The sequence below is a fragment of the Thamnophis sirtalis genome, unplaced genomic scaffold, assembly GCF_051295495.1.
Source record: "Thamnophis sirtalis isolate CommonGarterSnake01/CBP01778 unplaced genomic scaffold, rThaSir2_p1.2 scaffold_1, whole genome shotgun sequence".
NCBI classification, from domain to species: domain Eukaryota; kingdom Metazoa; phylum Chordata; class Lepidosauria; order Squamata; family Natricidae; genus Thamnophis; species Thamnophis sirtalis.
The window spans coordinates 39,711,536-39,999,893 of NW_028261381.1; the positions used below are offsets into that span (position 1 = coordinate 39,711,536).

At 39.4% G+C, this 288,358-nt stretch overlaps 3 protein-coding genes across 4 annotated transcripts in view; all 3 read right to left on the reverse strand.

The window, feature by feature from the left end:
* The window catches only part of LOC148049381 (uncharacterized), a 4,310-nt gene extending 2,717 nt beyond the window's left edge, over nt 1–1,593 (reverse strand). The window contains exon 1 of the mRNA XM_087710890.1: nt 165–1,593. Within this exon, the coding sequence (XP_087567016.1) occupies nt 165–1,176 (1,012 nt within the window). The 5' untranslated portion in view covers nt 1,177–1,593. The remainder of the gene's footprint in view (nt 1–164) is intronic.
* The window catches only part of ARHGAP15 (Rho GTPase activating protein 15), a 464,603-nt gene extending 442,835 nt beyond the window's left edge, over nt 1–21,768 (reverse strand). The window contains exons 1-2 of the mRNA XM_087711786.1: nt 21,568–21,768; nt 12,268–12,436 (exon numbers count right to left, since the gene is read on the reverse strand). Of these exons, the coding sequence (XP_087567912.1) occupies nt 12,268–12,420 (153 nt within the window). The 5' untranslated portion in view covers nt 12,421–12,436; nt 21,568–21,768. The remainder of the gene's footprint in view (nt 1–12,267; nt 12,437–21,567) is intronic.
* Nucleotides 21,769–43,407: 21,639 nt separating this feature from the next.
* Nucleotides 43,408–170,295, reverse strand: KYNU (kynureninase). Of its 2 annotated transcripts, none has more exons than XM_087710903.1 (14): nt 170,085–170,295; nt 155,656–155,847; nt 142,277–142,397; nt 109,545–109,627; nt 96,505–96,566; nt 93,736–93,807; nt 90,460–90,534; nt 84,453–84,599; nt 72,064–72,162; nt 70,645–70,718; nt 49,426–49,478; nt 48,267–48,352; nt 44,795–45,025; nt 43,408–43,742 (listed from the first exon to the last, which is right to left on the reverse strand). In XM_087710903.1, the coding sequence occupies exons 2-14, from the start codon at nt 155,837–155,839 to the stop codon at nt 43,599–43,601; spliced, it is 1,431 nt and encodes a 476-aa protein (XP_087567029.1). In that variant the 5' UTR covers nt 155,840–155,847; nt 170,085–170,295; the 3' UTR covers nt 43,408–43,598. The 2 variants fall into 2 exon arrangements, with proteins under 2 accessions (XP_087567029.1, XP_087567037.1); XM_087710911.1 differs by lacking the exon at nt 170,085–170,295 and adding an exon at nt 163,101–163,119.
* Nucleotides 170,296–288,358: the final 118,063 nt, after the last annotated feature.

Below are 288,358 nucleotides of genomic sequence, written 5' to 3' on the forward strand. Positions count from 1 at the left end.
GAATATTCCTGCCGTGGGAATCCCATTTCCCTGGTAGTCTAGGAGGGAGACCCCGACGGGGCGCAATCGGCTCTGGGGAACCCCGGGACAAAGGTGGGAAAACAGGGCCCAAGATAGGAGAGAACGGGAAGACCCGGAGTCCACCTCCATTCGACAAAGCTGACCTTCGAGTCGGACGGCGGTGCTGATTTTGCGATCGCCGGCGGGAACGTGGGAAGCCTGGTAGACCACGCAGTCGGCGCTGGAGGGCTGGTAGGTTGAGTGGCAGTCCTCAGCTCGCCTCGCAGGACGTGGCTGTTGGCGGCGTTGCGGTGCCTGGCGCTGGTCGCTGGGCTGCATAAACGATGGGGCTGGCACGAGAGCCCGGCAGACCCTGGCGAGGTGTCCTTCTCCTCGGCAGCGGCGGCAGACGGCGGAACGGAACGGGCAGGATGCGCGGCTGTGGCGGCCGCCGCATCCGCGGCAAGGTGCGTTTGAGGCTGGCTGAGCGGGCGTCGGTGGTTGCTGGTGTGGCCTCCGCTTCGGCTGCGTCCTCATTTGTCCGACGGTTTCCTCCTCCTCGTCTTCAGCAGGAGAGAGGTCGTCGACGAGGTTCGTCTGGGTGGAAGGCCCCGCGGCGGTTTGCGCGGGGGTTTTCAGCTGGAGGCGTTCGATGTCGGCCGTGGATTGTTCGGAGAGCTCCGCTGCTCGCGCGGTCTCCACGGCTTGCACCAAGGTGATTTTGTGGTTCCGGAGCATGCGGCTGCGCAAATGCACGTCGCGGACCCCGCATACAAACTGCTCCACGAGGTTCTCCTCCAGGTCTGCAAAATCGCACTGGGCGGCCACTGTGCGCAAAGCCTCTAGAAACTGGCTGATGGATTCGTTGGGCTTCTGCACTCGGCGGCGGAAGGTGAAGCGGCGTGCGATTAGAGAGGGTGAGGGAGCGTAGTGGTTCCTCAGCCTGGACATCAGCTCGTCCCACCCAAGTTTGTAGGCTGGCCTCGGGGCGGCCAGGGCTCTCGCAGAGGCGAACATGGAAGGCTCACAGCAGGACAAGAAGAAGCTGCATTTCTCCTCGTCGGTCTGTGCCTGGTTCCTTGATGCGATCAAGTAGCACTCGAAGCGCTCCATGAAGCCGTCCCATGATTCTCCGGCGGATCCGAATGGCGCGAAAGGAGGAAGCGCTGATGCCATCGTGGTGTGGAGCCGGAGAGGGGGAGGAAGAGGGCGGAGAAAATTTTGCGTTCGCTGCCGGAGTTCTCAGCCTGAGGATAGCGTTCGTGCTGGTTCAGACGCGGTGGCAGCTGGCTTGTTCTCCTCCGTGGTCGCGGGAATCGGAATCCCACCTTCGTCGCCAGTTTTGCATCTTGGAGCGAAGGGAAAGGACGCGACAAGCGGGTATGCAAAACAGCAACCTTTATTTAGAACAGAGTGACTACGATTCAACGTGGCGTGGTTCGCGCCAAACATTTATACCTCCGGGTTTGAACTAGGAGCCAATGGGGCGTCGAGTAGCTCGACCAATCAGGGTGAGGATTGAACCGGCTCCGCCCGGGAACCAATCAGAAGGGAGTCCTTTATTCCCGCGCTTGTATTTCCCGCGCTAGTATTCAACATCCTTGATTAGTTTTCACCCATTGCTTCTTGTTCTACACTCAGGTGCCTTGGAGAATAGTTTGACTCCCTCTTCTTTGTGGCAACCCCTGAGATATTGGAACACTGCTATCATTTCTCCCCTAGTCCTTCTTTTCATTAAACTAGACATATCCAGTTCCTGCAACCGTTCTTCATATGTTTTAGTCTCCAGTCCCCTAATCATCTTTGTTGCTCTTCTCTGCACTCTTTCTAGAGTCTCCACATCTTTTCTACATTGTGGCAACCAAAACTGAATGCAGTATTCCAAGTGTGGCCTTACCAAGGCATCATAAAGTGGTATTAACACTTCACATGATCTTGATTCTATCTCTCTGTTTATGTAGTCTAGAACTGTGTTGGCTTTTTGGCAGCTGCTGCACACTGCTGGCTCATATTTAAATGGTTGTCCACACAATTACTACTGTTGAGCAAGGTAGAACTTCATCATAATCTTACTATTTCAATGGTTTGCATTTCTCCTTCTTTTATTTAGATACGGTGAGTAGCAGATTTTAAAGCATTAGACAAATTCAGTGACCTGGCAAAGAACAACTGGCCCAGAGTCAGAACTCCTTAGGCTGCGAGCTTAATATAAACTACAATGACTACAATGGAAAATAACCAGAGTTTTCACTGAAAGAACTTCTGGTTGATTGATTACACTGTTTATTGATTTATTTATTATTTTCACCTGGATTATTTATATTTATTTGAGTTCAATTTTACACATTATTTACTCATATACACTCTCAACTATAACTAAAGAAAATACGTTCTCAATTTAATGTATATGCAGCAATTGCAGAAACAATTGTGTTACAAGCAATATTCCTCTTTGCATTAGATAATAAAATAAAATCTCTTCTGATGTATAGCCCCATGGTTTTGTAAGGATTAATACTTTTTAAAAATCACATTAAAGAAAAAATGGCTAACTCATTACACTCGTAAAATTCTTCACTGTTACAAATATTCTAAGAAATGATACTACATTTAAATATTATTAATTGAATATTTCAATGCTACAATTAACATATTTTGTACTTTTCAATAAATTTGAATAACTTAGAAAATAATGTAATAGACTTTGAGCAGTTGCTGTAGAACTGGCCCTCATCAAATCTTCTCTCTGCCCTCCATCTATAGTAACAGCAGTGTTCTTCTGATTATAAAATAAAATCCTGAAGAATGCATATATAAAAATAATTAATATCAATATCAATGTCTCTCCTGAAGCAGAACATGTTGCCTATTTTTTTCCAAGTGGAATTACCACTATCATGCAAATTTATAAAAAATTTAGTTCCAGAATGATTATTCAGAAGTCCTATTGAATTCAGCAGAAAATACAAAAAAAAAAAAATCTAAAAGAAAGCTCTCTATATTTTATTATGAACAAGTTAGAGAAAATTTCAACTCCTTTTATTTTGTTTCCTGTTAGATTACGCTGCCTATGAATTATATTTCCATTTTAGCCAAATATACAGGGATCTCCCAACTATACTTCATGATGTGAACCCTTAAAATGCATTGAATAGAATTTACTTTAAAAATGTGGGGAAGAGAAAAAAAATCTAGATTATATTTTTAAAGGCAAAAGTTTAATGAGATTCCTCATTCTCTATAATAATTTTTATTAAACATTACAATTAAAAAGTGTAAAAAAGAAATAAAAATTGAAAAGAAAGAAAAAATAGTAAAGAAAAATATATATAAAGAAATGGATTTGCTCTTTTCATCACAGTAATTATGAATAATTTTAGTAACATTATTTTCTCTTAAAACACAACAGATGATGTCTTCTTTCCATATTTAACCTTTTTATCTGTAAACAAATCCTTAAAACCTCATTCACTCATGGTCAGTAAAAGTCCATTAATATTATATTTATTTTCATCTTGATTAAATAAGCCAAATTTTGTATTCTCTTTTTTTTACATTTAACAATCTTGAATTTCTATCCCTTTAAATAATGTGCTACCGGTAGAACTTGATTTATTTTCATTTTTTTTCTCACAAAATTCTCGAAAACTTTAACAAGTCTTTCCCCCCCCCCCCCCCGTAAATCCTATATAAGAAAACTATTCAGGTTACCCTTTTGTTTTGTTTTTTTAATTTTAATTATTAACACATTAGTGAGTTTCATTTGTATAATCAGTATAGCATCTTTTTCCATATTATTCTTTTAGCTTGTCATTTTTAAATCCACTTTCATATCATTGTGTCTTTTCTGTTAAATTTGTTCTTCTTCCATAACATCTTTTAAACACACTATATCTATAATGGTAGGCATCCTTATAATAAATTTATGGCTCCATTTTTCACAAATATCCTTTAACATATGTCCAATGTTAAAGAATTTTACTTCATTTTGTGTTAGTTAAATTTAAATGCCCTTTTCCTTTATTGTAACTTTTAGTTACTTTTATTTTCCTCTCATGTCCAATCTTCAAATTCCCTATTATGCTTTTTTTTTAAGAATTCAAAGCAACCACATTTTCCCAGAGGAAGGATTCTTAGAACTAATTTCAAAATCTTACTTCAACTCTATTTGGAGCCCTAGTTGTACCTTTCCAGATTCAATGTTCTATCCATCCTTTTTCTATTTATTCAAAAAAGAGACTTGCATTTAAAACTTCTTCCAGTAAGGATTGAAAGAAACCCACCTAGTGCCCTAAAACTTGCCAATCACTGGAAAACAACCACCAGCAATTTCTAAATGTGATTAGAAAGGATAGTATGTGAATCCTGTGACCATAAGTGGGCTGACCACAGTTTAAGCAGAGGTCTCTACTCTCACATCAACCAGAACTGGAGACCACTCTCTTGCAATGTCCTCATGAGAAGCAACTGTATGGAGTGCTTGTGGGCAATCTTAAGCCCTCTCCTTGTCTGAAGAGGAATTACAGAGAGCCAGTCTACTCACCAGCTCTTCATATTGCTGCATTCATTAACTCAGCTTTTAGCGGAGCTGTCTTCACTATTTCTTCCCCAGAAGTCCCTAATGAGATTGCTTTTGAATCACACTTTTCTCTTCTGCTCCGTTACAATCCATCATGACTTCAATATAAACGGTTTCCATCTACATCCTTGTAATTTCCTCAGCACCATGACTGAAATATTGGGATTTTTTTTTTTGCTTCAGATTTTGGTCTTTCCCTTTTTTTGCCTTTTACCAGCCATTTAACAGACTCACTCAACCAAATATGCCAACATGTTTTTCATTCTGTCAATATCTAGTTAGAAAACTTTGCACAGGAAAAAGAGTGTGCACAAGAGAGAAAGAGAGATTTAAAAAACTAGAAGAATGGGGAAATTAGTATGGCAAGCTTTCAGTCCATTTCATCAGAGCCAAGTTTGCATGGAGAAATGACATACTCTGTGTGTCTATAATTAGCTGCTAAGAAAACACAACTTTTCCAAAAGACACTCAGTTGTAGTTGCTTATGCAAAATGTTTTGGATGATGCAACTTTTAAGGAGCATTTTTGGTGTCCTTCCACCCACCCACCCACCCTTATTTTTCACCACCTGCCCCATCCAACTTCTCTACCCAAACCAAAAAGTTATGTAACAAGGTGGTACCAACAGTGAGAAACTGCATGATAAAATCCTGCCCAAAAGTGAAAAATGCTAATTTTGTCTCATTTAGCAGCTGGATGCAGAAATGCTCATTAGTTTTAAGAGGGTTAATCCTTTTAACTTTTGCATATTGATATGCCAATTATGCCTAATTGTACAAGAGGCATCAGTCAAGGTAATAGTGCATAAACACATGAAAGTTATTAAGTACATCCCAACATGTAATAAAGTAGGTGTTAATTGGTAGCTGAGTTCTGCAGGCTATTGAGGTGGATAATTCACTGAGAGATGGATCACTTGTAATTTCTCTACATAATTCCTTTTGCAGTTTCATGCTGTGATGTTTTCATGCTTGTCAAAAACAACTGCAGCCTAGTGCCTTTTGTTAAACACAGCCAATAAAATATGTTAGGCATCATTAAATATACTTAACTTTTAAACTTTTTGAAAGGTACAACTCTGTTAATATATTATACTATTTTCAAATATATTGCTATAAATATGCTTTATACGGTAGCTGAAGAATGTTAGATCTCAATTACTGGATTTGGGCTGGTGATGTGTGTGTGTGTGTGTGTGTGTGTGTGTTTTGCTGTTGTTTTTTAAGTGCTACATGCAAATGTGTCACTAGCAAGTGATAGTTTTAAATTAGAACGTTAAGGAAATGAATGTTTCATCAGTCATTGAGCTGAACTGGAAGGACTTTTCCTCCTATTTTCCAAGTGTCATGCCAGCTCTTCTGAACTATGCATTCCTCTTCAGCTAACTATGGGAAGAATAATTAAAACCACATATTTCTGAACTATGCTGTGATTAATTTTGCATTTGAACATGACGATAATGACAGCAACAGGAACACACTCGCTCTGCAGTCTCTTACTTCCTCTACTCTTCATAAGGATCCATCTTATCCGGATAACAGCTAATCAATATTTGCATGGCTCTGATGCGGGAAGGCAAGACTACATGCTTGTCTTCCTGTGTTGTTTTTTTGGTGAGCTCCTCATATAGTTTGGGAGCTCTGGCTTTTTTTGCCATGAGCTGAAAAAAGAGATAGAATCCAAAACAAGTGACTAACATTGCATAAATAATTTTGCAACATCATATGGCCTCAGCTGCAAGTTGCAGCTATTACAGAGGAAAATTAACCAAGGGAGGCTCATACCAATCAGTTCGTTTAGTAGCAGAGGATGGGGAAAGGGGAAGGGATATGACTGGCAGCCGAGTTCACCTCTGAAGTATTAGCATGTAAATCTTTTCAGAAGAGGTAATAAATAAATAAATCCAGAGCCATTTGGCTCTTTCTGCTGTTTAAAAATTAGGGGCAGTTCAGATTCCAGATTTTAACTCTTTGTAAATTCTTTCAACTACAAAATTTTGTGAAGGATCTCCATTTTCTTTCTAAAAAGAGGTTTCTTTTCCCCTGTTTGTGGAATTTTATGCAATATCTGAAAAGGAAGTTCCAATACTTGCAAAGTGACAAACACTTGTTTTGTAATCTTGATTTTTGCAAGACTTCTTGTTTGAAAGCAAAGAGATCCACACGTGGAATGAAATTTCTCCCCATTACAGCTTCTAAAAGTGAAACATCTCTATTCCTATCAAATATCCTTTCTTATATTCACTTTACATTTCTTATCACCTTTCTTACATTCACAGAAAAAAGGGTTCAGGCAAAGGTCTTCCTTTTGACAGATAAACTTTTGAAATTGTACCATATCACACAATCAACATCTAGCTATAAGCAAGAACAGGAAGATGAGGGAATATAAATGTTAATAGAACCTCTAACCAGTTCTGACAAATATATTAGAAAACCCTCCATTCTAGACAGGCTTTGGTGAGAGACTTCACCCATTCCAATCTAAAGAACAAAATCAACCTTGGATGATTTGGTTAATGATTTAAAGTCAAGGAAAGGACGGGGAAACTACAGCACTTTTTTTTCTCCAGGACATGCCTGCTGTACTCATGTTATGTATGAAGGAACGAGGCAGGAGGCTCCTGAGGTAAGTTAACAGCACTTTATTAGAACAGTTCTTAACAGTAGACAGGTTAGCGGTAGATCGGGACTCTGTACTGCTTGACAGCTATTTATACAGATCCACATTAGTCCACATTAGTTAGTCAACATGGCACTGCCACTCGATGCCATCGGGTAGGTGGACCTTGTAGGAACAGGGGCCAGTTATTTCGGTGACGGTGGCAGGCACCCACCGAGGGTCCCCGGTATAGTTTCTGGCCCAGACCAAGTCACCCACCCAGAAGGAACGGGAAGGGGCCCCAGGTTGCCAGGCTGTTCCCCTGAATAAAGAGGGTGCAATCTATCCAGGGTAGTCCGCAGGCGCTGGCACAACAGTAGCTCCATGGGACTTTTCCGTGTGAGGCCCAAAGCCTCCTTGGCCGATCGGACCGCCCTCTCTGCCCGGCCATTGCTGGCCAGATGGTAAGGGGCCACTGGTGCGTGGCCGATCCCCTGGGCGGCCAGGAATGCCTGGAATGTCGTGGATGAGAACTGTGGGCCGTTGTCGGACACTACGAACTCCGGCAAGCCGTGGGTGGCGAAAAGTTGCCGCAAGGCCCACACCGTACTCTCGGCAATGGTGGAGGACATGAGGACCAACCCCACCCAGCAAGAGTAGACATTCACGACCACCAGGAATACCTGGCCGTGAAAGGGACCCGCAAAATCGAGATGCAGGCAAGATCAGGGGCCCCTAGGCAACTCCCACTCCCAAGAGGAGGAGGAGGGGAGAGCAGGGTGGGACACCTGGCAGGGCACACACCTCCCCACCAAGCCCTCAATCTCATCATCCAGGCAGGGCCACCAGACATAACTCCAGGCTAGCGCCTTCATGCACGCAACCCTGGTGTAGTCTGCATGGAGACAGGAGAGGACTTGGGGCGGAGAGAGGGAGGAATGACAACTCGGTCACCCCACAGCAGACAGCTCCATCTGACGTGTCTTAAAGGGGTGGAACTACTGAGGGACTCCCCCTGTAGGCCAGCCCCTCAGGACCCATGCCATCACCTGACAAAGGACAGAGTTGGCTTCAGAGTGGCTGAGAGAGGGTGGTCCAACTCCGCAATGGAGAGGACCGAGAGACATGGGACTGGTTGTGGGTCAGTGTAGGGGAGAAGGCAGCAGCTAAGGGCATCGGCGTGCCCCAGCTGCTTGCCAGTATGGTATCGCAGCATGTAGGAGTATGCTGCGAGAAACTCCATCTAGCGCATCATCCTGGGAGACAGGATAGGTGGGGTCGGCCTATCACCGGCCAGAAGCCCAAGGAGAGGCTTGTGGTCGGTTTAGAGAGTAAAGCGCCGACCATACAAATAATCATGGAATTTTTTAATCCCGGACACTGCAGCCGGAGCCTCCTTGTCAATCTGGCTGTAGTTCCTCTCAGCTGAGGAGAGTGTCCGGGAATAAAAAGCCATGGGGGCCTCCGAGCCATTGGGAAGGACGTGGCTCAGAACGGCCCCCAGACCAACGGGGGAGGAGTCACATACTAACATCAGTGGCATCTTGTCACTGTACTGTACTAAGACTATCTCCGATGTCAGCATGGCTTTGACAGCCGCAAACGCATGCGCGTCATGGCTGCCCCAGCGCCAGGCCGTGGATCGGTCGAGCAACCAATGCAGCGGCTCGGCTAGTGACACCTTGTGAGGCAAGAAAGGCACATAGAAATTTAAAAGGCCAAGGAACGCTTGCAGCTCCACCTTGGAGGTGGGTGCAGGGGCATTCTGAATGACAGCTACTTTAGAGGGGGTGGGGTAGATTCCCTGGGCATCAGTCATGGAGCCCAAGAACTCCACCTTAGGCACAGCAAAGGAGCATTTGCTGCACTTTAATTTGAGACCTGAAATGGTCGAGGACCTTCCAGAGTACTTTGATGAGCCCTGAGCGGCTGGTAGCAGCAATCAGGATGTCATTGAAGTACGGGACGACGCCAGGGAACTCATGGAGAAGCTGCTCCATGAGGCTCTGGAAGATCCCCGGGGCAACGGAAACACCAAATTGGAGGCGGCAACAATGTAAAGCCCCACGGTGGGTGACGATGGTCTGGGCGGCCACTGCATCGTCATCCACCGGGAGCTGCTGGTAGGCCTGTGCCATGTCCAGTTTGGCAAAGGTGCAGCCCCGCCCCAAGGAATGGAGCAGGTGCTGGACCACAGGGACTGATAGGGGTTTGCCTGGAGGCCAAGGTTAATGGTGGACTTGTAGTCAGCGCAGATCCTGATGGACCCGTCGGCCTTGACAGGGAACACTATTGGGGTCTCCCATCATGAGTGGTCAATGGGTTCCAGGACTCCCTGCGCTAACAGCTTGTCAAGTTCCACATCAACCTGCCTAATAGGGGCAACCTGGGGGTCTAGGTTGAGGGAGATAGGGGTTCCCACATACTTCCCCAGCTCACCATCAAAAACATCGGTGTACTCTGCCAGGACTTCTCGATGTCAGGGGGCATGTCCAGTGTGAGGTGCACTCTGGAGAGGGAGAGGCCCAGTTGGGTGAACCAATCCAGGCCCAACAGAGCCGGCAGCGGCTTCTGCACTATCAAGATAGGAAGGCAGCAACTCTTCCCCCCATACTCCACCCGCACCCCAGAGCAACCCAGGGTTGGAATCTGAGTCCCCTGGTAGTCCCGTAACTCAGTGTCCGGTGGCGACAGCTGGGACTTCGGGATGCCAGGGCAGAGGCAGGTGAAGGTGACCCAAGAGATAAGGGAACAGGAGGACCAGAGTCCACCTCCATTAGGCAAGGCAACCCCTTGATGAGGGGTAATCTTCTTCGAGCCGGCCGTCGCCTGGCTGACAGACTCTGCAGGGGTGGCACGGAGGTCTTTGTCGATGGTGAAGCAGTTGTCATGGCGGCACTGCTGACGGTGGGGTGGCTGGTTCCACAGCAGGGCAGGTGGGGTGTAGGATTGCTGGGATGACTCGGCCTGCAGAGGAAGCGGCAGAGTGGCCCAGCAGACTTGCACCAGGTGCCCCTTCTTGTTGCAGCGGCGGCACATGGATGCTTTGAAGGGGCAGGACGCCCGGGCATGGTTACCTCCGCAACCAAGGAAGGCGGTGGCTGCCGCAGCAGCACAGGATGGCACTTGTGGCCTAGGAATGGCCCTAGGATGGCCTAGGAATGGCCCTCAGGCGGTCGACCTGGTCTTTGTTGTCCGGGTCAGGCAGCGGGACTAACTTGTCTATCAGGCAGGCCCGTGGTAAAGGCAGTGGGGGTGGAGGCAGGAATCTGGCCATCTCAACAGTTGACTGCTCCGACAGCTCCACTATCCTAGCCTTGCCAACGGCTTGAGGCAGGGTGATGTCCGCCTTAGTGAGCAGCCGCCGCTTGAGGCGAATGTCCCGCACTCCGCAAACGAATTGCTCAACCAGGTTGTCATCCAGGTCACACTGGATGGCAGCAACTCTGAGGGACTGAAGAAACTGACTGACCAATTCAGTTTCTTTCTGCATGCACTGGTGGAAGGCATAGTGGCATGCTTTTTTAGAAGGTGTAGGAGCATAATGGTTTTTAAGCCCGGCCATTAGCTCGTCCCAGCTCAGCTCGTAAACGGGTCTCAGAGCCGCAAAAGAGTGGGTTGTCCCAAACATTTCGGGACCGTAGGCATTAAGAAAAAAACTGCACTTTCATGCCTGCGAGTACCCCTACCTGTTGTTGGCTATTAAGATGCACTTGAAGCGCTCCAGGAACCCGGCCCACGACTCGCCGGTGGTTCCAAAAGGAGCGAACGGGGAATAGCAGCCAGAGTTTAAAGTGGCTAAGTCTCTTGGCAGCACGGAGAGAAAAAAAAAACGAATTATCTGTCTCTGTCTAGGCTGTTACTCAGGGCCTGTGGATCCCACCAGCTCGTCGCCAGTTAAGTATTCCCTGAAGGAATGAGGCAAGAGGCTCCTGAGGTAAATTAACAGCACTTTATTAGAACAGTTCTTAACATAGACAGATTAGCGGTAGATAGGGACTCCGCCCTGCTTGACAGCTATTTATACGGAGCTGTCAAGCAGGGAGGCCAATAGGCGCGCATCTGATAGCCCGCGCTCAGCATTGCCGCGCCTTAGCCAATCAGGCGCGGCCTGGCTGTTGCTGGCTTTCAGTCATAGCTTCGAGGACTAAACAATGTATTGTATATAGTGTATAGTTGTCAGTTGAAGTCCTCATTCTGGTCCTCTGTTGGAGTGGGAAAATACTCTCTCCTGACTGGTTGTTTGACTGATCAGTTCTCTATAAAAGGAGCTGTGTCAGCCAGGGAATTCAGTTACTTCACAAGCAGTATTGCATAAAGAGCTGTTAGAAATCACTCTAGCCTGGCCTCCATTCTTCGCCCAGAACTTCACAACTCAAAACTGCCAACCAACATATATATTTTAAGTCACCATGTTAATATGGAACAAGGAGAAGTATTATTACTGTGGTTTCATTTTATTGAAAAAAAAACCTGGTGGCCTAATCCAGAGGGCTGCAAAATGCTGCTATAGTGTTCCCAGATAGTAGGTTGGAAACCTTTTCTCAATATTTTTAGGCAAATTGCTGTAAAATGAATGAAAGACAGGAAGCAAACATTTGTGGAAAATGGGTATGGGGCTGGTTTTTTTTTTTTTAGTAATTATTTCTACCAGTTTTCCTATCATTTAATAAGAAGAATATGCTTTAGGAACTCTTTGAAAGGATTTTTCTAAGATCCTTAGGGGCGAAATGTGGGATTCTTGCATTTATTTAGTAGCAGGCACACACACACACACACACACACACACACACACACACACACACACACATGGGTAAATGCCCCCTTTTTCATTCAGCCAACCTTCTAGTGTCTGCAGTCTCTTTGGCTCTTGACTCTTTCATGTAATTACCAGATCAGACGTTATAAGGGTTTTTTCAATTGCAGTGCTCCCAATATTGATCAGGGAACCTACCTGCTCTTGAAATATTATTGGGGAACACTGTCTTCTCTGAATTTTTAAAAGAATCAGAAAAAAATGTCCATCAATTTCTTTGCCAACATATCTGGTGAAGAAATTCAAAAGGCCATTTGGGATCAGTACTTACAGACTCAACGACTTTCAGATTTTCAGAATAGACCATAGATTTGCTTTGGCTGGATCGGTCATGGGTGCTGGTGGGACTTTTGATCCTCATCTGAACAGCCCCTGTGCTTTCGTGGGAAGGGTGTAGCTTTTCAGAAGCTGGTAACTGCTGCATGATTAATACGTTAAATCTGAAAAATATAAGAGTTAAATATGCTTTAAACGCTTTGCATTAAGCCAGCCTGGAATCCCTTTCAGTGAACAAGAAGAAAACCGTGAAGCCAATTTGATAGCTCTGAATATCAGGATATCTTAACAACAGCACCAATAGGGCACTTTTATTATTCACCAAGCCATCCAAACATGGAGGAGGAGTGCAGTTTGCATAAAAGATTATTCTTATCTCTACAGTCATTCTTCTGTCCTGAAATCTTTCAGTAATCTTTCTCCTATAGCTGGCTGGCAGGCAGTAGAGTTTGCCTTTGGTCCTCTCATATTCACATTCGAGATAGATGTCTCAAGTTTGCTCAAAGGCTGAAAAAGCCTTATTTGGCCTCTACCAATTGTGCCCGAAGGTGGAAGTTACATTCAGGTCTTCATGATTTTTTTTAGTAGGCTTGTAAAACATTTGTTTTGACAATTTGGAAAGATGATATAAAGGTGGAACACATGATAACCATATATATATATGGATATGGATATATATATTGCCAAAAGTATTCACTCTCCTGCCTTTCCTTGCATATGAACTTACTGTAAGTGACATCCCATTCCTAATTCATAGGGTTCAATGTCACATCGGTCCACCCTTTGCAGCTATAACAGCTTCAACTCTTCTGGGAAGACTGTTCACAAGGTTCAGAAATGTGTTTATGGGAATTTTTGACCATTCTTCCAGAAGCACATTTGTGAGGTCACACACTGATGTTGGATGAGTTTACGTGGCCTACCACTACGTGGCTGAGTTGCTGTCATTCCCAAACACTTCCACGTTCTTATAATACAGCTGACAGTTGACTATGGAATATTTAGGAGCGAGGAAATTTCATGACTGGATTTGTTGCACAGGTAGCATCCTATCACAGTTCCACACTGGACTTCACTGAGCTCCTGAAAGTGGCACATTCTTTCACAAATGTTTGTAAAAACAGTCTGCATGCCTAGGTACTTGATTTTATACACCTGTGGCCATGGAAGTAATTGGAACACCTGATTCTGATTATTTGGATGGGTGAGCAAATACTTTTGGCAATATAGTGTGTGTGTGTGTGTCTGTGTGTATACACACACACAAAAACACATATATAGCCAATTGATGCTGTGGTACATTGGAACTGGGCTTTTAATACTAGTCATGGCATTAGACAGGAAATGTTAACTTCAGACAAGAAGCTCCACAGTGAATAATTCAGAAATATTCTGATGATGGACCAAGTTTTTATTTGACCCTCCTCTAAACACGTGAATAACGAAAATAACCCCCTTCTGTTTAATTCTTTCTTCCCTATTTTCTAGTACTTGTTATCAGTTATGGAATCTAGAAAATGTTAGGTTCTTAGGAGAGAAAACAAACAATATTTTCTTAAGTTTATTGTGTCAGATTGCATTATTTTTAAAGCCCTGGGGAAAAAGGACAAGGAGACAGAGACATCTCTTCTTCAGTCACAAAAGCAATAATCGGCACTACCTAAGCATATTTTGAAAAATCCCTAGAATTTTGAAGGAAGAACTAGAGTTTGCTGCACTCTTAATAAAGTAATTGGTGAAACAATGGGATATGGTTTCATTCAAAATGGGCTTGAGCAACTTAAATAATTCAGTTATAATACAGATAGATTACAAGCTAGCTGGTGATCAGAATTATCTTATTCTATGATGAAGTATCCAAAATAAATAACATTTTTGACTAAATCAGTTTTTTTTTTTTTTTTTGGCTGATATGATAACTCTAACGTTTTGGGAGTACAAGCTGCTCTTGCATGTACCTAAATACAAGGTCATAAAGTCACTGTTTATGATCCTGAGCACCTTCTAAAAGTATGTAGATAAAAAAGAGTTGAAAAATAAAAAGTCAAATAAAATTTCCATGAAAGTTTTTTTCTAACTCAGTGGAAGAAAACTTCAAACTAAAAACAGATATATTTATATCCTTCATACGTATTTGCATATTTACCAAACTGGTACAGTATCCAAGGAGGCTGAGAGCATGCAAAAGACTTGGGGATAAGGCTCTAAAGATATATCTTGAAAATCACTTGAAACTACCAAAATAATAAATAAACACTGAAGTTGTAGACATGATACAGCAGAAAAGGAATGCCATAAAAACCACTCAAGCAAAGAACATTGAGATATTTCAGTTATTTACTCAGGCATTTACAATTCTGTGCAAAAGACCTTTGCTGGAAGAAAGATTGGAAGGAAATAAAAGTAGGCAATACAAAACAACATCTGGAATAGGAAGAAATATATAATTGGACTTGTCTAAATAATGCAAAATGTGCAGAGGCGGATACAGTAAAAACTCACAGTTGTCACCTAGGAACAGGAACTGAACTGTAAATCTTTGATGTAATATCGTTCAGGATTTATTCATATGGAGACAATTTCAGATACATAGATCGTTCATTAACCATAAGAAAGTATGTATGTAAAGTTTACTACCTCAACCATAAATGAATAAAGACTCCTTTTTCCACCTAGGAAATACGACAGTGTTTTACTCTGAGCTTAGTGAAGTGGACTAAATTGGTAAAATATTACCAGAGCAGGTGTGTGTAACACATACATTCATTCAATTTTCAGATGCTATTCAGCAGTTTAAAAGTGCTAAACCTGCTTCTATTTTCTCTGACACATCAAGTGTTTCTCAGCTTCTACCATTTTACTTATATCACAAGCATGATATTTTTCTTACTTGGGACCTTGGGCTATTATTAAATCTGTCAGATCTCATAACTATAGGTTGTCAGACCAATTTGTGCTTACGTTGGAAATTTATCAGAAAAGCCTAAGAGCTGCAGGACAGATGGACATTGGGATGCAAAGAATGCCATCTTCTGGATGAAATACAGAGCAACATTTTTCAAATCCATGCAAGCACTTCTCAAGCTGAACAAGCTGTTTTTTTCTTTCTTTCAAAGCTCTTCCCGATGAGGCCTCCTATCTCAGTCTTTTTGTGGAAAAGTTGACAGTAACTCAACATGTGCCACCCAACCATAAAAGATGCAAGAATCCCATTATGCCTTTTTTTCCCTTGCCTTTTCTTATTTCCAATAAAATAATATTTTTTATTCCAGTATATGGAGAATGGGAAAAGGCTTTATCAGTCCCTATGAAGAAGAATGGGGTCCATAGGAAAAATAGAACTAAAATTCATTAAGATATTATAGGAATATAGTAGGGGTTGCCACTAAGAAGAGGGAGTCAAACTATTCTCCAAGGCACCTGAGTGTAGAACAAGAAGCAATGGGTGAGAAGCAACTTAGAACTGAGGAGAAATTTCCTGACGGTTAGAACAATTAATCAGTAAAACAGCTTGCCTCCCAAAGTTGTGAATGCCCCAACACTGGAAGTCTTTAAGAAGATGTTGGATAGCCATTTGTCTGAAACGCTATAGGGTTTCCTGCCTGGGCAGGGGGTTGGACTAGAAGACTTCCAAGGTCCCTTCCAACTCTGCTATTGTATTGTATTGTATAGGAATAGCACTTAGGCTTATATACCACTTCACAGTGCTTTACAGCCCTCTCCAAGTGTTTACAGAGTCAGCATATTGTCCCCAACAATCTGGGTCCTCATTTTCCTGACTTTGGAAGGATGGAAGGCTGAGTCAACCTTGAGCCATTCAGAATTGAACTCCTGGCAGTGATCTGACTTAGACTGCAATACTGCCTTCTGACCACTGTTCTACCACAGCTTGGTGGTAGATTAGTAACAGAATCTTGCAAATCTGTTTTTGTCATACTTTTCCTTTGCTTGTTAGAGATTCGCATGCCTCTGGGATACTGCAACTGTCATAAAGACACGCCAGTTGCCAAGTGTTCAAATTTTGATCATGTGACTTTGGATTGTGACTATTCAAAGTTACATCATTACAGAAAAAGTGACTTATGACCGTTTTCCACACTTATGACCATTGTAGCATCCCCATGATGGCATGATTAAAATTTGGCTCTTTGATAACTGGTTCATATTTATGATGGTTGTAGTGTTCCAGAGTCATGTGATCCCCTTTTGGGATCTTCTGACAACCAAAGTTAATGGGGAAGACAGATTCATTTAATATCCATGTTACTAACTTAACAAGTGCAGTGATTCACTTCACCACTGTGACAAGAAGGGTAAAAGTGGCAAAACGTACTTAATAATTGTCCTGATTAGCATTAGAACCATTTGGTTCAATTATGTGATGACTCCCCTGCATGCTTCCCCAGATACCACACCAGATGTCAGCTCAGGAGAGGATGAACCAGTTCCTGGCAGGCCGGGGAGGGGGGGGGAGTTGGTCAATGCTCCAAAAAGCAGTCTGTGAGGGATTTGGCTGAAGCGCAACTGCAGCAAGATAGTCCTGAGGCTTCAGGTGGGAAAGCATGCAGCTGCAGCCAGTCAGTGATGTGGAAGAGGAACTGCCTTCTGCACCTGATCCAAGAACACATAGGGCAGAGAAAAGGAAGGAGTTGAGAAGGTCAGCTAGATTACTCATGAAGAGAAAGCCTCACCCTTCTTGATGGGCTGTATCAAAAGCTAGCTATTTAGAACAGCAGGCAAATGGAGGTGATGCTGGGAACCACATGTTCATTTCCTAGCTGTGTGTTTTCTGGTTGTTGTGATTCCTGCTTTGCTTTGGATTGACAATGTGCCTTGACTTGGATCGTGCCTTGTGAGCTCTGGACTTTTCTTGCCTCGTGAACCCTATTGTATTGTGGATTTAATTTTGCCTGGTGGGTTTATTCTGATGGGGAAACTTTCAAGTGCCTTGTGGACTCATGATCCATTGCTCTGTGGACTAGCATTGGTCTGCTTGTGGCTGGACTTAATTGGGACAGTGCTGGGTTTTTGGTGATGGGAGTTGCTGGAGAATATTAATAAAACTATTAAACTTTGATTATCAGAGGTGGGTTGCTCCCAGTTCGGCCTGATTCAGCTGAACCGGTAGTGGAATTCAGGCCTGGGTTGCAGAACAGGCAGTGACCCAGGCCTGTCACTACCATGAACCAATTCCCTCGCCGCCACTGGGATGCCATCATGTTGTTTTTTAGTGACTGTACATGCACAGTTCACTGTAAATTGTTCTGAGCATGCGCGAAGAACAATTTACATTGAACAGCGCACATGCAGTGCGGGTTGCGCGCAGGTTGCAAACCAGTAGTAAAACCAGCAGCAACCCACCCCTGATGATGATGTGTGCGAGCGAGTGAGTGGGACAACACAAATTGTAATTGTAAGTTGAGGATTACCTCCTACTTGCATCTCAGGAAAAAAAAAACCCAGAAAGTTTGAAGAAGTTAATGATAGGAGTTCCATCTCTGATATCAAAAAACCTTCTCTGAAAAGATGAACTCATATGTATATTAATTCATGTAGAGCCAGGGCCAAATCGAACTTTTCAAAGTCCCCCCAGTGATATCACCCCAGCCAGAAAAACAGATACAAGTATATGAACATGAGTGTAAGAATAATGTGTAACCCTGAGAACAATAAGATCTTAAACTAAGATCCACATAAAATGTCAATATGTAGTCAAATAAACAAAGGGATATCTGGTATAGATTTCAAAATCCCAATCTATTTTCTAAGTGTTGTTATGTATGCAAGACACGGCAGTATGACTTTGCCCAGTAGAAAAATGGATGAAAATATCCCTAAATTTGTGGGGGAAAGATACATCTGAAATCTTGTATCAAGATTTATATAAACCTTCGAGAGCAATTTTAATACTTAGTTCACATGAATGTTTTAAATAGACTGAGAACTTAATAATTACATTTACATAGAAGGAGAATTTCTCTTTCAGAGCCATAGTTTTTTTTAAAAAAAAAATAGATTGTTTTATTTTTCATGATTTTAAAGAGTATCATTGGAGGTCCAGTATTTCTTAGCTTCTGCAGTCTACTAGAATGAAAATGACAGGGACTTTTCTTTGTTGTGGACTGAACTATGTAATTTATTTATGAAGAGGCAATGACACAAGAGATGAACGGATTATATTTATTAAGATCACTGAATCCTAACCTGAAATAATAAAATGGACTATACATCTCTTAAGGTACATACTTTGACTCCTCATTTATATGCATGCATACATACATACATACATACATACATACATACATACATACATACATACATACATATATATATATATATATATATATATATATATATATATATATGATTAATTATTGCAGGGTCATCAAATGAAAAAGCAACAGCATAATCATAGTCACAGCTGACACATGTGCCAATCATTTTATGTATCTCAATGACAACATGAAGCATATACAAAATAGCAATAGCAATAGCAGTTAGACTTATATACTGCTTCATAGGGCTTTCAGCCCTCTCTAAGCGGTTTACAGAGTCAGCATATTGCCCCCAACAACAATCCGGGTCCTCATTTTACCCACCTCGGAAGGATGGAAGGCTGAGTCAACCCTGAGCCGGTGAGATTTGAACAGCCGAACAGCCGAACTGCAGAACTGCAGTCAGCTGAAGTAGCCTGCAGTGCTGCATTTAACTACTGCGGCACCTTGGCTCTAAAGCAGTGATCCAGCTTCTATCATTTGCCTTCCCTTGCCTTACACCAAACCAATAATTTATTATTACCCAATATTTAAAAAAGTATACAAATAAACATGGATGATCTACAAAACATATGGAGTTGGAATATCCCATGTGGTAAAATCAATGGCTTCATATGTTAAGAAACAGTCACTCAGGACAACAAATAAAATACTTTTAGGGTAATTGGTCGCCTCAAAAGATGTTGGAAAAAGGTGGCTGTCATCTTTTCTATACTGTAGCCGTAAAACATTTGAAGGAACTTTAAAACAGGGTTTTTTTCAAACTGTTCCGCAAGAATCCAATGAGGTTGTGTGAGAGACCAAGGGGAAAAAATACTTCTGCAACTAATTGTCTAACAACATAGTTTTGCCTCCTGATCATGGATTCTGAGGTTGTTGTTTTTTTTAAAAAAAGAATAGTTCCTCAGAAAGAGAAAGTTTGAAAATCTCTGCTTTAGACCACATGTTCCTTGTATCTGTGTGAAATAAATTCTTAGGAAAAAGTTAAGGTTCAGATATGTTAATATGTTAGCATATTCCAAAAACATGCACCGTATTGATGGTGACCATTAAAATGGAGACCGAATTGTGGAGGTCCATGTTGATTTCGTCTTATTGATGTTACAGGGTTAGAATCCTGCCTGTTAAATCTCTGAATGTGTATGAGCTTCAGTTTCAGTTTCACTTTATTTGTATGCCGCCCTTTTCCCTGGGGGGACTCAGGGCGGCTCACAGTTCAAAGGGGGGGGGAAGGACAAACAATTTACAACATAAAAGCACTACATCATTTAAGAACTCAACAGTCATACAATTCGAGTAGGGGTTAGAGTCTTTAACCCCAGGCCAGCCGGGATAGCCAGATTTTAAGTGCGGCGCGGAAGGTCTGGAGGGTGGCGAGGGTCCGGATCTCCACGGGGAGTTCATTCCATGCAGTGGAATACATGCAGTGTATTGTGTACAGGTAGTCCTCAATTTACAACCATTTTTAGTCACCGTTCAGAGTTACAAGGGCACTGATGACCATTTTTCACACTTACAACCACTGCAGCATCTCCATGGTCACATCATCAAAATTTGGATGTTTGTCAACAGGCATGTATTGATGATGGTTGTGGTGTCCTAATCTCATGTAATCCACCTTTTGTGACCCTCTGACAAGCAAAGTCAATGAGGGAAGCCAGATTCACTTAACAACTATGTTATTAACTTAACAACTGCAGGATTCACTTAACAATTATGACAAGAAAGGTTGTAAAATGGAGCAAAACTCACTTAACAACTGTCTTATTTAGCTTTGGGGGCTCAATTATGATCATAAATTGAGGACTCCCTATATATGGCAGGGGATAGGGTTGAACATCTGCTAGTCTTAAATTCCAAGAGCATTTTTTATAATCTCTATGGTTTAAGGGATTATATATATATATATTAAATAATGTGAAAAATTCTGTCCTATATCTTAGAAAATTATCACTGGATAACACCGAAAATACCTTTCTTCAAACAAGTGCCATCTGAATATGGTTAAATCACAATATATTCCAGAATATACCTTTGCATAAATTTCATGGCCAAAACTGGATGGTACCTCCTTGGCCTCAGTTGGGACCTCTCTTTTACAATAGGGTTCCACCTTTTAGGCATTGCTGATTTAGATCCAAGTTAGGCCAAATACTATATCTTCCTGTAGCTAAGGCCATTGCTCATTTGACATGACAAGCATTCCAGATATATTTCTGTTGATATTCCCTCTGTTGATTACTGTTTCTAATAAGCCTCAACACTGGGAAAATCAACCCTCAATATACTAACTGTAGTTTTAACATCCTAGCATAACACATTTCAATTGTTTTGTGATTTTCTTGCCTTTCAATCCACTCTTTGCTCCTCACTAAAACCACTTGCTCTTCATATTTCCCAAGCAAACTGCACACCATTTTTATGGGGGGAAAACTTACATCTTTTGAAATATAAAAGACTTTATGCCTCCCAGAATCATCTTGTAAGGAAGATGGGTGGCATAAGAATTTAATATAATGAATAGAGATAGAGATTATAGAGATAGAAATAGAGATAAAGATAGATACAGTGGTGGGTTCCTACCAGTTCCGACTGGTTCAGCAGAACTAGTAGTAGCTTGGCAGACTGGGTCGCTGGACCCAGTCTAAAGCAGTGCTGTAGGTGCCGCCATCTTGTTTTCTGCTTCTGCGCAAGCAATTTTTGTTGTACTGCGCATGCATGCGCCTCTGAGCGAACAAGCAGTAGTCTCTGCTGGAAACCACCCACAGATAGATAGATTGGCAGGCAGGCAGGCAGGCAGGGAGATAATGTTCCTAGTTGCACACCCCGTATAAATGCCGACCCAAATATTCAGGTATTTTGCAGAGTATGTATCTGAAAGGAGAGTGGTATTTTCCCCAAAAAAACATTGCCTATGCATTGCAATAAAATGATATGCTATAGTAAGTTTCTCTACTCTCTTCCTGGCTGTATCATACAAGTTGCAGATGAGGATTGAGAAGCAAATTAAGTTCCCTTACCGATATTCTGCTGTGCGCTCTTTTTCTCATCTCCCCCAACAACCTCCAGCTTCAGCTTTTTAAAAAGAAAGCAGGACATGTGAAATGGCCCCCTTCTGAAGGCTACACATCTTGTTTCATCTAAGGCAAGCACAAAGCAGGCAAGGAGAAAAATACAGCAAAACCACTTCCTGTCAAAAAGAGTTCAGCACCCCATCAGTAACAGCACACCACCAAATAGGAATTAAAGCTGAGGCTCTAGCATGAAAACCTTGAGTTCAACTTACTACCCAATCTCAGAAGCTGTACAAGTTTCAAAGGAAATAGAAAGAGGAATGAGCTGAGCTGAAAATATTTCAACTTCCTGTTCCTTTGCCTTCTGTAAAGAAAAAAAGAAAAAAATAAGAAGTGTTTGAAAAATCAAGCACATTGGTGGGAAATGCCTCTTTTGGTCAGTCCCTCCCCCTTTTTTTAAACTTCTTTTTTTTTAAAAAAAAAATGCAGCTTCAACAGTGAAAAATCTACGGATAAAAAATTCAGATTTTGACTTTCAGTTTTGCACAGACTTAATAGGCAGCTGCGACTAGTACTTCCTTCTTGGTTTCCTGTCTGAAAATGACCACAGAAGAGATGACCATAAGCCTGCTTGCTTGTACCTCAGTTGCATTAAAACCAAATTAAAAGAGTAGCTTTGCTCAAAGAGGGCCAAGCTTTGGATTACAATTCAAAGGGATCAAGCCTAGAGATCTGACCAAATTTACTTGGAATTTCCAAGTAAAACTCCCCATCCACCAGAAGTTCTATGATGCTGAGGTAGTGAGCAAGCCTTGCTGAAGCTCTTTCTCTTGACAGAAACTCAGCAATGGGTGTGGAAACTGCAGAGAAATATCACACACAAATCAGAGATGTTTTCTTTATCAAGCCACCTCAAGAACCAGGGAGCATAATCTTTTTTGGGGGGGTGGGGGTTGCAGTTGCATTTTGAGCTGTTTGCTGGGGCTGGGGCAAAAAAAAGGCATTTAATTATGTTAAGATGAACCTTGAGGCAGTTAAGATTATTACTGCCTGTGTGTTTAGTAGGGATGTGTGAGGCAGCTCTATTCTACTCAAATGAACTATTTTGTAATGCATTGAGCCAATCTGTGGCAATTCTAGGTCTCAGTGGACCATTGCAGCAGATAGAAAAAGCTTATGTGTATACCTCTATGTGTACAGAAGCTTTTTGGATGTTTCTAGTCAAATACTGGAACCTTTGGAGCAGGATTCCTGCATGGCATGAGGCCAGATTACCAAGAGAGTCATCTTCACCCCATTACAACGGCCTGGCCTGTCCGTTCAACAGGAAGATAAGCTGTGGACCCTACTAGTTATTTTGACTTGTGGGGCCCAGGAAGAGAGCCTTTTCTGCTATTAATCCTGTCCTTTGGAATATTCTCTCCCCAAGAGATGAGGTGCCCCCAGCACTCTCCTGGCCTTTTCCAAAATGCTTGAAAGCCTGTCTCTGCTCATTTGTTTGAATGCCCAAGGGGCATGCAGCCATGGGGCTGGTTAATGCCCTGAAGCCCCCACATATTTAATTCTGAATTTTAATGTTTAATTCTTGTTTTTTATTATAATATTTCCACATAACCAGTGGTGGGCTGCTGCCAGTTCAGACTGGTTCGGACAAACCAGTAGTTGCGAACTGCGGGTAGGGTTGGCCCACCCCCGACCTGGCACTATGCTATCCTATTTAGCCTTGTTTTTTATGCCACACGCATGTGTAAAAGTTGTGCAAGCGAGTGAAGTCCATGAGCAGAAGGCCGGGCACATGCACAGATGGCGAGAGAGAGAGAGAGAGAGAGAGTGAAGAGACCCATTTTCGGTACTGGGAGAACCGGTTGTTACCCACCTCTGTATATAACTTTTATGTTTTTATGTCTATTTGTATACTGTCTAAAGCTGCTCTATGAGGGAGATGGGTGGATTCTAAATATGATAAATAAACAAATAAATATCATGTCTGCTTCATTCTCTGTGTTTGTGTAGCAGATATTTTTTCCTTCCCAAATAACCTTAAAAAGTATGCATTGGTAAAGATACCATTTTGTATAGTCCTAGAATTTAAAACTTCCCTCCATATTTTATTATTTTTTATTCATTCGTTTGTTCACTCATTCATTTGTTCGTTCATTCATTCGTTCATTCGTTCATATAAATATTTATTTATTTGTTTGTATCCTCCTTTATTATTTTTACAAATCATTCAATGCAGCAAATATATCCAATACTTCTTCCTCCTCCTATTATCCCCACCACAACAACCCTGTGAGGTGTGTTGGGCTGAGAGAGACTGATTGGTCCAAAGTCACCCAGCTGGTTTTCATGGCTAAGGCAGGACTTGAACTCAACTCACTGTGTCTCCCGCTTTCTAGGCTGATGCCTTAACCACTGGACCAAACTTGGTATTATTTTATTTATATCCCACCTTTATTATTTTTATAAACAACTCAAGACTTTGAGGACCACAACAAAGACCTTAGGGAGTAGATATTGCTCTAGAATTTGGGAGTGTGATCATTTGATTCTTATCCTACAAAAATGGGCAACGCAGTGGTACAGGAATAGTATAAGGAAGGAAATTAAAATCTATTTCATTAAAAACTGACCTTATTCATTATCAGGACAATTATGTATTGGAAAGATATACAAGAACATTCAGGAAAAGATCAATTGTTGGAAATGAAAGGAGTAAATTACAGACTTTGTAGAGAAAAAGGCAGACCAAACTGAACTTCTACACTGAAATATTTTTCCCCTTAATTTGGCCGAGTGCTATATATTACCTTCCTTCCTTCCTTCCTTCCTTCCTTCCTTCCTTCCTTCCTTCCTTCCTTCCTTTCTTTCTTTCTTTCTCTCTCTCTCTCTCTCTCTTTCTTTCCTTCTTCTTTCCTTCCTTCTTTCCTTCCTTCCTTCCTCTACTTTTCCTTCTTTTTTGCCTTAGAAAATTTATATATCTGCCTACTTGCTCACAAGAACTCTAGGTGGCTTACAAGCAATGAAAAGACAGAAAAAGATAATCAATAACCACCACCCCCATCCCTCTAAGAACTTAATCAAATACTTAGGAAAATCAAAATTTTCAACAACAACCCCAACCTAAAGAATCAACCAAACACTCTACCCAAGTCCATATTTTAGGGCTTCTTTGAAGGTGACCAAGATGACCATATGAATCCCATGGGAAAGTTATTCAGAGGAGGGTGCTGTGATGGAGAAGACCAAGTTCCTGCTTCTGCAGATCACATTATTTGATCCCTAAGACCCAAAGCATGCAAAAAGTCTGATCACCCAAGAATGTCAGGATAAGGCTGGATTATAATATTAAACTACAAATAAGGTTAGACAGGACTTTCACTGAAGGCACAAACTGCAATGTTTATCCAAATCAGACAAGATTATTATTTTTATTTATTATTTTATTAACATTTGTAGGCCACCCTTTTCCCTGAGGGCACTCAGGGCGGCTCACATAAAATCAGGGAGGGGAAGTACAAACAATGACATAGACACATATAATAAAAGTAATAAGCAACATACATTCATCATTCGGGAGGGGTAACTATCCTTGTCCCCAGGCCTGACGGGCTAGCCAGTTCTTAAGGGCTGTGCGGAAGACCAAGACGGTGGTGAGGGTACGAATCTCCACGGGGAGTTCGTTCCAAAGGGTCGGGGCTACTACTGAGAAGGCCCTCCTCCTTGTAGTTGCCAGCCGGCACTGGCTGGCCGATGGAATACGGAGGAGGCCCAATCTGTGTGATCTAATTGGTCGCAGGGAGGTGATTGGCAGGAGGCGGTCTCTCAAGTATCCAGATCCACTACCATGCAGGGCTTTATGGGTGACTAATAGCACCTTGAAGCGCACCCGGAGATTGACAGGTAGCCAGCGCAGCTCGCGGAGGATAGGTGTTATGTGGGTGAACCGAGGTGCACCCACAATCGCTCGCGTGGCCGCATTCTGTACTAGCTGAAGTCGCCGGATGCTCTTCAAGGGCAGCCCCATGTAGAGCACGTTGCAGTATTCCAGCCTAGAGGTCACAAGGGCCCGAGTGACTGTTGTGAGTGCCTCCCGGTTCAGGTAGGGTCGCAACTGGCGCACCAGGCGAACCTGGGCGAATGCCCCCCTAGTCACAGCCGTCAGGTGGTGATCAAACGATAGCTGTGGATCTAGGAGGACTCCCAAGTTGCGAACCCTCTCTGAGGGGTATAAAATTTGACCCCCCAGCCTGAGTGATGGAATATTGGTTGAATCTTTGGGAGGGAAACACAACAGCCACTCGGTCTTTTCTGGGTTGAGCACAAGCTTGTTAACCCTCATCCAGTCCATAACGGCCTCAAGGCCTCGGTTCATCACGTCTGCCGCTTCATTGAGATGGCACGGGGCGGACAGATACAGCTGGGTATCGTCCGCATATTGATGGTATCTGATCCCGTGCCTACGGATGATCTCTCCCAGCGGTTTCATGTAGATGTTGAATAGTAGGGGGGATAAGACCGAGCCCTGAGGCACCCCATAAGTTAGGGGCCTAGGGGACGATCTCTGCCCCCCCACTAACACCGACTGCGACCTGTCCGAGAGGTAGGAAGAGAACCACCGCAACACGGAGCCTCCCACTCCCACCTCCCGCAGTCGTCGCAGAAGGATACCATGGTCGATGGTATCGAAAGCCGCTGAGAGGTCAAGGAGGACCAGGATGGAGGAATGTCCTCCATCTCTGGCCCTCCAGAGATCATCGGTCAATGCGACCAAAGCGGTTTCTGTGCTGTAACCGGGTCTGAAGCCTGACTGGAAGGGGTCAAGATAGTTTGCTTCCTCCAAGGACCGTTGGAGCTGAAAGGCCACCACCTTCTCAACAACCTTCCCAAGGAAGGGAAGGTTGGAGACTGGGCGATAGTTATTAAGAACAGCTGGATCCAAAGATGGCTTCTTTAGGAGGGGTCTCACCACCGCCGCTTTCAGTGCGGCGGGGAAGTTCCCCTCCCGAAGAGAGGCGGTCACAACCGCCTGGATCCAGCCTCGTGCCACCTCACTACTGTTAGTAACCAGCCATGAGGGACACGGATCCAGTACGCAGGTGGAGGCACTTACAGCCCTCATGGCCTTGTCCACATCCCCGGGGGTAACATCCTGAAACTCAACCCAGAGATGTTCCACCTGATCCTCTTGTGCCTCGGCTGGAACTGCGGGGATGGAGTCCAAGTCCGACCGAAACCGAGCAATTTTGTCCGCTAAGAATTGGGCATAATCCTCAGCTCTGCCCTGCAAGGGTTCCCCCGCTTCCCTTTTATTTAATAGGGAGCGGGTTATCTTAAACAGGGCGGCTGGGCGGGACTCAGCGGACGCAACCAAGGTGGCTATATGAGATCTTTTCGCTGATAGTTTTTTAGAGATTCTAACGTGTTAAAGAGTAGAAGCACTATGAATATAAAAAAATGGAAATGAGCAGAAGCATGTGATTAAAATGGAATAAAAATAATACATTTTTTTTTTAGAGATTCAATAAATTTTGGAAGACGAAAGCCTACATTACACATCCAAAGTGTGAGGAATGTTGGGATTACACATAGAGGTAGACTCACCATGCAGATTTAAGTTCACTTGGCCAGTTTGAGATATGAGATTAAGGGATTGAACAACAGACGACATCATCATCATCATCATCATCATCATCATCATCATCATCATCATCATCATCATCATAGTGATACTCATTGTCATTGGGGCACTTGGAACAATGTCCAAGAATTTTACAAGATACATCAATAAATTGCAGCTTCCTGCAATAGCACCAGCAGAACTGCAAAAAACTGTGTTACTAGGAACATCTTATATTTTAAGAAGGTACTTGGTTGATACCTAGGACGCTGGCAGCAACCTGTATCAACCATTAGCACCAGTCAATGGTATTTGTGATGCGCTTTTGAATGTTCAGTGGACTGAGTTCCATGTTTAATTAATAAAGTAAATGATGATGATGATGATGATGATGATGATGATGATGATGATGATACATTTTTAAATGTTCAATTGAGTTTCATGTCTCTGTTTTGTTTTGTTTCTATTCTATTCTTTCAGACCCAAGTATTCCACCTGAATTCGGATAAAAGCTTTTCTACTTCCCTCCTATAAAGACCACCATGGGGGTAGTCAAAGAATGAGTAATAATTATTCCCTCCCTCCTCAATTTAAGTGAGCTGAGAGCTACTGAGGCATGCTTTCATTTTGGAGTTGCTTTCCTTAACAGACAGTGTCACAGAACTGATCCCCAAGAAGCTGGAAGCTGTGCCGGGTAGCTCTGACAGTAAAGCTACACTTAAAATAGCTAAAATGTATATCTAAAGCCAAGGGTACCAACCCATGCTGATGCATTATTTAAAGAGTGCTTTTGACAGGGTTGAGGAACATGTCAGCTGAAAATGTAGAGCAGTCTCATTTGTGAGAACAGTAGACCTTTAGGTGCTAAAGGCACCCTGATAAAGTTGCAGAGATGTGACAAAAACAAGTTGAAGCAATTTCAACAATAAGTTTCTTATGAAAAATATGCTGGGCTGTTTATCCATAATTCATGGACTGGGATGTGGGTGAGGGTGTGAAATCCAAATAGAAGCACAGGATTGGAGGAAAGTGAAGTACAGCTAACCTGGTGGAGAAAAAGATGTGTCACTTGACTGCCATGGAGCTACCTAAAGTTTACCTTGGAGGGGACAGAATGTGTGGTGAAGTATTGTATTTGCCACATCCAGTTTTTATGAGTAATTAATAGGAAATTTGTGGAATTCTCAATCATCCAGATCATAGTTGTCTCAAATGTGCTTTCTCCCCATTCAAAAGGCAACTAGAATGGCTTTTCTTTGAGGAAGATGATGTTTCACTTCTAATCCAAGAAGTTTCATCATTTCTGATGAAGAATTGATCTATACTTCCATCCCCCCAGTAAAGTTTAAAGAAAAAAAAAAACACTTTTGAGATAATTAACAGGATTCACAGCATGAAAGACTGTCATTGCTTTTAAGTATAGCCTTTATATGAGGTAACTTTCCAAACCAAACAAGGCCTACAAGCTACACACATTTTTTGTTTGGCCAGTCTTATTCAAAAAGCATTTTTAAACGATAGCAAAAAAAAAGTGTGTTACTGTTTCATACATTGTTGGAAAAAGGGTGTTCTGGATGCTGGAGCTGTCACGAATGTGCATGACCGGTGTGTGTGTGTGTGTTCATTCATCATGCTGACTCTGGAAGACTCTGGAAACAAAAAGGGATACATTTCATATGGTACATAGCTAATCTGTGGAATTTACTATTTCAAAGCATATTCCTTATTTATGTATATTTTTCTTCTATATTCCCAAGTATATTTTTGAAAAATATATTTAATCAAGTGTGATTAGACACATAAGGAATTTATCTCCAGTACATAAGCACTCAGTTTACATGCAAAGCAACAACTTCTTCTTCTTCTTCTTCTTCTTCTTCTTCTTCTTCTTCTTCTTCTTCTTCTTCTTCTTCTTCTTCTTCTTCTTCTTCTTCTTCTTCTTCTTCATCATCATCATCATCATCATCATCATCATCATCATCATCACAATTCATGAATGAAGTTACCTAGGACTGTTAGTCATAATGGCTAGTAGCTACTTCTAGAGTCATAGCATGTTCTCCTCTAATTTGGAAACATCTTCAGAACTTGTTTCTGAGTTTTGGCATTCTGCTGTTGGCATTCCATAAGAAGGTAGACTAGATAGTCTTTAGAAGTGATCCAACAGAGTTATTGTTATATAAGTAATTCTCAACTTATGACCAAATTGAACCCAAAATTTCCACTGCTAAGCAAGGCAGTTGCTAAGTGAGTTTTGCCCCATTTTACAAGCTTTCCTATCACAGCTGTTAAGTGAAACATTGCAAACAAGAGTGTCAAACTGGCAGTCGGTGGGCCAGATGTGTCACATGCAGACCGGGCCCACCCACTAATGGGAAAAACATCGTGAAACATCATATGATGGCAACTTGACACTGCGAGTTTGATACTCAGGACTGTAATTGTTAAGTTAATAATATGGTTGTTAAATGAATCTGGCATCCCCATTGATTTGCTTGTCAGAAGGTTGCAAAAGTTAATCAAGTGATCCCAGGACACTGCAACCATCATAAATACATGCCAGTTAGCAAACAGCCAAATTTCAATCACATGACCATGGGAATCTACAAGTTATAAGTGTCAAAATTGGTCAGAAGTTCCTTTTTTCAGATTATTTGAAATTCAACATTTATTCAATTGATTCACTAATAGCAAATAACATTTGACAATCTGTTTATTTCTGTTTGAGTGTATTCTCTGATTATTTAGCCTTTTGATTAATTATAATTTAATTGCCATAATCTGATTTCCTTTTCACTTGAATTTGTGAATTTGTCTTCATTTGGGAAAATTGGTTAATGTATCTGTTTAGTGTGTCTAATTAACTTAATTAATCATTGTAGAAAAGGAACTGAGAGAAATTGGCTAAGAAATACCAAGAAATTTCAAATCCCATCTTATCACACCTTGAAATCCATGTTAGAGTGCTTGTATGTATATATGTATGCATGTATCTCTCTCTCTCTCTCTCTCTCTCTCTCTCTCTCTCTCTCTCTCTCTCTCTCTCTCTCCCTTCTCTCTCTCTCTCTGTCTCTCTCTGTATCTCTCTCTCTCTGTAATGTCCTTTTATGATTTCCTCATTTTTGATATAATTGTGACAATTTGAACTCTTTAGTAGTTTCTAATCCTGTATAATTTCAAACAAGATAAAATTTGCAATCATGACTCAAATACTGTAGTTCATTTTAAAAAATGACTATTTATTTTATGACACCATCTTCTTCCAGGAGCTTTTCTAGCTTCCATGCTTTTGCTCAGCTGCACAAGGTTGGCGTGTGGACATGCTTCGTCACCTCAGACTGAATCCGCAGATAATCAGGAAAGAGTTGACATTTCCCACACTAAGTGCTCTCTGAGCTTGCTTGTTTTGTTGCAGATGTTTCATTACCAAACTACATAACATCATCAGTGCTCCTCTAGCAGTGATGATGTTACCTAATTTGGGTAATGAAACATCTGCAACAGTGGTGAAATTTAATTTAACTACCGGTTCTGTGCGCATGGCTTAGTGGACGTGGTGTGGCTTGGTGGGCATGGCTTGGTGGGTGTGGCAGGGGAAGGATACTGCAAAATCTCCATTCCCACCCTACTCTGGGACCAGCCAGAGGTGGCATTTGCCAGTTCTCTGAACTACTCAAAATTTCTGCTACCGGTTCTCTGACCTACTCAAATTTTCCCCTACCGGTTCTCCAGAACCTGTGAGAACCTGCTGGATTTCACCCCTGGTCTGCAAGAAAACAAGCAGGCTCAGAAAGCACCAAGGACCCCTCAGGTCAACCCTGAGTTACAAATATTCTCCTTTATTATTTCCCACACTGTTCAGTAAGCAATACCAACTGGCTTTGAAACCAGAGCAAAAGTCATATTAAGCACACTCTGATTTTCATCAGCTCTTTAAGGTAGTCCAAAGTAGAAATATACCTTGAGTACTACCACTCTACTGAATTCTACTAGTTTCCTTCTAAACCAGAGGTGGGTTCCTGACAGTTCTAACCTCTTCTATAGAAGAGGTTCCACAAATCTACCGTCCTGTTTAGAACCGGTTCCAGCTCCCTACCCCCCGCCCATCAGCACCACGCTTGCCCCGCCTGCCACTCACTGATTGGCTGACTCACCAATCGCCCCGCCCACTTCTAAGAGTCCTATTTAAACCTTAAAGTCTTAAAGCTTGAAAATCCCTGGGGGCGGTTCTAAAGGGTTAGGGGTGCAAGGGTATTGTAACTTGACAGCTTTAAGACTTGCACACTTCAATGCCAGAGTTCCTGAGCCAACATGACTGGAGGAGGAATTCTGGGAGTTGAAGTCCACAAGTCTTAAAGCTGTCAAATTTGGACACCCCTGGTTTTTTTTTTCCTAAAAGGTTAGGGGTGCAAGGGTCTTGTAACATGGCAGCTTTAAGACTTGCGTGTTTCAAATGCCAGAGTTTCTGAGCCAACATTTTGGTTGCTAAGCAAGAGTGTTGTTAAGTGAGTTTCACCATGTTTTACAAGTTAGCCACGCCCACCCAGTCACATGACTGCCAAGCCACTCTCACTCAGTCACATGGCTGGCAAGCCACTCCCATCCAGTCACATGGCCAGCAAGCCACTTCCACAAAGCAGGCCATACCTACACAAGAGGTTCTAAAAATCGTTGAAACCCACCACTGTTCTAAACAAACATGCTTTATGTTGCAATCTAGCTGCTGAGGTTGCATAAGTCCTCACTGTTTTGAAGACAGCTTGACTGAAGCATGTCTTTGAAGCTGTTTCACGTGGGAACGCAGCCTTCTCATTTTTAAGAGAAGGTGAAGGGTACGTGTTGCTTTGCTTCACTGGTTCCTTTTGCTCTTGCTGAACCATACATGCACCGAAGTCCCTTCTGGGTATTTCAAACGCTGGTCTCCCTCACTTTTTTTGAGAAGGCTCTTGTATTTCAAAGTGACAAGTGGGACCAAACAAAACAAAATATCTTTTTTGCATGGGGTCAATTGGATGTGTATAGATTTCTCTGAACTGGATAAAAACACAAAATTGTGAGTCTTCATCTTTTTTTCCAATGTGTGAATTTAAAAGAAGAGCACTGAAAGTAAAATTTAAAAATATGCCATTTCCTCCTCTGGGCTTTTGAAATAGGAATGATGACTTCTCTCTCTCTTTGACACATAGCACACGCACACGCACACACACACACACACACACACACACACACACACCAATTCTACAGAAAAAAAATGCTAGGCTAATTTTTCCTACTGGAAACTTTCAAGTATAAAACTCATCAAGCATCTTGATCCTCTGAGACAATGTCATCTAAGTTCAAAGGATGAACAGCTCTGTTAAAAACAATGTCTTAGTTCCCTGTTGTGTTTGAGCTTGTAAGAAATTAAACTAGTTTTACTAAGAAAAAAGGAATAATTTAGCTCTTAAACGTTTGAAAAACCATGTCTTATATATTGTAAAACATGTATAAAGATGAATATCTGAGCATAAAGGTTACATTTAATGTATATTGCTCTTTCAATGTGCATATGTGTGTGTGCTATACAGGTTATTCATGTTAATGAGAGTTCTTCTAATTACCTCCAATTTACTGGTGATGAATTTCAAGTGAATTTAAAATTTGATCAGAAATTTTTATTTCTTTTCAGAATATTTTTCCATTGTGCTTTTGAACATTTATTCTTATGACTTCTAAGAATGGGTGGACAATTAAAAAATAGCAGCCAAGCACCTTCTTCTGTCATAGATAATCTTTTGAGGGTTTCATGATGGATAGAATCGAATCAGCATATGTTGGCCATTCTCTCTGTATCTTGTTTGTTACTGCTGTTGAGGAAGAGGAGGAGAAGTGAAAGGAGGCGTAGGAAGAAGAGGAGGAGGAAGTTAATCTTCTCTTTTGATCAAGTGGCAGGTAATCATCCTGGACTGAATTAATATCTTGTACAGAGAACTGAACTCATCTCTTGTGTGCAAGGTCAAGGGCCAATGTTCTGATATAGGAGACATTCATATGCAAGGGAGGAGACATGCTTTGTGGCACACTAAGCAAACTTTTCTCTGTTACCACTTACTACCCTGTTCCCCCCAAAATAAGACCTCCCTGGATAATAAGCCCAATTAGCGCATCCACATGCACTAAAATAAGCCCTCCCCTGAAAATAAGCCCTTTCCGAAAAAATTGCAACACAGCAGCATGTTATAAGGTGATCACGCTCTCCGCCTCAAAAATAATAAGACCTCCCAGAAAATAAGGCCAAGTGCTTATTTCGGGGGTCAAAAGAAAATAAAACCCTGTCTTATTTTTGGGAAAACATGGTAGTTATGCCTCAAAATAAATGAAGAATTAAGGGATGTGAATAGTGGAACAATTCACCATTGATTCTCTGTGGGAATGTGGACAAATGATTAACTCTCAGGTTTAACATGAAGGAATCCACAGACATCTTAGGCCAGCAGTTGCACCCCTATAAAAAGCCACACGCTCTCCACTGAGAACTGCCAGTTTTGAAGGCTTCTCTGTGTATATGGCAATGCAAAATAAAGATCACAAATAGGCTGAGTTCAAGAACTGGGACCATCTATCTTAGTCCCCTCTCAATGCAAAAGCTGCAGTCAGAGCATTCCTGAATCAAAGCTATCCAGACTATGCTTCAATTGTTACAATAAACATTACATCTATTCAGTGGTGGGATCCTACCAGTTTAACAACTGGTTCGGTGATTGCATGCTTCAAGCACGTGCTGAGAAAATATAGGTCAGTAAAGCGCAGGGGCAGGCGAGCGGGCCCACTTGATCGTTGGAGCGAACCGGTTCACTCCCAGCTGATAGTCGGAGCTACCGGTTTGCCTGAACCAGTAGAATCCCACCCCTGCACGTATTGCAGCGCTAAACAAGAAACATTTTTGCTACTATTTCACTGACTTCTGCTTCCCTGCAACATCATTCCATTGGTTCTAATTTGCTCTGCCTACCAGAAGGATGAGACCCCATCCTGATTGCAGAGTCCACAATGCAACAGAAAATATGCTGTTATGACATTTGATTTTGGACTTGAAGGTAAAGTGGCATGTGCCTTTTATGTTTTTTTGTTTTAACATTTGATGAGAGAACATTTTTTTTCAGTTTAAGAACCCTTCCCTTTGGGTTAGAAATTCTTTCACCTCGCGTTGTTGTGTTACCTTCATTTGTTGCTACTATCATGTGCCGAAGCTGTTTAAAAATAAATGTTTAAAAAAGAACAATAAAAAACAAAAGAGAAAGCCAGACATGAGAAAAGAAAACTGATAAGGGAGCTCTTCCATGAAGCTGGTTGAGATGTTGATGGTATAAAAACTGCTGAGCTCTCCAGGAAGGCCAGAATTGTTGCTCTACCTCCACCCTGAGCCCTCCAGTTAATCTACAAGTGTGACCAATGTTGTTTCAACGTTATGCTCTGGCCTGTGCCCAGAACTGAAAAGGGTTAGGGTCATCTCACCCAGGATCCTTTGTAGCTTAGCACCAGCTTCTCCACAACCTTCCCTAAAAATGGAAGATTGGATAATGGACAAAAGTTGTCATGTGGGCCCCTAAAATGACCTCTTGGGATGCCCACTCCTGCAAAGAGACATTAATCACTGCTTGGATCCAACCACATGCCACTTCAGTAGGTCAGCCAGGCATAGGACCAAAGCATATGTGGTCTTGTCCAAAGATGCTGTTTACTTCTTCAAGAGCAACTAGTTCAAATTCCTCCCAAATAACAAGCTTCAGACAAGTTTCGGTCACCTCTGAAGGGTCCACACAGCCACAGTAGATGGACAACTTTATCAGACGCCAAGAATGTTCCTCACAGTGAGCAGCATAGGCTCCTTCAACTTCTCCTTACCCAGAAGAAATCTGGTTATTCAAAACAAGGCTTCTGGTCAGCTACCTGCATATTCAATAAGAACAGAGGAGTAATTTCACTGCATTGCGCTGCCCTTATTGCTACAAGGTAAGTCATAATATAGGCTGTTATAGTGCTTAGTTGGCCTTGATCAGGGGTCGGCAACCTTAAACACTCAAAGAGCCACAAAGGTCCTAATTGGAAGCTCCCTGATCAATTAGAGCAGCACCATTTTTCCTCTGCCTATCCTAACCGAAAGCGCTATCAATTGTGGAACTGACCAGAAAACCCACCCCTTCCCATAGTCTCCTCCTGGTGCACTATACTTACTCCCCAACTGGAAACTCCTCTCAAAATTGTGGCACCAACTAGCGACAGGGAGCCACAGCAGAGGGATGAAAAAGCCACATGCGGCTCTGGAGCCATGGGTTGCTGAGCCCTGAACTTAATAATAAAGTGTGGAAGGGTGAGAACCAGGACAATAAGAACTGGTCACTCCTAACCTTCAAAGCCAGTCCAGAAATATTTCATGATTGATACTATTGGAAGCTGCTGAAAATTCACCTTCCCCATCCTGTTCCCGCCAGAGATGATTTACTAGTGGCATGAAATATATGTTCCTACTGTATTTAAAACAAAGTGAATTTTTGATTTAGATTAGATTAGTCTCATACCAACAGGCCATAATTTTCCCTTTCTCGCCAAAGATGAAGGAAACAAGGTAGGATGGATTTTCATATCACAGATTCTCTTCAGTTCTTTTTCATTGGAAATCTTGTGCTGGGTAAATATTTTGAATTTGGGTTTTTTATTTTAAAAAAAATCCCCATTTTTTTAAAAAGTCTAATTACATAATGGATCAAATAGTTAAATGTTCATTATTCATGTTAGTTACTGGAATGTTGGTTAATGTATTTTTATAAGCCTGTAATTTCTTTTACAAAGATGTATTTGCTTCCTTCATACCTAGATCAAGAATGATTAAATAGTGGTCACATTAATGGCTATTCCCCTTCGATATCATGTCTTAGAGGATTAGTTGAGATACTGTATATACATGGGTTTGTCTGCCAACTCACTGATTTTTGCCATTTATGGGTATAATGAATAAAAAAAAGTTTTTTCCTCATTTAAGTGATTGTATGCGTGTATTGTACCGCTCAATCATATTACTTTGTAAAAACCTCTGGAACACACATTTTGAATGCATGATCCACTGCTTGGGTTTTTTTTTTATACATATAAAAAGCTTTCATAATATTTGATTAATGGCTCAAAACTGAATACAGTGATAAAGGGGACTTTGAAATTCATACCTTGGAGTATTAAAATGTATTTTTGATTACATGTAAATGTCAAAGAGAAGAAAGATCTGATGAACTCTTTATTGGCAAAATACAGCTCCATAGCTGTATTGAATTTAAAACATGCTTTTTGAGTATATGCAGCATTCAATTTTAGTTTTAAAACCACCACTAAGATTTACTGACTATATGGACCTTCCTCTTCTATTTATAAGGTCTTAGCTTAAGCTCCTTGCAAGTCTCTCTGAAAGTTGCAGAAACCGGTTGTTCTGTAGACCTTTACTAGATCCCACCAGAAAGGATTATAAATAGCCATCACAACATTTCCCTTTCAGGGAAATTACTGCATCACAAGATTTTATTTTCCTAATGTCTTCTCTGCCATACTAATGGCTTTGGAATTTAAGTTATTTGCTTTTATTGTGACTTCAGTGCTTAAAAAATACAATTTGAATGAAGCAGTTCAACTGTCATTATTCAAATAAGAAGTAATTATGATGAAATAAAGATAAAATTCCATTGAGAAATCCCCCAATCAATTTTCACTTATATTTAACAGGCAACATAAAATGATGCATAGAAGAGTACGTTAAAGTAATAAAAATGGTACCAAAACTGGAATTACTGATCCGTATCATGTTCAAATTACAAGTGTCGGAGGCATATAAATTTATTTCTCAATTCTTGAAATATATTCAAAAGTTTAGCCTTGTAGACAGCAATTCCCATTCACTTTGTTCATTTGTGTTCATTTCTTCAAAGTACTGCTGTGAAAGGCAGCTATTCTAGAAATCTCATCTCTAAATCACACAGTAGTTGTAAGTTCTGAGTGGCAGATTCCTATGATAAATATTTGTTTAAAACAAATATTTTCCCTCTATTGTTATATAGGAAGTATTAAGATATGTGTCTCTGTTTAAAATGGCTGTCTTATTAGACCAAACACACATTTTAATAAACTTCAACTATCATACCAAAACATATTAAACTTTTTGTTGTTGTTTGGTTGCAAAGTTATGTTCGAGGGCCCCTCAGTCTTGCACTGTCTCACAAAGCTTCTCCAAATTCCTGTTCATTGAGTCAATGATGTTAGCTAACCATCTCACAGTGGCTCAGTGGCTAAGACGCTCAACTTGTCGATCAGAAAGATCAGCAGTTAGGCGGTTCAAATCCCTAGTGCCGTCTAACTGAGTGAGCTCCTGTTACTTGTCCTAGCCTCTGCCAACCTAGCAGTTTGAAAGCATATAAAAATGGAAGTAGAAAAATAGGAACCATCTTTGGTGGGAAGGTAATAGCGTTTTGTGCGCCTTTGGTGTTTAGTCGTGCCAGCTACATGACCACAGAGATGTCTTCGGACAGCGCTGGCTCTTCGGTTTTGAAATGGAGATGAACACCACCCCTAGAGCCGGGAACGACTAGCACAGATGTGCCAGGGAATCTTTACCTTATATTGCATCCTTGCTACTCTCTTTGATTTCCTTAAGTCATCCTCTAAAGATGGATTTGAATCCCATCTTTGAGAAGAGGATGACAAAAAATACTTTAAGCTTATTACCTGTTCAGGTTGTAAAAGGTGTGTTTTATTTAAAAGTAACCAGGAACAACATCAAATACTGCTAAAGGTGTTCAAATCACACTTCATATAAATATGTGAGTATAAAGCTCCATGAAGGTATCAGGGAATGATATAAAACATTGTGAAAGTCATTGGTGTTTAGTCATGCCGGCCACATGACCACGGAGACGTCTTTGGACAGCGCTGGCTTTGAAACAGAGATGAGCACCACCTCCTAGAGTCAGGAACAACTAGCACATATGTGCAAGGGGAACCTTTACCTTTATCTTTACCCATCTCATCCTCTGCTGTCCCCTTCTCCTTTTGCCTTCAATCTTCTCCAATATCAGGGACTTTCCAATGAATATTAAACTTTACCAAGCAGCAAGTAAGTTCTCTAGGTTCTGTCTTAGGCCCAGTACTATTAATCATTTCCATAAATGATCTTGAGGGGACAGATGGGGAAATCATCTGATTTGCAAGTATCAAGCTGGGGGAAAATAGCTAAGAGTTTAGATGATAGACTCAAGATTCAGAGAGACCTTGACAAATGTGAACACTGGGCCCTATCCAACAAAATGCAATTCAGTGGTGAGAAAAGTAAGGACTTACCCTTAGGCAAGAAAAAAAAATAATCAAAAGCACAGGTATAGAAATTCTATTCTATTCTGTTGTTTCTGTTCTGTTGTTCTGTTCTGTTTTCCATTCCATTCTTTATAGAGAGTGTATCAAGTCTAGAAATTTTTTGACGACAACAATTAATCAGTGGAACAGTTTGCCTCCAGAAATTCTGTGTGTTCCAAGTTTTTATGAAAGATTGAACAACAATTTGACCTGAGTGGTATAAAATCACTTGCTTGAGTAGGGAATGGACTAAAGACCTCCAAGGTCTCTTCCAACCCTGTTATTCTATATTCTAAGTAATTTTTCAAAGGCTGAAAAGAAATAGGTATTGAGCTATTTACTAAGTGGACTGTACTTCAAGATTTCACTTTGAACAGAATAGAATAGAATCTTTATTACAGTCAATGATCAGGACATAGTAAAACTTGATACCATAAACATATTGCATAAGCGTAGGAAAGTATTAATCATAAATCTAATTAGACTTATCATTTAATGGGCTATGTGTTTTACTTATAACAGCAGATTATACACAATCAAATGTAGGTAAAAACAAAGTTGTAAATGATCTGCTTTGGATAACAGGAAATATTAAACGTGGGTTATAAGCTCTATGTTACAGGGACATGGTGGCTCAGTGGCTAAGGCGCTGAGCTTGTTAATCAGAAAGGTCGGCAGTTTGGCGGTTCAAATCCCCAGTGCCATGTAACAGAGTGAGCTCCCATTACTTGTCCCAGCTTCTGCCAACCTAGCAGCTCGAAAGCATGTAAAAATGCAAGTAGAAAAATAAGAACCACCTTTTTTGGGAATGCAACAGTGTTCCGTGAGCCTTTGACATTTAGTCAAGCTAGCCACATGAGCATGGAGACATATTTGGACAGTGCTGGCTCTTTGGCTTTGAAACAGAGATGAGCACCGCCCCCTAGAGTCAGGAACGACTATCACATATGTGCGAGGGGAACCTTTTCCTATAAGCTCTAAGTACATATCAGCAGAAAATAGGCAATGTAATATAAGAGTGACATGAGATTTAGTGGTCCCTTGCCACTCTCAAATGGCAAACAATGTAGCTTGCGGAGCAGAGGTGTTAATATGCTGTTCTAGAACCACACCTAACTGTCTGCACCACTACATTTTGTACCAATTGAAGTTTCCAAATACTTTTCAAGGGCAACTCCCATAGAGTACATTGCAGTAGTGTGATCTGGAAGTGACTAGGGCATGAATGACCATAATTAGGGCCTGCTGATCCAGGAATAGTTGATTCTGCAAAGATCCACCTGGCCACAACTGCCACCTGCTTATTGAGCAGGAGTCATAAGTCTAGGAAGATCACTAGGTTGCACATTGAGTCTGACTAGGATAGCACTATCTCATTCAGCATCAAAAATGACCTGGTCCTTGAATCAGAGGGCCCCCAAAATCAAAGCTACTCAGTCTTGCCAGAGTTCAGCTGAAGCCTGTTGCCCCCATCTAGGGCCTCACAGCTGCTGGGAAGCAGGATAAGATGGTCATGACATTTCTTAATTTCCCAGAAGTAGAAATGTACATATCATGAACATACAGATGATCCCGCTCTCCAGTGGGGGGATGCTGCCAGTTTAACAAACGGTTCAGTGAGTGCCCACTTCGCCTAAAGCCCTTGCACACAGCGTTGAAAATGGAGCATTTAGAAGCTCAGCTGCTTACCTTCAAGTCAGCAACAGTAAGTAAAACAGTGAGGGGGAGAAAATCCACTGTACCACATGATTGAGATGAGTTAGAAAGCAGGAATTAAAGGACAGAATAGAGCAGGGACAGGTGGGTGGGGCCAACTGATTGTCAGAGCTACCAGTTCACCCGAACTGGTCTGAACCAGCTGAATACTACCTCTACCTCATTCCATGGTGATGGAAGACCTCATCCAGCAGTCTCATGTTGATGTTAAAAAAGTAACCAAACATATGGTTGGCAGTCCTTTCTACTACAATCCAGTTAGTCATTCATGACTAACTTCTGAGATTGGTTTAGACCCTAGCTGTCAAACTCCTGGCGCATGGGCCGGATGCATCACATGCTGGCCATGCCCAGGCCGGTTTAGCAAAAGAAAAAATAGCTGTGATACATCATGTGATGACACAAGTTTCACAGCCCTGGTTTAGACCAATAAGCACATTTTTTACGTGGTTAGATGGCTCCATTGATGAGAGGGCCACTTTTCAATTCTCCCTTCACTTTGATTGTACTTGGGTTTTTTATTATATTTATTATGGTTTTCCTATTTGCATTCCTTTTAAAATTTATTTTTATCTATTGTCAGTACCACCACAATTGCTTTCAGCCAGGTGGGTAGGTACGTATATATAAGTAAAGTTCCATTTCCTGAAAAAATATTGAGCTCTCAAATGGGAGCTTGCAAGAAAGGACATGGGATGTAGATTATAACTGTGTATAAATAAACCCAAATACTTCCACAACTATCTGCATCACCCACACCTCTAGCTGCAAATCCTTTCCAGTGCTGTGATGAATGTAGCCCTGAATGAAAACAGAGCTTCACTCAAAAGAAGGCTTTTGGATGGACTGGATGAGAGCAAGCAATGCAACCTGGTCATCGGTCGTTCTCCCCCCCCCCCTCCATTTCTGGCATGCACAGCAGGCTTCCTTTGCATATCTTTCTATTGCTTTTCTCCTTTTTGCTCTTCATGTGTTGTGTTAGCCAAAAAAAGATCCTTCCAAAACATTACAAAATTAAGTACAATACGGATCTTTATTTAAAATGTTGATGTTACATTGTGTTTTGTATGGAAAGAACTAAGCACTCGAGAAACATGGTGCGTTTTATTTTTATTTCAGAGATGTTAATTGACAGCTGTAGAAATGAAAGTTTGAAACTTTCATCGTTTTGCTGCAGCTTTCCGGTAGTTTGGTTCTCATGAAATAATATGTAAAATGCTGACACCTAATGTTAACTTTGAGTATTATCGTAAGATGCATTCTGTAAAAAAGTTAATAAAATCATTATGCTACAACTGATAGAAAAATACCCAGAATAGGCCATTGCTAATATTACAATATCAAGGAAATTAATTGAAATAGGGTATTATTTTGTCAGAACATCTTCTCAAAGCTAGCAGAAGCTAAACAAGTCAGTAAACTATAACACTAGAAGAATGTTTCATGTATGTGTTAATCACCGTTCAATGGTGCTTTGCATTCCCAAGAAGTTCCCTTCTTTATGCCCCACTACTAACAAATGCCTTAATTTTAGAATCTGAGAACCACTACCTAGACATAAAACACTAATTTCAGTTGCAAATATTCAGCAGCATGATGAGACATGAAGATAACATTAGCTAAAACCTAACATAGTCTGATATTCACCTCTCAGTCTTTATCACACTGGGGAAGGCAGTTTGTAATATAGGTTCTAACACAAGATAAAGCACAGAACAGCTTCCAGGTTAAATGAGGAAACCCAGCCCAAGTATGCATTAAGTCTCTCAAATATCAGTGCCCACCAAGCCCAGAAAACTGCTGTAGAAGCTTTATTCATTAATAATGCCTCAAGCATGATCAGAAATGTATAGAACAATTCAAAGCAAAGTTTGTGTAAACAAGGACCAGTGAGTTGAACTTAAAAGAAAGGATAACCCGACTTAATATTAAGAAGAATGTTGTAAGGGTAGAAGCCATCTTTTACATTGGGCCTTCAGGCCTGCCACATTTTCTGCTGTGGGATAATGGGAGGGGGAGATACATGGAAGATATATAGTTTAAATAACATTCCTTTCTCAGCGAGTCAAGGACATCCTGCCCGGCACCTATAGGGGTGTGACTGGGAGGCATCTCCAGTTGTGACAGTTCCTAATTGGATCATGTGATGGACATGTGAGTGCTGGGCAGGAGGTGGACTTTCACTTGGGTGGGGAAAACCTGGAAGCTTTCAGATTCGGGTTTTCCCAGATGTGCCAATATGACATCTCTAATAAAATGGAACTTTGTGAGAAAACTTAAGCCTCAGAGTCTTCTTTCATTGGGGGTGTTACTTGAAACCCTGACAAATATTTTGATGAAGCAGCTTTTAAATAGTGAAACAATCTCTCCAAAATAATGGTTGACTCTCCTCATTGGCAGTTTGCAAATGGGGATTAGATGCCAATTGGTGGATTCCTACACTAAAGGAATCCAGACTTGTCAGGCACAAGGAATCAGAACAATTCCATGCGTAGGCTAAAGCAGTTTATGTTGATCAGCCATTCATTTACAAGACTCTTACTAGACTGACTGCATTCCCTTGGGAAATAGCAGATAAAAACATCAATAGTCTGGCCTCATTCATTTCCTCCCATTGAGCGATTCCATGCTGGAATGCCTTTTTATTCCTCCTTTTCCTTTAGCTGGTGATTCCACCATAAGACCCTTCCAACTCATACATTCTATGAGTCTACAAACCCTTGTGAACGCTTACATACTGAATATGAAATGTTTAATATATTAATTTACTCTGACAATTAATATTCTTTTTAATATAAGTCACAGATCAAATGTAAAATACATCATACCTAAAAGGTTATCAATAGCACTATTTGGACAACACCTTTAAGAACAGATTTCAGTACTTGGAAAAGAGTTATGGTTCCTTCTATATTTAAGTCAACAATATGAGGTCAATGAATTGCTAGCCATTCATGGTGACAGCCCAAAGTGTCAAGAAGTTTCTACTCTTTATGTGCAGGCTAAAGATCCCTCCCAGGCAATGCAGAGAAAGGTGGCTGCTTGCCACTTAATGTGCACTGCTGTTTACACAGAAAAGTATCACACAAACAGGAATGATCAAAAGTCCTGTTCTGCATAATGATGTCACACAAAACTTCCAGTGGGAGAAAGCATGGGTTTTAATAAAAAGCACATTACAATCCAATATGAAAGTGAATTAATATTTGGAAGTGAAGTAATAGAATATGGCCCAATCTGGAAGAAATCCCACCCATACCTCCAAACATGTTCAAAATCTCCAATGCATTTGGTCAGGAGAAGAGATAAAGATATAGTTATATCATCAATAAGATCAGGAAAATGACTTTGAATTTGCAGTCTGCTTTGCAGCTGCAATTGCTGATCCTAAGATTTCAATGAAGTTGTACACATCCTGGAAAGTATTGTAGAGAGGAACTGGGGCTACCCGGAGAGCATCAGGTTCCCGCATGTCGCACTGCAAAACACCAAGATAAATATTCCACAAATTGAATTCCTTTGTGTTGGTTTGTCAAAGTGAAAATACAAAAAAATCACATGTGTAACATTTGTGTACTTTTGTTAGAATAATAAGCTGCCACCATACTTTCCTACAAACCTTTCACTCTGTAATGTGGAAGAACACAATGACAAATCATTTTCATATTGTTTTCAAGAAAATTAGATGATTTGCGCTAGGATTTCAAAAAGTCTTCAAAAACTCTTATCTTTAGAGTGTCTTTCCAATCATTCCTTTGTTCTTGGGTGGAATGATAATCCCAGTGAACCTCTTGTCTTTTCCTTTAGTCACAAAACATAATACTCTAATAAGTCTCAAAATTCTAAGGTATTAGAACCAGGCTTGTCTTTCCATTGGTGGAAGGAACCAAAATCCACCAGACCACAATTTTCCTTTCACACAAGGTTCACAAAAGCTGCATTATAAAATTATGCAGCATAATTTTCCGGAAACATTTTCTTTGGGTAGTGATTTGAAGGAATTGTTTGATATGATTAAAAAATGAAATATTTTAAAGAAGAAACAAAGGAAATCAACCAACCAACCAACCTTTAGACAAGGAGTGTTCAATGTTGGCAACTTTGAAGACCTTTGTGGACTTCAACTCCTACCATTGCTGGCTCCTGCTTTAGACTATTTAATGCTATTGTATATCCATCTCTATCTTTATGCTACCCAGTTCTAATTTTCCAAAAATTGTTGCATATTTATTACAGGCATCTGTAGCTTAGCCTTGGCCATAATTATATGAGGTATGAAAAGTCTCAAGTGATCCTTCCACTGCGATGACTCAGAAATGCTACTGCATCTCACCTACTCTACTTTCTGTTCCCTGAAACCACAAGGTCAACACTCAATATTTATGAACTGTGAAATGCTACTTTAAACTTTATTTTGTTTTGATTACTCTACCCTGGATATTATAACGCCAATGTTATTCTAAAATTAATATGGCACTCCCATAAAATAAAAGCATTTTGAAGTTTCCAACATAAATCTAGGTTACTTACAGCGACTCCTCGTTTTTCCAGTTCTTTAAACACATCTTTGATTGGAACAGAGAAAAGTAAGGTGAGCTGGCATCCTCTTTTTTCAGGGTGGGATGGTGTGATCGTTTTTATAAGGGTCTTCTCAGGATCATTTCTATCTTTGCTGTAATAGTGCCTTATCAAATACTCCAAGTAGCCAGTAAGAAGCATGGATTTCTTTCTCAGGCGCTTCATTGTAGTTTGAGCAAAGATCTAATTAAAACAAACAAGCAAACAAAAACATAATTGCTGCATCAAAGAACATTCCTTTCTCTACAAAGACAGCCTAAAATGAACCATTTCAACCACACAATACTCTAGTTTGATTTATTGCCAACATTTATTTGATCACTAGCAAGATTAGTAGGAAAACCCAAAAGCTGAAGTTTCCCAAAGTTATAGCTAACCTATTTCTTTTATATTCTCCCCATATTGTAATGACATTTCATATATATTAAGCAATCAGTTCCCTAAGATCCCTTCCATTCACTGCAAACACCATGTACTGTAGCAAATTCACTTGAAAATTATTTTTTGCTACTTAATTAGATGCACGCTATCTTCTAAGTACCATTCTTCTCTGCTTCTGTACGTTGTGTTTCAAGGATGATCAGATATTCCCAAGAAAGGAACAGCATAAAGCTCAAATGTTTCCCAGGGATAGTAGGTCTTGTAGGAAATATGTGGATTGGGAGCATGAGGGAAAAAGGGAAGTTCGTAGAAACTGATGTGCCCCCTTTGTTAACATAATGCCACTGGGAACAAATATTCACAACTTTAATGTACAGGGACTTGAGGAGATAAAAGGATTACAAAAAATACTACTTGCCAGCGTGGGGAAGGCCACAGAAGTCATCTCATATTGCAGAAACTTTAAGAAAATGATTTGCTGTAGACCCTTCCCAGCTGGAGTTACACTTATAAAGACTTTGTAGAGGAAATATACAGATGAAGAAAAATGTTTCCATCACAAATGTTCTTTCCCTGTAAAAGGAAAACTGCCTTTGTTGTGTGTTAACCCTGGCCTTGTTCAGCTGTTTCTTTATAAACTGTACCTTCTGCTTAATGTACCCCTGTGCAAGATGGTAGACCATTTCGTAAGTGTCATCTTTTGCCAGAGACCATCTATTTCACTGTACTACAGCAATTAGCGCAAGGGAATCCTGACTGTGCCAAAAGTATAATGCAAACACAAAAAGGGAAGTTCGTAGAAACTGATGTGCTCTTCCTGCCTTTGACCCCCTGCAGTGGGCTAAATGACAGATCCCCCACCCTCATTTGTAAGCACCATCTGGGTCAGAGCAGTATCATCTCTAAGGTCATATAAAGTTTACAAAATACCAAAGATGTTTTAAGGGTAAAACAAATTAATTGCTAAACAGAACAAATAAATACATGAATAAATAAATGCACACTTTCACTCACACCGTCTCACATACAATACACTGCCATATCCCCTTGGCATTTCTTATTGCAGAATTTTAAATCTTAATGTTTTCAAATAAAACTCTCTAGGTTATTAGTAATTCTGTGATTGATTTTGTTTTGTTTTGTTTTACTGGCAATGCAATTTAGGAGGGGAAAATATAGCTTGGTTTTCACTTCCAAAATGTCCCCAAGTGAGACTTCGGCAGCCTGAGATGAATAAAAATATGTGTGAATATCAAAGGATATGGATGGCTGTCAAATAGCATTTTTCAAAGATATACACACTACATTAGCTTCTGATAGAAATCAGTATGTAAGTAGCAAATTATGAATCAACACCCATTATATTAGGTTTCCCTAAAGATTGCTAATTGTTTTCTACAAAGCAACTAAGTGAAGACATGCGAGGTACATTAGAGCTTCTGTTCACAGAAACGAGACTTGATATATTAAATTCTATGTTATTCTTTTCTTTGAAAAAATCAATGATTTGTAAATCGGCAGTGAATAATATTCCAGGATATATTGCTTCTCAGTATTTCTATGAAATTTGGAGATTTTACTTGGGGTTAAAACTCTGGTTCCTTTATGTGATGCTTGCTTCAGCATTCTGTGCAACAATTCACGGGACTGAATGATAAAAACTTCAAAACAATGAAGCCGTCTGCTGACAGACATTTAGTTTTCCCTAGCTTCAACTGATAAATTAAGAAAGAAATTAAAATTTGAAAAGTTATAGTGGAATATATTTACTTATTTACTTTTTGAATTTAGAATCCCTTGGCTCCTGTTGACTCCAGGAAATGTTCAGTTTAAAACAAATAATAATAAGAAACAAATCATGGATGTACTGATGAGAAAAAACATACAAACCAACAAGAATATGCTTTTTCTCAAAATGCCTATCCATATTTTCCAAAGAAAAAGATTCTGTCCCTATAATATTACAAATATAATATAATATTTGATGTAGCTTTGTTCTAAGAAATAGAATTACCAATAAGAGCAATTTTTGCATTTATAATGGTGATAAAGTCTGGCTATTCTGTAGAGTAGCTTCATAGCATAATCTGTTTTGGTATGTATGCTTTTCCTTATCTGGACATACATCCATGATTTTTTTTCTTAGGTTTTGTAATTACTTGCTTTGTGAAAGGCAGTGAAAAGCCTCTTAAGAGTCAATAGGAGCCAGGGGGCTCTAGATTAAATAAAAGAACTAAATAAGAAAATACATTCCCATATAGGCTTGCAAATTTTAAATTCTTTCTTAATTTATTGATTGATGCTGGGGAAAAATAAATGTGGATCAGTAAAAAGCTTCATTGTTATGAAGTTTTTCTTAGTTACTCTGATGGGTTGGCTCAGCTCGAAGTTACACAGTGCCTTTTTGGTCTTACTACCTTCTTAATTTTTGCACCAAAATATAAATTTAGAGGAGCAATGTTCATATTTTAGTTACACAATTTATTAATTCAATTAATCAATTTATTGCACATTTCTAGCTTCAAAGCCTTCCTGTCTTCTTTCTGATTCAAGCACTTAGCTATGGATCTGTTCATGTCCCTGCTGAAAGGGGAACGTGGGACTGCAATGGAACCAATGCAGTGGGCAAAGAAAAATGTGCAATGTCATGAGAGAAAGTATGTACAGTGGTACTTTGATACTCAACTGCTTTGAAACTCATCAAATTTGGTACTCAACGCATTTTGATGCAAAAATGTTGTCCTGGTACTCATTGTTTGTTTGGTACTCAACACACAAGCTAGAACCTGTCGATGTTGCCTTGTAACTCACTACATTATTCCTTATGGGGAAAAAAAGGTTTGGTAAGCATTATTTTTGCTACTCCTCGCACCTCCTGGAACCAATTAACACTGAGTACTGAGGTACCACCATAACAGATTTTCCAAAGCATTCATTTTTGGACAGATATTTCATTTTACTGCCATCAAGAAGGAATATTGCCTAATTAAACTTTTTTTTTCTTTGTTTCACTGTCTTCTGATAGCAGAAAATAATTACTCACCTCTAAGCTTGCGTGAAGAGCACAGACCAATAAGATGGAAGGATTAGATAAACGAAATCCATTGATTCCAGGGCTGAGTTGCAATTCTGTAACAATAAGTTGGGTGAAGAATCTGGTTATATATAGAGAGGTATATGGAGAGACATTAGGCTGCATCCAATATTTTATGAATGTCCTCTCTTGCAGAGAGCTTTTTCCAGGTCTCCCAAATTCAGTTTGATGCTAATCAAACGATTGGATGTCAACCATTTTCAATATTTTTAATGCAAAAAGAAAATTAGCTATTGATTATTTTAGATCTTTTCAACATAGTACCATATAATCCTCAGAATTTTGATTTAATATCATTAAAGTTGCAGTAAACAGGCATTTTTTTAAAAAAAACATTTGACACTAATCCCTGAAGAAATGATCATTTTCAAAAATAATCAAGGAGTATAAACTTAAAAGAAATATTTTTTCTAAATTATTTTGAGGACAGCACAATTAAACAGGAACACTTATAAAAAGCAATAAAGCATTAGTATTAGTATTTGTTAGTTTAGTGCTCCAAACCAACTCTTATTATGTGATATAGCAAATCCAAGTACATTTTAAATGCATAAAAAAGAGCATAAACAAAATGTCAACATTACAACACTAATCAAAATTAAACAAAAACAGGCTGCTAAATGACAGGGACATAATAAAGCCAAATAAATAATATCAAAATTTGGAATTTCCACACAGCAACCAATGTTTTCTTCCTGTTAATGCTAGAATAGTTGAAGCCACTAATTTATCTTATCTTTGTATTAAAAATGCTGGGTTTTTTTTCTTTTGACATTTTGGTGTTTGTTTGCTTTTTAAATTCCCAGGCAATCTTCCCCTACATGATTTCTCTCTTCTGCTCTCTTTTTCTTTTTCTATCTATTGTTGCGACATTAGAGCAACATAAGAAAGATGATGCCAAATGAGGCCTTTACAAATCATCTGTATAAAGTTGGACATTTTGTCTTCTGACTCTTTTGAGGTTTTAATTTCAGGTTGGAATGGAAACATTTCCCTGTACTGAAAGAATCTTTGCTATTATTTTGCAGCAATTTTATTACTTTTGATGCCGTTTATATACCTTCAACCCCCCTTCCCCCATTTTAAAGAGAAGGAAAAATATACATACTGTTTTCCATGAGAAACCTGGTTTTGTAGTCATGACCCCACCATCCTATTAAACTGGGGGGGGGGGGGGTGATGGTAAAGGACCAGGGAAAAAGAAATGACAAGGATTAGTGACACAATAAAAATATTTTTTTCACAGACATTTTCCAACAAGATGTATGAAGAATAAGTGAATGGTTTGTGGAATCTTTTTGATTTTGAGTACTCCTGTAGATGTTCAAGATAAAAACATTTTTCAGACTATTTTCACAATATAGAATATAGACATATCATAAAGTAATTACAAATCTATACAGCATAGAGTGGGAGAAACTGATAATGCTTTTTTAGACTCTTGAGAGATTCATAGGCCTTAGTACTATGTCCACAATAATCAATGGATACAGGAAGTCCTCAAACTTGCAACCACAATTGAGACTGGAATTCTGGTCGCTAAGTGATGTGGTCATTAACCGTCATTTTACTGTGGTTGTTAAACAAATCACCATGGTCATTAAGCAACTATGTCTTGTCAATTGACTTTACTTGTCAAGTTGGCTGGGAAAGTCATACATTGAGATCCAATGACTACAAGATACTGCAATATCATAAATGTGAGCTGGTCACCAAGCCCTGAATTGTGATCATGTGACTTTAAAGGTGGTATGATAGTCACAATTTCACGAACAGGTTATGTCACTTTTCCCAAGCCTACAGTAACTTCTAACCATTGTTAAAAAAAAAAAACCAGTTGTATGTTGAGAACTAACTTTAATGCTACCTGAACTCATGGGATGTAGATCTTTATGCCAAGAAGCTGAAGAAACTTCTTGGATGAGAAGTGAAACGTCTTCAAAAGAAAAACCAGAAAGTCCAGTTGCCCCTTGAAAAAGCATATTTGAAACTTTCCTCTAAATGTTCTGTCTGTGTTTGCATATAACTGGACTGAGGCAGGCATCCAGCTTGCTAGCCTTGTTGAAAGAAAGAGAAAAGCAAGTAATAGATGGTTTTTTCACATTTTCTTCCATAAAGAGCACAGGGCAGGAATACATTATCCTTATGACAGTTTTCTCAAAAACAATCCAGTAGCAGTCTTCGGGAAACTTGAAAACTAAACTATAAACAAAAAGTTTCAGGAGTTATATTTTATGGCAACCCTTATTATCCTTCATGGTAATTCTGCCCCTAACTTGGTCTAAATATGGAAAGTGCTGCATTTGAACTTCTGAGATATAACTTCCAATGTTATAGCCAGTTATCCTTAGTGGTTCACTTGGGTCTAATTTACCTCCATCCTAATGGCCTATATAAATATTGATGACTTAGGAAGGGGCTGCAAAATTTGAACTCTAAAAGCGTATTGGTTTTGCATGGGGGTGAGGGAAACATAAAATTAGCCTTGATACTGCTTCTCACAAATGACAAGCCTGTTAAGAATCAAAATAGCCAAGGTGTTAAAGACTACTCGCAATAGGATTTTATAAATATATAAAAAAAGAAGCATTAAAATTATACAGGACAATGCTGCAGGAAAGTTTACTGGAAAATTTGTGAGCAAGTGGTGTGGTGATAATTCAACATCAGCTTGAATGGGAGGATATGACCAAGCTACTTGTTGCTTTGCAGAAGAGATAAACTACTGAAGCTTTCACATCCCTTATTGAACCCTCAGAATTTACTTTGATTGTTACAAAATTCTAAACTAAAACTAGAGGGGTTTAAGCCCTAAAGAAAATTATGTGTATCTTTAAAAATAAAAGTGGGGGGGAGTCTTTCCCCAACCTGAAAATATGGTCCTCCCATGAATGATATAGTCTCTCTTACGTTCTGCAGGCCACAATTGGTAGGTGGCTCACATTAAGCGTGCTCCTGGATACCAGATAATTTTCCACTCCTGAAAGTCTGCATTTTTATAACTTCCTTTTATGCCAGAGACAGCATGTGAGGCCTAATAGTTAGTAAACTGCATTATGCATTCAGTACTTGCAAGTCTCAAAAAAACCTAATGCGCCAGGACATAGAAAAAGGGTTAAGAAGAAGGTTACTTTCCATCTTTTCTCTGTGTATCTGCTTTTGCTATTATTTCATGCAAATATATAGATTCAGAAAGTTATAAAGGAATTTAGGGGCTGCAGTGATGAGTTGAAGGAAAGCCAGGTTAATTTTCCCTCAAGGTTGTAAAGTTGGACTTCCTTTTGAGTCAGGTCTGTATTCGTTTACATACGTTTAGAGATTTTGCCAGATTGATAATAGCCCTTGATGTTGACTTATGAATTAACTCGAGAGAGGGAGAGGGAGAGGGAGGGATAGACAGACAGACAGACACATCTTAAATATAATTCTGACAGATAATTTCAATGGGGTTCTGAATTATGGCATTAAGGGTTTGCAGTTTTTCAGATTCTGTGTAATTTAAGACTGATAGATGACCTATCAGCAAGGCACTTGATGTACATAGTGCATTAGATTTTACTATCAAAACATCAAACTTCTAGTATCCTGCATTTCTTCCTCAGTCCTCTGTATAATTAGTTTGGTGTGGTTTTATGTTTGTTATTATTTCAAAATGCCAATTTTATATTGTTCTTTTATTCTAGGTAATTTAAATACGTTTGTTTTAATTTGGCTAATTGTAATTTCAACTTTTAAGGAACTGCCCTAGTAAAGTGCAAAGAGTGAGTCTTAAGGGCCATTATTATATAAGGAAAAAAGAAAGCCCTATATACCTTTGCCAGAAAGGCAGGATATAAATCATAAAAATGCAATGATTATAGGTAACCCCTGAGGATAGTTACACAGTTCCTTGTCCAACATCAAGGCAGAGGAGACACAAACACAGAAATTGTGAAACGTATTTCAGAGGCCCAGTTTTTACCTTCCGAGTATGCTCCCTTTTGTAACTCAAGAGATGAGAAAACGGAGTTTGAAGACTCTCAAGCTCATGCCCACAAGGGCAATATCTCTCTCCCTTTGCTTTCAAGCAGAGTTACTCTAAGGAGCAATCCCATCCAGACATAATTTTTTTTTATTTTTACAAGTTCAGTTTTCCCTTCATATCTGTGTGATTAGAATAAAACATTGGGTATTCAAAACTTGACTTGTTTCGTTTGTAGTTGCATTAATGATGCTGGAGAGTGGGATGTAATGATTGCTGTGTATAAGTGGTATAGACATCAAAGGAGATCCGGTTTAAAGAACAGAAAGGAAGAAAGACCCCCGCCCCCTGCATCCTTCGGCCCAGGCTGCTGAATAACAGATGAGCACACTGCACATTTATAATTTATAACCTGAAAAATCATGGGGTAAATTTGTGTTCTACAGAGGGAAGAAGGCACATCCTTTCCACACTCGGTACTTGTTTATCTCTCTCTCTTTTTTTTTTTAAAAAGTGAAAGACAGGGATTTGCATGATGTTTTCCAATCAGACAGATGATCTGTAAAAGGTACCACCATAGGATTTTAAGTGGCTGGCCATTTCTCAGCATCTTTCCATTTCAATTGTAGTGCATATATTCGGGATTTTTTTTCTCTCTTCTCCCTTTTAACCTGTTCCCTAATTTTAATCCACACTGCACAACTATTCCAACAATACAAGGAGAAAAATATCCTGTGAAAATATCTGTGTCGTACATACCCTTTGAATGGAGTATTTAGCATTAAAATATTAGACACTGTTAGGCATCTTGTGGCTAATGATTAGTCATGTGGTTATAAGGACTATGTATCTGTAAGAATTTAAATGTCAAGTTTCATTTCATTTCTTATTGCTAAGGTACAAGATCCACACTATATTCTTCCCTTGCCCTTTTCGGCTACGTGCAAATGCTGTCTAATTATCAATTCTATTCTATTTATGGATGGAACTGCTAGCAGACTGTTATCATAGTATGTATTCAACAGTCCTATGAAAAGTTCCAAGTTTATTATTTGTTTGATTTTGTGAAAAACTTAAAAATAAGGGAAATGCAAATAGAAATATTAGCTATGGTCTTTTTTTAGGCTATTGAACATAGTTGGTGAAGTTAAGACTTCCTTTTGTAGACTCTTTCATTTTGGCCAATTTATCCTATAAGCCAATTTAAGGAGAAAGGAAGATAAATAGAGTAACCCTAAAATGTTACATTATATTATAAAGCAATGACAAGCATAACTAGGCTACCTTGGCTGTGTTATATGAAAATGTCACAATTTTGAGTAGACTTTTTTTTCTCTTATCCTAGCTTTATTATTTTTTATAAATAACTCAAGGCAGTAAATATGTCTAATACTCCTTCCTCCTCCCATTTTCCCTACCACAACAAACCTGTGACATGGTTTGGGCTGATAGAGAGCTACTGACTTTAAGTCACCCAACTGGCTTTTGTGTCTGAGGTGAGACTCCCCTCTAGCCTAGTGCCTTAACCACTAGACCAACCTTATCTTATATGAAAATATCACAATTTAAGTAGTTATTTCCCCACCACCAAATTCCCTTTCTCCCTCCATTTCATCTTTTCTTATATATTAATTGTTGTTCCCATTCAGTTAATGAAGAATGTTGGTAACTCACATTGTATTTATGAAACAAAAAGCAAGAAAACAAACTTAAGCCGTTTTGCCGACCAAATCCAAGGTAATTCAGTACTGGTAGAGATCTGAAGACAAGGCCTCAGCTCGTGTCTCCCTTAAAGATTGATTTTTTTTTCCTTGTTAGTCTTTTATATTCCATTCAGTTGGGAATTCACCAATCTCTGAACATGTCCCTCTGTATTACCCCTCCAGGTCAAAACAAAAGGAGATTGAGTTCACTTTTATAACAAGATACAAGTTTTTTTGTGCTCGGAGTATGTGAAAGAGAAATGGCTATTATGCTGAGAATCCAATCAGGGCTTGTTGAATTCTAGGAAGCCTCTGGCATTTGTGAAGAGAGTGGTAATTTCATTCACCGAGAACTGGAGGAGGAAAAGCACGAGCTGCCCACAAAAAGAGTTGAAGACTAAATTAAATCTGAAGAAGAGCTCTTACCAAAGCTCCTCCCGCAAGGCTAATGAAGTTGAATTAAGGCTGTTAAATCAACTTGTGATTGCCTATCATTGCAGAGGACCCATATATTATTTCTATCAGCTGGATTTATGAGGTTCATTTCCATTAGAAGGGAGGAAGACAGCCAAAAATACTTTGGAGTAAATAACAGTTCAATCTTTCTGTTTTCCTTGGGAAATTTAACTGGAAACCAATGTATGCATGTTTGGATGATATCCTTCATGCTTATTATTATTCTGAATATATTTGAACGGTGAGAAATAGTAACACAATATTTTGCGGGTGGGTGGGATGAAAATTTGAGTATGTTTTGAAAAGTGTTCAAATGGATTTAAGACAATGCATAAGCTCTTAATGCCCTTTCTAGGATACAGTTTCTGCTTTCAAGCAGATCTTAGCCCTTTCTTACTTTATCTTTCTTCATTTGTTGAACGAGCCTTGAAGGAGTGTAACTTTTGGCAACCCCCGGTGAAGGAATAATGCTAAATAACTTTCAATCGAAGAAGGAACAAACCAACACATCTTTCTATCCAGGTAAGCAGCTAAAATTTCAGAAAACAAGACAGGTTTACTTTCTTACAAATATCATCTTTGGGATTAGAGCTAAGTAATTCTTGGAAAAACATCCATACACATGCAACAGGAAGCAACAAAAAGAGTTTCCATATCATATTCAGCATTCACATTATTTCCCATTGCTGAAAAATATGCTAGGTGGAAATAGCTCAATCAGTGGATGTTTTTAAGAAGAGATTGGACAACTATTTGTCTGGAATTGTATACAAAAGGGGGTTGGACTAGAAGTCCTCCAAGGTCCCTTCCAACTCTGTTATTCTGTTATATCAATTTGCAAGACCAAACCTTTCTGGCCCTCCATAATTCTACATAGTGGCAGATTTTCCATTGGATGAGGAAGAGAAAGCAACCACAGTTTATTTACCTATCTGATCATTATAAGATAATATTAGAATGGGTGCCGGTACTTGGGTTTTTTTCTCCTTCAGTAAAAGATCTAGGGAATATGCTCCAATCCCAAAGCATCATTTTTGTCTTTAAATCCAAAATGCTCCCAGCACTATTGAAATTGTTTCTAATTTTATTTGAAAGTTCCTGCTCAATTTATCAGTCAGGAAACTGACTCTAAATATAATTATTTATGGTGCAAACCATTATAATTCCTTTATGTATGTATGGTCAGGTCCTAAATAAACAAACAAGCCATTCCAATTGAAATACAAAACTTCCAATGTAAAAGCCACTTTTGTAACAGAAACTTAGGAAAACTGAATTTTATGCAGACCCAATTGTAAAGTATTGTTCTAGAACAAAATGTGGTCACTTTTATGGAAACTTTAGAATGTGTTTATGCATTAAGGAAAGCACAGTTGCCTGTTGGGATTAACCCAAGTGATTTATGGAGAATGATATATGGGGCAATTTACTTCTTTAGTACAAACTACTTTGACAATTATGCTTTGTGCTATAGACATCACTCAATCTCGGGGTTAACTGAACTGGTTTCACAAAGTTCATGAAACTTACAAGTTTAAAAAATTATCCACAACACCCCATTTCCAAGTCAAATGGGTACAATTCTAAGAACCTTTTCACACAGCTGAGTTATAATATTTCCATCCATCTCTAAGTCAAGATAAAATGACCAAATGTGAACAACATGACACTTTCTTGCCTCTATTTCCGGTCACTACTAGTCACCTGATTTCCTTCCGAGGTAATGGGTGACAAGTCTAACATATTTTTATATACTGTCCTTTGATGGTGTTGGAAATGGGAAGAAATATGGCTGAAGAGCTATGTTAGGTGCACCTGGAAAAGTCTCAAAGGTTGTAGAAGGAAGAAAGCCTAAAACTCAGCCAGCACATCTCAGAAATGTGTGCACAATGATGCAGCAGTAAGTCACTAATTGTTTATTAACAATTTGACTCTTACAGCTATTGTCTGCTGAATATATAAACTTACACTCATTTTGTCTTTGATATGTAATCACATAGCTAGCCATACTTTTTAAACTATCCTGAAAAAGACTACACCAGTTTAAAAATAGATCTTTTAAAATGATCTTGCCTTCCTGTTTTAGTGTGCTTTAGAGCGTTACACTAACCCATTCAATTCTCTAGATAATTTGCGGCTTCCTTTAAAGACTTTCCCAGTCATACATTCTTACATATTCTGTAATAACTTCACAAAAGAGTTATGCGCTCTCCGAGTTATTGCCTATGCATTTCATAAACAGAGGAGCTATTGCTCACTGGTTATATTGAACCGAAGCGGATGGAAAATTTACACGTTGGGGACATAAAAGAGGTTTATTCGCTTCTATTAGTGGTTAATTGTCTTCAGCATAAAAAATGATGTGTTTGATGACTCATTGCATGATTAAACATCCTGTGTTAACCTTAGAGGAAAGCAGATAGGTTTTTGTAGTAAGTCTACTTTGACAAGTAAACAATCAACACACTACTTTAAGGCATTTCTGCACTTCTTCCTTATCCTACCCCAAAGAAAGCAGGGACATAAAATGACATTAAGGAAAAATACCCCAATCAATGTCCAAAGATATTTCCGCTTCACATGAAGATAAGGATATACTAATTTTTGGAAGTGTGGTATGTTATACCTCTTTTCTGTAAGAGAACTGCTCAAATCTCTCAGAAAACAATCCCAAAGTTGTATAGATTCCATGTGCCATTTTTAAAAAATTTTTAATAGTATTTGATACGGCAAGCATGAAATATATGATCCACTACAACCATTCTCCTGATTAGTGTAATAGACTTTTAAAAAAACATCTTAGCCAAACATTTGAAAAAAAAAGAAGAGAGGCAGCTTTCATAAAGAGAGTCTATGTTATATGAAAAGGAATATAATGATGAAACTTGGTGGAAATGGTGAACACTAGTGTGTTCGTGATTTAATGTAACAAAAGGATGTATAGTATTCCTTTCTCCCCATGTCTTCACTCAATATCTCAACCTCCTAAGTATGCTTCTCAAGTCCAAACCTTTACAGACCTGTGAGTGTAATGTGTAGTTTGTCCTTCATTCTCTTAATGATCCTTAATGATATATTCTAAAAAAAACTGCTTGGACATTTGCCATTCAGTTAGAGAATGCACAAACTGAACCCTGCAGGCCTATTGTGTGCCTAGACTGGCCTAATAAATCACATCTCCCAAGACAATGTCCCATTAAACCTAATTAGCCAAAGGGTTTATTCCTAAACTGCTTCTTCTCAGGGGAAGTTTTAACTTTTGGTTTTGAAATGAGCTAGAGGCACTTAAAATGCTTTCCCTTCTTTATTTGGCAGCAAAAATTAGCTTATTCTGGAATGTAGTCAAGGGTGCTTTAAGAAGCTGGAGTAAAATGTGAAAAAAAAAAAAAACCTGATGAGCATTTTAACATTATTTTACCACAAATGCATAAGAAATGGTTAGCCGATCAGCAGGCAAATTTGCTTTTTTTATGCAAAATCTTACTATAGCTGCAGTCTGAAATAAACTCTGCCTCTTGTTAGCAGAGTTTGTAAATGCGGTTAGAATTTGGTTGTCTATGCTAGTTTTATATCTGCCCCCTTTTTTAAAAAAATAATTGGTGTTTGTTAGTGATAAGAAGAAATCTGAAAAAAGTTATGTTGCTATACACACTGAAATAAAACTTTTCATCTCATTTTTATATACTTTATGGATGTTACATTCTTTGTTACTGTTTTGAAAAGAAGCCAGGCATTTCAGCTCTCACTTGTCTTTTAAGTGGAGGCAAAAAGAGAAATTGTATTTATCAAAAACAGTGTTAGGAATATGCTTCCTAATCCATATAAAAGTCGGCTATTCTATTCTGAATCAAATCCTCCTTCAATTTTCCTTAATGCACTGCAAAGGTGGACTTGAGAGATTTTGTCCTGAGCATGTGGGAGGAAATACTGTACATAATTCATGATTGTGGGGAATAATATAAGAAATTTTAATTTTCCATTATATAGACTAGCATATAGCTTATGAACCACATATCCAAGGTATATGCTTAAATTTGCTTTTCAATCGTATTGCTGATAATTTCCCATAAGCCTTAATTTTCAAGAAAGAGCCTCTCTTTCGGATACCGGGACTGGCAAGAGAGCATTCAATACATTGTAGCATTTTTAGCCATCCTCAAGCCTCCATGAACAAAGAAAATAGTCAAGCTAATCTTGGGAAAGACTGAGAATGTCTCTAACTCAAACCTACTTTGATGTTTTTCTCTCTCAAATGTTTCTTTCACTTGATCAATGTTCTTTTCTATGACTGTGTTGCAATTCTTGTGAAATAAGAGAATCGATAGGGCAGGGAAGTCAAACTCTATTGCATTGAGGGCTGCATCAGGGTTGTTTCACATCAGGGGGCCGGGTGGGCGTGGCCAGGGTGGGTGTGATCAGCTCAATATCACTCGTGTCAGGGGTGCCTGTGGTGGCCCGAACACTCTGCCAGCAAAAACGGAGGTCAGGAGCTCCTCCCTAGCTCCATTTTCGCTATCAGAGTCACCATGGGCCGATCCTTCATTGTTTCCAGGGCGGCCCCGCGGGCCAGATCTAAGCATCCTGTGCCCCAAATCTGGCCCATGGGCCTTGAGTTTGACACCCCTGCGATAGGGGAATATCAAATAAGTGAAACATGAGGGGGGGTGAATGCTTAGCAAGTTTGGGTGACAATAAGGACTTAAACTAACTTTAAATATTTAGGTATGATATTAGATTATAGGCACTCGGAAAACATGTGACCAGACTGGGCTTATCAATTAGGCCTGGAAAGGAATGATGTGGCGTAAACTGACAGGTGTAGGATGATTATAAAACTATACTTTTACGTTACTTGGGTGTGGCCTCTGTGTGCATTGATATCCACCAGCCTTTGCAAATATTCATTAAAATTGTTTTATATTCCAACTACTTTGAGTTAGGAGTTTTACTCCTCATTTGTTGGTGAAATCTTCAAAGGCTTAGTCCCATGAAATGAACACAGAGGGCAAAAAAAATATTATTTCATGGCCTGGCTACCTCTGTGTGAAAGGGTTGCTATAGATTTATTTGCTTTACAGGTAGTCTTCAACTTACAAACATTCCTTTAGTGACCATTCAAAGTTACAATGGCACTGAAAAAAGTGACTTATGACCGTTTTTCACACGACCATTGTGGTATCCCTGTGGTCATTGATCAAAATTTGTATGCTTTGCAACTGGCATGAATTTATGATGGTTGCAGGATCTTGTGATCATCTTTTGCAACAATGTTACTAATTTATTAAAAGAGCAATTAATAGCAGGAGGATATAGTTGGTAATGGTTTTCCCATTTACAGTTATCAGAAAGATTCAAAATGGACAAAAAGTTTTATGGTATGAAGCAAACTTAGAAATAATTTAATTTGCTCCATATCAGTGTACTGATGGTGAACATATGATTGTTAAAATGTATAAACATTTGTTAAAATTTGAAATGGAGGAAGAACAGGTTAAAGAATATGCTGTATAGTAGAGTAAGAATCTTGTTTAGAATATACAGATTGAACAATGGAAAAACAGGTGGTTAGTTGAAATTTACACTGTGTTGATCTGAAAGATAATTTTTATAAAATGATACCTTGTTATTATACAACATCAGAGAAATTCTATAGAATGTATAAAGGTACTTCAAATGTATGTTGGAAATACAAACATCATTAAATAATATTTTATCATTCTTGGTGGACATGTAAAAAAAAAGCTAAAACATTTTGCATTCAAATACATATTTTGATACTAAGGATTTTAGAGGTTAATATTCAACTGAAGCCAGCACTCGTCTTATTAGGGCTAATGGATAAAGAGATAAAATAAAAGCCATGGAAGATTATTTCAATATATTATTACTGCAGCAAGATTATTATGTGCACAGAGATGGAAAGATTCAAACTACTCACTATGAGGGAATGGTTGATGGAATTGACAGATCTTGTTGAGATGGATAATTCATTTCTTTGATTAGAGACATTTTCTACACTTATTGGTGGCTAGAAACTTCTAATGGACTTTTTGCACAACATGAAAAAAAGAACTTGTAATTTATGGTTTTGATGATTAGACAGGATGGATTATGGGACAGAATATTATGAGGTAAGTCTAGAGAGGGAAGTTAAATATAATTGTAGTCATAAATTTGTGAAGAATATAGGAAATTACTATTTTTCTTTCTTTTTATTTTTCTACAATATTTTTTCTTGCACATTTTGCTTTTTTTTTGCTTTCCTTCTTTTTCTTTACTTTGTCAGTTTGTATCAGTCTTTAAAAAAAACAATAAGAAGCCTATAAGAACAATTTTTATTGGAAATTTTTGGTGAAAATATATTAAGAAAAACTAATAGAAAACAAAAAGTAAATGTGGGAGAAAAAGAAGAGAAAGATATATAAAGAAATGACTTCTGATCTTCTTTATACCAATTATAAATTTATTATCTCTCTTTAAGATTACATTACATGGTTCCCTTCTTCCCATAGTGAACCGTTTTCCATCAGCAAAACCATAAATCACCAACTCATTTTTTCTATTTTCAGCAGAGTCCAAATGAGGTTTCCAGTCTTTTATATAATGATACTTATTGTTTTGTCTATAATCAGGTACTATCCAATTTTCAGATATTCAAAGCAATGCAGATATTATGCTTCTTTCCCCCCTTTACATTGTGTGTGCTTAACTGATGAGAAGTGATCTAAAATTAGGCAGGAAGCCCAACTAATAATGAAGACATCAGGGTCCCCAAAGGTAATCAACAACATGTAAAACTACTAGAGTTTTTATCAGCTCCTTAAACTCCCTGCTTAACAGAAGCTCTTCTGGGATATCAGGACTAACATTGCTTTGGGCTTCATTCCCTTTCCTGCATTAAGTCCTTCAGGGTGGTCAGCCACAGGCCGGTTGTTCTCTCTCTTACCCTAATGGCATGGGTGGATTCTCTTCACACAATGTGTCAAGCTCCAAAAAACAAGAAAGACAATTTGAGTTTCCTTTATTGTTCCTTGCCTATAATTGGAAATCCTGCCAAATTAAAACAGACTACTTGCACTGTAAAACGTAGTGTTGGAACTACTAGGAAAGAGACATTGTCACCTTTTTTAGTCCCATACGAAACTGATGTTCTGACCTAGGCTTCCCCAGCAGCACGAAGCTGAGTCCTCGTCCCAATAAACCCCTTTTATTTAATTTACAGTGAATTCCTCTCCAGCAAAGTCCTGGCCCCAGTATTTCAAGATAGTTCACAATTACCGACCTTTATCAGGCTTGGAGTGTGGCCAGGCTGATATCTTTCAGACACCACAATACTTGGCAAGAATGTAGGAATAACAAATTGTCTCCTGCAAACACTCCTCCCCTTTCGCTCCTCTTTATTCCTTATGGGAAGGCCCATTCAGCATCCACCTGTGGCTTTATTCCCAAGTCAACCCTTGTTCCTTAGCTGTTCCCTTCGTCTGGCAACTCTGTGCATGCGCACACTGGGAACAGGCTCCAGCTGTTCGTCTGCCTCACTGGTGTCTGATTCCGAAGGCAGCTGATAACTGTCATACAGCCCTGGGCCCATCTCTGCCTCTGATGCAGAGCACCCATCAGAGCCTTCCCCAGACTCCGTGACTGGCCCATGTTCCTCCCCAACCTCCTCACTGTCCGAATCTACTGCCAGCTCTGCTGGCCGCTGGCAGGCCACAACTGCCTTGTCTTTTGCCAGTTTTGGATGTGCTCCCTCTATTCCCTCACATTACAGGTAGTCCTTAACTGGACCAGGCTGCTTCTCCTAACACAGTCAACTACTAGCAAGTCAACACCCTCCCCATCCATGTCCATAAGAGATAAGCTTGACTTATACGGCTTGGCCAAGATTGATATTCTACCAAAGTTGGTAAAAAAATAGACATAGTGGGGCTGCAATGATTAGAACGCAATATTACTGGCTAACTCTGCCCACAGCTAGGAGTTTGATCTTGCCGGGTTCAAGGTTGACTCAGCTTTCCATCTTTCTGAGGAGGGTAAAATGAGGACCCAGATTGTTGTGGGCAATAGGCTGACTCTATAAACTGCTTAGGGAGGGCTGTAAAGCACTGTGAAGTGGTATATAAGTCTAAGTAGTACTGCTTCCCAGAGAAAGCTCAAGCTTGCCAATCCTCCAAGTGTGACACAAGTGACTCAGTTGCAGCATAGCTATACTATACCTCAAGGGAAAGTCAAGAGTACTTCTTCAGAAGGAGCTACGCTTTGCCAATGTCATCTACCTGGCCTGGCATCCTAGTTAAGGGAGACGGGGGTGATTTTCCTTGGGAAGGACCACCTTTGGTAAATAGCTTTGCCAATGCTCTCGACACCCACCTGATCAAGGCAACAAAGCTTTGTCTCCCCAAGGATGAGTGAGTGACTATTTTTCAATGTCATGCCAAGTCTGTTTCCCAGAAGGGCAAATAGATAACTTAGGACTTCTAAAACTCCGAGAAATGTTTATTTTGAGGTTGGGATACAGCAACTGGTTTAGCACATCTATGCTGCTTTTTCCTCATCTCTGCTTGAAAAAATGTACTGCAGTGAGAATTAACCAGATGAAACTTAGCAGGGTTAATGTCCTCTAAAACAACTATCTCTGCTCTTTTCATCCCAGTCTGGCAAAAATGAAGCAGCTGCAGGCTTTTGGATGCTTTTACATTATAGCCTATGGACATATTTTAAAAAAACTGAATAAAGTAGCTTGAATTAAATCAGGTTGGTGTCGAATTTCAAACTCAAATCAAATCAGGACTGATTTGCAGAGGCCTCATAGCTAGATCCACCTCACACATTATATAAATGTTGCCTCATCTATGGCCCTTCTTGATAACCTAGAGCTACGTTTCTATAATAAGATATTTCATGTTAAATTCTAGGATGAGTGTTATTTTGTTTTGATCTTATACCAAAATAGTCCCAAAGGTACTTTTCCAAAAGGCAACTGGACTTACTTAGGTTTTTTTTTCTTTGAAAACATATTGCTTCTCATCCAAGAAGCTTCTTCAGTTCTAATTGATAAAGCACGTTTGGGACAACCATGACTTGGATGATTGAGAATCTCCATAGACATTCTACCAAAAAAGTTTGGTTAATGTTTTGGTGGCTTTAGATATATTAATAACCCTATCTTGGGACTCTGGAAAGGTACCTTCCTGTAGCAGCAGGAATGCCTTCTGGAATGAGATTTCCTCCAAAATTTGAACAGCTCCCACACTACTGAGATTTCAAAAGGATCTTGCCTTTGTCCAGACTTTTGAAGAGGAGGGTTGATACGCCTTGTGCCAAAGGTGCTTTTTTTCAAGACGTTCAACGACTCTCTAAAAGAATGCAAATGACCAGCTGTCTGCAAGGAGTACAAATCCTTACATTCCCCACCATCCAGTCAGAGCTGAAGAAGCTTCTTGGATGAGAAGTGAAACATCTTCAAAGAAAAACCAGAAAGTTTAGTTGCTTCTTGAAAAAAAGCACCTTTGGGACAACCGTGACCTGTATAACCGAGAATCTCCATAGACATTGATACCCTATTTCCTTTCTCTTTCTCTCTGCCATCGTTGTCCTTTTTAATACACACACACACACACACACACACACACACACACACACACACACACACACACAGAGTGGGGCAAAAAAGTTTTTAGTCAATAGCAGTAGCAATAGCAGTTAGACTTATATACCGCTTCATAGGGCTTTCAGCCCTCTCTAAGCAGTTTACAGAGTCAGCATATTGCCCCCAACAATCCGGGTCCTCATTTTACCCACCTCGGAAGGATGGAAGGCTGAGTCAACCCTGAGCCGGTGAGATTTGAACAGCCGAACTGCTGAACTGCAGTCAGCTGAAGTAGCCTGCAGTGCTGCATTTTAACCACTGCGCCACCTCGGCTCAGTTAGTCAGCCACCAATTGTGCAAGTTCTCCCACTTAAAAAGATGAGAGAGGCCTGTAATTGACATCATAGGTAGACCTCAACTATGAGAGACAAAATGAGAAAACAAATCCAGACAATCACATTATCTGATTTGGAAATATATATTTTTTGCAAATTATGGTGGAAAATAAGCATTTGGTCACCTACAAACAAGCAAGATTTCTGGCTCTCATAGACGTGTAACTTCTTCTTTAAGAGGCTCCTCTGTCCTCCACATTACCTGTATTAATGGCAACTGTTTGAACTTGTTAGCAGTATAAAAGACACATGTCCACAACCTCAAACAGTCACACTCCAAACTCCACTATGGTGAAGACCAAAGAGCTGTCGAAGGACACCAGAAGCAAAATTATAGACCTGCACCAGGCTGGGAAGACTGAATCTGCAATAGGCAAGCAGTTTGGTGTGAAGAAATCAACTGTGGGAGCAATAATTAGAAAATGGAAGACATACAAGACCACTGATAATCTCCCTCGAACTGGGGCTCCACGCAAGATCTCACCCCTTGAGGTCAAAATGATCACAAGAACGGTGCGCAAAAATCCCAGAACCACACGGGGGGACCTAGTGAATGACCTGCAGAGAGCTGGGACCAACATAACAAAGGCTACCATCAGTAACACACTACACCACCAGGGACTCAGATCCTGCAGTGCCAGACCTGTCTCCCTGCTTAAGCCAGTACATGTTCGGGCCCGTCTGAAGTTTGCTAGAGAGCATTTGGATGATCCAGAAGAGGATTGGGAGAATGTCATATGGTCGGATGAAACAAAAGTAGAATTGTTTGGTAGAAACACAACTTGTCGTGTTTGGAGGAGAGAGAATGCTGAGTTGCATCCAAAGAACACCATACCTACTGTGAAGCACGGGGGTGGCAACATCATGCTTTGGGGCTGTTTCTCTGCAAAGGGACCAGGACGACTGATCCATGTACAGGAAAGAATGAATGGGGCCATGTATTGTGAGATTTTGAGTGCAACCCTCCTTCCATTAGCAAGGGCATTGAAGATGAAACGTGGCTGGGTCTTTCAGCATGACAATGATCCCAAACACACTGCCCGGGCAATAAAGGAGTGGCTTCGTAAGAAGCATTTCAAGGTCCTGGAGTGGCCTAGCCAATCTCCAGATCTCAACCCCATAGAAAACCTTTGGAGGGAGTTGAAAGTCTGTGTTGCCCAGCGACAGCCCCAAAACATCATTGCTCTAGAGGAGATCTGCATGGAGGAATGGGCCAACATACCAGCAACAGTGTGTACCAACCTTGTGAAGACTTACAGAAAATGTTTCACCTCTGTCATTGCCAACAAAGGATATATAACAAAGTATTGAGATGAACTTAGCAAGTGTATTTAAGAATGCCTCCCTCTCTCTGTATATGTGTTTTGTGTGTGCGTGTGATGGATATGCTTTCCCACCCAAGCTTTATTTAAGATTGCATGATGGGGATCAGATCCTTGAAAACATTGCTGAGCCGAAGCTTACAATCACAATTATTTCAACAGTCTGCAGATTTTAGAACTCTAGAATGTAATGTGTCTGGTGTGTTATATTAGAATGGTGAGAGCAATACTGATCACAGATTTCTCTATTGCCTTACATTTCCTATCTTCCGCCCTTTGTTTTGTCTCATGCTATTTACACCTATCAACTATCCACCATTATCTCAGAAGTGATCCAAAGAGTTGTAAAACAAAACCAAGGTTTTAAATATATTAATACTCAGAACATTTTCAGTCTTCTATCCTTCTGAGGTCGATAAAATGAGGACCCAGATTGTTGGGGGACAATATCCTGAAGTTGTGATCCTTTAGAGAGGGATGTAAAGCACTATGCATTTAAGCATATAAGTCTAAGTGCTCTTGCTATATATGGTTTTACCTTTGGAATAATGTGAAAATAGTGTAACAATTTTCAAAAGCAAGACAAATGATATTAGAGATTGAGAATGCATCCCAATTTATCTTGATAAAACTTAATAAGTTTTAGTGCCCTTTATTAGTGAGAAGAATAAGGATTCATATGGCTACACTGATTGTACTTGTTGTAATTTAATAAATTTCAGATGAATAACTTTTCTGAAATATCAATAATATGAGAGAGGGATTTTCAAAAAAATCTCTATGGCAATAGGAAATGTTACCCTCATGTGAGCCACAATGTGAAAAAAAGTGATTAAACAATTTAAATGACAATAGAGAGTTCATGGGGAAGAGGTATTTAATTATTTCTCAAAGAGATCACTAAAAGAAAAAAGAAATGAAATCATCTTCCCCATTTATACATTGGAATGAACCTGTCTGGCCACTGGGTGTCATCCTTGATTCAAATGAGGATTAAAGACTTTCCGGAAGCAGCATATGTATCACTAACAGCTTCCACAGCAGTTAAATTCTACTCGATTTGATTATACGGCATATAGCAAAATGTTCTGCATTTAAATCAGCTACAAAATGGAATACTATGACGTAGACAAATTCAGTTTTGTCTCAGTGCCTTACTGGGTGACCCAATGATATTCAGAGGAAAATAAAAAGAAACAGATGACAAAAGATCTTGAACATTAGGAACTAATATGCCAAATTTGAAAACCGATCTTTTATCCATAAACACTAAACAGGCTAATTTGGAAGACTGCAACTATAAACCATTTTAACTTCATTCGCTTCCACCCCCCCTACAGTTGACTTTTGTGATGTAATTCTCTGATATATTAAGACTGCCTAATGCAGGTTATATAACATTGATGGCACCATAACACTGTTCTGTATGTGAACAATCGTATTTATTGATTGAATTCTGCCACAAGAATGGATGAAAGGTCATTCCCCTTTATAAACCTAGAACCAAAACAAAAAAGTCTATACACTGAAAGAGCAGGGCATTGATCATTTACACTAATGCTGTAGATCCCAGGATTATCTCTCTCCCGATTCTAAAGCATTCCTTCAATTTGCTATTAGGCAGCATAAGAAACTTGGAATCTGAAAAAAAAAAAAACACCACTTCTTTCTCTACCATCCCTCAGCATTCTACTGAGCATTAAATCTGGATTCAGCCCTTTGTATTTCATTACATTTTGTTTTCTGTATGGATGACCTAGTTTTGTTTGTTGAAGATTACACATGCTATATCTGCAATCCCGTGATTGGCATTACTGTAGTTTAAAAAACATGAGGGGGGAAAAAAAACCTTGTTGCTGAAAGCTAGTTTCCTATATATAGCGACAAACTTTTACTTCTTCTGCCAAATTCTCTTGGGATTCTATAATCAGAAAGACTAGTACCTCTTACAACCTATTCTCCACGGAGTATTGTAAGTATCATAACCGCAGGACTGAATAGCTGCTCTCACATTAAGGCTATAAGGAGAATTTATCATGCAAAATAATAGATTTCACAGGGAGAGGGAATGTGCAAATTTCAGAAGTTATCCTATAAATTATGTTTCAGTATGATTCATGCCATGAATGTTTAGACTACCATTAAATACTACAACCCTACATCACAAGTTGGGGAGCAAAAGAAATTCTTTCCTGTTTTTCGTCTTGATATCAGGGGATTATATTTCAGGTAGGAGCAGGACAAATACTGGAACACTCTAACCCTTTCTGTCATTCTAATGTTTATTTCTGCCTCACTCCCAGTGACTTTGCTATTCTTTTTACTCACTCACAGGAAAATAATGGGTTATGTTATCCCGGAACAAGGCTTTAGAGAAGCAGGAGATGCTAGCACATCTTTTACTATAGCTATAATTTCCTGGTTGTGTGCAAATGTACCACGTCAGGTGTGCGGCTTTTTAAACTCCATCATACTAGATCACAACAACCTCAAGGCAGCAGGCCGTCTTTCTCCCTTGTGTTCTACAAAACAAAGAATCTCTGTGACTTTTGCCCATTCTTTTTTCTTCCCACACTCATTTCACCCCTACAATTTGAAACATGAAACATATAGCACACTTCTATCAAACACATTTGGAAATTTATTTATTTATTTAGCATATGGCACATGTTAGCCAGGGAATAGGCAAACTTTCCTGTCCCTACGTGATTTATTCGCTCACAGATATCCAACCACTGAGCTGCCAACCTCAGCGGAGCGCAAGCTCAGGGTCTTACCTTGTGAGCCACCATAGCCCTCACACATTGGTAAAGTGGGGCTTCTGATCAGTGGTGGGTTTCCACATTTTTTACTACCAGTTTGCTTGCATGTGATGCTTCTATGCATATGCAGAAGCGTCTGGGTGAGTGGGCGGAGCCTCCCGCCTCCACTACTACTGGTTCGGTCAATCTGGGCTGACCCGGGAGCAACCCACCACTGCTTCTGACCTTCAATTCCAGGAACACAAACTTAATGGGGGGGGAAGCTAAAATTCTTGTTACATTGCAGTTTGGTTATCACAACTGTAATCTTCACAAATGAAGTCCCATTAAACAAAGAGTTATTTAAGGAAAAATGAAAGACTATATTAACTGGTGAATCTTCCCCCCTCCTCCACATAGTCTATATAGAATAGAGAAAGTGGTCTTCTTGATCAAGTATTTCTGCAACAATTGGCACCTATTGCCCTTTAGTTCAAACCAGATGAATAACAAGCTTGATTCTTCATAGTAAGAAAACAACACACTGATTAGCAATGTACTGTACACAGGCAGTCCTCACTTAATGACCTCTTGTTCAGTGACTGTACAAAGTTGATGGTGCTAGGAACGAGTGGAACTTACGATTGGTCCTTGGAGATCCAGACATTGCAGCATACCCATGTGATCACAATTCAGGCCCTTGGCAACCAGATCGAACTTACAATGATTGCAGTGTCCTGCAGTTACATGATCTTCATTTGCAACTTTCCCTGCTCATTTCCCAGAAAAAAGTCAACTGGGAAGCAGGCAGGGAAGGTCATAAATCACTTTGGTTAATTCTCCTGCCCACCCAGCCCCCTGGTCTTCCTGAGCACTGCACCACACCCTCCTTTCCATGGCTTTCCTACACTCTCGTGGATCCATGCCCTCTTTTCTTCAGCCTCCTTAAAGTCACAAGCACCCATACCATCCTTTCCTCAGCCCTCCCATGCTTGCATTGATCCCGCCTTCCCTTGGCCTTCGTGTGGTAGTGCACATCTATGCTCTTGCCTCCTTGGTTTTCCTGTGCTTGAGCTGCAAGACAGCAACTCACATGCTGCTTGCATCAGGCTTCCTCCATGTTTGTGTGGCAACGCCACACTCCCTACTTGAGACTCTTCACTGCTTTTCACTTAATGACCCACATACATCTTGGAGTTACAATGGCAATCTGACTGCCTGGACTGCTGTTGTTAAGTAATGCAGTCAAGTGATGTTGTGCTTTACAATATCATGAGCAATGACAATCACTGTGATCCCAATTGCCATCCTAACCTGAAGATGTGCAGAAGAGAAGAGTTATATTAAGAGTTATATTATTATATTAAGCATACAGAGTTATGTCTCTCTGATTCTCTGTATTAAAATGCTCAAAAGGCTTTGATCTTCCTGCAACTGAAAAGTGATATGAATTTATCTGAATGCTTGAGCATCACATCGTATTGTGTAATCACAGGATTATTCCAGAAAGTTCTACACTCCTTTACAGTGATTTTGCAGGGTAGGAAACTTAAGTCTCCATTCATATCTTTCTTCTCTGTGCAAATTTCTTAGAACAATACTGTGATTGTGTAATGTTTCATGATCGCTTGACTATTTCAGAAAATGCTTGTTTTCAACTTGTGCAAAGACAGTCTTTTACTACTGCGAACATGTGCAAGATATACTAAGTATGTGTGTGTGTCTGAGAGAGACCGACAGATAAATTCTATCACCATTTCAAAAATGCAGTTTTTGAAAAAAACAAAAAGTTGTGATTTGATGTTAATGCCTTATTTACTGCAGTAGAGAGAGTCAGAAGTCAATGTTTCCTTTTATTTTTTTCCCTACCCTTCCTCAGTTCTCTTCCCCCTCTTCCACCCCACTGTTCTCCTATTTACTTTTGTATTTTGTATCTTATTTTATCTTATAAGTCAATAAAAACATCAAACCTAAAAAATGCAGTTTTTAAAGAAATGCTTCCATTCTTCATTCAAAAGGCAGAAAAATATGCCCCCTTCATAGGACCATATCATAACCCATGCAAATGTGTGGTTTATATTTATCAACACTTTTATAAGTAGAAACCAAAGAATTCAGCAAAGGTTAATATTACAACATATTGTCTAGAATGATACTTACGCTGGTTTCATAGTCTTGGAATGTTTCTCATGAATGTAAGCACCGGCTAGACCCCCAGCTCCAGAATTCAGGTACTGCAAGATGGAATTCCTCATTTAAACATCCTCTTGATTTCATCATTCAAGGAAAGCAAAACAAGGGTTTTTTCTGTTTTAGAGAGTACTGTCATTTTGTGATGTAAATGTGACCCAAATAACTATGAACCGAGGACCCTTAAAATAGGTCGTTGCTGTTCAGTTGCTATGTTGTGTCCAACTCCTTGCCATCCCACGGACCACAGTACACCAGCCCCCCCACCCTGCGTCCTCCACTGTCTCCTGGGGTCCTGTCAAGCCCATGCCGATTGTGCTGATGACATTATAGCAATAGCACTTAGACTTATATACCGCTTTACAGTGCTTTACAGCACTCTCTAAGCAGTTCAGAGTTAGCCTTTTGCCCTCAACAATCTGGTCCTCATTTTACCCACCTCCAAAGGATGGAAAGCTGAGTCAATCTTGAGCCTGGTGAGATTCGATCTGCCAAATTGCTGGCAGCCAGTGATAAGCAGAAATAGCCTGCAGGACTGCACTTTAACTACTGGGCCACAGTGGCTCTTATATCTAATCACCTCATCCTCTGCAGCTACTAATAATTGTTCTTCACTCTTTTCCAGTAGCATACTGGGCACTTTCCAACCTGAGGTGTCATATCTTTTAGTCTTTTGATACCGTCCATGGGCTTTTCTTGACAAGGATACTGGAGAGGGTTGCCATTTCCTTCTCTAGTGGACCATGTTTATCAGAGAGCTCTCCACAATGACCTGTCAGTCTTGGGTGGTCCTGCATGGCACAGCTCATAGCTTCTTTGAGCTTCCCCATGACAAGGCAGTAATCCATGAAGGGATTGTCTATTCAATTTATAGCCTTTCTTTAGATTGAGAAAGAACATTTAAAATATATCCTTCAAATTCTGCTGTGCATCAGTAGAATTTTTCTTTCATACTAATTTATGGAAAGTTCTCTCACTCTCATTTTTGGACTCGTACTGCTACTTTTTATCCATTTTTTTACTGATAAATCATTTTATCTAAGTGCACTATTCATTATCTACTTAACATGTAAAATATACCGAAATTTGTGTGAAATAAATAATGGGTTATCCCAGTGGTGAAATTCAAAATTGCTTGGTGGGCGTAGCAGGGGAAGGATATTGCAAAATCTCCATTCTCACCCCACTCCGGGGCCAGCCAGAGGTGGTATTTGCTGGTTCTCCAAACTACTCAACATTTCTGCTACCAGTTCTCCAGAACCTGTCAGAACCTGCTGAATTTCACCCCGGGTTATCCTCTCTGACATGTTCCATGTTGGTTCTGAGTTTGTGCAAGAGCAACTGAAATTAATTACTACTAATTATTTTGAATGATAAATATATGCTCACCTTATAAGAACACCAGCAAGCAAAGTCAACTCCCCATTCGTGTAAATGTAGTTCTACATTGCCAACAGCATGGGCCAGGTCAAATCCAACAAAGCAGCCCTTTTAGACAAATAGATGTCATCATGTTTCTTTATATTTTTACTGAACTTTTTTTAAAAAATATACTTTTTTACTTCTATACAATGGTTAAGAATTTAAATATTTAAAAACAAACATATTAGACTTGATGACCTGAACTTAGAAACAGATGAGGTCATGTTCCAAAGTGGTTTTTCCCCCTAAATGGCAACAACATTTAGCTTCTCTGAACCTAATACATGTTATTTTATTGACTTGGGAGTCCATGTTGAAAGAAAAATCTTTTTTAATATAATAGTCAGTTGCCCCCCATTCCCCCCAAAAGCTATATAGGTTACCTATCTTACATCTGCCTAATTTTCATGGATCCTAAAAACATGTTTTTCATTTATTTTGAAATATTTCCAGCATTTCCATATTGTGAAAACATGTTCACCCCAAATTGGAAATAAATTAAGAGAAGTATCTTAAAAAGGGTTAAAATTCAGTTTAGTATATTTTTCCCCATGACTTCTATACACATTTCACTTCTGAAACTGAAAGATCATGTAAGACACAAACTATGGTTTATTTATACAAATTGCCACTTGATGGCAGTATGTTTAAATAAAAAAATAGCAGCCGAAAAATAAAATGTTGAAAAATATAGAACATTTTTTTGTATGGACTGCACACTGAAGAATATTTTACATATTTTTTTAAAAGCCTTTATAAGTATGGTGGGAGGATTAACAGCAAGGGCATAAATTCTCAAATCTTTTCTCAAATAAGAACACAAAGACTTAGGAAACTTTGGCTTCTGTCTTTTTCTCCATCTAAATTATTAAAGCCGTATTTCAATATATTAACTCTACTTGGCTGTATCTCCCTCTCTGAAATAATTGCATTTATAAGTGCAACATGCTAATTCTAATGAAGCCACTAATGAGGCTGCCAGCACAGAAAGTCCTTTCAGGGTGAAAGGACAAACTTGCAGACTGTGTAAGTTACAAAATAAAGCTGAAAATGATAGATTAAAAAAAAAATACAAGTGGGAAAATTAAACACTGCTGTGTGCTACTAATGGATTTTTTTTTAAAGCCAGAATCCTTTGCCATCAAGGGAATGGCAGTTTTTTTTTCCAGGTTAGTGGTATCTCATAGAGATGGATTCCAGTGGTTTTTCAACCCCTTTTTATTTTTTGGGGTGGGTGGGAACTTTGTAGATATTAAAGGTAAGGAACATTGAGTGCTGAATGTCTCAAATGCTTCATATTGTCATTCTCATCCTTCTATTTACAAACCTTGCTGCTGAAATGCCAGCAACATTTTGTTTGCTTTAATGGTGGTGGTTCAACTTCTATTGGTTCTATCCTTAAATTTGCCTTGGTATTAATTGAGACATTAACTACTGAAGAAAGAGACACTGAAATCAATCAATCAATTTATTTGACCTTGCATTAAAATAGAAGTATTTGGAATGTATCAAAAGAATATTTAACAATGGAGGAAACCTCAGAATTAATAATAATATTTACCAATAGCTCATATGGAATAGATTTGTTAGTCACTAGGCAAGAAAATTCATACAAAATTTAACATAGTTCACGTCAGGCTTAAATTGAGCCAGGCTATTTGTTAAATACTGTCAGGAAAGAGGAACAACCCATAATTTCTAACCTATGATAATAAATCCATTTGAAATAAGTAAATAAAGTAGTTCTGATAGAACAGACTATATGTAGATGAGAGTTATAAAGTAGTTGTTCATCTCTACATCTATAAATTGTTTACAATAACTATTCCTGAGAAATGAGGAAGGAAAGGGAGGGAGGGAGGGAGGGAGGGAGGGAGGGAGGGAGGGAGGGAGGAAGGAAGGAAGGAAGGAAGGAAGGAAGGAAGGAAGGAAGGAAGGAAGGAAGGAAGGAAGGAGAGAGGACGGAAGATAAATGGTTATAAAGAATAAGAATAAATCAGAAGGAGACAAAACCTGAAGCTATACTATAGTGTGCTTGTTAAGTAATACTACACAATTTACAGGGAAAACAGAACACATTACAAAAGTTGGACAATTGGATGGTGATAGGATTAAACCAGCCGCATAGTATGTTTGGAATTAAATCAGCCACATAGTAAATTCATATCATGCCATGCCTTGAGAATAAGATCTGACCAGAAAATATTGACTGAGTTGTACAATAAAGATGGAGAAATAAGTTTGAGATGATTATTTAACTCATTTAACATTTTACAGTGAACAGATCTACATGTAGGCACCATCACTCTGGAAAGAAACTCAAGAAATTGATTTGAAAAAAATAAAATAACTTAATTAGCAAATATCTGTCAATGAGTGACAATGATATTCCTTAAATCCCTTAGTGTAAGAGAAGCCTCTATATATTACATGTCTTTGTTGACCTCCTCTTCCCCCGCCCCCAACCCCAGGTTCAGAATCAGGGCTAATACAAAACAAAAATACTACATATTCCAGCTCTCGTTTGGAGGTATATACGAGAGATATTTATTTCTTCAAGGCTGGCCACTTGATTTTCATAATACTAGATGCCTCTAGAATATATAATGCACAGGCACATGCATAAAGCAAAAGGGAAATAAACAAAACACTGTTTTCCAAGCATGGGGTAGGTCAGCCTTAGCCAGAACATTCTGCAAAAAACATTTTAAGTTAGTTGTGTTCTGACTGAAAATACAAGCACACCTATCATTCTATCCCTTGGTATTATGCAAAGCACAGAAAACAAATAAGAAATAATAAACCAAAGAGAGTATAATCATGAAATGCATAAAAAGAAAACAAACAGGGTGAATCTAGTCTGTATCATCACTATCCATTCCTCTCCATGAGCTACTATCCTTGCAAACCATCTTATCTTCCACCAGCTCTTTACTCACTCACTCACTCACTCACTCACTCACTCACTCACTCATTCATGTATTACTTTTGAGATTTAATCTTCATTTATCACATATTTTCTCTAAATCAAAACACTGGAATTCTCCTTAGCAAAGTTAACAACCAATTCCTCTGTAGTCTTGGCATTCACTCTTGCTACATTTCCCTTTGCACAGAAGAACAATAATCATATTCTTCTGTTAAGGTGCTTGACCATCTTTCAAACACCTTAAAACAAGTTACACAATCATTCAAAAAGCAGACCACTTCTATATTTTAATAACAATTCTGACCTTGGCTATAATAAACGATTTAATAATTCCCCAGTTATCTATCTCCAACTTAGCCTTTTAATGTTTTTATATTTATGATACCCTTTTTATTATTATTTTCTTCTTTTGTTCTGACTCTTTGTAACCTCATGGACTAGAGCACACCAGCCTCTCCCCCATCTCTTGGAGTTTGCTTAAATTCTTGTTCATTGCATCAATGACACTATCTAACCATCTCATCCAATCCCTTTCCCCATTTGCCTTCAATCTTTCCTAACATTTTCCACTGAGTCCTCCCTTCTCATTAGGTGGCCAAGTATTTGAGCTTCAGCTTCAGTATCTGTCCTTCCAAAGAACAGCTAGGGTTGATTTGTTTTACAATTGACTGATCTGATCTCCTTGCAGACCAAGAAGATTCTCAAGAATATTCTCCAGAACCACAATTCAAAAGTATCAATTCTTTGGCACTCAGCCTTCCTTATGGTCCAACTCTCACAGCCATACATTAGTACTGGGAAAACCATATAGCTTTGACTATATGGACCTTTGTTGGCAAGGTGATGTCTCTGCTTTTTAATATGCTGTCTGGGTTTGCCATAGTTTTCTTCCGAAGGATCAAGCATCTTTTAATTGTAGGTCTTTTTCTTCTTCTACACTAACATTAATAGCATTTATTTCAATTCCTCTCTTCAATATATCATTATTCTCATACAAATCTCTGTATGATATTCCTTCCAGTCCAATTTATTTCATCATATTTACTTTCAGTTCTGTTCACTCAACTGGAGGCTCCTTGATCAGACTCTTTATCCACTTTTAAAGTATTTTTTTTTTTTAGTTTTCACCAAATGCCCTTTCAGTTTTCTATGCCTCTTTTAGACTTAACAATTTTCATTGCTCTCTTTGACTTATTCTTTGCCACTAACTTTTTTTCCACTCTACACATTATGCAATAACTCTCTTACCCTCTGTTTTGCATTTTATAGGCGTTTTGTCCAAAAATCTTTTGTTTGTTTCTTATTTCCTATTAGCAATAAATCCACATGCTTCTATTGCACAGTGGAACATGAGATTTTCATCTGTTCCAAGCAGCTTCCACATCCTCTTGCTTTGTATCTATTTCCCATTCATTCCACTGCAAGAGCAAGTAACCTTCGAATATATTTTCCTGCTGAAGAAATACTTTCTTATTGCTGTTATTCAAATTTCAACCTAATTTCTTTCATGGCTTTTGTTGGAAAGGTAGCCAAACTAAAATAATAATGAAATAGATTTTTTCAGTGAAATCTTTTAAAAGTGTCCACTGAGCCCAACAATGAACCGACAAAAAAAGAACCTATTTCAATGCAGCTCATGAAAATACAATTTGTAAAAAAACATATTTTTTTCTGGCTACTACTGAAGACTTTAAAAAGAGGGAGAGAGAGAGAGATTGGATAACCATTAATCTGACATGATACAGGGTCACCTGCTGAAGCAGGGAGTTGGACTGGAAGACCTCCAAGGTCCCTTCCAACTCTATTATTCTATTCTAAAGAAAATTCACATTGAGAAGTCACCCTTCTTTTACCTGTCAATCTGTCTGCAAAGCACAAGATGTAAAACAAAGTGACATAGCTTTTGCATTTGTCAGCAGATAGCCACACTCTCTTCAATGCATATGCAGTACATGCATACTTTTGCATTGTACTGTATTGAATGCCAACAAAGCAACAAAATGGCCAATTTCCAATACCATTTTTAGCAAAATTAGAAGTGGGTATGGACATAGAAGATCTGTCAGAAATAAACTGTTTCCATTCCCATTTTGTCTCAATCACCAGAAAGCTACCATGTTTCCCAGAAAATACGACAGGGTCTTATATTTTTTTGACCCACAAAATATGGCCTTGGGGGAAGGGAAGGGCTTATTGTTTTTGGGTTGCCAGGAGGCTGCTCCCTTGCAACCGGGCTCCCGAAGAGCCGGGCACAGCCTCAGGGTCAAATGGCTGTGTTGTGCTGTCGCAGCAGCAACACAGTAGCAATGAGGTGATCACACTCGCGAGCAGCCGCCCAGCAACCCCCCTTTCCATCTGGGCACAGCAGCACTGACCGATATAGCGGTACCCGGAAGGCACCAAGCAACACAAGTGCCTGTTCTCCAACCTCTGCCTCCCGCGGCTCGGCGCCTTCGGAATGCCCCTAGGTGAGTGAATGGGGCTCTGCATGGCTAGAGAGGGGAGTTGCGCAAGCGGCTTTTCCACTCCCCGCTCACGCGACTCGTAGGATCACGATGCCCTTGGCTAACTCTACAGCACCTTCAGAGCCAGGACATCTCCGCTGCTGGTGCCACCTGCCGCTTGGGATTTTTTTTGCGGCTTTCAAAGCACAGAGGACGGATGCCGCTCTGGATACAACCATAGAGCATACTCCCAGAGCTGTATCCTACCTCCGTGCTTTGGAAGCCACAATGGAGGACGGGTGCCACTCTGGGAGCATATTCTATGGTGGTATGCTCTGCAGCCCACAACCATAGAGTATACTCCCAGAGTGGCATCCATCCTCTGTGCTTTGAAAGCCGCAAAAAAAAAAAAAAAAAACCAAGCGGTGGGCAGTACCAGTAGCAGAGATGCCCTAGCTCTGCAGCTACTATAGATTTAGCCAAGGGCATCATGAGCCTCCAAGTTGCGTGAGCGGGGAGCAGAAAAGCCGCTTGCGCAACCCCCCTCTCCAGTCATGCAGAGCCCCATTCACTCACCTAGGAGCATTCTGAAGGCACCGAGCCGCGATAGGCGGTGGGCGGTGAACAGGCGCTCGCATTGCTTGTTGCCTTCCGGGTACCACTAGATCGGTCAGTGGCACTGTGCCCGGCTGAAAAGGGAGGTTGCCAGGCAGCTGCTCGCCAGCATGGTCACCTTATGGCTGCTGTGTTGCTGCTGCGACAGCGCAACACAGCCATTTGACCCTGAGGCTGTGCCCGGCTCTTCGGGAGCCCGCTCACAAAAGTACAACAGCCTGACAACTCCCCCTCTTCAGCTGGGCACAGCGCCGCTGACCGATCTAGCGATACCCTGAAAACATCAAGCAATGCGAACCTTTGCCCCCCCCCCACCTTATTCCCACAGCTTGGTGCCTTCGGGATACCGCTAGGTCGGCAAGCAGTGTTTTGCCTGGCTGAAGGGGGGGGGGAGATTGTCCAGGGGGCTTATTTTCAGGGGTGGGCTTATATTTTTCTCCATGCAAAAAATGTGGCAAGGCTTTAGTTTCAGGACAGGTCGTATTTTCGGGGAAACCCGGTATCAGATATGTTCTTTTAAAATTCGGCATTTCAGCATTGTGTACGTTGTATGATTTGTGCAGAGTTATCTGCAGGATCCTGAGATTGTATCAAAATGCACCATAACCTCCATTCTAGCCATAATACTGTTTGCACTGTCACAGCATACAAACAAAAAGGACAGAGCTTATGTCACAACGGCTGCCCTTGACTTCCCTTGTTTTTTTTCCCCATTTTAGATAGGGATTCTAAAGATATAGAAGTCATGTGTCTTTCAGAGACCTACCACAGCCTTTTCCACTATTTAATCACCTAAACATTGGGGGGGGGGGGGGATCCCAACACTTCAGCCTTAACTCTTCCTATGACATCATTTGTTATTTATTTATTGGATTTATTTATTGTATAATGACTAAGACACTAAGCACTGAACAGCTCTCAAAACATAAAACAAGATAATACTAAAATCTAATTATGCAATTTAATAAGGATGAAATCATTCTGATGTCAATGGTTCCACAATAATAAATCTCCAAAGAACTTGGGGAAAATCATTCAGAATGCCATGGCTGCCACCTCAGGGGCCAAAGAAGCAATCTGCAGAAAACCAGAAGGCTAAGATGTGGCTCTCAGCTCTTCAAATACACTGGAATCCATGTACCAGCTAATATTGTGTTGCAAAGTGTGAAATTGTTAAAGGTTTCTAAACTATTGGAGGATACTGTACACAAAGCTCAGAATTACAGTGAGAAGATTTTTATGTTCGTTCTGCTTGTTTTTCTTACATTTTATTTTTTAATTAAGTAATGTTATCAGTGCACTGAGAAGTTCGAGTGAGGTTTTCTGATTTTTTAATGCAACTTTATACAAAGTGTCTTGATCAAGATTATTGGAGATAATGTTTTTGATTGGCCTATCTGGCTTGGTTGGTTGTATTGTTGTAGATTTGCTTCATTGTTCTCCTTTTAACTTTTAACGAGCTAAATCTTCAGTTCATTGAAATAATATCCTAGAATTTCATTGCTTTTTTTTTCTTTGTCCCTTCTCACAAAATTCTTCAAAGCTTTAACAAGCCTCTTTTTGTAAAGCCAGTCTAGGAAAGTTACTCAGGTCACCCTTTTTGGTTTGTTATATGCAAATTCTTTTTTTCATTTTAATCAGACAGGTTTTTTTTGCATACATAGTAATACAGCATTCCATGTTATTCTTATAGAAATCCACTTTCAACTCTGTCTCCTTACCAGATACAATTTGCTCCTCTTCCTTAGATACAGCCTATATATACTCTTAAAATTAACTTCTATGTTTTTTGGTTCAAAAATATCCTTCAATATGTTGAATATTAAAATACTTTGCTCTATTCTGTTTCAATAAGTCAAATTTAAGTGTTCTCCTTTAATTACAACACTTAGTTCTTTCTGGTTCTCTATCAACTCCAACCTTCAAAGTCTCATCCTACATTTTTTAAAAAGAGAATTCAAAACAAAAGGATTTTCTCATGGGACGGAGTCTTATAATTAAAATCTTATTTCAAATCCACTTGGACCCTTAGTTCATTTACACTTACCAGAATCAAAGTTTTAATCAACTTTTTGCTGTTTATTCCAAAATTATTTTAAGTCCTTAAACTTCTAGTTAAAATTTCTTTTACAAAGGATTGAAGAAACTCGCCCAGTGCTGTCAAACATGTTGATCCAAAGGTTTTAAAAGCTAAAAAGCAGTTAACAAGCAATTCCTGAAAGCAATTAGGAAATGAAGGAGGCGAATAGAATCTTTTTAAACCAACCATGGCTTCAGCGAAGATAGCTTTCTTTCATTTCCTAGAGATGTAAACCTGCCACTATCTTGTGGATAAACCCTCAATGATATAATCAAGAGAGAACAAATTATGGAAGAAGAGTTATGCAATATGAAAAGCTGAGGACTCACCCTCCCACATTTTTATGGAGAACCAAAAATACAAGAAACCAGGCATACTACTCTGTCCAACTGGTCTGCTATCAATGACTCTACCACACAACACAGCCAAAGAACCTACCAAAATCTCTTGAAATCTCATAGATGGGAAGGAACATGTTATTAATCCATCTTTACCGCGCCTTAAGAAAATCAAAGGCTTAGTGACTAAGGAAGTTATGCTTCCTAAATACATTTGATGTAATTTTTAAAGTGCCTTTTTATTGAAAGGGACCAACCACCTATGTGCAAATTTTCCTAATCAATGCAACAATAGATTTCTCATTGTATTTAGAATGCATCCTTCCCTTTCTCCACATGTTTTTTAATAGTGTATGCACAGAGATAAAACAAGTATTTTCAATACATTCTGAAATTCTGCTGATCTCATGATAAGAAAACTTAATTGACTATTGTTCTTTCTGATCCCTGAGGTTAAAACAAATCCCAGAAACGTGTCCACAGAGCCTGTCTTTTTAGTAAATTCCCCAAGGCTGGGTCGCTGAAAATGAGTTACCTCATGGAGGTGATATAGTCAGTAATCTGCCAGCTTCCTGTTCAACTGCTGAGCTGAATATGAATGGTGTCAGCATCACCAGAAATTCACACAGCAGTCTGGGTGAATAAAAATGCAGCAAAATGTGACCAAGCTGAGGAAAAAGCAACTACTGGATCACTTGCTGAGGAAACATACTGTGGTTCTTTTCTTACAGGGGCAGTTAAAAGACTATTTTAAAAACATTAAATAAATCCATGTCAGTGGTTTAAATTATGCTGAAGAGGTTTTGCATCAATATGTATGCAGGTCAGTGGTGGGATATGACCGGTACGACCCGGTACAGACATTCCGATGGCTGCTGGGAGCACCAGGTACCATTCGGGTATTGTGTCCAGAGGGCCCATCCACCCAATCTCTTTACTGCTATTTGAGCTGATTGGGGCATTTGCGCACGCACATGGAGCGTACAACGCCTGCGTGACGCTCTACCAAGTAGCTGGAGCATCACAGACAATGGGTATGCATGCACATGCTGCGCACATCTACGTGGTAGGTGCCTGGCCCCGTACCTCTTGCAACGGGATCCTGAACCCACCACGGATGTAGGTGGTCTCAACATATAACCAGAACTGAGCCCAAAATTTTGTTGATAAAAGACAGTTGTTAAGTAAATTTTCCCCATTTTATGACCTTTCTTGCCACAGCTGTTAAAAAGAATCACTGTACTTCCTAAGTTAGTAAAATGGTTGTTAAGTGAATCTAACTTTCCCTTTAGCTTTGCTTGTCAGAAGGTCGCAAAAGATCATCACATGACCCTGGGACACTGCAACCTGTAGGTATGAGTAAGCATTGTAAGTATGAGTCAGTTCCCAAGTATCTGAATTTTGATGATGTGACCATGGGGATTCTGCAAATGTGAAAAACAGTTTTAAGTCACTTTTTTCATTGCCACTGTAACTTGGAACGGTCACTAAATAAACTGTTGTAAGTTGAGGACTACCTGTACTGGCTGCTCTGGTATGTACACTATCACTATTTTTAAAAGATCTGTTTTCATATGAAATAGAATAGAATAACAGAGCTGGAAGGGACCTTGGAGGTCTTCTAGTCCAACCCCCTGCTTAGGCAGGAAACCCTACATCACTTCAGACAAATGGTTATCCAACATTTTCTTTAAAACTTCCAGTGTTGGAGCATTCACAACTTCTGGTGGCAAGTCATTCCACTGATTAATTGCTCTAACTCTCAGAAAATGTTTCCTTAGTTCTAAGTTGCTTTTCTCCTTGATTAGTTTCCACCCATTGTTTCTTGTCCTACCCTCAAGTGCTTTGGAGAATAGCTTGACTCCCTCTTCTTTGTGGCAGCCCCTGAGATATTGGAACACTGTTATCATGTCTCCCCTGATCCATCTTTTCATTAAACTAGACATACCCAGTTCCTGCAACCGTTCTTCATATGTTTTAGCCTTCAGTCCCCTAATCATCTTTGTTGCTCTTCTCTGCACTCTTTCTAGAGTCGCAACATCTTTTTTACATTGTGGCAAAATATTACAGTGAACAACACCAAAGGATTTGTTGTTATATGATTGCCCAAAATTAACAGTTACTGCTAGCATCTCTATGCTCTGCTGAAATTTACAAAACTCAGTCACTGATTGAAGATAAGTCTAAAAGGAATGTATGTTTCCAATAATTTCACAGAAAGCTTAAAAACAAAGAATTTACAGAAAGGAATTGGTGTAGGAAGAATAATAATCATACAAATTAATTTTAAAAAGGACTTCTTTGGAATAAATTAAATTTAAACTGTATAAATCAGAGGACTAAAGAGTCTATTCTTTTGTAGAAATGTGGGTTGAAGTTTAAGTGGGGTGGCAGAAGTTATTTGTTATTAGATTCCCTTCCGTGATCCTAGATATATTTTTGCATTAAAGGCTACAAACCAATATACATTCTCTTAGGAGCTAGAGAATTGTACCTTTGATGCACTTTGTAAATGCCTATGTTTCTATGTTTTCTACGTTCATTCCCTAGTACCTTCAGGAAGTGATGCAAACGATTGTTGAGTAGAATCTTGTAGAATGGGTTTTGCACATCCCTAAGACTAGCCAATGATATGAAATCACAGAAGGAAAACACACAGAAACCTATATTTGGAGCATGTGATTACTGAATGTATTTCTTGAAAGGATCGGTACAAACCACTAGTTAGACTTGGTTCAGTACTGAAGAGCAATGTGGTGAATTTCCAATATAGTCCAAAATTTTATGTTAGAGTTAGGAAAACAACCTCTGCAGAGTACAAAATTTGGGCCTTTTATCAATTACGTAATTTTTAGAAATTAATTACACAACTGAATTTTAAAAATAGACAGGTAGTCCTTAACTTATAATCACAATTGAGCCCAGAATTTTGATCGTTAAATCATTGCAATCGTTAAGCAGGAACTGACTCAATTTTATGACTGTTTTTATGATGGTTGTAAAATGAGTCACTATGATTGTTAAGTGAATCATTAAATGAATCCAGCATATTAAATGGGCATTATTTTTCCCTTTTTGGTACTGAAAATCAGCAAAAAAGTGGTAATTACAGTTGTAAATGGAAACTGTTTTGCTAAATGCAATGATATGACTGTGGTGAAATGCAATGATATGACTGTGGTGTTTGTGTGTGTACACTGTAACTTCAGTGGACGGGTCATAAGTAGCTTTTTTGAAGCCTGTCATAGTTTTAAATTGTTAAGTGAGTAGCCATTCAGCGAGGACTGCATTATTAGGGTACTATGCTGTGTCATTACCTAAGGCTCCAAGACATTTCCATTTTTTACCTTCGTTCTTTTCTATTCCTATTGCAAATTTGGAGCTTGCCAAAACAACTAGCCATAAGAAAAGTTTCCACACATACCCCTCTTTCCTATCACTCTGCAACTAATTGCCACAACACTGTCTTATGCCCTGGGATGTCAAACCCCCTAGTAGGGCTGCATTACTATTATCCTTCTCATCTTTCCTATTATCTATTTCCTTAGCTTCTTATGATAATAACTTTATTGTTTCTATGATTTATGTTGATTGCTTTTATTAGTATTCTATTATGATTTATTTGAATGCTTATGTAGCATCCTATAACTATCACTGAGTGTTCTAGTTTATGATTTATCATGATTGTATTTTATGATTATGATTTATCACTTGCTGCTTGTATGTGCACTGTGAGCTTATGCACCAGAGACAAATTCTATTGTCACCGTATTGACTGACATTTTTCTTCAATTCCTACTCCACAAAAAGAAGTCTAATAGAGCCTAGGGAAAATTCAAATCTAGAAGTATTAGTAACTTCAATTCCCAGACTTGGCCAACTCAATTGACTCATGTACACATTGTCAGGTTTTGGGAATACTGATCTAAGGAACATGTAATTAATTATACCTTGGCTTGACCGGCTTTTGTTATCCTTGGTATGTCAAATAGCTGCCCGGTGTAGTACTGTACTCCACTGAAAAGAATTACAGCAATTGAATCTCCTTCCTTCTCAATTATATCAAGGATATCTTCAGTTCTCAAGGTTTCTTCTCCCTGAAATAAAGTTAGAACATATTTTAAATCAGCCCCTGGACGTAATGGAATTGTCATTTTTATTTCATAATGTGTTTTTTTTTTTAATATGACTTGCTGACTGCAGGAAGCCATCAAAGACAAATTTTTAAAATTGCAGTGAGATACAAAACCAGGAATCTTGGAAAGCTTTTAAATAGGTAAGTAATCATTACTTTAAGCTTTTGAGTGGTTTTTTTTTAAAATTACGGTTCACTTTGCTTCCTTATATACTTCACTTAACTGAATACTTCAAGGTGGAATTAATAGGTTGGATTTTTAAAAAAGATACAAAGAGGTGGACAAATCTATAGCTCCTAGAACTGTTGATGGAGGGGTTGTATCAGTGAGAATTATTTATGATAAGTACAAGGAATTTCTGCAATGGAGGAATAGTTGCAAAAGAGAACTATATCTTTAAGTCTCTAATGGGAGCTTATTGGAGAGAAAGAGAAGGGGGGAGGGAGGGAGGGAGAGAGAGAGAGAGACTGAGACTACATTCCCTGCGCCAACGAAGATGGAGTGGCCCACTGTATAACTTCAGAAGTACAAAGCAAACAAATATATATTACATTCATTAATAACTTTCAACCTTATATTAAGGTTTTGCTTCTGATATACTGCATTTGCTGGAATCATTTTTGTAGGCTGCTGTTTTCCTCTAATGTGACTTCGCAGGACTTAAGATTTCTCTGTGCTTGTTTAATTAGCTTTCAAGTTAGCTTGTGGGGAAGTCAGGTTCAGCCCCCTCAATTCTTGTAACATTCATTTGGAGTATTCCTTCCCATACTTGAAATCCATTCCTCAATGCCCTGCCCTTTATAGTGTTAAGGAACAGATTTTGACTTTCTTCTGTGTGAAATTATTTCAGCGATTGAAATGTGCTCTCCTACCCCTCTTGAGTTTTCTGCTCTCAAGGTCCAGCTCCTTTGAATTCCTTCATAAAGATTATTCTCTGCACCTCTGAAACTTTTCTTAATTTTTTCCAGTTTCTCTGAATTGTTAAAATGTAATGCTCAGAAGTTAACCTGATAGTAAAGTCATGTCAGTCCAAAACTTAACCTTTAAACTTTTTGTGACTTCCAAGAATCCATGTAAAACATTCAGAGCACTTAAAAGTGCTGTAAAAATACAAAATATAATTTTATCAGTATATGAAGATAAATCATTGTGACAGTGACGTGCAGTCAGATGAGGTAAGTGAGGCACAGCCTCACCACTCTCATCATGAAAAAAAATATAAAAGGAAAAAATAAATTAAATGCTTGCATTTACCTACTGATCTGTACCATAAAGTTATTTTCCATTTAACCTCACCAGTTTTACATTATTTGGTATTAAAATTGTAGACTTTTCACATTTACCATTCAAATAGTCAGGCGAGAGCTTGCGATGAGGCTGCAGCGAGCTCAGAGTCTCAGGGGAGAACTGAGGTGAGGCTAAGCTAGCTGCTGCTTCACCGTGGATGACTCTGCTTAACTGTTTTACATGATCTGTAATGAGACCGTTTTGGTGTCTCTCTGTATGTCACTTTTAATAGTTTAGCTGATCTATATAATATAAAATGGAGTGTTTTTTGTCAACAACTAGGTGTGGAACGTGTTTCTTGTGCTGAGCAATAATAAAACGCCTAAAATGTCAGACTAGGTGAGGCATGCAGTTCTCCTGCCTCATAGTAGAGGGCGCTCGTTCTTCCTATGACTCAGCGGCAGCAGAGTAAGTGATGACAGCCACAGAGCGCGACTCATGCGGTTAAGAGTTAAAAAGTCAAGTGCAGTCATTCATTTTTTTTCCTACCTTTTCCACTTTCAAAAATGGAGGATTACATTTCTAAACTAATTTTTTTTTCTAAACTGGACTTTCAATCAAAGAAGGAAGTAATAATTAAAGGAAGACCAACACCGGAGCTAAATGGCCTTCTTCAGAGGAATGGACAGAACACCCGCTCTTTCCAAACTGTGTGGTACCCACGAAAAGGCTGGCTGTGTGGATGTTCAGTAAGAAACCACCTTTTCTGTTTTTCCTGCCTTCTTTTCTTTGACTTGCGACAGTGTCTGGACTCAGATGGGATATTGCGACCTGAAGAATTTGCAAAGAAGCCTCATCAAACATGAGCAGTTGACCACCCACATACAAAGTCAGAGCGCACTAAAAACGTTTGGCATGTCCAGTATAGACATAGCTTTAGACGAACAATGCAGACTCAACATCAACATCCCCAATGCTAAGATAAAGGAAAACCGACATATCTCAGTCTTAAAAGATCTCATCAATGTCACCTGCTTCCTCGCCAAACAACAGTTGGCATTTCATGTAAATGATGAAAGTGCAGAGTCTACCAATCGTGGAAACTATATTGAACTCTTACATGCTTTTGCTGAGAAAGATGACAGGCTAGATTTGGAGACATCCACTGTATTTTCCGGGTCCTGCAATTGCTGAGTATATCCTGAGAGTGTTGGAGAAGTATGACTGTGTGGAAAGCTTGTAGCTCAGACCTACGATGGGGCCACTGTAATGGCATCAGAACATAATGGCGTGCAAGCTAAAATAAAAGAAATAGTGCCTGAAGCCATGTTTACACACTGTTACGCACACAAGCTGAACTTGGTGCTTTCGCATTCAGCAAAGTGCATGCCAGAGTGTCGCATGTTTTTTAAAACAGCTGAGGGACTAGAGACATTTTTCAGCAAGTCCCCAAAGCGCACTCACTTGCTGGATGATGTTGTCAAGAGCTGTTTACCCAGAGCAGCACCCACAAGATGGAGTTCTAACTCTAGGCTAGTGCAGACAATAAGCACGCACCAAAATGATCTGTGCACATTATTTCATGTCCTTCTAGAAAATCCTAACAGCTGGGACAATGACACACTAATGGCAGCAGAATACAATCGATGGCTGTCAAAACCATCAACATACTTTCTCTTTATGGCATATGAGGACATTTTCAATGAAACTGACACACTTTTTAAAGTACTGCAAAACAAAATGATGGACATTGAATATTGTCTTGCACGCATCCGCAACACATTTGCAGCTCTTGAGCGCATGAAACTGGAGTTCAACAATTTATATGACCGATTTGAGAAGAAATGCAGCTCACTTGGCCTGACAGGGACTGGACGTAGAAAGTCGGTTATATCTGAACAAAAACGACTGTTTTGTAACATTTTGGAGAACATAAGCCATCAAATGCAGGCTAGGTTGATCATTTTGGTGAGTTGACTTTCCTTGGTTTGGTGGATTGCGCAAAATTTAGTGAAATGTCTCGACGTTTTGATGACACGAAACTGCAGAGTCTTTCAAAATATGCTAAATTTTTTGATTTTGTGAAACTGAAGGCGGATCTCGTTGGACTATACAGCTCACAAGTGATCAGGGATACATGTAAATCTCCTGCACAGCTTTTTGGCCCAGAAAGATCTCATTCAGACAGCTCCTCAGGCCACAAAGTTGCTTCAGCTTGTGCTCACTGTTCCAGCTACAACAGTATCGGTGGAGCGGTCATTTTCAGCACTGAAGAGACTAAAAACATACAGTCGGAACAAGACTAATCAAGGATGACTTTCTTTCCTGGCCGTGATCGCCATCGAGACAGAGAGACTTTTAAAACTAAAAGAAGACAATGAAAAATTCTACCAACAAGTTATAGATGCTTTTGTTCATAAGGAGCGACGGATGGACTTCATTTATAAGTAAAGGTAAGACCCATAATAACTTCTATTTTTTTCAATTAAATGTGCTTTTTTGTGTGTTACAGTATGTGTAAAGAATGCTGATATGAGACTTTAAACATACCCCATTAACTGCTGCCAATCAAATATTGGCTAAGATAATTTGTAGGATTTTAATGTTTGTAAATCTGATTGTGATGATGTCAGTGCGTCACCAGCCATAAATGTCACCGCACCTCACTTCATTGTGATTATTGGTGAATAGAATTTTGTAGAAAAACAACTATTGTTAGGGGACTGAAAAGAAGAAATGGTAAAGTAGTTAATAAAAGAATCAAGGAGTAAATGGAATGAATGAATGAATGCATGTATTTTATGTTTTTTTCAGTCACACAAAGGTCTTATTTGGCAACCTTGGAGTTTAAAGTATTTTGATAAATTCAGCAAAGAGCGAGATTAAAAGATTAGTAAAGGAACTCCTCTCAAGATTAAAGCTAACTCATACATTCCTCTTGATACTTTCAGAAACAGCCCATATCCCACAGAAAGCTCTTAAATGTTTTACTCAATGTTATCTGTATTTCAGAATAACAAGATTCAAATAGCCCAAAGATGAAAAAAAACCTCTTAAGTTATTAACTAAAGAAAAACATTCAATGAAGGGGGGGGACCCCAAGATCTTTTGATGCTTTAAAGCCAAAATCATTCCATCCCTTCTTCACTTCCTCGCTGCAAGGAATGATATAAAACATATCACCACCAAGGGATCAATTAAGTAGTGCAAACTCCAAATTAAGTTAAATACATCACTGCAAAAAATTGGCATAAGATTTACTAATTTGAAAGTAATTTCTATTATTATAATTATCTTTCAACATCTATCAAGAAGAACTTGAGAGGAGTTTCTTCGCTGAAAAACTTTTCTTCATGTCAAACAACTGAAATGCAATTTTTAATATAAATTTGGAAATCACTTCTTTCCTAACCAGAAACTTTACTACGATGACAATATCTCTGTCATAAAAGGTTTTTGTTAAGAACTGTGGCATGTGGATATACAAAGGTAGGGAATTATGTTCGTTCGCTATTTTATTGTTTAGTGCTCTGGAATGTTTCGACCTATAGAATATGCAATCCTTACTAAAACTTATTTACATATGAAAATAAACTTCTATATAATTGTTAAATAACTATCAGTTTCCAAACTAGACTTCATTTTCTTGTAACTGTGTAGACTAATGTTCAGCTTCTTGATCTGTCTACCTAATAATTCAAATTTCTTTCCACAACATTCTAGTAACTGTTTCATCCTTTCCATCAAGCTTATTTCCTGCTTCTGTTTCCTTAACCTTGTCCAGCATGTCCCTGTCCCCCACTGCAGTATTTGTCAATCTTGGCCTCTTTTAGATGTGTGGACTTTAATTCCCAGAATTCCTCAACCAGCCATGCTAGCTGAGGAATTCTAGGCATTGAAGTCCACACATCTTAAGGTAGCCAAGGTTAAGAAACAGTATCCAGTGCATGAATGTCTCATAACCAGAACACATGGTTTCTGCCTTCTGGTTATTGCCGCAAGTGAAACTATCATGAGAAAAGCAATTTAGGCAGAGAAAACTACAGGAATACTACTCTAACATTAACTTTTTCTTTCAAAAATAAATTAATAGTAAATTTATCTACCATTGCTATAAAAGTATGTAGGCTACTAGTTAACAAGCTGCTGGGAATCACAATCATTCTAATCTCCACATTAAGGAAGGAATTAACGTGAAGTTTATTAATATAAAATACATGTATGTAGAACTGTGAGGGGCGGGGGGGGGGGAGAAAGTTAGGAGTTGTTTTCCTGGATTTTAAGGATGAGGATAAGGATGGAAACAATTATCCCCCAAGACTTCCTATTCCAATATCTGACCAAAACTTCAGAAAAACAAAAAAGGGCCATAACTGGCCTGAAAAAACTGTAACCATGGGATATTTTTGAGTAGGAGTTTCAGGAAGATCAACAATGGTTTGTTGCTGAAGAAAAATAGTCTCAGTGAAATTTGGCCACTTTGCTGCGAAAATACAATGGTACCATTGTTTATGCTTTAAGTGGTGTGCTGAGGGCTTCATGCATGCTGAAGGCCATGAGTTGTCTAGTATGATGCAAACCATGTTCCACAAACCTTTCGAGGTTGAATCATAAGCATACTCTTCTCCCTATCAAGCCCATGAATCTGGAGCTGAGACTCAACAGCATACTGTGGGGAAAAAAATATAACTTTAAAAAAGTGAACAGATGTAAAAACAAAACAAAAATCATTTTGTTATAAATGTCAACAATTAATTAATACATTAGATCCAGGATATGCAAAAGTCTGCCTGAAATAATTTTACAGCAGATTAAATAACCGGGATTCGTGATTTAAAGGATGAAATAGTAGGCAGGGTGAAATGCCTGTCTTTGTGAATCAGAGTAGATAACACTGAATGAGACATAGGTAAAGGTTCCCCTCGCACATATGTGCTAGTCATTCCTGACTCTAGGAGGTGGTGCTCATATCCCTTTCAAAGCCGAAGAACCAGCACTGTCCCAAGACGTCTCTGTGGTCATGTGGCCAGCATGACTAAATGCCAAAGGCACACTGAACGCTGTTACCTTCCCACCAAAGGTGGTCCCTATTTTTCTACTTGCATTTTTACATGTTTTCAAACTGCTAGGTTGTCAGAAGCTGGGACAAGTGACGGGAGCTCACTCCTTTATGCAGTGCTAGGGATTTGAACCGCCAAACTCCCAACCTTTCTTATTGACAAGCTCAGTGTCTTAGCCACTGGGTCCCTGAATGAGACATACATGGTATCAATTCTTTAGATTCCAAGATAGGAATAGTGCTAAGTTATTTTGCTGACAAATTATTGTGTTATGACCCAGCATTGTTTACAATGACATATTTTATGGCTACTAGACCTGGAATAAATATTCAGTAGACCATTAGATGGTAATAAAGAGTGTGCCTACCTTGGTATTATCTATATTTTTATAACACAGATTAGGGAGCCACACCATATGTGAATCCAGATAACTTGATACATAGTCCCAGTATGTGACAGCACTTGTCCAACCATGCCTGTGGAGATTCTCAGTCATCCAGGTCATGATTGTCCCAAAGGTGCCTTTTCAAGACAATTAGACTTTGTTTTTTCTTGAAGATGTTTCACTTCTCACCCAAGAAGCTACTTCAGTTCATAAAGAAGATTCAGTTCAAACAAAAATAAAGTTCAGATACCTTTTAAAAAAGCACCTTTGGGATGTTCAACCTTGCCTGTGGTTTTGCATATTGAGCAGGGTTGGGTTTCCTAGGACTTGTTTTGGGGACAAAAGTTATTGGTGATCCTCTTGGACAATATCGAAAGTTTAGGAGATGTCAAAAATAGCAGATCCTTTTGATGAGGAACAGCATATTAATCATCTGGGTTGCTCATTTCTCTCTCATTATGATTGGGCTATGGAAGGCCAATTACTTCAGATATAATCTGCTTGCCTGTTCCCAAAGAGCCACTAGCAATGCTGGATCATAGCACAGAAAAGGCTCAATGGGAAGGTCTCCTTTTTCCTTCTAATTCTTTCCTACTTTGAGAAGAACAAAGCACTATTATGATTTCCTTTTGCAGACAGTGTTACTTGGAAGAATTAGGATTGGATGTCTGGAGCTGGTATCCCATGTTAACATCAGCAACTTTTTTTCCAGTTGTACAATTACATTCTATATAGTCTTTTGGATTTAATGGCCCTGTTTGAATGCTGAATATATATATATATATATATATATATATATATATATATGTGTGTGTGTGTGTGTGTGTGTGTGTGTGTGTGTGTGTGTGTGTGTGTGTTTGTGTGTGTGTGTGTTTTATTTGTGCTGATAAATAAATAAAGGGAGACTAGTATAGATCTATTTCAAGCTATTTAGCTCTCATCAGCTAGCCATACCCTTACTGGGATTTGAACCTGGGCTATATGGCATGCTAGGCACACTAGGCAGATATCTTAGCCATTAGGCCACAGGCTCTTATCCTGTTATCAGCGAAGCCAGGGTGAAAGGTATCTATTAGATTTTTACAACCCCTGGTAAGCCCCAATTATGGGAGGAAGCTAACTGCTTCCATCATCTGTCAATCGGCTCGTCACAAGAGTCAGCCTGGCTTCGCTGATAACAGGATAAGAGCCTGTGGCCTAATGGCTAAGATCTCTGCCTAGTGTGCCTAGTATGCCATATAGCCCAGGTTCAAATCCCAGTAAGGGTATGGCTAGCTGATGAGAGCTAAATAGCTTGAAATAGATCTATACTAGTCTCCCTTTATTTATTTATCAGCACAAATAAAAAAACACAAATATAACAAAGGCAACAGTAAAAATATTGGGTTTCTGTCGTGATGGACTCTTGTGACGAGCCGATTGACAGATGATGGAAGCAGTTAGCTTCCTCCCATAATTGGGGCTTACCAGGGGTTGTAAAAATCTTATATATATATATATATATATATATATATATATATATATATATATATATATATATATATATATATATATATATATATATATATATATATATATATATATATATATATATATATATATATATATATATATATATATATATATCATAAGTTGCATATAATACAGCTTCCATTTTTCAAGGTAATATGTTTGGGAAAAATATTACCATATATATATATATATATACGGTAATATTTTTCCCAAACATATTACCTTGAAAAATGGAAGCTGTATTATATGCAACTTATGAATGGCAATTATTTGTTTGTTTTTTTAAAAAAATCCAATTGATTTGCATTATTCCATATGATAAGTCTACTGGAGGGAATGTTATAATGTTTAATTGAACAAATTTCTCATTAATTTTTAAGCATTTTGTTAAGTTTGAGTTATCAGTGGTGACTCACAAATGTGAAGATTAATGTGTTTAAATCTGTGATGCATTGGCTATTGTCCTACTGTGTAGCACACAAATGTTTGACTTAGTAATCCAAAGCACCCTCAACAAGAATTTCTCTATCTGTCTGGGGATATAAAACTGTTAATGGTGTGAGCTTTGTATTGATTTGGTTTCATAAAGTAAAACAGCAACAAGAATTAATAAAACATTTACAACCTGTTGTTGATTTAGGTCAATAGCTTGCTCAGTATCTTTAAAAGACTAATCAATCAGTGTGGCAATTCAATCTTTTACTCCCATACAATTTTTATTTGAACAGCAACAACAAAAAAGGCCAATCAGTTAAAAAAAATGTCACTCAAAAGTATTGTGCCTAACTGGGATTTTTAAAGGTTTATTAAAAAAAAAATAACAGCATCTAATAAATAATCAGGTAAGATTACCTTTTTTTTGGCAACTTACAAAATTGTATAGCATAAATATGTTAAAATATTAATTGCTTACATGATCAGAAGGAAATGCTTTGGCTTCTAAAAGGATTTTATGGCGATAGAACGTAGGCTTAAAAAATGTCAACTGTAAAAATAAAACAGATTTATATTATCTGAAATGAAATATTAATTAACTCACTGAAAAGATAGCAATAGCACGTAGACTTATATACCGTTTCATAGTGCTTTTCAGCCCCCTCTAAGCAGTTTACAGAGTCAGCATATTGCCCCCAGCAGTCTGGTTCCTCATTTTATTGACATCGGAAGGATGGAAGGCTGAGTCAACTTTGAGCTGGCATTCTAAACTCTGCACCACAATGGCTCTTACAAAATAATCGATACATATAAGTTTATCTTTATATAACACAATCAGATATCCAGATGTTCTACATATTTTCTTATGGGCAGTGAAAACGATTAGCATATTTCTTCATAATTTTTTTTCTTGCAATAGGAAATAAAATGACTTGAAGATGCTTTAGGAATTCAAATGCAAAACAAATTTTTTCTCAATTCGCTTGCTCTATTGCAAATTTGTAAATTCTGTCCTAAACAGGGGTGGGTTCCTGACAGTTCTAACCTCTTCTATAGAAGAGGTTCCACAACTCTATGGTGATGCTTAGAACCGGTTCTAGCTCCCTCCTCCTGCCCATCCACACCATGCTTGCCCCGCCCGGCGCTCACTGATTGGCTGGCTCACCAATCGCCCCACCCACCTCTAAGAGTCCTATCTAAACCTTGAAGTCTTACAGCTGTCAGGTTTGAACACCCCTGGGGTTTTTTTTCTAAAGGGTTAGGGGTGCAAGGTCTTGTTACTTGACAGCTTTAAGACTTGCACACTTCAATGCCAACTTTTCTGAGCCAACATGACTGGAGGAGGAATTCTGGGAGTTGAAGTCCACAAATCTTAAAGCTGTCAAGTTTAAACACCCCTGGGTTTTTTTTTTTTCTAAAGGGTTAGGAGTGCAAAGGTCTTGTAACTTGACAGCTTTAAGACTTGCGTGCTTCAAATGCCAGACTTTCTGAGCCAACATTTTGGTTGCTAAGCAAGAGCATTGTTAATTGAGTTTCACCACATTTTATAAGTTGGCCATGCCCACCCAGTCACATAGCTGGCAAGCCACTCCCACAAAGCAGGCCACACCCACAGAAGAGGTTCTAAAAATATCTGAAACCCACCACTGGTCCTAAAATAGGAATAGGCACTTGGTGGCAACTCAAATGTTACTTTAACTAGAATTAACAAAAAAAGAGAGAGAGTTTATGAGTATTACAGTATAACAACATCTGTTTATATATTACCCAGTTTTTCTGTCTAATAAAAAAAGTAAAAATAACTTTCTTACAACCTATAAAATGGAATAAAATCTAGTATATTTCAGAATATTACTTGGAGAATACATTAGAACAAGCTATTCTAAGGTATCATATACTATATATAAATGCAGCATAAATAAAAAAAATCAGAAAACTTTTATGAAAAGGTAAAGGGCTAGATAGAAATATCACTATATTATTCTGTTGTGATCAATTTCTAATCGTCTATACAGAAAGTGTGATAAGTGTTCCTCAGAAGGTCTATTCTTTGTATCCCTAAAGTTTTGTATTCCTTTCACTTCTGTAAAACTGAAAGAAATAACTCCTATAGTTCCTTGGCCAGTAAGTTATTCTGCATTGTAATAGCTTCTGAAGGATGTCGGGGTAACAATCAAAATGTCACTTCGGAGACACTTGGAAGCAAGAATTGTTCATACTTTTAAATTCTGCTTTTAAGTGCCTGATAAGAATCTGTTGATGTTATTTAGAAACCAACCTTTTCTAGTGTATACATTTAAAAAAATAAACATATGCACTAACCAGAGATATCCATCTGGCCTGATCTGGTGCCATGGTACACAGCCTGATTTAACTTCAATCATATCCAAGAATGGACATTCTACTTTGGACCAGACTCAAAAGATGGTTCTAGAAAAATTAGTTTCCCATTTTTCTCTAAATAATATGAGAAACTGACATGCCAAAATATCAAACAGAAAACATTAAAACAGGAAAAATAATGCTGACGGTCATAAATCAGAGAGAAATAAGATTCAGTGAGCTTGGGCTAAATTTTCAAAAACAAAGAATGCATATAACCTATTTTTGAACAGATGATTTTTAACATGATAGTTAAGGTATACTTGCTCTTTCTGCAAAGTTCAAGCCTATCCTATTATAGACTTATATGAGCAGGAAGTCTACTAGTTTCTTTTATTATCTCTTAAAAGCTACCAAACCCTGACACTGTTTTCATGTCCTGTGGTACCAAATACGCCTAGGAAGAGGATGTAAGTAGGAGTTGGGTATCTATCTTCTATTGCTTCTTTGTAAGTATGTTTGCATATCTGGTTTTAAGACAGTTTCCATGACATTTGAAAGCTAAATGTTGATTAGCTCCATGTCAAAGCACTGTCATTAGACAGCCCAAAATATTATTGCTGTGATTTGAAGGCAAGCAATGAGTCACTTCATTCCATCACTACTGTGCTATCACTCATGTCAATTCTCACCTTAACGATACATAACCATTTTTTTTTGTTTTTGTTTTGGTGTGTTTGTAAACCCAAGATATTTATTTTAGTACACTATTCAGAATTCCTAAACCCAAATACCAAGGGACAAATTTTAATCCAGCTAGAGTTACCACATTGTATTAATGCCTCAACAGATGCACAAACAAATTATGGACTATCTATTGCATAGTTTCATGTAGCTAGACACTATGTAGGTTATTATGACTTACCATTAGGAGATGTAGATTAACTGTCAAACCATTCATTAATGCTACCTCCTCATTACGAGCCCCTGAAAAGCAATTACACAGATGTTTTCCTTTTGTCCTATGCAAGGTCTGTTCCAATGATGTTGAAACTCCCATGATATTAGCTTGCTGTCAAAAGTCTCTCCAATGACTGAAAAGTAAATATGTCTTTGATGTGTCACAATGGACCAATGAAATGAAAATATTTCCCTGACCGGCTCAATACGCTACTTTAGCAGGAAAATATTTATTTTTTACCAGTCTAGTGTGGCAAATGAAGTAGATAATGAGGCAGCAACATTTCCTTCCTTAAAATCCATCTGTTGATTAGCTTTCATTATGTACAGGACTGTACAGCAGGACTGTGCTTTGGTATAAAAATATATATTTTCCATATAAATAATTATGGGCAGCCCTTAACCTACAACCATTCAAAGTTACAATGGGGCTGAGTGAATCCCGGTTATGATCCATTTTCAGAGTTCTGGCCATCCAAGAAACCTGCAGCCATAAAATCACAATATGGTTCTTTGACAATAACTTCACACTTTTGACCAGTTGCGACACACTGTGATCATGTGATCCCCATTTACAATTTTTCCTGCCAGCTTCCCCAGAAATTCTATTGGGAAGCTGGTAGGGAAAGTAGCAACTCACTGGGGTCAATCTCCCACACCTATGCACCTTACCACAACCCTTTTGCAGTTGTATCACACTGGCAACTTGTATATACCTGTGAATCTTCCCCAAATCTATGCCTCTAATGCAACTTGTCCAACCTTACACATCCCCAACCTGTGCCATGCCTCTTATATACTCCCTCACATCCTCTCTGACCCACATCTCTTGTGCACCCTTCCTAACTCCCACATTTTTCGCACACCCTTCCCACACAATCTTCGCACACACTTGTTGACCCTCTCCTGCACTCTTCTGGCAGCAGCCACTTGCCTCTAGCCTGGGACTAAAACTTTCTGCTGGCTTCCTCAGTGACTTTGTGGGAAGCTGGCAGAAAGCAGTCTCGCCTATCAATATAGGATTTGCTTAAAAAACAGGACCTGAAACTGCAGGAATAGTTGTTACTAAATGATGCAGTCACAATTTATGGCCACAGCATTTAGTAAATTCAGGCCCCAATTGATGTCATAAGTTGAGGACTCCAAATATTGCTAGAGGCAATAATCTTTTACTGAAGTGATCATTGCAAAACACATGCCAATAAAAATGAAGACTTTGCTTAAACCTTTCTCAAACGTTTATTACAGCATATATAACACTGATTTATAACTGGTTCTCAACTAGGAATCCAGAATTCTGATGTTATTAAAAACACAACTAAATGGACATCACAGCCACTACTAATGGATTTTCCCAACACACTTTGAAGAGCAACATCCATTCCAATTTCTATCAGTTGATCAGATAAGAGAAAAGGATGAGTGAATTCATATTAAAAATGAAAGAGCAATTATCCCTCACAATCTGGATGGAAATATACTTGCTAATCAGAAAACCCTTTTAAGAATATTCTTATTTCAGTCTGACTTGTTAAGCACATTTTTAAGGTGTGTCTCTCAAGAGAGAAAATAGCAGAAAAACCTGAGGGCTGATGATAAAAGTGGGATGTTGAAAGGGAAGAAGCCAGAAATAATTTTAATGAAAAAAGTGGAGAATTTAAACAATACTATAGCTTCTCAGGTGTTCAGCAGTGGAGTTTCCACATAGCTCCCTCAAATGCAACATCCGCATACCATTCAAAAGAGACTCTCAAAAAGTTAAAAGACCACAACATCCCTTGCCACCAATCCGCATAGAGATAAGCAGAAATTAACACCAAGATTAATACTCCACCAATAATCAAACAGTAACCAACAGCCCAATCAAGGAATGTTCAAAACCATTTCCACCAATATTGACACAAGAAACCAGTAGTATATAAACAAAAAGCAAACCCCACCCACTTCTACCACTGATGACATTACCTAGTTGGGTAATGAAACATCTGCAAGAAAACAAGCTCAGAGAGTTCAATCCTGATATACATAAAGTCTTCTATTGAACATCTTCACAGCCTTGTTAAGAAATAAGAATGGAACCAATGGAGATATGTGATAAACCATTATACAGGGCTGATCCAGATGTATTATGTTCTGAAGCAAACCTCTAAACTTACACTTTAGTCCGATTACAATGAATAATTGGTATTATGCAACCTACAGTTGCTCTGGAATCTTATGGGTGAATTTTGGACCCCATGGCAATGATTTCTCCCTCCTATTTGCAAAAGTAAAAATAACAATCAAATGACTCTGGAACATCCTTATTAAGCCAAATTGAACTTAAGAAGCCTAGTAGAGTTTCAGAACTACATTCTGTATTACATTTTCTCAATGAAATAACTCTTAGAGGGAGAATAACTCTTTTGATTTTGTTCCTTCCTAAATACTTTTCATTGTCACTCTATTACCTAGCAATTGAACTTTTATTGGTAAATAATGCTAGTTTCTAGGCTAGAACTGCTCTGGCAATGTATTTGTTATTCTTTTTACATATTGTCCCTCAGTATTTGTGTTCTAGAAGGATATATTCTAATTCAATGCATGCACAGAACTAGTCTCAAGATATCTGCTTTATCTTTATCACAATTTCTCTCCAGGTGACTTACAAAATAAAAATGATATACAGGAAAGCGTAGCAAGATGTTTTAAAAACCTATATTAAAATAATTACACAATAATCCTCAAGCATTTTAAAAATAATAGAATTAACCTGGATTCCAAATACAAAGAAACTTGGTCCAAGGAAATCATGAGGAAATAAATGGGTCTTCAGAGCTTTTTATAAAATCAGTAATTATTAATTTTATAAAATTAATAATTAGTAGTAATTAGTGATACAGCACTCCATAAGACCTGCAAAAAAGACCTTGCAGTAATAACATCCCCTGTCAGTTTGGTAACAACTGTCATCTTCCTTTTTTGTTGTATGTTCTTGTTCCATCAAGGGTCATGTATATTCTACAAATGGAAATCAAAAGGTATAGATAAAGTAGTAGAACAAGACCTGGCTCTTTTATAGCCTGATTTTCTTTCGAAGTGTATTGAAAAAATAAATAGAACTACTTTCTGTCATTTACAGAATAAAGCACAGTTGAGAAAGAAATGGTTAATCTGAAGTTCACCTTCAGAAGTCCGCCAATATCCTATATTGAATATGACATCACATTTTTCATGTGGACTTCTTTACAATGATATATTTATTAAAAGCTTTTTTTAACAGATTTCCATGACAACAAAACAGTTTATGTATGCCCTAGGAAAATGGTGATGCTTCACAGCCTGCACCACATTTTGGAAGTAATGTTTCTATGATCCAATTAAGCTGTTACAATATTTAATAACAAGTGTCCAGTAGACAAAATAAAGTTTGTTCCCTTGGTCTCATTATTCATCCACCACAAAAAAATAAATAAAAAATAAATAAAAAATTCACGGACAGCCTAAATACCCAGATGTCCTTATAAATCTTCTTTGTGAAGGAAAAACACACACACACACACACACACACACACACACACAGAGAGAGAGAGAGAGAGAGAGCAGCCTTTGGTCATTACTTCTATTGTAACTTTGGAAAGTATTCATTATATTCACCGAATACAAGTGTAGGAAATGAGAAATAGGACAATTTCATCCCATCAGAAGATAATACTGGCAAGGTTATAGTACATTAATAAAATGCAGAAGGAAGAATGGAGGGGGAGCTATTTCCTCCTTACATTGCTTAGCATATTAACTAGAGGTGGAAAATGGACTAAGTGGGCCCAGGCCTTCAAGGACCTTGAGTTTGTATTTCACAATGCATTTAACAATTGCAGCCTTCATTTAAAAGAAAATGTGTGCTCATTTAAAAGCCAGGTATTACAGAGCCATAAACCTTTAAATGCCAAAAAGAAATGCTATGTACAGCCTCTATTCTGTTCCTGAATAAATCCCATGAGAGACAATATTCACTGTTTTGCAGAACCAACCCCAGTCGTTCCTCCTCCTCCTCTGTAAAATGTTAAGCATCAACAACCAAACTATTTAAAGTAGTTTATTTTTATATGACAAGTGCATTAAAGAAACCAAACCCTTTTAGGTAAATATGCTGCATCCTATTAAATGAAAATGAACATTTATTGAAAAATACCACAGTGAGCAGAGAATATTCTAATCAAGTTTTATGCTGTACTTGCTTTTTTTCTCTTTAATTTTTGCCTAAAGGCAAAATATCTGGTAACTATCCAGTTGAGATGGTTGGCATAATGGGATCACAATTTGGAATTCTTGAAAAAATAATTTGTTCCCATGGAGAAAATGGGGGAAAATAAGAGATAGTTTATTAACCTGCTGTAAAATCAGTAAAGTGAAATTAGAATAGAGTAGAATAAAAGAATTGGAAGGGGCCTTGGAGGTCTTTTAGTCCAACCCCCTGCCTAGGCAGGAAACCCTATACCATTTCAGACAAATGGTTATCCAACATCTTCCTAAAAACTTCCAGTGTTGGAGCATTCACAACTTATGGAGGCAAGTTATTAATTGTTCTAACTGCCAGGAAATTTCTCCTCAGTTCTAAGTTGCTTCTCTCCTTAATTAGTTTCCACCCATTGCTTCTTGTTCTACCCTTGGGTGCTTTGGAGAATAGTTTGACTCCCTCTTCTTTGTGGCAACCCCTGAGATATTGGGACACTGCTATAATGTCTCCCCTAGTCCTTCTTTTCATTAAACTAGACATACGCAGTTCCTGCAACCTTTCTTCATATGTTTAGCCTCCAGTCCCCTAATCACCTTTGTTGCTCTTCTCTGCACTCTTTCTAGAGTCTCCACAATAAGCTTGAAAGATGAATGCCAAACCACTCTTTGGAATTTTGATGTAAAAAAACAACAACACTGGGGGCAGGGAAAATAACCTGTGGAAAGGGAGGGATGGTACATGGTAGCACTAAGAGATCAGCAAATTTAATGATATTGTGTGTACAAATATGGGTTAAGAAATAAACCCCCAAATTAAAATACCTCAAACCAAGAAAGTACAAATGGTTGAAAGGACACTATTCAATTCTCAATCTATGCTCCTGCAAAAAATGGACTCAAGTGCTATTTTGAAAACAAACACAGTAAATAAAAATATAACCGCCATCAATGATAATGTTAATAAAAAGAAATAGAATGACAGTGGCAAAAGAAAGCAAAGGTAGTACCAATAGTAGTAGTTTTGGGTACAATCTCAAAATATCTGATGGAAAACCAGCAGCTTTGGGAAGTACTTGATAGGTGGACAGAAATGTCAAATTCAGCCTGAACATCTGGCTGATTGTGCCACAAACAATGAAATAATAAACTGTTGCAACAATAAAATACATGCCACTCCAAATGATAAAAGTCCACTCATATTCAAAGAAGCGTGCACTGGAAAAATATATGAAAGCTATATCTAGTATTGCGTGAGGAAACTTTTTTTTACTCCTTTTGCTTGAGAAGTGACATTATGTTTCATTGCAAAACTCGGATAAAAAAACAGATATTTTTTTTCCTGACCAAAGGAACAAGCAATGTGTAAAAAACAGATTTATTGGCTGTCTGGCAGATTTTACATTACATTTTCTCCTGTTACATTCACAGCCAGTAATTGCTTTGTTTGTTGCTATGCTGCTCTCTGTGCTTTGATTTCCTCCCAGGCAGCACTGCTGTTTTGTGGACCCCGATTTGTCCTTATTTGCAAAATGGACGATGGTAGCAAAAACCTTTCTGAAGACCTTATTGAGACCAGGATGGGTTGCTCTGCAGAAGTGAACTGTGTGAGGCACATAATTCCATAGAAATGGAGCAGATCTGATTCACCAGGTAAAACCAGCAGCCTAAGAAAGGTTGGGACACTCAGCTTTGCATGATACAGCAGCATAAACGTAGGACAAGCTAGGTTAAATCAGATGTGATATAAGAGACAGCATTACAATGACCTGGGATTCTCATGGGTATCAATTATTGTATAAAGGGGTATGATGATGGTGATGATGATCATGATCATAGGACTGGATGTAAGGATTGCCTTCCCTGTGACCATATCATTTATTCAATGCTTTATTTATGTATTCCATTTCTAGCCCAACTCAATCTAAGTGAATGTCAGTGGCCTACATGATATACTATAGGAATATTAAAACATCCATAAGGTAAAAGTAATTGTTCCTCTGGCACATATTGCTAGTCGCTCCCGAATCTAGGGGGCGGTGCTTATCTCCATTACAAAGCTGAAGAGCCAGCGCTGTATGAAGACATCTCTGTGGTCATGTGGCCGGCATGACTAAACGTCAAAGTCCCACGGAACACTGTTACCTTCCCACCAAAGGTGGTTCCTATTTTTCTACTTGCATTTTTTACGTGCTTTCGAACTTCTAGGTGGGCAGGGGCTGGAACAAGTAATGGGAGCTCACACTGTGACCTGGTGCTAGGGATTCAAACCGTCAACCTTTTTGATCAACAAGCTCAGCATCTTAGCCACTGAGCCTCCATGTGCCTTAAAACATCCATAGTAAGTCTTAAAATACAGGGAACAATTTACTAAACCAAAATGACATAAAATATAAAGTCCAGCAAAACCAAGGTAAATAACAATAAGGTAAAAATAAAGATGGAAACCTGTTGTGGCCCAGCAGGTGCCATTGGAGCTGCCACCAGACTCCGACAGCGAGGGGCCCTCTTGAGTCAGCTCTGGAGGATGTGGAGGACTCTGGACAGGGTTCTGACTCTGAGCAGGGCGCAGAGAGGCTGGTTGGCCACCAGGAGGCACCTGAGCCTTGGACCAGTGGGGAGGAGACAAGGGAGAGTGAGCCGGAGGCCAGTAGTGAGTTGTTCCTGGATGCATGCCATCAAAGAGCTACTAGGCGTCAGGAACAATTACGCAATTACAGAAGGTGATTGTACTCAGCTGGTGGTCATTAGGCTCCTCTCCAGACTATAAAAAGCTACTTGTGCACACGGCCCTCTTTGCAGAAGTCAACGCAGGATTGAATGTCGGAGGACATTACTGTAAGCTTGGTAGGCTGCATTGCTGGCAAGCCTTATCTGTGTTTATTGTTGCCTGAGTTTGTCTGAGTTGCTGCCAAGGTCCTTATCTGTTTGTTCTGCTTGGCTTTCAGCCATCAAGGTCTTGGTGTCTTGCTATTAAAGTACATTCCAGTTAAGCTTGTCTCGGCATTCGTTACTGGACGGAGGAGGGGGTCAGAACAGAAACCTGTCTGATCTCTTCTAGGATTAAGTTATATAATTTAACCAAACCAGATCTTCCAAAATAAAAACTATCATGTCTTCAAAGTGCCCAGCACCTTTCCCCTTGCCTTAAATGCCCAATGCTCAGTCATGATTCATAGATCAGGGAGCAACAAGCATTCATAGGAGCCTCTCTTTGTGAACCAGGTACATCCTTGGTTAACTTGGGATCTCCAGGTGACAAAATGGTGGAAGCACTGCCTGGAGTGTGAGTGTTGAAAGATAAAAAGTAAATCTGAGTAAGCACATAGTACAAACTCATGTTCAGATCTATATTGTATCATAAATAGGTAGTCCTCAACTTACGACCATAATTGAGCCCAAAATTTATGTTGCTATGTGAGGCATTTGTTAAGTAGGTTTTGGTCCATTTTATGACTTTTCTTGCCACAAAAGGTGATCAGATGACATCCAGACACTGCAACTGTCATAAATATGAAGCAGCTGCTAAGCATCTGAATTATGATCAAGAGGCCATAAGGATATTGCAATGGTCATAAATGTGAAAACGGTCATAAGTCACTTTTTTAGTGTCATAATTTTAAATAGTCACTAAATGAACTGTTATAAGTCAAGGACTACCTGTATATTAAAGTATATATGAAATACCATATTTTTCAGAGTATAAGACATATCTTTTTTTCCTCCTAAAAGAGCGTGAAAATTTGGGTGCATCTTATACACCAAATGTAGACCCACCCACCCACCTCTACCCACGCCTTTGGCCTCTGCCTCCTAGCAATTTACCTCCTTGCGGGAAATGGAGAAAATGGGGCTTGCGGAGGCGGCAATAGGCTATGGCAATCCCTGCAGTCTGAAACAGCTGATCATCGGGAGACCCGTGCTTAAATTGAAATCTTGTTTGCTGCAAGGGGCAAATTGCTGTGAGACAGAGGCAGATTTTTTTCTTCTTCTAATCAGTCCAAACTGAAACAGGCTGTTTGCTATTTTGCTGCAAGGAAGTAGGTCTATAACTATAAATGCCTATAGAATGGTCAAATAGTGTTATTTTTTTTAAAGACTACTATATTATTGTTCTAGACAACGTAACAAAATGAAGAAGCTTTTTAAAATAAATGCTTGATCTGAAGAGGCCCAGTTCTATTGTATCTTCTTTTAAACAGCAGAGAATAATTTATACTTCCAGAAAGCCACATCAATTTTAACCGTGACCCGACAAAAGCGCGCACGACAAAAGCGTGCTGACAAAACCGCGTCGCTAAAACGACATCATCAATGCGGCAACAGCGCATTGACAACAGCGCATCGACAGAAGGGCGATTTACAACAGCGTGTCGACAGAAGCGTGATTTAAGTTAAGGGTTAGGTTTAGGGTTAGGTTTAGGGTTAGCGTTACATTTAGGGTTACGTTTAGGGTTAGGGTTAGCGTTACGTTTAGGATTAGGGTTAGCGTTAGGATTAGGTTTACAGTGGCCTTCTGTCGGCGTGCTGTTGTCGCCACGATTCAGCGCTCATTCGTCAGCGCAGTTCAGAACTCATGGTTTTGTCACCGTGGTTTAGTCGGGCACGTTTTTGACGGTCGCCCTTTTGTCGGTGAACCAATTTTAACAGCATCTGTACAAGTATAGTCTGAAATGTAATAATGCAAACAGTGTATATCTTTTGTACTGTTTGCTGTTTGCTGCAAGGAGGCAAATTGCTGGTAGGCAGAGGCAGATTTCCCTCCCCCTTGTTTTCCTCCCCAAAAGCTAGATGCGTCTTATACTTCAGAGCGTCTTATATTCTGGAAAAAACAGTTTATTAAGATTTGTACAGGCGGAATGTCATCCAAGCACTTTGTTTAAAGTTTCCCATTCCCCATTATGAAAGGATCTTCTGCCTGACCACTATGATTTGTATCTTATTACATTGACAGAATCTGATAAAGTCCCTGAAACAATGTCTTATTTTCAGGCTGTGGCCTCCAATAGAGTGGCTAACTTTTTTGCCATCAAGTGCCAAAAATGGTGGGAATGCAAGGGAAGGTCATGTGTATGCGACTCCCCTCGCCCCCCCCCGCTTTTGGCACACAATGGCATGGTGGACCCATTTTTCGCCACCCCCAGGTTCCAGAGGCTTTCTAGGAGCCTGAGGAGGGCAAAAACACCCCCCTGCTCCCCGCAGAGCTTTGGGAGGCCAGAAACGGCCCATTTTCTGACTTTCAGGTTGCCCCATATGGCTGTTTTTTGCCCTCTGGAGGCTTTAGGGAAGCCTTCTGAAGCTTCCGGAGGCTGAAAAATGGCCCAACATGCAACCCTGAAGTTCAGAAATGGACTTCCAGATTGCCCGTAGGACCTTTTTTTTTGTCGGTGTAATGCACAAAGCAGAAGTCCGTTTCTGAACTTCCGATTTGCACGTTGGGTTGTTTTTCACCCTCCAGAGGCTTCAGGCAAAAACGGCCAAAAATGCAGAAATCAGCTGACTTACAGGGCAACACCTCACGTGCCCTAAGAAATGGCTCAGCGTGCCATAGGTTCGCCATCACGGCACTATAGTATGAACTCTGTTACCTTGATCTATAACTCTCCTAGTGCCTTGGAGATCCTAGAAGACAGCCAACACTTCTATGAGAGAAGAATTACTGTGTCCCAGTTTAAAGGAGACAGTGGTACTGTGCCTGCCCTCAAGAAACCTTGCCTAGACCAACCACTGCTATTTTAAGAAATGTTGAGGTGGTGGTGGAGCCTCATTTATATATTGTCCCCAAAATGAATTAGTTGGATCACTTTAAGTCACTTTAAGTACTTAGGATGATTACTTGCATTGGGATCCTCTTGATCCCAACAGGCACCTCTTTAATATTTGATAGCATTGATCATGGTATCCTCTTGCACTTCCTGCAACCAATAGGAATTGGGACATTGGGCTTCAATGGTTTCACTTCTTTCTGAATGGGTAGTTCCATCTAGTAGTATTAGGGGAAGAGAAATCAGGCTGGCTGGGTCTCACTTCATTTTTTAACATATATGCTACTGAGAAGTTATTCACTGGTTCAGAGTGAGATCTCATCTGTTTCAAATTTCTACATAGGCTGGGCCAAAGATGCTGATAAAGTCCTGACTCAGTGCTTGAAAATGGTTGAGGTCTCTAAGATAAAATAGGCTGAAGCTGAATTCCAGTAAGGCCAAATTGCTGTATGTGCAGGATTATCTCCCAGCTCTGGTGATAACTCTTCACGGAATGGTATTGTAGTCCAGCTATTTCTAAACAAGCAAGTAAAGGCATTGGCCAAGGGCATCTTTGCCCAAATCTATCTAGTGGACTTAAAGAGAGTGGTCCAGCAACACTGCTTGTCTGGTGACCATTATATCTTTGATCACTTCAGTGTGCTCTACCTGGGACAATCTTTCAAAAAAAACTAGAGAAGCTGCAAAATTTAATACTTCATGTGATAGAGAATGAGGGCTGCCACAAATATGTAACACCTGTTCTGTGTTATCTGAATCGATGCTAATAAATTTCTGGGTGGAATTAAAAATGATAGATTTAATATGACTTGGTACTTAACTAGTTATAGGACTAAAAAAATGACAAATTTGATTCACCCAGCATGTAATATTTACCAACATTTTCTGGCAGTTCCCAAATTATGTGAGGTCAACAGAGCAAGGACTTACAAGCAAAGCTTTCCAGCTTCAGCCCACATACTTTGGGAGAGCCTCTTTTTTGGATCTAATTAGCATGCAGATTAATGGTTTTGCAGAAATTAGTAAACAACTTTGTTTCAGAGGACATTCAAGGATTGAAAAGTGCCTGATATCTGCATCTTTTTCATTTATCATTTGTTCTTGTTTTAATATTTAATTTTTGTTGCTGTATTATTTTTTGTGTTGCTCTGTGTAACAAGTCAAAAGTCCAATGTAAATTACAGTAATATATTAATACACAAAATAAATGCATACATCCACTACACACACACACACACACACACACACACACACACACACACACACACAGCTCTTTAGGGAAGGGTCTGAATGAATTAATTCTACAGCAATTATAATATATGTGAATCTATTGATGAATGGAAGGCTTATTAGGAAGACTATTAATCTGTGCATATTAAATACAGATTGAAGGAATGCAGTAGGCAACCAACATTAATCAAGGATATTTTCCATGATGCATTTGGAATTAGGTATTTTCTTCTGTTTCTTAAGTCCCTAAATTATTGCTGTATGACAGCCAGTGACTTCAAATGACTACCAAGAAAGGTGGGGGGGGGGATTCCTAAAATAAAGAAAAGAACATGGTGCTCATACATCAAATATGTAAATTATAGCTAAACCACACTGATGGTACTGCTTACAGTTTAACTGGGCAATCTTGAAACAAAACAGAACTAGATTCTTTTTCTATTTGTTTCATGTCCATTTTACAATGTGTATAAAAGCATAATTATGGAAAGGAATAGAAAACACATTCAGCAGTTATTTTGGAAAATTTGCCCTTCAATTTATCTATTATATAACCAGGGCTTTTCCTGGTAAACGCAAAAAGAAAGATGAGTTTTGGAAGTTTAGTACTTAACTCAGTAAAACAGACATACTTCGCTAATATAGAGCAAGGCTGATTTAAGAAATATCCCCACATCTCCTGAAAGGAGAATATTTCCTAAAAAAAGACAAGTAACACTTTAATACAAAATTTAATTCATGAAACAATACTTTACAATCAGTTTAATTATTATCCACATTCACAATAATATACATTTGTAGAGATAATGCATTTTCATGTCACTCACAGTACAATAATTTATGCTAGAACTGTTCAGTGCCATTCCTTCACCTGGAGAGGATCCCTATTGCTTTTGTGACTAATGTTAGGAACTGATTGTATATCTCCTAGAGAAATACTGACTTCTGCAAAATGTCTGTGGAGATTTTCAGTCATCCAGGTCATGGTTGTCCCAAATATGCTTTTTTCAAGAGGCAACAGAACTTTCTGGTTTTTCCTTGAAGATGTTTCACTTCTCATCCAAGAAGCTTCTTCAGCTGTGACTAAATGATGGGTAATGGAAGGATTTATACTCCTTGCATTTGCATAATTTAAGTGGGTCATTAAGGTCACATCCAAGAAGGTTCCACACCCATTTGCACCACTCAGGTGACCCCGGTGACAAATATAAACCTCCGGGTGGTATAAACCCCTCCATTCCCCATCATCCAATCAAAGCTGAAGAAGCTTCTTGGATGAGAAGTGAAATATCTTCAAAGAAAAACCAGAAAGTCCAGTTGCCCCTTGAAAAAGCACCTTTGGGGCTGACTTCTGCAAGTGACAATTTACACTCCCCAAATCTTTTCTTTGTCTGTAAGTGATCTCTGAATCATATTCTGCCCTATTAAGCATTTGGTTCTCTTGAAGCAATGAAAGACATTATCATGTAACAGGCAAGTATTGCTTTGTAAACAAAAGGAATGATAATTGATTCACTGTGACATGAATATACATTTGTAGGGATGTCAAGTTTCCTTTAGAGCAAGTACTTCATGGTGATTCCAGAACCCAGACTCAATTAGAGTAGTGACATACATTTGCTCATATAGTGTTGTCTGCATTAAATCTTTGCACCTCACCATTTTAAAATACAGTGTTAACTTCACATACTTGGTGAGAAACAATTAGAGCAGAAAAAAAGGCCAGAAACATCTACAAAGAAAAGTTCCATGATATAAAGTTGGAGAAAAAGCTTTTAAAATAGTCTTTTCTTACCCACAAGCTCAGCCATAAGCTCAACAATGCACTCATCTCCTAAGGCCCAAGGACGTTTACCATTGAAATGACCATGGACACCTCTGAAAGAAAAAGAAAACAGTTGGAAATGTACACAGTCTTTCAGCAAGGACAATATAATATACATTCTACACATGGAAAGGTAATCCTCCAGATTACCCGAGGAACTGTCTCATCCCAATGGAATTGCTTCGTCCCATCTGTGCCACCAGAAGGGGCATGGGGTAGACCCTGTTGATCAATAAAGTCCAGCTGATGGGATCCAGAAGATTCTTTTCTGCTGTGGCTTGCCCTATGGGACATCATGCCCCTTGAGGTGCAATCCACACCCACCCTTTTGACCTTTCATAAGAGTCTGAAGTCTTGGCTCTGCCAATTGGCCTGAGACCCTGATAGAGTCATTTTATACTGGAGTGAGATAAGACTCCATCTCTGTCCATGAGTATTTTGCTCTGCATCTTGCCATCTTTGTCCACGTTGATTATAAACCACCTAGAGTTGCCTCTCGTAAGATGGGTGGCAAATAAATAAATAAATTTCTTACTTTTCTTTTTACTATTGTTGTTTGAAATGACACAGATAATGTGTCAACTGTTATCTAATATTGTTTTGTGCTGTGTTGTATATGGATTGTTTAATGCCATTTTTCAGTGTTACAAACGGAGTCCAAGTAACCACGATAATGAAGAAGCAAGAGCAAATATAGCTATTAAGTCATAGAAAAAGGAAGGGGAGAAAAGAGAGGGTGCATTTTAATTTTCCAGGTATTCTTATATCTCTCTCTGTCTCAATATCACATAATGATGTGAATGAAAGGGAGTAACCCAAAGTTTTGTCGGCAAAATTATCAGCTGCCCATGTTACCTGGCCACAAGGTGTATCCACAAAGTATAATAAAATTAGCATCATTTATCCTTTCCAACCGATGGGCAAAATGAAACATCTAAAGGGGTTTGGGCCTCTGTCTATCAGTAGGGTAGCTCTCCCCAAGAAAAGATCAAATTTGCCAGGAGAAGCAAGCCAAACAAATACCAAATTTTAAAATGAGCCAATGAGAAAGCTCTTGGACTGCTACTCAGAATGCTGCCAACTGCTCCAATCTAAATCTCCTCTCCTTCCTTGTCAATCATGTGACCCAAAGAAGACCATCTGCTGGTTGTCCATCCTTCCCAACATACATCCAGAGACATGTGATGGGAGCAGAAACACACATGCATGGTAACATATTCACCCATCTGAATATGGGTGAATATGCAGAAGCAACATATAAGGGCTTACACAACACACACACACACACACAGACACTAATGTATATTGGAACAGATGCAACACATTCTTCATGAAACAGAGGAAATACAGATGTCTTTTAGGACCACAGCTGGTAAGGCAACAGGAAAATATTCCAGAAATCATACTTTCTTTACCATTGTGATTCAGAATAGTCAAAAGCTTCTCAGTTAGGAAACAAAATCTTTGAACAGCTCTTGTCTCCTGTAGAAATACTCAGAATTGGAGTAAATAGTAAATGTTTAAAAAATATGGAATTCCTAATACTTAGCATATTGGATCCTGGAACTTGGGCATATCAATTGAAATGTATTGTATATAGTGAAGACTTATGCCATAAGCAGGACCAGGTTTAGTAAAAATTGGAGAAGTCAATTTAATGAACTTTTTTTAAAAAAACAAATTTTATTTTGTTTGTACAAACTTCACATCTTTGCAACACATTACATTTTTTTTACCCATCTGTTGTGTCTGCTTTATCTATACCAATAAATATTTTATAACTATGACTTCATATATCTGTGCATTTACATTATTTCATACATTTTTTCATTCTATATATAATATTCTATATGTTCTATGTATAGTAGTTTTTACTACATTTATGTCATTTTGTATACTATATAATACATTAAATCTTGTATAATTATGACTATATATATTTGTGCATTTACATTATTTCATACATTTTTTCCATTCTATATGTAATATTCTATATATTTTGTGTGTAACAGTTTTTACAACATTTATGTCATTTTGTGTAATATTTATTTGCTATAGTCTATCTCATATTTCAATCGTTTAATCCTTTTCCGATTTTGAAGTTGTCTATTGTTTTGTTGATCTTTCTTCCTTTTTTTTGCTTTCCTGCTTTTCCCCTCCTTTCCTCTAGCCAATTGTACAATAAATCCCATACGGAGTAATATTCAGATTCGTCTTTCTCTTTTAGTTCTTTCGTGAGCCTACCCATCTCTGCACATTCCAATATTTTTTAAATTACATTTTCTTCTGTTGGTATATAATTATTTTTCCAGTTTTGTATGAATATAATTCTCGCTGCTGTGTAAAATTAAGTATAGGGTTTTTTTTCATAATTTCTTTTTATAATCCCTAACAAAAATAATTCAGGCTTTAGTGCAATTTGATGTGTAGTAATCTCCTCTAACCAATCTTTTATCTTTTTCCAATACTTTTTCATAGCTATGCACGTCCACCACATATAGTAGTTTGTTCCATGTTGCTTGTTGCATTTCCAGCAGATAGGGGAACACTCCGGGAACATTTTTGCAATTGTCGCTGGTGGAAGATGCCATCTGTAGAACATCTTGTACATGTTCTCTCTATAAGCCATTGCCATCATTAATTTGTAGTTTATTTCCCAAATTTTTCCCATTCCGCCAATTCTATACTATACACAAACATTATTGCCCATCTTATCATCGTTCCTTTCACAGTTTCTTCTTCTATTTTAAATTTTAATAAGTAGTGATATATAATTTTAAATCAATTTTTCTTCAGTTTCCTGTAAAATTTTATCCAGCTCTTTCGGCTCCTTATAGAATCCGTCCCTTTCCCTGTCTTTTTTATACCTTGCCTGTATTTGTAGATAGGGCCACCAGCCATCTATTCCCTTGTCTTTCAGTTCTTGCCTTGTTTTTAGCCTTTCTTAGTTGTCTAATATGTCTTTATATCTTATTATCTTGTTTATGTCCAATACATTTAGGTATATCAGAACTTCCATGGTGGATAGCCAGGTTGGGATTTTATTGTAATGTTTTGTTTTGATTTTTAACCATGTTTGTAGTAGAACTTTTCTAATTAAATGTTTTTGGAAATAGCTATGAATCTTGTCTTCCCCATCCCAGATAAAGGCGTGCCAACCCAATTCCAAATTATAACCTATTGTTAATAATCTTCTGTTTTTTAAATTGATCCAGTCCTTCATCCAGGTGAGAGCTGCTGCTTGGTAATAAAGCTCCCAATCGGGAAGTCCAAATCCTCCTCTTTCTCTACGGTCTTGTAACAATTTTAATTTAATTTGTGGTTTTTCCCCTGACCAAATAAATTGTACAATTAGTTTGTTTAAATCTATGAAAAAAAATTTCCCTAGGCTAATCGGTGCCACTTGAAATAAAAAAAATTTTTTTTGGTAGTATATTCATTTTAATGATGGCAATTCTTCCCATTAAGGGTATTTGTAGTTTCCTCCAATTTTCCAGATCATTCTTAATTTTCTGAATCATTTTAACATAATTATCTTCTTCAAATGTTGAGCATTTCCCTGTCAGCCAAATTCCTAGGTACTTTACTTTTTTTGCTATTTGTATTCCCATGTTTTCCTCTAATTCTTGCTCTTATTTTTTAATAAAATTCTTCGTAATGATCTTTTTGGGGTTCTTATTAACTTTAAGTCCCATTACCTTACCGAATTCCTCTATTTTTTGGATTAATTTAATTCCTGATTTTAACGGATCCTCTAATATGAATACCATATCATCCGCAAATGCCTGTGTTTTATATTCCCCTTTTTTAATTTTTAATCCCTTTATTTCTTGATTATTTCTCATTTCTCTTAGTAGAACTTCCAGTGATAGTATAAATAATAAAGGTGATAATAGAAAACCCTGTCTCACTCCTTTCCATATCTTAACTTCTTCTGTAGTGTCACTATTTATTATTATTTTTGCTGTCTGGGCCAAATAAATTGATTCTATCATTTTTATAAAAAAAATTCCAAATCATTTTTAACTGTATGATAATGAGATGCCAATTCAAGTTATCAAAGGCCTTCTGGGCATCTAAAAAGACCAGTGCAACTTGTTTTCCCAGATTATCTTCATAATATTCTAGTGTATTTATAATTATCCTCATATTGGTTTTTAATTGACATTTTGGTAAGAAGCCATTTTGATCTGTGTGGATAATTTCATTTAATATTTTTTAAATTCACTCTGCCATTTTTGATGTAAAGATTTTATAATCTGCATTTAGTAAAGAAATTGGTCTGTAATTTTTTATTTGTTGAGGGTCTGAATCCTCTTTGGGTATCAATGTTATATATGCTTCCTTTCATGATTTTGGTAACTTTGCTTCAATTTGTGTGTTAACCATCTTCCTGGTTTATTCGCATTTTCAAAATAGTTTTGTTTTGCAAATTTAATTTTTTGGGCCATCTCTTCTTGTGTCATCAAATTAAATTTGTGTTTTAATAGTTCTTTTTTTCTCCTTTATTTTTGATTCTTGTGGGGTTTTTTGCAGGTCCATTTCCAATTCTTTAAGTTCTTTCTCAAATGTTTCTTGATTTTGTCTCTTTTCCTTGTTTTTCCTTGCCAAATACGCTATTGTCAACCATCTTGTAAAAGCTTTTGTGGTATCCCATAAATTTTGTAACTATGTTTCTTCTTCTTTACTTTGTAGAAAAGTTTCAATTCTCTTTCTATCATTTTTATATATTCTTTATCTTTCACTATTTTTGATTTATTGACCTTCATTCATTTTTCCTTTTTGGTCCTTTCCATGTTATTTTTATTGAGTTGTGATCTGCCCAGGTGTTTGTCATTATTTCAACCTGTTCAACATCTCTTCTCATATCTATTCTTGACCATGATTTGTGGGGGTTTGAATAATATGTAAATTGTTTGTTTCCTATATTCCTTTCTCTCCATACATATTTCAGGCTCAATTCCTGCACCATTTCGAAAAAGGTAGATGGTAGCATTCTTTTCTTTTCTTATTTCTTTTGTTACTCTTGTAGTCATTGTTGATATCTGCTACAGCATTGAAGTCACCATTTAGACATATATCCTCATATTCTATTTCTGTTATTTTTTGGTGGATCTTCTTGTAAAATTCTTTTTGGTTTTTATTTGTGGCGTATATTGCTGTGACAAGAATTTTTCTTTGTTCTGTTTTTATTTCTATCATTAAAATCCTCCCTTCTTCATCTGCATATTTTTTGCATTTATCCATTATTTGATGTATATTGCAATTTCTCTTTTTTGTTGTTGTGCTAATGTTGTAAATAATTTTTCTAACTTTGGATATTCTAGTAGTTTGTTATATTGGTTTTTAATATGTACCTATTGAAGGCATACTGTGTCCATATTTATTTTTTGAAATCTAGTCAAACTTTGCCTTCTCTTTTCCAGTGAGTTTAATCCATTTATATTTAGTGAGAGTAACTTAATTTCTTGTTCCATTGTTATTTGTGTGCCGCCTTTCGTTTCCTTGCGTTTCTTGTCTCTATTCCTATTTTACTACCTTCTTGCTCCATTTGTTCTCTTTCCTGTCTTCTTTGTTCTCTTCCTCCCTGTTTTCAACTGACTGTTCTTCTTGACTTCTACTCTCTGGTTTCTCTTTACTTTCTTGTTCTTCCTCAGCGGTGAAATGATGTTCAAAGAACTCATGTGCTTTCCCTGACTGTGTCTATTTTATATCTTTTATTCTGCCAGGTAATCATCACTCCCTCTGGTGTGAGCCATCTGAACATTACATTGTACCTTATTAGTTGTTGTGTAAGGAACTGATATTGCCTTCTCTGGTCTCTCACTATTTTAAGGATTTATCTCAGGATTTGTATCTCTTTTCCTTTATATGTTATTTGTTCTTCTCTCACTTTCTTATATACTTCATCTCTTACCGATTTTCTAGTAAAGCGTATATGGATTTCTTTTGGGAGTCTGTGTCTCCTGGCATAATTTGTGTGGATTCGATACACCTCGTCTATGTCCCTTCTCGTTTGTTTGTTTGTTTTGTAATATGTTCGCAGCAATCTCTGTGATTGTTTCCCCTAAATCCTCCTCCTTTTCTTCTACTATATTTTGAAAGCACAGAAAGAAGCCAGCTTTTTTGAGTTCCAAAAACACTATCCCCCCCCCTAATTGTCTGTTTAGTGTAGTCAGCTTCTCATCTACCATCTCTATTCTCTTCTCCATTTCTTCTACTTTTGTTTCTACTTTTTGAGTTTTTTGTTCATTTTTTGTTATTTCACTTTGTATTTAGTTTAGTTTAGTTTTAGTTTTCCATTTATTTGTATGCCGCCCTTTTCCCTGGGGGGACTCAGGGCGGCTCAGTTCAAAAAGGGGGGGGGAAGACAAACAATATTCCAACATGGAGACAATACAACATATTAAAAGAGAGCACAACAGTCACACAATTCGGGTGGGGTTAGAATCCTAACCCCAGGCCAGCCAGGACAGCCAGATCTTTAAAGCGGCGCGGAAGGACTGGAGGGTGGTGAGGGTCTGAATCTCCACGGGGAGTTCGTTCCAGAGGGTCGGAGCAGCCACCGAGAAGGCTCTCCTCCGGGTAGTTGCCAGTCTGCACTGGCTGGAAGATGGAATTCGGAGGAGGCCTAATAGATGCGATCGTATCGGTCTAGTGGAGGTAATTGGCAGTAGGCGGTCTCTCAAGTACCCAGGCCCACTACCATGAAGGGCTTTGTAGGTGATAAGTAGCACCTGGAAGCGCACCCGGAGATCAACAGGCAGCCAGTGCAGCTCGCGGAGGATAGGTGTTACGTGGGTGAAGCGAGGTGCACCCACAATCGCTCGCGCGGCCGCATTCTGGACTAGCTGAAGTCGCCGAATGCTCTTCAAGGGCAGCCCCATGTAGAGCACATTGCAGTATTCCAGCCTAGAGGTCACAAGGGCCCGAGTGACTGTTGTGAGGGCCTCCCGGTTCAGGTAGGGACGCAACTGGTGTACCAGGCGAACCTGGGCAAATGCCCCCCTGGTCACAGCTGACAAATGATGTTCGAAGGTCAGCTGTGGGTCCAGGAGGACTCCCAAGTTGCGAACCCTGTCTGAGAGGCGTAAAATTTGACCCCCCAGCCTGAGAGATGGAACACTTGGCCAATTCGTGGGAGGGAAACACAGAAGCCACTCGGTCTTTTCTGGATTGAGCACAAGCTTGTTGACCCCCATCCAGTCTTTAACAGCCTCCAGACCCTGGCTCATCACATCCATCGCTTCGTTGAGTTGGCACGGGGCGGACAGATACAACTGAGTATCGTCCGCATATTGGTAATATTTTATCCCGTGCCGTTGAATGATCTCACCCAGCGGTTTCATGTAGATGTTGAAAAGAAGGGGGGACAGGACCGAACCCTGCGGCACCCCATACGTTAGGGGCCTAGGGGTCGATCTCTGCTCCCCAACTAACACCGACTGCGACCTGTCCGAGAGGTAAGAGGAGAACCACTGTAAAACAGCGCCTCCCACCCCCATTTCCCGCAGTCGTCGCAGAAGGATACCATGGTCAATGGTGTCGAAAGCCGCTGAGAGGTCAAGGAGCACCAGGATGGAGCCGTGGCCTCCATCCCTGGCTCTCCAGAGATCATCGGTCAACGCGACCAAAGCGGTTTCTGTGCTGCAGCCAGGTCTGAAGCCTGACTGGAAAGGATCGAGATAACTGGCTTCCTCCAAGGATCGCTGGAGCTGAAAGGCCACCACCTTCTCAACAACCTTCCCCACAAAGGGGAGGTTGGAGACCGGACGATAGTTATTTAAAACAGCTGGATCCAAGGATGGTTTCTTCAGGAGGGGTCTCACCACCGCCGCCTTTAAAGCGGGGGGAAAGACCCCCCTCCCGTACAGAGGCGGTAACAACCGCCTGGATCCAGCCTCTTGTCACCTCTCTGCTGTTTACAAGCAGCCAGGAGGGGCACGGGTCCAGCACACATGTGGAGGCTCCTACAGCTCTCATCGCCTTGTCCACATCCTCAGGGGTAACAGCTTGAAACTCAACCCAGCGATGGCTTACCAGATCATCCCTTAGTGCCTCGGCTGGTTCTGCAGAATTGGAGTCCAGGTCCGCCCAGAACCGAGCAACCTTGTCTGCGAGGAATTGGACGTAATTCTCAGCCCTGCCCTGCAGCGGATCGCCCGTATCCCTCCTATTTAGGAGAGAATGGGTTATCCTAAACAGGGCGGCTGGGCGCGACTCAGCAGACGCAACCAGAGAGGCAATGTATGTTCTCTTAGCCGTCCTAATTGCTCGAATGTACTCTCTGGTGCAGGTTGTTAAACGTCCTCGGTGCGGTTCGGATTTACTGGACCTCCATAAGTGCTCTAGGCGTCTCCTTTGGCGCTTCCTCTCCCAGAGTTCCTCAGTAAACCAAGGAGCCCTCCGGGATCCACTGCCTCGGAGCGGCCGTAGAGGCGCAATCCGGTTAAGAGACTCCGTCGCTGCCAAGTTCCAGGCAGCAACCAGAGTCTCCGCCGGACTGCGGGCGAGGGTATCAGGAATAACCCCAAGTTCCGTCTGGAACCCCAAAGGGTCCATAAGTCGCCTGGGGCGGAACCAACTGGTTGGTTCTTCCTCCCTACAGTGGGGGTTTGGTCTCCGAAAGTCAAGCCTCAATAGGTAGTGGTCTGACCATGACAGGGGCAAGATCTCACTACCCCTCAGACCAAGGTCACAGTTCCACTGCTCCGAGAGGAATACAAGGTCAAGCGTGTGACCCGCTGAGTGGGTCGGTCCTCGGATTACTTGGGTCAAGCCCATGGTTGTCATGGAAGCCATGAACTCCTGCGCTCCGTCAGAGTGACCACCGAGCGAAGGCAGATTGAAACCCCCCAGAACCATAAGTCTGGGGAACTCAACTGCCAGCTCGGCTATTGACTCGAGGAGCGAGGGGAGGGCTGCTGCAACGCAGTTAGGAGGCAGGTACGTTAGCAGCAGACCCACTTGAACCTTGAGGTCCAACTTCACCAGCAGGGAATCACACCCGACAAGCTCCGGAGCAGGGATCCTACGAGGTGCTAGAGACTCTCGGATAACAACGGCCACACCCCCACCCCTTCCCTGAGCTCTCGGCTGATGGAGCACCTGAAAACCTTCTGGGCACATCTCTACGAGGGGGACTCCTCCCTCCGGGCCCAGCCAGGTCTCAGTAATACATGCCAGGTCTGCCCTCTCGTCTAAAATTAAGTCCCAAACGAGAGGAGCTTTGTGAACTACAGACCTGGCATTTAGTGCCAGCAGCCTGAGGCCAGGGTCCTGATTACTCACACCACCTGGCCTTGGAGTGGGACTCGTAGGGCCGGAAGGAGGGATCTCTGTGACGTAGCGAGCCCTCCTTCCCCGGTAATGGCCAGCCCTAAAGTCCCCGCCATATCTGCCCCTCCCTGTTAAGACCGTAATGCTCCGGCCCACTCCCGTGTCCGTAATTCCCTCAACCACCCCTATGGCTCCCGCGTTCCTCGACAGGCCCTCCGAATCAAACACACTCATTTGTTCACCCAAGCAGTCCCCACGTAATAATTAAAAACACATAAAATACAATAATAATGGGATAATAAAAAGTGGGATCATTCACTCAATCACATGCAAGTCCCATACACTCACCATACCAGTTAAAAAATTGCGCAACCGTGCGAAGTTCGTACAAGGCTTATATAAAAGATCTTAATAGTCTTAGCCTTCTCCTCTGCAAGTCCAGTAAAGAGTTCAATAAGGAGGGTACGGTCCAGAGAGGGGTGCTCCGCCCCTCTCCCTTCCTCCAAGTCCCAAAAATGTGCCCAAGGCCGAAGGTCGCTCCTTTGAAGGGGCTGAGGTGGCATCCCTGAGCCTCCACGGGCGGTAGTGGTCACACCAGATGAGACCAGGTCGTAAGTCCAAACGTCCAGCAGCCGTGGGTAAAGAGAGCCAGATGGCAAGAAAGGCCCCGTAGCCGTGAAGGTAAACGAAGGACAGGCCACACCATAGGGAAGGCCAGGTTAGGTGGGACGGAGGGGGGGCATCCAAAAGGGCCGCGGCGGCAACAAAGCCAGCTGCTTGATCTCATCCAGTGCCATGCCAGGCCAACCGCCCCCTCTCTGGAACAGTCCAATGCAGTCCGAGTACCACAAAAGCGAGAGCAAAAGATGTCGAAAGGTGCCGGGGGCGCCGCGTATCGCAAGCTGACGGAGCAGAGGGAGGGGGCGCCTAAGGAGGCAGCGGCAAACAAACCAACTGCCCGACCTCGTCCAGCGCCGTTCTAAGTCACCCACCTCCTCTCTGAAAGTAAAATCACTCCAACAGCCAGATACCCTCCAGGGCTCCTCCCGGCCAGAGAAAGAGACAGGGCTAGAGTTGTAAAAAGCCGCCGGGAAAGCTGTAGAATTGTAAGAAGCCGCCGGGGACGGCGCCGTCAGCGCCCCGCCGCCATGATCGTCGTTTTCGCCGCCGAGCGCTGTAAAAAATGCTACGGACGGCCGCATGGACCAGGGGCTACCCAGTCGCGACGACCCTCCAAATAATCACCTGTTCGGGTGCCCCAAATTGCGCTCCACCGCTAGGACCCCTTCCTGCATGGTCCCAAAGCTAAGTTGTTGATTTTTCTGATATTTTTCGCTCACCCAGACCAGAGTGGAGAAGGCTGACGGCCATTCCGCCTCGCACATGCGCGTTCTACGGGATTTAAAATTATGAATTTGATGGTCCCTGAAGCTCAAAAGGTTGGTGACCCCTGGTATAGGATCTTCTGCTTGAGCCAGGTTGGACTAGACCTCCAGGCTCCATTTCCCCTATTCTATCATCTATTCTTTTAATTTCACTCTTCATTCCTCCCATTTTTAGTTTAATTTCTTCATTTCTCCTAGTTTTGTGATTTTTGTAATTGTTTCTTGTGCTTTTGTAATTGTTTCTTGTGTTTTCAGCAGTTTCTTGTATCATTGTTAAAGCATCTTGCATACACTGAAGGTTCGTTGTTGACCTTGCTTTCTCTATACCCAGTGTGCTCTCAATTGTGCGCTGATTTGAGGGTGAAGATGTTGCTGATGTTGGATTGGATGCTGCCTTTCTATTCATTTTACTAATTGTTGTTGTACTTGTCATTTTTTATTTTAATTTCCTTACAATTTTTCCCCACAATAACATATACTTATACCAGCCCCTTCAGTCTTTAAACTTTCCCTCTTCCATGCACATTTCAATTCAATATCATTCAATCCTACAATCTAACAACTTAATTTCTATATATTCGGGTTAGTATGCAAGTCAATCCACACAATATTCATGCAATATTGAATATATTTAACCTAACACATTCTTAATTTGATTCAGTATGCAATCTTATATCGTCTCTTTAATAATTACAAACTAACACCCCCCCACTTCAACACTATATTACTATTTTTTTTTACTATTCTCTAGGTATACAATATGTTTAGGCTAATAAATCCTTAATTTTAATTCTTATATAATATTATGTCATCTATTTATAACATTGATAATTTCAAAGTAGCACCAATAGTTCATATATCCTCTACACATTCTCTTCCAAATATGATTCAATACCATTTAACAATATTTTATCTCACCACAGTTCAGTTTATATTTATATTTCTTCTTTCAATGTTCTCCTTCTATTTTTTAAATCCGATTTCAGAGATCACAAAAAAAAATATCTTTTACCAGATTGCATCAGCAATCCTGTATACTGTTATTTAATTCTTATTTCTTTCTCCACTACATGGCGGTATTACTCTTCTTTCATATAGGATTTTTCTTTTTCGTCCGAAAAGTCAATGAGTCTTTAATAGAATTTATACCGTTTTAGTTGTTTTAAATATTCTCACCAATGCTGCTGTGTTGCTATTTTCTTTCCCTCATGTGAGGTAGTCACCACCCAAAATCAGCCATGGACGTGGTTTCAAGGGATTTTCCCTCATCCGATAGGGAAGTTGCTTGCTTCCTCCTTCGGCGCCTGGGCTTCCTCTCTCTCCTGTTGATCCCTCCAGGTTCAACTCGTCCTTTTTCAGGATCTTCACAACAGAAACTCAAGCAAAGCTAGTAGAGCTACCATTTCTTCACCCTCATGGAAGTGACGTCACCGCAGGAGGTCAACTTAATGAACCTTTTATTGTTGGTTTGGTGCTATATATATAATCTAGATTCATGAACCTCTTTTTCTGGTCTGAGAATATTATCTGGTTTTCAGAAAGTGAGCTAGATTCAAAAAAAGAATAGTGTAGGGCATCATGACAAAACTGAGCATGATTTTATTTCAACTATATTTAATTTAATAAAAAATAATCATTGCCTTCCACTTTTTTATATAGTATTTCAAACTTTTGTTTTTTTGAAGATCTGTGGAGGTTGGACTTCAGGCCTTGACACTAATTTTGTACAAAGCATTGCAATGCCTCAAATCTCTACTGGCAAAATCCAGAGATTATTTATAAAACACAAAGGAATTGGGATTTTTTTTTCTATCCTTAGGGCAGCACTCTGGCAAGAATAATGGAAGAACGAGCACAGAAAAAGATGAATAAAATAATGTTTTATTAAGGTCCCTTTGAGCCCTAAAGAATTCAGACTTTAAAACAGACAGTACTAACAGTTAGAAATCTCACTCATATTTCCCCAACTTTTACATTGATTTTTTTCTTGATAAAACTAATGGTCTCAATGCCAGAAACATGCATAGATGACATACTTTCTCTGAAGGATCAGTGGAGGAGATTGACAGCCAAATCACACCGTACAATATGCAATTTTGAGCTATGTTCCGTAATAGAATTAGCTACAGCTATTTCACACGAAGAACATTATAATTAAATCAACCTATACTTCAGAAAGAGAGTCCAATCCCTCTGTTAAGATGTCTAAATCCACAGAAATCAATAAGTTCACCCATGTGTAACTCTGCATAGGATTAAACAGCTATTAGAATTATCAATAGTTAGAAGAGAATCTTTCAGAACACAACGAAATACCCTTGGTGTTGAAAATGTATTTGGTCAGATGGATAAGTATAGAAAGACCATCAAGAAAAAATTAGAATAAAAAAAAGTTTGGGCAGTTAGGAGAACACAAAAGGCTAGAAATTCTGTGCGTGTATGGGAGATGAAAATGATACAATTCTAAATAAATGGCCACAATGGGAAAATGCTGTTCTCTTACAGCAAATAAGTAGGAAAAACCTTAAAATAAAATGTTAATGTACCAGGAGACTGAAAACTGTATAAGCATTTGCCTGGCTATGCAAAGGAATAAACAGATTTGGGAGACATGGGCATACATGCTGCCCAATCATTCTATATACACAGTTTGTTACAAATATTTTTCAAAGTTTAGTATCAAGAGCTCAAAAGATAAGACGATGAGACCTGGTTTATGCTAGTGCAGATACCCTTACAATTGACTTTCAAATGTAATGCACTAAACTTTTTGTTTTGCAAAGTAGCATAGCTTTTATTGTCATTGTATATCATGTACACAACAAAATTGGTTATTAACGAAAGTGTCATTAGCCTGAAGACACTGGGATGTGGATGCATGCATTTAGCTCCATGTGTGCATAGCTGAATGTCTACAATGTTTAGTTGGGATTGGTTAAAACTGAGGAAATGATGTTAGAAATTTTATTTTCCCTAAAATATTGTCATATTAAGCTTTTCCATAAATCTACACATGGACAAATGATTGTTTCAAGTGGGGGAGAAGCATATATTTGGGGGGGGGGGAGTTCTGGAGTTTTCTTTTCTGGGTTGTTTTGTTTTCTTGAACATGCAAAATATTTTTCAGAAAAAGAAATATGCAAGTACCCAGCTTTCTCACACATTTAACAAAAATAATTTCTAAAATAATTTCACAAATTTGTGTCTGGGAAAATATTGGATCAGAAGTCTTCCCCCAAGTGTGGACAAATAGTTGAAACAAATATATCCTAACCATCTGTTAGTAGTCCTTATTTCTCCGTTACAAAATTCTAGGTATAGGTTCATTCCAAAAGGTTGATCAATGCTTGATGTAGCATTTTCTCCAGAAAATGACCAGAATTGAGTTTTCAGTGTCATTCCCAAAGTTGCTACAGAAGAGAGAGTGGGTGGGTGAACAGATAGATAAAATAGACTGAGAGATAGTGGTTGCTACCTGATTTTAATATTGCTATTAGGATAGTGGTTGTGACACAAGTGCAATTTTCATGGCTTTTGATGGCTCATCATATATGCATGTAGCCATCAATGAAGAGACTCAAACTAAAGTTTGATGCTAATTTCTGTTAGCTTTTGCTGGTATTTGGTAAGGTAAATTATAGAGATACCTTAGTTTCCATAGCAGAAAAATGAGGGGTAGCAGTGGTGAGTTGCAGGTACCGCTCTGGTACGGTGCTCCTGAGGGCCCACTGTGGGTTCCAACATGATTGCAGCGGGATCCAGTTGCAACAGGATCCGGAACCCACCACTGAGGGGTAGCAAATAGAATTTTGAAGGTAGAGCTTTGGAACAAAAATCATTAGAAATGACTCTTCGAAGTAGACAGAAGGAGATTTGGAATAGAAGCTATAATTAGCAACTAAACTGTAGTAAATAGGTAAAAATCTATAGTTTTAATAAGAACAGTACTGATTGGTAAAGGTGAATTAGATTGGAAAATGTTTGTAGTGCTGATTGGTTGGAGGTCAATAATGAGAGGTTTATGGCTGAGTGGTGTTGGACAGATCCAGAGAAATATGCTAAAGGCAGAAGAGGAGAAGATACTTTAAGTATTTGTTTATCCAACATATGAAGTTCTTGGTAATGCTGAAGGTAGAAGATCAGGTGTTTTACTAGTCAAAGAGGAAAGTCATCTGCTAGCCTGGCTGAGAAAAAAAGAATGAAAATACTTCAGTTTTTCAATTTCAATTTTAGAAAGTAAATAGAGTTAGATATGGATCCGTGCACGCATAAATCAAGCCCAAATTATTACCTGAAAATATATATATCTACAGTTGATACACTGAGTATAGAAGAAAAATGATCTCACTTTGCAATCTAAATGGCCCAAAATGTGGCAGTGTTGAGGACAAACAAAACATCCCCCTTCTAATTACCTTTCCAGGGATTTAAGAAACAGTAATACCTTGGTCCTAAAATATTTAGAAATTCAAGGAAAGTTGAGAAATTTTGGAAAAGGTACTAGAAGGCAAGAACAGACTTGCAAGGCCTATGTAAGATAAACATTAATTTTGTAGAAAGAAAGCATACTCACAGAATACTGTCTTTGTTCTCTAAATAAAACATTGTTTTTGTAATTCTACCCAATTGCCTCATATAATTCACCCCACATCTGACCTCACAAATCATATGTGCTGCTATATCCAATGAATTACTTTGCTGCATCTAAGCATAGCCATGGATTGGAATTCACAATGGAGTGAAATATAATTCATTCACTTGGTATTCGAGAAGTATTCCAGCTTTTCATTTTAATGCTTTTTAATATAAGGGAAAAATATGAAGCAGTGTCTTACAATGAATTTCTGTCAGATCTTTTAAGAACCCACAGGCCAATCCAGTCAGGTTAGTCAAGAGAAAAGAAAACCATGGGAAAATACTTCTCCAAAAGAAGACAGGGAATTTTTTTTTATACTTAAAAGAGCACTTGGACTGATTTTCTCAATTTGCTTGCTGGGAAAAGTTGGTGACGTGAGCAGGGAGTTAAATTGATCCATACTTTAAGTGCAGAAATAAAATTTTACAGAAAAAGCAACATTCTACAACAGCAGTTAACACTTAATATTGGTGTGATTGCTTTTTAAGATAATTTTAGTCCTCCTTTTTGCTACACAAAATTTCCGCCTACATCCACTATTAAACTTTCCTGATATTTTGTGGTCTTCCCAACAAAATCCCCCTGCTTAGTTACAATGCTTTTTTCCAGCACCATTCCCTAAATTTCAAACTTTTTTTAAAAAAGGAAACTGAATGTATTCTTAGTAAAGCTAGATTATACAAAGCTAGAATAGTACAGATACCTGTACAATTAGCACAGGAGCCCCCCAAGGCTTGTGCTCTCTCCACTTCTCTTCTCTCTATACACCAATGACTGCATCTCAAAGGATCCCTCTGTTAAAATACTGAAGTTTGCAGATGTTACAAACAGTGATTGTTCTCATTGAGACAACAATGAATCTGCATACAGACGGGAGGTTGAACACTAGCCTTGTGGTGCAACCAGAATAATATTTAGCTAAATACACTCAAAACTGTAGAAATGGTGGTAGATTTTAGGAGAAACCCTCCTATACTATCTCCTCTTACAATACTAGACAACACAGTATCAATAGTAGAGACCTTCAGGTTTCTAGGTTCTTTCATATCTCAAGACTTAACAGGGACACCTAACATCAAAAATGTCATCAAAGAAGCACAACAAAGAATATTCTTTCTGCGCCAACTCAGAAATCTCAAAACTGCCTAAAGAGTTGCTGATTCTGTTCTAGAGAAATTATTGAGTCTGTCATCTGCACCTCTATAACTGTCTGGTTTGGCTCCAGACTGTTTGGTTTTCTGCACCAGAACTGCAGAAAAATCAATTACTACCAAACTGCCTTCCATTGAGGAGTCAAAAAGAGGGGTGTGAAAATATCTACAGACCCTCACAGCCTGGACATAAATTGTTTCAACTTCTACCCTCAAAACGACACTATAGGGCACTGCACACGGACAGTTTTTCCCCAAATGCCATCACTCTGCTAAACAACTAATACCCAGAGCACTGATCAAATTATCTACTAAGACCGTATTACTATTATTCTTCTCTTCCTTCCTAGTACCTATCTCTTTCCTAGTAACTATCTCTTTCCACTTATGACTATAACCATGTTGCTTGTATCTTTAACATTTATATTGTTTTGTTTGTTTCCTAGTATAATCAAATTGCTTATTAGTAACCTATGACTATCACTGTGTTGTATCTTATGATTCTTGATGAATGTATTCTATTTTATTTTCTTTATGCACACTGAGAGTATATGCACCAAAGACAAATTCCTTGTGTGTCCAATCACACTTAGCCAATGAAGAATTCTATTCTATTCTATTCTTTTTCCAAATGATCATCCTACACAGAAGTGGCCGGGGGGGGGGGAGAAAAGGGGTTATTTTACAGCGCTTTTGCAAACCGTGTATCAAGTTATGATGTCACTGTAATAGAAACCAATCTAAAAATCAAAGGAACAGAAGTCTGAGTTATTAACTTATTTGTAACCAGAAAATGAAGGTAAAGGTTCCCGTCGCACATATGTGCTAGTCATTCCCAACTCTAGGGGGCGGTGGTCATCTCCATTTCAAAGCCGAAGAGCCAGTGCTGTCTGAAGATGTCTCTGTTATCATGTGGCTCAGTGGCTAGGGTCACGGAGGTTCAGTGGCTAAGACGCTGAGCTTTTCGATTAGAGTGAGCTCCCATTACTTGCCCAGCTTCTGCCAACCTAGAAGTTCAAAAGCATGTAAAAATTCAAATAGAAAAATAAGAACCACCTTTGGTGGGAAGGTAACAGCGTTCCGTGAGTCTTTGGCATTTAGTCATGCTGGCTACATGACCATGGAGACGTCTTCAGACAGCACTGGCTCTTCGGCTTTGAAACGGAGATAAGCACCGTCCCCTAGAGTCGGGAACGGCTAGCACATATGTGTGAATGAAACCTTTATCTTTATCCAGAATATGTAAAAGCATCTTTTCAGACACCTCATTCAAACAGCATTTGGGCCACCAAAAATCAATATTACTGAGTTCAGTGGAATTTTAGTCAAAGCAGTCATTCTTAACCTTGGCAATTTTAAGAAGTGTAGACTTCCCAGAACTGAAGTCCCAGCATGGCTCGCTGGGAAATTCTGGGAGATGAAGTCCATAGATCTTAAATTTGCCAAGGTTGTGAAAGGCTGCTCTAGAGATTTTAAAAAGAATTAAAAAAATAGTTGTAAGGACAGACTCTCCATTGCAGATCCTTCTCCGTATTGCTTTGTTGCAATTTTCTTCCAAATTTACATCACTGCTACTAACATCTAAACATTCTCAGGGGTCAGACCAAATTGTATCAATTCTTTATATCTGATGGTGGCAAATCATAGACCTGGATTTTCAGATGTTTTGGCAATGGCACAAAAAGAAAATCAAGGAAACCATCTCCATCAGGAATAGGCATAGTTTGGGTAAATAAAAGCCATGTAAAAGTTGTATGGATGTAATAAATAATAGTTTCTATGTGTTTTCAGCATCATATGGAAGGAAGTTATATGCTGGAAATGTTCCCCAGCCCTTCTCTACATCCAGCATGACATTAATAAACTGATAATAATTTAAAAAACAGGGGGAACTAAATCTTGAGAATAACTTTTTATGTTAAATTCTTTGTTTTCTTGTTAGCTTGTATAGTTATGCCTCAAATAATTGCAGATAACTGAAAAGAAACTTAAGGAATTTCTCAATACCAAATACTTTAAACATTCTAAGAGAAATTATGAATTAAAACAGTGGAAAAATAATAGAATGAAATGGCAGTTAAGGACTATTCTTCATATTTTCCCTTCCTTCACAATTTCAAAACTATTTTTTATAAGTTATGACAATGTGGTATGAGCCAAGGACAACATAATTTTCTATTTTTGAAAGAACAAAATATAAATATTCAAAGCATAATACAAAATATATTATATATTTTTAAATGATGCAACCTTCAGTTTTCATTTGTGCGTGTGTATGTGTGTGTGAGAGAGAGAGGGAGGGAGGGAGGGAGGGAGGGAGGGAAGGAGGGAGAAGGAAGGGAAGAGCAAGAGAATACGAATACATGGTATTTAAGGCATAATCTTGGAATCTTTTATTGAAATCACAAACTAGCCCAAGGTTTTTGCTGATAGCGCAATGTATTTTATATTTTGACTGTAAAAGCAGGGTTTTGTGCAAGAGAGAATTTATATCTCCACACACTATGTCTCCTTACTACTAAGTCTAACACTGGTGGTAATCATTTCTAAAGATAATTTTGTTCTTGACGTTCCACTCTTAGAATTTCAGAAAATAATGTATAATTTTCTGATGCAATTACTACAATTACTCTGATTTAATTATAAGAGTGAACCATTAAATTAGTATTAGTTGAACCAAGGTACATTTAGAATTAATACAGTTGCTTGAATGGGGGATAAAGAAGTTCAAGTCCCCAGCTGCTATTAAACTACAACTCCCAGTATTCCACTCCATTGACCATGTTGGCTAGAGATGCTGGAAAATGTTAAGCATCCTCTGGAGGACCAAAGATTCCTGATACCCAAATGTAGATTATTGGTTATTTGTGGTCAAATATCTTATTTCTATTTTTGAAGGATACCCATGTGGCTTATACTGAGTCATATTGAGACCCATAGCTCAATACTGGATTTCATAAGTCTCAGATGTATTTCAGATCATTCATATTTATTCAGCTGTATAACCTTTATAATTACAACTGAAATGAGGCCTCCCTTGGAAACAAAGACAGTCCTGAATAAATACACATTTATTCATATTACTACAATTCATATATACTTGATTTTTGTAACATTCAGTTGGGCAAAACTGTGCATCTTAGAGAAACAATTTTTGAATCAATCTATCTCAGATGAGCTAACTGGAAGAATTTACCCCAAATCCCATGACCTATAACTCCTGTAGAATTTGGCAAAATTGTGGCTATTTCAGTACTGCTGCCATGCTACAGTCAGTCACAATCATGTGATCATCATTTCCAATGCTCCCTACCAGTTTCCTACAAGAAAAGGCAATGGGGAAGCCACCAGGAAGGCAGAAGTCTATCCCATTCCCATTGTTTTAATGCCCAACCATGGTCATTCTCTTTCTCTGTTTAAGTAAGGACACAATCCACCCAAAAGCATTTTTTGATACTTGGCTCCTGCTTGGCTGAAGTCACAATCTATTAAAACATGAGGCAGAGAGTTGTAAGAGTTCCTTCACTACAGTTCTCAGACAAGCATAACAAGAATCAGTATTATTTCTGCTTACCTGCCTCTTACTTGCTAATTCAGTTGTTTCTTTTCCTGGCTGGGCAAAGCTAACAATATGACATGCAGTTAGAGCCTTGTGATAGAAATAAGCTGTGCCACTTCTGCCTCAAATAAATGGTTTCATGGCTGTTAGTTTTCTTCTAAGTTTGCACAGAATGCTGTGACAGCACCGGGAATAGCAAGCAAAGGAACAGGAAAAGGCACTAAGGTCACTTCAATAATAATACCTGGCAACTATTTCGGAGGGAGGGGGGAACACAGTGTTTCCTGATTGTTTTTTTCCTTACCTTTGGCTATAGTCAGGGGTGGGTTCTGGCAGGCACTACTGCCAGTTTGCTCGTGTGCGCACTTTGCGCGCACATGCGCTTCATGCCTATGTGCAGTGCTATTAAAATTGTTCTGCGCATGTGCAGAACTGAAAAACAAGATGGCACCGCCGCCCGCATCACCTGGGGAACCGGTTCGGGGGCATGGCAGATCTGGGTCACTGCGGGTTCGTGACCCAGACCGCCAAACCGCTACCAGTTTGGCCAAACCAGTCCGAACTGGTCCGAACCGGCAGGCACCCACCACTGGCTATAGTTAATCAGTCTGATTCAGATGAACATTCATAAAAATTCTAAAAATTAGAACGATGCCAAATGAAGAGACTTACCTCTGTGTGCAAACATAAGCACTGCAGTGTCCCCCAGTCAAATGATGAAAATTGGGGTAATTAGCAGTCTGCCTATTCTTATGACCACAGAGATGTTGCAACTACCCCCAGTCTCCAAGGCTTTCCGGGCCCAATGGGCCAAGTAGCAGATGCAGGCCTCCTGGGTTACAGAAGGTTTGCACATACTGGTGGGCAGTAGGCTGGGGTCTCCCAAGCCAATACGTCCTAGATCATAGCAGCTTTGCACCATACTGCAGTACACGGCCCCAACTCACATGAGACCTGTATCAGGCTTCTCAAAGCCTCCCCCATCCTTCTGAGGTACCTCCCCCCCCCGCCCTTCTGGTGGGGTCACAGAGACAAGACCAAAAAAAAGGAAAAAGAAAGGATGTGAACCACTTACATAGTTCAAATTCAGTTGAAAAGTGAAAATATTTTATACACAAGTCAAAATCTAAATCATCATTTGTTTCTGAATCTCAAGCAGAGATTTTTTAATAAATTATGTTGAGTTTTTTAAATTATTTTGTTGTGCTGTTTTTGTGTTTTAGTCTTGTATGCTGCCCAGAGTCATCTATTTTAGATGAGCAGCTACATTGATTAACCAAATGAATAAATCATATCTAAATTCAGCCTACATCACCATCACATATATAGGTTAGGATTAGTCCCCCACACAGTCAATGCTCGCCAAATACAGCTGAAAGATATACCACATTCAGAATAAGCTGAGTTGCAAGAGATGTCAAAACAACAATAAAGATTTGGGAAAAGTATTTTAAATGAAAGAAAAGCCAAAGGAAAGTGTAGGTCTAGCAAATAATTATAATGAAATAATGGGGGGATTTCATAAAATCAATGTTGGTAGAAGGCAAGATAATAAACCTACTTAAGAATATATGTTGTTTTGGAGGGGATAAGGGCACAATTGGAATATATTGTATATCTTTTACTTGTTATAGATGAAAAAAATATAAGGGGGGATGGTATCCTGGGGGGGGATGTACTGTATTTTTTATTTTATTTTTTGTATTTACAATATTTGTATTAGGGACACAATGGCTCAGTGGCTAAGATGGTGAATTTGTTGATGAAAAAGGTCAGTAGTTCAGCGGTTCGAATCCCTAGCACCGCGTAACAGAGTGAGCTCTCATTACTTGTCCCAGCTTCTGCCAACCTAACACACATAAAAATGCAAGTAGAAAAATAGGAACCATCTTTGGTGGGAAAGTAACAGCATTCTGTGAGCCTTCGGTGCTTAGTCATGCCGGCCACATGACCATGGAGATGTCTTCGGACAGCGCTGGCTCTTCAGTTTTGAAATTGAGATGAGCACCACCCCCTAGAGTCGGGAACAACTAGCACATATGTGCGAGGGAAACCTTTACCTTTATGTTTGTATTATCTGTATTTTTAAAATAAAAAATAAAAAAGGAAAAGGGACATGTTCTGCTAGCTATGTTTTGCTGGTTCTGTCACCGTTGGATATGTTATGGTTTTATCCTACTTGTGCCAACAAGGGATTTCATATGGCTGTATTTTTTAAAACAGTTTTTCAATGTATTTACCAATATTAAAATGCCTTAATGTTTACCAAAAGAAAAAGAAAGTGTGATAGCTCTGTCTGTCTTCTCCCAGAAAAAATATGGAACCCTGGTATAGCAGATCATTCCGCACTGGGGGAATAAGACTTGTAGTTTAGGACTGATAAGGAAACACTAAGAGAGAATTAAGCTAATTTAAATATATTGAAGGCTCCAGTATCATATAAACCAGGGCACTTAAGGAATTAGTAGGCGTAATTACAAAATCACTCTAGGTAATCTTTAAGAGAGCCAGTTTGGTGTAGTGGTTAAGACATTAGGCTAGAAACCAGAAGACCATGAGTTCTAGTCCTGTGTTAAGCACAAAGCTTAACACAGGACTAGGAACTCTGCGCATGTGCGAGGCGGAATGGCCGTCAGCCCTCTCCACTCCGGTCTGGGTGAGCGAAAAAATACCAGAAATATCAGCAACTTACTTTGAGACCATGCAGGAAGGGGTCCTAGCGGTAGAGCGCAATTTGGGGCACCCGAACAGGCGGTTATTTGGAGGGTCGTCGTGATTGGGTGGCCCCTGGTCCATCCAGCCGCCCGTAGCAATTCTTACAGCACTCGGCGGCGAAAATGACGATCATGGCGGCGGTGCGTCGACGGCGCCGTCCCCGCCGGCTCTTCACAACTCTACAACTTTCCCGGCGGCTTTTTACAGCTTTTGCCCTGTTTCTTTCCTTGGCCGGGAGGAGCCCTGGAGGGTATCTGGCTGTTGGAGTGATTTTACTCTCAGAGAGGAGGTGGATGGCTTAGAACGGCGCTGGACGAGGTCGGGCAGTTGGTTTGTTTGCCGCTGCTGTGGCCTCCTTAGGCGCCTCCCCCTCTGCTCCGTCGGCTTGCGATACGCGGCACCCCTGGCACCTTTTGACATCTTTTGCTCTTGCTTTTGTGATCTTCGGACTGCATTGGGCTGTTCCAGAGAGGGGGCGGTTGGCCGGGCATGGCGCTGGATGAGATCAGGCAGCTGGCTTCGTTGCCGCCGCGGCCCTTTTGGATGCCCCCCCCTCCGTCCCACCTAACTTGGCCTTCCCTACGGTGTGGCCTTTCCTCTGTTTACCCTCACGGATACGGGGCCTTTCTTGCCATCTGGCTGCCTCTACTCACGGCTGCTGGACGCTTGGACTTACGACCTGGTCTCATCTGGTGTGACCACTACCGCCCGTGGATGTTCAGGGATGCCACCTCAGCCCCTTCAAAGGAACGACTTTTGGCCTTGGGCACATTTTTGGGACTTGGAGGAAGGGAGAGGGGCGAAGCACCCCTCTTTGGACCGTACCCTCTTTATTGAACTCTTTACTGGACCTTGCAGAGGAGAAGGCTAAGACTATTAAGACCTTCTATATAAGCCTTGTACGAACTTCGCACGGTTGCGCAACTTTTTTAACTGGTATGGTGAGTGTATGGGACTTGCATGTGATTGAGTGAATGATCCCACTTTTTATTATCCCATTATTATTGTATTTTATGTGTTTTTAATTATTACATGGGGACTGCTTGGATGAACAAATGAGTGTGCTTGATTCGGAGGACCTGTCGAGGAACGCGGGAGCCATAGGGGTGGTTGAGGGAATTACGGACACGGGAGTGGGCCGGAGCATTACGGTCTTAACAGGGAGGGGCAGATATGGCGGGGACTTTAGGGCTGGCCATTACCGGGGAAGGAGGGCTCGCTACATCACAGAGATCCCTCCTTCCGGCCCTACGAGTCCCACTCCAAGACCAGGTGGTGTGAGTAATCAGGACCCTGGCCTCAGGCTGCTGGCGCTAAATGCCAGGTCTGTAGTTCATAAAGCTCCTCTCTTTCGGGACTTAATTTTAGACGAGAGGGCAGACCTGGCATGTATTACTGAGACCTGGCTAGGCCCGGAGGGAGGAGTCCCCCTCGTAGAGATGTGCCCAGAAGGCTTTCAGGTGCTCCATCAGCCGAGAGCTCAGGGAAGGGGTGGGGGTGTGGTCATTGTTATCCGAGAGTCTCTAGCACCTCGTAGGATCCCTGCTCTGGAGCTTGTCGGGTGTGAGTCCCTGCTGGTGAAGTTGGACCTCAAGGGTCAAGTGGGTCTGCTGCTAAAGTACCTGCCTCCTAACTGCGTTGCAGCAGCCCTCCCCTCGCTCCTCGAGTCGGTAGCCGAGCTGGCAGTTGAGTTCCCCAGACTTATGGTTCTGGGGGATTTCAATCTGCCTTCGCTCGGTGATCACTCTGACGGAGCGCAGGAGTTCATGGCTTCCATGACAACCATGGGCTTGACCCAAGTAATCCAAGGACCGACCCACTCAGCGGGTCACACGCTTGACCTCGTATTCCTCTCGGAGCAGTGGAACTGTGACCTTGGTCTGAGGGGTAGTGAGATCTTGCCCCTGTCATGGTCAGACCACTACCTATTGAGGCTTGCCTTTCTGAGACCAAACCCCCACTGTAGGGAGGAGCAGCCGACCAGGTGGTTCCGCCCCAGGCGACTTATGGACCCTTTGGGGTTCCAGACGGAACTTGGGGTTATTCCTGATACTCTCGCCCGCTGTCCGGCGGAGACTCTGGTTGCTGCCTGGAACTTGGCAGCGACGAAGTCTCTTAACCGGATTGCGCCACTACGGCCGCTCCGAGGCAGTGGATCCCGGAGGGCTCCTTGGTTTACTGAGGAACTCCGGGAGAGGAAGCGCCAAAGGAGACGCCTAGAGCACTTATGGAGGTCCAGTAAATCCGAACCGAACCGAGCACGTTTAACAACCTGCACCAGAGAGTACATTCGAGCAATTAGGATGGCTAAGAGAACATATATTGCCTCTCTGGTTGCGTCTGCTGAGTCGCGCCCAGCCGCCCTGTTTAGGATAACCCGTTCCCTCCTAAATAGGAGGGATATGGACGATCCGCTGCAGGGCAGGGCTGAGGATTACGTCCAATTCCTCGCAGATTCCTCGTTGCTCGGTTCCGGGCGGACCTGGACTCCAATTCTGCAGAACCAGCCAAGGCACTAAGGGATGATCTGGTAAGCCATCGCTGGGTTGAGTTTCAAGCTGTTACCCCTGAGGATGTGGACAAGGCGATGAGAGCTGTAGGAGCCTCCACATGTGTGCTGGACCCGTGCCCCTCCTGGCTGCTTGTAAACAGCAGAGAGGTGACACGAGGCTGGATCCAGGCGGTTGTTACTGCCTCTCTACGGGAGGGGGTCTTTCCCCCCGCTTTAAAGGCGGCGGTGGTGAGACCCCTCCTGAAGAAACCATCCTTGGATCCAGCTGTTTTAAATAACTATCGTCCGGTCTCCAACCTCCCCTTTGTGGGGAAGGTTGTTGAGAAGGTGGTGGCCTTTCAGCTCCAGCGGTCCTTGGAGGAAGCTAGTTATCTCGATCCTTTCCAGTCAGGCTTCAGACCTGGCTGCAGCACAGAAACCGCTTTGGTCGCGTTGACCGATGATCTCTGGAGAGCCAGGGAGGGAGGCCATGCCTCCATCCTGGTGCTCCTTGACCTCTCAGCAGCTTTCGATACCATCGACCATGGTATCCCTCTGCGACGACTGCGGGAGGTGGGGGTGGGAGGCGCTGTTTTACAGTGGTTCTCCTCTTACCTCTCGGACAGGTCGCAGTCGGTGTTAGTTGGGGAGCAGAGATCGACCCCTAGGCCCCTAACGTGTGGGGTGCCGCAGGGTTCGGTCCTGTCCCCCCTTCTTTTCAACATCTACATGAAACCGCTGGGTGAGATCATTCGACGGCACGGAATAAAATACCACCAGTATGCGGACGATACTCAGTTGTATCTGTCCGCCCCGTGCCAACTCAACGAAGCGATGGATGTGATGAGCCAGGGTCTTGAGGCTGTTAAAGACTGGATGGGGGTCAACAAGCTCGTGCTCAATCCGAAAAAGACCGAGTGGCTGCTGTGTTTCCCTCCCACTAATTGGCCAAGTGTTCCATCTCTCAGGCTGGGGGGTCAAACTGTAGGCCCCTCAGACAGGGTTCGCAACTTGGGAGTCCTCCTGGATCCACAGCTGACCTTCGAACATCATTTGTCAGCTGTGACCAGGGGGGCATTTGCCCAGGTTCGCCTGGTACACCAGTTGCGTCCCTACCTGAACCGGGAGGCCCTCACAACAGTCACTCGTGCCCTTGTGACCTCTAGGCTGGAATACTGCAATGTGCTCTACATGGGGCTGCCCTTGAAGAGCATTCGGCGACTTCAGCTAGTCCAGAATGTGGCCGCGCGAGTGATTGTGGGTGCACCTCGCTTCACCCACGTAACACCTATCCTCCGCGAGCTGCACTGGCTGCCTGTTGATCTCCGGGTGCGCTTCAAGGTGCTACTTATCACCTACAAAGCCCTTCATGGTAGTGGGCCTGGGTACTTGAGAGACTGCCTACTGCCAATTACCTCCACTAGACCGATACGATCGCATCGATTAGGCCTCCTCCGAATTCCATCTTCCAGCCAGTGCAGACTGGCAACTACCCGGAGGAGAGCCTTCTCGGTGGCTGCTCCGACCCTCTGGAACGAACTCCCCATGGAGATTCGGACCCTCACCACCCTCCAGTCCTTCCGCGCCGCTTTAAAGATCTGGCTGTCCCGGCTGGCCTGGGGTTAAGACTCTAACCCCACCCGAATTGTGTGACTGTTGTGCTTTCTTTTAATATGTTGTATTGTTTTCGTGGTTGGAAAATTGTTTGTCCTTCCCCCCTCCCCTTTTTGAACTGTGAGCCGCCCTGAGTCCCCCCAGGGAAAAGGGTGGCATACAAATAAAGGGAAAAAACTAAAGCTATCTGGGTGATTTTGGGCCAGTCATTTTCTCTCAGCCTAGGAAGGAGGAAATGGCAAACCACTTCTGAAAAACTTGGCAAGAAAATTGCAGAGATGTTGAAAGGTCTAAAAGCCAAATTCTATGAGGAAAGTTTAAAGATCTGACTAGATTTAACCTGTGGAAAAGAACAACGGGAGATATACTAGGAATCTTCAAATACCGGTTATTTAAAGGGTTATCACACAGAAAAGAGAATGGAGTTACTCTCCATTGCCTAGAAGGCATGATCAGTGCCAATGAGTTAAAAAGCAAGTTCAGGCTGGATATTAGGAAGAATTTTTTGACTATACAAGATGTCAGGAAGTGGAACACAGGAAGTGGTGACTTCACTTTTGTTAAAAGGCGTTTAGACAAAGGTTATATGATCATATGTCACCAATAATTTAATGGATCCTGAACTGATTTCTAAGGTCCCTTCCAAATCTATTATTCCAGTTATAAAATTCAAATTCTCTGTCAGAATTCCAATTATTTTCCCAGCATTAAAAAAATGAAATAAACAATGCCATACAACAACATTCATTAAAGGCAGATCCAATTTATAAAGAGATCCAAAATGTGATAAACATTGATTTGCTTCTATGGCTTATCCTCACAACAGCAGTTTTTCTACTTCAAATTGTAAAACAACAAGCTACAATTCATTCAAAAGATGAAGAAACAACCAATCTCAAACTTTTGTTACCATTTGTTAGCTCAGGAGCAAAATATTCCCAATACATTTTTTCTCAGGCCTTTAGGCCTCCATTTCTTGGAATTGTGCTAGATTTGTGTTGTGACATTTCTAAATATAACTTGCTTTTCTCCAAATGTCCTCTTTTGGCTTGGCCCGATTTTAACATTTACTTTTCTTTAGGCTCTCTAAAATAATAATCTGGCACACTCCTGTTATTTTCACACAAAGTTCTCCTGCTGAATTTATATGTTTGGCAAGATATATTTGAAACTGAATTGTGCTTATATGACTTCAATGTTTATCTGCTATAGTATCTATAAGTGCAAATTTGGGATGGGTAGATTTTGAAGTTGATTCAACCATTCAGAAAACTGTCCATCACCTCCAACTAATTTGGAGGCGCAACTGGATCTTCTACCTCTTTCAGGCTGTAACTGAAAATCAACAGTTGGGTGCTTTTCTGCTGGATCCATTTTTTCCAGTGGATAGTATCACCTTTTAGAGAAACAGCTGCCCATGTTTTCATAACTTAGTAAATGTGCAATGTTTTCTTAAACAGAAATAAATTGCCATAATTCTGGCTATTGCAAATAACTTTTATACCCTTACATTCCTAAAAGAGTAAGACACAACCTGTAGGACAGAATTTTTTTTAAATTTTCCATGTATATATTTTTCCCAGACAATGGTAAAAATGTAAAGGCTGGCACAACTTCAGAGAGAGAAATTAAAAATTATTAAGGGCTATACGGAATTACTTAGATTGATGAGGAGCTGTTCTGTGATTGGCTAAACAGCGAAACTGCTAGAGAGGATGGCAAGGGCTGAGATGCTTGGCAGTGTGTCTTTTGGGGCAATAGCAATACCAGCAATGGCTCTAAATTTACTTTTTAAAAAAAGATGAGATCCACAAGGGTGTTTGGCAAACTGCAAACAGTCCTTGGGTTATATGTTGTACTAGTCATGTAGAGAGTAATCTTTTTAAAAGTATAGAGGCATCGTTCTTTGTGTATTTGTTTTAATGATCTTCATATTTCTGAAGAAAAAATGACTTATTTTTCATGTCTTCCTCCATTCTAAAGGGCCAAACAGCAACAACAACAACACAGCAGTGCAGCTATATTCAAAGCAAACAAAAGATAGATGTAGAGTCCCAAAGTTGTTTTTCAAAAGGCAACTGGACTTTGTTTTTCCCTAAAGTCATTTTGTTGATCATCCAAGAAGCTTCTTCAGTGAAACGTCTTCAAGGAAAAATAAAGTCCAGTTGCTTTAAAAAAAACCACCTACCTTTGGAACAACCATGATATAGATGACTAAGAATCTCCCTGGACAGATAGAAGTAGAGTTTCTGGAATCCTAATAAATGAAGAAATGGATATGAAGCTCATCATCCTGACTTTTAACACTGGAAGTTTTTAAGAAGACATTGGACAGCCATTTGTCTGAAATGGTACAGTGCACCTTTTCAGCATTGAGTGCCAAAATAGGATGCACCTGTGTGTGTGTGGCAGAAACTGGAAGAGCAGTCGCATGTGCGCCAGGAAAATGATCTTCCACTTTCCGGCGCTCACATGCACACCGGCCACCTGGTCTTCCGGTTTCTGGCACGCATGTGCGCACAAATGCCAGCTGCACTACTGCGCACATAAAAACCAGCTGTCCGGTGTGCCAGAACCTGGAAGAGCAATGGCTCTGCGTGCCACTTCCGGCACGTGTGCCATAGGTTCACCATCATGGGTATAAGATTTCCTGCCTGAGCAGGGGGTTGGACTAAAAGACCTCCAAGGTCCCTTCCAACTCTTGTTATTCTGTTCTGTTATACTTAACTGAGTACTATGCCTGAGAATGCCCATACATTTAGGCATTAACCAGTTGTCATTTTGCCTCTTGTCATATTTTGTTATTAATCCATTGTTACCTGAAATGCACATATCAAGTTGCTGGAGAAGAAAGTATTAAAAGTTTTACTTATCTCCAATACCTAAGCATGCATGATGCTGCTTTCATTCTTAATCCTCCTTACTTTTGATATCTTAGCGTACTTTGAGTGTTTTTCTTTGGAATTCCATATGTATAATACTGTTCTTCCCATCTGTTCTTCTTCCTATTTCCTGTTTTCCAAATATACTCTTTTTTATATCTTGTCAGATTTTGACATTCTTATTCAAAACCTCACAAAATTTCATAGGACTTCAAAACCTATGAGATTTGCCAATAAGAAACTAATATAGGGGGTTCAACAAAGGTACTTGGGCCTGCCATATGAATCATGTCAATGATAAAGGCTCTTTGATTATTTGATTTGTAATTTTTTGATTAACACTTTTCTCACAGGCAGAATTGCATAGTCCTCCACATTCTACAAAGTATTCTACAAAGTTTTGAGTCACAGGTGATGGTTGCCACATCCTTCACAGCTTCCAACACAAATACCCTGTATTATTGTGAACCGCATTTGGACAACGGCTCTAAGATAGCTATCTTCAACAAATGTTTAATATGTTTTTTCTTCATCCTCAAATCCTTTTGTTGTCACGACTCATGCTTGGAAAAATCAATGAATGAAATCGCAAGTTATGGAAGATTAAATATTACTTCTGCAGGTCTCGTATGAATGGAGGAAAGCTATATTTAACTTTTACCTGTTCGATGAAGTCAGCAATTGCTTTGATCTGCTATGATAATCATAGAAAAATAGATAAGACTGCATTTTTTAAGTGGCTGGCAAAGTGCAGAGTTACGCTAGATGAACACAGAGAAGAATATAACTTAAAGTTAAAATGTTCTCCTTCGCCTCTTTCATTGCCTCACAACGGTTTTAAATGGAGCCATGATAATTTTATTGACTTTGATTTTGTGTTTTAAAGAAAAACTGCATAAGCATTATTTTTCAGACTTATACTACTCAGTCAATCATTTTATCTGGGTCATTGACCAGCAAGCTTATAGTAATAGTTGAGTTCCATTGAATTCAATAAGAATTATTTTCCTATGCGTACAAGATAGTAGCCTTAATATAATTTACTAATTAAGGGCTTGATTAATAGATTAAAAACTAAGCTTACAAAGTTCCTCTATTCAAAATAAAAAGCAGAAATAAAATCTCTGGAATTGTTACGATTGAAGAAATAGATATGGATTATTTCCTCAGCGTGATATTTACCAAGAACAATGTAAAATAACATTTTGATATTAGTAGACACATTCATCTTTTTTTCCTCTAACATTTATGTTTTTCAGTCCTAATTTGTCTCCATCTGGTATGAGCATGATTTTTTTGTTCCTTTTCTTTTTAAGTATAGAGAGAAAATTATGACTTTTGACATAAACAGAAATGTGTGCTTATTTTTTTAGACATTTTTTGGAACATATTAACTTTGCATTTTTTTTTAATTTCCACAACGTATAGATTTTTATATGCATTTTTAAACAGAGAACTCTGTCCTCAAATTTAGAAATGTGTAGAGACTGAATAATGTTTTCATGTATGTGAATTTCATAAAATGGTAATAAAAAAATCAAACCAAGCAAAAATAATTCTCATCTCTTTTTTGTTCATGTTTGATTTTGAACTGCTACACTTCTATATAGCACGTTTATAAATGGTTTCTTGAGGATCAACACATACATGGTTTTTTAATTTAAATATCTTCCACTTGAACATATTTTTTTATTTTAATGTTTAAAGATACTTTAACGTTCTGGTAATTTTACTGTCATGTGAAAACAATCTTACAATTTTAAACAATCTTTTAGAACATTGAAATTGTAACAATATAATGCACTTGATGATAATGCAAAATAATTACTGCTGTTTTGGGGAGGTTTCTTAAAAATAGTATAAGCAAATTAAGTTGAGCAACAGAGGACAGAAAAAAAGATCTTACCAATCATAGCAACTTGTCAAATATTAATATATACACTTTCCTGGGTTGGTACCCTACTAAATTCTGAATAAGTCAAAAGTTCAGATCTAATCTGGTTCATGTTTTAAAACTTGAATTTTAAAATTTCAGACTCAGAAGTTATATGGCTTGGCAAAAGCCTGTAGCTGCAAAGATCTTGTCCCACTCAAGTTGGTCTAGGACAGGGGTCTGCAAAGTTGGCTCTGGCTGGCTGGAAAATTCTGGGAGTTGAAGTCCACCAGTCTTAAAAAGAGCCAACTTTGCAGATCCCTGGGTCTAGGATTAAGAAAGCAAATGCGAAGATACACAGTCCAGAAACAAACATCATTGCTCTTTAAAAGAGAAAACAGTATTTTAAGAAAACATATGATAAAGACTGGAGACTAAAATATATAAAATAAGGACCTGAATCACAAAACCAGGATAAAGGCTCAACAATGCAGTCCTAACTTCTATAATAAAACAGATTACGGTCCTATGCTCACTCACATAACTATAATTCCAGTTGAACACAGCCAGAACAACTAGAGGGCAAACATATATAGGATCTCATTATTTAAACTGCAGTCATTAAAATTTTGATTGTACTCTTGAAATAATCTAGCCAAATGGAAGCTATGTAAAAAAACTTACCATAATTGTTTTATTTTCCTATATTGTAGTAGTGAAGGCACCAGGCTAGAAACTAGGAGACAGTGCATTCTAGTTCCCACTTCAGACATGCAAAACCAGCTGGGTGACTTTGGGCTAGTCATTTTCTCTCAGCCCAAATTCACCTCATAGGGTTGCTGTTATGGGGAAAATAGGAGGAGGAAGGAGTACTGTGTGTGCTTACTGTCTTTTTATTTGGAATAAAAAGGAAGATATAAATACAGAAATGAATAAATAAATAAAATAAGTCAGATCTTATGATCTGATTATCTTAAAGTAATATTCTTTTAGAAGGATAATGTGGTATTAGTCTTCCTAGAAAAGGGGATGTTTAATGGAATATATCCTATTCATCTTCAATACATTGCTCTCAAACATACATATTCAGTGTATTGTACCTGAGAGAACTACTCACACTTTAGCCCACTTGTCAAGTTCTTCATCCAAGTAAGTTTTAATTTTCTTTGGTTGAAGACCAAGAGAGTGTCCAGCAAAGTAGATGCAGTTTTCATCCTCCTCCACTAAAGTTGGACTGGCTGAAGGGGAAACAATCAGAGAAAGCCATTAAAAGACTGCCACTCTTCTTATCTGTTTGAAACTAATATGAAAAATGACAGATTCATTTATAACTAAAGACATTAACATATATTTACCAAAAGATTATTCTCCTATTATGGGTCTTTGGTACGCAAAGCAAAAAGCATTTGGGAAATTGCCAAAATTCTCTTCATTAAAAGATGCAAAGATGTCCTTCAGTTCTAAGTTATGCATTTACCAAAGATATATGTGTTAACATTGATTATACTATAGTTTCATGCTGCAAAAATATTAAAACCATGCTACTTGTATCAAAGTATAGCAAAAGCATGTTAATCCACTTCTCCTTCAACACAAAGAAGGCAAGCTGTATATACGATTAAGGAAGTTGTTTATAGTCTTGGCCTCATTCTAGATATGTTTGTATTGTAACACTCCATAAAAAAAGATTGATGAGGAATTCTAGAGCAATAGTTCCAAGTTTTTTGAAGAAGAGTAGCACTTGATCAAAAAGGCTAATACCTACTAGCAGAGGGCTACCAAGGATCATAGGCTACCAAGAACACGAGAAACTAAAAACCAAGCCTAATAAAGAAAAGTTGAAGGAATGGCATGAACCATGGTGGCACAGTGGTTAGAATGCAGTACTGCAGGATACTTCTGTGGACTACCAGCTGCCTTCAATTTGGCAGTTCGAATCTCACCAGGCTCAATGTTGACTCACCCTTCCATCCTTCCAAGGTGGAGTAAATGAAAACCCAGACCGTTTGCCGAAATAGGCTGACTCTGTAAACCACTTAGAGAGGGCTGTAAAGCACCGTGAAGTGGTATATAAGTCTAAATGCTATTGCTACATGCTTAGCTGGACAGACAAGAAGATTGAGGAGCAATGATAGCAGTCTTCAGATTTCTAAAGCTATTTCAATTCTGTGGCCCAACAAGATAGGACCAGAATCAGTGGGCTATTCTGATGGGGAATTAGATTCAAGATCTATATTAGAAATCCTGCAGATTGCCTCATAAAGTGTTATGTTCCCTTTTCCAAATTGGGTACAATTTTGAACTGAATAAGTTCTGAGGTCCTTTCCAATTCTATGATTCCATGAAGGAGTTCCATTTGTGAAACAGATTTCTTCTGTTACTAATCATTATGCAAGAAGTTTCATCTGCATCAACAACATACTAGACATAAAGGATTGTCCATGCTTCAAAAATTATTTATAAGACATGCTTTGGAGATTGGAGAACAACTCCGTCCAATATTCATTTAAGTGTGTCTCTGTTTTTTCAGCCTTGAAGAACAGTTTCATTGCCATAATGAACTAAATGATGAAAACAGTATCTCTTTTCCTTTCAAATAATTTTCAAAACGTGAATAACAGAGAGGTCCCTAAATTTGAATATACAGCTTTACAAAACACGCTATATAATAAAGAAAACAAATATCTTAGAGGTCCATAAGGAAATGTCAAAGAGTTTTGGATAAATGGCATGTTATTTCATTTTTTATAATAACTACATAGTCTTGGAAAATAATTTTAGCTTCCCTCTTTTCTCCCTGATTCCCCTTTCACGCCAGCAAGAATTTTAAATATCTATAAAATATAAGTATGATGGACAATAGAAACATAGAAGACTTTTTAGGATCTGAGATATAAGTATGACATTAAAAGTGCTGTAATATAGGCAACAGGATTTATAGTTTTGCTACAAACTGTCTCATATCCCATTCATAGTTAGTGACAAATCCTATAAAGCAATTAGGAATATGACATGCCCATGAACTGCCCATGTCTGACATTGTATTATTTATTTTATTTTATTTATTTATTTCCTGCTTTTATTATTTTTACAAATAACTCAAGGCAGCAAATTTATCTTACACACCTTTCTATTTTGCCCACAACAACCCTGTGAGCAGTTTTGGGACTCAAATAATTTAACAACCAGTTGTCTGCCCTAATGATTTCTTCCAACAACCAGTTCACCAAATTTCTCAGAAAGTTAACAACCTGTTCTCCCGAAGTGGTGCAAACTGGCTGAATCCCACCACTGCCTGTGAGTTGAACTGGGCTGAGAGCAATTGGCCCAGGTGGTTTTCCTGGCAAAGGCTGGACTAGAAGTCATGGTCTCCTGCTTTTTAGCCAATTGCTTCAACCACTAAACAAAACTGGCTCTCTAGTTATCTATGGCTGATTATTAAATGTCTAATTTGGAAAATTAGCTTCAAAATCAGTTTAGGAATTAGATTTCTTTATGTGTACTTCAAATTCTTAATGGGCTACTCTGTGTCACAAGCAGTATGCAAGTTCAGTTCGAGGAATCCACATTTAAATTAATGTATAGGCGTTACTTAAGCATCATTAAAATACACCAGATGCTACTGTTCTTCTGAGAGTGTTAAACACCTATATTAATGTGGCTAACTTGCTCAAGGGTTGATACATTTTAGAGGGACTTCTGCAATGAATAGAGGATATTACTGATCAGAGAAATTATTTCTGCCCTGGTCTTTATCTGTAGAAGAAAATAATCCTTATATGATCAAAGTTTTGATATTTCTTAGGCTACATGAACGTATACGGTAAAGAAACACCCGCATAGCATTTCAGCTATGAAAATGTTTCTCTAAGTGATTTTTAGGAGAAGTGGATTAGATAAAGTGGAATGTGACTCAAATATCCATAAAAATATTTCATTTATGTTATTTAGTTATCAAATTTATTTAGCCACTCATCTTACGAATGTGGAATTGGGTAGGGGGCATTAAAGCAGTTTTTAAAAAGCCTAAAACAACTATTAAAAACCACCAAACATATAAATATAAGATATACTGTGGAAGTATGCACTAGCATACTAATGGGATTCAAAAATTTTTACTACCGGTTCTGTGGGTGTGGCTTGGTAGACTTGGTGTTGCTTGGTGGCCGTGGCTGGGTGGGCATGGCCGGGAAGGATACTGTAAAATCTCCATTTTTTTCCCGATCAGTGGGAACTCGGGAGGCAGAGAATAGATGGGGCCAGGGCAAGTCAGAGGTGGTATTTACTGGTTCTCTGAACTACTCAAAATTTCTGCTATCGATTCTCCAGAACTTGTCAGAACCTGCTGAAGACCACCTCTGGTGTCTTCCTATAAATAAGCTCCCCAAAACATGGATAACTTAGTCAGCTATCCTACCTACAATACAATGTCAGCCCTGGTCTTTACTCCTGAAATAAGCTATGAGTAGCCATGGATTTTGGTTATGATAAATAGAAATATAATCTAATAAGGAGATTAAAAAAATTGAAACCCAGTTTTGCCTAGTGGTTAAGGCATCAGGCTAGAAACTGGGAAGAGACCATATATTCTAGTCTCACTTTAGCCATGAAAGGCTGCTGGGTAACTTTGAGCCAGTCAAAGAGTATTAGATATTGTTGTTTTGTGCATAAAAACAATAAAAGAAGGATATAAATAGATAAGATTCAGGCTTCCATAAATGTAATACAGTTTGTACAACTTTTGATGACTTCTAGAAGATATTAGAAATCTGCTCACAAAAAATATATTAAAATGAAATGTGTGTGTGTGTGTGTGTGTGTACTTTCTTCTTTTTGCCATGATATTACATCAGTAGGATGATAGGCTTTAAAGAATTTTCACTCAATAGGAGGGGGAAAACTGTGGAGGCATAAAATATAGACTGGAATCCCATGTTAGATAAGTAGGTTTCCATTCACACAAGTTTTTACCCCCTCATTCTCTTTGTATGCACTTTTCAAATCTATTCCAGAAAGTTTCTCAGGAATAAATTATTTGAGAAACTGTGAGGAAGGAGAAATGCAATTGCTAGCTGCGTCCATTCTGCTATGGGAAGGAACCCCTGAAGCCATAACGTCATGTCCCTTAATTAAACATGAGAAGAGGCGATTAGCCTGTTTCATCTCATTTCATTCCTTACTCTACTATTTTCTGTATCAGGGTCATGAGGGACAATGCTCCATTTATTGGAAGCTCATGTTTTTGCATGTATCTGCTACTGATAGCTTGTACCCGAATGTGTAGAAGTAGACAGCTTGAAAAAAAGTCTATTAAAATTTACATAAAAACCTTATTATATAAATACAACAGAATACTAAAGCAATTTCATTTTAGAGCTGTGGGAAAACAGATTAAATAATTGCAATGCATTTCGAAGTAGGTTTTTGTGATACTGCTTTTAACTCAACCGCTAATGCATCTGCCACATATAAGGGACTTCTAAGTTCTTAATTAAAGCTTTAAAGGCTTTTAGAAAATTTAGAACACACAAACATTTCAATATAATCTATAATACCAACTTTTTATGTTGTTGCTTTTTTAAATCAGCATCCTTATAAAAATAAAAAATCATAGAGAGGTAAATATTATCACTTCTAAATTGGTTATGTCCACAGTCCTTTGTTATTTTAGAGGATAATAATGAAGTCCATAGAGATTATAAGTAGCCAATATTTTATTTGAGATTCAGAACAATAAATTTCATCAAGACTCTGTAAATCTCAGTCAAGCATTAGAGTAGGTAGTGAGTTAAGGCTGATTTTTTTATTTGCTCAATCTCATGGCATAAAATACCATTTGAGTATTAAAACATATACAATATAAAATACCAAGACTTTTTTTTCCTTTCTTATTTTTCAGTAAAAAATTGACAGAGCAACTTGGAACCGTATCTCTTCATATAAACCGACTTATTGCAAGTTAATTGCATCCCTATCTGGACTGGAATGCTCTTCTCATAGTAACACAGTAAACACGTCCTATGATCTTCCATTTGGACAGCTCCAAAATGCACACTATGCGTGACTGCATTGAAAATCACCTGGAAACTATAATCTGTCCAGGACATAACTTGTCAAATATCTAGGGTGCTTTCATTTCACCCATATAACATCATTAATCATTGAACTACATTGATAACAGTCAGCTTCCAGATGCAATTCAAGGTGTTTGGGTGTAGAAGAATTTGGGTGAACATGCGTACAGCTACTGCTATCAACATCAACCGTAACCAAGACTGAGCTTAAACTCAATTCTTACTAGCATGAAATCATTGTGTAGGAATCAGAGTTCATTGCCCTGGCCATTGGGATAATTCTACATAAAGCATCTTCAATAGATGTTTAACTACTGACCCACTGAAGCAGGAACAACCACCACCTGTTCGAATACCTGGTTTTACTATCAAACTGCTCTTGCTCTTGTGAAGTCTCCCCCACCCAATATAGTGATGGATTCTTATAACTTAAAACATTAGTTTGTGTTCACAACTCTGGAATGACAGAAAAAACATACTCTGACCTTATTCAGGGTAATATCACATTCATAACCACAAATTATTTTAATTTTAATTAATTCACAAACAATTGATACAAACTCAAAGTAAACCATTCCAAACTCAATTGCAGAAAATACGACTTCAACAACAGTGGTCAATGCCTGTTCCTGATCATGAATAGGGCTGTTGAACAAATTCCCTTCAATTTCCATTTTGCATCTTCCAAAAACCTCTTACAGTTCGTGCAGTGAGAGTAGAGCTTGTGTAAATGCATCTATCCAACAGCCTTGGAATCCTAGGTATAGGTAGCAAATGTTTCAATAAGGCTATTAGACTCTCACTTTCATAATACCACTGGCTTTTTCATTTTTTTATCTTGAAGAACAGACCACAGATTTAATAATTGCACATGATTAAATTATGGAATTCATACATTATAAAGGTTAGGACTCATTACTGCATAATGAGGATGCAGAATGATGTCATGATACATACTGTATGTCATCAATTTGACATTCTTGGTAGTTTGTTTAAGACACTGCTAACCAGACCCAAAGTCTGTGGGTCATTTTTAGACAGCACTAATAACTATTAGAACATTCAATCCATTGAATTTGCGGAAATGATGAAAAAGTATATAGAGCAAAGAAGCCAACGTGAGCCACATATGGAAAAGAGATAATTCCACTACGGATGGAGCAAATTGCTCAAAAGGAAAGTCCAATTGCCATAAGAATCTTAATGGTGTCTCATGATTGATCCAGTTATATCTCTCATGACCGAATAAAGAAGAGTAGTAAGGTACCCTGTGTAGATAATTGTTACTGGAGGTACAGAGAGGATGTGGGAATTAGAAGAAGACTATTGTCTCTGGAACTTAATTTCACAGTTTTTGTTAATTTGAGATTTAGGTTGTTATCCAGTTTTATCTTGCAGTTGAACTCTTATGAATAACAAGGGCCACAAATACAAGCCAACGGATGTATACATTAGTAATTGCAAGCTTTGGAAGCACCAATTGAAACCAGAGGTCTCAATCTCTTCCCCTACCCAGTTTAAAAAATACGCTTCATTCCTTTTGCCTCCTACTTGTCTAGGTCAGCCTTAATCAGCCATTAGACAAAATAAAGCCATCTCCCTAGGCACCTAATCTATGGGAGGATTGTATCTTTACTTTCAGATAAAAGAAAAAAAATATTTCTCCCAAGATTTAACTTGGCTACTACTTGTCAAAAGACGAAGTTAAAAAAATATATAATTTGCTCTCTGCCTTAATCCCTTCTGCTACAAATAAATTTTGGGATGGGAGGGGCCTTGAGAAAGAAATCAACATTAGATAGATAGATAGATAGATAGATAGATAGATAGATAGATAGATAGATAGATAGATATAGATATAGATATAGATATAGATATAGATATAGATATAGATATAGATATAGATATAGATATAAATATAGATAGATAGATAGATAGATAGATAGATAGATAGATAGATAGATAGATAGATAGATAGATAGACAGACAGACAGACAGACAGACTGACTGATTGACTGACTGACTGACTATATACAATGGATTGAATGCTCATATATACAGACAGACATTGTATATATGGAAAACACAAAATCAGTGCTAGTATTTAATTTTTTTTACTACCAGTTCTGTGGGCATGGCATGGCTTGGTGGGCCTGGCAGGAGAAGGATACTGTAAAATCTCCATTCCCACCCCACTCAAGGGGAAGGTTACTGCAAAATCTCCATTCACTCCCGATCAGCTAGGACTCGGGAAGCAGAGAATAGATGGGGCGGGGCCAGTCAGAGGTAGTATTTCTTTCACCAAACTACTCAAAATTTCTGCTACTGGTTCTCCAGAGCTGGTCAGAACCTGCTGAACACCTCTGCACCTGACCCTTTATAGAATGAATAACAATATGTATGTTGATTCAATCTAAATTCCAAAGTATTTTTCATGGCATGGAATCTTGGAAGAGAATCATAAGATAAATTATTTTGCAAATTTTAATAGATTAGGTAACTGGTTTATACTATAGCAAATCTACCAAGTTCACCTCTCTTCATATCGTGGCTGAAGTCTTCAGCATTTCTTTCCTATCTTAAATATATTTACTAATTCTTTAAGTTGCTAAGCCTTATTAATTAGGTTTCTGAATAATGCATCTATTATCTTTCATTAATATATTCTCCTTTCCTCTATTAATCTGAGCTTAATGAGAATAAGAAATAACTGAGACCCTTAGATTGGGATTAAGTTAAATGCCAAAAAGTAAACCAACACAAAACCATATTGTATGAGATTTCCAGTCAGTCAAATTGTGTAATTTCTTTTAGACTAACGGCTACTGTCTTGCCATTCTATTGGTTTCTTTTAAATGATGGCCTAATTTTAATCACTTTAAAGATATAAGAATAATGTAGAAATGGCTTGGTATTGCCTTCTTTGGAGATTTTTTAAAAAAATTCAGTCTAGCTTACAACCCTCTCGATTTACTGGTGCTTAGCTATTATTGTCAGCTATGGTACTACTCATCGTAACAATCAATTCCACTTTAGAGAAGAGAGCAAAAGGACATATCATAGAAAAAGAAAAAAAGAGCAAACAAAAGTAGCAGGCATGTCTGGAAGAAGTCATCCATATCAATCAACTAGAGGAAATCATCTTTTGGCACAGTAGCAATAGCAATAGCAGCTAGACTTATATACCGCTTCATAGGGCTTTCAGCCCTCTCTAAGCGGTTTACAGAGTCAGCATATTACCCCCATAGTCTGGGTCCTCATTTCACCCACCTCGGAAGGATGGAAGGCTGAGTCAACCTTGAGCCGGTGAGATTTGAACCGCTGAACCGCAGATAGCAGTCAGCTGAAGTGGCCTGAATTACTGCACTCTAACCACTGCGCCTCCTCAGCTCTTTCAGTAGACAGTGGTCCCAAACCTTTTGGTCACCAGGACCGTATCTGTGGAGAAAGGATTTTCCATGGACTGGAGGGAGTGTGGCTTTGCATTTTGTGGATAGGCTTCGCTTGTTTGCAAGGCCTAGTTGCTGGCATGCTGTGAACCAGTGCCAGTCTACGGACCAGGGGTTAGGAACCCCTTAAGTAGACCATAAGAAAATAATGCAGGTGTGTTAGGTAGAATTATTTGCAATTATGTACAATGGCATTCTATGACACTCTTAATTTTTTACTCACTAGACTCTTTTGTATTAACAAATTGCAAATTACTTCAATACTGTAGCCCTCAAGCTAATGAGCCAGGCTTTTGGCACCTGTAACTATAGTTTTGAGACTCCCAATATAAGCAATCCCAGAACCACAGAAGAACTACATTTTTTAATAAAAGGACCGTTGGCTTACCTGAATGGTCGTTCTCTAGGTGCTGCAGGAGTGTCCAAGCATGGGTTAACTTCAGCTTGCTGCCCAAGGACTGAGTTTAAATATTGTGTAGCCACGCCTCCGGCTCCCCACAGAGGCTCAGTTTTAAAAAACGAAGGTATCATATCCAAAAAAGGCTGCTGTATGGAAAAAGCCTGTGCAATAGAGGTGCTAAGTCACGCACCCTCACAAAACCCTAGGGCGGGGTTGGACACTCCTGCAACGCCTAGAGAACAACCATTCAGGTAAGCCAACGGTCATTCTCCTAGGCGCTTCTTGGAGTGTCCAAGCATGGGACATACCCAAGCTATGTAGTCCCAGGGTGGGAAGACGGAATGTCCAGGTTAGCAGGAGCCGCAAAGACCTACTGTAAGACCCTCCTTCCAAATGAAGCCTAAGCAGAGGCAAAGGAGTCCAGTCTGTAATTTCAAATGAACGTCCAGGTGACGGCGAGGAACAGGCAGTCGTTGCAGCGCTCCTTGTGGAGTGTGCTGTTATACGAGGAGGAACAGGCCTGAATTGTTGCTCATAAACCAGTTTGATGCATGCACATAGCCAACGACCTATGATGGAAGATGATACTTTCCTGCCCATTGAAGTGGGATGGAATGAAATGAAGAACGATTCCGACTTGTGAAAGGAGACTGTCCTATTTTTGTAAACCCGCACAGTGCGGCGCACATCCAGTTTGTGCCAGACACGCTCTCTGGGATGACTGGGATGCCGGCAGAAGTCGGAGAGGATCATCTCCTGCGTTCTGTGGAATAAGTTGTTAATTTTTGGTAGAAATGCTGGATCCAATCGCAGAATGACCAAATGTATAATACAAAGGTCCTCTCAAACGGCGAGTGCAGCCAGTTTCAAAATTCTGCGCGCTGAGATGATGGCTATGAGAAAGGCAGTTTTGAATGACAAATGCCGTAGACTAACCAAGCGAATTGGTTCAAATGCCAGCAATGTTAGAGTCTGCAAGACAATTGACAAGTCCCAAGTTGGGTAACGGTGTACCGTCGGAGGGCATAGGTTGGTAGCCCCTTTCAGGAAACTGTGAACCCTTGGATGTCTGCTGAGCGGTTGAGAATCGTCTCTTGACAAGATGGTGGCCAGGGCCGCCGTCTGTTTCCGAAGGGTGTTGAGGGCAAGACCCTTATCAAAGCCCTCCTGGAGGAAGTCCAGGATTTGCGGAATTGTCGCAGCTGTAGCAATGATGTGATGGGAGTGACACCAGGAGGAGAAGCTGGTTCATGTTGCGTCTTAGATCCGCACAGTAGAAGGTCTCCTGGATTCCTGGATGGTGTGGATGACCTTGTCAGAGAAGTTGTCCTGCCTCAGGAGCTCCCCCTCAAGTGCCACACGGTGAATTGAAGCCACTGAGGGTCCGGGTGAGGGATGGCCCCCTGTCTGAGGGAGATCTGCTCCTGAGGAATGTCCCAGTGCTTGGTCACTGACAGACTGACAAATATGAGCAATTTCTGCAATTTTCCTTTGCTTGTGCAAATAATACATCTACAAAGCAATGCTGAATTTTGGGGAAAAATTGCCTTTTCTCTGAAACTTTCACCATAACAGTACTATTTGTATGCTTAGCACAGAGAAGAGCTGTACATGCAACTCAGAAGCAACTATGTTTGCTCTTGCCATTCTCTTCTTCAATATTTACTATCACGATCTGTATTCTGTTAATAAGTAATTATCTCTTTGTAAAGTATACTAGGGTAGTTGTTGACAAGGACAAGGGGGGACGGCGACGACAAAGAATGCCTCTCCTGACTTAGCAAAGGTGCTTGCTTAATTTTGAAACTGCCATGGTAAAGTGATTATAAGGAATGCTTCATAGATGTGTATTTAACAGCTTTCTAGGTAGATAGATGGGTAAGTGGGTAGGTGGGTGGGTGGGTGGGTGGGTGGGTGGGTGGGTAGGTAGGTAGGTAGGTAGGAAAAGAGAGAGCGAGAACAAAACCAAATGTGAACCTTGAATTAGGATAGCAGAGAAATACTATGTGACTTTACATTTTACATCTGCAACACTTATCCATTCTTGACTAAATTGCTAAAATCATTAATCAGAATTAGTCAAAGTTTTTTTCACAGCCAAAACGAATATCTTTACTTCCAGTTAAACTAAGAAAATGTTAATCTGAAAATTTTATAATTGGAAAAACTATACAGCTGAATAAAAACAAGGAAGGGACCAATTCATTGGCTAATCTGAGCTGTTGCCCTGAAGAACACATATTTTAAAGCGCCATTGTAAAATTCATCACATTTCAGTAGACTCTCCTATTTTCCTCTGCAAGACTTGTTAAAGTCTACCTCAAAAGACGGAAAGCCTGATTCCTTCTCAAAAGATATATACAGACATATAGAAATATAGATACAGATACAGTAGATATAGGTATAGAGATAGAGATGGAGGTATGTGAACGGACTGTGTCTCTCATTCACAAATGTGTTTCAGGTCACATGAGATCTTTCTGCTCCATAACATTTACCAGCACTTACATAGCTTCAGAGATATCAATAGCACTTAGATTTATATGCCACTTCACAGTGCTTTATACCCCTCTCTAAGCAGTTTAGAGTCAGCTTCTTGCCCCCAACAATCTGGATCTTCATTTTATCAACCTTGGAAGGCTGAGTCAACCCTGAGCTGTTCAGAATTGAACTCCTGATGTGAGTAATTAGTTTACCTGCAATATTGCATTCTAACCACTGTGCCACAATGGCTTCTATCCAAGTAAGAAAATCATTCAGAACTAGGAATTATACTGCAAAGGGGCATTGGAGCAGTGCTGCAGTTCAGCTGGTTCTATCTGGTTGGGGGGAACCGGTAGTGGTGGCAGCGGGAGGCTTTGCACACCCATCTGGACGTCATCACGTCGTTTTTGACACTGTGAGCATATGCAGATGGTCCTGCACATGCGCGGAGGTGGCGCATGTGCTCACATTTGCGAATTGGTAGCGAAGGTAAATTGATTTCACCCCTGCATTGGAGTTATCTCATTTGATCCCTGCAACATAAACAAAGCTTGGGGGAAAAGCATGTCCCTTGCTCAAAACTAGGGGAGTATAACAGCCTGCATAGAGACATACTGTAGGTTGAAAAAAAGATAACCAATCTAAAACTGCCACCACCATAAAATATTATCTATTTGGGAAAGATCTACCCAAAAAGTGAGAAAGTTAACTATCTACATGTCTGTGTGTCTACATATAGGCTGCCCACATAATGTGCATAGCAAATTAGTATATATTGTTAAAGTATAACCTAGGAAGTGTTCTTCACAATACTTGCATATTATAAAAAAAGATGTGAATGGTAGCAAATGTAAATTTTGCAGACATTTTTCTTTTCTTAAAAAAACATTAATCACAAAATGATGGAATGAAATAATACATGAAAAACACATTACTATGTTTAAAATATAATAAGTAATATAAAGCCATTTAATGGTAATCTTCATGCCTCTATTCAGATGTATCCTACATTCTCAAATAATGAATGACATTTCTTTAAATACTGAATATTGATGAGAGGTGGTTCATTTTCTCGGCTTCAGATTGGTTTAGAGCAGTGTTTTTTTAACCTTGGCAACGTTAAGACGTGTGGACTTAAACTCCAAAGGCTGCTGGCTGGGGGACTCTGAAAGTTGAAGTTCACATATCTTAATTTTGCCAAGGTTGAGAAACATTGAATTAGTGAAACTATTTGAGAATCTTCTTCCCTGAATACCCCTTACCAGATATTTTTCAAATGAATGGAATGGAAGCTATTACAAATATTTAATTCCTAAGTGTAACAACAGGCCTGTCACCAGATTTAATTTTTTTTATTCTTATTGATTGTATTGATTGTAATCAAGTATTTTACTATTAATATATTCTCTCTTTCTCTTTGCAATTACTCCTAAATTTTAGATGTGAAACAGTTACAATAAACATCATATTAGATGAAACATTTTCAGTTGTACAACGAAAGGAGCTGTACAATATAAGTGTACTTCGAATATATACTTCTAAGTACCAAGGGGATTTTATAAAATTAATCAAGAACATTGTCTTAATTGATCAATCTGTATTTAATTAACCATTAAGGTCAACTATCCTAGCATAATTATTCCTTTTAGATTGCTCTCATTCCAGACATTTATATGGAAGATCTTGATGGATTCTAACAATTAACAACAACAAGAAAGCAAAGCCTGTAGGCTTGAGGGTTTTTTTTTTTTTAATGTACAATAAGTACTAAATCCAAGCAGCAAAAACCTATTAAGATATGCTCTTGCCTACAATTTTCAATCAGGTACTATATTGTTCAGGGAGGCTGAGTGACAGCATAAGCACTATACAAGGGCTGCAGTGTATTCATTCGTTTTGTTCAAGACAGACGTGAGAACATAAAGTATTCAACTTGAGGTCTTGATTTAGCAAAGCAAGGAACACGCTGGGTTCAGAGAGGTGGATGCCAGAGCTCCTTTGCTCTGTGAAGCAGCGATGATTCCCATGGATTTACAAGGTAGCATGCAAAAACCCCACAAAGCCACCTTAGTATAATTGCACTTCTTACTTGGAGGCAGATCCATCACTTTGGGAATGTGGAAACATTCACGAAGGTGTTTTAGCTCATCTTCTTCATCTAAGTGCAGAGCGACTTTCTTATCTACCGGACTGCACGCTAGTTCGAAAGCAATTGTTTCTATAATGCTTGCTGGTGAGACATGAGAAGGCAGATCCATTTTCAAGGAACACATTTCTCATTCTAAAGACAGAGAGACAAAGGGAGAGAGAAAGAAATCTCCATTTAGAGACTATGCCATGCATATGGGCTAATGTCTGATGTGAAGATTATAGTTATGTATGAGCAGCCAACTACAAGCTTTTAAAAATGAAAAGCTTGGCAGTGTGAGAGAAAAGTGAGAAACTCTCAATTCCAGCATTTTTCAAGGCAGCAGACTGCTGTAGCCTCGAAGCTATTAGTTTTAAATATAATCTTTCCCCCATAAAGCTCTATATCAGCAATTTCTCTGTTCTACCACTGCTTCAACAGCAGTAACAAATTCTATAGTGTTGTTCACACTTGCGGATTCGGAAAGCTGCCGGCAGCATGATTGCTTCCACAATCTGTGCTCCTGAAAATAGCAGGTGTATCACCACATTTAAACTGACGTTTTTCAAGCTCAAGCCGCCTTTATGCTCCTTGGCATCTTCATTTACAGAAGCTAAGAATATAGAAATATATAGATTGGAAGGAATAACTACAGATGGGCAATCTCAGACTTCCATAAGGTTAATGTTAAGGTTCCCCTTGCACATATGTGCTAGTCGTTCCCGAATCTAGGGGGCGGTACTCATCTCAGTTTCAAAGCCAAAGAGCCAGCGCTGTCCGAAGAAGTCTCTGAGGTCATGTGGCCGGCATGACTAAATGCTGAAGGCGCACAGAACGCTGTTACATTCCCACCAAAGGTGGTTCCTATTTTTCTACTTGCATTTTTACATGCTTTCAAACTGTAGGTTGGCAGAAGCTGGGACAAGTAACAGGAGCTCACTCCATTACACGGTGGTAGGGATTCGAATCACTGAACTGCCAACCCTTAAGAGAAGCTTCACTGTTCAGATTGGGAGCATCACAGGCTTTCGGAGGCATCGATGCTCCTTCCCGAACCAAAAGAATGGTTTTCCACTTGGAGACCACTTCTAGATTTTGTGTTCATAAAAACAGAAAAAAAACCTTTGATTTTTGGTTTTTATGATCAGAATGTTGCTTAGAAACAGCAAGTATTGTTGACTGGCATAGTTGCAGTCTCAATGTTACTTTGTACTTTTAATTTTTACTAATTACTACAGGTAGTCCTCGACTTACAATAGTTCATTTACCAACCGTTCAAAGTTAAAAAGTTAAAAAATGTAATATCCCTCTTCACCCAAGTGCCTATAAAAGAAGCCTTGACAGCTTTCCAGAACAAACACAACCCCCCCTAAACACATCCCGGACCTGACCAACCACTGCCTAACCAACATATACTTCATCCATAATGGACAAAGATACAAACAGATAGAAGAAGCACCCATGGGATCACCCCTCTCACCCGTCATCGCAAACTTATATATGGAACATTTTGAAATTAACACCTTATATAAATCTAAACACAAACACAAACTCTGGCTTAGATATGTTGATGACACTTTTGTGATTTGGCCACATGGGAAAGAAAAACTGGACGACTTCGTCACACATCTCAACAGCCTAAACCCCAAAATACAATTCACTATGTAAATAGAAGCAAACAACCAACTTCCCTTTCTGGATGTTCTAACCTACAAAAAACCCAATGGCTCCCTAGGACACACCATCTACCGGAAAAAAAAAAAAACACCAACCGCTACTTAAATGCACATCACCACCCTGCACAAATCAACTCTGTAGCCAAGACCCTCATCTCCAGAACCAAATGCCTAGCCAACAAAGACCACCTGAAAACTGAATTACACACTCTCACAAACGTATTAATCTCCAACGGTTCCAAAGAAAAATAATTACCAACCTGATTCAAAGGGAGACTCCCCCAAAAAACCAAGACACAGAACAGGACAACTGCATCACCCTTCTCCCTTACATCAAAGGCACAACAGATAAAATCAGCAAAATTCTCCACAAACACAATATCAAGACAGCCTTCAACACTGACCAAAAAATAGCCAACATCTTAAGAAACCCCAAAGAAAAAAATTCAGCTAGAAAACAAAGGAGTCTATGAAATACCATGCAAAATCTGCCCTGCAACATACATAGGACAAACAAAAAGGAGAATAAAGGCATGTGTCGCAGAACACAAGAAGACAGTAAGAAAAAAAAGAAAAAACTTACTCCCTTTTCCAGCACCTTAAAGCTACAGGACATGAAATTAATTTTAAAGGAACCAAATTAATCCAAAACAGAACACTTCAACAAGAGAATAATTATGGAAGCTATCGAAATACAGGAACACCCCCACAACATGAATAAACGTGACAATACCTCCCTCCTACCAGACATCTGGAAACCAGCCCTAGTCAACAAACAAACCTCAACCACCACCCAAGCCGTTACAACATAAAACAACAACGGACACACAGCCAGCACCAATCTACCAATCATGATACAACCACACAACCAATCAATCCACTTACTGAAACAAAGCCAGCACACTCCCACCAAAATATATAGAAAGACGGCAGTTTCGACCATGCTTTAAGCCGAAAACATCAGCCTGAAGATGGCGAGCGATACCTCGCCAAAACGTTGCCAAGACAATCTCAATCTTACACGAGAAAAGACCCAAATACAACAAGACCAGCATACCTACACCCATGAAAATCTATGAATATATATATTCAATACTACAATAAACCAGCATGATAATCTTAGTACAGTACAATAACCAATAGAAACATTTCCTAACATAATTTTAATACACGTGGTAAATAACATGGGCCAAAAATATTTCTGCAAAAAGCTTTATTAGAGCCTCTAGACCAGGGGTGTCAACTGAACACGTGCAGGCCAAAAAACTGCAAATCCGGCGTGCAGGGTGCTCGCTGGCAGAGGGCTGCAGGAGGCCGTCACGGCCAAAAACGGAGTCTTGATTAATGTTGTTAAGCTGACCATGCCCACCCCAGCCATACCCACACCCCTGGTCCCTCAGGTCAAACAACCCTGGTGCAGCCCTCAAGGAAATCAAGTTTGACAACAGTGTTCTAGACATATGGACATTTGATTCCAGAAAATCTAAGATTATAGTTGCATTATCAAGCTAAGTATACAGGAACATGAACTGTATTTAAGTTATTCCAATAACTGGATTTTCCCATATGTATGACCCAGAAGTCTAGTTATTTACCAGTAATTTAAACTGATTAATTACCGAAAACTTCCACCAATGTAGGGAAGGACAAAAAAAGAGATAGGGATAAGCTAGGAGAGATCTAGAACCACATTAATTGCAACATTGGATATAGAGCAGGAGAAAGCGGAAAATTAGGAAGGCATGCTCAACTATTGCAGCCATCTACGAGGGACATCATCAAAGTGAGGTCTAACTGCTTTGATATTTCCAAATTAAGAGATGAACAGATACTCTTAAATATGCAAAAGACAAAAGAAATCCACGTTATTGTAACTTTACTCATCAAAAGTTCTAAAGTAAGTTTCTCATAAGTAAAAACTGCAAAATTACATACCACACAAAATACTTGCAATTAACAGTGCTTAAGAGCAAAGAAATAAAGGAAGGTAAAAGAGAGAAAGGGAAGAAAAAGCTCAGTCTTTCAACTCCTCAGTCTTTGAACTCAATAAAAGGGAATTGCAAGTTTGCTATTTAAAAAAGTGAACACTCTGCTGGGTCATTCAAGGCAAAGGCAAAATAAACTTGAATATCAACATAGATCTGAAAATGAAACAAATTTTTAAAACCCAACAATGTGTGCAAGTAAACAAGAGTAGATTTAATACTAGACTCTGAGCAACAACATAACCTGCCAGAGTCAACATGTAGGAGAGATGAGTGACATAAAAATTAAATAAATAAATATAAACGATCCATCAAATAACCGAAAGAGATTAGAGTACGTAGAGACTCTTCTACTTCATTGAAAATGAGTAATAAGAAACATAGATTAAAAACAATGAGAAACCTTATTACACATAGCTAATTAACTCAGACAATACATGACTTTTATAATCAAGAGTGTCAAATGCTGTACACAAATTTAGCAGCAGTTATTTTTCTTAGCCACCAGCAAAATTACTGGCCTGTAGCAAAGCCATAAAGACCTAGATTTTCCCCTAGGCACGAGAGATAGGAATGATGATCTGGAATAGATATATCTAATGGCTTCATATTTTTTATTGACTCTCAAAGTACTTTTACTTGATTTTTTTTCTTTTAATGAATGTCTCAGTTTTTATGTTCACCATACAGTTTCTCAGATAGATGGGCAGCCAAACAAAATGTCTAAAGAAATAAACAATGTGGACAACAGAATTAATGTCAGCTCAGGGAAATTACCCATGTAAAATGCATAGACCTGGTTACAATTCCTGGCTATTCTCATCATTATCTTTGTATAATTATACATCCTTACACGCCCCCAATTTGTAATTCTGCCTTTAAGTCTCAATAGTTTCCCGTTATAAGTGTATTTCATGTTCCCTCTCCAATTTTCCATGTCTTGGATTAGATTACCTTTAGTTGTCTATAAATGGCAAACCTCACTGTTCAATATTCATTTCAATTCCCTTAATCTATTGTATAGAATAACAAACAGTAAACATCTCACTTTATTTCATCATCTTAAAAGTTCTATGTATATCCATGTTTCATATATTTTAACCCATGCTTAGTTGTCCTCTGTTGTCGTTTCCAGCCACTCAGTTTAATCATCATGTATAAAAGTAAATGGCAAACCTCTGCTTTACAACCTCCCCATGTCAGTTTCATATTTATCCACATTCCATATAGTTTGGGCTTTATTTAGTTGTCTTTCCATTATTATATTCAACCAGTTAGCAACTCCATTTTATTGTCATGCTTCTGTAAGGAAATTTAAGGAATACTGTTAAAATATCGGTTTAAGATTAAGTGTAATGAAAATCAAAATAATGACAACAGGCATAGAAACATTAGAATCAACAATGAAGATCAATAAGCACTGAATTGAATAAAGTGCAAAGGGCTACTTAACTATACTGTATATGGTCAAATGAGAAGAAATAGGGTCAAGAATGAATGAATTCACAGTGAAAATGGTTTATATGCAAAAATAAAGGACTATCAATAAAGCAATATACTGAGATGGCTTGATCACAAAGAGAATGAAAAACAAATTGCAAAACCAAAAACCTCAAAGAGTGAATGGGTCAAAAGGAAAAGGATAAAAAAAAGTTGTAGTTGGATGGATTGGCTGCGATTCTCAGAAAGAGAATTTTAAAAAACCAAAAACCAAAGTGTCAACTCGCAAAGCATTCCTGACCTGCTCTCAAGTTGCCATAGGCAGGGGGATAAGGAACCGAGCCTCACAGCTTTGAGGGAATTGCATTTCAGTCAAAACAAAAGCACATTCCACCCATCTCTATGTCAAGGCCATCTCCACGGAGTCCCACAGTGGCCGGAGGGAGGGACTTGTACAACCTGTGAAGTTGCTTCATTGGGGAATGTGACTGACGACACACCTTGGGGGGAGGGGGAACAGGGCCAGAACCGGGGAGTGAATTGGCTTCACTTGGAACGTGCCAACATGAAGCTCCTAATAACTGGATTTCTTTTGAAGTTTGGCTCGAGGCTCATGATTTAAGTAGGGCTCTTGATTTAAGTAGGGCCCTGACACAAAGTATAGAGAGATATGTGGATAGTTTATGAACATTAAATTACAGATAAGCCTTGATCTAGGGCCATAACAGAGCCCAAAATTTCTGTTGCTGAGGCAATTGAGTTTTGCCCCATTTATGACCTATCTTGCCACAACTGTTAAGTGAATCCCTGCAGTTGTTAAGTTAGTTAACATGGTTGTAAGGTGAATCAGGCTTCCTCGTTGATTTTGCTTCTCAGGTTGCACAAAGCAATCACATGATTCCAGGAAGCTGCAACTGTCATAAATACATGCCAGTTGCCAAGCATCCGAACTATGATCATGCAGCACATGCAGATGCTGCAACAGTCATGTGAAAAATAAGTCTCTTTTTTCAGTGCCATTGTGACTTCAAAAAATTGTAAGTCGAGGACTACTTGTAAATGGAGAGAGGAGTACTGAACGGTATTGGTATAAAGTTGTTTTAGCTAAACTTCATTTTATTTATCTTACTCCTTTGAGTTTTGGGGCTGTTTCATTTTCTGTACTCTGCATAACTCTACTAATCTTAGAAGGGAACATCCTGATGGATATATATGTAAAAACTCTGGAATAATTTGTTGCAAATCACATTTAAATAACTAAATGATTGAGTACTGATTTTTTTTCCAAGCTGTCATTATGTAGAACCACAGATTCATTTCACTTGCTATCAGTATTGCATGTTACATAACTGAACAGTGAATTTCATTACATCTAAATTTGTGGTTATATTCATTTCTGAAATACAGTGTTAAAAGCACAAATATTGCAATTATGAGGGCTGAAATGGAAATTACTGATTAAAATGTACCCGTACAAAATAAAATATCTATTGTAAAGATCAATCCAATTTTTAATACACACTTATTAAGAGGAAGGGTTTTACAAAAGAAAAAAAGAAAAAATTGAATAATTTTTAATGTCAAGATGCAAACATTACAAATTGTATCTCTAAATTTTACTCAGCCGCTTATGACATTGCCAAATAAACAGTTCTTATGGATAAATAATTGTAATAAATAAGATTTAGACAACTTGCACTAAAGGGAAAGGGATAAGTAAAATACTACTGTATATGGTTATCAAGTGATAGAATAACAGAATAACAAAATTGGTAGGGACCTTGGAAGTCTTTTAGTCCAACCCCATGCTCAAGAGGAAGCACTATATACCATTTCAAATAAATGGTACAAAAGTAATAATTGCAATATAGTTTCTTTTCCTACTTTATCTTTCAATTTCCACTGAATTTTCTTACATCTGAACACACGTGATTGTAAACCCAGTGCATTTTTATTTTGCTTTTTCTGTAAATGAATTATCTTAAACCTTATTGACCAACATTAAGGTCTCTCCAGTTCCTCCCCAATTAATAATTCCTCTAACAACTATTCAAATTTCTTGTCAAATATAAAGCACTTTTTTCTAATTATTGATTCCCTAACTAAAATTAATTGTGCATATGTCTCTGTGAACCCAAGATGCCAATGCACTAAATCATATAAGCACGGCTGAGGAAGATTGACATTGCTTATTGAAGAGTTATGTGGGACAAAGCATGTTATTTTAATTTTGCTTTCTAACTCTTAAGTTTTGCTTCTCCTCACCCTGCAACCTTATTTCTAAGAAAGGGTTTTTTTCTCTTACCCTTAACTTGCAGGAATCACTGTTTCTGATTCATTCTGATTCATTCTGATTCACTCCCTTATTATTAAAGTCCAGCTTATCCTTCCCTTTTTATGACGTGTTCTGTTTGTTATTTCATCATTTGTACTCTGATCTTCCTCCCCCAACTTTTTATTGCCTTGGTTTTTCTCTAGCTTGCTTAATTTTTTGCATGTGCCTTTCAAGATACACCAGACTGGGAAAACAATGCCATGTAAGCCAGTACTACTTTTAGTATGTAATTTTGCAAGTCTCACTGCCTCATTCTTTTCATTTTCATGTTAGTTAGGGAAGCCTTGTTCAGATGTTTTACTTTATTTATTAAACTTCATGCAGGTAGTCCTCGACTTATGACAATTGAGGCCAAAATTTCTGTTGCTAAGCAAGTTAGTTGTTAAATGGGCTTTGCTCCATTTTTCGACCTTTCTTGCTTAGCTATTAAATGAAACATTGCAGCTATTAAGGGGATCACATGACCTGAGTCACTGCAACGGTTAGAAATACATACCAGTTGCCAAGCGCCCAAATTTTGATCATGTGACCATGGGGATGGCTGCAATAGACATTAGTGTGAAAATAGCCATAAGTCCCTTTATTCAGTGATGTTATTTCAAACAGTGATTAAATGAAAAGCTGTGAGTTGGGAACCACATGCAATTCCACCCATTTTGCCTAGAAGTGACTCAAGTGGTCTCATACAAGCAACAATGTGAAACTTTAAAACATTTAATCAATCAATAAAGTGATTTAAAAATTAACAAAGATGAGGAAAGGAGTAAGATGCACACAGGGAGGAGGTAGTTTCAGTGGTTTCCAAACTTGGCAGCTTTAAGACTTGTGGACTTCAACTCCCAGAATTCCTCAGCTAGCTAGCCCCTTGGGGCTCCAGGCAAGTTGGCAGAGCCACGTCTTCAGGTCCTTTCAGAGAAGGCCAAGAGGGAGGAATGGGTCTCACATGGAGGAGGGTTGGTTGGCTTGTCTTAGCCTGAAAAAACCCCTCTCAAGGCCTGTCCTTCTGTCTCTACATTTCCAAAGGTTCAGGAATCTAGAATATTTGTTGGTTATCTTCTATTTACAAAGTACCAGAGAACTCTATCTTTAATATAGCAATTGCTTTTTCTCTCACTTTTGGGGTTGGAGAGGAGAACGTTTTCACCCACTTACTGACCCCATTCAACTGTATCTTCCGTAGGCACTGTTTTTTAATGTCATACTATTTTTTTTTCGTCTTCTGCTTTCCATATCCCACACTTTTACAGCATTATCCATTTCTAACACAACAGATGCAGTCCAAATTAAACAAGCCAAGAAACAAAATATTTCATATATTCTATAAGTATGTGTGGGAGAGAAGGGAAGGGTGTTTAGGTTTGAGTGTTTCTAAGATGCCTTTAAGGGCAAAAATCCCCTCAAAGGATCGGTCATTCTATATAGAAATGCTGTTTTAGAAATAGGAAATAATTAAGTGGGAATGATATGACATTTGTCATATGGTTAATAAATGGTGACCTACATCATATTTGAAAATGGCCCTATATATTTTTAAAAAGACTTGATGGGTTCTACAATAAATATCCAGAGCCCAGACAGGTGAGAACTGCATATTCATGAAAGCCATTGTCTAAAGACACACAAGTGTGCTTTCTAATATTTAAAAAACGAGGAACGGTGTTTCTCATGCATAGCTGCTCAGAAGTAAGATGCTAATCTGGAGAGGAGTAACATTTCCCAGCTATACATTTAAATAACCTTTTTTGACAGGATAAAGTGCCTGGCAGGAAGAAAGTGTTTGAGTCTCTGCCAAGGTCATGGATATAAGGAACCCAAGTGACTCAGCGCAAGAGCAAGAGCAAGCAGGCAGGCAGAAAAGGGGGAAATGGTAGAATGCACTTGTAAAATAATATAAAAAGAGTCGGAACGGGGTGGCCGGGTATCTCAGGTGTGTAGGACATGCTACTGAAGAGGACCTCACCTGGCTAACTTTGAGAAAGATGGTGGTTTAAAGATTGGATGGATTGATGGGAAGAGAGAAATGGAATGGAACAGAATGGAGTAGGACCTATCAAGATTCTAGCCCTAGGACAAGGAAGAAAATTCTAGAGCATTTGTGAAAATGTGGAAGGATCAGGATCAGGACAGGATAGAATAAAATAGAATTCTTTATTGGCCAAGTGTGATTGGACACATAAGGAATTTGTCTTTGGTGCATATGCTCTCAGTGTCCATAAAAAGACAAATACATTTGTCAAGAATCATAAGATACAACACATGATAGGATAGGATAGGATAGGATAGGATAGGATAGGATAGGATAGGATAGGATAGGATAGGATTCAATTCTTTATTGGCCAAGTGTGATTGGATATACAAGAAATATGTCTTTGGTGCATAAGCTCTCAGTGTACATAAACGATATGTGGTAAATCAGGATCACAGTAATCATAAATAATTAAATACACTAAATCATGAATTATAAGATACAACAGTGATAGTCATAGGATACTAAATAAGCAATCAACATAAATCATATTAGGAAATTAAATAAAACAATATAAATCATAAACATACAAGCAACAAAATTATAATTATATGTAGAAAAAGAAATAGGTAATAGGAAGGATGAGAAGAATAGTAATACAATATTAGCAAATAGTTTGATAATGTTGTGGAAATTAGTTGTGTAGCAGAGTGATGGTATGGGGGAAAAACTGTCCTTCTGTCTAGTTGTTCTGGTGTGCAATACCCTATAATGTCCGTTTTGAGGGTAGAAGTTGAAACAATCTATGAGCTATAGCCCATCTATGGACCAACACAGATGGGCTATGTTGGATAAGAAGATTCAGATACTGGACAGTAGAATTTAAAAGCATGTGTTATTAGATCCTACTATTTTATTAAAATTAATTAACAGTGTGCAGAATAAAATCCCACATTTGTTTAAGTACTGGCAAAGTTAGCTAATCCGCAAACAGTCAGTTATGCAAGTAAATAATTTTTGCAATATGGTGCCTGCATCTGGAATAACAGGCTGTGGGGCACTGGATTGAAAAACAGATATGTTACTGAGAATAATTTTTGCTTCTTAACTGACCTATTATTAAAATATGGAATTAAAAGTGGCATAATCAGTACACATAACTATCCCATTTCAATTTGTTCAATAATCTAAATTATATTCCTCTCTAGGCAAACAATTGGAGAAATACAATGGCAGAGGGTAGCAGATTTACAGATTTCTAATATGTAGTAAATCAATATATTAAGTTGCAATTTAGGTTTGCAATTAATATTCACTGAGGATAAGTGATTGGCTTTATCCAACTGGTGTCAATGTGAGGGCTGCTTTTTTTCCTTATTTTTATTTACAAGATTATTACGCAGCACATTTCTACACAGAAATATTTAAACAAATAAAAATAAGTGAAACCTCACTGTGCTCTGGCAAAGGACAGAATTACCTTTAGCTATTCTACTTTGGAAGTGGTGCTTTCCTTCTCCCAATATAAAATTTTCCAAGCTGGTAACTTAAAAGAATACCTTGGGGACAGTGAAGCCAGAAATAACCATCTGCAATATATCCAATCATTGGAGACCAAATGCCCATGACACTTTCTCTGAGCCAAGAGCCAAGGTGGTGCAGTGGTTAAATGCAGCACTGCAGGCTACTGCTAGATCAGCAGGTCAGCGGTTCAAATCTCACCGGCTCAGGGTTGACTCAGCCTTCCATCCTTCCGAGGTGGGTAAAATGAGGACCCAGATTGTTGGGGGCAATATGCTGACTCTCTGTAAACCGCTTAGAGAGGCCTGAAAGGCCTATGAAGCGGTATATAAGTCTACTGCTATTGCTATATTATTGCTATTGCTATTTCTCAGTTAATTAATTAATTAGTTTGCCACCCACCTCACCATGATTTTGATTTTGGCTTCGACTATGATAAGAGATCAGACCTTTGGATCAAACCTTCTTAAATCTGGAATATGAATTCCTAAGAGAACAATAAATTTATTAGCCAAAAATCCTTCTATAGGTAATCGTTGATTTATGACCACAATTGCATCCAAACTTTCTGTTGCTAAGTGGGACATTTGACCTTTTTATGACCATTTTATGAACTTCCTTGCCACAGTTGTTAAGTGAATCACTGCAGTTTTTAAAGTAGTAGCATGGTTCTTAAGTGACTTTGGCTTCCTCACTGACTTTCTATGTCAGAAAATTTCAAAAGGGGGTCACATGACCCATGGCCACTGCAACCCTCATCAATACAGGCCAGTTGCCAAGCTTCTGAATTTTGATCACGTGATCAAGGGGATGCTGCAATGGTAATGCTAAGTGTGAAAATGCCCATAAAGTCACTTTTTTCAGTGCTGTTGTAACTGAGCAATCATTAAACAAGCAGTTGTAAGTCAAGGACTATCTGTATTTACAACAGATGTTGTACAGATGTTGTGCTGGGGGGGGATCTACATTAGGAAAACTGCATAGGTGACATACATGCACACATATGTGATGTTGGTGATAGGAGAGAGAAACAGCTTTTTGCTTGAATTTGGAGATGAAACTAGCTTCAGGAAAGAAAGATCCAGAGGCACAAAAAATCTGGTTGTTTTCTTTACTTTGCATTTCAAATCAGGCCCTTCAATCACTCTGGCAGACTTTGCGGCTGTGAGTTGTTTGATGTAGGCTTATTGACCTTTCAATTTTCCTGAAAGATCAACAATCTTATCATGTAAAAAGCATGCACAAATTAAGGATAAATAATAAAAATTAAAGCTTGAATCTCTGTCCCCATCACATAGTCAGGGATGCAATTGGTGTTTGGTTTTCCTGCCAAGAGGTGACACTAGGTAGGATGGGAAAGAATAGCAGGGATTCCACCAATTTTTGTCACAAAACTAGGATTAAAAAAATGTGTGTGGGGGGGGGAGCAAAACTGCCTGGTCTAAGGCATGGCGAAGGGAACTTTGGGATACAATTTGTGTCAATATACCGTGTTTTCCCCAAAATATGACCTGTCCCAAAACTAACGCCTTGCCACATTTTTCATGTGGGCAAAAATATAAGCCCTTCCCCGAAAATAAACCCCCTGGATAACCCTCCCCCCTCCAGCCAGGCAGAGCATCGCTGACCGACCTAGCGGTATCCTGAAGACGCCAAGCAATGGGAGCCAGGGGGAAAGGTGCTCATGTTGCTTGCCTCCTTCAGGATACCACTAGGTTGGGGAGTGGTATTCTCCCTGGCTGGAGCGGGGAGTTGCCGGGCAGCTGCTCCCTTGTGAGCGGACTCCTGAAGAGCAGGGCACAGCCTCAGGGGCGAAGGAGCCACACTCACAAGCAGCTGCCCGGCAAATCCTCTCTCCAGCTGGGCAGAGCACCATTCATTGACCTAGGGGGTATCACTAAGGCGCCAATCCACATGGCGCTCTGCCCACCCCCAGCTCCTGTGGCTTGGCACATTCAGGATACCCCCTAGGTCAGTGCAGCTCTACCCGGCTGGAGAGGGGTGTTGTTCAAGCGCCTGTTCCGCCCCCAGCAAGCATGCCTCCCAGCCTCATCAAGCCCTTGCACAGCTCTCCCAGGGTACCGCCACCAACACCACACTCCGAGCATAACTTCCAAACTCCAATACTCGGCTGCTGAATCTTCCAGCATTGGCTACTCTAGGAGTGCTCTCTATGGTGGGCTGGCTGCTGGAAGACTCTCTGTCCGGAAGCCGGCCCACCATAGAGAACATTGCTAGAGCAGCCGATGCTGGAAGACTTGGGGATTTGCCAGGTGGCTGCTGCTTCGCCCCTGAGGCTGTGCCTGGTTCTTCGGGAGTCTGCTCGCAAGAGAGCAGCTGCCCAGCAACCCCAAAACAATAAGCCCTCCCTGATAATAAGCCCAAGGCCATATTTCGTGAGGCAAAAGAAAATAAGACCCTGTCGTATTCTGGGGAAACACGGTACTTTTGTGCCAAATAAAGGGCATTAATCAGGACATGAGGAAGATCCTCATGAGGAAATAAGTATCCATGAAAATTTAGAGTATGAATAACCACTTCCAGTTTTGTTCACATAATTCTAAATTATAGGAAATGATAGTGTGATAGAAGCTTCATGGTCAAAAAGTGAATAACTGACCTAGAAGCATCCCCAGCCATAAAATTCAACTCAAACAATCCTGTTGATATTAAATGGAATTCTTTCACTTTTTCTGAATTTTGGTAAATGGTATAATCTAAACAAAGATTTCAAAAGGGGGAATACCAATCTAACAAAGGTTGTGCAGATGCCAATAGATTGACATATGGATGGATACAGATTGGCAAAGGTTTCTAATTTCCATTTCGGGGGAGGGGGGGAAAGAGTAACATGACCCTCTGCTGACTAGAATCAGAATAAGCAAGCTTTTCAGAAAGCTGCACCTGCTGCTACATCTGGATTTTGGAAGTTGGTCTACTAAATGCATGCACACACCCACAAACAAATCTCTCACACAAGTAGATAACTAATCTCATTTTATACACATATAGAGCTAATTCTACCTCCACTCATTCAAGTGCCCATTCATTTTTAAACACCCAGACACACTTCCCTTGGACATATTTAAGAATATCCCTCATTCCCACAAATACACATTCACACTTTCCTACATTAGGTCATTTCACAAACGGAATTATGCAATAAATAATATTGCTCCGTTTTAGTTTTGGTGTATCAATCCAGCCACTGTGCCCCGCCTAATAAATATGACTTAAATGCATGATTGTTCGCCATGTGGAAACTAAGTGGCATCGCATGACATGTAAGGGCCATACGCTATATTTACAAAACATGGAATACTTTAGTATGTAATAGCAACCCAGACACTCGCAAGTAGCACATCTCATACTATTTGGGTATGAAAAGTGGAAGAATAGTGTATGCTATTTTGAGTTTCTGGTCTAAATGATTTTTAAAAAAATACGAATTAGTTTTTGGTACTTACACTTATTTTCACTGCAGTTAGAGGAGTTTGGAATGAAGTCTGGAGGGATTAAGCAAGAGGAAGGAGGCGTTGCATGTAAAACATGTGAACTAAACTCTCAACAACACTCCCCTGCGTCTACACCGCAACTTAGAAGAAGAGGTATCCCTTCTTAGCAAAAGAGGATAGGTTTTTAGGAATAAATAAGGGAGAGCCCAACCTTGAAAAATCAAGCTTGAAAAAAACCTCGTTTTCTCTGGTTCAAAAAAAAATATGCCAGGTTTAAACATGCAATTCAGTGACGTGACAAAAAAAAAGTTCTAAAGTCATAAAGTGGGCTGTACCACTTCAAAATAGGAAGAAACTGTAACGTTGTTTACTACTTCTTCGCGATATGAAAAAAACCCTCCATTTGGGAAATCAGCACGAACATAAGTAAAGGGCTTGGATTCAAGTTCTTCTATCCCACCTCCCGGATCTGCTGCTTTTCCTACTTGCAAATTTAAAAAAGTTATTTAGAGAAGCAATTGAGAAAGCGGACCCCTTATCTACTTTCTGAAATGGAACAGTCCATTTGGCTTACTGGGGGTGGTTTGCTCTATCACCCAAGCAGGAGCAGAAGTTATAAAGGCTCTGAGTAATGCGCGTCTGAGCTGTAGTTAGAGAAGCCAGATTAAACTCCTGAGTTATTAACATTTTGAATTGAAGTTGCGATGGGTTTTGAAAACTGCTCTTTGGTTAGCTTTGATTAGTTGGGAACCAATGGAATATTATGAAAAGAGATCATGGAGAGACTCAAGTCAGTTCCCATTAAAAATCTATGGGCCCAATTTCTGCCTCTGCTTAAAACTGCCTCACAGGGTCATTGTGAACTTAAATTGGAAGTTTAATTTAAGTTCAATTTAATTCAGCTTGTGCCCTGAAAGAAAAGATGGGCTGTAGACAACAAACAGATTTCTTGAACTCTTACAACAGGAGCTTTGTAGGTTATAGTAATTGCAGAAACTTCATAAATTGCTTACAGTTTGGTGCCTGGCTAGTTTACATTTGTCTTACAAAGGAGAAGGAAGGACACAATTTTCTATTCAATCCAAAGAACAGCTACCTTGCATGAAACTGAACTGTACATTTTCCTTTTCTTCATTTTGAAACAGTATAGGTAGTCCTCACTTTATGACCACAACTGAGGCAACATTTCTGTTGCGAGGCAAAACCATTGGTTTGCTCTATTTTATGACCTTTCTTGCCACAATTGTTATGTGAATTACTGCAGTTGTTAATAACACAGTTATTAAAAAATAATAGCTTCCCCATTGACTTTGCTTGTCAGAAGGTCACAAAAGGTTATCACATGACCCTGGGACATTGCCACCGTCATAAATAGAGGCCAGTTGCCAAGCGGCCGAATTTTGATCATGTGACCATGGGGATGCTGCAACAGTCATAAGTGTTAAAAACTGACATCACATTTTTCAGTCCCATTGTAATTTGAAACGGTCACTAACCAAAGTTTGTAAGTCCAGGACTTCCTGCATTGTTCTTGATAGGCTGTGCAAGCATTTCCCTCACATTTTGCCCACATTCTGAATGCTTACAAGAAGTATTGGACCAGAACATTCAGAATTGGCAGCCCACCTGATCAGTAGATGCCAGAAGTCCAACATACAGGGAAGAAAATCATTTAGACAGAAGCTAGTTGTATTGTGGATCAATTCAGCGGTAGGATTCACTTACCTTCCCTACCAGTTCACAAATGACAGTGCATGGGCCGCATCTGTGAATGCGCATTTCTGCACATGAGTAGGGCTCGCGCATTATATCAGGGCGGGTGGCCAGAGCCTCCCACAGCCACCGCTACTAATTCGCCTGAAATGGAGAAAAACGGCTGAATACCACCTCTGGATCAGCTGATTTGCATTTGTTGTCCTTCATATTTCTGGACACTTGTCTGAAATATCCAGACAGCCAATTCTGAATTTTAAAACACATTTAGCATATTAGAATTCCTGGTTTGTTAATAGTTCCGCCTTTTCTTTGTAACTGTGATCTTTTATATAACAGGGAAAGCAGTCTCAAAAACATCACAAGTGCATCAATCGTTCTGATGCTAAACAATTTTATCAAATATTAGTATTCACATACTATTTTTCCCCCTCTGGAAAATTTCATGCACACCCACAACAGTGGCACAAATTAAATTGTTGGTAAATGCACATATGTTTTAACTGGTATTCCTAAAGGGGAGTAGAAGAAAGAAACAATGTTAAAATGAAACATATGGGACTAACCTAGATTAACAATTTTCTGCATTTGACTTTATACATACAGCTAACAGTGCTTTGATATCTTCTCTGTTTGAACTATACTTGAATAATCTTTTAAAGGGTCCTTTATCAATATTCCCTGAGGCTGTTGTAGCATATATTTAAGCCAATTGCAATTGTCTCTCTTGCAGAGAGAACAAAACTATTGGTTGCTGGTGAGTAGCTTCAAGAAAGGTTATAGGTCTCCACAGGGAGTGCCTATGATCTTTATAAAGTGTATTTCCCTCCAGCAAGTCTAAATACTCAAGATAATTTTTAAAATGTCACTCAACCTATTACTAAGCATACTCTTACTACTCTCTTCATTTTACATGCATTATGGTACAATCTATTTTTAAGTATATTAAAATCTTCTCTAAATACAAAAAGGTAGCTGTCTGGAACAGAAAGATATGTTATATATAGTCTAGATCAAGGCTGTCAAACTCCCAGCCCATGGACTGGATGCGCTGGCCATGCCCGGCTTAATGAAGGGGGGGAAAGTCCTGATACATCACATGATGATGCTGTGACCACCTGAGTGTGACACCCTGGTCTAGATTAGTTCTACACAACTATCTATCTGCACCGGACACACATACACACAGAGACACAAATATATTCCTGTTTATGACCCTGTAATCCCTTACTTCGAGATAGAGTTGGATCGACTGGATAGAGTTGAGCGTTTACTGGATGGATGCCCTTCCTGACGCCCACACAAAATTCAGAAAAGATATTTTTTTCTTTGTGCTTTAGGAGAGAAACATCTGCTGCTACTTAAGATTGAACTCTCAATCTGACAGGAGATTAGTGTCTTCAACATTAGACCCCCATGCAGTGGTGGGTTTCAAAATTTTTAGAACCTCTTCTGTAGGTGTGGCCTGCTTTGTGGGAGTGGCTTGCCAGCCATGTGACTGGGTGGGAGTGGCTTGTCAGCTATGTGACCGAGTGAGAGTGGCTTGGCAGTCATGTGACTGGGAGGGCATGGCCAACTTGTAAAATGTGGTGAAACTCACTTAACAAGTTCTTGCTTAGCAACCAAAATGTTGGCTCAGAAACTCCGGCACTTGAAGGACCCAAGTCTTAAAGCTGTCAAGTTACAAGACCCTTGCACCTCTAACCCTTTAGAAAGAAAGAAAAAACAAAGGGTGTTCAAACTTGACAGCTTTAAGACTTGTGGACTTCAACTCCCAGAATTCCTACTCCAGTCATGTTGGCTCAGAAACTCTGGCATTGAAGTGTGCAAGTCTTAAAGCTGTCAAGTTACAAGGCCCTTGCACCCCTAACCCTTTAGAAAAAAAACCCAGGGGTGTTCAAACTTGACAGCTTTAAGACTTTAAAATTTAGATAGGACTCTTAAAGACGGGCGAGGTGATTGGTGAGTCAGCTAATCAGTGAGTGGCGGGCGAGGCAAATATGGTGTGGATGGGCAGGGGAAGGGAGCTGGAACAGGTTCTAAACGGCACGGTAGATTTGTGGAATCTCTTCTATAGAAGAGGTTAGAACTGGCAGGAACCCACCCCTGCCCCTATGCCATATGTATATGTAGATATAGATATATATTTAGGTGTGTGTATAGATAGATAGGTAGATGATAGATAGATAGATAGATAGATAGATAGATAGATAGATAGATAGATAGATAGATAGATAGATAGAAGGTAGATTAGCTATAGACACAATAACAAAATAGAGGGGGGGAGGCTGGGTGGATTCTACTGATAAAAGGTCCTTGCAACTTTTTTTAACTGACCACTTCTAAATAATTGCTGAACCTCTAATGCTTGACCAATAAATTAATTAATGTAGTAAAACAGATAATTCCCCTTCCTTTATGTGATGGCACTTAGGGAATGGGAATAGTCAAATCACCTGACACCAAATTGGGGGACCTGTAAATTATGCAGAAGAAAGAGAAGAATGAAGTAAATTCCCAGATCCATGTATAAAAGTTCCCTAAGGTTTTGCCTGTGCAATTTGATTCTGAAATAAGACCTACTGAGTCAGTGGAGCCTATTACCAAACAATTGTGGTAAGATTGCAACCTAAAAGCAAGTTGTTTAAACCTACCTTGCCACTCTTTTTGGGTCACCTCAGAAGACCAGTAATGAGTCTGTTCTGGTTAACAACATTTTGAGAATTATTACAGCTTTTCACTGTGGCGTTCTGGCAAAAAATGGAGCAAATTGATGGATTGCTAGTCATGCTGTGAGCAGTTTATTGTAGTTAAGTTCAATTTTTGAGAACTCTCTGCCCATTTTTCTCCATTATGCTTGAGGGGAAAGAACCCCTTTTATTTTTTCCATAGTTTGCTTAAACTTTTCAATTCATTCGCAGCAGGAAGAAGAGAGTGGTGGCTTGTTTTAATGTTTCGCCGACTGCATCGTTTGGAAAGTACTGAATGCTCAACACAGATAGCAACGTAAGAAAGCTTTGTAAGATCTTTGTAGAAGCAACAAGAACAGTGACAAAGTCTTCCATGGAAGAAATGGCAACTGAAGAAGGTTCTGCTAAAAGTGAAACTAACAACTATGGTGGAGTAAAGAGCCAGTGAGTAGCCAGTGAAACTAACAACTATGGTGGAATAAAGAGCCAGTGAGTAGATCATCCCTTTCTAAACCACAAGCACTCCATGCAGTTGGAGTGAAAAATTTATGAAAAATTGCAAGACAGTGGTCTCTATCAAATTTAGAGCTCTGGAAGACAAGGGAAAGCCATCTTCTCTCAAAGCATGGTTGTTGCCTTTCAAAAGGACACTGGTTCCTTTTCTGCAGGACCCAATCTGCATCGGTCACCGGGACAAGAGGTTTTGTCTTCCAAGCTTTCTGGTGGCGCAGTGGTTAAATGCAGCACTGCAGGCTACTGCTAGATCAGCAGGTCAGCGGTTCAAATCTCACCGGCTCAGGGTTGACTCAGCCTTCCATCCTTCCGAGGTGGGTAAAATGAGGACCCAGATTGTTGGGGGCAATATGCTGACTCTCTGTAAACCGCTTAGAGAGGCCTGAAAGGCCTATGAAGCGGTATATAAGTCTACTGCTATTGCTATTGCTATTGATTTGTGCTGGAGCCCATCTTTAGGGAACTTCTCTGTATTAGAGCATGTCTGTTCTTTGTGTGGTATTTATAGTGCCTTTTCAATGTGGTGCTTTAGATGTTGATTGGGGTGTGTTGATGGCTGGTTTTTCAGTCATTGATTAGCTATCAACACACCCCAATCAACATTTAAATGCCACATACAACAGGCACTATAAATACCACAGAGAACAGCACACATTTTGCTAGCTCAGTAGGCTAAACCTCTTGTCCCGGTGACTGACCCAGATTGGATCCTGCAGTGTTATCCTGGGGCACGTATATTCTCCTTCATTTGGGAGTTCCTTTTCTAACCACTTTTGGATATTTCTTGCAAATTGCTTTTTAGTTATTAGAAACCTTTGGCTCTACCAGTGTGGCAACACAGGATGAGTTTCTTTCAATCTTTAGTGAAAGCAGTTTGAACTATGTTTAAGGTCCTAAACCAAAATTATATTGGAATAAACAGCAATGGGATGATTAGAACTTTGATTTTGATATGTAGTAAATGGACTAAGGCTCTAGAGGATTTGAAATAAAATTTTGGAATTATAAGAAACTGTCCCATGGGGAAATATTTTTGTTTTGAATTCTCTTTAAAAAGATCATAAGATGAAACAGTCAAGGTTCAGAGTTAGAGGACAACAGAAGAAACTAAAGATTACAATTAAAGAAAAAGAACCCTTTAATTTGACATGCTAATAAAGAAGAAAGCAAAATATTTTAACAAGGGTATGATTTATGGTAGATATTTTTTTTTAAAAAAAAGTCTTTTAAGGGCAGCCTGATATTGATGACTTCATGGATGCATCCATATTTTGATTTTGGCAACATTAGAAAGTGGTTTAACATTGCCCACTTCTAGATGGTAGTCCTTTTTATAAAATTCTTAAATCTCACCCTCAACTTGGAAGCTCCTGGTAATTGTACATCCAAGTATTAATTGGATCTGCCCTATTTAGTTGTGTTTTTTTTAAAGATCAGCCAAGGTTATTGGTGCTGCTGCAGTAGAGTTTGATGGATAAAGAAGACTTTCTTGATCTAGCAAGAAGGTTTTTGTTTGGATTGATGAGTCAGGATCTTAACTTCAAAGAAGAAAATCCAGGCTTCTTGCCCGTCTCTTTGATAGACAGTTACGATATTAGGAAATCTCAATATTAGAAGACCTGAAAAGAGAACAGGATGGCTTCGAGAAAGCTAGTGAGTAAATCTCATTCTATCACAGCAGCTAATACTCTTTTTATATCTAGAGCTTGGTGTTCCACCTCTCTTGAATTTAAATGAAGTAGGGGTTTTTCTACATACGTTTTTAAAACTCAATTGTAAAGGTTAATTGTAGTCTGTTTATAGTTTACCATCATTTTATTCTGTTTCTTATTCCCACATACATTATAATACATTTATCTATTTATATAAAAGCCAAACACCACTCACTCATCACAAAATCTCCAGAACCATAAAGCCTACAAACTTGAAATTTGGCACATACATTCCTCTTGGCTTCTAGGTGCTTGCTAAGAAAGGATTTTTTGAAAAGACCATCAGATCATTAGTTTTTCTTCAACAGTAATTAACATGCCCTGATGCTAAGGAGTTCTACTCCCCTTCCCTACCTGAAAATAACTCTGTTCCAACTGCCAGTTGCCTCACATTCTGTTAACCTCAGTTTAAACTGGCAGATGTTCCACTCCTTCACTCAGCAGTGATCTGGGGCTCCTTACAGTACTAGACGTTGGTATCTTACCAAAATGTCTATGCCTTCCACCTTTGCAATTGCTTCCGGAATCAAGGTGGCAGGAGCAGTATTCCCTTATGTGTTTTAATCACCAACCACCACTGATCCAAAGGATTGAACCTAAGTGAACCGGATTTCTCATGCCTTGCCTGATCACAGTTTCATCGAGAAGCATGGGTATCCAGCTAGTTATATACAGTAGAAAGATATAACATTGTGGAAAATTTTACAAGCAGTGGTTTGACTTTGTTGGCATCTTTCTTGAAATCTTTCAAGTAGAACACAAGCAGAACACCATCTTGAGTTCTTGGGACAAACTTGCCAGAACAACTCGCTATGGACAACTCTCTGTAGAACAACTCATCACAGGACAAGAGTTACACTAATATCAAAGAAATGGTGGCATAAAATCATTTAAAAAAGGATGCCAAAGGAGGGACAAAATAAAATGTGAATGACAAAAATTATTTTTAACATTATTTTAAATAGTTGAATTGTCCCATGTTGGCCGCGGCAAGTTGTCCTATTCCATGATCCTTGGAAAAGACACTGTGGCTTTAGAATTGCAGGCAAGTACTAAATTCACACTGCTGCATGTTCAAAAAAACATTTTTTTTCTAAATTGTTTCCAAAATTCTGTACAGCTTTAATAATCAAGTGAAAAGTTAGGCTAGGAAAGTTAATGAACAGTAATTAATTGACTCTAGATTCCATTTTGTATTTTGATTTATTCATTACCAGGGCACTTAACATGACCATTAACTCAATCTCAATGTGAAAAAGAAATATGATATATTATGGGATCACAATAAGATTCCTGTTTCAGTCCATGACTTAATCAGTTTTTGTTCATTAAATGTACCAGGTGAGTGTTCGACACAGGCAGAATATTTCACTAACAGCAAACCCCATCTAAAATAAATCTTATAAATTATCCATGACAGATAGCAGAATAGAGATACAAAAATGAAACAGAAGAGCATCCAGTCATGCCTGACCATTTTGATATACATAGGTGTTATCCCACAAATACAGTCTCTCTTTGTAGATGTAATCATTTCATTAATTGATGGCAATTTTCTTTTAAAAAGTAGGATACTAATCATATCATAGCAATTGATCTATGGAAGAAAAGATTAAGAAAATCAATTCCATGCTTTTATATGTTTTTACTTATATTTCATACTTTTTAACCACCTTTCAAGACAAAAGGTCATATGTAGCATCTTGGTTATGGTTTCAGTGAAAATACCCACAAAGTCAGGTATTTTAAGGAAAGTGTGATACAGTTTTAGATATAACAACTCTTAGTGGCTCACTTAGAATTACACAATTCAGGGTTTCTCCATGGCACATGTAGGGATGGAAAGATGCAGTATTAATTTTTGCTAAAATGTAGTTACCTTGTCAGAGATCCATCTTACTTCTGGCAGAGAGTGAATCTCTTACGCCAAGTATTTTATTATGAAGCCCATCAATATGATTTGTGGCACACACTGTGTAGGCATTAAGGTATAATGTTCTTATGAAGAGAGATTTTGCTGAATTCTTGTCTAGAATCAGTCCTCTCAGCAGTGTAATGCACAAGGTCACATGGGAAAATGAAATATATAAACTATAATGATGATAATGATATTTGAGGAAACAGAGCCTAATCGCCTCAGAAGCGTATGCCACAATAAATGTGCAATATAAAACTTCTGAGCAATAGTAAGATAACAGCTGGACCTCAGCCATTAAAACAGGCTGTCTCACTACTCACACAAATTTGTTGACTGAGCTACAATTGACTGGGTTCACTCCGATAAATCATTAATTAAGGCTGCAACCACAAATGTTGAGTTTTCACATAACCTGGCCAAAGCTAAGGAAACCACCATTATAAGTTAGTTAGATGTATATTTGAAGCCAATCAATAAACCAGGCAAGTTCTTTGATGGAAAGTAGAAGAAAGGTAGGTTTAAATACATCAAATTATGGTAAGTTTGTACAGAATTTCAATAGCCACTGCAAAATGTGCTCCTCTGCTATAAACCTAGCAGGAAAACACTACTTTTTTTCCATGTAGTCCCTGTCTGAGAGAACTAAGGGACATTAAAATGAAAGAGGCAATGAAACCGAATACACTTACATGCACATTTTATATTTTTTATTTTTAAAAAATAGGGAGGTGTTTGATATGTGTATGGATCTGATTGGTCATTAACATGCTCATCATCTGTTGAATGGGAAATAAGCTTACGGTATGTGTTAATTGGGGAAAGAGAGAAAATAACATAAGCCCCACGTTGACATATAAACCAACATGTCCAACTTTAAAGTAAGAGAGAACTGTGCTGTTTCATCTATTCAGTGGACAATTGACTATATATAATCATCTTTGCTCTTTCTCAGCTATGCTCCTGACAGCTTCCTGGAACCTCTACCTTGAAATCTGATCCAGGTGATTCACTCCAAAGAGACAGCAGGAAAAAACAATATGAAAGTATGTAAATTGGGTTAGCAAAATGCAAATAATTTGGGCAAATGTGTTTTATTAGTGCATAGCACTATCAAAAATATTCATTTTTTCTACTTCCATTTATATGACATTAGATAACTACTAGAAACATGAAATGAAAAAGGAAGTAAGCCAAGCTGTGTTGCAAAACAAGCAAAAAAAACAACAAACAGATGAAGAATAATATAGGAGGTTTTCCATTTTGATGGTGAGATGAAAATGGGAGGTAACTGAAATTTGGCTGAACTATTGTTCCCAATCATTCAATCAAATGAAAATTCAGACCCTATGAAGAAATTGATTTGTTGCATACCTCACGGAAAATTGTGTTGAAGCTTAAGCTGTGGACTATACTATAAACCATCATTTATAAAATGGAATCCACCAGCAGACTCAATATATCTTCCTCCTCCCTTTCTTTATAGTGCAGCCTCACCATATTTGCAAGATGATCAGCATCTATAGCACTGGAAGTTACTCCATGGTGGGACATTATCCTAGCATCCCCTCCCCTATTTTTATATGCAACACATTAAACCTACATCATCTTCAGGTTTCTCACTGAGTGCTGTCAATGTTGGTTTTGGTTTTTAAAATGCAGTTTCTTAACTTACCTTAATTGATAAAGGGATTTCAAAATAAAATTTATAGGTGAAGTGAAAGAGAAATAAATTTTAAATCATTAAATGTTAATGAATGTTTCTATTTTTAGAAATTTGATCTTAAATACAAGTAAACTTTGCTTACCAACCATATATTCACTGACCATTTGAAATTAGGAAAGTGCCGAAAAAGAGACTTCTGGACAGTCCTTTAAGTTCTGGCCATCACAGCAGCCCCTTAATCACATGATCTGAATGCTTGGCAACCGGCTTGCAATTGTATGTTTCCAAGTCCCATGGTCACATGATCACCATTTCTCACCTTCCCTGATGACTTTCCACAAGCAAAGTCAATGGGTAAACCATCAGGGAATGTCACACATGGCAGTCACAAAGAATTGGGACCACACATTAAGTTCCAGTTAAGATGATTTATTGCTTTGGCCTATACACAAGCATCTAGCCAACTGTCAGCACTAAATTTGCACTACTTACATGTCAACAAAATTCAAGAGGGGCTGAACTTGGGTAACTTGTGGGAACGTAATGACTTCAGGCTGATTCCTCTCTTGACTCTATCCCCAGACTTTACATGCTGTTCTCCTACGCACATCACTTTAGTAAATCTCTCATGCCCTCCCCTATCCAGCAACAGAAATCCTGGCCATGCTGTTATCATGCCTTGGGAATTCAAGCTCAAGCTTCCCACCCATCAGCACCCATTTCTGGTCCCATAGTCATGTGTACCAACACAACCAAATCTTATCTGACTGCCTGCTCGCAATCCGCATGGCACTCTGTTAATTAACCACAAACCTAGCTGAAGGTTCTGGGTTGCCAGAATCGCCACCACTAAACAACACAACAGCATCACTTAATGGAAATTCTGTCCCAATTGCCATAGTTCAGCAAGGATTAACTATTGTGATAACCCACATGGAAATATACTTTTGAGATGTTATTATATTATATTTTATTTATTATAGGATGCATTTCTAATGAAGCATGCCAATAAATCTGTCATGTAAGAAGTTACTGGTGGATATTTTGATCTATTTTCTTTTTTTAATGTTGGGGAAAATATTTATTTCTGAGTTTGAACAGGAAACCATTCAACATGATTAAGCCTGAGATTCTTTGCAGAGCAATTTAGAATGTGCTGTAGTCTTGCTTCCTTATTCCTCCACTAAAAGAAACTATGGGAGAATATTTCAAAAATGTATTACACTGAAATCCTTGAAGCTATCCAGCTGGACCTTGTCACCTTAATATTGTTTTATAGATCTAATCATCTCTGCTGTTGCCATTCCATTTTGCCAAAAGAAGAGGTAGCTGCAGGCACTTTTATGCTTTGCCTATCTTGAACTTTTTACTGAATCAGATCCTGAAGATAATCTTCTTCCCTTTGATTTCAAATTTGAATGTAATCTTCTTACTTTTGAATCTCAGATTTGACACGGTTAGTATGCATGTTTGTGGGACACTATGGTGAATCATATTAAAACATGAGATATTTAAAACACCAGGCATTTTAAAAAAATACAAAAAAATACCATAAAATAGTAATAGTCAGCAATCTTATTTATTTATTTATTTGTCAACAAGTAAAAGAAAACAAATGTGAAAACACATGAGAAAATGGCACAAATAAATGGATATAAATAAGCAAAACATAGCCATAAACACATAAAACGAGTACATATAAATGGGGACAGTAGGACAGGGGCGGTAGGCATGCTGGTGCGTTTATGCACACCTCCTTAGGGACCTCTTAAGAAAGGCATAAGGTCCATGGTAGACAGATTAAGCTAAAAGATATGGGGGTTAGCAGAACTAACAACAGGATCAGGTAGGGTGTTCCACACATTTACTACTCTATTGTTGAAATCGTTTTTCCCTGCAATCAAGATTAGAATGGGCTACATTTAGTTTGTCTATTGATAGCCCTTGTGTTATTATCTTATCTGTGTTATCTTGTAGGAATAATGTTTATTCTGTTCTAAAAACCCATGTTCTAGTCTTGGCCATATTGTCCATACTGCCTTTTTAAATAGTACAATAGAGAACAGGATCCTGGGGAAAAATTCCCTTTCCCTTTGTGAATAGCAGGCTTGTCGTGCAACCATTTTATGTGGCTTCTCGTAGAATGCTCTTAAAAATTCTGAATGTGCCACCAGCTCAAGCAGATTTATTTAAATCAGTGTGGATACCTTCTTAATAAATATTGCATAGACTCCATTGCTCATTTCTTAGAAATAACAGCTGCAGCGGCATTAGCCTTTCCCTGACACACTGGTTTTCTTCCATAGGCATCATTTGTCACAGGAAAAGTTGATGTCACTTCTTCCCACCTGCAGCCCCAAATGGTTAGGTCTAGAAGCTGCTTTTTTTCTCCTTCTGTTGCTATTTTATACAATAAAACAACCAAATCTATCTGCAACAGGGATCAGAAGTGGCAGCTGGTTTATGGAATCCAGGCAAGAGTCAAGAAAGGGTTCCTTTGCTAAAGGCTGTGGTAAATGTTTTGTACGGTAACTAATTTGCAGCAATATGGAACTTGCGGGCAGTAGTCAATGCAGTAAAAATAACCCATCTGAAACAAGAAAGAGGGACAAATAAGCAAAGGTTACTTTTTTATTTTACTGACAAAAGGCCAAGTGAATTATACAATTGACCTGGAAAAGGACTGCATGGTAGGCAGTAAACTGGAGGGGAGGGGAAAGTACTCATATTTGGACTGGGCTGGTCATAAACTACTGCTTGCTATGACATTGTATCCTTTAAGCGTCTACACTTTGGCCACTTTAAGACTTGTGGGCTTCAATTCTCAGAATTCTGGGAGTTGAAGTCCACAAGTGCAGCCATGCTGGCTGAGGAATTCTGGGAGTTGAAGTCCACAAGTGCAGCCATGCTGGCTGAGGAATTCTGGGAGTTGAAGTCCACAAGTGCTGCCATGCTGGCTGAGGTCAGCATAAGAAGTTCACAAGTGCAGCCATGCTGGCTGAGGAATTCTAGGAATTGAAGTTCACAAGTCTTAAAGTGGCCAGGTGTGGCTGTTTTTTCAAAGAAACCTAATATGCAACCTTTAAGGAGGGTTGCAGTGGAAGGTATTGTAGAAACCTAGTACCGATCCCTCTCGTAGAAGAATGAAATATTTTAAGAAATATTTTTAAAAGGCAGGATAAAATATTTCCCTAAAAGAGAAATAAAAATCTTAAAGGAGACAGAAACTCAGAGCCCAACTCCCTGCCTCCAAGCAGATATTAAATTGAGGCCAGCTTTTAGAAATGCAGATTTAATAATCCATTACTCTCTGCAGCAAGGTCTGAACAAAGGTAGGGTTAGCCCTCAGCTACAATAAGAATTGCCCAACAAGCCCCTTCAATGCATCAGCCAAACGTCAACCAAGCTTAGCTCAGACAAACTCCTAGGATTTGTACATGGTCCCATGGGAGTCTGACAACAGCCAATAGAATATATGTTCTTGCACAGGAACAGGAAGTTCAAGTTCAAAGCCCAAGAGAAAGTATAAAAAACCCTCACTCTCAACTGCATGTAGTCAACTACCCAGAATCAGAAGTGGCTTAGTGGTTCTGCTTCATCAATAAATGGACTCTCTTTCCAATCAGCTTCTTTAATGGATCGAGGGTAGAGAAGACGCGAGAGCCAGGACTTCAACAAACACAGGTTTATTTTCTAGCAGTTTGACAGCGATTCAAAAGTATCTTTTCCATGCCAAGGTATTTATATAACTAGTAAGAATACATGGACCAATGAGTGGCCTAGGAGCGTCTGGCAACTGCTGACGCAGAACCCTGGCCAATCAAGTTGGCTCGGCTGGCTAGCAACAGGCTATGCTGCGCCCCAGCCAATCAGGGCGCAGCCTGGACTGTTGCTGGCCTCCCGGTCGTAACTGGAGGATTTACTGAATCCTCAACACCCCTTCCCCCCCGCTTAGAGCGCATGCCCATAATTGGAGCATGCGTAGTCCTCTAGATAGGTGGGGCGGCACCGGACCCGCCCAGATCTCAGTTCGCCTGAAGTCGTCAGAAGGGTGAGACCTGCTCATGGTAGCTCCTCCCCAAAGGGAGTGGAGCTCTGAGCGATGCCATTTTGGAACGGCCCAGAAGGCGGGCACAACAGTCCTGCCGACTACGCCAGGGAGCCCATGGAGCAGCCGTTCCATGAGGCTCTGGAAGATCCCTAGGGCCACGGAAACGCCAAACTGGAGGTGGCGGCAACGGAAAGCCCCACAATGGGTGACAATGGTTTGGGCGGCCGCCGCATCGTCATCCACCAGGAGCTGTTGGTAGGCCTGCGCCATATCCAGTTTTGCAAATGTGCAGCCCCACCCCAGGGAATGGAGCAGGTGCTGCATGACAGGGACTGGATAGGGGTTTGCCTAGAGGGCAAGGTTGATAGTCGACTTGTAGTCGGCGCAGATCCGCACCGACCTGTCTTGCTTGACAGGGACCACAATCGGGGTCTCCCATCGCGAGTGGTCGATGGGTTCGAGTACGCCCTGCGTCAGAAGCTTATCAAGCTCGGCATCAACGTTGGCCCTCAAGGCAAAAGGCACCCTGCAAGCCTTCAGCCGAATTGGAGCAACCTGGGGGTCGAGGTTAAGGGAAATAGGGGTGCCCTTGTAAGAACCCAGCTGGCCATTGAAAATGTCAGAGAATTCTGTAAGGACATCTTCCAGGGAGGAGGTAACCACCCTATGCACCCCCCCCCCCGATAGACAGCCCCAGGGCAGGGAACCAATCAAGCCCCAATAACGCAGGCAGGGAGTTTTTGAAATAAGAACAGGTAAACGGCCGTGAAAGTCCCCATAGTCCACCCAAATGGGAAAAGACCCCAGGGTGGGAATAAGAGTCCCCTGGTAGTCCCTGAAGGAGATGTCCACGGGTTGCAGCTGGGCACAGGAGATGCAGGGACACAGGTGGGAGAAGGTTGCCCAGGAGAGTAGGGAGCGGGAGGAGCCAGAGTCCACCTCCATTCGGCAGGGTTGACCTTCCAGCTGGAGTGCGGCGGAAACTTTCCGGGGCCCGGCGGACGCCTGGCTGACCGTCTCCGCGACGACATCAGGCTGGTAAAAGGTGTGACAGTCTTCAGCCCGCCTAGCGGGCCGCGGCGGCTGGCGGCGCGGCTGCGGTTGAGGTGCGGCAGGCTGCTGTAGGAAGGAAGGCGCAGGCAGAGAGGCGCGGCAGACCTGGGCAATGTGGCCCTTCTTGCCACAACGGCAGCAAACTGTGCCCTTGAGGGGACAAGCCATGTGGGCATGGCGGCCACCACAGCCCATACATCCAGACGTGGCAGGGGCAGCTGGAGGAGGTGGTGGGCGCCTAGGCTGGGCCCGGAGCTGGCCAACTTGCTCAGAGCTGGGGTCTTCGAGTGGCACCAGCTCGTCAATGAAGCAAGCTTGAGCAGCAGGCGACGGGCACACAGGGAGCGTTGGAGGAGATGGCAGAAGGTGCTGCAGGCGTTGCATATTGTCTGTGGACTGCTCAGAGAGCTCGGCTGCTCTGGCAGCTTCCACAGCCTGTTGCATGGTGATGTCGGGGTGGCGCAGGAGGCGGCTTTGTAATTGAATGTCCTTTACCCCGCAGACGAACTGTTCGACGAGGTTCTCGTCCAGGTCGTGGAAATCACACTGGATCGCCATTACCCGGAGCGACTCCAGAAACTGGCTGATGCTTTCCATCGGTTTCTGGACACACCGGTGGAACACGTAACAGCGAGCGATGTGGGATGGCGACGGGGCGTAGTGGTTCTTCAGCTTGGACATTAACGTGTCCCAGCTGAGCTGGTACACTGGTCGTGGAGAGGCTAAGGCTGTGGCGGACGCGAACATCGCAGGCCCGCAACAATTCAGAAAGAAGCTGCATTTTTTTGCCTCTGGTTGGTTGTGGTTCTTCGAGGCTATAAGGTAGCACTCGAAGCGCTCCATGAAACCTTCCCAGGTTTCGCCAGTGGTCCCGAAGGGAGCGAAGAGCGGTAAGGCGATTGCAATGTTCTCCGCAGGAGATCTCTCGGATCGGTAGGGGAGAGGGAGAGAGAGGAGAACGGGAGTGCAGAGAAAAAACATCAGCGGTTCGCCGCACCGGCGGGTTGACGCAGCTTGAGCGGCTACAGCTGAATTTCTTCTCGCTCTGTCCTAGGCTCTGCAATCAGGAATTGCTGTATCCCATCCTCGTCGCCAGTTTAATGGATCGAGGGTAGAGAAGACGCGAGAGCCAGGACTTCAACAAACACAGGTTTATTTTCTAGCAGTTTGACAGCGATTCAAAAGTATCTTTTCCGCGCCAAGGTATTTATATAACTAGTAAGAATACATGGACCAATGAGCGGCCTAGGAGCATCTGGCAACTGCTGACGCAGAACCCTGGCCAATCAAGTTGGCTCGGCTGGCTAGAAACAGGCTATGCTGCACCCCAGCCAATCAGGGCGCAGCCTGGACTGTTGCTGGCCTCTCGGTCGTAACTGGAGGATTTACTGAATCCTCAACAGCCTACAGCCTCCATTTTGTCTCCAGTGCCTTTCTCGTGACTTGGAATTGAACCAGGTGGATATTTCTTCCAACAATATAAAAAGGCATGAAAGAAAGAGCTAAAGCTTCAAGGCAGCATTGGTAAATTCTAGAGCCCAGGAAGGAAAAAATATATTCTTGAAATTTTCTAAAGATACACAATCTAAAGAATTGGGGTTGGGAGGTTGGCATCTTTCTCTTGTTGTTGTAGAGCAAACATCCAGACAGCCCAGGGAAGTAAGATTGGGTGAATGTCAAGGCAATTTGCTGAAATCACAACTGTGGACATTACATTTGCTAAGAGAAAAGTGGGACCAAGCCTTTATTACCTTCACCTGCCTTAGGCACCCTTAGCTGAATATTCAGAGATTTAATTCAGAAATGTGCACAGGGATGGAGCAGAGCCAGCAACATAGACATGATGCTATTCCTCCAGGGCCTTGGGGTTGTATTCTAAGGCAATGGTTCTTAAAACCTGTTTTGCAGAAGTCCAATGCCCCATCAACAATCTACAGGTTTACTGTCAGTCTCTCACAACCTACTTCAGCTGTACAGATAGTCCTTGGCTTACCACAGTTCATTTAGTGACTATTCAAAGTTACAACGGCACTGGGAAAAAGTGACTTATGACCGCTTTGCCAGTTACGACCATTGCATCATCATCTCCATGGTCACATGATCAAAATTCAGCTGCTTGGCAATTGACTCATATTTATGACTGTGGCAGCATCCCAGGGTTCCATGATCACCTTTTGTAACCTTCTGATGAGTAAAGTTAATGAGGAAGCCGGATCCACTTCACAGTAATGTTACTAACAGTAACAGTAATGTTACTATCATTAAGTGCAGTGATTCACTTAACAACTGTGGCAAGAAAAGTCATAAAATGTGGCAAAACTCACTTAATAACTTTATCATTTAGCAATAGGAATTTTGGGCTCAATTGTGATCATACATCGAGGACTTACCTGTATTGATGAAGTACTACTGTGCTCCTGGAACTGTGCCAGCCTTTTCTGGTATGCAATATATCACCATGACTGCTGCTGAACCTTCCCTTTTTGATTTCACAAGTGAAAGAGATCTTTATATGCAATGGAAACATCCATGCATTCATAGAATCCTCATTCAAGAGTCTAGAAAGCAATAGGACCACTGGCTCTTGATATGCTGTTGACTTTAAATTTTGCAGAGATTATATTGATTATATGGACAAAAACCAATATAATCTGTTCTATGATATGTCTTGTGTTTTGTGTAGAGAAGAGCAACTAAGAAGATTAGGGGCCTGGAGACTAAACCATTAAGGACAGTTGCAGGAATTGGGTGTATCTAGCCTAGATGACATGATAGCAGTGTTTCAATATCTAAGGAGCTGCCACAAAGAAGATGTGGTCAACTTATTTTCCAAAGCACCTGAAGGCAAGACAAGAAACAATGGATATATGCTAATCAAGGGGAAAAGCAACCTAGAACTAAGGAGAAATTTCCTGACAGTGAGAACAATTAATCAATGGAATGACTTGCTTCCAGAAGTTGTGGGTGCTCAATTACTGGATGCTTTTAAGAAGACAACCACTTGTCTGGAATGGTATAGGGTTTCCTGCTTGAGCAGGGGGTTGGGTTGGAAGAATTGGGTTGGATGCAGAAAAAAAAGGTCCAAAGCTACATGTGGTTTTGATGAACTATGGACTGCCAACTTGTGTTTTAAATATGAATAGATAATAATTCATACATTATTCATACATTCATACAATGCTGTTTCTCTTTCATTACCATGTGCAACTTTATCAGCATGGTTTGGCCTAAAGCAGTTAGGACTTTAATACAAAATAATTTAATACTATGTAATAGCTGTGCCTGGATTCTGAGAGAACTATTCATTTGCAGGAAAGGATCTAGGAGGACTTGATAGATTGCATGAGAAAAATAGCAGTTTTGCATTTCAAATAGGTAGAGAAAGAAAGAGATGTAGCATTTAGAAATGTGATGGTACCTCTTTCTAGAGTTTTGTATTGGGAAATGATCTATAGGCCTACAGCTGTATTTGTTTGCCTCTTGTGTTCTGCTTGCAGTTTTATAAAACACATTATAAAGACCTCTTTTTTTAAAATGAAACAACCATAAATCCAGATACCCATTTCTCTATAATCCCTCCTTTCTTGAGTTGAGAGAAACAGAAAGTTGCAATGCAGCCAAAGTTGTCACAGCTGTATCAGACAGCTTTATTTTCCAAGATGATGCAAATTATATACTCTTCTTTTTTTCAGTATCAATATCTGTAGGCAAAAAACTTTTATTTTTCCATTATATGCATGGAAGCTTCCATAGCTATGTTAAGAGGGGGTAAAAGTGGCTCTGAGATTGTTTCAACTGTTTTTATCTGTTGATTTTCCCCATGCCAAAAGTTCTACCTTTCCCAGTTGTGTTATTTACCTTACTTGTCATAGTTATGTATTGCCTTTGTTATCACTAGCTGCTACTTGAGAATATGACTTCACTTCACTAAGGGGTCCCTTGATGTCTTATCTGTTCCATAAAGCATTGTTTAAGGCTATCTTAAAACAATATTGATATTCTCCAAATGTGCCCATTTAGGGAGCGAAAAAGCTAAGAGCCCAGTAAAATTGTGAAATTTCCTCCAAACTTTTCCTTTAAGGTATCTGACACGATTGTATCTAATTATGAAACTTAATTGTGCAATTACATTTACAAGTAGAAAAGAGCAAGATTGTTAAAGATGATAATATAATTATATTTCATTTTAATAAAAAAACCTATCAACAGCCCCCAAGCAAAAACCTGCCTGCTCAAATCCTTGTCTTAGGAATGAGTCAAACAAATAAAACCAAAACAGCTGCAGTAATTGGGTAAAATTTACCACATTTAATGATACAAATTATTCTGGAGTGATGTTTAATGAAAGCTGCTGTTTTGAAGTCTAACAGCAAAACTCTACACTCTTTTAAATGGTGTCATTGACCTGTCTCATTTAATACCCTGTTAATCTTTGGAAATTGGAAACAAATGTGTCAATTAAATGTAATTATTTGGCAATTAATTTAACAATAAACAGATGGTCAGAAAATCCTATAATTGAATCATAGTTCATTGGTAGACCATCTTACTTTTATTATTTTTAAAATGGAAATCAAATAAGACAAAATGAAAACTATTTAAAAAAATATCCTAAAGACAATGGACTGTTTTTTTTTAATGAGTGGGATATATTAAGCAATAAAAAATTTAGCTATTCAGCAGATTATTTGGGAAACTTAATTCCTTTCTGAACTCTTAGGTTTTCAGTTATATAAGAAGGCATGCTGGATAATTTCATGGCAAGCTTAGTGAATAGTATTCAAAACACTAGGACAATTATTACTGAGACAATAAATGCTCCTGAATTATACAGAGGAACAGAATTGTAAAATCTCTGCTGGAGTGCCGGAGGGAGCATGTTGATGTTCAGTCTCTAAGTAGTGCCTGATTTTTATTGCAACCCCATGGACCATATCACCCAAGGATCACCCCCTGTTCTCCGTTATCTCCCAGAGTTTGCTAAAATTCATGTTCATGGCATCAGTGACACTATCTAACCATCTCATCCTCTTCTGTTCCAATCTCCTTTTGTCTGCCAGCTTTCCCAGGTCTTTCCTCCTCTTCTTCTTTGCTTCTTTTCTCTTTTCTCTCCTCTTCTCATTAAGTGGCCTAAGTATTTGAGCCTCATCTCTAGTATCTGTCCTTCTAAATGATAGTCTGGGATTATTTCCTTTAGGATGGAGGGAGCATGGGAGATACAAATTACATACATGTATTTTTTGGTGTATATGATGCATCAGAATATAAGACGTACCAGGATTTTGAAGAAGTAATTTTTTTAAAAAAAGTTTTTGCATTCTGCAGACCTCCCAAACACTCTGCAGGCCTCATTTATTTTGTGAAAAATGGGGCATGCAGAGAGTTTGAGAGGCCTGCAAAGTGCTCCTAGGGGCTGGGGGGAGGGGATGAACAAAAAATGGTCCAGCTTTTGCTCATTTTTGCCCTCCCCCCCAGGAGCACTTTGCAGGCCTCCCAAAAAATCATTTTTTTTCAAAAACGGGCCTGTTTTTTTTTGTTTTGTTTTGTTTTTTTTGCCAAAAAGGGTATGCATAGCCTTTAGGAGACTTGTAGAGTGCTCCTGGAAGCTATGGGGGCCAAAAACAAGCAAAAATGGTCCATTTTTTGCTCATTTTTGCCCTCCCCAATCTCCAGGAGCACTTTGTAGGTCTCCCAAACACTCTGCACATCCATTTTTGTGAAGGGGACGGGATTTCGGGAGGGCAAAAATGCTGTATTCAGTGTATAAGATGCACCCAGAATTTCCCCCTCTTTTTGGGGGGGGGGGAAGGTGCATTTTATACTCCGAAAAATACAGTATTTTATTACCATACTAAAATGCTTCCTTATCTTCAGAATATGGTTTTGTCAGAATGTTGAAATGTTGTAGTGTTTTACTATAAGTACTATCCTTTTTGGGTGTGGTGCACTTCACCAAAGTGCATCATGATGCTGTTTCCATCACTTTCCTTCAGCCCTCCCTCAAACACTAAGGCTCTAAGGATGCTATAGTGTGGTCCAGATCTGAACAACTAAAACACATCATTTCTCCTAGCCCTTCTGTCTGGGAAAATTCAATGTGGTCAATGCACTCAGATGGGCTGTGTGCTTTCAGCGGTGTAAATATACTTCATCATGCTACCCCAGAAGGAGAGCAGATGGGAAAGCAAAACTATCCTTCAAAATCTTTCATGGGTAGACCATGTAGAGTCAGTTTGATCTAGCAGTCAAGGATTTAAGGCAAAAGACTATATGTTATAGTCCCACTTTAGGCATGAAAACAGGCTGGGTGACTTTGGGCCAATCACTCTTTCTCAGCCCAACTACCTCATAGGGTTGTTATTGTGTGAAAAATAGGAGGAGAAAGAATAGGAGGTGCATGATCACCGCCTTGAGTTATTTATAAAAATAATAACAGGGATAGAAATGAACAAAAATAAATAAATAAATCAGCCCTGTTGAAAAGGTCAACTCTGTCAGATCCCCGTTTCCTCTCAATTGCATCCAGTTGATCCTTGCTTAAGTACTGGTATTTGATTTTAAAAATTAGTAACTTGCTTTTTCTACTTTCCTCCTTTTTTTCTGCATCATTTCATTTAGATAATAAGTCTATTGTCAGGTACTGGGTATGTTTCCCTCCATGAATTGTGCGGCAGATGCTCTGAAAGCCACAGGGGCTGAAGAATGAGATTTAAAGATGCTATAAATAAACGATGATGTTTTTAAGACATTAAAGCAAAACATGAAGACAGAACCTCACAATACATTCTTGATATGTTCTCTTGTTAAGCCCTTTGTTATTATTCTTTCTGTACACAAGTTACCATATGCACCCAATCTGGAATGAAATATGTGGTGTAAAGCAGTTGTCAAATCCAGAATTGCAAAAAAGGATCAGAGTTGCTACAAGGAGTGCTGGTGACGCAGTGGTTAGAATGCAGTATTGCAGGCTAATTCTGCCCACTGCCTAGAATTCAATCTTGATGGGGCTCAATGTTGACTCAGCCTTCCATACTTCTGAGATCGGTAAAATGAAGACCCAAATTGTTGGGAGCCATATGCTGACTCTGTAAACTTCCCAGAGAGTGCTGTAAAGCACTATGGGGCAATATAGAAGTTTAAGTGCTAAATCTATTGATAGAATAGAATAGAATAGGATAGGATAGAATAGGATAGAATAGGATAGAATAGGATAGAACAGAACAGAATAGAATAGAATAACAGGGCTGGAAGGGACCTTGGAGGTCTTCTAGTCCAACCCTTTGCCTAGGCAGGAAACCCTATACTATTTCAGACAAATGGCTATCCAACATCTTCTTAAAAACATCCAGACTTGGAGCATTCACAACTTCTGGAAGCAAGTTGTTCCATTGATTAATTGTTCTAACTGTCAGGAAATTTCTCCTCAGTTCTTAGTTGCTTCTTGATTAGTTTCCACCCATTGCTTCTTGTCCTGCCCGCAGATGTTTCAGAAAATAGTTTGATTCCCTCTTCTTTGTGTCAACCCCTGAGATATTGGAACACTGCTATGTCTCCCCTAGTCCTTCTTTTCATTAAACTAGACTGCAATCGTTCTTCATGCAATCGTTCTTCATGTTTTAACCTCCGGGTCCAATCATCTTTGTTGCTCTTTTCTGCACTCTTTCTGGAGTCTCCATATCTTTTTTACATCATGGAGACCAAAAGTGAATGCAGTATTTGAAGTATAAGAAGCATCTGAAGCACAATCTGAAGCATAAGAAGCCATCCCATCAAACCATCCTATGATTCACTTCTCATAGTATTATTCATACTACCTACCAATATACCATTTTTTAAAGTATTAGTTTTTAAGTAACATGCTGGGGACTAAACATGCAGCTTATGTCCTACTCAGGCAAGACTTTGGCCACTGTCAGGCCGGCTTCAAAATCCAAGGTAAGAGGACTTCTGGCCAAAGGACCAGTTCTGAAGGCAAAATTTGGAGAAAGTTGATATGCAGGAATTGGGCTATGGGAGAGTCAACTAATCAGTCTAGGATAGCAACCTTAAAGATCAGAGTTTACTCTGTAGTCTCACAGAACATCAAAAGCAAGGCACAAGAACTCTTGAACAATCCCTCTTCCGTGTAGGCTTGTTTCAATAAAATTAGATTATTGTTGATATGTGCCTCGGATTTCTTAAATTTGGGAGACTACAAAGATGGCAAGTAAATAATAATAAAATGAGAAATGGGGGTTTCCTGAAAAAATATGAAAAGAAAGCGCTAGGAAGTAAATCTGCTGTCCAGTCATTCCTCTTTAGACAAGAAGAGGAATGTGATAACCCACAAGTGCTCAAGACAACTGCTCCTTGTGAAGAAACTGCAAGACGGAGATCTCTGGTGAGTTTAGAGTACTGGAAGACAAAGGAATAGTCATCTTACCCAAACTGCAGTTAGCACCTCTAGAAGGAGACCGAGTTCACATACTTCCTTTTGTAATCACATTCAGAAAATGCTGGTTAAAAACTTTTCTGTTATTAGAGACCTTTGGGTCAACAAGTGCCTTGGTAAGACCACACTTGGAATACTGCATTCAGTTTTTGTCATCACAATGTAGAAAAGATGTGGAGACTCTAGAAACAGTGCAGAGAAGAGCAACAAAGATGATCAGGGGACTGGAGACTAAAACATATGAAGAGTGGTTGCAGGAACTGGGTATGTCTAGTTTAATAGGAAGAAGGACTAGGGGAGACATGATAGCAGTGTTCCAATATCTCAGGGGTTGCCACAAAGAAGAGGGAGTCAAACTATTCTCCAAGGCACATGAGGGTAGAACAAGAAGCAATGGGTGGAAACTAATCAAGGAGATAAGCAAATTGTCAGGAGAAATTTCCTGACAATTAGAACAATTAATCAGTGGAACAGCTTGCCTCCAGAAGTTGTGAATGCCCCAACACTGAAAGTCTTTAAGAAGATGTTGGATAGCCATTTGTCTGAAAAGATATAGGGTTTCCTGCCTAGGCAGGGGGTTTGACTAGAAGACCTCCAAGGTCCCTTCCAACTCTGCTATTGTATTGTATTGTATTGTAAGTCTGAAAACACTGGATGAATCTGCCTTCAATTATTAACAAAAGAAACATTTAACTACAAGTTTAAGAATATATATATATATATATATATATATATATATATATATATATATATATATATATATATATATATATATATATATATATATATATATATATATATATACACACACACACATACATACATACATACATACATACATACATACATACATATACATACATTCACTCCTGCCTTAGAGTGCTTATTATAGTAATGCTAAAAATGTTGCATGGTTTCCAAGTTACAAGATGAGTGTGATACTATAAGAAAGCTCTAATGGTGTGGAAGGCAAATTGCATTCTTTCTGTCAGCAAGAACCAAAGCTAAGCTATTATCACCATGTAAATTGATCACGTATATCATCTAGTGGGTATTTCTCGGGAATGTTAATAGCTATAAATAAACCAACTGTTATCCCTGTATACGCATCCCATCCTTATTTATCACCATCCATTATATTATCCATTGCACACACACACACATGCCTAGAAAACCATGAGAGAATAAACCATGCTCAAAGTGAAGATATCTAACATCCCTTTTGCTTCACACTTTATAATTCCCAAACCTAATAAAGGCAATGTCCTGGTTTGGGGAAATAGACATGTGATAATCAACCGATGGAATAACTAACTATTACCAATGAAGCAGCAACTCAGGCCTTTTACTCCAATCAGGCATACCCATGCATTCAAATTATGGATGAGGGTCCAGGACCTGGAGAACAAAGGTGATTGTTACAACACGAGTGGTGGTGGTAGAACACTGGGAGTGTTCTTTGTTCTGACTGATTGCAATACCACTTTTCCTCAAATCCTTTCCAAATTTTGTTAAGGTTTGTGAAGAAATAATTCAGCATGATCTTTTCATCCAGACTTCCCAATTTGTACATCCTCATCCACTTGCAGATGAGATACTAACTTTGCTCCGAAAAATTTACTGTAATGCTCAAAATGGTAAGCTGCAATCATCATCATCATCATCCTCTTTTAACAACCCCATAATCCCTTGCATGGTGGAGTCTGGGCAACTGAATGGAGCAGAGTGTTTACTGGCTGGATGCCCTTCCTGTCACCAATGCAGAGTTTTTCCCCACAGCAGATATATTATCAGTATGCCCAGAGAGAGAAATATCTGCTTCTACCTAGGATTGAACTCACAACCTCCTGGTTGTAAGGCAAGAGCTCCATCTCTAGGTCACCACACCACTAACAACAAGCTGCAATAACTAAGTTAAAAAATGTGTTGTGTTAAAGAATGAGACATACCTAATAAAATATATACTTATTGCAGGAGAGGAAATTGACATAAACGTGCAAAGATGTTCATATACATATCTTAACTCTACATGTCTTATTCAGTCCTCCCTTTATTTCTTGCTGTATTTGAGACTGATTCAGAAATGGAAGTTTAGTATCTTCAAAACACCTCCCATATGGTTAAATTCCTTTTCTACTGGTTGCTTAAGGCAGTGGTCACCAACTGGTGGTACGTTGACCAGTGGTGGTCCATGAGAAAATTTTGGTGGTCTGCAGAAAAATTATTTGCATTTTTTAAATCAGGAGTTCTCAAACTACAGCCCCAGGGCTGGCTACATGCAATTAATGTTTGTGTTGCTGCAGAGAATCTCCCCCTTCTGGGTCTTTTTGTGCGGGTCAGAGGGAGGCAGAAATTCTGTCTTGGGATCTGCTTTAGCCTCATGGTACAGGGCTTTGGGTGAAGGCTGGAGGGAAGTGCCACTGGTGGCAAAGAGCCTCATCCCAGTGGGACTACATCATGCTCTGGAACTAGCTGACCATCTCAGCCCAACTGAGCCTCCAGGCACTGGCACCTGGACTTACACACCTGCAGGACTTCTCTCTGCTTGGAAAGCCTATGCTCATAGTTCTCAGTGAGGTGCTTCTTCCTCCTTCTCGGTCAGATCCAATTTGAACTGAGCCAGCCATTTTGCCATCTCTTTCTTATGGTGGCTGCTTAGCTCCAGCAACTGCTTCCTGTTGGGGCCCTAAGGAGCCCAGGTGTGCAGGCAAGGAGTGGTGAGTAGCGGTTGGCAAGGCGCTCCTCAATGTGAGAGACATTGAGTTGGCCACACCCACCCAATCACATGACCACCTTGCCACACCCACCCACTGTCATTAGGCAGATCATATTAGTGGTCCGTGGGATTTAAAATTATGAATTTAGTGGTCCCTGAGGTCCGAAAGGTTGGTAATCCCTGGCTTAAGGAGTGCTGAATCTCAAAAGGGACAGACCAGGAATCCCGAAATGGGTCTGGTATCTAGTTTGTAAATTACTATATTTAAAGTCAGACTGTGTATCTAGTCTTTTTCTCTCTTATCAGCCTCTCTCTCACATTCTGTTCCTGATGCTTATATAGTTGGGTTTGGCAGATGGCAATTCTTGCATTTTCAGACTCAGGAGAAATTGTTCAGAAAATTGAAGAAATCAAGTTTGGGATTCAAGTTCAGGGATCAAGTTTTCTTCCTGTGGTTCTGATTTGGTGAGTTTTTCCTTCAGCGCTGTGTTTGGGTTATTATTTAAAGCAATGCTTACATCTTTGAAAATATAAACCTGACAAATATTCCCAACCTGACTTTTTTCATCTAATAATGCTATCCATGAGATTGCCTTTAGGCAAAGATAAGCAAGATGGTTCTTAGCAAATTCTATTGTTATGTGAGGTTTTCCATATTGAACAGGTCCGGTTTATGAAATGTGGCTGTCAGGGGGAAAATGCACTAATGAATGAGCAAATTTTTCATAAGAGATTTCAGAATCCAGCTTCATGTATAAAAAATTGGTAGAGCAGCTGGAGTAGGATTCTGAATTATGTCAAGACATGGATGGAAGCCCCAAAAACATCTCTATTTCTCCTCAATGAAAACTGTAGGAATAGCTCAGGGGTGAAATCCACTTACCTTTGCTACTAGTTCGATAGCCATGTGAACGCACATGCGCAGAGTCCATCTACAAAGGTAAGCAAACAGCGAGGGTGGGGGAATCCACTGTGCCACGTGATTTAGATTAACTAGAAATCAGGAAATCCTGCTTTCTAGCTAATATAAATCGTGTGGCACAGCTGATGGTTGGAAAAACCAGTTCCCCTGAACGGGTAGCATTTTTTTACTACCGGTTTGGGTGAACTGGTCCAAATCGGTAGCATTTCACCCCTGGAATAGTTCCCTAAACTTTCTAACCCTGTTCAAAATATATTTGTTTTGCTTAATGGTGAATTTAAATTAAGAAGAAGGCCAAAGGCAAGGTACCAAACATGGGTGAAAAGGTAAGGCTACTCATATCAATAGAGGGTAATGAAGGTAATAGAGCAGAACAGCAGAACTGGAGAAGTAGGGGAAAAGCATAGGAATGAACTGAAGGTTTTAAAGAGTCAAAGACCTAATAGCACACAATAATTAAAGCAAAATTAGAGTGTTTAAGTGGGATGAGAAAGGAAAACCGTTCATTTGACTTACTAAATGGCAACCTTTTAAACTAATTGGACATTTTTAGTATCATTAATTTCCAGTAAATAGAGTCAGAGGCCTGGCATACATTGTGTAAAAGAGAATGCTGAGGATCTATGCAAACTCAGCAGACCATTTCATCCAACCAAGCTTTGCATTCTTTTTCTAATAGCCGTGGAGTATATTTAGGATTACACGTTAATGAAACAGCAATAACAAATCAATATTGGGAAAATAAAACTTACAGAGGCATTTAATTTTTTTTGAAGGAGGGGAAAAGATGTGTGTGTGTTTGTTTGTGTGTGTGTGTGTGAGAGAGAGAGAGAGAGTTTGTGTTCTATCATCCGTTCATAATATTTGATCATCCTTGTCACAGTTTTGGTTGTTTTGGTTTTACGATGGCAGACATTATTACTGGAATGTTAATCTATCCTGCCCTTTGTAAACTCCAACCAGTAATGTAAAGCCTGACTTTTTAGACTGGTGAATGGTCCATGTTGATTCTATGCTACATTAGCCCAGCACAGACTTGCAATTTCATCCCTCAGTGCCAACCCCATCTAATTTTATCCTTTAATTTCATTGTCTATAGCCTTGAGGGACTATAATTTGTATTCTGTTTTTCTGGCTGCTGTGTGCCATTATCTTTGGCACGAATATATACACATAGTCACAAAATAGCAGTTGCTTACAAAGAACACACATGTGCTAGATTGCAAGCCATTCTAGAATCAGATTTTCTGTCTATATGAACACCAAGTTCTGGTTCTTTACCAACAAGATAGAGGGAGTTGTCAACCAAAGGATGCTGTCTGTTTCCTTTAAATCTATGGATTATAGATTGTTAAAATTGTTGCCTGTGTAAATTGCAAAGATACATTATCATATATAATTGTTATTTGTTCCTTTCACCCTTACATTTGTATATAAACAGTTGTATGTGTGGTTAATCTAATCCAGGAATACTTGGATCAATACAGTTCTGTTTTATACAGCAAGGTACCAGTATCAAGGATCTATTGGCTTTTTAAAAATAATTTTTTAGAGTTGGTTTATTTTTTGGCTTTTCAATTTTCTCTGTAGTATACTGTTTTCCTCTAAGTTCCCTGATAAATCTTTTTTAGAGATTTGGAGATTTTTTTTTATAGTATGTATTTCACTCTAGCTTTTAGTTGCATTTCTTTTCCAAGAGAAGATATTGTAAAGTATGTATTGGGATTTTTTTTCCTTTTTATAAGTAACAGGGTTTTTTTGAGTCTATGTGTGTGTGTCTAGCTTTCAGAAGTGCACATTCTTTGTGGATGCATCTCTTCCAACAAATCCTGTGTGTACAGATTTTTTATTAGATAAGGGTGGATATTACTAGGCTCTATTAACTGCTGATATTTGTGCCATATGAGTTTGCTTTGGCAGTCTTAAAAACCCAAGCTCCAAGCCCTAATATGGCATATGGCATCAGTGTTGAAACTAATTAAAACAAGCTCACATGAACCCAAGATTTTCTGATGGGTGTTTTTTTTTTAATAAAGCTAGGAAGCCATCACCAATAAAGTATAGAAAGCATTGTGTTTCAAGAGCACATCCTATTTATTGAAACAATACTTAATTATTTATTCAAACCATTGATGTACTTACACTGTGAGCAAACTCTGAACTAAACAACCATTCACTCACAATCCAGTTACTTCTTGTAATGTAGCAAACCAATTATCCCCATCCACTTGTTGTATGTACTTGGGAAGCACTTTACATTAAATTCTGGTTATGCCATCAGATCATTAGACAACACATTGGAAAACAGTGGATGAAATTTATTTCCTCAGCTTCTCACTCCTTAAGAAACAAACAACTGAAATCTACAGCAACCATTTGGTGTTTGCCCTGCAAAATATGAAAAAGAATGCTTCATCCAGGTTCAATAGGAAAAGGCAGATGAGAAACTTTATCCACTTAACAACTTTTGAAAGGTGAAGAAGTGTTCAATTGGTGAAATTAAATTTGCAACATACTGCGCTGGCAAATTGTGTTTTCAATGATAATGGAGTGACTTCTACTGCAAGATTTTATATTTCTGCGTGCCATATATCTAAGATAACCCCATTATGGATCAACAAAGTGGCTTTATCACTGAAGCAGCTCATAAGTTAGAAATCTGATCCCTAATGTAGTATACTTGAAATATCACACGACAAATAACAATACAGTAGTGTAACTAATTCTGAAGAAAAGGACAACCCATCAAATTAGTAAAAGTACAAAACTAAGATGTCAAAATGACATGAATTGCAAAAAATCTGTTTTTAGTTTAATTAATGAACAGAATAAACTTGCAAAGAAAATGTGGGTAAGTTGCTGTCTATCTGTCTGTCTGTCTGTCTCTGTCTCTCTCTGTCTCTCTGTCTCTCTCTCTCTCTCTCTCTGTCTCTGTCTCTCTCTCTCTCTCTCTCTCTTGTGTGTGTGTGTGCTTCTGTGCATGCACGCATACCCACACACACATATGTATACCCATGGCAGTGGTGGGATTTAGCCAGTTCGCACCTATTCGGGAGAACCGGTTGGTAACTTTCTAAGTAGTTCAGAGAACCAATTGTTGGAAGAAATCTCCTTTTGTTTTTTTTTCCACTTTACAGGGCTAATCCTGTAAGGAAGGCAGGAAGGAAACATTCTAGTGTTGTTTCTAGCCTAATCTTTATTGACCTGCTTACAGAAACTGCCTCTCCGGTTAACCCTTATTACATTGTAACAGCTAAGGCGAAGCACCCATCAACCTGAGTGACCTTGAGTTGGCCAAGCCCACCCAGTCACATGACCACCAAACCCCACCTACCCAGATAATCATTAGGACAGAGAACTGGTTGTTAAATTATTTGAATCCCACCACTGACCCATGGATACATACATATACACATATACATACATACATACATGCATACATACATACATACGTGTGTGTGTGTGTGTGTGTGTGTGTGTGTGTATCTACCTACCTACCTACCTACCTAGTTACCTATCATCAACAGGATTTCCAGTTTATCATCTTTTTTGACATTGGCAAAGGGCCTTTTTCCACTGCTGAGTTGAGGTGCTCTCCACCCATCCTAGAATCAGCATGAAATTATGTAGGCATGAAATTTCTCCTGCCACTCTTGGCTCTATTTCAAGTTCCTGCAACCATTTGATTTTCTTCCAAACAAATGTAGAGATAACGCCTAACTGATTTTCTATATCCCGAGGCTGCCTTTGAACAGGGTTGGGAAAAAAGACAAAAAGACAACATTAACCACTATGCATCTTTCCTGGCCGCCTCCTTTTGTACCCCTAAAACTTATGCTACCTTCCTACACATATTTCCTGATCTGTGCTATTACACACATCTTCTCTCACCCATACAGCACCATTTGCATACCCCCCCCTTGTGCACCTTCCTCAACTCACACACCACTTGGGTACCCCATCCTCCCAACCTACACTGTATCTCTACACATTCCCTGACCTGTACATGATTTACAGGTCTTGTGCATCTCCACATAACCTCCCCAGTTCACATCCTTCCTGAATGCCCTCCCAAATCCATGTGGTACTTCTTGGGCACCTCTACACACCTTTCCTGATCCATGCTGCCTATTGCCTTCACAACACCTTTCACACAATTCTAAGCACCAGGCACCCTTCCCAACCTATGCCACCCACTTCTGTTCCCTTTCTGACTCAGGCAGTACCTCTGGTATGCACCCACTCAACCCTCACAGTACCTGTTGCATACACCAACATACCATTCCTGACCCGTACTCCAGTCTTTCCTCCTGCTGCCTTTCCACCCAGCAGCTGCTACTTAATTGTCTGCTGGCCTTTGAGTTATGACTTTATAGTGGCTTCCCCAGTGACTCTCACTGCAAGCTTCTGACAAGCAAAGTAAGTGGAGAAGCTAGCAAAAATTTGAGTGAGTGAGTAAGTGAGGGAGGCAGCGAGGAAGGAAGGAAGGAAGGAAGGAAGGAAGGAAGGAAGGAAGGAAGGAAGGAAGGAAGGAAGGAACTTCCTATGAGCTTCCTTCAATGGGGAAACTAGCAGAAAGTCAGAGGTTATTCCCACTCTCACTATGTTTGCCATTCATTGTCATCATGTTTCCCTGCTTAGATAAAGAAATATCTTTGAAACAAGAGGTCAAGAGTCATCTAGCTTTTACTTAAAAATGTTAATGCCTTTATCACTTAGATTGCTGCATCAAGTAGAGTTCATAGTTCAAACCTTGATGTCAAAAGAAAAAAGGCTATCCAGGTGAGAAGTGTTGATTCGTATGAAAAAAGAAAAGAAAAAAAATAATTGTTCAACTCCTCCTGTGAAGTAAATATCACAATCTTCCATCCTTTATCACTTTCCTTTAGCTCAAAGATTGATTTTGTGATCCAACTATTGGGCCTGAAAGAATTAGACAAGGGATTCAAAGGATTCTACCCTTGCAGGCTTATCTCCCCTTTTCTGTCTTCTATGGGGGCGGGGAGTTTGATCAAAAAATAAGAGTCATGCTGTTTTACTGGGTGCATGAACTTCTACACAAGGAACTGAAAAATTAGAAAATTGCGATGGGACTTGTGTAATTTTCTCTAAGCAGTAGTTAATTCCTTATATTTCTGGGTTTTCTTTTTAAATTCTACTTCAGAGTAAGGCATCAAGTACTTGTGTGCATACTTTGAGAGTAGAGATGTCACTTTCTGTCATGTCACAGAAAGTAAGGTGAAACTTTGATATGCCCCCTCCCCCCCCATGCAAGTGATGTTACTGTAAGGTGACCAGATTTTCAGATTGGTAAAGAGGGACACCATTGACTGGGGGGGGGGAGGTGCTTGGTTAAAAATTTTATATTTTGTCAAAAGGTCACATGACCCCAGGACACTGAAACCATCATAAATACAAATCTGTTGCCAAACATCAAAATTTTGATCACGTGACCATGAGGATGCTGCAACGGTCGCTAAGTGTGAAAAATGGTCATCAGTCACTGTTTGAAAGCTAAGGCTAGCTTGCATTATAATGCCTTATGCTAGCTTACATTTTCAAGAGAGAGAAGCTAAACTCCTAAACACACAAGGAATTTCTCTTTGGTGAATATGCTCTCAGTGTACATAAAGAAAATAAAATAGAATACATTCATCAAGAATCATAAGCTACAACATTTAATGAGTCACTTGCATTATAATGCCTTATGCTAGCTTACATTTTCAAGAGAGAGAAGCTAAACTCCTAAACACACAAGGAGTGTTTCACTAAAGCCTTGAGGATTGTTCCCTCTGTGCTTCTTTAAAACAGTGTATGTTAGAATAGAATAAAAGAGTTGGAAGGCACCTTGGAGATCTTCTAGTCCAACCCCCTGCTTAGGAAGGAAACCCTACACCATTTCAGACAAATGGTTATCCAACATCTTTTTAAAAACTTCCAGTGTTGGAACATTCACAACTTCTCTCCTTGATTAGTTTTCACCCATTGCTTCTTGTTCTACCCTCACGTATCTTGGAGAATAGTTTGACTCCCTCTTCTTTGTGGCAACCCCTGAGATATTGGTACACTGCTATCATGTCTCTCCTAGTCCTTCTTTTCATTAAACTAGACATACCTAGTTCCAGAAACAGTTCCTCATATGTTCTGGCCTCCAGTCCCCTAATCATCTTTGTTGCTCTTCTGACTTGTGACTGTTTTTCTCCTTTATGACCACTGCACCATCCTCATGACCACATGGTCAAAATTTGCTTGGCACCTGGCATGTGTTTATGATAGTTGCAGTAACCAGGATTATGCTATCACCATTTGTCACTTTCCCAGCAGGTTTCCAACAAGCAAAGTGACCGGGAAAAGCCAAACTTGCTTAATGACTGCATGGTTCACTTAACAATTGCAGTGACTCACTTAACAAATGTGGAAAGAAAGGTCATGAAATGAGGAACCGTCTTGCTTCACAATGGAAATTTTAGGGTCAATTGTGGTCAAATCAAGGTCTAGCTATACAGTATATGGAAATAATCCCAGTCCCTTAAAATTGAAGTGTGCTTGCCTTGCATTCTAAACAACAAAATATCCAACCATTTTTTTCTTAAATATTTTAAGCAAATGTTGTACAAAATCTCCCAATGCAATAAGCTTAACACTGTATCCTGAAGTGTTGGAATATAGTATGTGAAAATAGCGATGAATTTAAATGTATGAATTTAAAACTAAGTTTGGAGCTATTGTTTATTAGCCAATGTTGCACTCTATTTTATACAAAATGCTTCCATATCAGAAAACACCCAAGTTCTTCTATTCCAGACACCTGTAATGACCCCAAAGGACAGCTATTTGTCTATGACCTTCTATAACAAATTCATGGCTTTATACAAAGATACAATACAATGGAAACAGTGAGCTTCCTCCCATATTTGGGCATACCAGGGGTTGTGACACTAATTACATACCTATTTCCCTGGCTCAGCTGATAAAGGAGGAGAGCCTGTGGCTTAGTGGTTAACACATCTGCCTAATATGTAACACAGCCCAGGTTCGAATCCCAGTAAGGGTATGGCTAGCTGATGAGAGCTAAATAGCTTGAAATAGATCTATACTAGTCTCCCTTTATTTATTTATCAGCACAAATACAACAAAGAAACAATAATATCAACACCCAACTCTGCTCACTGGATAGTTTCAGATAACTGCTATTTTAGGAGTTAGAAGTTACTTGCAATCTTGTGGCGAGTTTGCTGTTTAATCTGCTAGTTTTACAAAAGGAGAAACTACACAGCTGTAAAAATAATTCCTGTTGCCCAATGCAGCTATGCTGAGCTGCTTTCCTGGCACGATTTGGAAGATATTTGGTCACAGTAGATCAAATATGGATAAGAGAGCCAGTTTGCCTAGTAGTGGTTCAGGCACCAGACAAGAAATCAGGAGTTTCTAGTCCAAATTTAGGCATGAAAACCTGCTTGGATGAAATGAGGCCAGTCACTCTTTTCCCCCCCTTCTTTCCTTCCTTCCTTCCTCCTTTCCTTCCTTCCTTCCTTCCTTCCTTCCTCCTTTCCTTCCTTCTTTTCCTTCCTTCCTTCTTTCCTTCCCTCTTTCTTTCCTTTCCTTCCTTCTTTCTTTCCTTCCTTCCCTAACTTTCTCCCCCCCCTCCCTTTCTCTGTTGTGGGGAGTCGGAAGGAGCATTAGATCTGCTCACCGCCTTAAAAGTGGGATTTTTTTTAATGGCTTTTTTTAAAAGTGATTTCACCCAGGATGCCTTTAGTACTCGCCCCATCCATCCTCCCATCCACCTTCCAAAAAGTTGATTTAAAAAGCCAGCGATCCGCGCCCGCTTCTCCAGCATTCCTGATTCGGGGGCAGAATCCGAGACAGGTGCCTGGGAGCGCCCTGTTCAAGGTTCAAGGCTTCATGTTAAAGCCAAAAAGGACCTCCACAGAGATGGCTCTGGGAAGGCAGGGCAGGGATAGGATGCTGGAGAGCAGCTTTCGCCTACAGCCTTGGGGAGGGGTGGTATTTGCAACCCTGCCCTGCTTGGTGCCCCTCATTGCTTGAAATGGGGTCCTCCATTGGGGGGGATGCAGAAGGTCCAAATAAGAGGCGGGCTCAGCCTCCACTGGGATGGAGCAAGCAGAAAGAAAGGCAAGAGCGGGGGGGAATGGGACTTCGCTGGCAGTTGCAAAGCAGCCTTCCCCTGATTGCCTTACCCCAACACCCACCAACCATTTCAAAAGCCACCCCCATTGCCAGCCTCTCCCAACCAGAGCCGAGGTGGTGCAGTGGTTAAATGCAGCACTGCAGGCTATTTCAGCTGACTGCAGTTCTGCAGTTCGGCTGTTCAAATCTCACCGGCTCAGGGTTGACTCAGCCTTCCATCCTTCCGAGGTGGGTAAAATGAGGACCCGGATTGTTGTTGGGGGCAATATGCTGACTCTATAAACCACTTAGAGAGGGCTGAAAGCCCTATGAAGCAGTATATAAGTCTAACTGCTATTGCTACTGCTATTGCTATTGCCTGCCTCCCCTCGGCTCACCCGGAGGCTGAGCCGCTTGGCCCGGGACTGAGCCTCCTCCTTGCCGTGCTGCCACCGCCGGAAAGCCGTCACTCTCCCTGCAGAAAAACAGTGCGCGTCAGCACGCACACGCGCAGGAGGGGAGGGAAGGAAACCACTGCCCTCTAAAGGCCACATTGGGAATGACACTTCAGAGAAATAAAAACTTTTTTTTTAACGGCTTCCTTTTTAAAATTGATTTTCTTTCTTTTGGAAAATCAGGACTTTTTGAACATACCGCAGGACACGGGACAAATTATTAAAAATCGTGACTGTCCCGCCAAAAGCGGGACGTCTGGTCACCTTATGTTACTGACTCTCTTCATGTAGATTTTAATGTGACTTAAAAAAACCAAGAAAAATTACACAGGATAACATCAAAAAAAGAAACAATCTGATCCTGTCAGGCACAAAGAAATGGGACCATGCATTAAATTCCACTTAAGTTGATTCATTGCCCAAATCTGTAGACAAGAACCTACTCAACTAACAATCAGCATCAAATTGGCACTAATAAGAGTTAACAGAATTCAAGGGAGGCTGGACTTGGATTGCTTTTGGCAATGTAATGACTCCAGACTGATTCCTCTCTTGACTCCACATCTAGGCTCTGCCTCATCTTCTTCTACAGCAGGGCTATCAAACTCCCGGCCCATGGGCTTGATGTGTCATGTGCTGGTCATGCCCATGCCTGGTTTAGCGAAGGGGAAAAAAGTCCTGATACTTCATGTGATGCTGCCGTGATGAGGTGAGTTTGTCACCCCTGTTCTACAGGTTCATTGCCATCTTAAAGGACTGGAAAAATATATTACCAAATGTAAAGATTTCAGCAGTGTAACTTTTACCTTGGCTGGCCACAATCAGAGTCCTACCTGTTTAGCCTAAGGCCATTTAGCCAGCCTTCAGATAAATGCAGTGTTTCCCCCATTGTTGCTAGAGAATTTAGTGATGATATTTCACCAACCTCTTCTCCTCTTTTTGTAATGTCTAGTATATTCAATTTCTTCTTTCAAAGGAATTTTGAAATATATCTTATGTTGCCCCAAACATTCGGATCCTAAAGGTTTGCTTATGAAAATTTGCTGCAGTCTTTTATATGCCACAGAAACATTTCTGGAAATTATTTTCATCTGTTTTAAGATATATTATTTATCTCCATCCTTGGCATGTAGCACAAACAGCATCTTTTATGTACTTGCGACTGATGTTGCAACACAAATTCGGAAAGATGGAGCTTTCATCATAACATCACAGCACACATCTCATCATTTCCATATTTATTTTATTTATTAAATTTCTATGCTGCCCATCTCACTAATACAGTGACTCTGGGTGGCTTACAATATAATAAAAAGTTTAAAAGTGATTTTTTAAAAAAGGAATAAAAATTACTACGAAAAGATTAAAAGTTAAAAACCAAAATGATGGGCAGCCTTGGGGTGAGAATGCAGTAGGAATCTGGGCCAAATGGCAGAGCCAGGTTTTTAGGCTCTTATATATTTTAATAAGAAATAAGACTTCATTGTCTATAATGTAAAAGGTAAAGTTTCCTCTGTCCAGACATGTTTGACTCTAGGGCACAGTCTTCATCTCCGTTTCTTAGCCAAAGGAAGCAGCATTCTATGGTCATGTGACTATGAGTATCTACACATTTTTTTTAGAAACGAATATTAACCATATTGTGGTTTGGAAGGATCACCTCTAGTTGTATATTTCAAATGATAAAAGAAAGCATGTTTTGCACCATTGTGCTGCTGCTGTTATAGTTCATCTACTAAACATTTTCAGTGTTCCATGGTTACTTGAAAGAACATAATCTGTACTTAATCTTCCATTGGCAATTATTCTTGGAGAAGTGTGTCTCAGGGTCTAGTCTAATCACCAATCTCAACATGGATGTGGTTCTAGGTATTTCTAAATTCTTGCCAGCTCACTTTGGACATGATGGGATATTGGGATGTTTTACGTAGTGTATATTGGAGGTGGTGAGCCTTTGAGAGCTGTATGCAACAAAATTTCATTTTAATGTATGCTGTTTAGTGTACATTAAAATGATAATAATATTAGTTTAAATCTAGGTCATCGTATTATTCTCTACTTTAAAAAAAACCTCTGTTACCTGTAATGAACTGAATTGGAGGGGGAATTAGTCTTAGCACATTTAATACCTTTATTGTTTCAGGTTAGATTTGAGGTGGAAACAAGGAGTTTTGTTTCTGGTGGATCCAAAACTCCCATTCTTCGGATGGAATATCCTATGTTTTCTTCAGATGTTGATAGATTTAGGACACTGCTTTCCTCCAAGATATATGCATTACTACTCTCCTGGCAGAGATTTGCTGGCAGGGCTACCAGAAGAGCATTTCCACGCCCTTTTAAATCTCTTTCAGGTTTAAATCTAAATCTCCATTAGAAATTAAGATTACTCTCAAAGGATCACTTTGCTATTAATGACTCTGCAAGGACGAAATTCAAAATTACTCAATGACTGATGCAATGCATTGCATTCAATTTGATGCAATGATTTAATACTTATTTTTAAACCCAATTTCCCATGAGCTATTAATTGTATAAATTATGTATACATCTAGATCTCTCTTCCAGCTTTTGCAGCAACAAACAACATTCTTGTGCTTTATTTATGCAAATGAGATTTTTGGAATAAGGTTCCCCAGCAGGACCAAGAAAAGGAGTGATTATACAAGTCTTTAATCCTCCCACACAAATTTCTTGGAGAAAGCTCATAGCTATTATGACACACAGCCTGTCAAAAATCTGCAGTTTTGACTGAAAACATCCTGCAGACTTCTATTCTTGTTGTTGAGGAAGAAGAAATCAGTGCAGAGAGTTGGACATCATACAATTTGTGGCCATGACAGTAATAGGGGCTAGGTGTTTTTTTTAAATAAGGCCATTCTGAAGTGTTTCTGCATTGGTGTTCTCTTCTTGATAGGTAGAAAAATGAAATATCTTTGAAACTTTGAAGAAGGTACAAGATTTAATTAACCTGGATTTCTGTATGAGAATGAAAGAAGACTTTTGCATGGGACCCTTTCTTGGGGTGAACAATGTGTCCAGGATTAACCACATCTTTTGTAAAGTATGTTTATAAGAGAATATGAAGTTTCACTTGGAGAATGTTTTCAGCTTCTCTAAGAAGGCACAATAATAGCCAGTCAAGGACAATGTGTACGCATGGGGACAAATGCAATCAAGAGATTTCACACATATTTGTGCAGCCTGAGAAACATCCTTAATGTAGAGGGACACAGTCAAGGGGAAGAGCACGAAAGATAAATCATCTGACTCCCAGCTACAGCCCACCTGTGGATAGTAACAGATTGGCTCAGCTGAATACAACAGCGTCAGGAAGAGAGACAGCAAATGCCGTCGACCACAGCAAGGCAACAGCAATCAAATTTTTATTTAAATCTGTCCCCAAATCACTGATGGGTTTTGCTTAGTCTTAGATGGATAATTCCATCATCTTTTCAAGAAACATGAAAAGGGAAAACCCAGTGGCTTTTCTAGAAAGGTTGTGTAAATCCACAGCATCTACCCAGGTTAATCATATCTAAGTAATTGCTGGCTGAAAAAATATAAGCAACCGGTTACTCTCATTGTTATTTTTAAAGTTTAGAATGGGATTAAAATGTACAGGGAAATTGTACAAAAGAAAGTTCATCACTTATTCCCAGCAGCCTCTGAAAAAGTGCTGCTGCTGTGTTGCAATATTTTCAGGGAGGGCTTATTTTAGCGCACACGTTCAAAAGCCCGATTGGGCTTATTATCCAGGGAGATCTTATTTTCAGGGAAACAGGGTATTTATGTTTTAATTATATACAGGTGAAACTCAAAAAATTAGAATATCGTGCAAAAGTTCATTTATTTCAATAATGCAACTTAAAAGGTGAAACGAATATATGAGATAAGACTCATTACATGCAAAGCAAGATAGTTCAAGCCGTGATTTGTCATAATTGTGATGATTATGGCGTACAGCTCATGAAAACCCAAATCCACCATCTCAGAAAATTAGAATATTACACACAATCAATAAAACAAGGATTGTACATAGAATAATATCGGACCTCTGAAAAGTATAAGCACGCATATGTACTCAGTACTTGGTTTGGGCCCCTTTTGCAGCAATTACTGCCTCAATGCGGTGTGGCATGGAAGCTATCAGCCTATGGCACTGCTGAGGTGTTATGGAAGACCAGGATGCTTCAATAGCGGCCTTCAGCTCTTCTGCATTGTTCGGTCTCATGTCTCTCATCTTTCTCTTGGCAATGCCCCATAGATTCTCTATGGGGTTCAGGTCAGGCGAGTTTGCTGGCCAATCAAGCACTGTAATCCCACGGTCATTGAACCAGGTTTTGGTGCTTTTGGCAGTGTGGGCAGGTGCCAAGTCCTGCTGGACTTAATGAAGCACAGTGGACCAACACCAGCAGATGACATGGCTCCCCAAATCAACACAGACTGTGGAAATTTCACACTGGACTTCAAGCATCTTGCAGTGTGCCTCTCCATTCTTCCTCCATACTCTGGGTTCTTGGTTTCCAAATGAGATGCAAAAGTTGCTCTCATCAGGAAAGAGAACTTTGGACCACTGAGCAACTGACCAGGTCTGTTTTTCTTTAGCCCAGGTAAGATACTTCTGACGTTGTTTGTTGTTCAGGAGTGGCTTGGCAAGAGGAATACGACATTTGAAGCCCATGTCCAGGATCCATATGTGTGTGGTGGCTCTCGATGCACTGACTCCAGCTCCAGTCCACTCCTTGTGAAAGTCCCCAACACTTTTGAATGGCCTTTTCCTGACAATCCCCTCCAGGCTGCGGTCATCCCTACTGCTTGTGCACCTTTTTCTTCCACACTTTTCCCTTCCACATAACTTTCTATTAATGTGCTTTGATACAGCACTTTGGGAACATCCAACTTCTTTTGCAATTACCTTTTGAGGCTTTCCCTCTTTATGGAGGCTGTCAATGATGGTTTTCTGCACAACTGTCAGGTCAGCAGTCTTTCCCATGATTGTGATTTCTACTGAACCAGACTGAGAGACCATTTAAAGGCTCAGGAACCCTTTGCAGGTGTTATGGCTTAATTAGTTGATTAGAGTGGGACACTTTGAGCCTAGAATATTACACCTTTTCACAATATTCTAATTTTCTGAGATTGTGGATTTGGGGTTTTTATGAGCTGTAAGCCATAATCATCACAATTATGACAAATCATGGCTTGAACTATCTTGCTTTGCATGTAATGAGTCTATCTCATATATTAGTTTCACCTTTTAAGTTGCATTACTGAAATAAATGAACTTTTGCACGATATTCTAATTTTCCGAGTTTCACTTGTATGTATACACTGTACATAATTTAAATATGACTGTAAGCTGCCCAGAGTTACCCCATGATAAGAAGGGCAGCCAATACATTTTATAAACAAACAAACAGACAAACAAATGCATACATGCATAGCAATAGCATATAGACTTATATACAGCTTCACAGTACTTTACAGCCCTCTCTAAGTGGTTTACAGAGTCAACATACATACATACATGTTGATTTTTGGCTCCATGGTTAAGGGTTTTTTTTGGTTATTCCTAACTATTGGTGTTGTTGTCTAAGGCTGATGGGAATGGTATGCCAAAATGTCTCAAAGGCCAAACCCAGTGTGGTTTAGAGACCAAACCTATGTGCTGTTTTACCCTCTGGAGGAGACTGCTTCAAATTGTAGATGATAGGAAATGCTGAATTGGGATGCTGAACCTTTCTTGAGGAAATATCCTAGTAGGGTGAAATAGAAAGGCCAGCTCTGGTGAGGCAAGTACCATTCCTTCTACCTTGTACTTGTATTGCCAATGCTGTACTGAAATTCTTCAACAATATGGGTCTGAGGAAAACATGACTACAAGCAATACTACATTTTAAAAAAAAGATCACAAGACCACGCTTTTTCTCAGAGCAATGCAGCCTTAAATGAACAGTGAAATGAAGGCCAGTTCCATAGGCCTCCAGCATAACCCAGCTTGTTAACTGTCCTCTCATCTTTTACTCTGTTCTTCCTTGCCTGTAGATCAAGTAGAAGATCTAGGCAAGGAAGGACTAGGCAAGAAACAACAACGTTTCTTGCCTTGTGACTACTCTAGTGGTAGCTATAGCAACACTTTCTAGTGCAGTTTATCTTGCCCCTCTTTCTTAGTTTCAGAAAAGAGCATCACCAAGGCATGACAGACAAGCACATGTGGCTTCCTGGATGTGGGAGAGGCTTCTTCTAAAGGGCGAGTACAAATTCTCCTGCCAAGGTTGACTAGATGCTTGTTGATGTGATCCTACATATTGGCCAATGCCAACAGAGCAAGAAATATTTGTCCTTCATTTGACAGTGCTTTTTTAAAAAAATCTGCTAATTCTTTTTGACGATTGCTCATGAGTATGGGGAAGAATTTTTACACACACGTACACACCCTGGTGGATTTAGTAATGACATAGATCCCTTTGGACTGTACAATGTCCAGAATGAGGTGAAGGCAGGAGTTGCTAAGGTTGGTTGCATGTGTTCCATGATGTTTCCATGTTTTTTTAACGTGGGAACCACTTCACGTAACACCTCTTTGTCTTCCATCAAATTGCCCAGTGGAATTTTTGATGCTCTTTAAGCTGGGTTGTTTGCTTGCAGACATTTCATTACCCATCTAGATATAATCATCAGTGAAATGACCATTACCTAGTCAAAGAATGAAACATCTGTAAGCAAACATTCCTGCTCAGAGCAGTCCACAGTTCAACCCTGAACTACAGATATTCTCTTCTTTTGGAAAATGTTTAGTGTTTCCCAGTGCAGAGATGAGGGTGTGTTGCCCTCAATTTCTCCAACATGTGTTATATATTTCCTTGGTTTCATCAATTGTACTTGCTGGAAAGCCGCAGGGGAGACAAAATAGCAATTGTCAGCAATGGTAAGCGAGACATAAGGGAAAGAACCATGGGAGGCTGTTTGTAACATTAGTACTCCTGTTTCTTTGGACAAGATGCCCTTTTCTGTGTGCTTTTCTCATGTGTGAATGAAAGAGCCATGCAGGGTGGCATTTTAATATTCCTCCCGAAGAATGCTTCCAAGTGTTCAGTTGCAAGTGTGTAGAACACACTGTCCTTTATATCTCTTACATTGCCTGTTGAACAAGGACCCAAGGGAGATCTTTGGGTTTGTTATTTTAAGGCAGCCTCATGATAAATCATTGACAGCTTTAACTGTGGAACTTCTAAAATGTTATTTGTCCATACATAACTTCTATAGGTTCTGCAAGTCTGCCCAAGCTACAAGAATATGTTGCAGCTGGAGTTTTAAAATCCATTTTTAAAGTGCTAGCTGTTCAATTTTTAATTATTGTTTAGTTACACGCACACTTACTGCAGCGAACTTTGGCTAAGTGCAGATAAAAGGCAACTTACTTATTAACGTTATTGATGTGGCCATGACTGAGCTTAAAAGAGTAGTTTGGATAGTGTGTCTATCAGACCTTTCCCAGTTCCTGCCAGATAATGCTCTATCTATGTCAACGAGACAATCTCATTGGGGGGGATTTATTTATTTATTTATTTATTAGATGGAGAGTCCTGTTGTTTGCTGTAACTTTATATCTGCAATTTTATCTTCTTTTAAGGCTCCTTTGTGAGCCACTCTTTAACTTAAGATTATACATTGTATGTGTGTTAGGATCCATGACCTAAACAAAGGTCTAAGATCACTCATGTGGCCAACTGAAAACATGGAAGTGTCCTCTGGTCAAGTAACTCCATACTGGCTCACGGCTCCACCACCATGTCTACCTTAGATTTGTGACTCTGAGAAGAATTTATCTTCTGGTATCAAGCATCGTTTATCTTTAAAGGCCAACCATGAACAGAGCAAGCATTATCTGTTAGAAAAAAGGCTCCACGTTTCTGGTTGCTATTAAAATTCAGATTAGAGAGTCCTGTTGTTTGCTGTAATTTTATTTCTGCAATTTTACTTTCTTTTAAGGCCCCTTTGTGAGCCATTCTTTAACTTAGGATTATACATTGTATGTATGTTAGGATCCTGCAAGTGATGCCCAGGTGTGAGAGGTTGTATATGAACACTATAATTGGGAGACGTTACTGTTTGATACTGCCAATTTTTAACACAAACCTGTAGAATAAAATGCCATTGTGACATCTGAAGTCCTGTTTCATACTGCTGATTAAATGCTTTAATGAAGTAAGCCTCACGGTTGTTATGTACAAAGAATCCACTGAGTGTGCTTCTTTGAATGGGCATTTTTTGCGATCAAAAACTCATCATGAGTCCCTAATGTAAGTCCCTCATAATTGCCACAAGTCGTATTTCAACCGTGCGGCCCAGCTTGATGGAGCACAGAAAATTTTTAAATTCAAAATGTCAACATTCTTGAAAAGTTCAACTCCAATTTAATATAAAATTTCATTCAACTTGTAATAAGCAAGCCTCAAAGTTGACCCGTAAAGGCCAGCATGAGGTCGTGCTGAAAATAATTTTCTTTTGCTATCAAGTGACAAGCTAACTCCAATGCACAACTCTAACAGCCAGTCTGTAAATGTGAGGCGAGCAGATCGAATGGATATTGTCAGAAAAAGTCACCTCTATCCTGTGCTTTAAACTCACTTGGAGTTTGATTGTGGTATTAGATAGTTGTCATTCCCCCAGTACACAACCTTTTGCGGCATGCCAATATCTGCTCAAAGCTCTACATGAAGCAGACTCTGTGTTTATTTCTTGAAAAGGAAAGAAGTGAAATCTTTCTCATCTTTTCCCCAAAGGGAAGGCTTTGCGGGTAGCAGGAAGAATTACTGTCTCTCAGATGGATCAGGAACTGAGCTGTGACTCATTGAAAATGTATTAATTCCTCCTTGAGAAACAGGCTGGTACCTCCCTCTTGGAAACAGCCAGCAAGCAAGACAATTATGAAGGACAATAGTGCTGAAAAATGTGGAGAAAAATGTGGTGAATAAGAAACCAAAGCAATTGGGGATAGATGCAACAAGCTATACTTTTATTGGAATGTGCTACAATGATCACTGAGCTGCTCATCAATGGACTGGGAGCGGGGGGGGAATAAAACAGCCCCAAATATATATAAAGATATATAACATTGTTGGAAGAAATATCCATCTGGTTCAGTTCCAAACCAGGAGAAAGACACTGGAAACATGGAGGCTGATTGGAAAGAAGGTTTAATGATGAAGCAGAACCTCATGGGTTCTGGGCAGCTGATCACAAGGAGTTGAGAGTGAGGGATTTGTATACCTTTTCTTGGGCTTTGCACTTGAACTTCCTGTTCCTGTGCAAGAATATGTATTCTATTGGCTATTGTCAGATTCCCATGGGGCCATATAGAGGTCATGTAGGGGTCATAGCTGGCTCCATAGGTTGTCTGAGCTAACTTTGGTTGACGTTTCTGAGGGTGATGCAATGTCTTTAGGAGCTTGTGCATTTTAGTGAACTCTTTGTCTTAGTGGGTTAATCCTATTATGTCCTGAAGGATCATGTCTTAATTCCTTCACCCTGGAGCTGAAGGTCTTTTGTTTTGTAGATAGGCTGGCCCAGTCTTTCTTAATGGGCACAAAATATCTGCTGGGTGAGGGAGTTAGGAGTTTCTGTCTCTTTTAAGATTTTTTATTTCTCTTTTAGGGGAAATATTTTATCCTGCTTTTTTAAAACATTGCTCAAAATATTTCATTCTTCTAGGAAGGGTGGTGGTGGCTTCCCACAATATATTTCAAAATTATAGAATTTTAAAATTTACATTTTAGAATTTTAAAATGGAATATTCCATTGAAACCACAACATTTAAAAACTAGAACATGTCGGTAGCTAATTTAAAAAAAAACACATCATGGACAATTGGTTTTACATATGGTATAAAATTATATATGGTAACTGCAGTGAGGCTATTATATACACAAAGTGGAAAAGTACGGAAATAACAAAATAAAAGACTGGATTGTGAAGACAAGTAGAACTTGCTGAAAAGGCTAAATTGATCTGTTAGATTGGGGAAGGAGTAATAACTACTTTCTATAAAAGACTGGAAACCCTTTGTGGTCTCCTTGCTGAAAATGGAAAAAATATTTGAGAGATTGACTGATAAAAAGGGGATTCATTATGAGGAGCAGAGAATCATGTTGTGTAATTTGGAAGGGCAGAAACAGTTAACCATGTTGGTAATTGCTACAAAGAAGATTGGAAGTCACTTCTTTAAATCTTTTTCTTTTTTTCTTTGACTTTTACTGTTTTTTGTTTTTTTTCCACACCATTCCATCCAGACTCAGAAAGATGGAGTATTGTTTGTTTCCCGTCTCCATTTCAGAGTCACAGCACTGGGCTACATGCTTTTTAATACTTGAACTAATCTATTTCTAAGATATAAGAATAATTTAATAATTAAACTTCTACATGGAGCATTTGGGCAGCCTTGTTGAACCCTGTGCAGGGATTCAGATTAAAGTATTTCAGATAGATGGTTGTCTTGCTTCTACTTGTGCACATCCAACACACAGGAAACACACCATCTCTCTGGGTTTGGTTCCACAATAAAATTGTTCTTGCTCTTAGGACGTTAGAAATAGCATTAACTCAAAATCTGCCTTCCTTTAACTTAAATCCTTTGTTTCATGCCCTGGAATGGAAAAGAGCAGTTCCTTTTTCTATGTTATTTTTTTCCCCAAGTATTTGAAATATGATATTGTATTTCCCTCAGTTGTATCTTCTCAGCCTTAAATGTTCCTGACGCCTTCAATCTCTCGTCTTCCGATGTGTTGCTTTTAATCTTCTAATCATCCCTTCTGCCCTTCTTCTCTTTGGAGCCTTCTATAAAATATAGCACTCAGAATTGGACACAGTACTTGGAATGGACCAAAACAGAATCGAGTGGAGCAATTAACATCCCCTGATTTGTACTGTATATCAAATTTCTCTTGACAGACCCTAAATGTACATTTATCTTCTCTATGTGCTACTGATACCTCACACTGCTGGCTCATCCTCCGTTTGCGATCAAATGCTATTCCAAGATATTTTTTTCACGAAGAAATAGTAATTGCTATTAATATTTTAGCATCACACAGTTCCTTTGACCACAATTATCCTTCCGAGCCAGCTAAATTGAAGTTGAAACTCTATTCTTCTTTGGCTGTTATTTTGTGAAGGTAACCCTGGTGCCTTATCATTCAGTGCACTGGCAATTATGCTGCAGTGTTCCTCAAGTTTAATTTTCTCCCTCAGGTAATTTAACATCCACATGATTCTAATAGGATGATTCCAAAGATGCATGATCCTCAGTATGCAGGTGACATTCAGTCTTACCTTTTCTTTTCATCCCATGCTTGGGAGGCAGAAGATACTCTGAATCAGTGCCAGAACTCAATAAAGGACTGGATAAAGGCCAACGCATTAACATTCAATCCAAATTTCAGTTGCTGTAGGCTTACCCAAACGTTATGCATGATAAGTGTTTTTCAGCATAAAATGCCAGACGTCTATCTGTATGTGAAATAGGATTACAGCTTTGATCCTCAGGGGTCTGGTGGAAAGGATGCTTGTAATTTTTGCGCTGGGGGAATGTATCACCGAGAAAGGGTTTGGAGAAAGAACTTGAATACCTGATCCTCTGTTCTCAAACCCAGATTTAAGCCGGGAGAAAATGCAATTCAGCTTCGTTGGAATGTCCAGCGATCAGGTGACTTTTTGTGAAGCTGCTTAAGTCTGATTTTATTTATAAGCAAAGAGAACCTGAGGTCAGTCTTCGAAATATATTAGATCTCCCCAAAGTAGCGACGTAAATTAATCTGAGGCCTCAGGATGCAAGTCCCTCCCCAAAGCTTTCCAAAAAGGCTCCAAGGCTCCAAAGCCTTCCAAAAATTGGTCACAGATTGTTTCTTCTAATACTGAAAAGGAAACTAATTACATTACTTGTGAGCAACCATATTCCTTGAAACAAGTGAAATCAAAATTATTATTTTTTGTTTCCAAACTATACTTTTAGTGGGGAAGCCTTTTGTAAAGTATATAAATTAAAAACCATTGCCTGACCTTAGTTGTTTTCTTGCAGATGTTTTATTACCAACCTAAGTAACAGCATCAATGCATCAATTACATTACCTAGTTTGGTAATAAAATGCCTGCAAGAAAACAACCAAGTTCAGACAGCACCAAGGACCTCACAGTATTGGAAAAATTCTTAAGTTGTCACATTGAGTTTTAAAACCCTGGGATGCTATACTTTGGGGACCAGCTCTTCCTGTCTGCATGAATTCAGGTAATCCACAACTTACAACATTTCATTTACCGACCATTCAAAGGTATGAGGGCACTAAAAAAAGTGACTTATGATCACTTTTCAGTTACAGCATTCCCCCATGATCATGTGATCAAAATTCAGTTGCTTGGTAACTGGCTCACATTTAGGACGGTCGCATTATCCAAAGGTCATGTGATCCCCTTTGCGATCTTCTGACAAGCAAAGTCAATGGGGAAGCCAGATTCACTTAACAAACAGGTCACTAACTTAACAGCTGCAGTGATTCAATTAGCAACTGAGGCAAGAAAGGTTGTAAAAAGGTGGTAAAATTCATTTAACAAATGTGTCACTGAACAACAGATATTGTGGGCTCAATTGTGGTTGTAAGTTGAGGACTACCTATAAAATGTTACGATGCCTGGGCTCAGTATCATACTAAGCCATATTTTACTGAAGGAATAGCAAATGATTGCTTCACCATTAAGCTAGGGTTGTTGTTAGTTGCGAAGTTGTGTCCAATCCATCGCGATCCCATGGTCAACATTCCTCCAGGCCTTCCTGTTCTCTACCGTCCTCTGGAGTCCATTTAAGCTCACACCGAGTGCTTCAGTGACTCCATCCAGCCAACACATTCTCTGCCGTCCCCTTCTTCTTTTGCCCTCAATTGTTTCCAGCATTAGGCTCTTCTCCAGTAAGTCCTTCCTTCTCATTAGGTGGCCAAAGTACTGTGTTTCCCTGAAAATAAGACAGGCTCTTATTATTTTTGAGGTATAGGAGATGGCAAGCATGGTCATCTTATGGCTGCTGCTGTGTTGCAATATTTTTTGGGAGGGCTTATTTTACCCCATGCACTCAAAAGCCCAGTTGGGCTTATTATCTGGGGATTATCTATCTTATTATTTTCAGGGAAACATGGTATTTAAGTTTCATCTTCAGGATCTGGCTCACTAAAGAACAGTCAGGGTTGATCTCCTCTAGGACTGACCCTTTTGATCGCCTTGCAATCTAAGGGACTCGCAGGAGTCTTCTCCAGCACCATAGTTCAAAGGCCTCAAATCTTTGGTGCTCAGCCTTTCTTATGGTCCAACTTTTACAGCCATACATTGCAACTGGGAAAACCATAGCCTTGACTATATGTACTTTTGTTGGTAGAGTGATACCTCTGCTTTTTAGTATGCTGTCTAGATTTGCCATAGCTTTCCACCCCAGGAGCAAGTGTCTTTTAATTTCTTGGCTTTAGTCCCCATCTGTAGTTATCTTGGAGCTCAGGAAAATAAAATCTGTCACTACCTCCATTTCTTTCTCATCTGTTTGCCAGGAACTGAGAGGTCTAGGGTAAGAAACCTTTTAAATTGGAGAATGCATTTAACTTTTTTGGGGGTGGGCGGGTGGGTGGGATAAATGAAAGAACAAAAGCTGTCATGGGAAGTGCTGATGTTTAAGGAACATAGCTGTCATTTCTTCTAGATGTGCCACATAAAGGTGAGACTGACTCATCAGTATCTTATTTTATGATTGAGAAATCCCAGAGTTACAAAGCTTCACTTTGATTAAAAGCTGATGTGTGGCTAAGGAAAAAAAATCTTTGTCTCTTGAGCAGAAACTAAAAATGTTAACTGGCAACTTTTTTCTCCCCATCTGTGAAATTCCATTTCTGTTCCATTGTTATTTTATTTTTATAGAATCTCTTCTTACTGTCTTTTCTCTCACTTTTGTCATCATTTTGGGTAGCAATGCTCTCAAAAAGATGCATAAGAGTTTATTACTTCATTAGAGTGTTCTGAAGATATTCAAAGGTTTAAATTATATTCAAGAATTATGTTCCTTATAAATAACAGTGTTACATTTAATGTTATGTTATTCAAACCAGGCAATGACTTTACACTTCATTAATCATTATTTATGGCATAAAATAATCATTGGCATAAAAATATGTTGTCTACTTTAAGAGAGTAGTTTTGTAAAGTCGTTATTCTTATAACCGTGTTTTATTAAATGGCAGCCAGCAACAAATCTTCTGTTTTATTGTTATTTTTAAATATTAAGCCAGGCGGCTTAATTGACAATTGTATTTAATTTTTAAAACATTTTGTCCCACAGAAATTTGTCAATTATCAGAGCTCCTAATGTACACATGGTCTAGAGTCAGTGTTCAGCATAAGAACATAGAATTAAGGTTTAATTTTGCATAGGCTTAAGGTTTAATTTTAATTTTGGATAGACTTGTAGGACATCAACAAACTGAGTCTGAGGGTGGGTCAAATGCATCATCAGTTTAGAGTCATTACACACCCACCAAAGACCTAAGTCTCTGTGTTTTTGAACTGAAGAAGTTTCTCGGATGAGAAGCAAACCATTTTCAGACAGATTACCAAGAAAGTCCAATTGCCGTTTGGAAAATGCATGGTTGGGACCTTGAATTCAATGTTTGTAAGCTGCCTAGAGCAGTGGTGGGATTCAAATTTTTTTACTTCTAGTTCTGTGGGTGTGGCTTGGTGGGCGTGGTGTGGCTTGGTGGGCGTGGCTTGGTGGGTGTGGCAGGGGAAGGATGCTGTAAAAGCTTCATTCCTTCCCCACTCCAGGGGAAAGTTACTGCAAAATCCCCATTCCCTCCTGATCAGCTGGGACTCAGGAGTCAGAGAATAGATGGGGGTGGGGTCAGTTAGAGGTGGTATTTACCAGTTCTCCAACTACTCAAAATTTCCACTACAAGTTCTCCAGAACTGGTCAGAACCTGCTGGCTAGAGTCGCCTTTGGTGAGATGGTTGGTATACAAGATTGATGAATGAAATGAATGAATGAATGAATAAATGAATAAATAAATAAGTAAATGTGACTGGGAAATATGTGTGAAAAAACAATTCTTCATAATCATACAGCTTCTAGTGTATTTTTCAGTCTATAAGTAGTGTGTGTACCAGTGGTGGGTTTCAAAAATTGTTCGAACCTACTCTATGGGTGTGGTCTCCTTTGTGGGAGTGCCTTGCCACCCATGTGACCAGATATGAAGATGCCGACAACACTTGTCAGAACCACCTTAAATTACCTCACACACAGCACTGGCATGCATAAGAATATGATGTAAACTTGTTTTTTAAAAGGCATCTTTGGTTTGTGTTAAAACAACTTTAACACATGCAATGTTCTGATTGCACCACAAACGCAGTAATCATCCTTATCTTTCACAGAGGCACAGAGTTTTATAACTGATAATGTAGAATAATCATATCCAAGAACCAGTGGTGGGTTTCAAAAAATGTTGGAACCTCTTCTGTAGGTGTGGCCTGCTTTCCGGGTCCACTGGTGGAACCTCTTCTAACCGGTTTGGTAAATTTGACAAACCGGTTTTACCGAATAGGTGCGAACTGGTAGGAACCTACCTCTGTGGGTGGGTTTGTAGTACATATGTCTTGTATATAAAGAGAGAGATTTGCTGAATATTTTTGTTGAGAGGACAGAATTGTTCATTAGCAGGATCAGGTCGCGGAGGGCATCTGCAGTGATATAAAAATGTCAAGATGACAATTCAATCAATCAATCATAATAGAGCTGGAAGGTACCATGGAGGTCTTCTAATCGAGCCCCCGGCTCAAGCATAAGACCCTATACCATTTCAGACAACTAGCTGTCCAGTCTCTTCTTAAAAGCCTCCAGGGTTGGAGCACCTACAACTTCTGAAGGCAAAGTGTTCCACTGCTTAATTGTCCTCACTATTAGAAAGCTTCTCCTTAATTCCAAGTTGCTTCTCTCTTTGATTCCATCAATTGTTTCTTGTGCTGCCTATGCCAGCATGATAAAAATTGAAAAATGTGCAGGGTTTGAGATACAGATGCATGACTACCATAATAATGAGATGTGTAGCAACCCTTGATCCAAGTTGGTTAAATAGAATTTGAAGTTTTGGTTCTTGTTTTTGTTTCTTTGTACTGCATAGTGCTACTTTGGCTATCTACAATTATTTAATAAATTAATAAATAGATATTGTCTTTTTTTATCCCTGAAGGTCAGATCTCAAAGGAAAAAAAATGGAGGGAGAACTTCTCCACCAATCCTCTTGCGTAATGTTCTCTTTTTGGGGCCAATTTTAAATCCACAGCTGTGCTCAAAAGTCTCCTTAATATATCAGCAGAATATTTCTTATGTTCATCCCACTAAAATAGGAGCATATAGTACAGCTTCAAGTAGCTTGTTCTCCTTCACTCTCTCAAACAAGAAGCTTGTTTCTTCCAACTCCTCTTTGAATTAACTCAACAGTGTTGGTTTCTGGGGCAATTGTTTCAGAAATTTAGGATATAATTCTTTAATGTCTATCTTCATCTTGTTCCCTGCTTCATCATTTCAATAATATCTGAATGGTGGTATCAGCTACTGAACCAGTCACTTTCTCCCCATTAATTATTCTTAATAAACCAACTTTCATTACTTTTAAATCATATGCTATGTTTTTCACCTGTCTAATTTCTGTCTTCTTACAACAGAGGGTGATATGCTGGTGAAACATTTTGGCAGTTGTGAGTTACTATTTTTAAGAGGTTAGTCCTTAATTTGATTGGATTGGATTGGAGGAAGCATTTGATGAAAATATACTTAAAGCTGCATATACCGACACTGTCATTTTGTGCTTTGGATTCTAGTTTTGCTTCCATCTACTAACAATCTGCTTTCTTGGAGTTGAAATGTTTCACAAGACAGAAAATTCCACTTCTTTGTAAGTCAATGTAGCTTATAAAATGTCCTAATAATGATTAGAAATTTGTTGGAAGCTCAGTGTCATAGAAAAGCACAGTATATCTTTCTATCCGATGCCCTCCAGAAATGTTGGATTGACAATAATCTTTAAATTAAACTCTAAAAGCTGTTCCTTGGGCCAAAAGATATTCATTATACTTTGCTTTCCTCAGACTGGGTCATTATTTTATTTCCAGGGAGATAACAGAATTCTAGTGAATATAGTAATTTGGGAAATGGTTCAACAACTTTTATCATTTCTATAACTGTTAGTACTGATTTATATTTTTTGTCACTAGTTACAGTAAAGGGCATTGACTTAAACACAGATATTTTAATGTGTGAGCAGAGAATGAATGGGGTTTTTTAAAGAGATGAAGTGAGACTGTGATGATAATTCTCAAGAACAAGGCTGAGTCTACAAATGTTGACATAAACCAGAGATTAACCAGTATGATGAAGGATTGAGATTTGGATTAGAGATACCCAGGTTCAAGTCTACTTCCACTCTGGCATCTCATTTGGGGACTTGGGGCTAATTGTTCTCTGTTAGACCAATTTTCATCACAGGACTAATATTGCGAAAGGAGGTTCCCTATTAAAGCATCTTGAACTCTTGGATATCATACATTAAATTAGTGATCAATGTTACCAACAATAATCACAAGGACATTTATAAAAGCTGAAAGATAAAGAGAAAGCTAGGAGAGAGATTACTGAATGGCAACAAAACCCTATCTCAGAATGCTGTGAGAGAGATTGGCAAGAGTTGTCATAGTGAAAAAAAAATAGGAGTAGGGTGATCAAGTTTCAGGACTACCAAAACAAAACCAGGTTACTGAAAATCTGGAGTCCAGTTTGTATTTAAGCAAAAGGAGTCAGTAGGTGGAGCTTGTGTGAATGGAGCATGGACATTACACAGAGTTTGAGAAAGTTCTAGAAGATTGCAAGATAGTAGTCAATAAATAGGGTACATAAACAGGAGAGGGGGGAGAGAGAGGGAGGGGTGGAGGGAGGGAATGAGGGAGAAGAGAAGAGGAGGAGGGATGGAGGGGAAGATAGGGAGAGAAGGCTAGAAAGAGAGTACCCCATCTTCATTTGTGGAACAATTTGTGCCCAGGCATATCTTTTCTACCCTATCACCCATTCAGTTTGGACTGACCACTCAAAAAAGTAGTGTTGTTAACTATGAAAGATTGGATAAATGACTGAACAAATAAACCACTTTGTCTCTAAGCCAGGGAAGCAGATGTACTAGTCATAATGTCCTCAGATGAACAGTTGGGTTGCCCCAGGCAACTGTGAGCCAGGAGACAGTGATTTCTAAAGAAGTGCACCACTTTCTTCATATTTGTAAGATTTCCACATTATTTTTAAAAAATGAGGGGTTAATGGTTTTATTCAACTGGAAGTATAATTGTACATATCAAAAAAAACTTCTAAAAAGTCACTAAAATAGGATTATCTGAATAGCCTCCCTTCCTGCTTTTTCTCCTTAGCTGTCCTGCTTGCTTTTTCTTTCCCACTGTCCCATTCATCCTGGCTTGCAGTCTGGCAGAAGGTCCCAGGACTGGCTTAGTTCCCAGATGATGAGTCTCTTTTTCCCCTTTTCCCTCTCCTCCTGTGGGAACATCAGGAAATCTGGACAGTTTAAATGAGCATAAACTTTTATTGCAAGCATATGCTGTTTAAGAGAATCTGAACTACTAATGGTGAAAGCAAATTGGTGGTAAATAAAAGTCAATGGAATTCAAGGTTGGCTGGACCTAGATCCTATGAGTTCAAGGTGGTTCAAGATTTTGATGATGTGCTTGATACTTCCTTTGGACTCAGCCTGATCATCTCCTACACCAGTAGTGGGATTCACTTATCTTCCCTACTGGTTTGCAAATGTGAGCGCACGTGCCCAGATGCTGGCCCAGAAACCAGAAGACTATGAGTTCTATTCCGGTCCTAGGCATGAAAACCAGCTGAGTGTCTTTGGACCAGTCATTCTCTCTCAGCCCAACTCACCTGACAGAGTTGTTGTTAAGGGGAAAAGAAGAAGATGGAGGAGTATTATGGTTGTTTATGCATGTTATTTTACATATAAAAATATAAAAATCTGATTTAAAAATCTAACAAGAAAGGTTGCATGAAAGATAAAAAAGTATACAATGGCGTTTTTGGGTTTGAATTACCTAATATCTCTTTCTACTGATGTTATTGTGCAGACTTCATCATACTGATTTGTTTGGAAAGTAAAACTGAATAAGTTATAATTGCATGTAATAGGATGACCTGTTAGTGTAGGCTGCAAGCTTATGCCACAATATTAATTGAGCTCTTACTATGAATAAAGAAATGTTTATGTTGAACTTGCCATGATTCTGAGAAGTAAAAGAGATTTGAAATGCAATTAAACCCAGACCTATTTTCTCACCCTTTTTTAGATTGTAGTCATATGATATGATATGCCAGCATAGCTGCACTAAGTGCTTTTTAAATAGAAAACTTGGATAAAAATATTTTCAGCATATATGTTCTCTTCTGTGCTATTCTTTGCCTTTTTATATCCCCCCTATCTAATGATTTTAATGATTCAGAAACATCTCTTTCTGTACACTCAAGAAGCAAATATATTGACTCAACAGAAGGAAAATAAGATGATATTATTATATACTTTATTCATTAAACATGAAACTCAGCCAACTGAACATTCAAAAATACATTACAAATACCAGTGGCTGGTGCTAATGGTTGATACGGTTTGCTTCCAGCGTCCTAGGTATCATCCAAGTACCTTCTTAAAATATAAGAAGTTCTGAGTAGCGTAGTTTTTTGCAATTGAATTGAATTGAATTTATTATATTTCTATGCCGCCCTATTCCCAGAAGGGACTCAGGGCGGCTCACAAACCAAGTCAGGGTGTGGGGAGGGGATACAAATAGGAAAAAAAGACATGGACAAAACAATACCACAATTTAAAAACAATCAACAGCCATACCATTCGAGCGGGGACAAAAACTCATCAGCCCCAGGCCTGTCGGAACAGCCAGGTTTTAAGGGCTTTGCAGAAAGCCTGGAGGGCGGTGAGGGTCCGAATCCCCATGGGGAGCTCGTTCCAGAGGGCCGGAGCAGCCACAGAGAAGGCCCTCCTCCGGGTGGTCGCCAGTCAGCATTGGCCAGTGGATGGAATTCGGAGGAGGCCTAATCTGTGGGATCTAATCGGTCTGTTGGAGGTAATTGGCAGCAGGCGGTCTCTCAAGTACCCAGGTCCAATACCATGAAGGGCTTTATAAGTGACGACTAGCACCTTGAAGAGTATCCGAAGACCAATAGGCAGTCAGTGCAGCTCGCGGAGGATAGGTGTAATGTTGGTGTACCGAGGTGCACCCACGATCGCTCGTGCGGCTGCATTCTGGACAAGCTGAAGTCTCCGAATGCTCTTCAAGGGCTGCCCCATGTAGAGCACATTGCAGTAGTCCAGTCTTAAGGTCACAAGGGCACGAGTGACTGTTGCGAGGGCCTCCCGGTTCAGGTAGGGACGCAATTGGTGCACCAGGCGAACTTGGGCAAATGCCCCCCTGGTCACAGCTGACAAATGATGTTCAAAAGTCAGCTGTGAGTCCAGGAGGACTCCCAAATTGCGAACCCTGTCTGAGTGGCATACTGTTTGACCCCCCCAGCCTGAGAGATGGAATACTTGGCCAATTTGTGGGAGGGAAACACACCAGCCACTCGGTCTTATCTGGATTGAGTGCAATTCTGCTGGTGTTATTGCAAGGAGCTGCAATTTGTTGAAATATCTTGTAAAATTCTTGGTCATGGTGCCAAGTGCCCCGATGACAATGGGTATCACTGTTACATGCTTCATCCGTAGCCGTGTAATTTCGATGGCCAGGTCACGATATTTCATTATTTTTTCTAGTTCTTTTTCTTTGACTCTGGCATCTCCAGGAACAGCGATATCAATAAACTGTACACTTTGGCGATCTACAACCATGATATCTGGCATGTTGTGCTCCAAATGATGATCCGTTTGTATTCTAAAGTCCCACAAGTTCTTCACCATCTCATTTTAGATAACTTTTTCCACTTTATGTTCCCATGACTTTCTGGATAGAGGTAAATCATATTTTTTACATAATGACCAGTGGATTAATTTAGCAATTCGGTCATGTCTAGCTTTGTAATCAGTTTGTGCAATTTTGCTGCATTCACATATTAAATGTGAAACAGCTTCGACTTTGTTATTACGAAGTCGGCAGTTTGGGTTGTCAGTGGATTTTTGTATCTTTACTTTCATGGCATTAGTTTGTAGTGCTTGTTCTTGAGCAGCCAGTATTAAACCTTCTGTTTCTTTTTTTATAGTTCCCATATTAAGCCATGTCCATGTCAAGTTGTCATCACATTTTCTTTCAATGTTTTTCAGGTGCTGTCCATGCAAAACTTTCTCTTGAGTCCTAACCAAGGACCTAGGAACTGTTAAGGTAACATCGAATATAAGCTGTTCCAAGTAGGGTGGGTTTTTGTATAATCAGAATGTTCAAGTCTGATAAATTTAAAATTTCCAAATAGCAAGGTAGCCCTTTAGGTATTGCTCCAAGGGCTCCAATTACAATCGGGACAACACACAATTTCTTTTTCCACAGTTGCTCAACTTCAATTTGCAAGTCCCGGTACTTTGTGATTTTTTCTTGCTGTTTATCTTCAATTTGTGCATCTCCAGGTATTGCAATGTCAATGAACCATACTTTTTTCTTTTCAACTATTGTTATGTCAGGTGTGTTGTGAGCCAAGTGCCTGTCAGTCTGAATTCTGAAGTCCCACAAGAGCTTGACTTTCTCATTCTCTAAAACCTTCTGAACCTGATGTTCCCAGTGTGTCTTGAATGTCAGTTATTTCCACTTGTGATATTGTTTTTTGGGTTTTGCAATTTGCCTGAATTTCCTCATGTTGAACTTCACTAAACACTTTATTCCGTATAATAAATCGCCTTTGATCTGCTAGTCGTTGTTCACTAACATTTGAATCTGGATATTGTTCTTTCCATAATTCATACATTCGCTTTAAATAACCTCTTTTTTCTGGCTCTGAATTGTAGTAACAGGCCATTATGGCACGGTTTTCATCTGCACTATATTTTTGTCGTTTTGTCAGCTGGTCCACTTGTAGCCCACTTGTCGATGGATGTCCAGGGACCCCAACATCCGCCGCGGCCCTTGTTAACCCGCGCGACGACCGATGCGGTATGGAATTCTTATTTGTTTTTTTCACCATATTGTATGGGTTGGCGGGTTTGTTTTTACGGGACCAGATGCCAACCTGACCCCAACCCTCCTCCTTTCTCATCCGGGCTTGGGACCGGCAACGGCGGAGTTGTTGTTGTTGTTGTTGTTGTTGTTATTATTATTATTATTATTATTATTATTATTATTATTATTATTATTTTAATCTTTGGTGAGATTCACAACCTTTGGGGCTGGTTGGTAGCTCAACTGCTTGAGTCCTAACTAAGGACCTAGGAACTGTTAAGGTAACATCGGAGGATATAAGCTGTTCCAAGTAGGGTAGTTTTTTGTAGAATCAGAATGTTCATTATTATTATTTACTTCATTCATTAAACATGAAACTCAGCCAACTAAACATTCAAAAATGCATTACAAATACCAGTGACTAGTGCTAATGGTTGATTATTATTATTGTTATCATTATCATTGAATATTGCATAGATGAAATCTGTTTGGTGATAAGATTTGTGGATACCACTGTTTATCAGTAAGAGATTATAACCATTTACAATGTGTACCACTTAAAACAACATATATTTCTGTAATATACATGCTATACAGACTACTTTTTATTTTATTTATTTATATCCTGCTTTCATTATTTTTATAAATAATTTAAGGTGGCTAACATATGAAATACTCCTTTCTCATACTTTTTTGTCCCCCAACAATAACCCTGTGAGGTAGGTTGGGCTGAGAAAGAGTGAATGATTCATGGAGTCACAATTTCTGTCCTGATGCCTTAACCAGGTGATCACACTGGCTTTCATCCATTCCAACTCTGGAGAAATTCCAAATCATGGTTTTAACTTCTGCCAACCAAACTTTACTTCATTAATTTGCCCTCTCCTTCTTGGACAATGAAAATTTCTAATGCCTGGTATTTATTGGTCATTATTATCTCTTAGTTTTTGGTGTAAAGACTTTTTTAAACTCCACAAATGGTTCTTTAGTTTTTCAGACAATTATGTCCCCCAACAGTTTACCTTGTCCTCAATTGCCACAATTTTTGTCTTCTCCATTGCCTTTTTCTGCCTTCCATCAACAGCTATCTGCACACAAAAGAGATGATATCAAAACCAAAAAAACAGCCATTTGTCTGAAGATAATTTTTACTCTCTCTGCCTTGAATAAATCTCACTAAATTGAGTGTGGTGGACCCTTAGGTAATTGCACAGAGATGCAATCTCTCCAAAGATCTGATGAAGTACATTTTAAATCGAGGATTCCAAGTTCATGATGGGTATTCATAATATTCATAGTATTCTGTGTTGACTTTTTTTTTTTACTCCTAAATGCATTTTTGGAACATCTTGTGCACAGCCTCTTCAAAAATAGATGTGTTAAAATGTTTGCAGTATTAAAACCTCTATAAATTAAGGCATGATTTTACAGGAACTAAAATCTGGTTAACCCCCCCCCCCCACACACACACATACACACCCCAAACTAAATATATTTTACAATGGTTAACTACATAAATAACTCTGAGTTTTATTGTAGACAGTTAATTGGACTGGAGGAATTTGTAAGCTGCTTGATTCAAAGGAAAATGTCTGTAATGCCTGATGGGGCTCTACCAGTTAATTTAAATAATGAGTCACCAGACGACGATCAAATCCAGGTCAGACATATAGCACATTGAAAATAATGAATATAAATCCAATGAAGCTATCAAAACAATGACAGCCCTGAGTGACAGTTCCAACATAATTAGTTTGTAAATGCAATAAATATACAGAGAGCCAACATGCATAAGGACACAAAACATGCTTTTCAGGATGATGTTATATAACATCATTTTTTTTTTAAAAAAAGAGCAATCAAACAAATCCATCATATAATATTTTTACATGCTGGCAAGCAAAATATTTTTTTAATAAAACAGAAATAGAATTTAATTTACATTTAGTGAAAAAGAAGAAGACGGCATCCTTTTGGTTGGCTCTGCAGTGTGAGATAGAGTTTTGTGGTGTTGCCTTCCAGTGACATGTCTAATGCTATGTGCTCCAGTACTTGCTGGTTCCTTTTTGGTTAACCTTTTTGGCACCGATTGTCAAAACTGGAGTGCGCCGGAGCACCAGAACCTGGAAGAGAGCAGCTAGCCGGTGCATATGCATGTGGTGGCCAGCTGATCTTCCAGGTTCCGTCATGCACCTGCGCGCTGGCCAGCAGCTTTTTTCCGAGTTCCAGTGCATGCATATGTGCCAGCCTGCATATGCCAGAACCCAGAAGAGAGCAACTAGCCAGTGCGCATGCGTACAATGGAACACAGAAGAGCAGCTGGCGATGGCACACATGCCCATGAAGGGGTCTCTGCATGCCACCTCTGGCACGTGTGGCATCATGGCAGTATATGCTTTTATGGAAGTATGAGGTTGCATTAGCACTATCAAGAGTGGAATTCAGCCTTGTGGCTGGCCAATTGATGTTAAGAGCACATTGTAAAGTCATTATTGTATTCTAAAATATCTCTGGTAGGCTGAGACATTATTGGGATGTTAGCTACTATGTTAGTTCTTTCTGTCAGGGTCACAGTTACCATCTCACCACTAGGCATTCTCAATGCTGAAAGTAAAACTAGAATGCTGTACATTCCCTGCAATAATAAAAAAATGCAAGAGTCGCTTTGTGACAGGACGTGGCGCAAATGAGTTTAATAAATAAGTATGTTGGAAGAAATATCCAGGTCCCGTTCCAATCTGGGAGAGAGGTGCTGGAAACAAAATGGAGGCTGGAAGCTAATTGGAAAGAAGGTCCATTTATTGGTGAAGAGAACCACCAAGCGAGCCGGCAGTAGTACCAGCCAGAACACACCCTTGGTTAGAACCACCCGATTAGATCGGCTATATCAAAACAAGCCTGGCTCCCATTTGTGGAATTGATTGGGTGAGGTAGGTTAACAAATCATTCTTAAATCAGGAACCTCTCCAAAACATTAGATGCGCTTGCAGCCCACGACGTGGAAAAGATAAACTGAGAAAGGGGAAAGGTCAAACAAAACAGGAAAAAATGGATTCCTTTAAAGAAGGTGGTTGCAATGGTTTAGGCTTCCACAGAGCGCCTGACACAAATTCAGCACTAGCCAATATGTTTTTAAGCTGTCAGGGCGTGATTTTAAAAATAAATCTATAAATAAATAACATCCCAGTAGTCTTGCAGTTGAGCAAGTTAGTTCATTGCTACATCTTGTGTAGGACCAGTAGTTGTAACAGCATTTCTTCTAGGTATTTTATTTTATTTTTTGCCCTGGGAGCAAAGAAATAATGATGAGAGTCTGTTCGTGGATTTACAAGTGATAAAGGTAATGTCAAACTGATTTGAAAGATATGATTCATCATTGTTATAGAATGGGAAATGGCAAGGAGAGGCTTTAGAGCTTTTTTTGCAAAATGTTCTCTTTCTCTATTACACCCAATTGGAAATAAAACCCCTCAGCTTCAAAGGCACTTATAAATGAGCTGCAGACAAGCTGCATGCCTCTTTTCTCTGGCTAATAGACTTCCCCCCTCTCTCTCCCCCTTCCTCTGCTTTGCTTTCAGTTTGGCCTGCGGGACCTGCATTTGCCTGTTTCCAAAGGAAGGTCACATTTAAAGAGAAAAGACCAGCCTGTCAGCTGTTTTTTCAGGAGGCAGAGTTTCATCATGCCATGTTGATTTGCACCTTCTGACAACCTGGCCCAAGGTGCTCTATGCTGGGCCCAAAAGTAGGCCAGGCACACCTGCGTATCCCAAGAGACAAGATGACTAATTTGTATAGACAAAATGTGCAACAGCAGCAAGGTGTTATCTGTTGCCTGTCATCTCGCAAGCCAGCAGCCCTATCATGCTTCAGGCATTCTCCTCATTACAGTTGCTTTATTTGGCTGGGCTTAAACTGAGTTCATTTTATATGTCTCAACTCTGAATAAAGAAAAATACCTCATAGAAACTCAGAGTGGCCCAAAGTGTGAGAGATCACATGGTTGAAGTTGTGAAGGAAAGTTGAAAGGACCTCATTCCTTTGTCTCAGAAGACATCCCTTGCTTGGCAGAGTTTTTCCTGTCAGATTCTAGAAAAATAACATTTCCCCCCTCATTTATTGTTGCATTCAGAATTTGAATGTATCAGAGCTGATATTTCGTAAGGAGCTCTTTGTCCTTCATGTTCCTCATGTGGAAACATCTTCTCAAAATGCCTGAGGAGAGTTGGAGGCAACGGATAAACAAGTGACTACTTCCTGAAGACTGTCCCCGTCTTTTCTTTTTCAGCCAGTGTCAGCCCTGTAGGGTGGAGAGCAGAGGTGGTATTCAGCCAGTTCTCACAGGTTCTGGAGAACCGGTAGTGGAAATTTTGAGTAGTTTGGAGAACTGACAAATAAGCTGGCCCCACCCCTGCTGCCTCCCAGCTGATCTTCTTTTGTTGCCCTGAACAGGAGAACAAAGCTGGAAAGCAGGTTAGTGGGTGGGGAGGGAATGGGGATTTTGCAGTATCCTTCCCCTGCCACACCCACAAAGCCATGTCTATAGAACCGATAGTAAAAAATTTTGAATCCCACTACTGGTAGGGAAGACTAAGAACCAGTATCATTTAGTTCTAAAACTACTTTGACTGTAAGAATTATAAGAACAGGATTTTGCAAGCTGAAAGTCATTCCCTCTTCTCCACTTTACCTTCATGTGAATCAGGAGGAGCTTGATTCAAATTTGTTTTTTTTTAATTAGGTTTTGCTTCTGATTGTTGCCTTGGTAACAGATCTTCCCACATCCTCCAAAGCCACTGGACCAGTTTTAGTTTCCTTTGTTGAGCCTTAGTGCAAAAAACAACATCCAGCCTGAATTTGCATGACAAAGAAAGAACTAAGAGCTTCATTCAACAGGTTGATTGGAAGTTGTATTATTTTTCCAGATGCCTGCTTTTTTTTTTTTTTTTTTTTTTTGCTTTTATACTATTTATATATTTTTGTGTTAGATTGTTCTGAAGTTATATTGTGGGCCAGGATTATAATATAACAGTTATATATCTCATCATTACAAAAACAAATACATAACACATGGTCAAATTGTTGAGCATTATTAGGTTTTATTTTGAAGTTGTGTGAATCAAACCTTGACTAATTTGCTTTGGTATTGTGTGTAAACCTGAAAAGTAGATGGCTTCAACGCATTTTAAAGAATATTCATCATTTTCTATGGTACAATAAAGTTAAGGTTAGTGTAGATTTTAAAAATCACTATATTAGAAGTGCCATATTGAGAATATGGAATATTTATTTATTTATTCTTTCATTCATTTTATTTATTTAGTTTGTCATTCATGTACAAGATAACAGAAATAAGAATAAACATGAATAAGAACACAAGAAATGGGCACGAATAAATGAGGACAGTAGGGCAGGGACGTTATGCATGCCCCCAACCCAGACTATGCCTGAAAATACATTTTGAGGTCTCTACATAAGAAGCATTTTAGAAGAAAGAAAGAAACAACAGGTAAAGAGATGGTTAAACTATTGAGAGGAGTTAGAACAAGAACAAGGACTATATAATTTGAAGCCAAGAGAGCAACTAGCTGTGGGGAGGGTTTTAGTTTTCAGTGGGTTTTGTATGCACGTTTAAAAGAAAGGTTTAAGATAGATAATTGGACATTAAGCAACACATGACAGAATCTGAAGTTGAACTATACATAAATGATGAACATGTAATTGCTAAAATGTATAAATTCTTGCTGAAATTTGAAGTGAAAGATGAACAAATGAAAGTGTGTGATAAAATGGGCTAAGAACTTTGATCATAACACATTGTTAGAACAGTGGAAAAACATGTGGTTGAATGAAAGGAATGAAATTCACACCATATTATAATTGAAAAGATAATTTTTAATAAAATGGCATACCCTTGGCATATAATTTCAGAAAAAAAGTCTAGAATGTATAAAGGTAGGGGTGCGATGGCTCAGTGGCTAAGATGCTGAGCTTGTCGATCAGAAAGGCCAGCAGTTCGAATCCCTAGCGTCACGTAATGGAGTGAGCTCCCGTTGCTTGTCCCAGCTTCTGCCAAACTAGCAGTTTGAAAGCATGTAAAAATGTAAGTAGAAAAATAGGAACCACCTTTGGTGGGAAGGTAACAGCATTCTGTCCACCTTTGGCTTTTAGTCATGCTGGCCACATGACCACGGAGACGTCTTTGGACAGCTCTGGCTCTTCGGCTTTGAAACGGAGATGAGCACCATCCCCTAGATTAGGGGATTAGCATGTATGTGTGATTAGCATGTATGTGCAAGGGGAACTTTTATCTTTACCTTTATCTATAAAGGAACTTAAAATTTATGTTGGAAATATGGACAACCTGCAAGGTCATGCCTGGTGGACCTATAAAAAATCCAGAAAATTATGCATTTAAATACATACAAAGAATTTTAAAGATTAATATTGAACTGAAACCAGAACTTTTTTTGCTGTGACTAATATACCATTAGAAAAGATCATTGGAAGATATTTTTATATATAATCACCAGTGTAAGACTACCCTATGCATAAAAAATGGAAATCCTTTGAAATACCCCAAATGCAGGAATTGTTGGTGAAAAAGATGGAACTAGCAGAGGTGGCAAAATTCAGAAAAATCAACAATTGTATTTATTAGTGACTGGAAACCGTGTATGGACTTTTGCAGAAAGTAGGGGAAAAATGAACTGGTGATTTATGGATTTGATTATTAGAAAGGATAGATTATGGAGAGAAGAAAATGATGATGTATCCTTAGAGAGAGGAGGCAAAATATAAATGTAATGTACTTATAACTGCTGTTAAGAATATTGGAAGCCACTTCTTTATTACTTTTTTTTCTTATATCTTTTTCACTTTCTGCTTACCTTTCTCTATTCTTCAATTCAAAATTTATATTGCTTCTTAGTATTTACTTAAACCTGTTGCCAGAAGCACTGTGAAAACAAGCAAAATGAACTTTGGTTTTCAGAGACAGCATTTCTTCCCACTTGATATTTGACTGAGAAGAGAGAGATTCCAGCAGATTTTACAGTATTTGAGGTTACTATTCACCCAGCTGCAGAATCCAGTGGGAGCCGAAGACGAAACCAGGCCAAATTGTTTTGCATTCCTGTAAGAGGCAGCTTCCTGATAAAGAAAAAAAATATCAATGGCAAGTTGATTATATTTTATGATTATGATCCTGACTTATCACTTGTTGCTTATTTGTACACTGAGAGCTTATGTACAGGAGACAAATTCCTTGTATGTCCAATCACGCTTGGCCAATAAAGAATTCTACTCTATTCTAGTCATATTCTAGATGTTTTGTGTCTAGATTTACAATAATGTTATACAGGTTGTCCTCTTATAACTTCAATAAAGCCAATAAAGCTAAGTAAGACAGTTGTTAAGTGAGTTTTGCTCCATTTTATGACTTTTTTGCCACAGTTGTTAAATACAGATGTTTTAAAGATGATATTGTAAATCCATTTGTCTGAAGTGGTATAGCGTTTTCTGCCTAAGCAAGGGGTTGGACTAGAAGACCTTCAAGGTCCCTTCCAATTCTGCTATTCTAAACAGTTATTCTTAACAGTTGTTAAGTTAGTTACACAGTCATTAAGTGAATTTGGCTTCCCCATTGTTACATGGGCACAAAAGGGGATCACATGACCTCAGGACACTGCACTGGCATAAAGACATGCCAATTGTGAAGTGTCCAATTTCTTGAAATTGAGTTTCAAGGAGGCGAAGGTCTGGAGATCTCTTGATTTTCTACAGTTTAGGTTGATATTACTGTACAGATGATTGAAATTGCAGTGATGGAAGTAATTCTCTTCCCAGCCAGGTCAAGTCACAGTAATAAGCACAATATTTTACTTAATCAGGACTCTCTGGAATAAAATTTTGGGAAAAAATATTTCTGGCAACTGATGTGATTACTTGTGGGTGTCATCATTGTAAAGCTCAACCTTAGAAAGAACTGTTTTTTAATATTACTACTGAGTTGCTTTTACACATTTTTTTAAAATCTCTATTCTCAGCAGGTTTAAACTATACAGATAATTGCCTAATATGCAGTTCATATAATTTCAAAGTGAAATATAAGATCCATCAACTTATTTTAAGTGTTTTAGCGATTGAAGCTGCTTTTTTAATCATTTGCACGCCAGGTTTCTTTGGGGAAGCAGGAGATGGTCCATTGTGAGTGGGGGGGGGGGAGAGATTTACCTGGAAACTTTCCTATGAAACTCTTTTCTAAAATGCCTAGATGCATAAAGCACTCTGGAAGCTTAAAAGATAAAAATGCATTTATTGAAGATGTGGATAAAGTCTACAACATGGGAAGCAAATATAGAGGCTCTTAAGGGTTTCTAAAATCTTCTGTCATTTTAGTCTATTAGTAATGAGCTGAGCAGTGTAGATCTTTGAAAAAAGCCTTTTTAGATTTTGAGTTTGAAGCCCTTGATTTCAAATACTCATTTCTTTTTCATTTAGAAAGCTGTGATTTCATATTGTCTCATGTGATTTGCTCAAAGTAATGCCACAAAAGTTTCAAGACAGTCCTACACCCAGGGGTGGGTTGCTGCGTTACTGCTTGTTTGGCGCACAAAACATTTTGCACCTAAAAAGGTCTGTGTATGCACACAACATTAGAAAAGGAAAGAAAAATTACATTTTCCAATGAAGATTGATGTGCGCATACGCAGAACCGAAAATCAAGATGGCAGAGCCACCGATAGAACTGGTTCAGGGGTGTGGCAAGCCAAGTTACTAGCTAGTCGGCCAAACCAGACTGAACAGGTAGGAACTCACTTCTGCTTACACCTTGTGACATGCTACCAGCCTCCCCTCATTTAACTGCATTCAAAATAAGGGAACAATCTATAAAGTACCACTTCATAATGCCTTGGTAAGAGCCAAGGTGGCGCAGTGGTTAAATGCAGCACTGCAGGCTACTGCTAGATCAGCAGGTCAGCGGTTCAAATCTCACCGGCTCAGGGTTGACTCAGCCTTCCATCCTCCCGAGGTGAGTAAAATGAGGACCCAGATTGTTGGGGGCAATATGCTGACTCTCTGTAAACCGCTTAGAGAGGCCTGAAAGGCCTATGAAGCGGTATATAAGTCTACTGCTATTGCTATTGCCACACTTGGAATACTGTGTTCAGTTTTGGTCACCACAATGTAGAAAAGATGTGCAGACTCTAGAAAGAGTGCAGAGAAGAACAACAAAGATGATTAGGGGACTGGAGACTAAAACATATGAAGAACGGTTGCAGTAACTGGGTATGTCTAGTTTAATGAAAAGAAGGACTAGGGGAAACATGATAGCAGTGTTCCAATATCTCAGGGGTTGCCACAAAGAAGAGGGAGTCAAACTATTCTCCAAGGCACCTGAGGGTAGAACAAGAAGCAATGGATGAAAACTAATCAAGGAGATAAGCAACTTAGAACTGAGGAGAAATTTCCTGACAGTTAGAACAATTAATCAGTGGAACAGCTTGTCTCCAGAAGTTGTGAATGCCCCAACACTGGAAGTCTTTAAGAAGATGTTGGATAGCCATTTGTCTGAAACGGTATAGGGTTTCCTGCCTAGGCAGGAGGTTGGACTAGAAGACCTCCAAGGTCCCTTCCAACTCTGCTATTGTATTGTATTACAATATACTGAACAATAAATGTTGAAAATACATTCTAAGAGAAGAGAATATTTGTAGCTCAAGGTTGAATGTGGTATTCCTAGTATTCTCTGAGCTTGGTTGTTTTCTTGCAGACATTTCATTCCCCAACAAGGTGATCGGTGCTCAAAGGGACAACTGCTACACTATACAACTGCTACACTCTTCCAGCACTGTTGAGGTTACCTAGCTGGGTAATAAAATGTCTGCAAGAGAGCAACCAAAGTCAGAGAGCACTAAGAATCCTGTGGAATGCATTCAGCAGATTGAGTGTGATCAGTGTTGATTGCACAAGTCTCTGCTTCCAGGTGTGGTATGGTTCAGGAAGAACAGGATAGTGATTGACTGACATGAAAACCATCTGATTAAACTGCCTTCCTTATGTTTCAGTCACTTTTGATGGATGTTAAAGAAGGGGTCCCCAACTCCTGGTCCACAGACCATTGGAAACGGGCTGTGCAAGTGATGGGTGAATGCACAAAGCTCCATTAGTGCATGAGCGGGATTATGTTGCACACATGAAACCATCCCTGCCACCCACCAGCGCTGCTGTTAGTCTGTGGAGCCAGAAGGGTTGGGGAATACTTGTTTAAAGACTTGCTATTGCTATTGCTATTGCTAGTACTGCTGTTAATATCTGCAGTTGTTATTGTTATTATTATAACAATTGCTACTAATCTGCCTTCTGTTGAGGACCTGTGCACTGCATGAATCAAAAAGAGGGCTGTGAAAATATCTACAGACCCTCACATCCTGGACATAAATTGTTTCAAATTCTGCCCTCAAAAGGATGCTATAGGGCACTGCACACCAGAACAACTAGACACAAGAGCAGTTTTTTCCATCATTCTGCTTAACAACTAATTCCCACAACACTGTCAAATAATTTACTAAGACTGTGTTACTATTGTTCTTCTCTTCCTTCCTAGTATGTCTCTCTTCCCACTTATGACTATAACCATGTTGCTTGTATCTTTCAATTTATATTGTTTTATTTGTTTACTAGTATGATTTGATAGCTTATTAGTAAACTTGACTAATACAACAGTGTTGTATCTTTTTATTCTTGATGAATGTATTTTATTCTTCTTATGTACACTGGGCACATATGCACCAAAGACAAATTCCTTGTGTGTCCAATCACACTTGGCCAATAGATAATTCTATTCTATTCTATTCTATTCTACTCTACTCTACTCTACTCTACTCTACACTACTCTACTCTACTCTACTCTACTCTACTCTACTCTACTCTACTCTATTCTATTCTATTCTATTATCATTGATTGTGTATACATTTTTTGAAAGATGCTGGAAACCATCTTGGATATTGCAACGTAGCTAAAAATATTTTAGGTACATATGTATGTGAGGGTAAAGGTAGGAGTTCTTTATATTAAATCAAAACAACATACTGCCCTAATTTTTAAAAATGCAGAATGAGAAATAATCCAAAGGCAAGGATCTGTGTTTCTTATGGCGCTTATGGTGTTTTTTGCTTTCAGATATTGTTCTCTAAAAATAATTGTTTTAAAAAAAGAGTCTTGGAAGCATTGCTTGGATTATTTCTTTCTTAGGCCCTTGGTTTCTGCTTGATTTTTTCAAGAATGAGCTGTCTTTTAGAACATGAAGTCCTTTTAAGCCTGTCTAACAGCAAGGGAGAAGTAACAGAATAACTGACTGTAATTGTAAGTGACAAGATTGGTTGCAAAATCAGCTTGTTCCACTTGACTTACACAGTATGTCACAGTGGACATGTTACAGAAAAACCTTGTCTTTATTATCGATTATCCTGATCTGAAACTGTATTTCAAAATAACTTATTTGCTTTTTCACAACACAGATAATGAAATATTTTTTAAAAAACTTTTATTTTTCAAAACTTTAACATTAATGAGTCATGTCTAGTTATTAGGATTTTGAACACGCTACAGCAAAAGAAACAAAGGCCTTTCACTCTTAGAAACAAAACTTCAATAGTGATAATGTACCAACAATAAAACAGTAAAATAGTTACAATGTACCAACAGTAAAATTGTAATCCTTATCCTTGCTTTCTACATAGAGATTGAGATTTATTAGATTTATATGCCGCCCTTCTCCCAAGGACTCAGGGCGGTGTACAACAATTAAAAGAAACACATGATATAAAAGTTAAAAAAATTAAATGGAATATTCCAAACCCAATTAAAATTGACAATACACTTTTTAAAAAAAAATTTGAATTAAAATTAACAGTGATCAATACTGTATTTTGTGTTGTTCAGGCCTGGCTGGCTTGCTGGAAAAGCCAACTTTTTAGAGCACATCGGAAGGACCGGAGTCGGGGATTATACGAAGCTCCGTAGGCAGCTCATTCCAGAAGGAAGGCGCTCCCACAGAGAAGGCTCTCCCCCTGGGGGTCACTAGCCGACACTGTCTGGCCAATGGCACCCTGAGGAGGCCAACTCTGTGGGATCACACTGCATGATGGGAGGCTACCGGTGGCAGTAGGTGGTCTTGCAGGTACCCTGGGCCTAAACCATGGAGCACTTTAAAGGTCATAATTAGTACCTTGAATCGCACCCGGAAGACAACCGGCAACCAGTGCAGGCCGCCTAAAAGGGGTGTAACATAGGAGCACCTAGGTGCCCCCATAATAACCCGCGCAGCCGCATTCTGGACCAGTTGAAGCTTCCGGATGCTCTTCAAGGGCAGCCCCATTTAGAGAGCGTTACAGTAGTCCAGGCGAGAAAGGACGAGGGCATGAGTGGCTGTGCACAGAGCATCCCGATCCAGGAAGGGGCGCAACTGACATACCAGGCGAACCTGGTAAAAGCCCCCCCCTGGTCACGGCCGTCAGGTGTTCTTCTAAACTAAGCCGCGTATCCAGGAGGATGCCCAGATTGTGGGCCCTTTCTGAGGGGGCTAAAATTTCTCCCCCTATCATCAAAGATGGAACAAGATGCACAAATCGGGATGACGGAAACCACAGCCACTCCATCTTGGAGGGATTGAGCTTGAGCCTGTTCCTCCCCATCCAGATCCGCACAGCTTCCAGGTATCGGGACATCACGTCAAGGGCATCATTTGGGTGGTCTGGGGTAGAGATGAAAAGTTGGGTATCATCAGCATATTGATGATACTGTACCCCAAAACCACGGATGATCTCACCCAGTGGTTTCATATATATGTTGAACAGGAGGGGTGAGGTGAACAGGAGGGGTGAGGTCCTCCCGCACCCCGCAATTGACGCACCTTGGGGTCGATCCTTGCCCTCCTTGACGCTTCTATCACCACTAAGTAGGATTTAATATGAATTCTTACTAATGTTCAATCAGATTCGCAATGGCTGGCCCTCCAACCACTCTCTAGGCATCTTTTCTAGCATTTCATCTCCCGGAGCTCCTCGGTAAACCAGGGGGCTATCCGGGATTGACACCGGGTCAGAGGCCGCAAAGGCACAACACGATCCAAACCCCCAGTGGCCGCCCTAACCCAGGCTTCTACTAGGGCTTCGGTCAAGTTGTGAGCAAGGGATTCAGGAAAAGTCCCAAACTCCATCAGGAGCCTTTCAGGGTCCATCAAGCACCTGGGGCGGAACCATCTAGTCGGTTCTGCCTCCCTGCGGTGAGGGGAAGCAGTATGGAAGTCAAGCCTGATGAGGAAATGATCCGACCATGACAAGGGTTGGATAGAAATATCCCCTAAATCTAGATCATTCATCCACTGCCCAGAGACAAAAATCAGGTCGAGTGTGCATCCCCCATTATGGGTGGGGTCTTGAATTATCTGAGTTAGGTCCATAGCCGTCATGGAAGCCATGAACTCCCGAGCTGACTCAAATGTCTCGCCAATGGAAGGCAGATTGAAATCCCCCAGGATCATGGGGAAATCAACCGCCAATCCAGGTAACACATCTAGCAGCTCCAGCAGGGCCGATGAAACGTAGCAGGGAGACAGGTACATAACAAAAAGGCCCACCTGAACTCCAAGGCCCCATTTCACAAAAAGGGACTCACACCCGCCTATCTGAGGCACACTGACCTCCTGAGGTCTGAGACTTTCCCTAATAACCACCACCACCACCCCGCCCCTGCCCTGGGCTCTCGGCTGGTGAAATGCCTAGAAGCCTGGTGGGCATAATTCACTAAGGGGAACACCCCCCTCATGGCCCAACCAGGTCTCCGTAATGCATGCCAGGTCCGCTCTACCCTCTTGTATGAGGTTGTAAATGAGGGGAGCCTTATGTACCATGGACCTGGCGTTAAGCGACACCAGCCGGAGACCATGGTCCTGTAATACCTGGCACCCAGGGGTGTGAGAAGGGTGATGAGGGTCGGAATGCGTGATCGCTCTTAAACAGCGGACCCACGTCCCCCAAACATAATTTGGCCCTCGGCCCCCACCATATCTGCCTCTCCCACAAACAGTGAATCACTGCAGTTGTTAAGTTAGTAACAAGGCTGTTAAGTGAATCTGACTTCCCCGTTGATTCTCTTTGTCAGAAGATTGCAAAAGATGATCTCATGGACCCTAGGACTTTGCAACCATCATAAATATGAACTAGTTCCCAAATATCTGAATTTTGATCATGTGACCATGGGGATGCTGTAATGGTTGAAAAACAGTCATAAGTCACTTTTTCCCAGTGCTGTTGTAATTTTGAATGATCACTAAGCAAACTGTTGTAAGTCAAGGACTACTTGTATACTAGCTTCTCTCCTTGTCTCTGCACTGAAATGTGGAACACTCTATGGTTCACTGTGTCTCATTAGTTATATCTTCTCATTTCAGCAAATCGTGTTTCCATGATTCATTCTTACATCAAATGGATAAGACAAATCTAATCAGCCTGCAGGTGCAGGAAGTCTCCTGAACAGAATTTCATGTCATTGCCAGATACTGCCCCACTTCTAGTCAGGTAGCATAATTACTTTACAATTTGAGCTCATACTCCTATCAGCTTTAAAAAGCGTTAATCTGAGCATCAGGAACAGATCATCCAAGTCCATCTACAGGGAGAACTTTAAATGTGAAGCTAATGATGTAACCTATCCTGGATATTAACTATCATTGAAGCTGCAGCATGATATCACAGAGTTTGATGTGGAATGATAAAAAGTTTAATGATGAAAAAAATCCCTGTATGTCATTTCCCTCATTTGTAAAGGCCTCTACGGAAGATTTTCCTTGCCAGAATGACTGTATATGAGCAGCACAAAAAAGATGATACTTGAGACTAAATATGCAAACTGAAGTCGTATGACTTTACTACTTAGTTTGACTAGCCCTCTGGCAGTTTCAGATATGCTAGAACCACAATCTGAGATTTTGGATGATAAAATCTGTACCTAAGAACTCTGAATTTGCACAGATTAGCATGAACACCTTCTTGCTGTAAAACTGGGCTTTGCTTGGGCTGGCCAATTAAATATGCCCAAACTGACATACTGTCCTTACTTTTAGCAGAAGATGCTCCATATATGATTAAGGCTGGTAGCCTAGTTTAAATCTTCTGTAATTAGTTAATAAAAATTTCTGAATAACTTGATTGACCAAAACTGTGATGAGTGATGGAGGTCAATATTTTGGACTATCTGGAGATAATTATGGCATATGAAAGAGAGTGACTTGAAATGGGAGGAAGGGAGAGAAGGAGCGAGGGAGGGAAGAAAGAAGGAAGGGAGGGAGGAAGGAAAGAGTTTGTGTAACTAAAAGAAGGAAATTTTTAAAAAGTCCTGATGGAGTAGAGTTGTTGAATATATGCAGGGAAGTGAACATACAGGTATAACTATACAGTATATATTCAGAAAGTGTGAATTGGAGTTATCTAGATTGTTTGCAATTTAGGAACCAATAGATTAGCAATAGTTGAATACTATTCCCTAGACTGCTGAATGATGATGGATCTACTAGTGTTTCAGGGAAATTTTCTGTTAACACTGTGGATGAATCTGTCAAGTGTCATAAATGGATGAATGTCTGTTAGCATTTGTTGAGAGCTGGACTAAGCCCATACTCTGCATGCAATGCAATAATATTATTGAAGATATGAGTTTTTAAAGGGATATTTGATGTTTAATTACTTAGTATTCTTTCTGTTCATTTTCAGGGTCATATTCTCCAATGAGGCCTCCTATTAACATCAGATATTCAGAGTCATGGGCCCGGCCCCAGACTAGCTTCCAAGCTGCAAGGTGTTGGATAACTTGGAATGAAAAATTACAAACTAAGTGCAGTGTTCCCAGTATTGGCAGGGTAAATGTAGAGAGGCAAGATATTAGCCAGCATGGCTTATGACAAAGGAGAAAGAGAATTATAATGCAAACATTCTGAACTGCATCAGGTAGACTTTCCTGCATTGAAAAATTCTCCCTCTGTGAGGAAGAAGACTTTGCTTGTTAGAAGGTCACAAAAAGGATCAAATCCTTGGGACACAGCAATAGTCATAAACATGAACCAATTGCCAAGTATCTGAATTTTGATCACGTGATCATGGGGATGTCACATGGGTCATAACTGTGAAAAACAGTCATAGATCACAGGAAGTCATAGGAAGAATGTAAACAGATAAGGAATTCTGTCACTTAAATCATTCAAAATAGGACAAAGTTTGATTTCATGGTCTTTTGTTAGTGAGACTGACATGTATAGTTAGGTAGAAATTATACACATAGGCATTGTTAGGAATATAATTCTAACAGTTGGGTTGGCAATATATAAATCATGTAACAATGTAACCTGTTTCTTTAAATCATACTGTAAAATGTGATTGGGTGCTGTTTCCTTAATCAGCCATAAGAGGGAGCCAGAATGACTGTTAGCTCTCTCTCTGTTCGTTAGATACTGGGCTGATCTGATCTGAGTGCCATGAGCTATTGTAAGTTTTGCAACTGCTAGAAAACTTTGAATGCCGAACTGATTATATGATACTGGACTATGTTATTTGGATTATCCCTTAACTGAAAGACATTGATGACTGACAGAATTATCCGTGTATGACTTGGACTGTTTGATGGACTCTGATACCTCTATTTCCACGAAAGTAAAAGCCTATTTAAACTGCAGTGTCTCTGTATGCTAGTTTGTGTGTTTTCCAATACAACTCTCACAATGCTTTGCTGAACTTACTCGCTCTCTCAATGGGGAGCTTACCTAACAGGCATTTTAGTCAACTTTATTTCTCAAGTAAGTGGGAAAGAAGGTCCATTGATCTGCTTTTTAACCAAAACTACCCAGTCTGCATTTCTTGGATTACTTAAAGGATGAGAAGAAAGTTTTGCTTTCTCTGAATCTATATCAGTAATGGCCAACTTTTTCAGCACCAAGTGCCCAAAATAGAGCATGCATGCACGCATGCATGCATGTGTGTGTGCTGCAGTGCCAGAAACCTGAACACCAGCTGGTCAGCATGCACGTGCCTGGTTTTTTTTGTTGAGGGGGGGGATGTACTATTTTCAGACCATTTTTCAGGCCATTTTCAGGTCGTTGTTAAAGCTGTTTTTGACCTGGAAAATGGTCTGGTTTTTGGCAGGTTTGGGGGCTTTTTTCCAGCCTTTTTCCAGTGCTCCAGCGCCCATGAAGACCAGCTGTGCATGTGCGCACCAGAAACTAGAAGAGCAGCTGGCGATGGTGCATGTACCAAGGCTTTGCGTGCCACCTCTAGCACACATGCCATAGGTTCGCCATCATGGGTCTATATTGTGTGCTACAAAGTTTATATTAAGGAAAGTTGCTGACAAACATGTACGAATTAGGATAAAATTATAGCAAGAGTAACAAAAACAGTATTTAAGAAGAAAATTCAGGTTTCCAAAAATAAAGCAAACAAACCAGGAAGTAGGGGGGGGGGAAGCAGGATCCTCATTATTATTATTTCTAAAATGACAAGAAGTGTCCCAGGTGGTCATCAGAGGTTAAGCTCTATTTAAGATAACAGAATAACAGAGTTGGAGGTCTTCTAGTCCAATGCCCTGCTCAGGTAGGAAACCTTATACCAGAGACGTCAAACTTGCATCGTCATGGAAGCATCACATGATGTATTGGGACTTCTACCCCTTCCCTAAACTGCATGTGGGCATGGTCAGCATGTGACACATCTGGCCCACAGACTGCAAGTTTGACAACTCTGCCCTATACCATTTCAGACAAAATAGAGAATGAATCAGCTTGTGATTGAGTCAGCATTCAGACTGATAAATAGATAAATAAGTAGACTGTTGCCTCTTATCAAGATATATCAATTGATGGTATCCCTAATATTTTGCTTTTAATTATTTTATGTGGTTAGGCTAGAAAATATTATTTGCTTGAGTTTTTAACAGCACAACTACAGAACAGAAACAGAAATGATTGTCCTGTTGCACCTCCAATGCTAGCAGAGGCAAAACTGTTGGCCCCTTTTGTGGATAGAGGGAGGCATTTGAGTATTTCATCTCTTAAACTCCCTTAGTTTTAAAATATTCACCAACAAACAAAAATTAGCTAAATCCTGGAGTAGCTGCATTTAAATAGCTCTCAAGGAGAACTGCACAAAAAAGTGTATTAGAGCAATTAAGACTACATATTATACACAGGCATATACATTGCTAAATGTTCCTTGCTTTGCATGCTTTATCACTGCATTTTTCTACTTACTAGAATCAGGATGTGCAAATTGGAGAAAAGGATGAGTTAGAGTCAGTTTAATAAGACAAGAATCATAGGAGCATTGAGCCTCAAAGCAATGAAGTGTATATGAATTTGGCATCTCTACCTATGAAATGTCATGAGCTCTACTGAAATAGTGTTCATTACAGTTTCTCCTTGGAAGAAAACCTCACTTGACACATTCATGCCAATCAGTGAATGTGGCTGTTTATCTCTATGTTGGCTGAGAAAATTCTAAATTCAGAATTTAGATTTTCCATAACGAGATTTTATATAATTAAAAATGAACTGCTTACATTTATTCTACTAGTTTTTACATTAACATTTTCTAATATTTGCATTTAGTTAGGATATACATTCTATATCTATCTATCTATCTATCTATCTATCTATCTATCTATCTATCTATCTATCTATCTATCTATCTATCTATCATCTATCTATCTATCTATCTATCTATCTATCTATCTATCTATCTATCTATCTATCTATCTATCTATCTATCTATCTATCTATCTACTATACCTACCTACCTACCTACCTACCTACCTACCTACCTACCTACCTACCTACCTACCTACCTAACTTCTGAAAAGCAGTGACAATAGGCAAATAAGGCATGTCTTATTTTATTCTTATAACTTCTTTACACTGTAGGTTGGAATGAAAAATAGTGATTCACCAAAAGGTATCTTCTGTGCTAATTAGCCGAGTAGAATTTTGGTTTTCCAAGACTTAACCCTAACACTCTAACCTTAGCGACCAACTTATAAAGACACATTATTGTCTTTATAAGTTATGGTGGCTGGGGTACCTGGTGCAATTTTTTTAAAATCTGAAATCAAAACTTTGTTCCTAGTGTTTACAATTTATTAGCCAAAGCAAACTAAGTCTGAATATAAAATAAATCCTTTAAACAAGGCTCATGGAGAAGTAAAAAAAAGTAAAAAAAAGTCAAGGCAATCATTCATTAACTGTTAGTAGATGTCTTGAGATACATCCTGAAATGATGACTTTCTATATAAGTGTCAAATAAGGACGAGACTAATTCTGCTTAGTTAAATTATACTGTATTGCACTCTCATAGAAAATTGAAGAATGTCTTAATTTGTTATCAATTAAAACATTAATCAGTGGTTAATTGTAATTACTTAGCCTGTAGAAAATGTCTGAATAGAATTAGATTGTAACTACAAGTCAAATAAACTTTGCTTTTTTCAATTGATTTAAACACTTTTGAGACAGATGCTCGATATGTTTTGCTTAGCAATTTCCCCCCTTGTAACGTGTGATCAATCTGTTGGAAAACAATTGAAGGAAGGCTTTGCCTTTTTTTTCATTTTACACACGTTACTTTTCAATTAACAACTTGCCAAGTAATAGAGGGCAGAAGTTTCCAATATTTCTGCTGATATGTTCAGCAAGTGTCTTAGATTAAAATTATGCCTTTTCGTAATGAAAATGCAAGAAAAATATCTGAATGTTTATTTTAGTCAAGCAACTCAAATACATAATAACATACTTATAGACTGGATTTTGGGGAGAAATAAGTTTAAACAATGGCTGATTGGTAGCACAATCTATTTTAAATCATATTTATGTAAATTCAAAGCATTGTAAACAATGGATGAACTGTACAGAAAAACAATATGCAAAACCAGAAATTCAGCATGTATTTGTACAGTATCTGAGAATATGTTAAATTGCTTCCTGAGGTAAAAATAAATGTCTTCACATGGAAGGCTGAAAGAGCAAAGCTAGACAACTTCTTTTATTCAGTAGCTTTTAAAACTCTGAAATTCTTTTTAAGGCAGCCAATAATGTCATGCATAGAATAGTCTGCTTTTGTAACCTCTTTCTGGGGGATAATAATGAGAATTTTCTATTCATCATGGCTTTGTATCTGGGGAAAATGGACATGGATTAGGAGTGAAGGAAACATGACTAAGCACACATAAAAGAAAGTCTGGTTTTGGTTTGCAATTTAATGGCTCAGAAGAAATGATCTAAATAAGGGTTGTTGAAACAACATGCACAAGTGAACCTTGTAAATAGGTCAGCAAAGAAGAACTAAAACTAGACCTGTAAAGTTTCGAAGAGTAGCATTTGGATTCTCCTTGCAGATCCTATTAGGCCATGTTGGTCAAGCAGAAGGGAAGAAAAATTCTAAAAGGATCTAGCTGGGACCTGACCAATCAGCAAGCATGGTTTTGGATAGTAAGTAAGTTAATACAGTTGACCTACCAATTAGTTCCTGGATAGGAAATGTAACCTAGAGCCCAAAAACGTATAAAAAGTTTACGTATGGCACAGTAAATATCTAAAGGAATTTGACCACCGATGCTGCTGAACTCAATAACACCTTTTTACCACACACTTTTCTTTGGGGTCTAGTTAGTCTGGCCAACTACTACAACTCCCACCATTGGATGCAGATTATTATTTTTAAAAGATAAGATCGACTTCTGATTTTGATTTTTACCATGCATTTTGCAATGCTTCCTTTGTTTCCTATTAGAAGGAGAACATTGAAGCTTACCTTATATCAAGCTTCTTTCTCGCTTCAGAGAGTCAAGGAATGTTAGTAAAAGACACTGAGGGGACGTGGCTGTACAGAGAGGATAAAATAGACAATTGATGTTTTCTTTCAAACTTTTGCTAGTCAAGAGGCAATATGAATAAACAATCAGAGCTTAATTAAAAGTAGTAATAATTGCAATATAGTGATATGCACATCACAAAATAGACACCTGCATACCTGTACATGTCAAACCACTTTATGTTACAAACATAATGTAATTTGAATATATTAGACTCAGAGGTGTGATCCAAGAAGGGTCATGCTATGTGCTGTTCTACAGGTTTGAAGCTATATTCACTTAGAGAACTCTGATTATGGAGCTCAGTCTCTCCAGGTTTGCAGGTTTGGAGAGGACAAAAACTTGTGAGATCAGGTTTTGGAGTTTAAAGGTTTCCCCTGTCCAGTCATGACTAACTCAAGGGGGTAGTGCTCATCTCCAGTTCTTAGCTGAGGAAATTAATGGAACGCAGTAACCTTTCCTGCCAAAGTGGTACCTGTTTATTGGACAACATATGTGTGAAACCATAGTCATTGAAGGTAAACCTCTTTGAGGCAAGCCTTGGATGATTCATGATCTCTGGTCTAAAAATGATAAAGACTGTATGCCACGTTATGAAATGATGAAATGATATACTGTAGAAAGTAGAAATTGCTGGATGTTCTCAGTCCATCACGCTAAGATCTTAGCACAACATTATTTTGCTCCTTAGAAAAAATGATTGTACTAGAAAAAACAAAACTAATATCAGAGCATCTGCTAAAGCCACTGTTTAAAACTGTTCTATGAAACCATAGACCAGTGGTTCTCAACCTTCCCAATGCCGCGATCCTTTAATACAGTTCCTCATGTTGTGGTGATCCCCAACCATAAAATTGGTCTCTCAGTTCCTAAGACCATTGAAAATATGTGTTTTCCAATGGTCTTAGGTAACCCCTGTGAAAGGGTCATTCGACCCCCAAAGGGGTCCCGACCCACAAGTTGAGAACCACTGCCATAGGCCATTCAAATAAATAATGTTGTATCTTTAGTAGTGCAGTGTATTTTGTCAGGAAAATGTGAAAAGTAAACAAATGGAGAATGTTTTGAATTTGAAACATTTCAGGTTCAAATTCCTCTATTTCCAATTCAAAACCAGCTGTTGCGTATTGAACACAGAATAGCCCTGCCTACTTCAGATTTATCTCTACCTGGTCAAAGCTCAATTTGAAACCAAAAGTATACTTTGGAATACAAAAGAATATATTCTGGTTTTGAAGCAGCTGCAGAACGGTCTAAGACTAAATAGTCCATCTTGAGCAAGCAAATCAGGAGAGTAACCCTCTTGACTTTTTTAAATAAAATGAACCAGAATGGCCTTTCCTGAAAGAAAGAACAGAGCAGCACAATAATTTCCATTCTCATTTTTTTAAAAAAAATCAGCATGTGCAAAGCAACTTTCCTACACGTCTCCATAAGCCATTTTAATATATAAGTTGCAGCTTATTGGAAGAAATGAAAGCTGAAGCAATTCATCATTATATGTGTGTCTTCATCTTGAAAGTCCTCTCTCTGCACCACCATTTGTTAAATTACATTTAACTCACTTAAAAGGACTGGCTTCAGCAGGATCTATTATTTATTAAAGTTCTTTTGCATGCTAATATTTGCCTGGAACTTCCAGTGGAATCATTCATGGACAAACCAAGGAGATGTCCTCTGTTTTTCAAGAGATGATAGTGTGTCCCAATTCTCAAAACATATTTAGAAACAGTGATGAAGAAACATCCTGAATTCACAGGGATACATATAAAACTGTTCCAAGGAAAGTCTCTTTATTATACCTGAATTTGAGTTACCTATATCTGCATTTTAGGGTTTGGGCTTTTGCCCCAAATTATATGCATTCTAAAAAAAAATTTCTGCTATTTGTGTTGTCTGCCTTTGCAAGTCTAAGGAGGGTTCATTGGTGGGATTCTTTTTTTTAGTACCGGTTCTGTGGGTGTGGCTTGGTGGGTGTGGCATGGCTTGGGGGTGTGGCTTGGTGGGTGTGGCAGGGGAAAGATACTGTAAAATCTCCTTTCCCTCCCCACTCCAGGGGAAGGTTACTGCAAAATCCCCATTTCCTCCCGATCAGCTGGGGCTCAGGAGGCAGAGAATAGATGGGGCCGGGGCCAGCCAAAGGTGGTATTTACCGGATCTCCAAACTACTCAAAATTTCTGCTACCGGTTCTCCAGAGCTGGTCAGAACCTGCTGAACGCCACCTCTGGGAGGGTTTCTCTGGAGTGAGGCTGATAGAATTCAATTAGCTTACCTTTCAGTAACTTTGAACTTCAGCTTAAAGCCTCCTGCCAGTGCATTTGGTGGGACCAGGAGAAGGGACTTTACTGCCATGGCACACACATGGAACATCAGCTACATAAGGTGGGACTGGCTGCCTTTTTTTTAATTCTTGGAGTGTAAAACTTTTATTCCTTAAAGCCTGGTTGTGCAATCAGGCTTTGGAATGGGAGGAGTTAGTGAATCAGTGGAATGGTTGTATTGCTACCTTCTCACTAGGAAGGCTGATTGGTGTTTTTTAATTGCATAATATTTTTTAAACTGTTTTTATGATGTTTCTGTGGAGATGCTTTTTTTCATTTTCTAGTATTTTCATTGTACACCACCTAAAGTAACATTCTCACAACACAGATTGAGATGCTATACAAATTGGATGGTTGGGTGGATGGATGGGTGGGTAGGTGGGTGGGTGAGTAGATATAGATAGATAGATGATAGATAGATAGATAGATAGATAGATAGATAGATAGATAGATAGATAGATAGATAGATAGACAGACAGACAGACAGACAGACAGATAGATGATAGATAGATATGTATGATAGGGTTATGCTGCATGTTATATTTAGCCTTAGTATAAAGCAAGTCTTAATAAGTGCAGGGAGGTATAAAATGTCTTTAGAAACTGTTACTTTCAAATTATTTGCAGGACGTAATACATCTATCAGAGGCAGTGTCTCTTCATTTGCATTCCATCATGATACCTACATTTAATTCATGTGCAGTGTTTTATTTATGAATGCTGTGCCATTCTTCAATCTGATGATGATTTCACAACCAGGAACTGGAAGATAAAATATGTTCCCTTTCAAAAGGAGAAGAAAATTACATGCATCAAAGGGTAAATGCTTTCTACCTAGGACAAATGAGGTTACTGTGCTAGCAGAAAGTTGTAGAAGTGATTATGTCTCATGGAGCCCATGAAATAGAAGTTCAATAATGCTGAAATGAGACATAGCTTTCTATCATCCAACATGGAGAGATGGCCTTCTTTCTGAGGTACTTGATGGTCATTGGTGATAGGCAATTGATCCCACCCCATTGGAACATATGATAGACTGTATCTCCTCCCTTGCCACTATGCCAAGGGTGAGCAGTTAATTTTCCCAAGGAGCCACATAAGAAACTGGGACTGTTGTGGAGGGCCAAACTTTCTGGCTGTGCTCCACCTGTTTGCCCACAAGGCTGTGCTTCAACTGAGGTGGCAGTGGGTGGCCAAGCCCGGGTACCCTTATGTTATTACTGTCATTGCCACCTCCTCTAGGCAATCCAGGTGACAGTTGAGTGTTGCACAGATGCACAAAAGTGCTTTCCATCCTCACCCTCTCATGGATGCCAGCCAACTGAAGGAATGCAGGGTGAATGTACAGAGTGGACCTATCTGGCTTCTTCTTCTTCCACCCACTGCAACACACCTATTTACATTTGATTTCTAATTTCTGGTTGACGTCACATGGGCCGGACAGGGACAGCCAAAGCACCTGGGAGCCATAAAAGCCCAGATCCACTCTATAGCTACAATGCAAGCTGAAACCCACAATCTAATAGTTCAGATTTGATCAAGGAGAAATTCCTGTAAAGTAATGCAAGAATAAAATAAATAAATAAATAAATAAATAAATAAATAAATAAATAAATAAATAAATAAATAATAAATAAATAAATAAATAAATAAATAAATAAATAAATAAATAAATAAATAAATAAATAAATAAATATGAAAGAAGACAAATCTTTCTCCTGTTGCCAATCTAGACTACGATATTTCTTCTCCAATTGATTGGCTCATAAACTAATGGAAGCAAATGGATGGGAACCACACTGAAGAGGGAAAAAATAAGCACCATTTTTACCTGCCTATCAATATTTTCACTTTCCCTTCCATTAAGTCAGCAAGGGCAGGATTGGGATGCTCCAAATGCAAGCATGACAGCTAATTTTCTTCTGGAAATTTGTTCATTTGGGAAAAGATCAGCTTCTGCAAAAGCAGCTTCTGCAAAGTTCTTGGGGGAAAATAGATTTCTCAGTAAAATTGCCTTACAGAACAGCAAAATTGCTATGAACTCTAAGCATTGTGCAACATACTTTAATTGCTTGCTTTTAAATCATCCTTCTCAAAGCCAAGAGTTTCTCTGAATGTCTCTGAGTGCCTTTTTAAAATGTAAGTGATCGAAAAAGAATCAGTGTCCTCATTAATTTAAACTAGAAGAAAAGAAGTGGTGAAGATGTTGCTGTTTTAATGCATATAATTGATTCAAAGTATTTAACTTTTAAAATGCATGCTCATCTTGACCTCATTATTATTATATTATATAACACAAAAAAGAGGGAGCTCTCTTAGCCCAAAATTATTCCATTCTGGTGTAAAAAGATGGCCTTTACCATGATGTAGCATTTGTGCTAGCCATTTTTGAAGCCAAGGTGTAGAATGGAATATGGAACTCCATCCCTCCAAAAACCCTGATTTCCCAGAAGATCGCATCCCACATGCTTTGAATTTGGTGGATGTATGATAATGTGGATAATCTGGGTTGTATGCAGCCTATTGTTACCAATCTCCAATGTACTACATAAATGTGGGAACATAAAATTAATGTTGAGGATCAATCCCAGAAGTATAGATTAAATCAGGGATGAAATTCAGCAGGTTCTGACAGGTTCTGGAGAAATGGTAGTGGAAATTTTGAGTAGTTTAGAGAACCGGCAAATACCACCTCTGGCTGGCCCTAGAGTGGGGTGGGAATGATTTTGCAATATCCTTCCCCCAGGAGTGGAGAGGGAATGAGATTTTGCAGTATTCTTCCCTTGCCATGCCCACCAAGCCAAGGCCACAGAACCAGTAGTAAAAAAAAAAATGAATTTCACCACTGAATTAAATGCAATGTCCCTGAGCAAATAGAGAACACAATGCCTCGAGACAAAAAAAATCCTGTAGGAATAGGATTTCAGACAATAGAGTTCCAGCAATTACTTATTAGTTGTAAATCACTTGTATAAATATTCTATATGGAATTCAGATCATGTGGAGTTCCAAACCTCCCTCCCCCCCCCAGATTTGTCCAGTTCCTCCATTCCCTACACCCACTGAAGAATGGCCAATGTGTTTGGATAACATGCAGAAAATACAGTAAGTGGAAGTCTCCCAAAGTGAAGTTAGTCTCAAATAATGCTGAATCTTGATGTGTAGATTTTCTCCTATAGCTGATTACAGTTGGAGAAGGGCCATCAACAGTAGACCCCCCAAGAGTTCAAGGTTGTAGATTTACAACTCCACAGTTTCTTTCAACATACAGGCTTCAAATTCACACATCCACCTATCTGGATTAGATGCCCTTTCTTTATTAAAGAAGCATCAGAGTAGAAAAAGTACCATATAACATTCAATTAACTTCCAGAACTGCCAACCCATCGTGTAAATTGAGTTATGAGAAACCACATTTCAAATTCTGCTTTTGAAGTGGCTTGCTCCTTTTGTTCATAACTCTTCAAATTTCAGTCAACATGCTCAATATGGGTTATTGAGATATTCATTCAATTTCTGTTTTTCAAAATATACCTACATTATATTTTCATCTCCTGAATTGTTAGAAGCAGAAGGCAGACTTTAAAGACTATTATAAATAGTTCATAGCTCAGAAAAATAGAAAGCATTTTAACATATAAGTAGAAGTGTACATAAAACAGGTTACGTAAAAGGAAAATGGCTTTAAAAGTAGCACATGAAGGAGAAACACCCCCCCCAACATATTGAGGCAGGGGGAATCACACAAAATGCATACTTTTTCCCCCTAATGGATATAGCAAGTGCTGTAAATGAGAAATGAAGCAAATGGATAGAAAAATCTATTTCCTTACTTATGCGATAGTTCTACATCTCCCTTTCTCCTTCCATATATTAACCTTTCTTGCCCACAGAAGGATGAGTGGCTTGACCTAAGTTAGCAAGTTAGCCAGACATCCAGGCTTAGAGAGGAAATAGGGAAAAGGGTAGGTGGAAGTTATATTAGGAAAGTTGTTTGATAAATTGGCTGACAATTGTGGAAACAGAGTGTTGAATCCCCGTTGTAATTAACACATGGTAAAGAAGCCAGCGTTTAAAAGCATCTAAGTAACTCAGAGATGGAAAAGGATAACCTTAAAAGCAGCTAATTAACCCATATATAGGGAAAAGCAAGGAGCTTTGAAGCGTAGCCCTCACTGGTAGAAGAACTAAGCAATTAACAGACTGTAAGTGTAGTGTGTTGCTTCGCAAGTTGCTGCCATCCTCACTCCTCACCAAAATGTGTTCAGAAACTTATTTGACTGAGTTCCAGTATTTAAAGTATTTAACTTCTGTAAAGATAAGCTTTAAAAGCCCCAGTGAACTGCAGAGTGCACTCTTTGAAGCCTTTTGGACTCTTTTAGGGGCAGCCACAGGGGCAGTGTCAAAAAGTCAAGATGGTGGTTATGAATGTGTGACATCCCTTTTTCTAAATCCATCGTATGTGTGATATGTATAAAAAAGTGACAGAAACTCAACTTTTCAGTAATGTCACATCCACCTTGTGTTTTTTTTAATCCTCTCCCTCACAGTTGTTCCACCCTACTTAGATTTGATATTTTATTTTCATATATTTTTTCTTCTTCTACTACTACTACTACTACTACTACTACTACTACTACTACTACTACTACTACTACTACTACTACTTCTTCTTCTTCTTCTTCTTCTTCTTCTTCTTCTTCTTCTTCTTCTTCTTCCTTTTCCTCTTCTTCTTCTTCCTCCTCCTCCTTCTCATTCTTCTCCTCCATTTCCTCCTCCTTCACCTTTCCCCTCCCCCATCTACTGACCACTAATAGCCTGAAATATAAGTCACTCCTAAAATATTCCTGATGTACATTTACATTTAGATTTGGGAATTAAGAATTACTTGATCTTGTTTCCAATATACAGCTGTGGTTTAGGAATGAATTGCCCATTGCTCCATTCTTTTTTTTCATTTCCAAACTTTTAATACATCCATGTGGCACTGTAGTTGCTTGTCTCATTTTCATGCTCCTGACTTCAATCTTGGGGTTGTGTCCCATGCTGATCCCTATCCCACAGTGCCCCCATGTCATGAATAGGTTGCCTTCCTTCATAATTCATAATTCTGTGCCATCAAGCAACTGGGCTTCTAGTGTGGAAGATAAGATGACCTGGACCAATTCAGCTACATTTTTTCCTTTGTCCCACTATTATCACATGGAGTATGATTACTTAAGGAAAAACTCATTCTAGAATGGCTTTGTTACCATGACAAAGTGACTTAATACATTTTTTAAATTCAGGGTGGGTAGAACATACAGAAGAAGTAAACAAGACAGCTGAGCAATTGTGGCATGAAACAGCAAAGCTGTACTCAACTTATTCTTGGAGACCTTTCTTATCAAGTCAGAGAGGATGAAAGGAAGTTCTTAAATTACTACTGGCTGTGAATACTTTGCAAAGGAGGCATTAGTACAACTAGGTATATATTTGCAATTAGGTTGATTTTGCAGTCTTGCCTGTTTTTCCCTCTACATAACAACATGCTCTCAGAGGAAAAATTACCAATTTAACATTATGGCTTTTGTGAGTAGGAATGCCATGAGCAAAGCAGGAACAATCAATGGCAGCATATTTAACTTGCTCAATGACTTCCATAATTGCAAAGCTGTTACAGGCACTTTGTCCTATGCATAAATGAAGTCCTCTCTTCTTTCTATTCTCTCCCTTTTTCTCTAATCTTAGCTACAGTATATTATATAGGAACTGGATTTGTTGCTGGTTCCTGTATAATGTACTGTAGGTATGAGTAATACACACACGCGTGAACACACGCGTGCACACACACACACACACAGACACACACACACACAGATACGTTGCATTTGAGCTGATAAATAAATAAAGGGAGACTAGTATAGATCTATTTCAAGCTATTTAGCTCTCATCAGTAAATTCCCTTACTGGGAATTATGTATGTATGTATGTATGCATGTATGCATGCATGTATGTATGTATATACACATATACACATATACACATATACACATATACACATATACACATATACACATATACACATATACACATATACACATATACACATATACACATATACACATATACACATATACACATATACACATATACACATATACACATATACACATATACACATATACACACACACACATATATGCACATGCACATACATACATACATACATATATATGCTGGTCTTGCTGTATTCGGGTCTTTTCCCATGTAAGATTGAGATTGTCTTGGCAATGTTTCAGTGGGTAGTTGTAGTTGTAGTAGTTGTAGTTTATTCAATTTGTAGGCTGCCCTATTCCCGAGAGACTCACGGCGGCTAACAACCAAAGGGGGGAAGGGGATACAAATAAGAAAATAAAAGACAAACAAAATTAAGATACAACAACAGTCACAGCTTCAAATGGGGCTGGAATTTCATCAGCCCCAGGCCTGCCAGAACAACCAGGTCTTAGTGGCTTTGCGGAAAGCCGGAAGGGTGGTGAGGGTCCGGATCTCAATGGGGAGATCGTTCCAAAGGTCTCACTCGCCATCTTCAGGCTGGTGTTTTAGGCTTAAAGCGTGATCGGACCTGCCGTTCCTCTACAAACCTTGGTGGGGGTGGGTGGGTGGGTGGAGTATTGGCCCCGTTTCAGCAAGTGGATTGATTGGATGTGTGGCTGTATCATGATTGGTAGATTGGTGCTGATTGGTGCTGGCTGTGGATGCGTAGTTGTTTTGTGTTGTAACGGCCTGGATGGTGGGTGGGGCTATGAAAACCAAGGAGTCTACGAAATACCATACAAAATCTGCCCTGCAACATACATAGGACAAACGAACAGGAGAAAAAATGAATGCATCGCAGAACACAAGAACGCAGTAAGAAAAAAAGAAAAAACGTCCTCCCTTTTCCAGCACCTTAAAGCTACAGGACATGAAATTAATTTTGAAGGAACAAGGTTAATCTCCAAAACTGAACACTTCAACAAGAGAATGATTATGGAAGCTATCAAAATAGAGAAACACCCCCACAACATGAATAAACGTGACAATACCTCCTGCCTACCAGACACCTGGAAACAACCCCTAGTAAACAAACGAGCTCCACCCGCCACCCAGGCCGTTACAACACGAAACAACAATAGACAAACAGCCAGCACCAATCAGCACCAATCTACCAATCATGATACAACCACACATCCAATCAATCCACTTGCTGAAACGGGGCCAGCACTCCACCCCCACCCCCAAGGTTTATAGAGGGACGGCAGCTCCGATCACGCTTTAAGCCCAAACTGCCAGCCTGAAGATGGTGAGTAAGACCTCACTGAAACATTGCCAAAACAATCTCAATCTTACACAGGAAAAGACCCGAATACAACAAGACCAGCATGCCTACACCTGTGAATATATATACATACGTACGTATATATGTACGTGCGTACGTGCGTGTGTGTGTGCCCGTGCGTGCAATATATATATTGATCGGTTGGAGTTCAAAATGAAATTCATAGTCTCCCTCTTCCTGTCTCCCCCATCCAACAGCTCTGTGAGGTAGACTGAGCTGTGGGACAGTGACTGGCCTAGTTAAGAGACTTTTGGACCTCTTCTGGCCACACTTTCTTAATTAAAGTTATATTGAGTGTGACAAAAGAGACACCTTTATGCAACCCATTTATTAAAAATTGGGGGGGAGAGAAAGTTCTCCCAAATCACCATCTCCTTAATTTGGATAGTACGTTTGGGTAATAGGCCATTCCAGTGTGTTTAAATGAACATTGTACATTTCCCTTGGCGCTCTTGATACATAGAATAGGTTTATAGAGAGTGATGGGAAAGGACATTAAAACAGTTCACCCATCTGGTAATAATTACATGCTTTAACAATGTGCCTCTCGCTATCTCATCCCAAGATATGATAAGGTCAAATGGATATGACTGAGGCTCAAAGGTCCTGGTGTCATGCCCCCATTGGAACCTGAATCTGCAAGGGAAGATGAACTGGAACTGAGCCAAGAGGAGGCAACTTTGTTGGCTGTGGAGGAAAATGGGGAAGGTCAGGCCAAGGCATTTCAGGATTAGAACAGCCTTAGACAGGGAAGAACAGGGGTAAGACAGAGCTCAGACGATGAGCAAGGACCACCCCTGCCTGATCCTAGAGCACAAAGATATGAGAGAAGGTGAGAACAACGCAGACTGAGCCAGCTATGAGGGAGGAGACAGGCCTGCCCCCCTTCACAAGACACACCTGGGGACTGAGATATAAGGAGATGCCAGTGGAAGGGGCATTTGTTGGGAACAAGCCAACTGGGGAGCCTTGTGTGCACTTGCCGATGCCTGGAGATTACTCTACTCTGTCTTGTGGAGCTTGCCCGGTTTGCCTGTTTCGCTGAACTTCTTGCTGTGATTTACTATTTTGGTAAACTTGATAACTGGGCTTCTTGCTTTGGTTACTGCTTTGCAAACCTTGCTTACAGGACTTCTGGCCTAGGTTACTGCTTTGCTCACCTTCCTTACTGGACTAATCGCAGCCAGAGGCTGTTGAAGGTGCATGTGAGAGCTTTGCTCCTGGACTTGTAGTAAACGTGGAGATGCTTGGGGGCAAAGTTGGAGCAATAAAGGGGAGTTAGACCTGTTATCTAGCTGTGTTGCTTTCTTGCCACGCCCTGGGTCATCACAGCTGGCTTGTTTAGAAGCCATTAGCAATTGTTCCTATATACCAATCATGGAAAACCATAGAGAACTGCTTCATTATTCACATGAAGGAAGGATGGAAAAGGCAGCCAGTCAGTTGTGTATAAAAGTTAGGTGTTATTAAATCAGGATGTGTGTGCTCAACCTGGACCAGTGCATGTTTGTGAGAGGCATATATATATAAAACCTCCACAATTCTGATTAACCTTTTCTCTCATTCTATTTCACATGTTGAAGTTGCCCCGAGGGTAACATTTTTTGTAATTAATCTGTACATTGATCACCATAAAGAACATTGATGTGACAAGTGATAACAATAGTTATAGTTTTGTGAGAATTACATTAACAATGTGTTGCATAGCCTTATAGGGGAAGCATCTGGTTTCAAAAGTGTGGCTGTATTTCCAGATTAGTTGTATTTTACAATTTTTATGGAAACGGTCTTGGGATTTGCACTAGAAATAAAAGAACAAAAATACATTGTATAATAGCTTTCAATATTTCAGAGGCTTGAAATATAATCCTTAGGCTCTGACAACATTTAAGATGTATCATCTAATTGCAGAAAGGTAGGATTTTATGGGTTTCATACTTTGGCTTTTTTTTTAATGTTGTAAGCTGCCTGAAGTCAATATGAGTTGGATCAGAGGTGGTATTCAGCAGATTCTGATCAGTTCTGGAGAACCGGTAGTGGAAATTTTGAGCAGTTTGGAGAACCGGTAAATACCACCTCTGACTGGCCCCGCCCCCATCTATTCTCTGCCTCCTGAGTCACAGCTGATTGGGAGGGAATGAAGATTTTACAGTATCTTTCCCCTGGAGTGGGGTAGCCAGTCAGAGGTGGTATTTGCTATGCCCACCAAACCACACCCACAGAACTGGTAGTAAAATTTTTGGAATCCCACCACTGTATTAGACCCCCGCACCACCCACACAGATAGAAAAGATGCCAGAATATAAACTGTATTGCATAGCCTTATAGGGGGAGCATCTGGTTTAAAAAGTGTGGCTGTATTTCCAGATTAGTTGTATTTTACGATTTTTATGGAAACGGTTTTGGGATTTGCACTAGAGATAAAAGAACAAAAATACATTGTATAATAGCTTTCAATATTTCAGAGGCTTGAAATATAATCCTTAGGCTCTGACAACATTTAAGATGTATCATCTAATTGCAGGAAGGTAGGATTGTATGGGTTTCATACTTTGGCTTTTTTAATGTTGTAAACTGCCTGAAGTCACTATGAGTTGGGGTATGATATAAATGTGTTACATTAATTTTCCTCATTTGGCAGATGGTAGAATATAATGGGGAGGAAGAAATATTTGCCTAGGGTCACCAGAAGGTCACCATTTGGTTTAGAATTAGATAGGAAACAATCTCCTACATTTTGGTTGTATTTGTGATATGCTTAACTGGAATGTGGGACTATTAATGCCACTATAGGGCATTGCATGCCAAAACAACAAAACACAAGATAGTTTTACCCCATCGTACTATCATTCTGCTGAACACCTAATTACCACAGTACTGTCTTATGTCTGAGGATATTTACCCATGTAATATGGCTGTAGTACTATTATCTTTCTCAGCTTTTCTATTACCTTCTCCTCTTGGTATCTTATGATTATATTACTTTGTTGCTTTGCATGTATACTGAGAACTTCTGCACAGGAGAGAAATTCCTGTGTGTCCAAACAACTTGGCCAATAAAGTATTGTATTGTATTGTATTGTATTGTATTGTATTGTATTGTATTGTATTGTATTGTATTGTATTGCATTGCATTGCATTGCATTGCATTGCATTGCATTGCATTGCATTGCATTGCATTGCATTGCATTGCATTGCATCCTATCCTATCCTATCTGAATCTGAATCCGAATCCGAATCCGAATCCGAATCCGAATCTGAATCCGAATCCTAATCCTAATCATCTCCTATCCTATCCTAGTGTCTTAGTACAACCTAAGTCAGTCAGGGGTTAGTTAACACATAATTAAATTTCCTAGAATGGTTTGGGGCTAATGACTGTTTCCTTTTCCCACCAGCCACCTTAAATGAGCAAGAATGAAGAGTTTAACCCAGGCGTTAACACTCCCTTGAATTGTGGTACAGGGATCTGGTCTGAAATGTTCATGCCATGCAGAAACCAGTTTGTGGTCAGTCTTAAAACCTAAAAGTAGATTCAGGTTCAGATCCTGCAGAATATTTGAATATTTGAATGGGAGGTCACTATGACATATAGGGTGGGAGGCTTGATCGGTAAATCAAGAAGCTATCTCAGAAGGCAGCTGGGGCAAATATTCTATCAAGTTATATGGTTTATCTGTGTAACCTTTCTGAGCTGAGCTCCACTCAGTGGAGCTCAAGTTTAATCTGCACTTTTGTCTTCCTATGGTTTTGTTGTATTCAAACATGTTGTCTTTTTTCTATTGCAAGTAATTACCACAAAAGTCTGTGTAGACCATATCTCTACATTTATATTTTATGCCTATACATAAATCCCTTAAGTACCTATATGGATTGTTGAACTATCTAATAGAAATGGTAATATTTAACAGCATATTCATTTTTATTTGCTTTGAATGTACTTTCTAGAAATATCTTTTCTGCCCATCAATGTGCTTTAGTGCATCTTTTTATATGTTCATTATTACTGCTCCATTAATAAAACTATTTGCACTCTTTGCATGAAAGAAAGTACAAATTATCTTCCCATGGCCTCTTTACAAGGAGAGTTAATAAATATGGGAGAAATGATGTTGATTATTAGTAGATTTAGCATGCACTTTCCCATTTCTGGTCTTGGCCTGTAATCTTCTCTTGATTAACAATGACTGAGCATTCACATGCTTTAAAGTTATTATACACCCTTTGGTCTCACTCATCTTACTTTATTCAATATTAAATCAAGACTTAATACTAGTTTTGGGTCAGCAAGCCTCTTCTTGTTCAATGGGAGAATTCTCCTTCATTTCATAAAACAAACAAACAAATACATGCATACAATGCAGATGTGGTATTCAGCAAGTCCTGACCAATTCTGGAGAATTGGTAGCGAAAATTTTGAGTAGTTCGGAGAACTGATAAAAAGCACTCTGACTGTCCCTGCCTTCTCTGCCTCCTGAGTCCTGCTGATTTGCAGGAAATGGGGATTTTGCAGTATCCTTTCGCTGGAGTGGGATGGGAATGGAGATTTTACAATATCCTTGCCCTTCCACACCCACCAAGCCACACCCACCAATCCATGCCACACCCACCAAGCCACTCACACAAAACCAGTAGTAAATTTTTTTGAATCCCACCACTGACACAATCATACACACACACATATGCACACAATCACTGACCCTGGTTAAATTTTCATCGGTTTTTAGGTGCTTATAAGCATGGTTTTCACTTCTTTGGCCCCAGTGACCAACCTCAAGCTGAATTTGGCATTGAAAGCTGTGAAATTTGATTTTAGTCACGATTAAGAAAATTCAATTAGTTTGGTGGATGTACTTTAAATATATCAAAGTTTGGGTTCGATCTTAGCTGTTTTTTTTTCTTTACAACAAGAATAATAATAAATAATAGAGTCCTTGCAAGTAATATTTATAATTTTAAGGGATCAGAATAAAGATGGATGACATAAAAAAATAAATAAAAATAAAACAGACAAATTAGGGGGCATGTATGCATTTGGGAATAAAAGTTCAGATAAAGGGAATCAGTATAAATATCATATGAAATTCAATATTAAAATCTAACATAAAAAAAACAGGAACAGATAAGAAAATGGGAACATTTTTAAAAAGTGGATATAACACATGGAGATAGTTTGGTTATGCCAGTAAAAGCCTTGTATGTATTTTGAACTGCAGCTATTATAACTTTTTCCCCCCAATGTACTTTGGTTACTTTCGAAAAATAATTCCACTTTTAGAAAACAAATGGCTTTCATTGTTCTGAGGAAAAGGGACACAATTGGAACTAATGCCTCAATCACTCAGCAAAGTAATGACTAAGTGAACTTGTGACTATACTTATGCTCTTTCTTCAGCTTTCCTTTGCCTGACAGACCTGTGAAAATTATAGGTAAAAAGATTGATCTGAAAGTTGTTGTTTTTCATCACCATCATAATTTCAATCAGTTACCAAACTAGGCAGTTGCATATTCACATATCCACACATAGAATACCAGTCTAGAATTTACACCAAGAAAAAGAAAAGAAAATTAATTTGTATTAAAAATTTTTAAAAAATATGGATGTTAGTGAAGTGTAACTATGTTTCTGGATACCAATAAAACAGTGCACAAAGCATCTCAACTTAACAGGCTTTTAAAAATCTGAAGAATTGTGTAAGCTGTCTGACATACATTAATCCACTTGACAATAAGCAAAACACCGTAATAATGATAAGAAAAAAACTTTATGCGATCACATGAAGAATCCCACCTGGAGTGGTTTTAAAAAAATACTTGTCATTTCTAAATCAATGCAGAAGTGCTTACTTGAAATGCAAAGAGGAGAAACAGACAAAAGAAATGTATTTATACAAATGAAAGCTGATGGAAAATATAGATGTAAGCGAACAGCACAAAATGCAGGATAAAAAATTGTAAAACAACAGCAAATTCTAAATGTAATGTTCAAGAATTCAAGAACTCAAGGAGAAAATATGGCATTTCTAGTCTTACCATAAAATGGGGAAAAAGTTTATGATAAAAGGGAATGGTAAACCAAGGGGAAAAGTCTTGAAAAGCCTTCAATTTTATATAACCTACTGGTGACAGGGATAAGGCTGTAATAAATATTTACAAAGGTGCGGGTTATAAATTAATCTGAGGCAACATGCTTTCACTGCATATTCATGACCTATAAATTCATAATCATTCATCCAATTTGCCAGGATCGTTTTCTAAAACTGTTGATGTGGTAGAACACACGAACAATTAAAATGAAGCTGAAATGACATTAACACTTTTATTCATGGCAGTCATGATAGTCTGGACAATTTGTGCAATCTCTTCTTTGTGAAAAGTTAATAGAATAGATACGTGGATTTTTTAAAAAAAAAAAAGATTCTAGGTCACTCTCTTTTTTGTTGTTTTTTTCAGTGGGCATGTTCTAGGATTTTGTCAGTGTGGCATGTTCTGAGAGACAAAGATTGAAACTGTTTCGATAGTGATGTTATTTCCTTCTGAGACATTCCTTACTTCTTCTTTACTTCGTATTAGACCAGAGGTGGTATTCATCAGATTCTGATCAGTTCTGGAGAACCGGTAGTGGAAATTTTGAGCAGTTTGGAAAACAGGTAAATACCACCTCTGACTGGCCCCACCCCCATCTATTCTCTGCCTCCTGAGTCACAGCTGATTGGGAGGGAATGGAGATTTTACAATATCTTCCCCCAGGAGTGGGGTAGCCAGTCAGAGGTGGTGTTTGCCAGGCCCACCAAGCCACACCCACAGAACTGGTAGTAAAAAAATTTGAATCCCACCACTGTATTAGACCCCCACCCCACCCACACAGATAGAAAAGTTGCCAGAATATAAACTGACAGCTGTTTATTCCTTACTAGCATTGATGATATTACCTAGTTAGGGAAATGAAACATCTGCAAAAAAGCAGGCGAGCTCAAGAGAGCACCAAGGAACCCTCAGTAGATCACATTATATCATACTGATTAAGGTGTTGGGCTGTTGAAGCAGAGTAACCTAATTTGGAAACCATTTTCAGCCATCAAAAGTTACTGGATGATTTTGGGACAGTCACTTTCCTTCAGCCTGTTGTTATGGTGATAAAAAAAAAATAAAAGAAAAAAGGAAAGAATATACATGCTGCCTTCTGCTCCTGGAGGAAAGATGAGTTATATGTTTTATACAAATAAATAAATGACAACGAGGATGCCATGCAACCTCTATGGTAATAATGACACACTTTATTTGATGGAGATGTTTTCTACAGCAAACTAATGATCCTTGGTAATTCCCCATCATTTGCATAAGATTCAAGAGGACATATACTAAATGGCAAGTCCTGATTTTTTCTTTTCTTTTCTTTTTAGCATGTGGTTCAAATATATACCTGGCTCTATGCCCAAAGCTAAATAATTTTGGAAACTTTCTCCTCTCTAGAGTAATTCTGGACACATGGGAGAGCTGAATTAGAATGATTAGTGTTCATAAAAAGCAAAGTGTCTTGGATTTTGCCAATCCCTAACAATTGGCCTGAATGTTAATTTAATCCATGGATGTATGAATTATCCTCATCTACAATCCCTATTCTTTGTTGTGAGAAAGAATAGGCTGGGGAAAATGTCACCTTATGGATTTCTCTAGAGGCTTTTTCAAAATTATTATTTATTTTTTAACATGCATTTTTTTTTGCTTATGTAGCTTTCTTGACTCTGCATGATATATCAAACTATTCAAACCTCTCTATATCTCCCTAGAGATTTTTGGAGAATGCTACCACCATTACTCTTCAACTTGGTTGGCTGTGCGCCTGTATCAAATATAGCAGGACTGTCGTAGCTTTGGTTGTTCTATTTAGATTTATTTATGTATAGCTTTCATCAAGCACAACTTGTGTTTTTAATCATGTCCTTGGAAGCACTTAGTTTCTCACTTTGAAGAAAAATCATGCTTCCTCAATGGTGGCCATGTGTATCAAGGTCTTTCTGTTATCCAAGGATTTTCATGACTCTATGAATTATCTGAGTGGTAATTTTCTTGAAGGATCATGTATTAAGGTGACAGATATCAGATCATGTAGGACACCTCGGGTCCTCTTGGATACTATTTCAATTGTCTTCTAAATGTCACCAAGATGTAATTTTTAATGATATAAAGGAAGTCCTTCACATATGACAGAAATGGAACCTGCCCATTTATGTTGGAAATCAAGGGCTATGTTAAATGAAGCACCTAACTAATGACTTCCCTGTCCCTACTTTTCCCAATGCATGGAGTGATTCAAGGGTGGGAGAAACTGTGGGAGATCTAGTGCAGATACGGGCACTCCCAAGAGGCCTTCCTCATCCTGTAAGATATCCCATACTCTGCCACCTGCCCCTTGGTTTCTGTAAAAGCCCTATGGACCTCCTCCATACCCTACACCATCAACATTCACTTACTTACCTTTTAATGAGCTCAGAAATTCAGCGTAGGGAAGGCTGCTCCCTCACTGGCCCATGTGGAATGATCAAAAAGAAATCCAGTCATTTTTGCTTCTGTTGCAATCCTTCCCTCTCCCTCTAGTATAAACCACTACAATTTCTTCTTAGCTAGTTTTATGCTAGTGGCACTAAGAAGAAATTGCACCTATTTTGGTTCCTTGTAAACCTTTCCGTGACCCGTCAAAAGCGCGGACGGCAAAAGCGCGATCGACAAAATCGCGCCTTTGACGTCATCACAGCGCGACGAAAAAGATCGAAAAATTCAAATAAAAATTAATAAAAATTAAATTAAAGCAAGCCGATTCACATAAAGGTAAGGGTTAGGGTTAGGGTTAGGGTTAGGGTTAGGGTAAGGGTTAGGGTTAGCTTTAGAGCGTTAGCGTTAGCGTTAGGGTTAGGATAAGGGTTAGCGTTACGTTTTTCGTTACTTTAACGGTTAGGTTTAGGGTTAGGTTTAGGGTTAGGTTAAGAGTTAGGGTTAGGGTTAGGTTTAGGGTTAGGTTTGGGGGGGTTAGGGGAAGGTTTTAGCTTTATTTTTACATTTTTTCGATCTTTTTCGTCGCGCTGTGATGACGTCACAGCGCGCTTTTGTCGAGCGCGATTTTGTCCTACGCGCTTTTGTGGTGGAACCAACCTTTCATCCCCAGCCAGCATAAATAGGTAGTGATTTACCCTAGCTGGGGAGGAAAGAATTGCCATGGAAGCAAAGGAAATGGAATTTCTTCTTTCCTGTACCAGCATAAGACTAGTGGAAAGCTAGTGCTGGCGGTGCTAAGAAGAAATTATGCCTATTTTGATTTTTGCAAGCGTTTCCTCAATTGCTCATACCCATGTTTTCCCCAAAATAAGACAGGGTCTAATTTTCTTTTGCTCCCCCCAAAATAAGCACTTGTCCTTATTTTTGGGGAGATATTATTTTTGAGGTGCAGGAGGTGGCAAGCATGGTTACCTCCTGGCTGCTGCTGTGTTACAATATTTTTGGGAAGGGCTTATTTTCAGGGAAGGGCTTATTTTAGTGCATGCGCTGAAAAACCCAATTGGTCTTATTACCTAGGGAAGTCTTATTTTCAGGGAAACGGTATTTAATTTTTAATCGTTAGTTAGAAATAAGTGAACAGCACAGCACAAAATAGCAGAGTTGGAAGGATGGCATTCTTCTCAAGTATGTTTCACAGTATCTAGAAGTGTGTTTTGTCTTGGTTCATGATATTTAAAGCAAGATTATTTACAGCTTTTCTCATGTCTGAACCCATATTCCAAATTTATGAAAACACTTTGAGCAAGGAAATATCTCCAGGAGTTAAAACTGAACTTATTTAGGATTAGCTGGCATTCTGGATTTTTGCTGCATATGTGAATTTGAGGAAAAGTGTTTGTTCACATATTTTAAATTTGATGTTTCACTGACCTTCAAACATTAAATATACAGACTGAGAGAGAAAGAATCAGAAATTACTGAACACCACATAGTAAATAGTTCTTTACAGAAATCACTATAGAGATTGAAAAGATTCAGGGTTTTCTTCTTGAGCCGCTTTTTCTAAGTCAAATTTTGCTGTTTTTATTATTAATAACCTTCTCGTGGATATGAAAACTCAAGTCCCATTTATCTCTTTGTTCTCACAATCAACCTCCTGCAAAGAAACAAAAAATGACTTCTTTTACACTGTGGAAGAATAACAGAAAGCACAAAGGCTTGTCTAATTTGTTTGCTTTAAATAAAAGGCAAATTTTAATTTTTTCTCTGTTGAACATGACTGAATATGGTCACAGAAACTTTGTTTTCATTTCAGCTGTGGAGATAACATGATCTGCCTACAGATAAGATAGCAGCACTTGAACTGAGATCTTCCAATAACTTGATCTGTAGCAGCTTGTATGCAAATGTTATCAGTGAGTTATTGTTACGAGCATAAAGCTCCTTCAATTTCATAAGCAACTTCACTGATACACAATAATAAAGCCAGTTTCTGTTAACACCTGCAGTACAAGTTAGATAAGACAAAGAAATTGATTTTTTTTAAAAAAGTATTACATATTCAAGGTATCTATCCTCTATCTATCTATCTATCTATCTATCTATCTATCTATCTATCTATCTATCTATCTATCTATCTATCCATCCATCCATCCATCCATCCATCCATCCATCCATCCATCCATCCATCCATCCATCCATCCATCCATCCATCCATCCATCCATCCATCCATCCATCCATCCATCCATCCATCTATCTATCTATCTATCTATCTATCTATCTATCATCTATCTATATCATCATCATCAACATAGATAGTACTAAAGGCCATTTTCATGACCTTTGGCTCAGTGAAATGGTGCAACATAGGGCAACAATTTATGGCTGCTTCACTACTGATGACCGCTTCTGGTCTCCTGCTGCAGTCATGTGATATTCATTTTCAATGAATTAGTGACCAGTTTCCAAACCAGTCTCACAGTTCCCTCCCCCATCCAGCAGCAGCTACTTACCTGACTGCTGGAAAGGGAAAGGAGCAGAGGTGATATTCAGCCAGTTCGGACTGGTTCGGGTGAACTGGTAGTGGTGACCTGCAGGTGGGTTCTATGCCATCCTATTTAGCCACATTTTCTAAGTTGTGTGCATGCATGTAAGCCGCGTGCAAGAGCAAAGTGCATGCACGGAAGGTGCACATGCTCATGAAATGAGTGTGTGTGGGTGCGGAAAACCAGTTGTAAACTTATGTGAAACCCATCTCTGGAAAGATGGGAGGGAAGGAAGGGGGAGGGAAGGGGGAAAGAGGGAGAGAGGGAAAGAAGGAGGGAAGGGAAGGAAAAAAGGAGAAAGGAAAAGGAGGGTGAAAAAGAAGAAGGAAGGAGGAAAGGTAGAGGATAAAAGGGAGGGAGCAAGAAGGAGAGACAAATATAGTGGGAGGGATATTTCTGATGTTCCCTGCCACTTTCAATCTGTGTCTCTCAGCACTTAAAGGTCTAATTCATAATCACTTATCACACCTTCTGGCTTGTTTTAAGCCAATATCTCCCCTTTAAACTTCAGCTGCTTTCTCATAGGAATAGTTCAAAAACTTGAATAATCTGAAATGTTTGCATTTGTAGTGGGATTAATAGTTATATGTTTGCCTGCCTGCCTATTTTATATTTATTTACTATGCTGAACAGGAAAGTATGAATTTCATAGAGTTTGTTTGAATCTGTTTGCTGATGAGTTGATTTTATTCAAATCATGGTACCAAAGTGATTTATATTGTTAATTTTTAAAAATAAAGATGCACTAAACCAATGGTTCCCAACCTTTCCAGCTTGGTGGCCCAGCCTGGCACAGGGAGGTATGAGTGTTAGGTTACAGGGACAGGTGCACCACTCCATTTGTGCAAGTGGTGGGTACATGTGTCTCCCACTGGGGCAAATGGAACTTTTCACATGAGCAAAGGGTGCTTGCAATTGTGCACAAAATGTGACTTGTATGAGTTGTAGATGCTTGCGCTTGTGCATGAAACTCCACTTGTATGAACAGGGGATACTTGAGTGGAGGGAACCTGTGGCGCTTTGTATGTACATGACCGCAAGCGCTTGTGCTATCCCACTTACTCTCACACATACACATGTAACAAGTGCTTTAGTATGTTTATTAATATTCCTCAGCAATTCCCTTCACCAAAAACCTAGAACTGTCTCAATGAAGTCCAGCCACAAGTAGACCAATGCTAGTCCCCAGAGCAATGGCCAAAGAGTCCACAATGTACTTGAAATTATCTCAAGCAAAATAAAGCCAACAGGCAAACTTAAATCTACAACACAAGAGAATTCATGAAGCAAGAAAAGTCCAGAGTTTCCAAGGGACGATTCCAGTTAAACCCAAGTGTCAAGACAAAGCAAGGCAGGAATCACAATGACCAGGAAACACATAGCTAGGAAACATACACATTGTTCCCAGCATGACCTCCATCTGTCTGCTGTGCTAAATAGCCAGCTTTTGGTGCATCCCATTAAGAAGGGCAAGACCTTCTCTGCTCCTGCCTTTTCTCTGCCCTATGTGTTCTTGGATCAGGTGCAGAAGGCAGTTCCTCTTCCTCATTACTGCCCAGCTGCAGCTGCATGCTTTTCCCATCTGAAGCCTTAGAACTATCTCACTGCAGCTGTGCCTCAGCCACAGACAGCTGCTCAGAGCCATCAATCAACTCAGCTCCTGACATGCCAGGAACTGGTTCATCCTCTCCCCAGCTGACATCCAGAGAGATATCTGGGGAAGCATCCGGAGGAGTCATCACAGTGCCCTTTGCTCATGCATGAGTGATGAAAATGCCCATTGCTCACATGCTTGCTCATTTCTCTCATGTTCCAGTTTCAAAAAGACTGAAGTCCAGGAGTTGAAAACCCCTACATTAAACCATTTAATCCACCCCAAAGCCCTGATTTCACAATATGATTAGATAATCAAATAATCCCGAAGGAGGAATTTGACTGAATCATCTTCGAACTCAGTGTTCAGAATGAATCTTTATGCAAACCCACAAATCTGTACTAATTGATCTTTAATGCACTTTCCTGAAAACTAGGAGCTGATGCATACCTACATTATGGTAAAATAGAATTGCAATCTGTATTGTTTTCTAGGAGGAAGGTGATTACAAAATAAGAACAGGAAAATTCCAAGTACTCCTGTCCTGCTTTTAGGCATAGATTTAGGACTGCCAAATGCTTGAGACAGACTGTTGGCTTAAAGAGTGATTGGACCTTGTTTATTGGTCTCTTCTTAAAAGTGTTGAGCTTTTATGGTTAGAAAAATCAAAACCAATCAAGACCCGATATGGTGATTTGAGGTATAGATATCTTTCAAAAAAAAATTATTACAATTTCTTTGCCCCTGGATATGACGACCAAGGCCAAATGAGAATTGAATTCCACAATTTCTGGAGGCTACGTAGTTGCCCATGCTTGATCAGATTTACATTCTGATTGGCCCCAAGGTACCTTTCAAATATTCCATTTGCTTCCCTTCATCTGCTTCAAATTCTTTTTCCCTAGTAACATTAAAATTTGTTACTCATTCCCTGTTCAATCTTCTGTTACAAATGTGAGTTTTACTCATACTTTCATTCAATTTGATTTTAGAGAATTTGTTTTAGAAAGTCTTTTAAGAGAGAAAACATTTTTTTGGGAAAAATTCCAATGAGTGCTTCCGTAGATTTTGTTCCGAGGTGACCAAGGAATTTGTATGAATATATAATAATTGTGCAGTAATCTTTCCAACATTTCGAGCCTCCTTGGCTCCCTGTGCTTTTATTCTTGAGATAACTCATCTCATGGAGCTTTTGAGAAGTGATTCTACAGTTACCATTAATAGGAGATCTGCCTCAGGGAAATTGTAGGATAATGAAAAAAATTGAAGAATAAAAGTGCCTCCTATAGGTTGGATCTTAAGTCCTTCATTTTCAACTGAAAACTTGCCTACTTGGATATTTAGATGTATTCCCTCTCCCTCATTTTAAATGATTTATAAATGAGAATTTAATGAACATTTAATTAGCAGAGACTGGTAGAAATTTTAGAGGGATGCAATTTAGAGTTTAATAAAATATATGCTGTATTCATAACTGTTTGGTTAATTATTCCATTATAAATGGCTGTAATCTGTATATTCACATTGTACTGTCTGTCCCAGATTAATATTCTGTTGTTTTTCTATTTACAGTTTATTTCACATTTTCCAGACAAGAGTTATGACCGTGTCATACAGTACAGTACAATTCCCCCTTATGTTTTTATTTGTGCTGAGTATGCATATTCCCATCATTTGTCAATGACCTTTTCTGTATTTTTTTCAAATTTTATTATTACTAGCTAGTTACAAAGAGCAAAACTCGACCTTCTTTTCAGAATCAACCTCCAGCTTTTTACAAAAACAACATCTTTCCTGGATCTTCTATTTCTATTACATGTAAACAGTTACCTCTCCTCCTCAACAACAATCTCCTCATTGCCATAAAAAAGCACCCCATCTAGAGGTGGTATTCAGCCAGTTCAGACTGGTTTGCCCAAACCGGTAGTGGAAATTGCGGGTGGGCCGGCTCTATGCTGTCCTATTTAGACACGTTTTCAAGCCATGTACATCAGAGGTGGGTTCCTACCGGTTCGAACCAGTTCAGCCAAATAGGTAGTAACTCGGCTGGCCATGCCCTGAACTGGTTCTATCGGTGATGCTATAGGTGGCGCCATCTTGTTTTTTGCTTCTGAGCATGCGCAGAAGAAATTGTTTTTACTACTGCACATGTGTGCCTGAACGAAGCACGTCCCTGAGCGAACCAGCAGTAACAGAAGCCAAAACCCAACCCTGATGTGCATGTATGCAAGCCATATCACGATGAAAGCACATGCATGGAAGGCCAAGCACATGTGTGGATGGGGACACGCACACACCCACATTTGTGAATACTGTGAATACACATTTTAACATTCTAGGCTTAATCCTGTCTGTCCTCAATTTTAGATAGTTTGGGGAAAGTGCTAGGCGGCAGGTGACCACAAATAATGGTGGATGACTCTGAACAAAATTTCAATCCAGAAACATTGCCAAGTGGCCTTTTATCTTGTAGGGCTTGTAATTTATTATTTTTACCCTGCATTTCAGATGGGCACCACCAGTCCGTTAACTGAAACAAAGCTTGCATTTTTAATTAGTGTAATTATTTGATGCATTTGGAATAAAAGAAAAAAGTAATGACCTTGAAAATCTTAACAGACATTTCCAGTACTTAATGCCATTAAGTTTTATTTGAATGGCATGATTGCAGTTGGAGGTTATAAAGTCAAATCTATTCATCCTCACAGAATGAGAATTACACTTAGCTTAAGTATAGTTGTACAAGTTTAAGATATCTGTTCAAGTAAGCCAAAATATCTTTGCAAGAAATATAAAGAACGGCAATAAGCTGTCTTGGTTGAATTAACAATACAAGTAATATGGACCATATTATTCTAAGCATGGCCTGTATTTGAAAAAACACACACTCAAAATTCACATTTTAAAACCCACATTTCATCTGGAGTTAACTATTAATTAAATCCCAATTATATCAAAGGAAGAAAGACCTAAAAGTATAGATCAGTCTTCCACAAGTTGAGAGTCTAACAGATATATTGGACTTAAGCTCCAATAATTCACAGCCAGAATGCCTGGAATAGATTATGTAAAAAGCAAGTCTACAGTTCTCCAGCATCTCCTTTAGCAGATGGGACTGGATACTATGGAGTATCAGTGGAGTACCAATTACATCTTAGAAGGTTGAAGAGTGAAGAGGAGCATGGAACCACTGTCTTAGGGAATTTACACGGTTCTCACCAACAAGAAGCTATTGAGAATAAAGACTAAAAATCAGTGGTGGGATTCAAAAAAATGTACTACTGGTTCTGTGGGCATGGCTTTTGGGGTGTGGCATGGCTTTGTGAGTACGGCTTTGTGGGGGTGGCAGGGGAAGGATACTGCAAAATCCCCATTCCCTCCTCACCCCACTAACCTGTTTTCCAACTCCGTTCTCTTGTTCAGGGCAACAAAAGATCAGCTGAGAGGCTGGGAGGCAGCAGGGGCGGGGGCGACCTATTTGCTGGTTCTCCAAACTACTCAAAATTGCTGCTACCGGTTCTCCAGAACCTGTCAGAACTGGCTGAATACCACCTCTGCTAAAGATATGGATTACTAATTCCACTGCATCCAATGACAATTTACCCACTTCTATTTTTTATTAGTTACCTGCAGCAAGGAGAAGTTTCCAAGCTAGCAGATGGAAGAGTTATTTTCCATTGGTTATTTTAGTTGGTATTATTTTATTCATTTATTTATCCTGAGCCTGGAGAACTTGTGAAAGGAAGCCTGTGATGTCTTCTCCCAATCTGGCACATTGCACTGCACGTTTTAAGAACAGAACCTTATTTCATTTTTTACATATTAATCATCAATCCCAAAAGTACTAAAACCAAAGAGATGGAGGACAAGACATACAACCGCATTTGTGATGCAACAGTCACACAGAAAGTTAAATTTTCCTAGAGTCTCAAATGATGAGCATCACACTGAAAAGGATTTCAAGGCAATTTTTGTTTCTGCTTAACTTGGGCTAACAGGATGGTGAAGTGCTAATTTTCTCAAATATAACAAATTAACAAATATAAGGAGAAAGGCAATTTGTTAATAATTATTTTTTTTAAAAAATGGAGCAAAAAGAAAGTGACATGTGGAACTTGGAATTGGGAAGGAGGTAGGACTATAGCAACAGTATCTTAAGCTTAAGTATAAGGGTGAAATGTGGAATTTCCCAGATGTTACGGACAGACGGGCATCATCCAAATTTGCATCTATTTGCTGATTGGTTCACCAATTGGCAGGAAATCTAAAGCGCTGTCAGTGGCTGGCTAGTCTGCTGGCGCTCCTTAAATAGGGAGCTCCGGCAGCCTGGCCGGCAGTTTGTATTGCAGCGGCTACGGAATAAAAAGTGCTGAAAGGACAAGAAGCCTAGAGTCTCTTTCTTACGTGATGATCTAACACCAGAGAATAGAGAATTACAGCAACTCTGGATCATCATCCTCATAAAGATGGATAGGAATATATTTTTTTCCTTCATTGTCCTTATTCTGTAAATGATCTGATAACTCCAATGAAGTTCCCCACTGTAAGACAGTCCATTCAATGTAGGGGTGCAGATGTCTTTGACAGAACAGCAAATCAATTTGTTACTTTGAACTGCCAAGAACTCAGTATGGAAATGCCTTTCAGAGCTTCAAGGTGATGGTTAGTGGTTAGAATGCACTGCTGCAGGGCTAACTCACTGCTGACTCCAGGAGTTTGATTCTGAGCGCCTCAAGCTTGATTCAGCCTTCCATCCTCCCAAGGTCAGTAAAATGAGGACCCAGGTTGGGGGGGCCAATATGCTGACTCTGTAAACTGCTTAAAGACTCTTGTCAAACACGGTGAAGAAGTGTATAAGTCTAAGTGCTATTGCTATTGCTATTCATTGCATCAAGTCTAAGAATCATTTTGACTTCACGAACAACAGGAAATGAAGAATAGCAAAAATAACAGAATTGGATGGAACCTTGGAGATCTTCTAGACTACCTCCCCTACTCAAGCAGAAGACCCCATACCAGTTTAGATAAAAGGTTGTCCAGTCCTTTCTTAAAAGCCTCCGATGTTGGAGCACCCACAATTTCTGAGAGCAAACCATTCCACTGGTTGATTGTTCTCTCTTTGTTCAGTTTCCATCTATTGTTTCTTGTCTTGCCTTTTTGGTGTTTTGGAAAATAGCTTGGCCTTCTCTTCTTTGTGGCAGCCCCTCAAATAATGGAATACTGCTACCATGTCACCTCTAGTTTTTCTTTTCCTTAGACTGGACATACCCAATTCCTGAAAACGTTCTTCATGTGTTTTTGTTTCCAGGCCTTTAATCTTCTTATCTGCTCTTCTTTGCACTTTTTCCAAAGTCTCAACATCTTTTTCTGTAATGTGGGAACACAGTTACAGTTTTTGAGCCAAGTATCAGCTAATCTATAATTGTACCATCGGTTTTCCTCCCTAGGTGCAAAATCTTGCTTTTCTCCACATTAAATTTCATGTTTCCTTAGTTCTAGGTTGCTTCCCTCTCTGTTCAGTTTCCATCCATTGTTTTTTCTCTTGCCTTTTGATGCTTTGGAAAATAGGTTGACCCCTGACCCTGTGGCAGCCTCTCAAATATTGGAATGCTGCTATCCCTAGTTTTTCTTTTCACTGGACTAGACATGTACTAGACAGAGAAGTAATCAGCAGTTCAGTTCAGACTCCTAACAGAATGGGATTCCCCTTCCCACTCCCCTTAAAGTCAGAATGCTTTTAGGAAGTAATTAAGAAGTAAGTAGGTTTTTCTAAAAACATTCAAAAATCTCACCTCTTGTTCTTTTCTCTCTCTCCTCCTTTGTTGTTTTAATGTTACTGTTGTTTGGATTGTATGTTGTTTTAGTCTTATTGTTGATGTTTTTATTGTGAGATTGCAAATACAGAGAGTCATGAGATTGTGGCAGGATTAAAAAAAACATCAAGTAAGTGAGTGAATTAATGAATGAATGGTTGCATCAGCCTCTTTCTCAGAATAATGACTTTCCATATTCTCCAGGGTGTGGTCTCCTGGAGTCAAAGACAATACCAAACCATAATGTCCCAATTAGGTCACTGAAGAAACTGGTGGGTAGTCTGCTCCACAAATAAAATCTGTTTTGTCCATGCCTGGAATGTACTTGTTGAGTTCCCTGCTCACATACTATCACTTTTCTCTTTTATATACTTGCAGTATTGATGTGCTGCCAATATATTAACAAGAGATGCCTGCAAAGTGCCTAAAGAACACTTAACTCTATGGTATCAAAAGGAGCATTTGCACTTCAACAGGAATTTAGGGAGTCTGTTCTGCTACACTTTTTGTAAGCAAGCTAACAAGCAAACAAACAATGCTTTGCTCTTTGCTGTAGCTGTGTGCAAAGCAGAAAACAGCCTCTATACCCGATTTATTTACCTTAAAACTTACTATGCCTTGAAGAGGATGTGTCTTGGATTCGTAAAATGGAAAACTGATAGAACTTTATTTATATGGAGATAGTAAATTGGGATTTGGATACTATGTCAGAAATTCCTTTAAAAACCTGTGATACGTTTTTTAAAAAGTTCTTGGAAATAGGGAAAATAGTACTTTATTTTTAGAGGCAATGTTATTTTTTTCCAAACTCTAACTTCAATTCAGACTGCTTATTTGCATTGGTTTTCTTTTTATAATAGGAAGGAAGAAAGGAAGGAAGGAAGGAAGGAAGGAAGGAAGGAAGGAAGGAGAAAGGAAGGAGGAAGAAACAAAGTGAAAGAAAGAAAGAGTCAGTGAGACTTCCTATCAATAAAATTTTCAGAATATATTTTCTTTTCAGCATAGTTCCTTCTGTAATAATCAGAGAATATGAGCAGTCCTATAATATCCTTCTTTATCCTCACCAACTGCAATTTGCCAGCTACTTTTAGAAGATAGCTGTCATTTAAAGGGCAAAAGAAGTGCCAGGGAGTCATCCTGTTGAATTTAAGCCCAAAAGGCAGGTGATGCCTGCTTCACTGACCATCCCTTCTGACACAGAGGCAGCTTAAGGTTGTACACCTCAGAGTTGCTTGCAACGTGCTTAAAGTCACAAAGGCACCTTCAATAAAGATTTAGAAAATCTGTCCCACTCTTTACTGTTGCTTTCATTGCCTGTGACGGAGCAATAATTTTTTAACAAATCTTTGTATTACTGTAGCATTCCTCGAAAAAATTACAAAAAATAATGAACTGGTTATCCTATTATTATACTGGTAGCATATTTGGGAGCAGGTCTGTGGCATGGTTAAGCTCTATTTATCACTCTGTCTTGGTGATCAATAACATTTACTGATCTCTATATGTGTGTCAGATATTGTGTGTGTGATCAAGACCGGTTTTCATAGATTATACTCAAAGACAAAGAACTCGCTTTCCATATCTCAGGATCTTCCATATGTGAACTTCAGGGCCCAGAATTTCCCAGCCAGCATAAGATCATTGTTGAGAATTTCCCAAGTTGAAGTCCACAGCAATACATTTAATTCCAATCAAATGGTCATATCCAATCTGTTCTGTTATGTCATGAAGAATAAACTTCCACATTTCAATTCCACGTGTGTGTGTGTGTGTGTGTTGTGTGTGTGTGTGTGTTTAAGCAGTTCTGCATAAGACACCATAGGATTGCGATAATGCACTATTATAAAGAGCTATTTCTAGATCTAATAAAAATCATTTATGATTGTACAATTCATGGATCAGTGCAATTAATGGAACTAAGCTCTCTTAAATTTCAGTACTTCGTTTTCACAGCAATGTTAATCAGCCTGTTCTTTATTTAGTCACTGGTATGAATTGCAACTCTGCCTAAAAATCTATAAAATTATGCTTATTCCAGAATCTTGGCTAGTTGGATAACAGAAATCCATAATTCTAATCCAAAGCATCTGATATTCCTTTAGCCTGTAGACTTAGTCTTATTAAGTATCCAGATACCAAAGTATCTGAAAATAATTTCTCCGTCTTTACCGGTATGATTATAGCGGGCTGTGCAGTCTGCTACCTACTGTTTGTTTAGATATTCTAGGAGGTAGCTACTTGTCCTTCAAGGGATCCTTTGATATTTGATCATTCTTCCTTTTCAGTTCTTTAGTGCAGTTGTCCTTAAGAGAAATCTCCCTGGGCATAATCTTTCCATATGAAAGTATCATAAGTTTCTGTGGAATTGCTGACTTACTCTTGATGCTTAGTTAATGCAATAGCAGTACCAACATTGCAATAGCAGTAGCAACAGAAGTGAGTTTTTATTAACACTGTGTTGCTACTACATTTACTGTTACTGCTACCATTATAAATTTACTTTTTAAATTAGTAAATCAATAGCCATATTGATAAGGTTAGTAGAAGAGGCAGACCTTAACTAGCAGAAGATAGGATCTATAGAAGAGCAAGTAGGGAAGGGGTGGAGTTAAATGAGTCATCAGCCTAGATTTGTTACATTGTCACAAAGGGTTTAGGTTCAGTCCCCCTTGAATTCCATTGGTACTTATCTGGCACTAATTGAGTTCTGAACTTTACTTGACTAGATTCTTGTCTATAGACTTGAGCAATAAATCTTCTGAATTGCCACTTAGTGTTTTGCTCCTGATTCTTTAAGCTTGACAGTACCACTATAAAAAATATGTCTATTTCAATTGTTTAGATTAGATTAGATTTAATGAATTTATAGGCCGCCCAATCCCGAAGGACTCCAGGCGGCTTACAACAAATACATTTTAAAAAATAGAAAAATTAAAAACACAGAAACTTAGATTAAAAAAGCCACAACATACACCCAGTCTAATCGGGGCTAGACCTCAGTCATGAGGTCAACAGCCCGGGGCCTGCCGGAATAGCCAGATCTTAATAGCCTTTCGGAAGGCCATGAGAGTGGTAGGGTCCGGATCTCTGGGGGCAGTTCATTCCAAAGGGTTGGAGTGGCTACAGAGAAGGCCCTCCCCCGGGTGGTTGCCAGCCAACATTGTCTGGCTGACGGCACCCGGAGAAGACCCAACCATCGGTCATTGGGAGGTATGTGGCAGAAGACGGTCTCGCAGATATCCGGGTCCTAGGCCATGTAGGGTTTTAAATCGTGAGGGAAGACGCAGGAGCCATGGTTAAGAACAAGCTGTTTATTCAGAACATAGATGACAGCGATTCAAACTCCCCGGTAACGCGCCAGGGTATTTATACAAAACCAGAGCAACTGTCAGAATTGACCAACCAATCAGGGGCTGGTAACTGGCTAGCAACAGGCTATGCTGCGTCCAGCCAATCAGGGCACAGCATAGGCTGTTGCCGGCCCTTCCAGAATATCCCCTGATATTCAATATAGGGCTTTAAAGGTAATGACCAGCACCTTGAATTGTGCTCGGAGACCAATAGGAAGCCAGTGCAGCTCGCAGAGGATAGGTATGATGTGGGTGTACCTTGCTACACCCAATATCGCTTGTGCGGCTGCATTCTGGACTAGTTGTAGTCTCCGAACACTTTTCAGGGGCAGCCCCATGTAGAGCGCATTACAGTAGTCAAGCCTAGAGGTGACAAGAATTTGTTGTAGAATCTGTCAATTTAGTTGATATTTGTGTGTGTGTGTGTGTGTGTGTGTGTGTGTGAGAGAGAGAGAGAGAGAGAGAGAGAGAGAGAGAGAGAGAGAGAGAGAGAGAGAGAGAGAGAGAGAGAGAGAGAAAGAGTTTAAAAAAATCTGTACAAAACTTCAAAAATATTTTTATGAACATTTCATCCGATATGCACATTTTAAAATGTTCCTCTAACACATTTTGGTGTCTGCTTCTACTGACATGCACACATTTTACAAACTGCATTTACCGAATATAAAGGTTTTACTATGCATTTCTACATGGTATATGCATTCGCACGTACATTTCCTCCCAACGTGTTGGGGTTTTAAAAATATTTTTATTTCCTTTTCATTGTGAGCTACATTGCATCATTTGATTTTGGTGAATGTGGTAACTCTACTGTGATTTATTTTGTAGATCCTGGAAGAACCAATGGAATAAAATTCTACTACTGGGGAGAGGAAGCAATTTTCCCCCCCATAGCAATAACAGTAGTGGTAATAACAGCAACAATTATAAACTATTATTATTTATAGGAAAGGGTTAGATTTATAAACTGCCTGGCAGAAGGGGATTTTTTAAATGTAAGAAACAGTGGTTTGAGTCACCAAAGCTTTTATTATTTTCTAATGAGAGCCACAGAAACAATGCTGGATTTGGAACCCATCTCTGAACAATCTGCTGTGAAAGTAAGAGCTTATTTCCCACAAATAAAAAAAACATTTCCCCTACAACCTTTAAAGTATTGCTGCATGCTCTAGATTTTTTTTCTCTCCAAAAAGGAACAGTTGCAGAGAGTAAAACTGAGTGCACAGAGGATTTTACCCTATCCTTCTAATTTAGATGTGTCACAATTTAATGCTGCATCATTCGTAATAGGCACAGCAATATTTAAAATGCATTTTGATTGAAAGGAATCTACTTAAAGAAAAAAAATGTATTACTTATTTGGATTTGTCTGGAATTCTAACAGGTTTCCCAGACGGAATTTAAAAGTGTACCACTTGGAGGCGCCCTTATTCTATGCTAGATGGCAATCTTGTGTAACAAATCTGTTGGAATAAACTTTTTTTCTCTCCTTTTTTTCCCTTTTTTTTCTGTGTTTTCCCCCCAACTCCAAATAACCACATGGGGATGGTTAATTAACGCTGGTTTGCATTGTTAAACTTTGACATTATACATATTTATTACTCTGTAATATTGAATGGTGTAAACAGTCCTTTATACCTTCCAATAAAGTGATCTTAATTCCTTGGTGGAATTGATGATAAAATATTGTCAAAAATGTGATGTCTGTTACAAGGAAATGAGTTCCAGTGGCTTGCTAGGTGAAGCCTAACACAAATTATTCTCACTAGAACTGTGTACTTTTCTCCCTTAGAGATCACTATGTATCTCTATCTGATTACATATATGTATATTTGCAGAGGAAAGGGGAAAGTCTTTACACTGAATAGGATTCATATGTGGTGTGATTAAAATGGATCCCTCCCCATACAAGGGAGGATTGAATATTATTATGGTGTGGACTGTCTCTTTCCCACATTGTGGTCTTTTACTTTTCCATTTCAATTAAAATTTTTATTTCAAAACTTCTGCATGAATTTATACCTACACATTTTTTTTTCTTCAGCTGTATACAGGCTTCTGGTATACATACAATTGTGCACCTATCTGGATTCAAACTTTCATAGAAAATATACTGTTGTTATGATTATCAGTGCTGATCAATATCTATAATGGGCTTTTGATCACTCTTAACTTTGGAGGAGCATAACACTAATTGAAATCTTTTCATACAAAGAAAAAATGAATTTACAATCAGAAATGAAAAAAAAAGGATCACTAACCAATGAATGTGAAAAATAATAAGCAAGACTTATTATTAAGCACAAACTCTGGGGAAAAATTGGAGGGAGAACGCTGTGTTGACATCACTTATTACGTGGTCTGTTGTTAAACTAAAATTCATACAGATTGTAAGACCAGGTTTGATGCCAGCGAAGAAAATAATCAGACAGTTTAAATTAAGGAAAACAGATTACAGCAGCATCAACAATAGATCCTAAATGCAGTTAATTTGGTGACTGTTTGAAGTTTAAACGACACTAAAATATGTACGTGTTTTTCACATGATCATTGCAGCATCCCCTTGGTCACATGATCAAAAATCATATGCTCGGCAACTGATTCATATTTATGAAGTTGCAATGTCCCAGAGTCATGTGATAACCTTTTGCAGCCTACTGACCAGCAAAGTCAATGGGAAATCCTGATTTTCTTAGCATCCGGGTTACAACTGTGGTGATTCACTTAACGACTTTGGCAAAAAAGGTTGTAAAATGGGAGAAAAGTCACTTAACAACATTCTCGCTTAACAACAGGAATATTGGGCTCAATTGGGGTTGTAAATAGAGGATTACCTGTAGAAGAAAGAACTCAACAATGGAACCCCCCAAAATGTGGGACCCATTCAAGCGGAAGTCTGGGATACTTTGGATTTATGGATTTAGCAGGGAGTTGAACTTAGACTCTAAAAACATGTTCCTGCTCTATTTTTCTGTTATTCTAAGCATTTGAACTAAGAAGCAAGTACTATTCTTGGATACCCAACTCAGTTTTATACTGTCAATCAGTGTCCAGTTATTCCAGATATACCTGTAAATGCCAGAAACTGAACCCAGAGTATCTTCTGTGCAAAGTATGGGTTATCTGGACAGGAGACGTGGCCAGATAAGCTACTTCTATGTTATTATAAAGCTGTATTCACATAATCTTATAAGTCTGAAAGTACAATTCTCCTGCCATTACCTTTACAGCCCAATAACTTAGGGAAGATGGCTCCTAAGCCCCTTGTTCCACCCAACACACAGCTGTGGACTAGGATTCTCTTATCTGACCATTCCCTATGTAGCATCCCTTTGATGGTCTCCCAAGGTCATTTCCACATGCTTTGTTTCCCTGAAAGTAAGATCTCCCCAGATAATAAGGCCAATCAGGCTTAAAATAAACCCTCCCCTGAAAATAAGCCCTCCTCGAAAATATTGCAACACAACCGCAGCCATGAGGTGACCCCGCTCACTGCCTCCTGCACCTAAAAAATAATAAGACCTCCCTGAAAATAAAGCCAAGTGCTTATTTTGGAGGTCAAAAGAAAATACGACCCTGTCTTATTTTCGGGAAAACATGGTACTGTTAGACCCACTGAATTATGTCTCCAACCAGCTACAAGTAGTTTGCAACTATTGGCTTGCCTCTGGCAAAGTACAATAATTCTTTGGACACTGTAGAGAAAAGTAGCTGCTAGCTTCCATTACCAGAGAAGGTCCCATGATTTTAGTAGAGTCACTATAGTACATATTTTTGCAGGGGCTCTGCAGCTCTGGCATCAATCCTCTTTAAGATTGACTCTATTTATAATCATGGATTGATATTCTACATCACATGAGAAAAGAACATCTTTTTTCCCCATGTCCTTACCACTTTCTATAGAGGGACAATTGAGAGCATATCACATTACAGTCTGAATTGGAAGCATTACTGCTTCAGACAGGAAGATGGTGCAGAGAGTGGTGAGGATGGCAGTTCACTCTCTTCTATCCAGGATATAGCATGTACCATATTTTTTGGCGTATAAGACGGACCTTTTTTCCTCAAAAAAGAGGCTGAAAATCTGGGTGCGTCTTATACAATGAATACAGCATTTTTTGCCTCCCAAAGCCCTGCCCCTTCACCAAAATGGCTGTGTATAGCCTTATGGAGGCTTTCAGAGAGCTTCTGGGGGCTGGGGAGGGCAGTTTTTTGCTCAATTTTGCCCCCCAGCCCTCAGGAGCACTCTATAAGCCTCCATAAGGCTATGAAGCAATTTTGTTGACAAAAAATGTGCCATTTTTTGCTCATTTTTGAGGCCCCCAACCCCCAGGAGCATTCTGCAAGCCACCACCCTCAAGGCTATTCATACCACTTTTTAAAAAAGTGGGCCCATTTTTGTGGAAAACAGGCCGTTTTGGGGAGGTTTGCAGAGTGCAAAAACTTTTTTCTCCTTTTGGAAAGCTCTTTAACTGATTGATGGGAATTGCATTGATCAAGTGCAGTGCCAGCAGAAACAAAGTCTTAGGTGCTGCAGATTGTCAGCGATTTCCTTCTCCAGCACATGGATAAATACACCTGGAAACTTCTACCTACCTACTCTCTCTCCCTACCTACCTACTGTATTTCTCTCTCTCTCTCTGTCCCCCTCTATCTACTTACTTACCTACTCTCTCTCTCCCTATCTACTGTATTCTCTCTCTCTCTCTCTCTCTCTCTCTCTCTCTCTCTCTCTCTCTCTCTCTCTCTCTCTCTCTCTACCTACCTACCTACCTACCTACCTACCTACCTACCTACCTACCTACCTACCTACCTACCTACCTACCTACCTACCGTATTTCTCTCTCTTTCTCTCCCTCTATATCCCTCTATATACCTACTTTTTTAATTTGCCTCTTCAAAACCTTGGTGCATCTTATATTCTGGTGCATCTTATACTCTGAAAAATAAGGTAAGTGCTGCTTGGGCAGGGTCTGCAGGATTGTCTAGAATGCTACACATCCTCTCCATGACCTGTTTTCCTTGTCACCTTCTGGGAGGAGGCTTCGTGCTATCTGAAGCAGAGCATCTAGATTTAGTCACAATTGGTATCAAACCTGTGAACGCTCAAGCTTCCTCTTTCTGCTATGTATTCAAGATGGACAATGTTTAATATTTACATGTATTCAGAGGTGGTATTCAGCAAGTTCCGACCAATTCTGGAGAACTGGTAGCGGAAATTTTGAGTAGTTCAGAGAACCGATAAATACCACCTCTGACTGACCCTGTCCCCATCTATTCTCTGCCCCCCGCCCCCGAGCTAATTGGGAGGGAATGGAGATTTTACAGTATCCTTCTCCTGCCACCCCCACCAAGCCATGTCCATAGAACCAGTAGTAAAAAAATAATAATCCCACCATTGCATGTATTCATATGTTAGAGTGTAGGTGTATGTATGTATGTATGTATGTATGTATGTATGTATGTATCTATGTATCTATGTATCTATGTATCTATGTATCTATGTATCTATGTATCTATGTATCTATGTATCTATGTATCTATGTATCTATGTATCTATGTATCTATGTATCTATGTATGTATATAGCATGTTTATATGGGTGTTATGTATTTGCACTTTTAAGAGCAGGCAACAGAATTTTATTTTTAATGTGTGCTGAAGGTAATAAATGACAATAAAGGTTATCTTATCTTTATTTACCTGAAGATGAAAGCATAAAATGACATGCAGTGAATAGACGCTTGCATGCAGACTGAAATACTAGCTTTAAATCCAATATGCTACTTAATAAGTCGAGTAATTGATAAAATCCCAAGAAACGAAAAGGAAAATAAAATTAATAATGCACAGCATTATTATTATTGCTGTGATCTGGACAGTCTTCCAACTGGTTGTGAGTTGCTATAGCCATGCTGGGCTTGTGAAGAACAGCATCCTGTCCCACAGTTGTGTCTGCTGCAGTTGGCAAAAATATCTTAAGACATGCTGACAGTCAATAAAGCGAAACAGAAGTAGAGACCTTTATCGTGTTTAAAGCTGCCTTTGGACCTATCTTATACTATTAGTTCTGTATTTCTATTTTGTTTAACAATCTAATATTTAATTCAACATTTCTATGTGGAAATGAATAGGGGCTTTTTTTTAAATTTAAATGCCTGGCTTTTTTCTCCAAAACCAATTTAAATTTTGCATACATGTGAAATTACACCAAGCTTTTCTGAACGGAGATTTCAAGGAATGAAAAAAGAAAGAAAGAAAGAAAGGCTTAAACTCTTTCATTTTGTAGGTTATTGTAGAATATTTCTACCTGAAGTGTTAAATCACAGTTTTATAGCCATGAGTTCTCTCCTCTAAGATATTGGAATGAATGGTAGATTGTCCTGAGTCAGTAAGGCTATATCTTTTTCATTCTTAAGCTTAATTGTGTTAATAGAAAAAAGTGGCTGGCTTCCCAGATCTTTGGTTTTGTAATTGTCTTTTGAGATATAGACAAATAAAACACTGTATCAGCTGAAGTTGCGGGTAGAAAATGAAATGGAAGCTAATTGTGGCACGATTAACCGCAAAGTTTAAGTTTCGTTCAAGAAAACTTTACATTTCTGATATTCCTTTATCTATATTGGTATCCTTGACTTATCACCACAGCTGAGCCCAAAGTTTCTGTGGTTAAGTGAGATAATTGTTACATGGGTTTTGCCCCATTTCATGACCTTCCTTGTCATCATTGTTAACCGAATTGCTGCAGCTGTTAAGTTAGTAACACGGTTGTGAAGGGAATCTGGCTTCCCCACTAACTTTCCTGGTCAGAAGGTCACAAAAGGTGATCACATGACCCCAGGACACCGCAACAGTCATAAATATGAGTCAGTTGCCAAGAGTCTGAATTTTGATCACATGGCCGTGGGGATGCTGCAATGGTCGTAAGTGTGAAAAACGGTCATAATTCACTTTTTTTAATGCCATTGAAACCAAACGGTCACTAAACAAACTGTTTTAAGTCAAGGACTACCTATAGTTGTCCTTCAATTCAGTGAAGTTCATTGCCAGTTGTGTTAGCAGATGCAGTGTCCTTACAGGGACTTGACAACCCCTGATGATGGCTCTTGGTACACTCCCTATAATCAGAATAAATGAAGATGGAAGCACTCCCATGCAGAGGTGGGCTTCAAAAATTGAAGCAACGGGTTCGCTGCTCTGTTGCTGGGTGGGCGTGGCCATGTTGGGCATGGCCTAGTTGGCCTCCTGCACCACAACAGGGGGAGCCTTTTTCAGCTTCTCCAGGCTCTGGGAGCTTTCCTCAAGCCTCTGAGAGGGCACAAACTGCTTCCTCCGGGCTCCAGAGAGCCTCCAGAGGCTGGAAACAGGCCTGTTTCCAGACGCCCGGAACCTCTGGTACGCCTGTTTCCCCCCGCCTCCCCGAGCCTCCGCATGGGTCCTGCACTTACCTGGCATGATGAATGGGCTGCCTGGAAACTCCTGGGAGGGGCAGGGCAGGGTGGGAGGGGAGAGGTGTGGTAAAAGGAGCGGGGCAGGGTGGGAGGGGCCAGCCAGGGATGGCATTTGGGGGTTCACCGAACTGGATTCCAGATTTATCCCAACGAATCCCCAAAGGAAAAGCAGGTGTTTGTGATTCCCCTGCTTTTCAAAATGATATATTTAAAATAGTAGTGTTATGTATTGAATATATATATATAGT

Coding starts and splice junctions, on each gene's coding strand:
- KYNU (XM_087710903.1), bottom strand. CDS start 155,839: ATGTGTTCCTTGAAAATGGATCTGCCTTCTCATGTCTCACCAGCAAGC. Junction 84,600..90,459: donor TTATGATTCAACCTCGAAAG/GTTTGTGGAACA, acceptor ACTTTATTTCAG/GGAGAAGAAACCTTGAGAAC. Junction 48,353..49,425: donor CAGGTTTCTCATGGAAAACA/GTATGTATATTT, acceptor TTATTGTTACAG/AATTGCAACTCAGCCCTGGA.